The sequence below is a fragment of the Capra hircus genome, chromosome 14 (assembly GCF_001704415.2).
Source record: "Capra hircus breed San Clemente chromosome 14, ASM170441v1, whole genome shotgun sequence".
Classification (NCBI taxonomy): domain Eukaryota; kingdom Metazoa; phylum Chordata; class Mammalia; order Artiodactyla; family Bovidae; genus Capra; species Capra hircus.
The window spans coordinates 12,761,815-13,050,172 of record NC_030821.1 but is presented as its reverse complement, the minus strand read 5'-3'; the positions used below and the strand labels follow the sequence as shown (position 1 = coordinate 13,050,172).

The following is a 288,358-nucleotide window of genomic DNA, read 5'->3' as shown; positions in this document are numbered from 1 at the left end:
ACTGATCATCTCGTGCTTAACTATTCATTAAACATCTGCTGAACGATGAACTTCTTAAAAACAACTCTGTCCAGAAAGTGCTATTATTATCCCTACTTCCCACAAGAGGAAATAGGTTGAAGCAGGTTAAGAAAATTGTGTCCTGTCACACAGCCAGTAAATGAGCAGCTGGGAAATTAGCATACTGAAGAGAGGGAAAAATAAAGGAGAGGGCATTCACCCAATATTCTTTTGCCTAAAAAGACATAAATTAAGCACATTTTAAAAATTTAATTGAAAAAAAGAACCTTATCCTTACATCTAAAAGATAAGCTGTAATTAATAAGTTTGGAGGAGCAGAGAGATAAGGAAAAGAAGAGGGATATAGAAAATGAATACCATTTTTAGTGGTTTTGTTGTTCAGTCCCTCAATCGTGTCTGACTGTTTGCAACGCCATAGACTGCAGCACTCCAGGCTTCCCCGTCCATCACCAGCTCCCGGAACTTGCTCAAACTCTTGTCGGTCAAATCGGTGATGCCATCCAACCATTTCATCCTCTGTTGTCCCCCTCTCCTCCTGCCTTCAGTCTTTCCCAGCCTCAGGGTCTTTTCTAATTTTCAGGGGAGAGAGAGTTAAAAGAATTCTACCGGGGCGGGGGATGCGGAAGGTCAGGGAGGGAAGCTAAGTTTGGAGACAAAAAGTGAAGAGGGGAAAGGGAGAACATGAGAGGAGAGAGGAAGAAATGTATTAAAGAGTGGGACAATTTAATTTCTGTGACTGTCATGTTGGAATGTATTGGTTTCCACAAAATGATAGTCTACGGTGGCATCACATGGGCAAATATGCTTTCAAATGAGTCAGAGTCCATTGTATGATTTAGTTAAAGACTTTTAAATAGTTTTCCATCTTTGTTGCCTGTAGATGCTGCTGCCTCTCTAGGACCTGAGGCTGCTGTTCCTTGTTCCTCAGGGTCAGACCCCCGAGGCCTCCATGGGGGAACATCTCACGATTCACTGTCTGAAATATGTGTTTGGGGTACACCATGCCCCACTGAGTGCAACCCAGGGACTTCATCTAGTGCTTAAAGGAAGAAGCAGCCAATGCCAGGGGAAACTGAGCCTGTTTGTCTTGACTGAGAGCCTGTGAGCCAGTCTATTCCTAAAGGATTTTCAGAAGAAGCCTTAACTTTGCTGGACATTTGCCTCAAGGGCTAGTGTAGAAATTAACCCCATGCACAGACACACTCGAGGGGCCACTGTCTCTCTACACCCTGCCCACCTGCACCCAAACCCCAGAACCATCCAGGTAGGGGAGGTGAGCCGTTAGGAGAGGCCGCTCCCCAGTATCAACGATGAGTCCTCTCCTGCGCTCTGTCCTCTTCATTAAAACATTCATTGTAAATGAATGACGCCTCTTCAGGTCAGCATTTTTTAAATCAAGGTTACACTGGTGCCTGAATGATTGATCCTGACTGGCAAACGGCTATCACGAAACTAGGAAGCTGAGATTTCCATGGGCCTCCAGCTCACTGCTCTAGGCGATCTTGGGCAAGTCCTCACCGGGGCCCAAATTCCTCAGCTTGACAGAGTAAGTCAGATGACCTGACCCTTCCAGCCACAAACTTCCATTATCCTGCTCACCTGCCGCCTCAGAGCAGGGGCAAAACTGGAGTTTAAAAGAATCGATCTTGAATTCTGGCCAACGCATGAGCCCACCCAAGACTGACCAGTTTACACTTACGCGTCGAAATGCACATTTCCATGTGCCTTTATATCTCACATACCATATGCAGGCTAAGGAAGTCATATCTCACAAACAGGAGCGAGCGAGATAAAACAGTTTTTATCACTGCATGGGACTCCCAGGGAACATCCAAGGATAAGCTGATGATAAGGAGTTAGAATAATCCGTCCTTTACCTAAAATATGACTGAACTGCTCAATTTCTATAGACTCTGTTATTATTTTTAAAAGGGCAAAAAAAATTAAAGTGATGAGTTAATATTTAATTATTGAGCAGTCACAAAGAAACCCAGGGGATACTGAGAATGCTTAAACATCCAAATGGTGGACCACTCTGAAACTGTCACATCTAATAACCAACTCGTAATGCATCTGACAGAATGTGGTCCACTGGAGAAGGGAATGGCAAAGCACTTCAGTATTCTTGCCTTGAGAACCCCATGAACAGTATGAAAAGGCGAAATGATAGGATACTGAAAGAGGAACTCCCCAGGTCAGTAGGTGCCCAATATACTACTGGAGATCAGTGGAGAAATAACTCCATGAAGAATGAAGGGATGGAGCCAAAGCAAAAACAATACCCAGGTGTGGATGTGACTGGTGATAGAAGCGAGGTCCGATGCTGTAAAGAGCAATACTGCATAGGAACCTGGAATGTTAGATCCATGCTGCTGCTGCTACTAAGTCACTTCAGTCATGTCCAACTCTGTGCGACCCCATAGACAGCAGCCCACTAAGCTCCCCCGTCCCTGGGATTCTCCAGAATCAAGGCAAATTGGAAGTGGTTAAACAGGAGACAGCAAGAGTGAAAGTCAACATTCTAGGAATCAGGAAACTAAAATGGACTGGAATGGGTGAATTTAACTCAGACAACCATTACATCTACTACTGCGGGCAGGAATCCCTTAGAAGAAACGGAGTAGCAGCCATCATGGTCAACAAGAGTCCGAAATGCAGTACTTGGATGCAATCTCAAAAATGACAGAATGATCTCTGTTCATTTCCAATGCAAACCATTCAGTATTACGGTAATCCAAGTCTATGCCCCAACCAGTAACGCTGAAAAAGCTGAAGTTCAATGGTTCTATGAAGACCTACAAGACCTTCTAGAACTAACACCCAAAAAAGATGTCCTTTTCATTATAGGGGACTGAAATGCAAAAGTAGGAAGTCAGGAAACACCTAGAGTAACAGGCAAATTTGGACTTGGAGTACGGAATGAAGCAGGACAAAGGCTATTTAATAGAGTTTTGCCAAGAGAATGCACTGGTCATAGCAAACACCCTCTTCCAACAACACAAGAGAAGACTCTACACATGGACATCACCAAATGGTCAACACTGAAATCAGACTAATTATATTCTTTGCAGCCAAAGATGGAGAGGCTCTATACAGTCAGCAAAAACAAGACCGGGAGCTGACTATGGCTCAGATCATGAACTCCTTATTGCCAAATTCAGACTTAAATTGAAGAAAGTAGGGAAAACCACCAGACCATTCAGGTATGACCTAAATCAAATCCCTTATGATTATACACTGGAAGTGAGAAATAGATTTAAGGGACTAGATCTGATAGATAAGAGTGCCTGATGAACTATGGACTGAGGTTCGTGACATTGTACAGGAGACAGGAATCAAGACAATCCTCATGGAAAAGAAACGCAAAAAAGCAAAATGGCTGTCTGGGAAGGGCTTACAAATAGCTGTGAAAAGAAGAGAGGTGAAAAACAAAGAAGAAAAGGAAAGATATAAGCATCTGAATGCAGAGTTCCAAAGGACAGCAAGGAGAGATAAGAAAGTCTTTCTCAGCTATGAATGCAAAGAAATAGAGGAAAACAACAGAATGGGAAAGACTAGAGATCTCTTCAAGAAAATTAGAAATACCAAGGGAACATTTCATGCAAAGATGGGCTCGATAAAGGACAGAAATGGTATGGACCTAACAGAAGCAGAAGATATTAAGAGGTGGCAAAAATACACAGAAGAACTGTACAAAAAAGATCTTCATGACCCAGATAATCATGATGGTGTGATCACTCACCTAGAGCCAGACATCCTGGAATGTGAAGTCAAGTGGGCCTTAGAAAGCATCACTACAAACAAAGCTAGTGGAGGTGATGGAAGTCCAGTTGAGCTATTTCAAATCCTGAAAGATGATGCTGTGAAAGTGCTGCACTCAATATGCCAGCAAATTTGGAAAACTCAGCAGTGGCCACAGGACTGGAAAAGGTCAGTTTTCATTCCAATTCCAAAGAAAGGCAATGCCAAAGAATGCTCAAACTACCGCACAATTGCACTCATCTCACACGCTAGTAAAGTAATGCTCAAAATTCTCAAGCCAGACTTTAGCAATACATGAACCGTGAACTTCCTGATGTTCAAGCTGGTGTTAGAAAAGGCAGAGGAACCAGAGACCAAATTGCCAACATCTACTGGATCATGGAAAAAGCAAGAGAGTTCCAGAAAAACATTAATTTCTGCTTTATTGACTATGCCAAAGCCTTTGACTATGTGTATCACAATAAATTGTGGAAAATTCTGAAAGAGATGGGAATACTAGACCACCTGACCTGCCTCTTGAGAAATCTGTATGCAGGTCAGGAAGCAACAGTTAGAATTGGACATGGAACAACAGACTGGTTCCAAATAGGAAAAGGGGTACATCAAGGCTGTATATTGTCACCCTGCTTATTTACCTTATATGCAGAGTACATCATGAGAAACGCTGGACTGGAAGAAACACAAGCTGGAATCAAGATTGCTGGGAGAAATATCAATCACCTCAGATATGCAGATGACACCACCCTTCTGGCAGAAAGTGAAGAGGAACTAAGAAGCCTCTTGATGAAAGTGAAAGAGGAGAGTGAAAAAGTTGGCTTAAAGCTCAACATTCAGAAAACGAAGATCATGGCATCTGGTCCCATCACTTCATAGGAAATAGATGGGGAAACAATGGAAACAGTGTCAGACTTAATTTTGGGGGGCTCCAAAATCACTGCAGATGGTGATTGCAGCCATGAAATTAAAAGACGCTTACTCCTTGGAAGGAAAGTTATGACCAACCTAAATAGCATATTCAAAAGCAGAGACATTACTTTGCCAGCAAAGGTCCACCTAGTCAAGGCTATGGTTTTTCCAGTGGTCATGTATGGATGTGAGAGTTGGACTATGAAGAAAGCTGAGTGCCAAAGAATTGATGCTTTTGAACTGTGGTGTTGGAGAAGACTCTTTGAGAGTCCCTGGCACTGCAAGGAGAGCCAACCAGTCCACCCTAAAGGAAATCAGTCCTGGGTGTTCATTAGAAAGACTGATGCTGAAGCTGAAACTCCAATACTTTGGCCACCTCATGTGAAGAGTTGACCATTGGAAAAGACCCTGATGCTGGGAGGGATTGGGGGCATAAGAAGAAGGGGATGACAGAGGATGAGATGGCTGGATGGCATCATAGACTCGATGGACATGAGTCTGGGTGAACTCCGGGAGTTGGTGATGGACAAGGAGGCCTGGCGTGCTGCAATTCATGGGGTCGCAAAGAGTCAGACACGACTGAGTGACTGAACTGAACTGAACTGAATGCATCTATCTCTGTTGCACTTCAGAGCCTCAAATCCTACCTTGGGTCCATACTTTCTTCCTTTTCTCTAGTCTGTCCTTGTTTTTCTGAATTACTTATTCCCAGGATTTTTAATTAAAGAAGTCCAGGCATGAATAAATTAATAATATCAGTGTCTCCTTTGAGGACTGTCACGTGGTGAAGCCACAGCAACACCAACGATGTGCATATAGTAGGTGTCTAAGTGAGTTCAGGGTCTTAGATTAAATTGTTAATACAAGAGATTTATCACAGTTGATCAGTTCAGTCAGTTCAGTCTCTCAGTTGTGTCCTACTCTTTGCGACCCCATGGACTGTAGCACGCCAGGCCTCTTGTCCATCACCAACTCCCGGAGTTCACCCAAACTCATGTCCATCGAGTCTATGATGCCATCCAGCCATCTCATCCTCTGTCGTCCCCTTCTCCTCCCCACCTTCAATCTTTCCCAGCATCAGGGTCTTTTCAAATGAGTCAGCTCTTCACATCAGGTGGCCTAAGTGTTGGAGTTTCAGCTTCAACCTTAGTCTTCCAATGACTATTCAGGACCGATTTCCTTTAGGATGGACTGGTTGGATCTCCTTGCTGTCCAAGGGACTCTCAACAGTCTTTTCCAACACCGCAGTTGATAATCACCATTTATAAAAAGGAAAGATAACAAACAGTGCCTACATCTACTTGCTTATGCTGGGTCCTAAAAAAGCAAAATGAACAAATGATCTGTTCCTTAGTGTTCATGTTACTATTTACCTCTTCCTCTTACAGGGTGGGGTCAGTGCAACAAGGGTCAAGAACCTCCATGTTCTGAAAGTCTCCTCTCTCTCTCTGCCTTCTCTCTCCTCCTCCCTCCTCATTATGTCCAGTCCCACTGAGCTATTTAATCATGGTCCCTGGAACATGAAGTGCCCTCTTCTCTATACCTCTGAACATGCCCTTCCCTCTGTCAAAAACTCTTCCTTTCCCGTCCAAGGAAGGCTGTCTCCCTCCAGAAAGACCTAAGGCCCCCTGCCATTTCCTAGGGGACTTCTGGGTTCATCCTTTGGACCACCTGCAGCCAGCCAGTCCCTCCAAGCACCAGGTTTTTATCATCTTTGGTCAACAGCCAAAATGGGAGTCCCTTTGTCATCTCTTCAAGTCAGTTCAGTCATTCAGTCATGTCCAACTCTTTGTGACCCCATGGACTGTCCATCACCAACTCCCAGAGTTTACTCAAACTCATGTCCACCAAGTTGGTGATGCCATCCAAACATCTCATCCTCTGTCATCCCCTTCTCCTCCCACCTCCATCTTTCCCAGCATCAGGGTCTTGTCCAATGAGTCAGCTCTTCACATCAGGTGGCCAAAGGATTGGAGTTAGCTTCAACATCAGTCCTGATGTTGAAGGATGTTCAGGACTGATTTCCTTTAGGATAGACTGGTTGGATCTCCTTGCAATCCAAGGGACTCTCAAGAGTCTTCTCCAACACTACAGTTCAAAAGCATCAATTCTCCGGTGCTCAGCTTTCTTTATAGTCCAACTCTCGCATCCATACATGACCACTGGATCTCTTAGACCCACTCTAACCTCCAAAGAGCTCAGTTTCCTTGTCCTTGATCACCTCCTATGCCTGCTCCCTTCTCTCTGCAATCTTTCCCCAAGAGCCCTCTGGAACTTCATTCATGATAAACTCTCTCTTGCCCACAACCACGTCACAGTGGGTCTCCCCTTCACCTCTTCGGGCTAAACGAGTCCCAGCTCATCAATGCAAGGCCACCACTCCTCCCCTGTCACTTTTCCAAGGCGATGCCATTCATCCGGACTGGACCCAAGAGCGGGAGGAGAACCACACTGTCAGCTCCCAGTGACAGCTCACCCACTCATGCTGATGCGGAACTAGCCTGTATACTGTCCTCTGTCAATGTCAGATGCCAACCCGCATCATCCTTCGCCCTCATTCAAGGAGCCTTTGGCACCTGGCTCAATCTTTCTGTCCACCCCTAGTCCTGCCCTTGTCCTGAGTAGCTTCAATCTTAGTTCTTTGCTCTCAAGAGAATCCGCTCCACAGCACTTAGGCCGCCCTTCCCGTGGCCACCCCTGGACCTTGCCATCACCCTGAACTGTTCTGCCTATGACATCTTAAATCCGATAGCTTACTGTGATCAAAAGACACCATTTTTCACTCCAGCCATCATCATCACATCTGTATTTTATTTCAGCAAGACCTTCTGTATCTTGACTCCTCTGCTGTCTCCTTCTCTATCAACCCCCACCTGGTTTTACTTCCTCCCTGTCAAATCCCTCCCTTCCCAGTTTCCCTAGCAAACCCAGACTCCATGACACATCACATCACTGTTTTACAGACATCCTCACTCTCCTCTCTTGGCTTTAGGAACACTTAAGTTCCCTCCCTTAATTTCAATATGTCTTTCTCCTTTCCCTTAAGTGTCAGTTTTCTTGAATGCCTATTGGATTCTTCCCACTCTCCCCTGATAATCTCATGTACACTGCTTGCCTATTTCTGGCAATTAATTTTTTTGTCTAAGATTCCAAGTCATTTGCTTTGCAGTTTCTTTTCACAAGGAGACTATACAAAATTGGCCTGTATGCAGGTCAAGAAGCAACAGTTAGAACCCAACATGGAACAACAGACTGGTTCCAAATTGGGAAAGGAGTACATCAAGGCTGTATATTGTCACCCTGATTATTTAACTTACATGCAGAGTACATCATGTGAAATGCCAGGCTGGATGAAGCACAAGCTGGAATTAAGATTTCCAGGAGAAATATCAATAACCTCAGATATGCAGATGACACCATTCTTATGGCAGAAAGTGAAGAGGAACTAAAGAGCTTCTTGATGAAGGTGAAAGAGGAGAGTGAAAAGCTGGCTTAAAACTCAACATTCAAAAAACAAAGATCATGGCATCTGGTCTCATCACTTCATGGCAAATAGATGGGGAAACAATGAAAACAGTGACAGACTTTATTTTCTTGGGCTCCAAAATCACTGCTGATGGTCACATGAAATTAAAAGACACTTACTCCTTGAAAGAAAAGCTATGGCAAACCTAGAAAGCATATTAAAAAGCAGAGACATTACCTGGCCAACAAAGGTCCATATAGTCAAAGCTATGGTTTTTCCAGTAGTCATATGGTTTTTCCAATAATCGAGATTATTCCATGCTTGTGCCAAATATTTTAAAATATTATATAGTTTCTTTTATTGAAATATATTATATCCAGATTTTGTTTATGAAGTTTACTTGTAAGGAAATCAATTCTATTGGGTCAGTTCTCAACTTTCTTTTTCGCCTTTAGAAACAAGAGTGACACCAAGTTTTAAAACTCCTATTTTTCAAACTCAGATCACTGCAATATTTTGTGAAAAATTTATAAGATCTTGAACTTTTCTTCAGCCATAGAGCCTTCAATGGAAACTGACTAAAACTTTGAAACCTGGGAAAAGATGGTATTTTTTACCATACATCTCTATACATGCATGCTCAGTCACTCATTCATGTCCAACTCTTTGGGACCCCATGGGCTGTAACCCACCAGGCCCCTCTGTCCGTGGAATGGGTTGCCATTTTCTACCCCAGGGGATCTTCCCAACTCAGGGACCAAAACCCGAATCTCTTGCATCTTTGGCAGAAACGTGAAAATCAAGAAAGGCTCTTGCTCAGCAAAGGCGGGGCACAGACGGTGAAGGAGCACAGACGGTGAAGGAGCACAGACTCCTTTCCCAGGGCAGCCCCACGTGGGCTGGTCCTGGTGCTGGAGCACAAGCTGGGCTGCCCCCCTGCCAGCACACCCTCAGAGCCAACTGCTTGGGCTGGAGCAGGCGGCCTGGTGTTCCCGGGCACACTCAGGAGACATCCTCCCAGGAGAGGATGCTCCAGGGCAGACATACTGCACTCAGTTCAACGGGCAGGGATGTTGAGGGCTTACTATGTATCAGGCACGGTGTGAGACACTGGGCATGAAAGGCTGAACAAGGCCGCCTTCTGCCCTTAGCTGGTCCCAAACGAGCCCAAGAAACAGGCAGTTGAGTCACAATTGAGCTGGGTTTCCTCCAAACCTCCAGAGCCAGGAAGCAAACCCCAATCTTCCCTTCCAAAGCTCACTGTTCTAAGAACTGGCGAAGGCTTGGAAAGAGCTGCACTCTTTAGGCACACAATGTCCTAATTAGTGGCTATCCTCCAAGGCCAAACAGAGCAGCCTAGGAGCAGACTTCAAAGCCACTCATCTGACGACAGACCAGGACACAGAATGACTCGAAATGAGAATAAGCCCTGGCTGAGCTACGTCTTGCTAGCATTCCAATTACCACCGCTGCTGGCATGCCCGATCTATTCACTCAGAAGAGCTTTCTTCTCTTTGTCATCCCACAGCGAGATAAACTGTTCTTCTGTAGACCCCAAAGGGAAATATTAACAAAATCAATAATTAAAAGGTGTGTAAATTTGACCCTGAAAAATACCATTTTGCTTGAATTCAGGAAGAGAGCTTTTAAAAGCTAGAAACCTGTGAAACTGAGTCATTATATCCCAAAATATGCTTTATTATACCAAGTGAAACACAAACTGGTCTTTAGAAAAATCCAGATATTCTAAAAATATCATCTTTTAAACTCATTGTCCTTGCCCCCCAGCAGTTTGTGCTGCTTTTTCTATTTCTTGATGATGTATTGCTCTGTATAATTATTTTCATTTAATTAGCAACATTACCTTTATACATGTGATTCATGTAATTTTCTGAAATTATATCACGGTTTACCATCTTGGCTCACATGTAAATATAGAATTGTGTATGAGTAGCCACTTATTTTTTATATCAAAGAAATACATTTTCAAATAACTTCTGGAGAATTGTATGCTTCAAACCCATTCCTCTGGTTCCTTTCACTAAAGCTCTCTTAATTCAATATGTTCCATTCATAGATTCCTCACTGTAATCCTCCTTCAAGCATGTTCTCGGTTTAGGGTCACAGCACTGTTAAAAACACGTTGATTACTAAACTGCTGCTGCTAAGTCACTTCAGTCGTGTCCAACTCTGTGCGACCCCATAGACGGCAGCCTACCAGGCTCCCTCGTCCTTGGGATTCTCCAGGCAAGAACACTGGAGTGGGTTGCCATTTCCTTCTCCAATGCATGAAAGTGAAAGTGAAGTCGTGTCTGACTCTGTGCGACCCCATGGACTGCAGCCCACCAGGCTCTGGGATTTTCCAGGCAAGAGTACTGGCGTGGGGTGCCATTGCCTTCTCCGGATTACTAAACTAAAGCCCATTAAACTAAAGCCCTGAACATTTGTTGTTCAGTCATTCAGTTGTGTCTGACTCCTTGCAACCCCATGGACTGCAGCACACCAGGCCTCCCTGCCCTTCACCATCTATCAGAGCTTCCTCAAACTCATGTCCATCGAGTTGGTGATGCCATCCAAGCATCTCATCCTCTGTCATCCCCTTCTCCTCCCGCCTTCAATCTTTTCCAGCATCAGGGTCTTTTTTAATGAGTCAGCTCTTCGCATCAGGTGGCCAAAGTATTGGAACTTCAGCTTCAACCCTGAACATAACTTCACAATTTTCCAATCATCATTAAATAAGAACTGGAAACCAGGTGGGTTATCTTGGGCAACATACAAATGTCAGCTGACTTGGTTTAAAGCCAGGGTTTGCAAATCCCCCAGGGTCTTAGCAAGGTGGCGGGAGGGCAAGCCAAGGGCTGGACTGCTTCTTGGCTCCACACCTCCGTCAGCCAGAGCAGCTCAGAGTTATCTGTACATGCCATCGGGTGAGTTGATTCAGATATCCCCCTGCTCACTTGCTTGCTTTCACCACCACCCCACCTTTCTTCTTTTTCTAGGTGTATCATGTGCATAGGTCCTTCCCTTCTCCTTCTGAGCATTCGGTCCTAAGCCACTGGGTGAACCACAGGAAGGGAGGGGTCTGTACAGAGGAGCCTGGTGGGGGTAGGGGGTCAGAGCCAGAGAGGAGAGTGCATTGGAGAGGGCGGTGATGGGGTGAGGAGGGTAGGCAGCCTGGTGCACTGAGTCAAAGCCCAGAGCAGGCAAGATGTCCACATGCGGGAAGCTGGAGTCTGGCATAGGTGGGTCGGTTGGAGCCAGAGTTCCTCATCCAAGCACAGTGAGGAGGAAGGGCGTTCACACAGGGTAAGGCTTCAGGCCTGGTGTCAAAGCGGGATGGAGGGCGCTCGGTCGGGAGTGGGAGTGACCCACAGAGGGAGTCAGAGCCCACGCAGAGTCAAGTATCCCCGTGTGTGGATGGCTCAGAACGGGATGGCTAGCCAGGGTGAGGAGGGCATCCTCACAGGTCCCCTGAAAAAAAGCAGGTCACCGAAGACCACATAATGACCTGATTTGTGAAATGTCTACGTAAGGCAAATCGATACACAGAAAAGTAGATCAGTGGTAGTCAGGGGTTGGGGAGATTGGGGAGTAAAAGGGGAGTGATCACTAATGTGTGCAGGGCAACTTCTGAAGTGATGAAAATGTTCTGGAAACGGTGGTGATGGTTTTAAGATTTTAACAAAAACCACTGAACTGTGTAACGTCAGCTTAATTTTTTAATAGTATGCTTTAAATGGATGAACTCTATGGTAAGTGAATTATATCTCAATAAAGCTAAAATTAGAGTAAAGCACATTATTTCCTCAAAACATTAAGCTGACTGGAGTAAGTCTGATTAAAGCAATACTGACTACAGTACTCCTTTTTTCTTGATAAACTGTTAGCTAATACCATCAAAGCTTTACAGCAATCATTTCAACTAATGTGAATAACCAAATATAACAATGGTTTGGATGGTGAAGACAACATAGCATTAGCAATGTCATCAATCAACTTCCACTACCTATTACTACTCAATTAAAAGGATAACATTATCAAGCCAAGCAATTCTGTTGCCAATTTGTTTTTGCCAAACACATTTAGAGTGGATGCAAAGAGCAATACTGTTGGTTAAAAGGCTTAAAAATTCTACTTTCTAGGGTTGAAATTTGGTATATTAAGTATATTGTTGCGAAAAAATTTTCTTACTTCAGATGCCAAAGTAATTTTTAAGAAATTTTATGTTTTTAAGAGAATGCCATTAAAAATAACCATTATAGAAATGACCCTTAAGTTTAAAATATAACAGATACTTAATAAATATTGTTGTTCAGTCACAAAGTCACATCAGACTCTTTGCAGCTCCATGGACTGCAGCACACCAGGATTCTCTGTCCTTCACCATTTTTCAGAGTTTGCTTAAACTCATGCCCATTGAGTCGGTGATGCCATCCAACCATCTCATCCTCTGTCGTCCCCTTCTCCTGCCTTCAATCTTTCCCAGCATCAGGGTCTTTTCTAATGAGTTGGTTCTTTACTTCAGGTGGCCAAAGTACTGGAGCTTCAGCTTCAACAATGAATAGTCAGGGTTGATTTCCTTTAGGATTGACTGGTTGGATCTCCTTGCAGTCCAAGGACTCTGAAGTGTCTTCTCCAGCATCACAGTTCAAAAGCATCAATTCTTTGGTGCTCAGTCTTCTTTATGGTCCAACTCACATCCATACATGACTACTGGTAAAACTATAGCTTTGACTATATGCACCTTTGTTGGTAATGTGATGTCTCTGCTTTCTAAATGCTGTTTAGGTTTGTCATAGCTTTTCTTCCAAGGAGCAAGTATCTTTTAATTTCATGACTGCAGTCACCATCTGCAGTCATTTTGGAGCCCCAGAAAATAAAATCTGTCACTGTTTCCCCATCTATTTGCCAGGAAGTGATGAGACCAGATGCTGTGATCTTAGTTTTTTGAATGCTGAGTTTCAAGTCAGAGTTTTCACTCTTTTTTCACCCTTATCAAGAAGCTCTTTAGTTCCTCTTTGCTTTCTGCTATTAGAGTGGTGACATCTGCTTATCTGAGGTGGTTATTTCTCCCAACAATCTTGATTCTACCTTGAGCCTCATCCAGCCCAGCATTTCACATGATGTACTCTGTATAAGTTAAATAAACAGAGTGACAATATCGTCTTGATATACTCCTTTCTCAGTTTTGAACCAGTCCTTTGTTCCAGGTCCAGTTCTAACTGTTGCTTCTTGACCTGAATACAGATTTCTCAGGAGGCAGGTAAGGTGGTCTCGTATTCCCATTTCTTTAAGAATTTTCCACAATTGGTTGTGACCCCGAGTCAAGGCTTCAGCGTAGTCAATGAAGCAGAAGTAGACATTTTTCTCAAATTCCCTTGCTTTTTCTATGATCCAACAAATGTTGGCAATTCGATCCCTGGTTCTACTGCCTTTTCTAAATCCAGCTTGTACATCTGTAAGTTCTAGGTTCATGTACTGCTTAAGCCTAGCTTGAAGGATTCTGAGCATTACCTTGCTAGGATGTGAAATGAGTAAAACTGTGTGGCATTGTCCTTCCTTGGACTGGAATGAAAACTAAATTTTTCCAGTCCAGTGGCCACTGTTGAGTTTTCCAAATTTGCCGGCAAATTGAGTGCAGCACTTTACCAGTGTCACCTGTTAGGATTTGAAATAGCTCAGTTGGAATTCCACCATCTCCACTAGCTTCATTAGTAGTAATGCTTCTTAAGGCCCACTTGATTTCACACTCCAGGATGTTCAGCTCTAGGTGAGTGACCACACCTTTGTGGTCACCTGGGTCATTAATATTTTTGTGTAGTTCTGTACATTTTAGGCACCTCTTCTTAATCTCTTCTGCTTCTATTAGGTCCTTGCTGGTTTTATCTTTTATTGTGCCCATCTTTGCATGAAATATTACCATAGTATCTCCAGTTCTTTTGGAGAGATATCTAGTCTTTCCCATTCTATTATTTTTCCTCTATTTCTTTGCACTGTTCACTTAAGACTTTCTTATCTCTTCTTGCTGTTTTCCGGAATTCTGCATTCAGTTGGGTGTTCCCTTTCTCCTTTGCCTTTCACGTCTTTTTCTTTCCTCAGCTTTTTTTTTAAGATGGTTTTGGCCACTGACTACTGTACAATGTTACGAACTTTTATCCATAGTTCTTCAGGCACTCTACCAGATCTAATCCCTTGAATCTATTCATCACCTCCACTGTATAATCATAAGGGATTTGATTTAGTTTGTGGTATTCATTTAACATTTAACATTTAATACATGTTGAATGACTAATTTAGCTTTTAAATAAAAACTTTATAGTCACTATCAATAAACACAATTTCATGTATTTTCATCCTAGTCATTACTATTCAATTTTATTTATCTTCTACAATGTACAGTAATCCAGTGGATTTGTAGATAACTAATACTTTACTGTGTAAGGAAAAAACATATATTTGAGAACAAGTTAGCATATCCAAGAGAAAGAAGACTGCAGCTCAAGTGCTGGAATCTTTCAGGAATAATGGTACAGTTCAAAACTACCTGTTTATAAGAATTTCAGCATAAAAGACATATAAACATTTGACTTTGTACAAAACTGGCCATTTTATGTACTTGACCCAAAGGCATGAACTCCTGTATTAAGGTGTATTCAATTTAACATTTTTCTTTGGCATCTATGGGATTTTGTTTCCTTTATGCCAGTTATCAATTTCATTAATGTACTGGGGATCCAGTATAGTCCAAGTAAGTTTCATTAAAGCGAACAGGATGAGAAATTGGGACCAAAATGATTTCAGGTTTATAAGTAAAATTCTTAAGTTTTACCAAAAACACAGAAAAAAATCTGGAAGCAAACAGTCTAGATTCTATTTGCAGGTAAATTCCATGAAAAAGAGGCAATTTCTGTTCACTGCTTTACTCCTAGTGCCTAGAATAAACAATGCCTGAACCACAGAACAGTGGTCCCCACCCTTTTTGGCACCAGGGATGGACCGGTGTTGTGGAAGACCATTTTTCCACAGATCAGGGTACAGGGTGGGGTGGGGACACGGTTTCTGTATGATTCAAAAGTATTACACTGACTGTGTACTTTATTTCTATTATTATTATATCAGCTGCAGCTTAGATCATCAGGTATTAGATCCCAGAGGCTGGAGACCCCTGACATAGAAGACACTCACAGCTCTTGAAATGAGGTAAAATATGCATAACATCTGGAGAAGGCAGTGGCACCCCACTCCAGTACTCTTGCCTGGAAAATCCATGGACAGAGGAGCCTGGTAGGCTGCAGTCCATGGGGTTGCTAAGAGTTGGACACGACTGAGCGACTTCACTTTCACTTTTCTCTTTCATGCACTGGAGAAAGAAATGGCAACCCACTCCAGTGTTCTTGCCTGGAGAATCCCAGGGATGGCAGAGCCTGGTGGGCTGCCGTCTATGGGGTTGCACAGAGTCGGACACGACTGAAGCGACTTAGCAGCAGACTTAGCATGCATAACATCTCCGTTAACTTTAGCAAGGGATAAAAAATCTTCAAGTTACAACACGCACAGAACAGAAGATAAAGTTGTAAAATACTTTTTATTGTAAAAACAGAGTCAATAGAGGTTGACAACATAAATGTTATCTCAGAACATTTCCCCTTGGTTCTTGAATTTGCTAGGTTCCTATGTACCACCAAGTCTCCATTAGCACATGTCAGGTTTTATGGTTCTTTTCAGATATGTTTATTGACTATGTGTAAATATTGCTTAGAAACAAAAGTCTGTATGATATTAAAACAAACAAAATACCTGCTGTGCTGTGCCTTTCTTTCACATTTCCTACAGGGAGACCTATCGCAGGTGCTTTCACAATTTAAAAGTTAAGTTAGTGCCTTAACCAAACCAAAGAATCCCCTGTCACAAATGATTAAATCAACCTCTCATGACATTTGCCATACATCCAGATTTAAAGATTTTAAAACAAAAGAATTTAGAATTTAAAACAAACTTCAGGCTGATTTTTCGTATTTGAAAGATTATTTGCAGCATACAAATGGAAAGAGTAGTGCAAAACGCATCAAGTTTTATATGATAAATATACTTTCAACCTAATGGCTGCCTCAAAAGCAAAGAGTGAAAAATTATCCCTTCTCAAAAGCAATCTAGACGGACTCAATAAAGTTCACAATTTAGAAAGATCAATTGCTACTCTATTCCCACAGATTGCAAAATGATTTCAGAAACATATTAAAACATACAATTGTTTTACAAAAATAGAAATATTGTTTGGGACTTTACAAAATTTTATAAAATATAACACTATATTTGTAAATTCAAGATAGTTTCACACTGAAATAGAAAATACTTCCACAGATATGAAGTTTATCAAACTTAACTGGTCTGTACTGACCATCCTCCTATATTATTTCTTCCAAATCTTTATCTGTGCTCTAGCATGAGATTTTTTTAAAGAGATTGTTTATATTTCAAGAAATTGTATAAGATTTTTCATTCTAGAAACAATGTTAAAGGAGATGAATTTATATCCTAAAAATATGTCAGCAGATATAATGCAATGACCATCTGTCCTTGGCAAATTTCAAACCAATCTAAGAATGACAATTATAATTTGGTACCTATAAAAAGTAAAAATAATCACAACAATAATGTTTTATGAAAAAATATTCATACAGAATGAAGGACCTCAAAATTTAGTTACTTGTAGCTGTCAAATGAGAAGTATTTCCTAATTATATCCATCTATAACATTCATTTGATTACCTCAGAAAGCACCAGTGTACTTTTAAAACAAAACTAAAAAGTGAGAAGGTAGGGGCTTATTTCATGCAACAGTGCTATTATGATAAGGCACCACCTGGTATATGAAAAAGTCAAAATATTTCCAAAACATGTTACTGGTATCTTAACCTTTAGATAGGATGGTTAGAAAAAAGCTAATGACATAATTCACTAACCATATCTTACTCCTTTCTCCATCATTCTTTGCTTTTAGTTTTTCCATATAACAGAACATATAATCAACAACAATGCAACACATGATATGTTAAACACGTCTTCCCAACCATCCAAGAAAGCAGTCTAGAATTAAAACAAGAAACCAAACATTTGTCTGATATATTTGCAATAGTCTATCCCTGTAGAAGAACAGGGAGCTAGGGGAGGTGAGGAGAGGTTGCAGGGGGAGGGGGATGATAACAGGACCTATTTTCTATAGAGTATACTGAGGCACATAGGTTGAAAGTTTCTCAGGCAAATTCATGGCAAGAGCAAAATTGAGAGAAAGCTCAGAATTTTACATTCCCCCAGAGCTGATTTCTCAGATAGTCACACCCGATTAAATATTTCAAAATATGCCCTTAGTCACTGCTATCATCATCATCATCGTCGTCAGACACATCATTTAAAGGAGGCTGCAATGACTGACTGTAAGAGTCCGATCTAGCAGGCTGGCACGCGGCCACGTCCCCGGTAGAAAGCAGGTCATAGCAGAAGTCACAAATCCGCACAGGCTTAGAGGACTGGCTGGGAAGAAGAAATCTCTTTTCAGAGCAGGGCCCACAGACAACAAAACCACATTTGCGGCAATGGTGACGACGATTAACAGGTGTGAATTTTGCTTTCTGACAACGCATACATACAGTTGCCTCAGAGTCAGGAACCCAGACGGCAGCATGTTCATTACTGGGTGTCTTCCCACTTTTGGAGAGTAAATCAGTGACACACTTATTTATATGATTCATCCATTCTGATTTCTCAGTGGCAGTGGCAGCATAAACTGCAAATGATTTTGTTGGTGTCTTGATCAGCCATCCATTTCTCAAGTCTCCCTCATCTTTGATGGAATCAATTGTGACATTTTCCAGGGGAATAATATGTTGTTTGTTATATTTTTTCTTCTGGATGACAATATTGCCATATACAAGAATATCATTAAATAAGAAAAACTGCCTTGCTTTGGGCTTTTTTCTGCACAACTTAGTCAATACGCCTTCACCAATAAGAACACGTCCAGGTATAGTTAACGGTTGGCCAGCTGCTCCAAAACAGTTTTCTACTATATTTATACGTCTAGTATTTGCTTCACTGTTTGCCAAGCGATCCACCATCTTTTGCTAATAGCCTTAAAAAAGAGAGAGAGAGAAATTAGCACATAAAAATTATAAGTGCATATAGTTTTTTAAAATGGCAGCCATGAAATTAAAAGACGCTTACTCCTTGGAAGGAAAGTTATGACCAACCTAGACAGCATATTCAAAAGCAGAGACATTACTTTGCCAACAAAGGTCCGTCTAGTCAAGGCTATGGTTTTTCCAGTGGTCATGTATGGATGTGAGAGTTGGACTGTGAAGAAAGCTAAGCACTGAAATATTGATGCTTTTGAACCGTGGTGCTGGAGAAAACTCTTGAGAGTCCCTTGGACTGCAAGGAGATCCAACCAGTCCATTCTGAAGGAGATCAGCCCTGGGTGTTCTTTGGAAGGAATGATGTTAAGGCTGAAACTCTGATACTTTGGTCACCTCATGCGAAGAGCTGACTCATTGGAAAAGACCCTGATGCTGGGAGGGACTGGGGGCAGGAGGAAAAGGGGACGACAGAGGATGAGATGGCTGGATGGCATCATCAACTCGATGGACATAAGTTTGAGTGAACTCTGGGAGTTGGTAATGGACAGGGAGGCCTGGCGTGCTGCGATTCACGGGGTCACAAAGAGTTGGACACGACTGAGCGACTGAACTGAACTGAAATTTAATCTAATAAATCATTGCTTTTACCCCAAAGCAAAGTTCTCCAATTGTTTCTAAAATAATCACTAAGCACACCAAAAGAGCTATTATCTCTCAATTTTTATAATCATCAAAAACACTTATTAACCATCTCTATATAGTACCATACTGGTTAAGAAGGTATTTATAAAAGAATAAACTTCTCACAGACATAAAACAACAAATAATTAGAAAACTAATATAAGTCAACAGTTCCATAAAATTTAATCTCAGAGGTATTCTGAACAAGAGGGTCAAATATTATATTAATATAAACTAAGAGAAATGACTAATTTTTCCAGTAAGCTCTTACCACTGAGCTAAAGCCTCAGTTCTCTCACCTGGATTACCAGAATGGTTTCCCAACACATCTCACTGCCTGAGGTCTTGCCCCTTAAATCAATCTTCAGCAATAATTTCACAAATGCAAATCTGATCATGCCATTACTCAAAATTACTCCCCTTAACTTATAAAATGCAGAATCTCTAGTATGGCATTTAAAGCCCTTCATTACCTGGTTCTTGGTTATCTTCCCAGACTCATCCTAAGTCACTCTTTACCTCAAATCCTATGTTCTAAGAAAACCCAGTCACTGGCGGCCCACTCCAGCCGCCCGTATCTTCTCTCACGCTGCTGCACCCTGTACTAGTCACTGCCCCCAGCTCACTCTCTGGAGAAGGACACGGCAACCCACTCCAGTGTTCATGCCTGGAGAATCCCAGGGACGGGGGAGCCTAGCAGGCTGCCGTCTATGGGATAGCACAGAGTCAGACACGACTGAAGTGACTTAGCAGCAGCAGCAGCAGCTAACTCTTATTATCCTTCAAAACTCAGTTTAGATTTCATACCTACTCCAGGAAGCCTTCCTTAAACTCAGTTAGACTAAACACCTTCCTCTGTGCTCTTCATATTCTCTGTACCTTCTGGACTCACTCTTGTGGAAGGACTGAAATGTGTCTTCTCCACAGGCTCCAATGGAAACTAAAAGGCAGAGACCATCCGATGTTCACCTTTGAAACTCACATCACCTGGCACAGCAAAAGCACTTAAAAATGTTGACAAGAACATCTTAGCAATATGCAAAACCCACATTAATCTAATTTTAAATGAGCACAGATTTAAGCTCTAGATCTAATTTTCCCCCCAATCTTGGGTCCTTATAAAGCCCTGCCTTCCACAAGGGTGGACTCTGCCCCTGAAAGTTATTCCCAAGAATTAATGACAATGTATGGCTCCAAACTGTGCTGGCCTCTCTAATTAGGGCAAATCTAACAGCCAATTAAAAGTCTACTGTCCTACACACAAGTGCATCACAGAAGAGGAAATAAAAAACACTAAACAGACAAAGAGGCTCAATTCCATTTATAATTAAGTAAGCAAATAAAACATTAGGATATATTTTCATTCAGCAGATTAACAAAATTTTTTAAAATTTCTTAGGAAGCAGTACCATCAAGGATATAGGGAAACAGCTACCCTCATACACTATAGAAAACATGTGTACCTGTAGGTCCAGGTGCTGAAAAGAAAACTGACTTAAGTGCATAAAGATGTGTACAAGGATATTCAATGCAGCACTATAACAGAAAAAAAAAAAAGGAAAAGCTCCAATGTTTAAAAAAAGGAATTGGTTGAACAATTAATATGCTAAATATCTGTTAAGAATATGACATCTAAATACAGCGATATGGGAAAATGTTCAAGATATTTAGGAGGGGAAAGCTGAACATAATGACCTCCTTTTTGTTTCAAATATATACCAAATTTCATCAAATCTAAGATCCAATTGATTTTTAAGGTAACAGTCTCATTTTATGTGCTTTGAGAATGAAAAATGCTGCCAATTAAATCATAGTAAACTCTTGATTATAAGACATCCCAATTTTAAAGACACAAAATATAGTAAAACCTGTTCATCTTTAGATTCAATGAAATATGACATAAGCACATAATCATAGACAGTAGTTAAGTATGTAAAATTATAAAACTATATATTATAATATCCACAATGGTTATTTAGCTCTGGAAAGTACAATTATGGATAACTTTTCATAATTTACATTATACTCAAACACTCAACGAGTGTTTGTTAGGCACTGATTTAGATATAAGAGAAAAAAAATCTAAATAACACAGGCAAAGTCCCCACTCTTCAAGGCTTACCTCCTAGCTGGGGAGGAGGTAAACAGGAAAAAACAAAAACAAAAATCAAGAAAATTTGTGCTGTGGTTTTCACATTTATTATTTTCCTATTATACCTGTCTCAAACTCCTGTGAAATAACTAGAGAAGTTTTTCGCTCCCAAAGAAGCATCTAGTAATATTAGCTGAAATGTGAGCTGAAGGAGAATGTGAGCCCAAGCAAGAGCTGAACACTTCACACGCATTACTATACTTCCTACCCAGATCAACTTTATAATAGAATATGCACTATTAGCTCCACTTTACAGATGAGCAAACGGACATAAAGGAGTTAAGCACTATGCTCATGGCTGTCACAGAACCGGGGCTCAAAGCTGATTCCTCCGTGCTATAACCAATATATTACGGCACCCTAATTATTCCTTAAGGCTCCACTGACTCTACAAGAACTAAGAAAGTCACTGCTAGCCGCTGGACCCTCATGGTAAACCCTAAACATACTGAGAATAAAGAATACTAACTTGAGAAAATAACCTCAAAGGATAGGTCATCATCATTTATTTGGCCAGTCTTCTGATTTTGCAATGTATGAAGCCTGAATCTCTGTTCATAAATCTTTTCCCCTGTTTAAGAATTATGCAACAGAAGTGCAGTTTAGGGCATTAACTGTTACTTGGCTAGAACAAATAGCTTTCAAAGTTTGACAACGACACTGATATGAAATGTATTTCATACTGCAGTGTTACAAACATATATAATTCAACTATGTAGGATGTATTCTGCTGCTGTTGCTAAGATGCATCAGTCGTGTCCGACTCTGTGCGACCCCATAGATGGCAGCCCACCAGGCTCCTCTGTCCCTGGGATTCTCCAGGCAAGAACACTGGAGTGGGTTGCCATTTCCTTCTCCAATGCATGAAAGTGAAAAGTGAAAGTGAAGTCACTCAGTTGTGTCCAACTCTTTGCGACCCCATGGACTGCAGCCCACCAGGCTCCTCCGTCCATGGGACTTTCCAGGCAAGAGTACTGGGGAGGGGTGCCAATGCCTTCTCCGGATGTATTCTAGCATCTTCATTTATTTTAATGACAGCTGTAGCCCATCTGATTGACTTCCATAGTGGACTGTGGCCTATTAACACATTTGAAAAACAATGAGCACAAAGAACTTAAGACCTTTGTCCTCCCCTTCCCTTATCCCTGTCAGTCCTGAAATATTTTCTGACAAGAAAAGGGGAAGCACTGAGCTTGAAAACCCAGGAATACACACACACACACACACACACACACACGAGAAGGCACACACACACACACACACGAGAAGGCACACACACACGAGAAGACACACACACACACGAGAAGGCACACACACACACACGAGAAGACACACACACACGAGAAGGCACACACACACACACACACACACACACGAGAAGGCACACACACACACACACACGAGAAGGCACACACACACACACACACACACACACGAGAAGGCACACACACACACACACACACACACGAGAAGGCACACACACACACACGAGAAGGCACACACACACACACACACGAGAAGGCACACACACACACACACACACGAGAAGGCACACACACACACACACACACACACGAGAAGGCACACCACACACACACACACACACACGAGAAGGCACACACACACACACACACACACACGAGAAGGCACACACACACACACACACACGAGAAGGCACACACACACACACACACACGAGAAGGCACACACACACACACACACACACACACACGAGAAGGCACACACACACGAGAAGGCACACACACACACACGAGAAGACACACACACACGAGAAGGCACACACACACACACGAGAAGGCACACACACACACACACACACGAGAAGGCACACACACACACACACGAGAAGGCACACACACACACACACGAGAAGGCACACACACACACACACACACACACACACACACACACACACACACACACACACACACACACACACACACACACACACACACACACACACACACACACACACACACACACACACACACACACACACACACACACACACACACACACACACACACGAGAAGGCTGGCCGGGCACAACAGGGAGGGACTGAGAGGATGCGAGACTATCAAACGGGAAATCAAAATACTACCTTTTGCTGGATAATTGCTAGATACCCCAAAGCAGGTTCTCAATAAACTGGATTTATAAAGCATTACCCTTTGGTCTAGGCCCAAACAGGACCTCTACCTTCTCCCAGAGTCCAAATTCAAGTCTACCACCTGAGGTGCCCCAAACATTAAGAATCCTCAGAGAGTTCTGTGAGGGTATCAGAATACAAGAATACTGACGCTAGCCAAAGAGCGAGCCCTTTGCATATCTGCAGGAAAGGAAGACAACTATTAATATACAATGTGGCCCAACCGAACTTCTGTCTACTTTTCTTCGGCAGGATTACCAGTGAATACAGTAAGAGCTAGAAGAATAAATCTTCTGGCAGAGAAGGCTTATTCAGGATAGATTCCAAGAAGAAAAATTACTGGGTCAAAAGGCACCAATGTTCAGAGCGCAGGCTGCCTTTTACAGGATTTCCATTCTGAACGGCAGTACCAATTTACCACGTAGCACAGTGACTGTACCCGACCCATCTTGTCTCACACAGAATATTTTCCTTTAAAAATTTCAGCAGGGTAGATTTTTTTAAATGTAGATTTTTTATTCATTTCTTATACTTTTATTTATTATGTTTATCCATTCAAAAACTGTTTACTGAATACTTCCTAAATGCCGGATATTATTCTTTTCCTCTCAGAGCTCAGAGTCTAGTAGAGAAGAAAGACAGTAAGTAAATGAACCGGTGATTCTAAGAGTGAAGTGCAATGAAGGAAATCAACAGTGTGCCAAGATCTAGGGAAAAAACTCATTTATTCAATAATTGAAAGACTTCCCTGAGGTGGTGCTACACACTGGGTCTTAAAGGATGAGGAGTCAGCTTTACAAAGGAACTAATACTGTGAACAAAGGTCCTAAAACAGGAAAGAAGAGAACTTTCAATTTAATTGAATGTTTTATTTTATAGCTACCTAGTGAGGCCAGCCATTTTCTAATATGTTTACTCATCTGTATTCCTACGTTCATATATTTAATTATTAATCTGTATATTATACATAAAGGCTATTAACCCATTTACCTCAATGCTTTTCCTAGTATATTATTCTGCAATTTTGTTTATGGTGTTAGACATAGAGGGAGTTTTTAAGTAGTTATACTTACATATATTTTCCTTTGTGATTTTTTTCCCCATTACTCCTAAACTTTTCTTATCCAGATACCGGGTGTTCCTATTTAGTATCCTGTTTTATGACATGAATTTTACATTTAATGCTTTTATACACCTGAAATTTATTCTGGCATAGGTAAAAAACCCTTTTTTCTTTTCAAATATTCACATTCTAAAGATGCTAACTGCTCTGGAATCATCAAATGCTGTGTGACCTCAGGTTTCCGCACTTATAAATGGCAATATTAATAGCTAGGTCAGGAGAGGATTAAAGGAGATGTGTAAATAATGTTCAAAGCAAGTAGTCAACATGTGGTAGCTATTATTTATTGGTACTAATTATCTAATCTACTGATTCATGATGTTCCATCATATTAAATTTTTATACAGTATTATAACACTACTTCAGGGCTGTCTGGTCTAATCCTTTACTCTGTTTTTAATTCCTTTGTCAGTAACATGCACCTGGTAAAATCAGCCTACAGTATTTCCCATGACTTAACATTTTACATGTTTTAGCTAACCTCCTCTGCTTATTCGTCCAGATGACATCTACTCAGAACAGTGGTTCCCAACTTAGCTGCCTGAAACCACAGGGAAGCTCTAACCTTTAGAACACCAGAAAGAACAGTCATCTCAATGTACCATCTGGATCCAAAATATTCTTTTCATTTACTTTGACTATATTAAGTCATTTACAACTAACTTACAGCAATATGAACAAAGGGATAGTAAAAAATAATAACTTCAAGAACACAAGAACAATCTTTTAAAAATTTAAACATAGCAAATTTCTTATTCCATGTTTCTGTTATTGAATGCATACAGATGTAAACAATCTGTATGTTTGCAAAGGATGAAAGACGTATCCTTTAAATGCAGCTAACTGCTCATAAGTTATCAAGCATGAATCTATAATATTTCCATTTGCTTTTAGGAATATTGTTTACTAATTAATTGTGAGTCTGAGAAATCGTCAAGAAAATCATCAGTTGAAGACCTGCAGTCTGAGATTTCACTAATAATGCTTTACCATCCTCATCAAGTCTAAGTGTAGCCTTTTCTTTCCACTTATCTTCTGACTTGTCTAATCACTCTGAAATGTATAGTTTTGTCCTTTTATTGTCATTATATGGAAAATGTAAAATGAAAAATCTATATTCACAAATATGTCAAAAGAAAGCTTAAAATAAACAGAAAAGACTAAGAAGGGCATCTCCAAACTGCTCTTGTATCTTTTTGAAAAATGATGCAATACTTTGGTTAATGTAATAATAAAACTGAAAAATGGTGCAATGGTGGTGATATATTTTATCACTGTATCATCCTTCTAGGCAATTACTTCTATGTTCTTTTGGGGGGGGGGGTGCTGTTAATAATTCCTAATAGTAAAATGCTTCAAGATAAAGGAAAAATAAGATCACTAAAATCCTGTACTGTATCTTAGATTTATACATGTCTAATAAGCCCATATGGTAATCACAAGCTATGTTATTTGGTAAGTAAAATTTCTTTTTGTTTTGAAAATCTCTAAGAAATAATAAAATATATAAATATCAATCATTACAAATAATTAGAACTGATTAAAACAGAAATTCAAAAACCAAAATTGAAACCAATAGACTGTGATGATAACCTTTTATGGTTAAGAAACATGGTTATCTAGATCTCTCCCCAAGATGTTCTGATTTTATTAGTCTAAGGTATGTGGGGTATGGCCTACACTGATATCCTTTAAAATTCCCCAGGCAATTAATTCTACTGTGCAGCCAAGGTTTAGAACCATGTTAAATTACAATAATTAAATGAAAAAAATAAACAGACCAAATCCACTGAAATTTTGATGAATTCATATTTTAGTCATAAATTAACTTGGAATAAATTAACACCTTTATAATTTCAAATGTTCCTAACAGGTTGATACTATCTCTTCCCAAGGTTTTAAATCTTGGGTTAATGGGCCCAGTAATCTTGTAGGTTTCGTATCACAAGATTATCATGTTACTTACTTACATAGATTCCCAGGTACTTCATACTTTGGTTGCTATTTTGAATCTAATCTCTGTTCCACATTGTATTTTTTAATTCATTATTAGAAAAGTACTGATATTTCTGTTAGTTTCTTCCCATATCCAGCCACTGCAGGGACCTCTACATTCTAGCCCATTCTGGTATCCTGGCCTGGAGAATTCCAGGGACCGAGGAACCTGGCGGGCTGCAGCCCACGGGCCGCAGAGGAGGACACGCCTGAGCGTGGCGCAGCACGCGTTCTAACAGTTCTCCGCATGGCTTCCCTTGTCTTCTTTCCCAGCAAATGGTGTCTGGCAGCCTTAATTCATAGTGTAAAACAGGAAAAGCATACCGAAAACAAAACAAAGAAATCCTCTTAACCTTTAAGAAGTCAGCTTTATACACCAATTGTAAAAAATTAAACCATCCAAAGTTTCAAAAAAAGTTTTCTTGTGGACAAGAACTGTATTTTAATTGTCCAAGTTTCACTCTAGTCTTTTGCTAACCTTTTTTCTAAAGTTAATATGTTCTTCAATGGAGTGTCTACCACCTGTTAAAAATGTAATACTAGATGAGGCAAAAACTCTCTTAAAAGGAAGAATACTAGTTACAACTGAGAAGCGAGTCCAACTGTCACAGAATACTATGGCCCAGTTCTTCTTACTGAAAACCAATACTTCGTATCTCACTCTTGCAGGTGAGTTTAAAACAAAAAATCATCTAATTTCTTACTTGAATCCAAGACATCTTATGTCAGTGAGAATGAGTACTCATTCAACTGCGCACTGTACCAGAAGAAACAATAAACTATGAACCAAAAGACCTGGATTCTAATCTCAGCTCAGGCACTAAATAAGAGATTTCATACAAGCTACCACTCTACACCCACCCACACCAGCCACCACCTTGAATAAAATAATCTGCAAAGCCCTTTCTGTCTTTATAATAGATAAATCATACTCCTGGTTTACTACAAGACTGTTGTTTTTGTTTTTAGTCACTAAGTCATGCCCAACTCTTCTGCGACCCTATGAACTGTAGCTCACCAGGCTCTCTGTCCATCGGATTTCCCAGGCAAGAATACTGGAGTGGGTCACCATTTCCTTTTTCAGGAGATGTTCCCAATATAGGGATTGAACCCACAACTCCTGCATTGGCAGGCAGATTCTTTACCACTGAGCCACCAGGGAAGCTCACTACAAGCCTTACTTGCCTACAAATTAATTTTCAATCAAATTTTTGACTGTGTCTTAACATCAGCCAACATTTTAAAATCTGTGTTACTGCTGAATTCAGACTACAGCAAATGTAGAAGGAAACGAAGACACAAACAGGAAAGCAGGGAGGAAAAAGATATTTTTAAAAAGCAGCAACTATCAGAGGTACATCCTCCTTGGGCAAATGTGTAAGTGTTACAGCAGACTATCCCTCTCCTAATACACAATTATTCTACACACCTAAGCAAAGGACAAAAAGGTTTTACTTTCAAAAGTTATATCAATTCTTACCTATATCAATTTACCTATATATAAATTCTTACCTAGAATTTCCTGAGTAATAATATCAATATTAATAAAAAATAAATTATTATTAATAATCAGGAAATTCTAGGTAAGACAATCAATAAAAAACTAGGATAATAAAGCAAGAAACAGTTGAACATGTGGCAAATTAAATATGGGATTTTAATAAAATGTACTTAATCTATCAATAAGAAAAGACAAAGTTTTTCCCTCCCCTTTCCACTAGGATGCCATTTTTTTTTTTTAATCCATGGTTTTCCATTATACTTTGCTACCTTCAGAAATAAATATTCCATTCATGTGGACTTTACTATGCACCTGGGGAAAGCCACTGAAGACACAAGAAACCTAAAATATATGGTAATAAGTATTAAATATGCTCAAAATAATTATTCAAACACTAACAGGAAGTGAAAAGTAAAGCTATGACTAATTTAATGTCTCTGTAAAGGCAGTTTCAAATAGGTTAGGCATGACAGAAAAACTCACCATGGTATATAAAGAACAACTAAGCCACAGTTGAAGATTTTCTAAAATTAATTTAGAAAACCAGAAGGGTCACACTATGAATTTTAAAAAACGGTCTTTAAAGAGGGGAAGAATACGAACTCAAGCTGAAACAAGTCTAGTCTTTAATTTGCATTTAAACCACATCACACAAGACAACATTAATATTCTTTAACTATAGCTGTGACCAGGTAACTCTCTATTCAACAACTAAAGGTTCCCTGGCCAACTAAATCAAATCCCAAATCCTTAATCTAGTATGTAAAGCCCTTCAGTTAAGCCTCAGCCTGCCTATCTTTTCAGTTTTGCCTTTTTCTGTATGTTCTCTTATAATCAAATCAGACTACCAGTTATTCCCAGGACACGCTCTGGGCTTCCTCCCCTTCACCTGCTACTCTGAACCCTTATCAGTCAGTTCAGTAACCTCACTGCCACGTGGTGTTTCACCTGTACCATTTTATGGCACTTACACCTTATTAAATTTTATAAAAATGTCTATGTCTGCTTATTTTCAACAGATTTGGAGGTTCCTGAAAAAAAAGAACATCATTTCCTACAACTTTGTATTCCCAACAGCGCCTACAAAATTGATTGCATATACATACCAGCAATGTGCACTGAGCAGTTGAAAGTGGCAGCAACTTCTCAATCTTGGGTTTTATAAAAATCAAAGACATCACTTTTGACATTCATAGTACTAATTTTCACACAAAACAGGAACCACACCCCACACATCAAATGCTTCACTAGGCCCACAGATTTTAAATTTACAGCAAATGTTCTGGTCTATATAACTGTAGTATCTAATTATGAATTCTGAGTGTTGAGCATAGCAGATCCTGTTTTTAAAGTCTCAATCTCATGATAATATATAAAAATGATTTCTTCTCTTGCCAAAAAGCACAGCTGTTTAGTTAGCAAATAAAAAATGATGATGTATGCATATTTTCATCAACAAATTTCAGATTAAAAAACTGCATCATTTCAGAAAGTATTTGTACAAGGGCAGCTGTACAGTGCTGACAGCTGTTAAATCATTGTATAATATTTGAAAAATAAAGCCAGTACCCATTATAGCCCTAACAGTAGTTACAATCTCATTAATTCAAGACTTTATGCTTTGTATTAAAGGGATAAAAGAATGAACCAGACACTGGGAATTAAGACATGTTTCCAAAAAGTTTCAATAAAAAACACAATGAAATAAATACTATAATTTTAAAAAGTGGTAAGGAAGAATGTAGCAGGTGAACACTTGAAACAGGTTGTGGAAAAAAAAGTTAAACTTCAAAAGACAAAAAAAATGATAAGGCATAAAGCCCTACAAGTAAAAATGTGTTGTAAAAAAGTTACATGTACTCCACTCCTTGCTTTTAAAATCAGAAGAACTGTAAGGACTCCTAATTTTTAAAATGAAGTGTTTCCCCCACCTCCCCTGGAAAAAAAAAGTTACGTGTACAGCTGCAGAAGAGGCAGTATAAGAGTTATTTAGCAGAAGAAGTTACTTAGTGGAAAAATAGTGGAGAAAAACAGGGGAGAGATCTTGTTGATTCCTGTGGGTTCTTTTCAAAGCCTTACAATGAGTGGCCTGATCTGATCTGGATTCTTCTAAGATAACTGTGGAAACAATGAAAGATTTCAGAAAGGAGAGACTGAAAGCAGGACCCAGCTGAAAAATTACTACAAAAGGGGAAAGTTGAGGCGAGTCTGAAGTTTGCAACAGGAAAAGAAAAAACTGATAAGGTTCAGGACTGCCATAACTAATTAGATGTGGAGGAGTAAAACTGAAGTTAAATCCCTGGGTTCGTAGTGTAAGCAGTATGGAAGCTAGTAAAATCAGCAATTTTCAATTAATTTCAAGTAAAAAAAAAATTTACTGATCACTTTGTACAAAGGTTGAAGTACTCAAAACTCACAATTTTTGTGAGGAAAAGTAGTCACCAAGCTTACATACACAGATATATGTAATTCATGTGTTATACATCAGGGTATGTTTCCAAAGGAAAGAGGATGGGAGACACTGATAAGGAAGGAAACAAAACAAGAAAGTGTTTGGTACGCATACCATGTGCTATGAACGGAGGAATATGATTACCTCAAATCTGTGCATGCAAAGTCTAAAGGAGCAGAGGAAAAACAAACCAAAACATAAAATTTTTTTAATTAGAAAAATAAAAAGAGTGATGAAACCTCAGGGCAAAGATTATGGTTGGGAGGTAACTTTGATCAGAGGGAATATTTAGAAACAACTCTTAAATGACTAGAAATTCAAGCTAGGCCTTAGAGCGAAAGTCAAACTATTTACGAGAGAGAGAGAGATAAAGAAGATGATGGTGTTCAAATACAATAAGGAAATAACTGAGCCCAGGCTGGAGGAAGCAGGGTCTGGGGAATGTATAGCGGTAAAGTAGAAATCTGGCAAGATAGTGAAGAGCCAAAATACAAAGGAAACCAAGCATCAGACTGACCAGCTTAGACTTTACTATATAGGCAATGGGAAGACGAAGGTTTTTAACTAGGAAAATATTAGTAAGCACACAGAGGCAGAACACATGATGAGACTACGCAATACTGAAGGCAAAAAAAAAAAAAAAAAAGCAAGGGTATATTACAATATTCTCTTAACGAAAGGTAACAAGTCTAAGCCACAAATTTGACATCAGAAATAAAAAGGGGAAGATGGAAAAAAGAGAGATTACTGAGGTAAGGCAGAAAGGCTTTAGCTACCAAGTGAATGTGTTTGAAACTGAATGTAAGATAACTTCAAAGGTTTAAGTATAATCCATTGGGCAGATCAGATGCTAGCTTTGTTCCAGGAGGGAGAAGAAATCATTCTGGGACATACTTATCTTGAAGTACCTTCAGGGTATCTATCAGACAAACATCTATCACACAACAGAAACACCAAGAAAAGCAGGAAGCTCCAGGACATAAAGGGATTTAAGAGTCATCTGTGAAGAGATGACTGTTGCTGCTATGAATGAGAGGAGAGGACAGGGGACTAACCTTTGGGGAATGCCTAGTTTAAAAAGCAGGAGAAGCAAGAGAAGAAAGAAGGAGACAAGAGAGCACAAAGCACCTTTTCAACATGCTCTCACATGTCCTACAAGTCTCAGAGACTAAATAAACTCATTGTGCCAAAAGGCCACAATAAGCACTGGGAAACGTGGGGAAAAAAATCAAGGACTAAAGGTAAGATATAGTAGTATTTCAGAAAGCAGAGGTTTTGACCCTGGAATTTTTAACCACAGAAGTTTATCCTGAAAAATAAAACTCTTGGGGGTGGTAGTAGGGGGCTGTAAAACAAGTCTTCCCTGTGGCATCAACTCTAATAGCAATAAACAGAACCTAAATTTCTAGCCCTAGAAAGGAATGGCTAAATATAACATTTAAAAAACCAAATATAAGGACTTCCCTGGCGGTTCAGTGGCTAAGAATCCAAACTAAGATACCACATGGAGCAACAAAGCCTGGCCACTGTAACTACGGAGCCTGCGCTGCCACAATGAAGTTCCCTGCATGCCACAACTGAGACTTCATGCAGCCAATTTTTTTTAAAAAGCCAAATATCATAAAAGAAAACATTTTACTACATTTTAAACATTTTAAACTTCAACACTGAGGGAGGGGAGAATTAAAGTTAAAGAAAAACTGTTGCACAATGTGGCAAAGGACCACATTTTTAATATATAAAGGGCTCCCATAAATCAATGAGATAAAAGGAAAATGTTCCCCCCCCCCCAAAATGGGTAAGATACAAATGGCAATTTCCAAAGGAACAAATGAAGTGAAAAGCAAAAGTCACTCAGTCATGTCCAACTCTTTGGGACCCCATGGACTATAGAGAGCATGGAATTCTCCAGGCCAGAATACTGGAGTGGGTGGTCTTGCCCTTCTTCAGGGGATCTTCCCAACTTAGGGACTGAACCCAGGTCTCCCGCATTGCAGGCAGATTCTTTACCAAATGAGCTATCAGGGAACAAATGAAAACAACCAGTAAATGAAAACATTGGCTCTCAGTGCTAATCAATGAAATAAAAATTTAAATGATGTATTATTCACCTAAGATGTGGAGAAAATGAGCATGCACAGTCTTGAGAGTATACTGGAATAGCCTTTCAAAATGCCATTTTTGGCAATGTAAGCACTTTAAAAAGTTTCCACCATTCTACTTCCAAGAATATACGCAAAAAATAATTAGACCAGTGTACAAAGTTGTTCACATGAAGATATTCACTCTAGCTTTGTTTATAATGCTGAAAAGTCAGAAAAAACCTAAACGTTCAACAAAAAAAATTACGGCAAATCCATACAATGATTTTTAGATAGCACTTCAGAGAAAACAGATTAATATTTAAAGTGGAAAACTGTTAAATACGGCAGTTTATGAAATAAAAGCTTCTAAAGTGTTGGAGAAGACTCTTGAGAGTCCCTTGGACTGCAAGGAGATCCAACCAGTCCATTCTGAAGGAGATCAGCCCTGGGATTTCTTTGGAAGGAATGATGCTGAAGCTGAAACTCCAGTACTTTGGCCACCTCATGCAAAGAGTTGACTCATTGGAAAAGACTCTGATGCTGGGAGGGATTGGGGGCAGGAGGAGAAGGGGACGACCGAGGAGGAGATGGCTGGATGGCATCACGGACTTGATGGACGTGAGTCTGAGTGAACTCGGGGAGTTGGTGATGGACAGGGAGGCCTGGTGTGCTGCGATTCATGAGGTCGCAAAGAGTCGGACATGACTGAGCGACTGAACTGAACTGAAACAGCACATACAATATAACTCTTCTTCTTTAAATTCTGGAAAGACACCCACCAAAGATTCAGTACTACTGGTTATCTCTAAGTATTGATACTAGGGTGAAATATTTTGATACTGCCTAATTATTTTATATTGAACATATTCTCATAAACAAAGAAATGGGTTTTAAATTAACAAAATACAAAGAATATCTAGAAAAATGAACACAAAATTATGGGTATAATTAGGGGCTTCCTAGGTGGCTCAGTAGGTAAAGAATCCACCTGCCAATGCAGAAGAATACAAGAAGTTTTTTTTCTTCAACTACTGTTTAAACAAAACAAGTACAAAGCATTAAATGGAATCTAAAGAAAAAAGATGAAAGAGTTGATGCAAAGAAGAAAACAGAAAATTCACATCATAAAATCCATAGAAGGAAGCAAGGTTATCTGTTAACAGTCAAGTGTTTCAAGACTGGGTTTAGCAACCTGAGTTAGGAGTGAAAAGGCAATAAAGAAAATGAGTCAACTTTGGGATGAAAAAAAATTAGAAATGAACTAACACACAGGCAGCTGGAAAACAAATATTTAACAGTCATGATAGATGTGCTTTTTTCGGGGGTGCTAGGCAGGGACTGAAGAAAAAGTCAAAGGTGATATTTACAAGTTGAAAATTGACCAATAATATAAGGTCAAGGAGAGGAGGACTGTGTGGTACTAGTGGGTTCATAGTACATGAACTACAGAATTCAAGATTGGGAAAAAGGAAGAAACTAACAGCCTGGGAAGGACTGCAGGTGACCATGAGGACAAAAACTTGGTTCACTGGATAGGATGGAAAAATACAAAGACAGGCTCTGGAATGACAATCTCTGGTCACAGTTTGAGACCTGAGGTCTAAATGATGACAAGGTTGAAGAACACAGTCATTCATGTAGGTCATTAATGTAAAATGGAGATAAAGGTCCCTGGACTTAGTGAACTGTAGCTCTGAATGTGGCCTTTCTGGCCTGAAATAAAGGTAACTATTACTTTAATCTCTGTGCACTGCACTTTCTTCCAAATTCATTCTTTCTAACCTGACAGGAATTTGGCTGGTACTTAACCTCTCTCTGCACTTTATTCAACCACAAAATGAACAGAGTAAGGAGATGAGAGACTGAATTAAATGAATGGTTCTCAACCCTGACTGCACATTAAAACAAAGAGACAAAAAAGAAAAAAAGTGGCAAAGCTACCTATACTTTGATTCCAAAGCCAGTAATTGTAATTAATTTGTTGAAGGGTGGGATTCAAGCATCAAGTATTTTTAAGAAGCTACTCGGGGAATTCTAATGTGCGGCCAAAGTTGAGAACTGAACTAGGTATTTCTAAAGGCTCCTTCCCTATAACTCACTGCCACTGTGCTCATTTGCTGATTAACCTACTGAACATCCTGCACCAAGCACTTCCACAAACATCTTAGTAAACACTGGGAGGCCAATGTTTCTGTGTCCATTTTACAAATAAGTTCAATGAAGGTTAAATAAATGAAGTGACCTGTTCAAGATACAAGAGTCACAAGCTAGAATGGAGCCCAGCTAGAATTGAGGTTTGGTTTGATTTTGTTCCAATCCACCCTACATGTAACTTGCTTTCTCTAGCACTCACAGCAACTACTTGAATGCCTTCTGTTCTCTTCCCAGGTCCCCCTCTCCTCCCACCCCCAAGCAAAGCACAAAGTTTGTGATTTATGGGTTGAATGGAGAGAAAATTATGGGAACAAGGAATTAACCCCAAATTTTACAGTAATTTCATTACAGAATTACAGAACACCACCTAGGGAGGGTTTGCAATTTAAAACAGCACTGTGAGAGTGTATCTACGGAGTACATTTTATTCACTTAAGCCAACATACACCTTGCTATTAAGCACGCAGCTGGTGTACAAAGCTGGTTCCAAAGATAAATTCATAAACAGAAAAGCAATGTTTACATTTTCCAATAAGCAAGATGTTCTAAAACAAAATTCTAAGACAATTCTAGCAAAACAATAAGTGACAAGAGAAATTAGGGTGTTCCATCAAATAACTTAAATGTATAAACATGAGCTTCAAATTTTTAAGGCATTAACTATTTCTACCCAGTGCAAACACTAAATACAGTTGCACTTTAAAAGTATGATTACTATCTTTTCGCTGATCCACTGCTGCTGCTTCTTTGATTATATCTACTTGGAAATTTCATAAATATTCAAGTTCTGTACCCCTGGCCCAAAATTAGTTGAGTTACTAAGATAAAATCTCAAAAAAAAAAGGGGGGGGGGCAATTAGAAAAGACCTAACTACTTTCACTCTTGGAAATGCAACTTAAAAAGAAATTCATGAAGTATATTTACCAAAAGTGTATGTGTATTCATCCATTCAAGCCTTTTCTGAGCATCATGTTCTCAGCACCCTGAGGATGAAGAGGCCAGTCAGAGCTCATGTAACGCTTGCCGTTGAGGAAGTGCCATGGCAGAAAAATGTAATATTTACTGGGATGCATCTGGATAGATAAGTGACTTATTCTTGGGGAGAAAAGGGAGTGGGATAAGGAGAACTGTGCAAAAAAGTTTTCAAGAGCATAGGCTGAGTATTTTTAAGAGGAAAAATCTCAGTACATAAAACCTTGGAAATGAGGGAAATTCCTAGGAAATACACACACACTCACTAAGGAACTAAATTAAAATCAGAAAGAGAAGCTAGGACAGAGAAAACAAAATGGACAGAAACTGCTCCACGGGAATGAGTTAAGTATCCTGCAAAGTTATGTTATAAGAAAAATGAGAAGGCTTCAGTTATAAGACCTCAGTTAAATACCAAGTTGTTCGCTAGATTTGTGACATTAGTTAAATCACCTCTATTCTGGGTAACTTTTCATCCAGAAAAACATATGTATAATGGCAATCACCTGACAATAAAAAAACAAAACAAAAACTAAGAATATCAGCAATCAAATCTGAGCAGAGGTTCTATTTTTACCTACAAATTAAGAAGGGAAATTCTCCAAAACATGTTGAAGTATTTATCTTGTTTGTGATTAAGAATGCTCTCAATACAATTAACAGAAATTTGGAAGCCCAGATGCCTTTATTAAAACTAGTAATTGACATTCATTTACTGGGCTGATTCAAGCTGAATCTTTTTTGATGCCTTGGTCAGTGCACCAGTTTTATTTTTTGAGGCGATTACATGTGCTTTCCAAATAAGTAACTTAATACCATTCACCTCCAATGCTGTGAGGACCCGAAGAGATTAAAAACAGAAGCCTTCGTTAATACTGAATTAACCCGAGGACCCCATGAGCTACCGGAGTACAGAAAAATGTAAATGCTCAGAACACGGTAGGCACGCACCTTTATAGAACCAAACGGAGGGGGAAAACTTCACAATGTCAAGATCACTTCACCTTATTCTTAAGGGAACAACACATGCCCTTTCTCTCAGTGAACGGTCCTGGCTTTCTTTGCTGAATTTCTTCAGTAACGCACTAAAAAATCAACAAATCGAGTCTATGAATTACAGAGAAGGGCTTGGTTGTCTGTAACCTTCATACTGCCCGTTCTTTTCACCGCACACTCCCAAGTTACTATTACAACGTAGTAAGAGCGCACGGGGTATTCAAGTCGCATGAACAGCAAGCTGTCGGCCTCCCAACAAATATGTTAAAGAAAAACTTTGGCATACGACTTTAAAAGACTCCAAATAAGTAAGGCGTCAGACTCAGCCCTTCTATCAGGGCAAATCGTGCGGTGCCATTTTTTTTTTTTTCTTTTTTGCCTCAAATCCCATAAAAAGACGCTGCTCAAGTTACAAGGTCCCTGATGCCCAGACCCTTCAAACTTTCTGGACAGAAAGACGCTGGCACCCCAAGACGCCAGTGGCGACGACGGACACCCGTCTTCACGCCCTCACAACTTCTCGCCGGACCTCGGGGTCCCCCTCCCCGCGGGCCGGACAAGCACCCGCGCGGCCCTCCCTGCGGCCCGCGAGCCCTCCGGCGGGCGGCCGCGGCCCCTTAGGGAGCGGGGAGCCGCCCGGGAGCGCCCCGTTTCTCACAGACCCCAACATGGCGTCGGCCGCCGCCGCCGCCGCCGCCGCCGCCGCCCGAGACGACGACACCTCCCCGCGCCGCCGACGGCCCGGGGACCGCGGGGGGGAAGCGCAGGGAAAGTTTCGCTTCTCTTCTCCCGGCCCTCCGGGGGGCCGCCCGACGACCAAGCCCGGGGTTCACCTACCCAGCCGGGCGCGGACGGCCGCAGCGGCGAAGGTCCGACTTCTCCTCTTCCCGGGCGCCGCGCGCGGACTCTCCTTGCCTCCCGCCCCAGCTTCGCAGGGTGTGCAGCCAGCGGCCCCGCGCAGCCGGCGCGATCCGGACGCGGCGGGCGGGCGGGCGTCGCAGACGCTCGCAGGTGACCCTCCCGCCCCTCCAGTCGAAGCCCACAACGGCCGCCGGGGCTGGCCTCTCCCCTGCGCGCGCGCGCAGAAGCGCGCCGCCACCCACACGCCGGGCGCGGGCGCGGGCGCGGGCGCGATCACACCCCCAGCGCTCGCTCCCCACCCTTTCTGGCCTGCTCCCTCGCCCCGCCCGGGCCGTCCCGCGCGCCGGGCCCGAGGGGGCGGGGCCAGCGCGGAGGCCACACCCGCCTGGGAGGCTGGGGCTCGGGATTGGCTCCTCTGCTCGGAGTTGAGGGCGCGCGCCCTGACGTGGATTGGCTACACGTGCGACGTCTTTTACCTGGGCTGCCGCGCGCAGGCGAGCCCTCCGAAAGGACGGTTCACCTCCTAGCGAAGTGCTTAACGACGCTATAAAAATGGAAGGAGGGCTGGGCCCCTTTCCTCTCACCCCGAACGGGCCTCTGCGGGGAATTCAGGAACTTTCCGCGACCGGGAAATGAAAGCTTTGGATTTAGCTGCCCAAGGCGTCCGGCTAGACGTGTTTGCTACATCTTCTTAGCGCGCCCGTTCCTGCCCCCTCACGTGTTCCACTTGCTTGCCCTAAAAATCCTACCGCTTGAAACACAGGAAACGACGGCAGCAAAACATACCCCGCATACTCCGCACAGCCTTTTAAGTGATGCGTTTATTCCCTGACTTAGAATTCTGGTCTTTCCCAAAATTTTCTGATACCACAAACGTACTTCACACACCTGGAAACAGTGATGGTATATAAGGTTGAACGTGCCCTTCATTTATACCACAGCTAAGTGTGCTGGTGGGTCCGTGGAGACGTAAAAGATGCCTAAGGTAGATAAGGACTGTGGGCCTGATGAGGGATGGGGAAGACTGCATAGTCACTTCAAACAAAAAGTGAACAGGCAGAAATTAGATTTGAGTAAATTTTATCTTTCCCGTTGATCTATTACAACAAGATTTTGAAAAAATACCTCTTTTTCTTTTATATGTTTTCTTTTTCTGTTTTCTTCATTTTTTTTTGTTTTTTCTTTTCTTTGAAATAGTAACTTTTTTTTTTACCTTTGATTGTAGCCATCAGAACCCACACCACATGAAAGAGCACCCACCTGGGGAACATAAAGCAGGTCTTAGTTTCAACCAACTTTCTTTTGGTCTGGGATTTGTCCTCCCCAGATCTTCCACCTGCCGTCCTGTTCTGTTTGAATATGTCAGAAACAAAATTTAAAAAAAAAAAATTGGTGGCTAAAACAAAACTGGCAAGGATGAATTTTTAAAATAGGAAAATAGGAAATCACCATCACAGAAACCTTTACAAGTGTTAGCCGTAGTTATCTGTAGACAAATACAAATGTTCCTTTCAACCATCACCATACCCCAACTTCATTTTGCCTCATTCCTCCTCTGCATACAGAACAGCCTCTGTCAGTGGAAAGAAGGATGGATTTACCTCCAAGATTCCTTTAAAGTTTGAGATTAGGAATTGCTATGTCAGATCAGTTGTCTAAGGTCTAAAGTGACAGGAAACATTTTTGATCACTCACCTATTAGTAAAAATGTTTGCCCTCTCTCACCTCCCAATATATTTATTTATCTTACCATAAATGTCATGGGGACTTCCCTCCTGGCTAAGTGGTAGACTCTGTCTGTCAATACAGGAGATGTGGGTTTAATCCCTGGGTCAGAAAGATTCCCTGGAGAAGGAAATGGCAACCCACTCTAGTATTCTTGCCTGGGAAATTCCATGGTCAGGGGAGTCTGGTGGGCTACAGTCCACTGGGTTGCAAAAGTCACATGACTTTGTGAGTAAACAACAACAAAAGGCATGGACTTAGCAGCCAAAAGGACTACTCAAAGTTTGGCTTTGTCACCAGCTACACAGTATGAAAAGGCAAAAAGATATGACATAGGAAGATGAGCCCCCCCTTCCAGATTGGTAGGTGCCCAATATGCTACTGGGCAAGAGTGGAGAAATAGCTCCAGAAAGAGTGAAGAGGCGGGCCAAAGCAGAAATGAGGCTCAGATGCGGATGTGTCTGGTGGTGAAAGCAAGGTCCGATGTTGTAGAAAACACTATTACATAGGAACCTGGAATGTTAGGTCCATGAATCAAGGTAAGTTGGATGTGGTCAAGCAGGAGATGGCAAGAGTGAACATCAATATTTTAGGAATCAGTGAATTAAAATAGATGGGAATGAGCAGATTTAATTCAGATGAGCATTATATCTACCACTGTGGGCAGGAATCCCTTAGAAGAAATGGAATAGCCCTCATAGTTAACAAAAAGAGTCCAAAATGCAGTACTTCAAGAAGCAACAGTTAGAACCGGACATGGAATGAACTGGTTCCAAATTGGGAAAGGAGTATGTCAAGGCTGTATATTGTCACCCTGCTTATTTAACTTATATGCAGAGAGTACATCATGTGAAATGACAAGCTGGATGACTCACAAGTTGGAATCAAGATTGCCAGGAGAAATACCAACAACCTCAGATATGCAGATGTCACCATTCTAATGCCAGAAAGAAAGCAAAGAGGAACTAAAGAGCCTCCTGATGAGGGTGAAAGAGGAGAGTGGAAAAGCTAGTTTAAAACTCAACATTCAAAAAACCAAGATCATGGCATCCAATCCCATCACTTCACAGCAAATGGGAAAAAAATGGAAACAGTGACAGATGCTATCCTCTTGGACTCCAGAATCACTGCAGACAGTGACTGAAGCTTAATAAAATTAAGACCCTTGCTCTTTGGAAGAAAAGCTATGACAAACCTAGACAGCATATTAAAAAGCAGAGACATCACTTTACCAACAAAGTTCCATCTAGTCAAAGCGATGGTTTTTCCAGTAGTCATGTATGGATGTGACAGTTGTACCATAAAGAAGGCTGAGCACCGAAGAATTGATGTTTTCAAACTGTGGTGCTGGAGAACTCTTGAGAGTCCCTTGGACTGCAAGGAGATCCAACCAGTCCATCTTAAAGGAAATTAATCCTGAATATTCATTGGAAGGACTGATGCTAAAGCTGAAGTTCCAATACTTTGGCCACTTGACTCGAAGAGCCAACTCATTGGAGAAGATCCTGATTTTGGGAAAGATTGAGGGCAGAAGGAGAAGGAGATGGCGAGGATGAGATGTTTGAATGATATCACCAACTCAATGGACATGAGTTTGAGCAAACTCCAGGAGATGGTGAAGGACAGGGAAGCCTGGCATGCTGCAGTACATGGGGTCACAGAGTCAGACACTAACAGGGACTGAACAACAACCTGTGTCCTTGGCCACACCCAAATTTTGCCTTAGTTTCTTCATTTGTAACATTAGGATATTTAAATTATCTACCTCACAGCATCATATGAAGATATTGAGTTAATATTTGTACAGCATAGTACCTGGTACATGGGAAGGGCTATAAATGTAAATTATATATAATTAATTATGTATAAAATAATATATATAATATATGCACACATTGAGGGGCTTCTCTGGTGGCTCAGACAGTAAAGAATTTGCCTGCAATGCAGGAGACCTGAGTTCAATCCCTGGGTCTAGAAGATTCCCTGGAGAAGGGAATGGCTACTGACTCCAGTTTTCTTGCCTGAAGAATTCCATGGAAGAGCCTGGCAGGCTACAGTCTACGGGGTTGAAAAGAGTCTGACACGACTGAGCGACTAACGCTTTAGCCAAGTGTAGTTATTTAAATTAAAATGTTCATTCCTGGGGGGATTTCCCTGGTGATACAGTGAATAAGAATCCACTTTCCAATGCAGGAGACACAGGTTGGATCCCTGATCTGGGAAGATTTCCTTTGCCTTGAAGTAACTCAAGCCCATGCATGGCAACTACCAAGCCCACACTCTAGAGCCCTGTAATGTCAACTACTGAAGCCCATGCCCCAGGAGTCTGTGCTCTGCAAAACGAGAAGCCACTGCAATGATAAGTCCTGGCACCGCAACCAACAGTAGCCCCTGCTCACCATAGCTAAAGAAAGCCCGAGTGCAGCGACAGAAGAACCTAGTGAACCAAAAAGAAATAAAAAATTAAGTTCCTGGGACTTCCCTGGCAGTCCAATGGTTGCGACTCCGCCTTCCAATGCAGGAAGCTTGGGTTCAATCCCTAATTGGGGAACTAAGATCTGCATGCTGCACAACATGGCCGAAAAAGAAAGAAGTAAATAAGACCACTTCGTTAAAAAGTTAATTCCTCCGTCATATCAGCCACATTTCAAGTGCTTAAAGGTCACATAACTACTGAACAGTGCAGAAATATTTCCATCACTACAGAGACTCCTATTGGATAACACTGACAAAGCTGAAAAAAGCAAGCAACTCAGGCAGTATGATCAACTCTTGATTTGAACTTGTAACTGGGGCACCCTGTTCAAATCGAGTGATCAGATCTCTCTCTGAGCCTCACATCTCTATAAAATGAAAATAAAAATAGGAACTACCTTATGGATTGCCACCCAGAGAAAATGAGATAAGAGTGTGTAAAGTCTTTGGCAGAGTACCTAAGAGGAACTTGGAAATGCTAGTAAAATTTGAGTTTAACCCAATTCTACAAGCCTGAAAGGCAAAGATATTATCCTTGACTCTAAGTTTTTCAAGGATATGTATTTTGGAAAAGACAAGTGTTTGGTTAACTTTTAGTTGAAAACAGAACATTCAGAGGACGATGACAAATACCTGACTTTTAATTACTACTGGATTTTTTTCTTTTTTCTTTTTTTGGTAAAGAATCTGCCTGCCATGTGGGAGACCTGGGTTTGATCCCTTGGTTGGGAAGATCCCCTGGAGAAGGGAAAGGCTACCCACCCCATATTCTGGCCTGGAGAATTCCATGGACTGTATAGTTCATGGGGTCGCAGAGAGTCGGACATGACTGAGCGACTTTCACCTTCACGTCTTTCTTTTTTACTTTTTAAAAATTATTTGGCTGCACTCGGTCTTTGCTGCTGTGAGGGCTGTTCTCTGGCTGCGGCGAGCAGGGGCTACTCTTCGTTGCGGTGCCGGGCTTCTCACTGCGGTGTCTCCTCTTGTGGAGCACGGGCTCCAGGCGCACGGGCTTCAGTAGTCGCAGCATGTGGGCTCAGTAGTTGTGGCACGCGGGGACTCGTTTCTCCGCAGCATGTGGGATCCTCCCAGACCGGGGATTAAACCCATGTCCCCTGCGTCGGCAGGTGGGTTCTTTACCACTGAGCCACCCGGAAAGCCTGCTACTGGATTTCTTTGTTCTTGCTGGTCTTTTCCCAGTGGTACCCATATCAGTAATGGCACCGCCACCCACAAACCTGATGAGTCGTCACTACACCATCCCCTTTCCCATCTTCTCTAACCAATCCTTTTGCCTCCAAAATATTGTAGGATCTGCTTCCAAAACACTTTATCTGATCTCTTCCCCTCTCTTTGTGTCCCCTCTGCACAGAGAGCATACAGGCTGTATCAAGCCCCGCCCAGGTGGCCATATACTGGGTACAGGTTGTAGTAGTGGAACAGCCTTATGGAAGAGCACCTTTCCCTCTGAGGCAGTGTAAATTTTATATTCATCATCTATATCCTCTGGCAGCTGTCAGTAAAGTGTCTTCTTCTAATAAAAGTATTTTACCGAAGTTTTTCAACAAGATGAAAATGTCTTGAGAAGTAGGTACCTCTTCTAATTTGCCCAAAGGTGCCACATGGGGTATAACATTTCTCTTTCCCTTAGGACAAAATGCCAGCTCATCACCGGGTCCTACAAGGCCTAGCACAACCCAGCCTCTACTAGTCTGTCTGTCTTAAAACGATGCCCCACTCCACCAAATTCCAGTGATGTTGACCTTCTGTTGTTTTGAAAATAGATCTTGTTCTGTGGGGTCCACTGCCTCAGCCATTTCTCTATCTCAGTTCAGTCTCAGTTCAGTTCAGTCACTCAATCATGTCTGACTCTTTGCAACCCCATGGACTGCAGCACGCCAGGCCTCCCTGTCCATCACCAACTCCCCGAGTTTGCTCAAACTCATGTCCATTGAGTCGGTGATGCCATCCAGCCATCTCATCCTCTGTCGTCCCCTTCCCTTTCTGCCTTCAATCTTTCCCAGCATCAGGGCCTTTTCAAATGAGTCAGCTCTTCGCATCAGGTGGCCAAAGGATTGGAGTTTCAGCTTCAGCCTCAGTCCTTCCAGCGAACATTTCTCTACCTAGACAGTCCCACCCAACCCTTCCCACAGCTGCGGCCTCTGTTTTCTGTCAGGCCTCTGAGCCCTGAGAGAGCGCCCTGTGCGCTTCCCTCTGAGTACCCGGGGGTCTGTCTGGGAACTGTAAGCTCCTAAAGGCAGGGCGCTCACTGTCTTGCTGTCCTTCTGTCCCCGGGTCCTAACAGGACAAGAGGTCAGCGGTTGTTCATTTTAGCAACGTTGCCACCCCTTTCTACACTCTGCTGTGCAGATGGGGAGAAAACCTAGAACTCCGTTTTCCCCAAGGACTTTTCCCTGAATGGTTCCAGGTTGAAATCCGCCATTGGAGACACATACGTGAGATCTGAAAGGCAGAAGAAAAGGAGAAATCATTTCTCTCCAGTATAGCTTCAGGCAGCTCAAATAACAGGGGACTGTTTTCCTAGACTCGTGGAAAAATATGAGACAAACCTGAAAAAAAAAATGGCCATTCTATTTTCTAAAGTCGGGGGAAGGGGCCGAATTCTGAAAAAGGGCAGTAGAAATGTTCCAGATTAAAAGAGGCAAAAGAGATGTAACAACTAAATGCAATACAGTCAGCCCTCTAGATCTGCAGATGCCAAATCTGAGCATACAGGGGTCTGACTATTATGCCATTTTATACAAGGGACTTGAGCACCTGCAGATTTCAGTATGTGCACACAGCATGGCGGGGGAGGGAGGGCTTCCTGGAACCAATGCCCCCTGCGGATAAGGAGATATGACTGTATCTGACCATGTGCTGGGTCCTGAACTGATACTGAAAGGGGAGAATGCTACAGAGGATATCATTGGGTCAACGGACAAAATTGGAATATGAACAGAAAACTAGGTAAAAAGTGTTATATCAGAGTTAAATTTATTATTCTGGGCTAAGAATAATAACTAGAGAATATCCCTACTTTTAGGATATACACACTGAAATATTTAGGGGTAAAGGACTATGATATGTATAACCTATCTGCAAATAATTCAGAAAAAAATTAATATATATAACTTAGAGGTTAAATATAAAAGAGAGAAATCACCTATGTAAGTGATAAAGTAAATGGAGTAAAATATTAGCAGGTGAATTTGTGTAGAGTATATGAATATATAGGTATGATTTCTATTCTTGCAAAATGTAAATTTGAAGTTATTCCCCCAAAAAACAATAGTTAAAATATCTATATGATGAAGTATTAAATAAACTAAACCAGTGCATTCTGAAGGAGATCAACCCTGGGATTTCTTTGGAAGGAATGATGCTAAAGCTGAAACTCCAGTACTTTGGCCACCTCATGCGAAGAGCTGACTCATTGGAAAAGACTCGGATGCTGGGAGGGATTGGGGGCAGGAGGAGAAGGGGACGACCAAGGATGAGATGGCTGGATGGCATCACAGACTCGATGGACATGAGTCTGAGTGAACTCCGGGAGTTGGTGATGGACAGGGAGGCCTGGCGTGCTGCAATTCATGGGGTCTCAGAGAGTCGGACACGACTGACCGACTGAACTGAACTGAACTAAAACTGATTAATGCAAGCCAAACTAGAATAATTGTCTTAAATATCCAATCTCAAAATAGGCCTAGACTGACAGCTCCAATTAAAAAAACAATGCATTTTATACATTTTTTTCTATTAGTAATTCACCAGTGAACAAAAAGTAAATTTACTTTCCTTGAAGAAGACAAGGAAAGAAGACATAGCTCCTTGGCTATGGGAAAATGACCTGTCATGCACAAGGTGACTTACAAAGTAAAACACTTAACTTTTTAATTAAAAACCCAGATAAAATACTTAACTATCTTTGGTAGGATTATGCATGATTCTTTTCTTCTTCTCTGTAATTTACCAATCTTCTATAATAAGTACATATTGTTTTATTTTTGTAAAAAACACTCAAGGCATAGTCGTCATGGGTAAGTATTTGAATGAAGTATGAATCATATTCAAAAACTCGTACACAAAAAGACACAATGGCTGCTTTCTTTGATAGAAAAATTCCTAAATGATTTACATATTACCTTCTCTGCCCGTGGTGGCAAATTATATAACGAATGCCTTATTTCTCAACATTAACATCTGTAAATGGCAAATAAAACATTAACTTCAACACGCAGTTATCGAGTAAGCTTACCATTTATAGAACTAGCTCAAAATAAGTATAGAACGTGCGAAGTTGGAACAAAAAATTCATCTGAAAGTTTAAATCCGTATATTATCAAGGGAATCTACTTTAAAGAGCAATATATTTTTTCTAGAATACTTGTATAAATAGGTGGTTCGTAGTTTACTTGAACATAGTTTACAATAAGTTTATATAAAGAGAAAAAATTTAAGCATGATTCATTAAAAATTCATTTTCAAATAAAAATTAAAACTTTTACAATTTGGAGCTAGATAGACCTGGGTTCAGATTCTGATACTGCGACACATTAACTAAATAACCTTGTGTAAATGGCTTAACTGTTCTGTACCTCAATTTTCTTATTAGTAAAATTTATAAAATGTGAAAAATAATCCCTGCTCCCTAGAACTATAAAGATTAGGGGTAATGTGAGTAAAGCACTTAGCAAATAACAGGTGCCCAGTACACTGTGAATGTGGTGTTAATAGCTGTAGTAGTAAATGTTTTCCCTTTTTTTTTTTTGGACATTACCACATGGCTTGTTGGATTTTAGTGCCCCAACCAGGGATGGAACCCAGGCCCTTGGCAGTGAGAGCACTGAGGACAACAACGGAATTTCCAAGTTGTTGTTATTGAAATTATTAACAGAGTCAAAATGTTACCACTTACATGAAAAGGCAGGAAGTAGTATATTAAACCTTGATATGTCTGATTCACAGATCCCTGGCCAATACATGCAAAGAGACCTCCTCCATATTTGTGCCTCTCTGTACGCTTACAACTGAGAACAAACAAGGAAAGTTCACAAGCAGCATACATCTTATGTGACAAGTGGTCATTCAGCTGCAATCACCAGACTGTGCTTCTCATCTGGTCTCCCTCTGACTCTGTGAAGTCGCCCCCAACACTCTTCCGCAGCCTCTACTGCCCATGCCACCCACAGGTTTCTTTACTTCTTAGCTGAAGTCCAGCCACCAGGCCTGGTAGGCACCAGGACAGGCAGGACAGACAGAACAGGTTCTGGAAGAGAGGCAAGGTGGCTGGACCAAGAGGAAAGGTCCAAACTCCTTGCAGCACAGTTGTCTTGCTCCACTGCAACTGGGCCTCAGCACACACAATCAGTGCCCGTTTCGTTATGACTCACGCATAAGGAAGTAAAACTGAGTGCCAAGGCAGCCAAGAAGCAGGGAACAGAGCAAGAGATACAGGCTCACAGCAGGACTTGGTGCAGAGGTCAAAACTCCTAAGGGTTGGAAAGGATGTTTTGATCTGGAAAACGCTGCAGAGCTTTTTGGTGATAATGCAAAGTTATGAATGGCCTCATCCCATCACACAGTACCTTCTTCTCACTTCCTCCAAGTGCTGAACTTTTTTCCACTTACTTTTCTTCCATAGCATCTCTAGCATACCTTTTTCTTTTCTCCCAGCCTCTACTTTTCTGTAGGAGGATCCTGATACAGTCTCCTTTCCCAGAGATGGAGTACTGTCTATGTACACATGCGTGCTTAATTACTACAGTCGTGTCCGACTCTTTGTGACCCCATGGATTGTAGCTCACCAGGCTTCTCTGCCCATGGGATTCTCCAGGCAAGAATACTGGAGTGGGTTGCCATGCCCTCCTCCAAGGGATTTTCCCAACCTAGGGCTAGAACCCACATCTCTTAAGTCTCCTGCCTGGGTAGGCAGGTTCTTTACCACTAGCGCCACCTGGTCTATGTATAAGATAGTGCTAAGACGTGTCTGACTCTTGCGATCCCATGAACTGTAGCCTTCCAGGCTCCTCTGTCCATGGGATTCTCCAGGCAACAATACTGGGATGGGTGCCATTTCCTTCTCCAGGGGAACTTCTCTACCAAGGAAGTGAACCCAGGTCTCCTGCATTGCAGTTAGATGCTTTACCAACTGAGCTACGTGGGTAGCCATGTCTATGTATAGAAATACAAATATGTTCATCATCGTGGATTTGAAGACCAAAATAATCCACAGACATCTTCCACTTGAGGAAATGGTCCAGGTGGGAAGTGAATTAGCCTTATTTATTTAAATGGCAATTCACTCATTTACTCAAAAACCACTCTGGACTGCTATAAGCGAGGAATTGTTCTTAGAGTGGAAAATGGCATAGAGTATATAGGGAAGACAAACAAGGACCATGTACGTTCCAGTAAGGGGAGAAAAGACAGGTAATAAACATGATAATTGCAGACAGTGATAGAATGCAATAAAAGAAATACACGTGGGAAGTACCATGACATCACCCAAGACTATTTACGGTGTTGTTGTTGTTGTTGTTAAGTCACTAAGTTGTGTCTGACTCTTTTGCAACCCCATGAACTGTAGCCCGCCAGGTTCCTCTGTCTATGGGATTTCTAAGGCAGGAATACTGGATTGGGTTACCATTTCCTCCTCCAAGGGATCTTCCCAACCTAGGGATTGAACCCATGTCTCCTCCATTGGCAGACAGATTCTTTACCACTGAGCCCCCAGGGAAACCCAGTGAGGGATACTTTAACCTCATAATATTTATCAACCCCACCACCATTACTCTTCCTTGCAAAGGACAATTGGTAGCATCTTAATATTATGTAAGTCACTGTGCAAATACATCTTTAAGACAAGTTTCTTAGACGAAAGCCATCACCAACTCCTCCCACCATCACATACTCTCAACCAGATTAGTGCCCCTAAACTAATCTTCTATAAAAATTTTGGAACCATCACAGAGATTTTAATGGAAAATAATTGGCTCTTTTAGAAAGGATGATTCATTCAGCCTCGCTAAGGAGATGACAATTGCATTGAAGAATGAGAAAGAGGTAGCTCTTGAAAGAGCTAGGAAAAAGATCAGTGTGGCAAATGCATCTGTGTGCTCAGTCATGTCCGACTCTTTGCAACCCCAAGGACGGTAGCCTGCCAGGCTCCTCTGTCTATGGGATTTCCCAGGCAAGAATACTTGAGCAGGTTGCCATCTCCTCCTCCAGGGGATCTTCCCAACCCGGGGATAGAACCTGTCTCCCGAGTCTCCTGCACTGGCAGACAGGTTCTTTACAACTAGCGCCACCTGGGAAGCCCAGTATAGTTCAGGGAGAAGCAGATGTATCCAGCTTAGTGAGGCAGACAAAGGCCGTAAGAGTTCTTACCTGAACCAGAAGGGGGTGAACTGAAGGGGGATAAGCAGGAGAGTATGTTGTTGTTGTTTAGTTGCAAAGTCATGTCTGACTCTTTTGGTACCCCATGGACAGTAGCTATATATTACAATGTGAGGAAGACACTAAATTTGTTTATATGGCATGATAACTATATAAAATTAGGGACAGAAGACAATAAGGAAATTTATGAAAGATTGTTGTTCTACTTTAATCTTTTTAATATTTCCTGCAATTCCTATTCTTTTAATCAGCTTTATTGCTGTTGTTTAGTCACTAAGTCATGTACGACTCTTTGCAACCCCATGGACTGCAGCACACCAGGCTTCCCTGTCCTTCACTATGTCCCAGAGTTTGCTCAAACTCACGTCCATTGAGTCAGTGATGCCATCCAACCATCTCATTCTCTGCCATCCTCTTCTCCTGCCCTCAATCTTTCCCAGCATCAGGCTCTTCTCCAAAGAGTCGGCTCTTCATATCAAGTGGACAATTTTGGAACTTCAGCTTCAGCACCAGTCCTTCCAATGAATATTCAGGGTTGATTTCCTTTAGGATTGAACTGGTTTGATCTTCTTGCTATCAAAGGGAGTCTCAAGAGTCTTTTTTCAGCACCACAGTTTGAAAGCATCAATTGTTCGGCGCTCAGCCTTCTTCATGGTCTAATTCTGACATATGTACTGTAAAAACCTTAGCTTTGACTATATGCACCTTTATCAGCAAAGTGGTGTCTCTGCTTTATTCTTTTTTTATATTTATTTATTTGGCTGCTTTTTATTTATTAAATGGGCTTTCTTTGCAGCATGTGGGATCTAGTTCCCTGACCAGGGATCAGACCCAAGTCCCCTTCCTGGGAGCTTGGCATCTTACCCACTGGACCACCAGGGAAGTCCCAGTATCTCTGATTTTTAATACATTGTCTAGGTTCATCATACTTTCCTTCTAAGGAGCAAGTGTCTTTTAATTTCATTGCTGCAGTCAACATCCACAGTGATTTTGGAGCCCAGGAAAAGAAAATCTGCCAGTTTCCATTTTTTTCCCATCTATTTGCCAGAAATAATGGAACTGGGTGCCATGATCTTGGTTTTTTTAATGTTGAGTTTTAAACTAGCTTTCTCCAGAAAAACATCTATTTCTTCTTTATTGACTATGCCAAAATGTTTGACTGTGTGGATCACAACAAACTGGAAAATTCTTAAAGAGATGAGAATAACAGACCACCTGACCTGCCTCTTGAGAAATCTGTATGCAGGTCAAGAAGCAACAGTAGAACAGACTGGTTCCAAACTGGGAAAGGAGTACATCAAGGCTATGTATTGTCACCTTGCTTATCTAACTTATATGCAGAGTATATTATGAGAAATGCTGGGCTGGATGAAACACAAACTGGAATCAAGATTGCCAGGAGAAATATCAACAACCTCAAATATACAGATGACACCACCTTTATGGCTGAAAGTGAAGAAGAACTAAAGAGTCTCTTGATGAAAGTGAAAGAGGAGAGTGGAAAAAGTTGGCTTAAAACTCAACATTCAGAAAACTAAGATCATGGCATCTGGTCCCATCACTTCATGCCAAATAGATGAGGAAACAGTAGAAACAGTGAGAAACTTTATTTTGGGCGGCTCCATAATCACTGCAGATGGTGACTGCAGTCATGAAATTAAAAGACGCTTGCTCCTTGGAAGAAAATTTATGACCAACCTAGACAGCATATTAAAAGGCAGAGACATTACTTTGCCAACAAAGGTCTGTCTAGTCAAAGATATGGTTTTTCCAGTGGTCATGTATGGATGTGAAAGTTGTACCATAAAGAAGGCTGAGCACCAAAGAATTGATGCTTTTGAACTGTGGTGTTGGAGAAGACACTTGAGAGTCCCTTGGACTACAAGGAGATCCAACCAGTCCATCCTAAAGGAAATCAATCCTGAATATTCATTGGAAGGACTGATGCTGAAACTGAAGCTCCAATATTTTGGCCACCTGATGTGAAAAGCTGACTCATTTGAAAAGACCCTGAGGCTGGGAAAGATTGAAGGTGGGAGGAGAAGGGGACGACAGAGGATGAGGTGTTGGATGGCATCACTGACTCAACGGACATGAGTGTGAGTAAACTCCAGGAGTTGTTGATGGATAGAGAGGCCTGGAGTGCCGCAGTCCATGGGGTCGCAGAGTCAGACATGACTGAGAAACTAAACTGAACTGAACTGAACTTGCACTTTCCTCTTTCACCTTCATCAAGAGGCTCTTTAGTTCCTCTTTGCTTTCTGCCATTAAAACAGTGACATCTGCATATCTAAGGTTATTAATATTTCTCCTGGCAATCTTGATTCCAGCTTGTGATTCATCCAGTCCAGCATTTTGCATGATGTACTCTGCATGTAAGTTAAATAATCAGGGTGACAATATACAGCCTTAACACACTCCTTTCCCAATTTGGAACCAATCCATTGTTCTACGTCCAGTTCTAACTATTGCTTCTTGACCTGCATACAGATGGGGAAACAGTGGAAACAATAAAAGATTTTATTTTCTTGGGCTCCAAAATCACTGCAGAGAGCGACTGCAGCCATGAAATCAAAAGACACTTGTTTCTTGGAAGGAAAGCTATGACAAACCTAGACAGCAGTGTATTAAAAAGCAGAGACATCACCTCGTCAACAGAGGTGCATGTAGTCAAAGCTTCCCTGGTGGATCAGATGGTAAAGAATCTGCCCGCAATGCGGGAGACCCAGGTTCAATCCCTGGGTTGGGAAGATCCCCTGAGGAAGGAAATGGCAACCCACTCTAGTATCCTTGCCTAACCCACTCTAGTTTCCTTGCCTGGAGAATTCCATGGACAAAACAGTTTGGCAGACTACAGTCTAAGGGGTCACAAAGAATCAGATAGGACTGTGCAACTAACACTTTCACTTTCATAGTTTTTCCAGTAGTCATGTGTGGATGTAAGAGTTGGACCCTAAAGAAAGTTGAGCACTGAAGAACTGATACTTTCAAACTGTGGTGCTAGAGAAGATTCTTGAGAGTCCCTTGGACAAGGAGATCAAACCAGTCAGTCCTGAAGAAAATGAACCCTGAATATTCATTGGAAGGACTGATATTGACGCTATATATCCAACACTTTGGCTAACTGATGCAGAGAGCCAACTCTTTGGAAAAGACCCTGATATTGGGAAAGACTGAGGGCAGAAGAAGGGGGCAACAGAGAATGAGATGGTTGGATGGTATCACCAACTCAATGGACATGAGTTTAAGCAAACTCTGGGAGATAGTGAAGGACAGGGAAGCCTGGCGTGCTGCAGTCCATGGAGTTGCCAAGAGTCAGACAAGACTTAGTGACTGAACAGCAACAGAAGAATGAAGCCCAGGAATTTTATTTGATAACTGAAAAAAGGATGTACTTTCTCCTGGAAACGTGAACAAGGAATCCCATAACCTCAGGACTTTTGGTATCTATCGTAGGACCATGAAGGAAGTCTCCCTAGGACACAGATCACAGAGTGGAAGCCAGACAGAGAGAGGAAGAGAAATGAGACCTTGATACTGACAAGCCTTATCTACAGCCTGAACCACCTCTGGCCTCTTTAGGTGAGTTAATGAGTTCCCTTCATTGTTTAGGTCAGTGAAGCTGGGTTTTCTGTTGCTTTCAACCAAAAGACTCCTAATTAATAATACCAACACAATGACCCAGCCACCTCGAGTGAAAAATACACATATGTTTTACTTCAAAATATAGTTAAACTGAACTCAAAATGCATAGAGCATAATCACCATAAAAAGAACAACCCAGCTGGCAGTTGAGCAAAATCACCATCTACAGAATCTAGAAAACATTTTCACAATTGAGAACACTCCAGATTTCCAGCTGCTGAGGAGTATCATTCCTCAAGGGTTGACTGGTTGGCATCTGCCGGGACAAATGACCATGGGAAGCTCTCTGCACTCCAAGCTTTTCTTAATCGGGTTGGACACCACTGAGAAGAAACCTTGGTGTCTTGTGAAAACCTCATGCAAGGTCTGGCCACCCCTGAACGGAGAGCAGGCCGACAGAAAAACTCCTGTGGAGTCAGAAGCTTCTAACTTCTTGCCGTGTGGTTTGAATGGGGAAGTCTGAGTATGTGCTATGCAGCTCCAAACAGTATGACTGAATCAACCTAGAGCCTTCAAGGTAACATAAAAAGGGGAAATGGAGAAACGTTTCTAAATCCACGGAGTCATATTCTCCCTTTCATTCATATTTCTAATTCTCCTGTCCTCTTACCACATTGGAGCAAGTGGAGAAGCCTCCGAGATAGGATGATGTAACAACATAAAAATTGTCAAGGGAGAACTTCCAGAGATTATAGAGTGAATGAAACACATGGTTTGTGGTCTTCCTCGTCATACAAACCCATCTTCTCTTGGGGCACCATATTTTCTTTTTTTCCTCTCTACTTCTTGGTGTTGACAAATACTAAGACATTAAAAGAAGAACTTTCTAGGCTTCTGTGGTAATGATGGATAAAGCAGATCCATTCACTGTAAAAAAAATTTTTTTAAGACTTAGCAGTTTGCAAGATGGGCACATGACGTGATAGGTCCTTCAAATGCAAGCTTATCTTGATATACGCTTTTGCTTACTGCAAATCTCAGAAGGGCATTTATATTAACTTTTGGGTAATTTCAGATCTAAGTTGAGGCCCTAGTGTCAAGGTTAGTTTTATAAGTCTCCATGAACTATCAAAGAAAGCCATATCTGCCCTTTTTGTTGTCACTGGTATTTTGATCTCACAGCAAGAAAAGAATGTAGGTGAAGGTAAGAGCATAATCCTCACTTGTAAACATGAAATGAAAGAAGGCGATTCTAGAACAGTGGAGGAAAATATACACAGAAAGTGGGCAAGATGACTCATAAGTACAGGCACTGAAATAGCTCAGCTTTTGTATGTGGTATGACATGTCCGCCAACAACTAACTAATGTAACAGAATACTGAATCACTTGGGACTAGATTTATTTAACAGCTCCTGTCAAGTGCACCTACATATGTAGTTCCTGCCGCTGACTTTCAGCAAAAATGGCTGTCAGTCTGATGGGGCAGGAGGGAGGTCACCCACTGGTCGATGCCCTTGCTTTAATGAGGTCCCCCTCACTTTGCCTTCCACCTACCTGTCTGGCGAGCACCGGGCATTCAGAGGCGGAGCCCCAGGGTCCCTGCTGAGGCTGAGGGCGGCCTCCCGGACTTTCCTTCCGTCTCTCCTGCACACCGGGCCCTTCCCTCTTTCTAGCCAGCCCCGCATGTTTCATCTCTGGCTCCATTTGGCTCCTTCGAGGCGGAGGATCCACATCTGCTTGTCTCACCCAGTCTCTGCCCCTTGCTCACAGAAGCACATGCGTCCTTCCCAAGTCAAAGCTTCACGGAGGACTGGTTCAAGGAGCAGACAGGGAAAAACAGCAAGTGTGGGGACGCCTCACAGCTCAGGAAAATTTCCCAGGGCCTCACCTCTGCAGCCCTGGCTCCCCCAGACATCCCTTGGCCTCTGCACACCCTGAGTCCTCGGCACTGACCAGTGCCAGGAGGACAGAGCTCACCTCTCTCTGATGTGGGGCAGGGGACGGGTGAGAGCCCCACATTCCTGCCCCCTCTCCCCCAGGGCCGACGCATTCCTGGGCCTGCAGTTCCAGTCAGGACTGAATGATGGAATCAACTGGTGTCCCCTCTGACATCATTTTCTGAAGTTGAAAATTCACTTTTCTGAGGTGTCCTCAGACCAAGGACACATCTTTCTATGTACTCCCTACTCCATAGCAAAACAACTCTCTGCAGGCCTTTGCTCACACAGCTCACAGTAGAGCACAGAGTCGGGCGGTCTGTCTTCAGACCTTACTCTGTCACTGGTTTGTTCCCTGCGTGGTCTCAGGCACACCATGGAACCCCTTTAAGCCTCAGTTTCCTTGCCCATGGAACTGTAGTAAGGTCTCAAAGAGATAGTCCACATAGCACTGATTTTGGAACACGATTATAAAGAAAGCTGAGTGCCGAAGAATTGATGCTTTTGAACTGCGGTGTTGGAGAAGACTCTTGAGAGTCCCTTGAACTGCAAGGAGATCCAACCAGTCCATCCTAAAGATCAGTCCTGGGTGTTCATTGGAAGGACTGATGCTGAAGCTAACACTCCAATACTCGGGCCACCTGATGTGAAGAGCTGACTCATTTGAAAAGACCCTGATGCTGGGAAAGATTGAGGGCAGGAGGAGAAGGGGGCGACAGAGGATGAGATGGCTGGATGGCATCATGGACTCGATGGACATGAGTTTGGGTGGACTCCGGGAGTTGGTGATGGACAAGGAGGCCTGGCGTGCTATGGTTCATGGGACTGCAAAGAGTTAGACACGACTGAGCGACTGAACTGAAGAATTAACACCAGCAAGGAGCTCTACTCAGTGCTCTAAATGGGAAGGACATCTTTTAAAGGGGGTGGGGGAGGGGGGATATATGTATACAAACAACTGGTTCACTTTGCTGCACAGCAGAAACTAGCACAACATTGTAAAGAAACCATCCTTCAATAAAAATAAAAACAAAAAGAATTAACACCAGAACTCTTGCCAATATCTGGTGGCCACACTCCCACACGTAAAGGAATAATGCCTGGCATGGCAGGGGCCTCCTGGATTTTGCTCCATCACTGCAGCTGGTTACTGTTCTGACCAGTTGGCACCTTGGCAACCATCCACCAGTTGGCAACCATCCACGGTTGCCAAACATTTTCAATCTTCATGCCGGTTGTACTGTGAGTACTGAAAGCTTAGTCACCTAGAGAAGTATGTGCTAATGGGTCTTTAATGTGTGGGCAAGGCAAGACAGGAATATCAAGCAGAAGGGATGGGAGGAGAGGGGAGGGAGCAGATGGTAAGGTGGCTTTTGTCTGCACCGTGATAGGCAAACAGGATCTTAAGGGCTTGCAGCCTGATAGAGAAGCTCAGGAAGACTGTTGTATTACCTTCTGTGGCTACCATAATGAATGACCGTGAACTGGGCTTAAAATAAAAGATATTTATTCTCTTACAGTTTGGGAAGTCAGAAGTCCAAACTGCCTCTGCAAGTCGTGGCAGGGCCATGCTCCCTCTGAAGATTCTAGAAGCGCATCCTTTCTTGCCTCTTCCAACCTCCGGTGGCTACAAGCGTTCCTTGGCTTGTGGTAGCATCACACCAATCTCTGCCTTCCTCTTCACATGGCTTTGCTTGGTGATTTTCTATGTCTCAAATCTCCCTTGGCCTTTCTCTTGGAAGGACATCTGTCACTGGAGTTAAACCAAGATGATCTCATTTTAAGAGCCTTAATTATATCTGCAAAGACCTTTTCTCAAGATAAGTCCAATTCACAGGTTCTGGGGGTGAAAACTTAAACATATCTTTGGGGGGGGGCACTATTCTCTACTATCACCCCACTGAAATTATACACAAAAGTAGAAGCCTTTGCACAAAGATGGCACTTAATAAACACTGTAGCTGATACATATCTTCATTGTGGTTGATAATTTTCAGAAGACTGTAATTCTATGACATGGAAGAGTGTGAGGTGGGAGCCTTGGTGCCTACCCAGGAATGCTCCCCAGAAGCATGCTGCTTTGCTCTAGCAGGGAATCTGTCTCCTCATCTTTTCCAGCTTCTAGAAGCCACCCGCATTCCTTGGATCCTGGCCTCACATCACTCCCTCCTCCACTTACCATCACATCTTCTCTCTCTCACTCTGACCTTCCTGCTTCCCTTTGATAAGGGTTCTTATGATTTATTGGGTCCACCCAGATAGTCCAGGATAATCACCCTATCACAAAAGCCTTCATTTAATCTTATCTTCAAAGCTTCTTTTCTGTACAGTTGGGTTCCAGGGATTAGCATGTGAACATTTTGGAGGGTTATTGTTCTGTTGACCAGAGTTGGGAACTTGGGTTTCATTCTAAGAGCAATAGGACCCAGTGGATTTCAAGGAAGGGACTGAAACCAGCAGAACTGGTCTGTGATACAAGCAGATACTGAATAGCAGAGACAAACAGACTAGCCATTGCCAGAGGGTTTTAAAGTTTAGAAGCAACTTATACAACACATTTAAACTTATAAGCTAGCTGGCCATGTGTAGGAAAACTGGTTTGGGTCTTTCTTAATCAATCTTTGGAAGTTTTTGTGAAGCCCCGGGTCCCAGGATGCCTTTGGTTATTATTATAGGTGGACAGCTGGACAAGGTGGACCAGATGACTATTTGGGTCAAGATTCTATGCCCATGACGAGTAGGCCAGGTGTATGTGTGCCTGGGGTAATGCTGTTTTAGTAGACAAGAGTTCCTATACAAGTGTTGTCCCGTAGAGAAAGATACTGGAACCAATTCAGGAACAGGAAATGGTCAAACAGCCATAGGAAGGAATGCTGTGAAACTTTCGGAAATCCAGAAATGTGGATCACGTTGATTCCCAGAAATGCTTTATTAACACTAAGTACAAAGGGTACACAGAACTGTTTATATGGATTACATGTGTGTTTAAGGGATATGTAAATCACTAAAAATTTTAGTAAAGGTTTAACTTCTCTCTAAAGTTTGGGAGGTTCATTCCAACACATCTGGGCTTCTGGCAACAGCTTCCTGTCTCTGATCTTGCTCAGAATTGCTCAGAATGCCTTCCAGAGGCTCCTTTAGAGTCGGCTTTCCCTGCTCCTCTCTTCACTGGTTTCTGATCCCGTTCCTCCCTGCTTCCACTGTCTTTACAACCTCCATTCTACCTTGTTTAGATGACCTGTTAGGATAAAGCTCCTGAGCCCACTGGCTGGTCCAGAAGTCCTGGCTCGCCCTTCACAGATACAGGTGAGCAGGCTCCCTGCCCGTGTCACTCAAAGTCAGACCAGCCAGGCCAGCCAGCAGGTTTCAACTCCAAGTAGGGATCAGAGAGATGAGATAATACTTCCTTTCCAGAAACACATTGCCTGGAAAAGTTACAAGTTATTTACCAACTAGTATAAGAAAAATTGTGCTCAGTGAGAAATTTTTCATAGCAACACAAATCTTAGAGCTGACACTGAATATTGAGATCCAGAAAGGATATTATCCAATGACACCTTGATGAGGAAAATGAAACATCAAGAAGCCAAAAATGTCGTTCAGGAGACAGGACAACAATATGGTTGTGATGTACAGTTGTCCATTGCATCAAACCATAGAGCCTGGCACTGGGGAGCAGGGCAGAATAGTGTAAAGATTCAAAAACGCAAACATCCTGAACTCAGATTTTCTGAGCTCAAGCTCCAGCTCTGTCACTGATGCTTTTGAACAAGGGATTTAACCACTCTTTGTCTTAGTTTCTATACCTTCTCAGTCTAGATAATAATAGTACCTTACTTTATTGGGTTGTTTTGAAGATTAAATGAGTAAATATATAAAAGCACTCAGAACAGTACCTGGAATGTAGCAAGAACTCAGTGTGTGTTAGCCATTATTATTTTTACTGAAATACATCCAACACTGTATATCCCTGACATGGAAAACTGCTTAGACAACCTATCTGGCTTCTCAAATAAGTGGTGCCCATGAACCAAAGCTCACAGAGCATTGCAATTTTATCTACTGATATAAGCTCCACGAAGGCATCTTGATGGTAGCTGACTGAAGCATGTTCTGTCTGGTACATGCTTTGTTGGTGCAGCAAGATGCTAATGAGATCACAGGGCAGAAAAGCGAAGTCTCCAACCATCTCTCAAGCATATGCCACTGGCCCGAAGGACATCTGGTCACCATTACTGGGTATTATTGGACTATTGACCTCCTTATTGGGGAAATTACACAGCCATAGTCAACATATGTTAGGTCTTTAGGATCCCATTTCTGAGTACATAAGAATGCATTTTACCACCACCCAGGGGATTGGATAAGGATAATTCAAAGAAAATAGGAAAAGAATTCATATAAGAACATGTTGATACACAACTTTGAATTGCTTGCAACTGAGACAAAATATCACATAAAAGGAGCCAGAGACACACAAACATGCATAATCTTGGATAAGTCACTTTTCATTTTACCAGTCTGTTTCCTTACTAATAAAGAGATGGAGGTGTAGATGGTGACCTAGATCAGCCTACTGGAAGACCAAATGATTTCTTATGTGAAACACCCAGAATCTCACATAGCACATTATTAGAAAGACTATCTTAGAGGATCTGTAATAAGAAGTATCCCATTAACTCTGCCCCCTGAAACTTCTAATCCAATTCTGAGAATATAAAGAAGTACTATGCTGTAGAGAAAAAAAAACAACCATAAGAAATTAACATGTAATATAGTATTATTAACTAAAGTACAGATATTGTTCAAATTTCACAAAATTTTTTGCTAGTGTCCATTATCCTTTATTCAAAATTCCACATTGTATTTAGCTGCATTGAGCAGCTTCAGCTACATGCAACAAATTCTGTAATTTTCTTTTCATTTTTATTCTGTTACAAATATTTTCTGGTTTTACTTATTATGGCTTCTTAGATATAACCATTATGTAAAAGTGGACATTTAACTGCCAAATACGTGGGGTTTTTTTAAGTAGCTTTGATATTAACTTCTCATTTAAATGCTTTCTTCTCTGCAATCACCCTCTGTGTTTTTTCAGTCTTTTAACTTTATTGAGGCTTTCAATGGCTAAGTCAAAGATCTCTCTTGGTAAATGACACATTGCATTTGAAAATATGTGGGAAAAAAAATTAAAAAAAGAAAAAAATAAATAAATAAATAAATAAATAAATAAAAATAAATTTAAAAAATAAATAAATAAATAAATAAATAAATAAGAAAATATGTGGGTTATTTTCAAATATCTTTTGATAATGATTTCTAACATAATTCCAAAGTGATAAGAGAACAGACTCTGTATGATTTCAATACCTTTAGACCATGAAATTTTTGTACCATTTTTTTATGTCCCTGGATATGTCCCAGTATCTCCTAGTTTATAGCCTAAGAGAACTTGAATAGAATTTGTATCCTACTGTTGTGTGAAAATTGTAGAAATCTTAATAATGTTGAATTGGTTCATGGTGTTTTCAGGTCTGCCAAATGCTTATACTTTTCGTATATTCACTGTATTAATTTTTGAGAGTCTGATACTGGAACTTCAACAAAAATCTTAATTTACCTACTTAAAAATAATTGTAGTATATAGTGGAACTATATGCAACTTTGTTCTGTATTTTCCAAGTCTCCTATAACAATGTTATCATAAATGCTTTTATAGTTTAGCATAATATCAAAATGTTTTCATAATTTAAAAAGAAGAAAGAGAAAAAAAGAGAAAGCAAGAAAACAATTCAATTTATAATTGCATTAAAAAGAATAACATACCCAGAAATAAACTTAATCAAGGAGGTGAAAGACCTAAACCCCGAAAACTGTAAAACACTGATGAAGGAAATTGAAGATGATACAAAGAAATGAAAAGATAGCCTGTGTTTTTGGATTGGAAGAGTTAACATTGTTAAAAATGTCCATACAACTCAAAGCAATCCACAAATTCAATGCAGTCCCTATTAAAACACCAATGGCATTTTTCACAGAACTAGAAAAAAGTAATTCTAAAATTTATATGGAATTGCAAAAGTCCCTGAATAGCCAAAACTATTTTGAGAAAGAGGAACAAAGTTAGAAGTATCATGTTGCCTGATTTCAGACTATACCACAATATTACCGTAATCAAAACAGGATAGTACAGTCACAAAAACAGGCACACAGATGAAGGTAACAGAATGGCCCAGAAACAAACCCAAGCATATATGGTCAATTAATCCATGACAAAGGTGGCAAAAATATACACTGGGGAAAGGACAGTGTCTTCAGTAAAGGGTGTTAGGAAACTGGACAGCTACATGCAAAAGAATCTAAATGAACTACTTTCTTACACCATATGCAAAAATAAAATGAATTAAAGACTTAACAGTAAAATCTGAAACCACAAAACTCCTAGAAGAAAACATTGGCAGTACACCATCTGACATCAATCTTGGTAATTTTTTTTCAGCTCTGGTCTCCTTAGGCTGGTGAAACAAAACCAAAGATAAACAAATGAGACTGTATCAAACTAAAGAGCTTTTGTACAGCAAAGGAAAACATCAACAAAATGAAAAAGTCCACCTACTGAATGAGAAAAGATATTTGCAAACAATATATCTGATAAGAAGTTAATATCCAAAATATATAAAGAACTCATACAACCCAACATTAAAAAAAAAAATCAACATGATTAAAAAATAGACAGAGGACCTGAATAAACACTTGTCCAAAGAAGACATAGAGATGGCCAACTCATTCAGTTCAGTTCAGTCGCTCAGTCGTGTCCGACTCTTTGCGACCCCATGAATCGCAGCACGCCAGGCCTCCCTGTCCATCACCATCTCCCGGAGTTCACTCAGACTCACGTCCATCAAGTCAGTGATGCCATCCAGCCATCTCATCCTCTGTCATCCCCTTCTCCTCCTGCCCCCAATCCCTCCCAGCATCAGACTCTTTTCCAATGAGTCAACTCTTTGCATGAGGTGGCCAAAGTACTGGAGTTTCAGCTTTAGCATCATTCCTTCCAAAGAAATCCCAGGGTTGATCTCCTTCAGAATGGACTGGTTGGATCTCTTTGCAATCCAAGGGACTCTCAAGAGTCTTCTCCAACATCACAGTTCAAAAGCATCAATTCTTCGGTGCTCAGCCTTCTTCACAGTCCAACTCTCACATCCATACATGACTACTGGAAAAACCATAGCCTTGACTAGATGGACCTTAGTCGGCAAAGTAATGTCTCTGCTTTTGAATATACTATCTAGGTTGGTCATAACTTTTCTTCCAAGGAGTAAGCGTCTTTTAATTTCATGACTGCAATCACCATCTGCAGTGATTTTGGAGCCCCCAAAAATAAAGTCTGACACTGTTTCCACTGTTTCCCCATCTATTTCCCAGGAAGTGATGGGACCAGATGCCATGATCTTCGTTTTCTGAATGTTGAGCTTTAAGCCAACTTTTTCACTCTCCTCTTTCACTTTCATCAAGAGGCTTTTGAGTTCCTCTTCACTTTCTGCCAGAAGGGTGGTGTCATCTGCATATCTGAGGTTATTGATATTTCTCCCGGCAATCTTGATTCCAGCTTGTGTTTCTTCCAGTCCAGCGTTTCTCATGATGTACTCTGCACAGAAGTTAAATAAGCAGGGTGACAATATACAGCCTTGACATACTCCTTTTCCTATTTGGAACCAGTCTGTTTGTTGTTCCATGCCCAGTTCTAACTGTTGCTTCCTGACCTGCATACAGATTTCTCAAGAGGCAGGTCAGGTGGTCTGGTATTCCTGTCTCTTGAAGAATTTTCCACAGTTTATTGTGATCCACACAGTCAAAGGCTTTGGCATAGTCAATAAAGCAGAAATAGATGTTTTTCTGGAACTCTCTTGCTTTTTCCATGATCCAGCCATAAAGCAACTCAAAACCACAGTGACACAACACCTCACACCTGTCACAATGGCCATCATCAGAGAGACAAGAAATAACAAGTGTCGGCAAGGATGTGGAGAAAAGGAAGCCCCTGTGCACTGCTGGTGGGAGCGTAAATTGCTGACAGATGGGAACTGACTTCTTGTGGTGATCGTTTAGGAATATATAGGAATATGAATCATTATGTTGTACATACATCTGAAATAATGCAGTATTACAAGTCTGTTATACTTCAGTTTTTAAAAAAAGAAAGAAATACAGCTGTCAGGGTGATATGAAGAGGATCTGATAGCAACTGAACACACAATAGGGTAACTTACAGGAGGGGGAAGACTAAGGACAAGAAATGTGAATCCTTTATAATGGGTATATACGCAATGCCTTTTGTTTCAGATGAGACATTACCTTTTTAATAGTGGACTGTAAGCATAACTGCTCTTTGCTTTACAGGGAGACACTATCTGTATCTTCCAAGGCTCTTCACTACATAAACTTCCCTAGATGAAGCTAAGAAAGATAATCCAGAATAAAAGGAAGTCAGTATCTCTGCTTGCAAGCCATGCAGAAACAAGAAAGATATGTGGAGAATTATCTCCCATTACTAGGTTGGGAAGATCCCCTGGAGAAGGAAATGGCAATCTACTCCAGCACCCTTGCCTGGAAAATCCCATGGACGGAGGAGCCTGATAGGGGTCCCTGGGGTCACAAAGAGTCGGACACGACTGAGCAATTTCACTTTCACAGTGGAGGCAATAGCCCACAGGGCTGTAAAGAGTTGGACACAACTGAAGCCACTTAGCCTGCCCAGTGGGGGCTCAGTGGTAAAGAATCCGCCTGCCAATGCAGGAGACACAGGTTCCATCCCTGAATCAGGAAGATCTCCTAGAGTAGGAAATGGCAATACACTCCAATATTCTTGCCTTGAAAACTCCATAGACAGAGGAGCTTGGCAGGCTATGGAGTCACAAAAAGTCAGACACGACTGAGTGAATGAGCACACACATGGTTCTTACTAGCAAATTCTACTTCCTAACCTTTTTGTATAAATACCCTGATGCTGGGAAAGATTGAAGGCAGGAGGAGAAGGGGATGACAAAGGATGAGATGGTTGGATGGCATCACCGACTCAATGGACATGAGTTTGAGTAAGCTCCAGGAATTGGTGATGGACAGGGAAGCCTGGTGTGCTACAGTCTGTGGGGTCGCAAAGAGTCAGACACGACTGAGCGACTGAACTAAACTATGAAGACCATAGGGCTTTATTGTGTGTGCTATGATCTGATGTTCATAAATGTAAAAGTGGACATTCTAAAATCTTTTCTGCATGGTGATTATAATAGACCACTGCAGCAATGCTTAAATGCAAAGGTAAGACACCTATTGTCATTTTATTCTTTTGAGAGTTTTAGAAATAGACCAGTCTTTGCCTGGACCTTTCTAGGCTGTACTTGGTAAGTATTTACCAGCTCCACCTAAAAGAGTACAGATAGGTGTCCACCTGGTTGAACCAGGCTACCTGGAATGACAGGGCAGGCATCAATCAGGTACACTTCCTCGTGAACAGCTTTCCCCAGCACCATGGGAATAAATTTCCAGTAAGTTGCAGGGCAAGATTTCCAGCAAGTTCCATTGAAATAGCACGACAGTGGCTTGTTCCTCCATCAGAGAGACACAGCTGTGCCCTTTCCAACAAGGTCTGGATCCAACTGTAGTTAGGGAGATAGAAATGCTTTGATCTTTCTCAGGTGCTCTGTCAGCCCTGGGGCAGGACTGCTCCATAAACCCACTCTCCCTGCATTCTTTAGGACTCTAGTTTTCCCTAGCCAATCTAATGTTTAACATATCCGGCTATAGCTAATAATTCTTTTTTTCACTTTTTTTATAATTCTTATTGAGATGCAGTTGGTTTACAATGCTGTGTCAATTTCAGATGACAGAAAAGTGAAAAATTCTGTAGACTGAACTTTAACCTGTTCAAATGACCTTGTGGCTTCTCTCTCCTGGTGGAACCTGAATGACACAGTTTAGGGGGTGGGGGGGCGGGGCAGGGATCAGGCCCTGATGACACTGGCTGGGCTAGAAGGCCTGCTCTTCCTCTGGACTTTTCAGTTATGTAGGCCAATGCTTTTTTTTCCCTTAATGGATCCATGTTGAACTGGGTTTTCTGCCTCTAGCAAATTAAAGAATCTCAATTACATAAGCCACAAAAGAAGGAACAATTAAAGGAACAAGAAATGTTTATCTAGGAAAAAAGTCACCTTCCTAGCAGGCAGTATGAGAACCATTTACATTTCCATTGTGTGAAACAATTTGCATATTATGATCAGTTTGAATTATATGACCATAATATAATTTGTTACCTGATGACCACATGACTGAGCGACTAACACTAACTAACATAATTTGTCATCTGATGACCAAATTAGAACCAATGGGTAGAAGTTACAGAGAGACAAAATCTCAATTCACCATGATTGCGTAAGGGAAACTTTTCAGCAATTCAGGATTCACGGGGAATGAACTGCCTTGTCCTTTGGGGGGGCTCTGTCCCTGGAGGGGTTGGGGTACAAGAGGTGGGTGAGTCACTGTCAGGTATGCTATGGAAGGGATGCTTGCTTTGGGTAAAATATGCAACTAAACGACCTGTAAAGTCTTTCCCAAGTCTGCTGCTGCTGCTGCTAAGTCGCTTCAGTCGTGTCCAACTCTGTGTGACCCCAGAGACGCCAGCCCACCAGGCTCCCCCGTCCCTGGGATTCTCCAGGCAAGAACACTGGAGTGGGTTGCCATTTCCTTCTCCCAAATCTAAGATTCTACTATTAGACTGTGGAAATTCCTTAGCCCAAATGCCATTAGTCAGTCCCAGTTAAGAGAAAAACCAGACAAGGGCAACATTGTGCATTATGTGAACCACTTGGGATTGGAACTTCGGGTACTGCCAGATGTTATCATAAGATGCAAAGAAAATGGACTAAGTCACCAGATAGGGGTGTTTAAATAGATTTCTTTGCCCTGCTCAGAACACAATGTATTGCATGAAAAACAGGAAAGCAATTACTGTAAATAAAATCATTCTAAAAATAAACATATTAAAACCTTGGTTTTAATTTGGTTTGAGCATATTTACCTGATTCAGATTGCTTGAATGAGACGGTAAATGAAAAGCACTCCAAGATCCGGCTTCACCCAAGGTATGGAACATTAAGCTGGGAGGCAGCCAACATTGATACTATTCCTGCTTTTTATAGTGACCTTGGGGCAAGAGGGAAGGGAAGAGAAATAAGAAAAAGAACTTGATTTTGCTGAGGTTTGGCTTGTCCAAGTACAAGAATCAACAAAACAGTAGTCACACCTACATCACAGAGTGTGTGAAAGTTAAACAGGAAATGCCTGCAAAAATAGAAAACAAAGCGTTTGTCTATGAACATAATAGATATTTTGAGTCAGAATCTTGCAATGCAGAGGTTTCTGGGAATAAATTACACTGAAAGCTGCATTATTCAGCCAATATTTCCCAACACCTTCTGAATTAATATAACTTCTAAAGTTATCTCAATCAAAACTAGCCAGTTCTAGCATGTAGGACAAGTTGGTTTAACATATACCTAAAAAAAGAAAGAAAGAAAGTGAAACTAAAACATACCAAAAAAGATCAGAAACACAGTGTACTCAAAGACATAATATATTCAGGAAGTCAGAGGCAACGTTGCATCTGACTATATACGGAATAGTCCTCTAGACCAAACATTTCAGCAAATCAGATCATTTCCTTTTCACTATCGACCTTTTTTTTTTCCCTTTTCTTTAAGAGGAAAAAAAGAATTTCAACCACAGTTCCATTACAGGTTTTATGGAGCAAAACTTGCTTTCAATTTTAATTACTTAATTTGTCCTTCTATTTACTATTGTTTCTTCTATGTATTCTTTGCATGCAGACCGCATCCTGAGCAGGAAATCATTTTAAAACCTAATTCTTACGGATATCCTCATTTCAAGGACATTTTATTTATTTACACAGACTGAGGGAAGGCAGGAATTGATTAGGAGCCAGGAAAGGTAGGGACCGCCCCTGGACTGAGCCTTTACAATTTGACTTCCCTGATCAATTAAAATCAATTTCTAGATCAGGTGAACCCATCTATGTTTAGTTCACTCCAAAGCCTCGTGTATGGCTTAAGGGTTGTTATCTGCAGCCCAAACCAACACAGCAGAGCCTCAACACACTCTGTCCTCGAGGGAAAGGGTTCGGGACAGCACAGTTGCAGAGATTCTCCTGAAGCCTGGAGCAATGAAAGGGGTACCAGAGGAAGCATTAGAGGCCAAACTTCCACTAATAGTTTATTTAATAGGCACTTACAGACGCTCTAGTATAGGTAATGCTTTAGAGGCGAGAAGACAGAGATCAAGTGGCCAGGAATGAAGAGAATAGGTGGGGTGTGCCTCTAGCAAATCCCAGTGAGAAGGCTTGGGCTCTGTAACCTGAGGTGAAGAGACAGAAGGGGCAGAGCACCCAAGAGGCTGGTCTTACTAGAGGAGCTCCCGTCTCTGTTTAGTGCAGGGAAAGTACTAGGAAGTCTTCCTAGGCCACACCGTGCATAAACCAGGGAAGTTTTGGCCAGGCAGTGGAAGGGAAGGCGTGCAGAGAATGTAAAGGCAATCACCGTGAGCACGGTCATCTTTGTCAGCAAACACGGAAACCCAGGAGAACTGGTCGGGGCTGGCGGGGTCCCATAGGAACACGCTTTGAGAGGGAAGCCACTTTCAGGGGAAATGGGTCTCTCTGGATTAGAAAGTTGCCCTCATAACGTTGGCAGTATTATGGCATCGACATATGAAGAGAAGCCTCAAGGTGTGAGGTCACCGCGTTGGGGATGGCTCGAGCTGCAGTTTAACATCAGCACTGGCCTGTTGTCATATGCTCGAACAAGACATTAAACATGAGCATGTATCTTCTAAAATTCAAGGACAGAGACATGATACTCCTTTCTTAGCACACGGTCATAAGGAAGGGCTTGCTGGGAAATGAGGCCTTGGGAGTAAATAGGATTTTAGGATTCAGGGATTCTACCCTACCTTCTCAGTGGTAAAGAACCCGCCCATCAATGCAGGAGCTGCAGGTTCGATCCCTGGGTTGGGAAGATCCCCTAGAGAAAGAAATAGCAACCCACTCCAGTATTCTTGCCTGGGATATCCCATGGACAGAGGAGCCCGGGGGGCTACGGTCCAAGGGGTTGCAAATGCATTGGACGTGACTGAGCAACAAAACAACAACAATCCCCTCCTTCACCACAACTAGAAGTTTGGCTCTTTCCTTCTGGTGGGTGAGGATGGGGGGTGCACTCCAGTCCCAAAGAAGGGCATGACCAGGTCCAGGTACCACGTAGCCCAGTGCCTGACACACAGAATTCACAGCACACAGAACTCATGTTAACACCTGAACAGATGAGCCAAGAGTTGAAGGGGATGGGAGGAGACAAAACAAGGTCTCTGCCTTATTACCAGAGGCTCTGAAGGAAGATCGTCCTGTTTCTGTTCTCAAGTCACAAAGTGAAAAATATTCCTCTCAGTGGGTGCTATCAGGTTAAAAGGTTTCCTTGCTTTTAGTCTAAATTGGCTCAGCTGGTAAAGAATCCGCCTGCAATGCGGGAGACCTGGGTTTGATCCCTGGGTTGGGAAGATCCCCTGAAGAAGGAAAAGGCTACCCACTTCAGCACTGTGGCCTGGAGAATTCCAGGGACTGTATTGTCCACGGGGTCACAAACAGTTGGATACAACTGAAGGAATTTCACTCATTCACTCAGTCTAAACTGGCCCAAACAAGAAATGGTGGAAGTGAAGCCAGAAATCTTATAACTCTCTTAGGAAAGATAGTAGTTTTCATACCTGTAGGTTGTTTCGGTTTCCCTGGTGGCTCAGATGGTAAAGTGTCTGCCTGCAATGCGGGAAACTCGGGTTCAATCCCTGGGTTGGGAAGATCCCCTGGAGAAGGGAAAGGCTACCCAACTCCAGTATTCTTGTCTGGAGAATTCCATGAAAGGGAAGCCTGTAGGCTACAGTCCATGTGGTTGCAAAGAGTCTGACACAACTGAGCGACAAACATGTATTAACAGTGGTAGGTTCTTTTGTGTTTTATCACACTTGGGAAAAATATAGACTGATGATGCACACGTTTATCATTATTAGGTGGTCTCAGAAAATTGACTAAACAATAGATTAGTTAACCATTTTTCCTTTGTTTCTATTCTAACAAGTGTAGCTTCTCTACGGAAATAGAAAAGTAAAAAACCATATTATTGTATTTACCTTATTTTGTCAAACAAGTTTCAACAACTGTTAATTTTATGGGGTTATTTAAAATATTCTACAGAATGTTGCTTACTCATAAGACTTTATATGTAAGCATGTTTATGGACAATTTTAAAATAAAAAAAATGAAGAAACATCCTTATAGAATACATTACAAAAGGATGCTGGTGAGATTATGTATTGATATGAGAGATCTAATATTAATTAAAGAGAGGAGTGAACAAAACTCTATAATATGCAGTGTAATCTTAATTTTAAATAAATATTATGTGCTTAATTAAAAATCATAAGGGTGGAAAATAGAATGGTGGTTGTCAGCGGCTGGGGGCGGGGAGAATGAGGTGTTGGTGAGGAGCAGGTATAGAGCTTCAGTTTCACAAAATGAAAGAATTTTAGAGATGATTAGTGATGAGGTCTGCACAAGGATGTGAAACTACCTAACGCCACTAAATTGGACACTTAACAGTGGGTAAAATGATAATTTTTAAATTTTTTTTTATTTATTTGGCTGTGCTGGCTCTTTAATCTTCATGGTGAAGTGTGAACCTTTAGTCATGGCATGCAAACTCTTAGTGGGATCTAATTTTCTGACCAGGGATTGAACCCAGGCCCCTTGTACTGGGAGCACAGAGTCTTAGCCACTGGACCAGCAGCAAAGTCCCTGAATTTTATGTTATGTATATTTTACTATAATTTTTAAAATTATATATCCAAGTTAAAAGTCTAGACAAAAACCCCAGAAGTCATTATTTCAGAGTGGCGGAATTATAGATGGTTTATTTTCTTTATGATTTTCCACAACAAATATTTTTTAATAAAAACATAGTTTGAAACACCTCTTTTCAAACTCCAGCTTTCTTAGATTTCTCAAGTCATCAGTCTACTTTGCAACTTCCTCAAGATTTCGCCAAGCACAGCTACTAGGCTTTCTTCTTCTCGGGACACAATCTGTAGAATTTCCCATTCAGATTTCATAGAATTAGAAAAACCGATCTCCCAAATAGTCCGAGAGATTTCAGTTCCATCCTCATAGTCGTAAAGTCAATTTTAAATTCAAATTTTAAATTTTAAATGTCAGTTTTTAAATACAGTGGTCACTATACCCGTAAAGTTTTCCAGCTTCTCCATGGCCTTTGCCCACCTAGTTTTCTCTGCATGTTCTCCCATCTCCTCCCTCTGTAGTTTAAGAATCGCAGTGACAGATGAGGTTTCACGCCTTTCGCCATGACTGCCATCAGTTCACTGAGCTCTACACATCTCTCAATTCTGAGCACTCAAGATGTAATAATAGACATTCTTTTTTTCCTTTTTTAATCTGTTAAGAAAATTTACTTTGGGAAAGCAGAACAGTCCTGATCAGCATATCACTGCTAAGGCAGAAGCTGCTCTCACCTGAAACTCTTTGGAAGCAAGGAGTTGTCGGAAATAAAGGACTACCATTTCAATAAATGAATCTTGGAAGGAAGTTCTTTTGTGAGCACATCAACTCCCAAAAGTTTAATTTTCATCTCAGGCATCAATAATATAAACATTATTGTCATAAAACTATTAAAAGATAAAAATATGAAACATTATTTTAACAACTGCATAGCATTCTACATCTATTGTTGAACATTTTCATTGTTCCTAATTTTTTCCTTTTACCAATCACCCATTACCAATAAGGGAAGTACTTTCAAATTCTCAAATCGAGATGTCATGATTTAATCTTTGTTATCCATTCTTAACTTCATTTCACATGCAGTCAAGGACTGTGGCCGAGGCAATTCCCCATTTGGAAATTTGGGACATAGTGCATCATATATTTTGGTCATTTCCCATGAATGCTTGAAAAGAAGATTCTCTCTGAGTCCATAAGGTGCTTTGAAAAGGGACAATATATCCAGCCACATGTAAAAATGGGAAAATGAGTTTGTTCTTGGACCCAAGGGCTCTACGATCTGCAAAGTTTAGGTGACTCCTTACCTCCCCTCAGGCCTTTTTAGATGGGATTCCACCAGCATTGCTGCTGATGAGCAATGCCACCAGAGACTACTCCATCTCCAAGTGTGCAAGATCTCGGCTTCCACTTTGGCAACTGTAGTAACAGTAATAATAGCAGAACCAGCTCTGTCCTTCAGCTTTCCTCATATGAAATCCTCAAAATTAGGCTTGCCTGCTTTTGATCCGTGGAGTCTCAGATACTGACTGAGATGGAAGCTTTGGGGGAAAAAATCAGTGTGGACCAGGGGCTCAGAGAAGATGCTAAAGGTGAAAAGGTCACAGCATGACCCAGTTTGGGTTAGATAGTTCCAATACTCTGGCAAGATGTTTATACTTATAGTTATTATTAAGACATATGTATCTTAAAATTTACTGGATGACTATAGCCTCCACTACTTACTAGCTCTGCAGTTTCCACATCCATAATATGGGAAGAATAATGCTGGCCTCTTAAGGTTATAGGGAAGCCTAATGAGCAACGTCTGCTTAATAATATGAATTCTTTCTTTTATCAGCTGTTGTTTCTTAGTCTATTAACCAAGGACCGCTTTTCATCCCTATTCACCTTGATTACTTGAATTGTTCATAAATTTGCAGAGAAACACACCTTGTCAGCCTGACCTCCTGCAAGGCCGAGTAATTTCTTCTAAGTCCCGGTTGTGATGTCCCTCCCCTTCGCATTCTTCACCTTCTGACCCTTTCCCACCCCAAGTTTCTGAGCCCACTGCCCACAGCTCCCAAATGTGCACACACTTCTAAATAAGGAGAACTTGCATCCTGGTTTGACCTGAATTGGCAATTAAACTATCGGTGAATTGGGTCAAGTATCAAACACCTACAGTCAGCAAAAACAAGACCAGGAGCTGACTGTAGCTCAGATCATGAACTCCTTATTGCCAAATTCAGACTTAAATTGAAGAAAGTAGGGAAAACCACTAGGTCATTCAGGTACGACCTAAATCAAATCTCTTACGATTATACAGTGGAAGTGACAAATAGATTCACAGGATTAGATCTGATAGACAGAGTGCCTGAAGAACTATGGACGGAGGCAGTGATCAAGACCATCCCAAGGAAAAGAAATGCAAAAAAGGCAAAATGGTTGTCTGAGGAGGCCTTATAAATAGCTGAGAAAAGAAGAGAAGCTAAAGGCAAAAGAGAAAAGGAAAGATATACCCATTTGAAAGCAGAACTCCAAAGAATAGCAAGGAGAGATAAGAAAGCCTTCCCAAGCAATCAATGCAAAGAAATAAAGGGAAACAATAGAATGGGAAAGACTAGAGATCTCTTCAAGAAAATTAGAGATACCAAGGGAACATTTCATGCAAAAATGAGCACAATAAACGACAGAAATTATGTGGACCTAATGGAAGCAGAAGAACTGAACAAAAAAGATCTTCATGACCCAGATAATCATGATGGTGTGACCACTAATCTAGAGCCAGACATCCTGGAATTTGAAGTCAAGTGGGCCTTGGAAAGCATCACTATGAAGATGGAATTCCAGTTGAGCTGTTTCAAACCCTGAAAGATGATACTGTGAAAGTGCTGCACTCAATATGCCAGCAAATTTAGAAAACTCAGCAGTGGCCACAGGACTGGAAAAGGTCACTTTTCATTCCAATTCCAAAGAAAGGCAATGCCAAAGAATGCTCAAACTACCACACAGTTGCACTCATCTCGCATGCTAGTAAAGTATTGCTCAAAATTCTCCAAGCCAGGCTTCAGCAATACATGAACGGTGAACTCCCAGATGTTCAATCTGGTTTTAGAAAAGGTAGAGGAACCAGAGATCAAATTGCCAACATCCTCTGGATCATGGAAAAAGCAAGAGAGTTCCAGAAAAACATCTATTTCTGCTTTATTGACTATGCCAAAGCCTTTGACTGTGTGGATCACAATAAACTGTGGAAAATTCTGAAAGAGATGGGAATACCAGACCACCTAACCTGCCTCTTGAGAAATCTGTATGCAGGTCAGGAAGCAACAGTTAGAACTGGACATGGAACAACAGACTGGTTCCAAATAGGAAAAGGAGTACATCAAGGCTGTATATTGTCACCCTGCTTATTTAACTTCTATGCAGAGTACATCATGAGAAACACTGGACTGGAAGAAACACAAGCTGGAATCAAGATTGCCGGGAGAAATATCAATCACCTCAGATATGCAGATGACACCACCCTTATGGCAGAAAGTGAAGAGGAACTAAAAAGCCTCTTGATGAGAGTGAAAAAGTTGACCTAAAGCTCAACATTCAGAAAATGAAGATCATGGCATCCGGTCCCATCACTTCCTGGGAAATAGATGGGGAAACAGGGGAAACAGTGTCAGACTTTATTTTGGGGGGGCTCCAAAATCACTGCAGATGGTGATTGCAGCCATGAAATTCAAAGACGCTTACTCCTTGGAAGAAAAGTTATGACCAACCTAGATAGCATATTCAAAAGCAGAGACATTACTTTGCCGACTAAGGTCTGTCTAGTCAAGGCTATGGTTTTTCCTGTGGTCATGTATGGATGTGAGAGTTGGACTGTGAAGAAGACTAAGCGCCGAAGAATTGATGCTTTTGAACTGTGGTGTTGGAGAAGACTCTTGAGAGTCCCTTGGACTGCAAGGAGATCCAGCCAGTCCATTGTAAAGGAGATCAGCCCTGGGTGTTCTTTGGAAGGAATGATACTAAAGCTGAAACTCCAGTACTTTGGCTACCTCATGCGAAGAGTTGACTCATTGGAAAAGACTCTGATGCTGGGAGGGACTGGGGGCAGAGGATGAGATGGCTGAATGGCATCACTGACTCGATGGACGTGAGTCTGAGTGAACTCCGGGAGATGGTGATGGACAGGGAGGCCTGGCGTGCTGCGATTCATGGGGTCACGAAGAGTCGGACACGACTGAGCAACTGAACTGAACTGAACAGAAGCAGAAGATATTAAGAAGTGGCAACAATACACAGAATAACTATACAAAAAAGATCTTCAGGACCCAGATAACCACGATGGTGTGATCACTCACCTAGAGCCAGACATCCTGGAATACGAAGTCAAGTGGGCCTTAGGAAACATCACTACAAACAAAGCTAGTGGAGGTGATGGAATTCCAGTTGAGCTATTTCAAATCCTAAAAGATGATGCTGTGAAAGTGCTGCACTCAACATGCCAGCAAATTTGGAAAACTCAGCAGTGGCCACAGGACTGGAAAACGTCAGTTTTCATTCTGATCCCAAAGAAAGGCAATACCAAAGATTGCACAAATTACCGCACAATTGCACTCATCTCACACACTAGCAAAGTAATGCTCAAAATTCTCCAAGCCAGAGTTTATGGCCCATGAACTTCCAGATGTTCAAGCTGGATTTAGAAAAGGCAGAGGAACCAGAGATCAAATTGCCACCATCCGTTGGATCATCAAAAAAGCAAGAGAGTTCCAGAAAAATACCTATTTCTGCTTCATTGACTATGCTAAAGCCTTTGACTGTATAGGTCACAGCAAACTGTGGAAAATTCTTCAAGAGATGGGAATACTAGACCACTTGACCTGCCTTCTGAGAAATCTGTATGCAGGTCAAGAAGCAACAGTTAGAACTGGACATGGAATAATAGACTGATTCCAAATCGGGAAAGGAGTATGTCAAGGCTGTATATTGTCACCCTGCTCATTTAACTTATATGCAGAGTATATCATGACAAACGCTGGGCTGGATGAAGAACAAGTTGGAATCAAGATTGCCGGGAGAAATATCAATAACCTCAGATATGCAGATGACACCACCCTTATGGCAGAAAGTGAAGAAGAACTAAAGAGCCTCTTGATGAAAGTGGAAGAAGAGAGTGAAAAAGCTGGCTTAAAGCTCAACATTCAGAAAACTAAGATCATGGCATACGGTCCCATCACTTCAAGGAAAATAGATGGGGAAAAAATGGAAACAGTGTCAGACTTTATTTTGGGGGGCTCCAAAATCACTGTAAATGGTGACCACAGCCATGAAATTAAAAGACACTTACTCCTTGGAAGAAAAGTTAAGACCAACCTAGACAGCATATTAAAAGGCAGAGACATTACTTTGCCAACAAAGGTCTGTCTAGTCAAAGCTATGGTTTTTCCAGTGGTCATGTATGGATGTGAGAGTTGGACAATAAAGAAAGTGGAGTGCCGAAGAACTGATGCTTTTTAACTGTGGTGTTGGAGAAGACTCTTCAGAGTCCCTGGGACTGCAAGGAGATCCAACTAGTCCATCCTAAAGGAAATCAGTCCTAGGTGTTCATTGGAAGGACTGATGCTGAAGCTGAAACTCCAATACTTTGGCCACCTGATGCAAAGAGCCAACTCATTGGAAAAGACCTTGATGTTGGGAAAGATCAAAGGCAGGAGGAAAAGGGGACGACAGAGGATGAGATGGCTGGATGGCATCACTGACACGATGAACATGAGTTTGTGTTGGCTCAGGGAGTTGATGGACAGGGGGAACTGGCCTCTTGCAGTCCATGGGGTCATAAAGAATCAGACACGACTGAGCAACTGAACTGACTAGCTGATCAAACACCTCTTAAAAATAATTGTTCAAACCTGCTACGTTTACAAAGATTTGTAAGCTGAACTTAAAAACTTAAGTTGAAGCTAGGATCTAGAAGGATGGTACTGATCAATATATTTTCAGTGCAGCAATGGAGAAACAGACATAGAGAACAGACTTATGGACACAAGGAGGAGGGAGGAGAGGGTGAGATGCATGGAGAGAGTAACACAGAAACTTACATTACCATATGTAAAATAGATAGCCGAGGGGAATCTGCTGTATGACTCAGGAAACTGAAACAGGGGCTCTGTATCAACCTAGAGGGCTGGGATGGGGAGGGAGATGGGAGGGAGGTTCAGGAGGGAGGGGACATGTGTATACCTATGACTGATTCATGTTGATGTTTGGCAGAAAACATCAAAATTCTGTAAAGCAATTATCCTTCAACTAAAAAATAAATACATTAAAAAAATTTTTTAAGAAGTTGTTTTTAATAATACAAAAATACAAAGAGTTACAAAAATACAAAAAGTTACAAAAATATAAAAATACAATACAAAAAGTTGTTATTTATAATAATAAAGGTTATTATAAACAGAATATCCATTTTAAATTTAAAGACTAAATCGGCTTTTTACAGACATTCAAGCCCTGACGTGGACTGAGCTGGGTGGAGGAGGGTGTGGATCACACAGGACTTGGAAGAAAAGTAACAGGCACTGAGGAGCAGCCAGCCACCAGGGATTGCCTGCCTTGGGCTAGAGCCTAGGACAGTCTTGATGGATTGGCCTTTCCATGCCCTGCCTGCCTTGGCACCCCACCCTGGAGCTCAAAGGTCAATTGCCTTTAGATTGTCACTTTGTTAAGAGAATGGGGCCACAGGGAGTGGCTGAGGGTTACTGACCCTACGCCCCTTCCCCACTAAGATGTCCCGTGTCCCAATCCCAATATCCTTCTTCCTCTGACAGCACAAAGGTGACAGTTTTCCCGTGGGTCGCTGCGTTTGCCCAGATCACCTGATTCTCCTCTTTCACCCACTGAGGCATAGTTTGCACATTAAGCCTAGATGCCTGCATGCAAGACAGACAGAATCTTCTACAATCATGGGTCAGACTTAGACATGTGAAGTGGGGGTTTTTGTTGTTGTTGTTGTTGTTTTTTGCCTTGCTGGGAGGCTTGTGGGATTTGTGGATTCTTACTTACTAGACGAGGGATCGAACTCTGACCCCCTGCAATGGAAGTGTCGTCTTAACCACTGGAGCCCCAGGGAAGTCCCATATTTTTTTTTTATTTCCCTCCCTCAGCTCTAACTGGATGGTGGTTGTCACCTGTCAGGTACAAACAAACTTAGGAGTCATAGAAAGTTGTGGAAAAAGAAGGGACAGGGTGCTCAGAAGGAAGTGGAGGGGGAAAGGGAGAAAAGGGGTATTTCTTTAAGGTGTAAAGAAGACCTTGAGGGGGGCTTCCCTGGTGGCTCAGAGGTGAAGAATCCGCCTGCCAATGCAGGAGACACGGGTTCAATCCCCGGTCCAGGAAGATCAATCTCCGGTCCAGGAAGATTCTACTCGCCGAGCAGCAGCTAAGCCCGTGTGCCACAGCCGTGGAACCTGCATTCCAGAGCCTGGCAGCCACAACCCCCGGAGCCCACAGAACCCAGCACGGTGAGAAGTCCGCTCACGGCGACAAAGAATGGCCCCTGCTCACGGCAACTAGGGAAAGCCTGCTCAGCGATGAAGACCCAGCACACTCAGAAATCAATCAATCAACCATTTCTCTTTTTTTCAAAGAAAGACTTGAGAAAGGGAAAGCAAAAGAGAATAGCTAATTTAGTGAGGGAAGAATCCTGAGTGGACTCTGAAGGGAAGATGCTTGGCACTAAAAATTCTAGCGAACATTTACTGAACACTTCCTCTGTGTTAAGAACTCGTTTTAAGGATATTGCATCTTATCCTGTTTAAGCCTTCTGACAACCCCAAAAGGTAGGTTCTTTGGTGGGCGGGGCCGGGGGGTGCACAGTGTTGCTGATGGAGGCATAGATGAAGTGAGCTGTTCACGGCCCCTGTTGGGGTGGGGCCAGCACACGAGCCCACCGTAGCTACCTAGAACCTAAGCATCATCTGCCCTCCCCATTTCCCCCTTCCCTGGGCTTCCTACTTGATGGTTCCAGAGAAAAGGAAAGCTGCCCAGTGAGCAGCACGAGGTGGGCACTGAGGCCTTGGATTCGGTTAGAGCAAACTCGGTGCACTCAACATATGTCTTCTATAATTCCGATGCTTTAGGAGCAAATGTTCTCACGGAATTGCAGATCAGCAGAGAAGATGGATTTAATTCTGGATACTGTTTGTACATGTAAGGATGGATACAGGAGATTTTGTTATTTACTTAAAAGACTTCCTGAGGTATTAAATAACTCTAGTAAAAGATGCTGGCCAGTTTGGGGTCTGGCCTGCAGATGATTAGCATGGGATCCAATTATGTCAAAGGGGAACTTGGGGTTAACCACATGCCAAACAACTCCATTTAGAGACAGTGGGACATGTACCAGTGTGATTCAAAACTCTTGAGCGCAGTGTGAAGGTGGGAACAGTGGCCCAGGTACAAATAAGAAAGGTGTAAATGTGGAAGATCAGCACTACCACCTGTTTGTAGTAACATGCAGTTAGGCAAACTGCGCAAGAGCGTGATGTAGTAAGAAGGAGGTGGGTAGAGTTGGGTTTGTTTTAAGGGCACCCAGAAGAAAAGGGAAGAGGAACAAACGAGCTATTTTCATTTGTCTGAAGAATGCAAGGAAGAGATTTTTTTTTTTAGGGGGGTTGGGGCAGACGTAAGTTAAGGGGAGGTTTTCTGGAAGAGCTTCCAGGGCAAAATAAAGAAGATAGATTTAAGCTTGTATTGGGTGTTTGGAGAATGGAACAGATGACTTTCAATAATATTGAGCAATGAACCAGAGTGATAGCAAGAAATAGAAAGTGGCAGAAAATAGCGCTTGAGAGGAAATGAAAGGACCATGACTCAACTTTTTGTCAAGCCTGCACAGGAGGAGAAGGGTGGAGGGGAGGAATCAATAAGGAAAGGTGAGGAAGACAAGAGTCAGGGCTTCACCGCAGGAACCCTAAGTCTCCACGGAAAGAAATGTCAGAGCACAGAGCTGGAGCTGCTGGCAGAACCTGAGATAAAAGAGGAACGTGCTTGTGCGTGCTCAGGCGCTTCAGTCGTGTCCAACTCTGGGCAACCCTATGGACTGTAGCTCGCCGAGTTCCTCTGTCCCTGGGATTCTCCAGGCAGGAATGCTGGAGTGGGTTGCTGTGCCTTTCTCCAGGGGACCTTCTGGACCCAGGGATAAAACCCGAGTCTCTTATGTCCCCTGCATTGGCTGGTGGGTTATTTACCACTAGTGCCACCTGGGAAGACCAAAACAGGGTAAGTCAAACGCAAGAGGAGAAGAGAAATCCAGAGCATGAGCTAAAGAACAGAGTAAATACAAACAGATATTAACGTTATAATGCTTCAGTAGCTAGTGGGGCCATGCTACGGAAGTATAAGGTATAGGAAGGAAAATTCTAGAGAGGGAGCTTCAAGCAGGGAGAACTCCAATGCCAGACAAAGAGAAACAGCTGAGAGGTTCTCCCTACAGTGGGTTATTTGGAAAGGGCGCACCCTGGGTAGAACCAGGTACGACCATTCAACAAGGAGCACCTCCCTCACTAGCCACACAGCAGGGCCTGGGGTCCTGTCCTCACATGGCGCCAGGACCAGCGGGTGGAGGAAGGTGTTCAGGGGAAGGGCTTGGAAGGGCCCAAGGCAGGAAGACCCTCAGGGTGGCAGGTGTTTAAACACAAAACACAGGCCCCACCATTATGAAGTCAATTTGAGAATAGTATTTTTCAGGACTTTCCTGGTGGTCCAGGGGTTAAGAATCCATCTTCAATACAGAGGAAGGAGGGTTCCATCCCTAATCAGAGAACTAAAGATCCCACGTGCCTCGGGGTAACCAAGGCCCAGCACTGCAGATACTGAGTACACGCACCGCAGCAAAGGATCCCACATGCCACATGCCTCAAGGAAGACCCCACACAGTCAAAAATACAAATAAATAGCAAAGCCAAATAGAGGTGGAGTAAAGGCACTTACTCGTTTAAATTAAAAAAAAGAAAAGAATAATACTTTTCCAAATATTTGTGCAAAAAAATACACGCAAGAGATGCTCATTCTGAGCCCAGCTGACCCCACACTGAATTGAGCATGCGCAGTTGATCCCTAGGCATTAAACTACTGCCCTCGCCCCGCTCCCAGTTAGGAGATTTGGCTGGTTCCAGAGAGAGATACCCAGTGCCAAATGTTGTTCATTCCAGTTCGTTTTATGGGAGTTTGAGGGAGTGAGCAGCTGGCACAACCATGCAGTAACTTCCTGCCTCCATCCACTCTAAATGCACTTGAACTCTGAGGTTTAAGAGAATAGTTGGAGATAAAAACTATGGAGGGAAAAAAGTAGGAATATTGATAACTCCCCCCTTACTTTTTCTCCTAAACATAATTTATACTGTAATTACATTTCTTCTATATAAGGAGATACTGTTGCAGGGAAGGGCAGATTCTGACTCCATGATGGATATATTTCTTTGGCTTTACCCTTTGGTTTTCATTGTTTTTGTTTTTATAATCATATATAATAACCTGCCTTGGGGAGCCTTACTCCTCTTCCTGAAGAGATTAACACATTCCCTCCCTTAAGTTGGCCATTCCAAGAGACATTTGCAAGACTATTTTTGTTCAGTGGCTCAGTCATGTCCAACTCTTTGTGATCCCATGGACTGCAGACGCCAGTCTTCCCTGTTCTTCACTATCTCAGAAAATTTGCTCAAGCTCATGTCTATTGCGCCGGTGATGCCATCTAACCATCTCATCCTCTGTTGTCCCCTTCTCCTCCTGCCTTCAATCTTTCCCAGCATCAGCATCTTTTCCAATGAGTCAGCTCTTCGCATCAGGTGGTCAAAGTACTGGAGTTTCAGCTTCAACATCAGTCCTTCCAATGAATATTCAGGACTGATTTCCTTTAGGATGGACTGGTTTGATCTCCTTCCTGTCCAAGGAACTCTCTAGAGTCTTCTTCAACACCACAGTTCAAAGGCATCAATTCTTCAGCTCTCAGCCTTCCTTATGGTCCAACTCTCACATTTCCACACGACTGCTGGAAAAATCATACCTCTGACTAGACAGACCTTTGTTGGCAAACTGATATCTCTGCTTTTTAATACAATGTCTAGGTTTGTCATAGCTTTTCTTCCAAGAAGCAAATGTCTTTTAATTTCATGGCTGCAGTCACCATCTGCAGTGATTTTGGAGACCAAGAAAACAAAGTCTATCGCTGTTTCCACTTATTCCCCATCTGTTTGTCGTGAAGTGATGGGACCAGATCCCATGATCTTCGTTTTCTGAATGTTGAGCTTTAAGCCAACTTTTTCACTCTCTTCTTTCACTTTCATCAAGAGGCTCTTTAGTTCTTCTTCACTTTCTGCAATAAGGGTGGTGTCATCTGCATATCTGAGGTTATTTATATTTCTCCTGGCAATCTTGATTCCAGTTTGCGTTTCTTCCAGTCCAGCGTTTCTCATGATGTACTCTGCATATAAGTTAAATAAGCAGGGTGAAATATACAGCCTTGACACACTCCTTTCCCAGTTTTGAACCAGCTTGTTGTTCCCTGTCTGGTTCTTACTGTTGCTTCTTACCTGCATACAGTTTTCTCAGGAGATACATAAGGTGGTCTGGTATTCCCATCTGTCTAAGATTTTCCACAGTTTGTTGTGATCCACACAGTCAAAGGCTTTAGCCAACAAAGCAGAAGTAGATGTTTTTCTGGAATTCCCTTGCTTTTTCGATGATCGAATGGATGTTGGCAATTTGATCTCCAGTTCTTCTGCCTTTTCTAAATCCAGCATGTACATCTGGAAGCTGTTAGTGCACATACTGTTGAAGCCTAGCTTGAAGGATTTTGAGCATTACCTTGTTAGCACGTGGAATGAGCACAACTGTGCGGTAGTTTGAACATTCTTTGGTATTGCCCTTCTTTGGGATTGGAATGAGAATTGACCTTTTCCAGTCCTGTGGCCACTGCTGAGTTTTCCAAATTTGCTGGCATATTGAGTGCAGCACTTTAACAGCATCATCTTTTATGGTCTTTACTTCCTCAACTCCTCCCCTTCTGTCTTATAAAAGAACTGGCATCCAGCCTCTGATAAGATGGTTGTTTTGGGACATTAGTCTGCCACCTTCTCCAGTCAGCCGGCATTCCAAAAAAAGTCATATCCCTTGCCTCAACACCTTGTGTCTCGGCTGCTTGGCATGTCCTGCAGCTCGCAGATGGAGCTTGGACTCGTGGTAACATTACTGGAAAGTGATTCAGCTGAAAATAAGCTAAAGTTGACTTCTGAAGCCCAGCCTTAAGTCATTATGTAAAAATACAGGGCCCATAGGGTACATATGGAAAAGGGAAATTGACAGAAAGGAGCTGCCTCTGCAGGCCCCTCTTGGTGGAGTTACAGTATGTGGGAGACCGCCCGCGGAGCAGGCAAGTTTCGGGAAGGGAATAAATTGGGGTAGAAAGGATGAGTCCAGCCAAACAAAGCACAGTGGAAGAATATTCACTGTTGCCCATTTTGGGAGTGGTAACGATGTTGATCCTGCCAGTTCCAGTTTCCAGAGGGAATCTGAAAAGAACCTGGAGCCTTGTATCAGGACCTTATGTGATGGGTATAGCTGTCCCTCTCCAGTCCTGCCAGGGCACTCAGGGTCAGAGATGTGTGAGTGTGGGACAGAGGTGGGAGGAGAAGCTGCCACCTTTTCAACACTGCCAACCCTTGTGGGCGTACTGGACTCTAGCATCCTTGCAGCAATTAGGGCTGCTGATGGCACTGCAGACAGCAGGGCCCCAAGTGCAAGCACCTGAGTGGAGACCCCTCGCTGGTGGATGGCTGCTGGCCCGAGGCGCCTGCAGGGCCAGCTCCCGGGCACTGCCAGGAAGAGTTTGATGAGCACTGACTGTTGGCTTCCCTCCACTCCCAAAGCTGCTCTGAACACAGCAGCTGCAGGCTGGGGTTTTCAGTTATCTAGCGGGAGGGGCATCTTAAGAAACTGAGTTTTGTTGTCATCATCCATGTGCCACACACCAAGCCTGAGTCAAATGTGCAAGAAAGTCTGGAAGTTGTGAAACGCAACTCAGAAGTCCCTGCTGACTGCAGTTCCGCGTTGAGTTCGAGTGGAACTATGGTCTCAGAACCTGGGTGACGGGCCGCTTAGCAACCGTGTGCCAGAGAGAAATGCAAAGTAAAACCAAATAAAAGGACAAGGGAAGGAACTGGGGATCACCTTTTCAAGGAGGCACAGAACGGTGAGAAATATTCTTTAAATATTTAAAATAAAAATGCTAAGAAAAGGAGAAAGTCGAAGTTTTTAAAGAAAGTCAAAGTTTTTAAACAGCCAATAGATTTCTGCCTGCACAGATGCTTAAATGGAAGCAGGTGCCCAGGAAACCAAGGCAGAGAAAGCAAAGGGCAGCGAGAAAATGCAGAGAACACTGACAGAGCCACGTGATGCGCCAAGACAAAGGCCAAGGGAACTTTAGGAGAAATGGGAAGGGAAACAAAGCGTCTTACTTCAAGAAAGAAAAAATTGTACAAAGAATCACAGAGATGGGGACGAAGAATCTTCGCATGCTAAATTGCTTCAGTCGTCTCCGACTGTTTGCGACCCATGGACTGTAGCCAGCCGGGCTCCTCTGTCCATGGGATTCTCCAGGCAAGAACACTGGAGTGCCTTACCATTTCCTCCTCCAGGGGATCTTCCCAATCCAGGGATTGAACCCACATTTTTTCTGTCTCCTGCCTTGGCAGGCAGGTTCTTTACCACTAGCACCACCTGGGAAGCCCTTTGGAAGAATCTTTGGGTAGCAGAAATGTGGACTCCTATAAAGGTATAAGCAGCTACCAGAAGTGGGAATATGTATATGAAGGAGAAAGGTGAACGTTTAAGAACGAAGTTTCATTTGAGTCCTGGGAACTTCCATAACCTGCTGCGGGCACACCCAGTGGATGGCACAGCCCTCCCTCAGGAGATGACAGTCACCACCCACAGCCACAGACTTCCTCTGGGGACTTTAGAATGCATTCCCTGATTGCAGGCTGGGAGAGCACTCCACAGGAGCCAAGGACCGAGGGAAGCATTTATGTTAGGTTTGCATTCAACAAAGGATTCTGAGGGGGCGCCTAAGGGAAGGGGCCATTTCTGGGTTGCTTGCTATTTCTCAGGCCAGATTAGGAGAAGCAGGGATTAACAAAGGATTGAGTGCTATTTGTGGCTAAGCCATGGGCTACCCATGGTAATAAGTGAAAATAGGTAAGTGGGTCTGTGACTGGTTATTACTGCATTTTACAACTTTGAGAACAAAAGATGTTTTCTGTTCATTGCAGCTGGTCTTATCTGTCTCTGTCCTCCCAGCCTAGTGGTTAAAGGCAAGGCTGCTTTTTCCTTTCTCAGTTTGAGCTGATTTTTATTCTTTCAGTATTGGTTAGGTTTTTTCCTTGACCAAGGGTAAACAATGTCAGCCCTTAGGACAATATTCCAGGAAATCCAGTTGTTGTTGTTCAGTCGCTCAGTTGTGTCCGACTCTTTGTGACCCCATGGACTGCAGCACTCCGGGCTTCCCTGTCTTTCACCATCCAGAACTTGCTCAAATGCAGGTCCATTGAGTCGGTGATGCCATCCAACCACCTCGTCCTCTGTTGTCCCCTTCTTTTCCTGCCTTCAATCTTTCCCAGCATCAGGGTCTTTTCCAATGAGTCGGCTCCTTGCATCAGGTGGCCAAAGTATTGGAGCTTCAGCATCAGTCCTTCCAATGAATATTCAGGATTGATTTCCTTTAGGATTGACTGGTTGGATCTCCTTGCAGTCCAAGGGATTCTCAGGAGTCTGCTCCAACACCACAGTTCAGAAGCATCAATTCTTCAGCATTCATCCTTCTTTATGGTCCAACTCTCACATCCATACATGGCTACTGGAAAAACCATAGCTTTGACTAGACAGACAGACCTTTGTTGGCAAAGTAATGTCTCTGCTTTTTAATACATTGTCTAGGTTTATCATAGCTTTTCTTCCAAAGAGCAAGCATCTTTTAATTTCATGGGTGCAGTCACCATCTGCAGTGAAACCCAGATCTTCCCCATAATCCAGAATTTACCTAAAGGCAGTTCAGAGACAGATTTTATTTTCCTGGGGCCCTAAATCACTGTGGATGGTGATTGCAGCCAGCAAGTTAAGAGACCATTACTCTTTGGAAGAAAAGCTATGACAAACCTAGACTGTGGCATATTAGAAAGCAGAGATATCACTTTGCCAACAAAGGTACATATAGCCAAAGCTATTCTTGCCTGGAGAATCCCAGGGACAGGAGCCTGGTGGGCTGCTGTCTCTGGGGTCGCACAGAGTAGAATACGACTGACGTGACTTAGCAGCAGCAGCATGGTTTCTCCAGTAGTCATGTATGGATGTGAGAGTTGGACCATAAAGAAAGCTGAGTGCTGAAGAATTGATGCTTTCAAACTGTGGTGCTGGAGAAAAATCTTGAGAGTCCCTTGGACTGCAAGGAGATCCAACCAGTCAATCCTAAAGGAAATCAATCCTGAATTCATTGGAAAGACTGATGCTGAAGCTGAAGCTCCAGTATTGGCCACTTAATGCAAAGAGCCTACTCATTGGAAAAGATGCTGATGCTGGGAAAGATTGAAGGCAGGAGAAGAAGGGGATGACAGAGGATGAGATGGTTGGATGGCATCACTGACTCAATGGACATGAGTTTGAGCAAGCTCCAGGAGATAGTGAAAAGGAAGCTGATGTACTGCAGTCCATGGGGTCGCAAAGAGTTGGACATGACTTAACAACTGAACAACAACAACAGTTCAGAGAACCTCATGTACAGGCAGATAAAAGAAAGCTTCTCATTCCTTCTGTTGTCTGATAAACTATGGATATCTGATTGGACAATAGCTGTGCGTTAGCATTTGGATTCTGGAGGTCACACAATTGAATTCTGCAACACAGAGAAATACTAGTGGAATAGATTATGAGCAGGGTGTAAAGTCTATTTCTCAACCAAGCGACAAATTTACTCGGATTTGTATCAAGAACAGGTTCCATCCCCATTCTCCAGAGCCTGTAGAAACAGACATAGGAATATTAGCTACACTGAGTTGAGTATGAACTCACGTTTAGATTAATATAGATACAGAAGGTTTCCTGTAGAAATATAAATATATATAATACGTACATGGCTAACTATACACACATTTTTCTTTGTTCTGTCAGCTGAGGGGACCTAGAGTCAACCTTCCACTAACCATGATTGCACCTACTGCCCAGACTTGGGTTTCTAATGCTATTCTCTAATAAAAGAACTCAGGGCTCTTTGGAGAAATAGCTGATTCTAGGACTGGGGCAGAAAATACAAGATAAACCTAGAGCAGCCTGCAGTCCCAGAAGGTAAATAAGTGTTCCTGAAAGATACAAGGAAGAAGACAGAGTGAAAGAAAACACACACGCGCATACAATGAAGGGACACGGGTCAACTGAAAGCGTTCCCATGGCCGAAGCTGGAATAATTTGAGCAAGAAAATAAAGTACCATTGGATTATAACTCAAAGTATAAAGAAGTATCCATGAGTCTATGCTGATTTAAATAAAAGGTTGAATAAACTTATTTTTATTTATTTATATATCTGTTTATTTTCAGTTGTTTGGGATTTTCATGGACACACACAGGCTTTTTCTAGTTGTGATGAGGTGGGGCTACGTTCTCGCTGCAGCGCGTGGTGGCTTCTCTTGTTGCGGCTCACGGGCTCTAGAGCTCTGGCTCAGTAGTTGTGGTCCACGGGCTTAGTTGCCCCATGGCATGTGGGATCTTCCCGGACCAGGGACTGAACCTGTGTCCCTGGCGCTGGCAGGCAGATTCTTAACCACAGGACCACCATGAAAGTCCCGGAAGATTGAAAAAATTTAAAAATGGGAGAGAAGGCACAAATCTCCCATGCAGAAGGATTTTAAAACATTTATGTAGATACGTTGCCCTTAAGGAGTGGAACATAATGCCCACTCCTGGAATGTGAGCTGCACGTGGTGCTTCCTTCCAAAGAGCACGATATGAAAGGTGGGGGTGGCGGGGGTGGGAGGAACTTAGGAGTGGTGGTGGCGACTTTAGAGTGGAGAAACTTGACAAAACTACCTCAGCTGGGTAATCAAGACCCACATCAGCGGTGGTAAGCCCTATTGATGTAACCTTGATAAGATGTGATGAGACTGGTACTTCTTTAATCTTCCTCCAGAAAACCCAGAACCCTCATCTAATCATGAGAAAAACATCAGACAAATATCAGTTGAGGGATATTCTACAAAATACTGATATCATCAACAAAAGAAAACACTCCTCCAAACTGTGAAGGTTGACAAAAACAAGGAAAGTCAGAAATTATACAGCCAAGAGGAGCCTAAGCCGACTGATAACCGCATGTAATATGGTCCCTGGAGGGGATCCTGGAACAGAAAAAAGACATTAAGTAAAAACATGAATCAACTATGACCTTTTTAGTTAATAATGTCATTAGAAGTTTATTTTTAAAACAGGGTGTGTGTTTCTGCCCCTCCACTCCAAAAAAAAGGCTGAAAACCCCTATATATTTCATTTCCATGGGGACTTTTTAAGGACAGCTCTCTTGATTAATTTCAACTTTCATTTTCTTGTAGGGCGTATATTTAAGCAGTCAAAGTTTTACACTGTCATTAGTTAAAACTTAAGTACTGCTTTTGCAACAAGTGGGCCCCTCCACCTCTGTCTGTCAGCTAATGACTTGAATCATAATATATTCTATTCTCTTGAGAAAAGGCCCATAGTGGGGTCTGGGGGAGTTTTGGGGGAGTTTGGGGGCTGTGTGGCTGTGTGTGATGCCAAAAGTTCAGCTTCTGAGTACACCGTTGGTGAATCAAATCTCAGAGACAGAGTTTTGGGTAAAGAAGAAAAGGACAGCTTTATTGCTTTGCCAGGCAAAGGGGGCCACAGTCGACTAATGCCTCCAAAACCATGTGTCCTCTCTTAGGGAAGATAGTGACAAGTCTTATAGCAATTGTTCAACAAGGGCTAGGTCAGCTCACGGACATTCTTCTGATGGGCTGGTGATGAGGCGAGTAGGAGCCCAGCATCCACCTCCAGGTCCAGCTGGTCTGGGGTCTCCACGCTTGTGGGCAGCCTGCCATCATCGATGGGTAACTTCTACCTGGAAGCGGTTTTGGTCTCTGCAAAACAGCTCAAAGATATTGTTGCTTGTATCCACTGAGGGGGAAACAGGACCTTGCCCCAAGGCTGCTCTTGACTGTTTCTCCTCGGTCTCCCATCCCCCTCCCTTCTCTAATTAGTAACTGCTTGAATCTTCCCCTTGGAACTTAGGGAAGGTCATGGGTGAAGGCTGTTTCTTGTAATGAAAGAAGTGGAGGACACAGATAGGCTTTGTGCTCAGGAACCCCCAAAGGGGCTTGGTATCATGTGTTAGCCTAAATGCTGGTTAAGTAGCACTCATCTGACTTTCCCCTCGCGTCACTTGTTAGATACGTGACTTTGAGCAAACCTAACTCACTTTCCCTTGTATGTATCACTAGAATCTAGTCCTTCACCAATAATCTATTGTGGACCAGGCCCTGTGCTGAGTCCTGGGAAGACAGAGGAGTGCAAAGTGGCCTCTGTCCCCCCATGGGGTTTGTGGTCCACAATAATTAACATTATGAATAATTAATCAAGTTCTCTCATGTGAAAGGTGAAAGTGCAAGTCGCTCAGTCGTGTCCGACTCTTTGTGACCCCATGGACTTTACATTCCATGGAATTCTCCAGGCCACAATACTGCAGTGGGTAGCCTTTCCCTTCTCCAGGGGATTTTCCCAACCCAGGGATCGAACCCAGGTCTCCCGCATTACAGGTGGATTATAAGCAAAAGCAAATAATCCCAACTTCAACACACACTGCCAGGTGAGGGATGTGTTGTCCTGGGGGAAGTGAGGCTTTGGCGAGATCCAAAGGATGCGAGGCGACAGGAAGGCCTGCCAGGCAGCGGTGGGGGCACAGGAGGCCAGCACCCAGGGAGCGCAGTGGGCAAATGCCCTGGCCTTCACCTTCCTCCGCTCCAGTCATCTAGCCCGTCTGGGGAGACGTATTGAGTCCGGAGAGAAAGACACAAAAAGGGACAAGGGTCTCAAACATAACTGGCTGTGCTTTACAGTCCTCTCCTGACCACTGAGGAAAAGAAAGAAAGATTCCAAGCAGCTGATCAGCGGCAGAGCCGGCCTCCCAGGGGGGCAGTGGCTTACTGGGAGCCCTCAAAGCTCCGGGTGCCTGAGGCTACACCCGCACCTCTGATTCTCCCCACCAGCCCCTTCCACCCCGGCTGCCTGCTTGTCCTCATCTCTTCTGTGCCACGTGGCTTTGGTTTACGAGTGACCCTGCCGTCTCCTGCCATCTCTCAGTGGCTCTGAGCTGCTTCCAGCTGGCTCCATCTGCTGAGAGAGACGCGCTTGGTTCAGCACATCACTGGCCATCGGCACACTCCTCAGATCAAGTCAGTTTCTAGGAGGGGTAGGTCACCACCCCTGTCTAGAGCTTTCCGAGGGTTGGGTTTATTCCACTGGTCCTCTGGGAGATGGCCCGAGCAGGAGGCTCTGTCTTTTATTGTCTTGATTTTGTGTGGTTACCTTGCCCTGCTCACAAAACCCCCGAGCTGTGTTTGTCCAAGATTTCCTCATGGTGAGTAACTGAAAACCCCTGGAGCTGGCAAAGCAGAAAGATTTCTAGGCATAAGTACCTGGTGAGATGGGGTGCAGCTGACCTCGGGCATGCCTGAAACCAGGAACTCTGCTTCTCAAACCGCTCTTGTGCTGGCTTCGCTCTCTCAGGCGGGCTGTCTGTACAAGACTCACAGCCTGAGTGGTTACAGCCTTAATTTCCTTGCCTTCCTCACTAGAGGAATTTAAGACTCTGTCAACCTCAACCGCGGTCTAACTTGAATCCCAGTTCAAATAAAATGTGCTTCAAAAAATGGAAATTTCCACCTGACTTTATATTTGATAATATAAGAAAACACTGATAATGTTTAAGACAGGGTAATACTATTGTGCTTTTTTTTTTTAAGAGTCCTTATCTTTTGAAATTCATATTGAAATATTTATTGTGAAAGCTGTGATGTTTAGAACATCCGCTGGATCATCGAAAAAGCGAGAGTTCCAGAAAAACATCTATTTCTGCTTTATTGACTATGCCAAAGCCTTTGACTGTGCGGATCACAATAAACTGTGGAAAATTCTGAAATAGATGGGAATACCAGACCACCTGACCTGCCTCTTGAGAAATCTGTATGCAGGTCAGGAAGCAACAGTTAGAACTGGACATGGAAAAACAGACTGGTTCCAAATAGGAAAAGGAGTATGTCAAGGCTATACATTATCACCCTGCTTATTTACCTTATATGCAGAGTACATCATGAGAAATGCTGGACTGGAAGAAACAAAAGCTGGAACTAAGATTGCCAGGAGAAATATCAATAACCTCAGATATGCAGATGACACCACCCTTATGGCAGAAAGTGAAGAACTAAAGAGCTTCTTGATGAAAGTGAAAGAGGAGAGTGAAAAAGTTGGCTTAAAGCTCAACATTCAGAAAGCTAAGATCATGGCATCTCGTCCCATCACTTCATGCCAAATAGATGGGGAAACAGTGAAAACAATGGCTGACTTTATTCTTCTGGGCTCCAAAATCACTGCAGATGGTGATTGCAGCCATGAAATTAAAAGACGCTAACTCCTTGGAAGGAAAGTTATGACCAATCTAGACAGCATATTCAAAAGCAGAGTCATTATTTTGCCAACAAAGGTCTGTCTAGTCAAGGCTATGGTTTTTCCAGTGGTCATGGATGGATGTGAGAGTTGGACTATAAAGAAAGCTGAGCACCGAAGAATTGATGCTTTTGAACTGTGGTGTTGGAGAAGACTCCTGAGAGTCCCTTGAACTGCAAGGAGATCCAACCAGTCCATCCTAAAGGAGATTAGTCCTGGGTGTTCATTGGAAGGACTGATGTTGAAGCTGAAACTCCAATACTTAGGCCACCTGATGCAAAGAGCTGACTCATTTGAAAAGACCTTGATGCTGGGAAAGATTGAGGGCAGGAGGAGAAGGGGATGACAGAGGATGAGATGGCTGGATGGCATCACTGACTCGATGGACATGGGTTTGGGTAGACTCTGGGAGTTGGTGATGGACAGGGAGGCCTGGTGTGCTGCGTTTCATGGGGTCACAAAGAGTCGGACACAACTGAGTGACTGAACTAAACTGAAGCATGATTTGTTTTTGAACACTTTTGTACAGCTTCATATGAATGAGTGACTAAATTTGAGATTCATTTGTCAAATCTCATGTCCTTGGTTTAAAAAATAAAACAAAACCTGGTGTCTTGCTCTACTGTTGAGCACACTAGCAAAATTAGCAAGAATCTCTGACTCTTCTTTACTTCTGTCATTTGAGCTTTTCATTTATCTATTGATCGACTTGAACAGGATCTTCGTGACCTTAGATTCTGTTGGTTGTCCAAGTCCAGGTGTTGTTGACCTACCAACAATGGATGAAAGATGTGTTTGCTTAGCAATTGAGAAATAAAGTTTTCCACATTAGACTCTGTTTGAGTTGTGAGGTCTTTTTTGCTGTCTGCCTGACAATCATCATTCCAACCTTCTTTGCATGGGACTCTCGAGATTGGGAGGGCAGGAAATTAGGGTTTGAAAGTCCAGATCATGCTGTCCCCTCTTAGGCTGAGACAATACAAGGCTCTTGCCCCAGTGGTCCCTCCAACGGTTGGTGGCAGCGAGAAAAGGCTGGAAGGAGAACAGTAATGGTAGGAAATGGGCAAGGAAGTCACATACAAGGGGAAACCACAGCTGGCATTGGTGATACGGGAGTGGAAAGAAGAGACGAGTCTGAGAAACATTGTGAAAGAACGCATAGCTTGGTGACTAAGTGGATTTGCAGAGAGAAGAGGAAGGGAGAGTCAGAAACAGCCAGATGCCTTTAATCCGTGACAGAGGCAAAGGCAATGCTCAACCAGTAACAGAAAAGGAGAAGTTGGGGGTGAGGGCCTGGTGCTGGACAGTTTCAGACGTGCTGAGATCAGACAAGACAGGAAACCGCCTCCCTTTTAGTTAATATTCAGGAGGGGAAGTGCAGAGAGGTGGAAACTCCAAGCCCAGTTAGGGGTCAGAGGGTACCAGAGGGGCCACACGAGTCACCGACAGAAAGGCTTCCCAGGTGATCTTCCCATTCCTGTATGTGGCCCAGAAAGTGCTGAGACAAAGCAGCTGATACAGATCTATTGTCTCTTTCCTCTTTTCTTTAACTTCTTACTACAGAACATTTTAAAAATAAACAAAAGTAGAAATATGATGAACCCCAGTGTTCCTATCACCTAACTCCAACACTGATCAGATTGTGGTTTACCTTGTTTCATCTCAACCCTCATCCATTTCTCGCTGCATTATTTTTAAGCAAGTTCCAGACCTCATAGCTTTCCCAATAAATATTTCAGAAGATAAGGACTTTCAAAATTTAAGAATTTCAAATGGACTGAAAAAAACAACACAATACCATTCAGTTCAGTTCAGTTCAGTCGCTCAGTCATGTCCGACTCTTTGCGACCCCATGAATCGCAGCACGCCAGGCCTCCCTGTCCATCACCATCTCCCAGATTTCACTCAAACTCACATCCATCGAGTCAGTAATGCCAGCCAGCCATCTCATCCTCTGTCGTTCCCTCTCCTCCTGCCCCCAATCCCTCCCAGCATCAGAGTCTTTTCCAATGAGTCAACTCTTTGCATGAGGTGGCCAAAGTACTGGAGTTTCAGCTTTAGCATCATTCCTTCCAAAGAACACCCAGGCCTGATCTCCTTTAGAATGGACTGGTTGGATCTCCTTGCAGTCCAAGGGACTCTCAAGTCTTCTCCAACAGCACAGTTCAAAACCATCAATTCTTCGGCGCTCAGCTTTCTTCACAGTCCAACACTTACATCCATACAGGACCACTGGAAAAACCATAGCCTTGACTAGAAGGACCTTTGTTGGCAAAGTAATGTCTCTGCTTTTGAATATGCTATCTAGGTTGGTCATAACTTTCCTTCCAAGGAGTAAGCATCTTTTAATATCATGCCTTAAAAATTAACATTTTTTTTAATCAAATACCAAGTCAGGTTCAAATTTTCATTTTTTATAAAACAGTTTATTTGAATTAGGATTTACATTAGACCACAGATTGGGATCGATGATAGACTCTTAAGATCTTTTACTGTATGGGTTCTCTCCCTCCACGCCCTCTCTGATCCCCACTCCCTACTCCTCTTCCTGTTTATCTTTGAAGTAAATCTGTTTGCCCATGGAATTTCCCACACTCTGGGTCTCGCTGGTTGCATTCCCCTGGTGTCTGTTGGCATGCTCGTCCTCCTGTTTATGTCCTGTAACCTGGAAGCCCTGATGAGATTTAGACCCACCTTCATTCTGAATGTTATGCAAAAAGATCCAGTGAAGGGTGTTGTAGGGAGTCAGGGCAGCAGATTCGATCAGCAGGGAAAAAGTGTGAACTGACAGGGGTCTGCGGCCCCTGAGGCCCCTTAGGAAGAGCGACATTTGAGGGGCAGAGACACCTGGGAACCAGGAGCAGAGGCGCAGCCAGACCAAGGCTGAAGCTCAGACCAGGTGGTGGAGCGTGCAGGAGTCTTCGCTCCAGCCGTGGCAGAGTTGCTTACCCTGAATTACCTGCAGCAGAAAGCAAAGGTTCTTCTGTAGGGGCTTCGGGTGGCCCTGGGGAGAAAACAGGCACAAACACTGCCAGATGCGTGTGCCACGCAAGAACCAAGCTGAGAACCAAACAAGCACAGCTCCCGGTGGCTTTGATCCAGTGTCTCCTTGGTGGAAGGGGCAGCCAGGCTTGATGCCTGATACCCCGTCACGTGACAGGGCCAGACGGGGTCCTCCTGGCCCTCAGTGTGCCCACCTCTTGCAATAGTCCCTGCAGCTGCCTTTGCAATTACACCCTTGCCCACTCGCCCGCCCAGCGCCCTCCTACACAAGGGACATCCTTTTCCAGCTGGTGCCAGGCTCCTCCTCCAGGTGCTGGAGAGATCCCAGGGATGCCTGCTTTCCCTCACTGCTCAGGGGCCCTTGTTGTGTTGTTGTTCAATTGCTCAGTCACGTCCAACTCTTTGTGAACTCATGGACTGTAGCCCGCCAGGCTCCTCTGTACATGTAATTCTCCAGGTAAGAATACTGGACTGGGTTGCCACTCCCTTCTCCAGGGGATCTTCCCGACCCAGGGATTGAGCCCAGGTGTCCTGCACCGAAGGCAGATTCTTTATCGACCGAGCTTCCAGGGAAGCCCTTGGCTCTTAGTAAATAGCCAGGACTGGGGAGGCAGGAGAGGTGGAAGGAAAGGAAATTTATCATGTTACTGAACATGAAGAAAGGAGATATGCTGGTGCTGATATACATGTAAAGACTAACTTCTGGGAAGGGGAGCGTTAAAAACTACTGAAGTGGAGAAGGGCAATTTTTGTTATTCCTCTCCCCATAAGGTAAGGACTTCCCTGGTGGCTCAGACGGTAAAGCATCTGCCTATAGTGTGGGAGACTCGGGTTCGATCCCTGGGTGGGGAATATCTCCTGAAGGAAATGGCAACCCACTCCAATATTCTTGCCTGGAAAATCCCATGGATGGAGGAGCCTGGTAGGCTATAGTCCATGGGGTCGCAAAGAGTCGGACACGACTGAGCGGCTTCACTTTCACTTTCACCATAAGGTAAAGCCAGTCTGTGTAGAGTGAAAGAAGTCTTGAAAGAGAGTGGATGCCAGCCACAGGAAACCCTCCTCTGCCTTGCACTGAACCCCCGCCAACACAGCTCATGTCCTCACCAAAAGCCCCCTAAGAGGATCTCTGCCACAAACAAGGCCCAGGGCGGAAGGCAGGACCTGTGGACTCGGCTGGTCCAGAGGGGCCCGGTTGTTGCTGGAGCTGAGCCCTGGGTCAGGAATGACTTCAGCCCCAGGCTCTCAAGATTCCCACAGGGCCCCCAGCCCCCGCCTCTTAAAGGAAGGACACATCTCTCCATTCAAAGGCATCTCTGGAGGAATTCTGCCGGAAATGACTTACTGGCCATCGGAGCCACCAAGCGAGGTATTTCCAGGACATGAACCCTTTTCCCCATGCACACTGAACAGGATGCAAGTTCCCTGAAGCCCTCACAGAGAAGCTGCAAAGGCCGTGGAGGCAGGCCTGATAAGTGGCCAATGTCTTAAACCAGCCCCTGCAGGCCCGGAGCCCCCAGGACAGCCTTGGGTCATATGCACAATTGCCAGGCAGACTGGCTAATGGGCCTCTGTGCTGCGGAAGTTCTGTTCGGCTCTCAGATAACCCACCATATGGTACTAACAGATGCATCGCTCCTTGGTTTGACTGGGCAAGGAGGGTAGGTGTAACTTCTGGGTGATTTGGATTTTCACCAGTAGTGTTTTCCTGTTAAAGACATTGCTTTTTACAGCTTGTCGCTTTTCTAAAAATTATTTTCTCCCTCTGACTTAGACAAATAATAAAGGGAAGGTGATTAGAGGGAGAAGAATATGGGAAAGAATCATGGGAGATATGCTTTAAAACCACAAATCTGACTAAAAGGAGACGTGAGGGTTTTTCTGTTTGTAACTGCAGTTAAATTGCACAGCACAGTGCTATAGAAGTGAATTATGATGCCAGAAATTCTCTGCCCAGCTTCTGGTTGTTGATACATTTTAATTCTTGTGTGTGACATTAACAGTTGTAGTGTATATTAATTATCTGCCGTCTGCCCTCTCTTTTAAATATAGCTCTGAATTAAGGGATTTTATGTGCTTTTTGTTTTGTTTATATAACAAAATTTGGGGTTGTTTATACTTCAAAGTGGAAAGAAACCAAGTATTCATTTTTAGAAGCTCATTCTCTAAAGCTGAAAGAGATTTTTTTTAATGTATTTTCTTAAGGTTGTTTGAAAATATGAATTCATTAAAGCGTTCAAAATGTAGAATTCCAAGTTTCATACCTTAATGGCAGACTAAGATTCCAACAGATAAAATCCAGTGACCTGGTTTTCTCTTAAAGAGACAGAACTATGTGTATAAATAGATTAAAAAAACAAATACTCACTAATGTGGCCCTTATTAAATACCAGGCACTGTTCTAAGTACTTTCATAGTTATTAACTTATTTCATCAATATAAAAATTCTAGACTAGGCACTATCATCATCCCATTTTATGGATGAAAAAATTGAGGTACAGAGAGGTTAGATAACTTGCTAAGGGATAACCCTAGGAAGCAGAAGAACCAGCACATAAAACCAAGTCGCCTGGTTCCAGAGCCACATTCTTGTCTCATTGCTATGACTTTCAAAACTAAAAAGGATCTTCCCCTTAGGACACAGCAGTCCTTCAGGGGAACTGCTTTGAACTCGTGAGTTGAGTCCTAGTCTGGACATGAGGTTCATAAGTTGAGGGGCTCCTGGGGGCAAGAATAATGAAGGTGCAGAGAGGCTGAGTAACTTGTTCCAGACTGTGTGGCTGGTATGTGGCTGGGCAGGTTTCAGAGCCATTGTGTAACATCAAGAATACATTTAATTGCCTTGAGATATTTGCAAATCAAGTCTCCTTAGAAAAAATTAATAATCAGCAATATTTTTAAATCAACAGACTTTTAAGGTCACCAACTATGGCAATTTCCTTGGTGGTCCAGTGGCTAAGACTCCATGCTCCCAATGCAGGGGGCCAGGGTTCAAACCCTGGTCAGGGAACTAGATCCCACATGCTACAACTAAGAGTTCACACGCTACAACTGAAGACCCAGCATGAGGCAACTAAGACCCAACACAGCTAAATAAATGAACAAAAAGTTTTAAAAATCACCAACTATGTGAAAGCACAACTTTAAAGTAGACCTCATGCATAAAGTAAGGTGGGAGCATTAGCTTTATGAAAAAACAAAATCCTCATTCTCAATAATTTTGGAATTAATTGAGATTATGTACATGACAAGTTAGAAGTTTGATTAATACTGTTGAAATGTGTAAGGCTCCAAAACCAACTGATTTTGTTGCTGTTGTTTGCTGTGTCTTCCACTGGAATAATGACATTATTTATCCTGTTCCCTGCTATAGAACAATGCCTGGTACACAGCAGGTGCTTGATAAATGAACACTGAATGAATGAATAAATGTATTTACCAGACTTATTGAAGCTGTGAGCTTCAGTAAGCTGAGAATGAGACTATGGACAATGACAGGAAAGGAAGAATCTTGAGGAAGTGCACCAGTCAGAGGATGGGAGTAAAAAGAGAAGTCAGAAAGCAATCAGTGGGCAAATCAAATCAGAGGCAAATCAAGAAAGTGAAGGATCCTGAAAGTTAAGAGTAGGGAGAAATCTGGGAAGTGGTGAGTAGAATTAGGAAACACTGCAGATAAATGGGAAAGCACTATTGCATTTGGGTTTTTTGGGGGGCTGAAAAAAATGCAGCTGCAAGAGAGAAACTGGAGTGGAACCCCACTTGCACAGGAATCAAGGAGTAATTAGGGCACTAGGCAGGAAGCCCAGCATTGAACGGAAGGAAGGAGCTGACAGCACTGGGCAATTGCTAGGAGAATGCAAGGACATTGTTAATTCAGTGGGAAAGTGTTGTCACTTTGTCATTGTCTCAAGTGGGGGCTCCCTCTCACCCATCCTTTGTCCTCAAGGAACAAAAGGGGCCTTGAATTTCATGAGTGCCTCAGTGATGCGTCTGAGAGCTCAGGCTCTGGAATCAGACAGTCCAAATTCAGATCATGCAGAGATCATTCCACTGTCTAACTTCTGAGTATAATAAATTTATTAAATTTCTCAGCAGCATTATTTTCAATTACACTGATTCTTTAACTGCACTCTTTACTCGACCCAACTGTGTTGGGTGTTTGAAGAAGAAATTACTTGAGAAGTTACCAGTTGAAGAAGAAATTACGTAAGTCCTTAAGTTTTCTCACTGAAGTAGAGATTCAGTCACTGAATATTTTTAAGTTCCTCCCATGTGCCAGAAACAGTTCTTTCTAGTGGGGGAGTCAACATACCAGCAATAAAAAATATCTCTGTACAATTCCAAAAACATGAAGCCAACTATTTTATAAAATATTTCATTTCATGATATTTTATATCTTGATCTCTGTTAAGAGGAAGATGGAGTAGATGTACTTTTCCCTGTTGCCCCCATTCAGTTCAGTTCAGTTGCTCAGTTGTGTCTGTCTCTTTGTGACCCCATGGACTGCAGCATGCCAGGCTTCCCTGTCCTTCACCAACTCCTGGAGCCAACTCAAACTTATGTCCATCGAGTCAGTGATGCCATCCAACCACCTCATCCTCTGTTGTCCCCTTCTCCTCCCGCCTTCAGTCTTTCTCAGCATCAGGGTCTTTTCTAATGAGTCAGCTCTTCACATCAGGTGGCCAAAGTATTGGAGTTTCAGCTTCAGCATCAGTCCTTCCAATGAATATTCAGGACTAATTTCTTTTAGGACTGACTGCTTTGATTTCCTTGCAGTCCAAGCAACTCTCAAGAGTCTTCTCCAATACCACAGTTCAAAAGCATCAGTTCTTCAGTGCTCAGCTTTCTTTACGTTGTATTTAAAGTTGCCTCCATTAAATACAACTTGAAACCCTAGAAGTGGTCAAACAAGAGATGGCAAGAGTGAACATCAACATTTAAATCAGCAAACTAAAATGGACAAGAATAGGCAAATTTAATTCAAATGACCATTATATTTACTACTGTGGGCAAGAATCCCTTAGAAGAAATGGAGTAGCCGTCATAGTCAACAAAATGCAGTACTTGGATACAATCTCAAAAATGACAGAATGATCTCAGTTCATTTCCAAGGCAAACCATTCAACATCACAGTAATCCAAGTCTATATCCCAATGACTAATGGCGAAGCAGATGGAAGTTGAATGGTTCTATGAAGAACTACAAGACCTTCTAGAACTAACACCAAAAAAAAAAGATGTCCTTTTCATCATAGGGGACTGGAATGCAAAAGGAGGAAGTTAAGAGATACCTGGAGTAACAGGCAAATTTGGCCTTGGAGTACAAAATGAAGCAGGGCAAAGGCCAACAGAGTTTTGCCAACAGAACACACTGGTCGTACCAAACACTCTCTTCTAACAACACAAGAGACAACTCTACATGTGGACATCACCAGATGATCAATACCAGAATCAGATTGATTATATTCTTTGCAGTCAAAGATGGAGAAGCTCTATACAGTCAGCAAAAACAAGACCGGGAGCTGACTGTGGCTCAGATCATGAGCTCTTTATTGCAAAATTCAGGCTTAAATTAAAGTTAGTAAGAAAAACCACTAGGTCACTCAGATATGACCTAAACCAAATCCTTTATGATTGTACAGTGGAAGTGACAAATAGATTCAAGGGAGAAGATCTAATAGACAGAGTGCTTAAAGAACTATGGATGGAGCTTTGAAACACTGTATAGGAGGTGGTGAGCAAAACCATCACCAAGAAAAAGAAATGCAAGAAGGCAAAATGGTTCTCTGAGGAGGCCTTACAAATAGCTGAGAAAAGAAGAGCACAAAAGGCAAGGGAAAAAAGGAAAGATATACCCATTTGAATGCAGAATTCCAAAGAACTGCGAGATAAGAAAGTCTTCTTAAGTGAACAGTGCAAAGAAATAGAAGAAAACAATAGAATGGGAAAGACTAGAGATCTCAAGAAAATTAGAGATGCCAAGGGAACATTTCATGTAAAGACGGGCTCAATAAAGGACAGAAATGGTACGGACCTAACGGAAGCAGAAGAGATTAAGAAGAGGCAAAAATACACACAACTGTACAAAAAAGGTCTTGCTGACCCAAATAACCACAGTGGTCTGGTCACTCACCTTGAGCCAGACATCCTGGAATGTGAAGTCAAGTGGACCTTAGGGATCATTATTACAAACAAAGCTAGTGGAGGTGATGGAATTCCAGTTGAGCTATTTCAAATCCTAAAAGATGATGCTGTGAAAGTGCTGCACTCAATATGCCAGCAGATTTGGAAAACTCAGCAATGGCCACGAGACCGGAAAAGGTCAGCTTTCATTCTAATCCCAAGGAAGGGCAATGCCAAAGAATGCTCAAACTACTGCACAACTACACAGTATGTGCACTGAGAACTTCCTGATGTACAAGCTGGATTCAGAAAAGGTAAGAGGAACCAGAGATCAAGGTTCAAAAAGCAAGGCAATTCCAGAAAAACATCTGCTTCTGCTTTATTGACTACGCCAAAGCCTTTGACTGTATGGATCACAATAAACTTTGGAAAATTCTGAAAGAGATGGGAATACTAGACCACCTGACCTGCCTCCTGAGAAAGCTATATGCAGGTCAAGAAGCAACAGTTAGAACTGGACATGGAACAATGAACTGGTTCAAAACTGGGAAAGGAGTAAGTCAAGGCTGTATATTGTTACCCTGATTATTTAACTTATATGCAGAGTACATCATGCAAAATGCTGGGCTGGATGAAGCACAAGCTGGAATCAAGATTGCCGGGAGAAATGTCAATAAACTCAGACACGCAGATGACACTACCCTAATGGCAGAAAGTGAAAGGAACTAGAGAGCCTCTTGATGAAGGTGAAAGAGGAGAGTGAAAAAGCTAGCTTAAAACTAAATATTCAAGAAACTAAGATCATGGCATCCAGTCCCATCACTTCATGGCAAATAGATGAGGAAAAAATGGAAACAGGCACAGACTTTATTTGTTGTTGTTGTTGCTGTTCTATTCTTTTTTTTTTCTTTTAGCTTTCTTTTTCTTTTGTTTTCAGACTTTATTTTCCTGGGCTCCAAATTCACTGCAGATGCTGACTGCAACCACGAAATGAAAAGACGCTTGCTCCTTGGAAGAAAAGCTATGACAAACCTAGACAGCTATTAAAAAGCAAAGATATCACTTTGCCAACAAAGGTCCGTCTACTCAAAGCCATGGTTTTTCCAGTAGTCATGTACGGATGTGAGAGCTGGACCATAAAGAAGGCTGAGCGATGAAGAATTGATGCTTTCAAATTGTGGTGCTGGAGAAGACTCTTGAGGGTCCCTTGGACAGCAAGGAGATCAAACCAGTCCAAGGAAATCAGTCCTTAATATTCATTGGAAGGACTGATACTGAAGCTGAAGCTCCAATATTTTGGCTACCTGATGCAAAGAGCTGACTCATTAGAAAAGACTCTGATGCTGTGAAAGATTGAGGGTATGATGAGAAGGGGGGCAACAGAGGATGAGATGGTTGGATGGCATCATCGACTCAATGGACATGAACTCGAGCAAACTCTGGAAGGTAGGGGAGGAGGGAAGCCTGGTGTGCTGCAGTCCATGGGGTCACAAAGAGTCAGACACGACTGAGCGACTGAACAACAACAAAAACCCTAGACATTATATATAAGACATGAGAAGAGGGAAAAATGCAGACAGGCTAGGGGCTTTGGGATCTGAGGCACAATCTGGTGATGAGTTGCCTGTGTTCTCTTTTAGGTTCATGCTTCCCAGACCTGGAGCTGAAGAAGCTGGCATCCTAGAAATGCCAAAAGGAGCAAACAAACAAGCAAAAAGTCCCCAACAAAAGTCAAAATAACAGGAAAGGAGAAGTCTAACAAGACTAAGAACTTTTAACCAACTTACTCCAGCCAAAAACCACAGATGAAAATGGTGACTCCATTCCAACCCACACCATCAAAGGAGGAGTGGAACCCTAGACTTCCTGCTAGTAGGGTATATCAAAGGATCCCAACTGTACCCCCACCCCCCACCCCCCCACACACTGAGATGGTATCAGAGAAGTCTGCAGGGAGCCAGACTTTCATCCCCACTGGACAGTAATGGGCCCTGCCCCTGTGCTGTCAGTAGGCCACTTGGGGCATCCGAACTCCATCTACAACAGTAACAAGGCACCCCTCTCCATCCCAGCTGGGGTGGAGTCAAAGGAGGCAGAGTAAAGAGTCAGGATTTTCACCACCGCCCAGAGATAATGAGGCTGATCATTACCTTCTTAAGGCCAGTAGTGGCCCCATGGGGAGCAACGAGGAATTCCTATTGGTGGAATCGGTACCAATTCCTAAGGTATTGGTGGCTGCCTCGTGGGATCCAAACCTCCCACCCCTGCCAAGCAGTTCATAGGAGCCCCTTTCCTCTCCAGTGTCAGCAGAGGTCAAGTGGTGAACTGGACTTCTACCCCAACCTGGAAGCAACAAGGCAGTGCCCTTCCCTTCCTCCGCCAGGAATCAGAAGAACCAGTTATAACAGAAAGTTTAAGTAAGATCCAGAGTCTCATAATGTAATACCCAAAATGTCCAGGTTTCAACTGAAAATTACACATCACACCAAGAATCAGGCAAATCTAAACTTGAAAGAGAAAAGATCATCAATACGTGCCAACTCTAAAATGACAGAGATATTACAATTAACTGAGAAAGACTCTAAAGCAGCCATCTCAATGCTTCAACCAGCAATTATGAACGTGCTTGAAACGTGAAAAAAATAGAAAAGTCTGAGCAAATAAGTGGAAACTCAGCACAGAGGAGATATAAAAAAGAAAAAAGTGGAAATTTAAGGACTGAAAAATATAAAGCTGATGATTCAGTGGATGGGCTCAACAGTGGAATGGAGGGGTCGGAGGGAAAAAAATCTGTGAATTGGAATATAGAGCAATAGTAATTGCCCAATTTGCACAATACAGAGAAAACAGAGTGGGGTGGGGTGGGGGAATGAACAGAGCTTTGGTAATTTATGGACCCACAGCAAAAATCTAACTTTATGTTGTCTGAATCCCAATAGGAGAGGAGAAAGAGAGAAAGGCTGAAAAATTACTTGAATAAATAATGACTGAAAACTTTTCAAATTTGGCAAAAAAACATAAACCTATAGATTAAGTAAATCATGACAAGTAAGTAAATCACAAACAGGATAAGCCTAAAGAAACCCCATACCAAGTTAAACTTTATAAAACTAAACACAGTATTCGTCTTATATTTACTGAAGTATAATTTTATGCTGCTGAATATAATAAAAAATTTGAACAACAACAAACAAACCCTAAAAACAAGGGATCTTGAAAGCTGAGAGAAGCAACGCCTTCTATAAAGAAGAAAAACAGCTTGAATAATAGCAGATTTCTCATCACAAATTGCAGAAGCAAGAAGGGGGTGGCATAACATTTGTGAAGTGCTGAAATGAAATAACTGTCAACCTATAATTCTATATCCAGTGAAACTATCCTTCAAGAATGAAAGAAAATCAAGACATTGGCTAAAGAAAAACTAAGAGAGTTCAGTTCATCATCATCAGAATTATCTTAAGAAAATGGCTAAAGGAAGTTCTCTAAACAGAAGTGAAATGGAAAAGGAAGGAATCTAGGAATATGAAAAAGGAAGAAAGCACACACAGAGTAAAAACTATGAGTAAATACACTTCCTTCTAAGTTTCTAAATTATTTGATGATTGAAACATAAATTATAACTGCATGATATAGTTATAAATATGGGTAGAGGAAATATTTAAGACAATTATAACCAAGGGAAGGCAAAGAGCTGTAAAGGGAGGTAAGGTTTCTACACTTGAATTGATAAAATACTAACACCATCAGACTGTAATAAATTGTACATATGTACAGTAATACCTGGAGCAATTACTAAAAAAACTACAAAGAGATACACTCAGAAACACTATAGCCACAGAAGAATCTACAGAATAATATAAAATTAAAACTGTATAGATCATGAAAAATAGAATTCAAAAAAAATGTTCAAGTGATCAAAAAAAAAGGCAAGAAAAATAAGACAGAAGCATAAGAAATAGAGCAGAAAACAATAAAATGGCAGGTTTAAGTTCTAACATCAATAATTACATTAAACATAAGTGACCTAAATACACCAACTGAAAAAATACATACATACATACCCCAACTGAAAGACAGAGATTGGAAAAATGGGTTAGGAAATATGACCCAACTGAATGCTCCTATAAGAAACGCACCTAAATATGACTTTATAGGTAGGCTGCAAGTAAAAGGATAGAAAAAGATGTATCATCCAAACATTCATTAATTGAAAGAAAGTAAAGTAATTGTAAAGAAATGGCAACCCACTCCAGTATTCTTGCCTGGAGAATCCCATGGACAGAGGAGCCTGGCAGGCTACAATCTGTGGGATGGCAAAGAGTCGGACACGGCTGAAGTGACTGAGCACACAAAAAGAAATGGACATTATTTGTTATTTCTTTAGAGCAAAGACACTTACCAGAGATTCAGAGGGACATGACATAATGACAAACTCACTTAAGCAAAAGGGAAGAATTTCCTGGAAGACTCATAAAACCAAACTGTTGGCTGGACAAGGGGTTAGTGAAATCAAAGACATGGAATCATGATCAGATGTCTTCCACTCTCTTTTCTTGATTTCTACTTCTCAATAGGAATTTCATTTCTCAGATTTCCATGAGACTGAAAACATGGCCATCAGTGGTTCTTGAGACTCATGACTCTTGTCATCCGTGCGTCCCCAGCTCCAGCTCAACTAATTTCAGGAATGAGAGTGATGCTGGCTCATAACACAGCATGGTAGATCTGCTAGTCACATGGTTCCATCCACCACAAACACCTCTTCAAATCCTCATCCTCCTGATGAATGCCTACTTTACACTACAGGTTCCATTTAAGCATCATTTCCTCTAAGAATTTTTTCCTAGTATGTTCTCACAATAGTTTAACACTGTTCTTTGGATCCCCAAAGAACAGATATATCCTCTATATACCTGTACCATGGATCTGATGATGCTTTATTTTGCTTGTTTACATCCCTTTCTGCATGCATAAGAAGTCACTTCTGTCAAGTCCGACTTTGTGACCCCATGGACTGTAGGACCCCAGGCTCCTCTGTCCATGGGACCCTTCGGGCAAGAACATTGGAGTGGGTTGCCATGCTCTTCTCCAGGAACTCTTCCCCACCCAGGGATCAAACTTGAGTCTCCTTCGTCTCCTGCATTCGCCAGTGAGTTCTTTACCACTAGCGCCACCTGGGAAGCAGCTCTCTTTCTCCTAGACCCTAGTCTCATAGACAGCTTTGCTTCCCCAGCTCCTAGCAGGGTAGTCAGGTTGCTAAGGACTCTAAACCAAAACTCACTGGCAACTCACTCCAGGTGTAGACATTGAGCAGTTGTGACCATCAATGTGCTCACCAATGCGCACGAAGGAGTGGCCACAGGAGCAGCAGAAATTGTGGGCGTTCGCCAGGAAGAATGAACAGACCTGCCCCAGGACAGGGTCACACTTACCATTTCCTTGTATTCTCAACTCCCTAGGGTGGCTTCCTTGGTTTGGGACAGAGAAAACTCCAAACAGGAAGTGCCATGTCAACCTACATAGTGATGTAAATCACTACCGAATAACTGAGGAGTTACATCCCAGTAATGCCACTGAAAGACAATTCCCATCTGGGGAGTTTGTATTAAACTTAAAAAACGTAAAAACCAAGACACACACAAAGCGAAAAGGGCCCTTCCGTGTTCTCTCTTGAACAAAGAGGGGAAAAGGTGAAGGGAGAGCTAAGGGATTTTTTAATAGTGGGAGAAAATTTACCAAGGACAAGAAGATGCCCTCTGTCCCAGATGACAGGTCCCAACACCGATGTGCTCTGGGCAGCCGCAGACCCAAGCTCAGGCCTCCGAGCGGCCTATGGAGTGCTCCGTGGAGAAGATAGGAGAGTGGCCTGTCAGCCAAGCAGTCACCCCTCCGAGCACGCCTGCCAATTTCCTTCCCTCCTGTTTCTCCATCCCACTCAGTGTCTTTTCTGGGAACCGTTCTATGAACCAGGACCAGGACCGCTGCGCTGGGGATTAGTCGCAGTAGTAAATCTTCTCTGGTGAGAGCAAAATACGTATCTCTGACCTCCAGTTTCTCACCAGGACCCAGCTGGATTGGTCCATCAGAACCCATACACCCTGAGGCACACACTGGTTTCATTTTTCTTCTGACATTCAGGAGACACAACATAATTATATCTATTGCTCATCCATCGTCTCTCACTCACCAGCACAGACATGAAAAAGTCAGGGAGAATAACAACTCCCCAGAGCAAGTTTACTAGGCGAGCTGAGCAGCTGTGTGCGGCATCGGTCCATACAGGACATGAAATATCACTAGAATGAACTCAAAAATACGTTTCATTAACTCAGGTCCCACAAACAACTCCTCACATAACCAGTAGATATGAACTGGTCCCACATCCGCAGCAGTGGAGAAAATAGTCCTTACCAGCACCAGCTCCATCCACGCTAAATGAATCTTGAAAATTTATTTAAATGAATATTAGTTTGGATTGGCTAAATTATTAGTCTACTTCATATTCCTTGGTTGAGCACAGCACACATTTCTCGTTTATTATGGTTCATATCTGAGCTAACCAACCAGAAAACAAAATGGAAATCTTTTTAGAGTCAAGATGACTTAGAACTGCTTCAAGTTTTTGCTCAGAGACACGCTAATGTGCACTGTGGTTTCCCGGCTTCTAGTTTATTCTCCTCTCTTCTCTTGCCTTTCCACTGTCTGAGGAGGGGGAAAGCAAAGGGAAAAAAAGGAAACCAAGACGGTTGAAAGAGAAAGCTGATGGGGGGACTAAAATTTGACTGATACTCCAAAATATGCCATTTTGGACAAATTAAAAAAAAAAAAAGATTTGTGAAAAATGACCAAGCCGAGTGTGACCACTCACTTCTCAAGAGCCTTTTATTTTTAATAAAAAGGAGTTATGAGAACGTCTTCAAAGTGACCTCCTCTAACATTTAAAATAACACTTCATATTCAAATACAGATAGAAATTGAGTATATGCTCAAGACGGCTGATGCTACCAGTTCACTTGGATCTTTTCCTCACATCTTGCTTTAAATTTGTTCCACGTGTGAGGCTTCCCACGTGGCTCAGTGTAAAGAATCCTCCTACCAACGCAGGAGATACAGGAGACATAAGAGACATGGGTTTGACCCCTGGGTCAGGAAGATCCCCTGGAGTAGGAAATGGCAACCCACCCCAGTATTCTTGTCTGGAATATTCCATGGACAGAGGAGCCTTGCAGGCTACAGTCCATGGGGTCACAAACAGTCAGACATGACTGACCAACTGAGCACACACTTGGACCTAACTGTAAGAAATCAAAACACAAAAAATACTAAAAAAAAATCATGGGAGAAAAATATTTTATAATCAAGCAGGCAAAAACTATAAAGAATTAAATCAAAGGATAATCAAATGGCTTTTACATATATGCAAAGATGTTCAAACTCATCCATAATGAAAAGAAGGCAAATGAAGCTGTTCCAAGAAGGACATAAATCCTGTGTTCTGTTCTACCCAGGAAAACCTTATAAATATTGGAAAAGGTTATCATGCTGGCTTTTCACAGAACATTACACGGGATGGTGGCTTAAACTTTGATTATTAGAGGAAACTTCGACTTCAGAGGCCCTAGATACATTTGGACTACAGTTGCAAAATAGGAGAGAGAACATTTTACCACTGAATTAAAATGGTGTTCTAACGAATAAAAAGAATATTGCTATTTCAAATTGTGCTACTCAGCTAAAATGCAGACTATACTATACACAATACACCAATTTTGTATATCATATATATATGCCAAGGAAAAATTGGAAAGACATAAACACTATGTTAATGCTGGAAAATAGTAGGAAAGTGAAATCGCTCAGTCCTGTCTGACTCTTTGCGACCCCATGGACTGTAGCCTACCAGGCTTCTCCGTCCATGGGATTCTCCAGGCAAGAATACTGGAGTGGGTTACCATTTCCTTCTCCAAGAGATCTTCCTGACCCAGGGATCGAACCCAGGTCTCCCGCATTGGAGGCAGACACTTTAACCTCTGAGCCACCAGGGAAGCCCATGTTAATGGCAGTTCTCTCTTACCTGGCATAATCAGAATTGACTTTATTTACTTTTATGATTTTATTTGTTTTTGGCTGTGCCGATCTTCACTGCCGCCTGGGCTTTCTCTAGTTGCAGTGTGCGGGCGTCTCACTGCGGCAGCTTTTCTTGTTGCAAAGCCCCGACTCTAGGGTGCACAGGCTTCAACAGTTGTGGCCTATGGGCTCAGGAGCTGCAGGCTCAATACGTGCGGTATGCCAGTTTAGTTCCGCTGCAGCACGAGGGATCTGCCCAGATCCAGGATCGAACCCTGGTCTCCTGCATCAGCAGGTGGACCCTTTCCCACTGAGACAGCAGGGGAGCCCTGCAGTTGATTTTGAAGATGTTTTTCCTTTATATTTTTGCATTATTTCCACCTCCCAAGACTTCTGTAATGAACACATGTAGGTTACTTGCGTAAAAAGTAAATAAATACATTAATTGAGAAAATGATCACACAGTAAAGAGAATACTATACACTCCTCCAAACCGAGATTCAAGATCTAACAACTACATTGAACAGCTGACAAGAAAGGAGTCGAGCACGTGTCTGTATGTTAAATGAGAACTTTCTCAGCTTATTAGTCCACTTACAAGATTAACACAGGATGAAAACCACTGCAACAAGCAACAAATGTAAAGGATGAAATAGCTTCTCAAATGATTAACGTTGAGCTCCTAAAGAATCTTTGTAGCACCCATAAAAGAGATCTTGTGGTTTTAAAAAAAGATCTTGAACTTGCTCTCTGAGAAATTCAATCTGTAGGCCTGTGTTTAAACACACAGGATATTATTATATAACTAAGCAGCTGTGAAGATTAATCGTGATTAAAAATAAAAGGGAAAAGACACAGAACACCAAGGCAGGACTGTTTAACGAGAGAAGGGTGACTCAAAGGAAAACAGTATCTATACTGGGTAATAAAAAGTCAACCCATAGACTTATCCAGTAAGAATATTCTATTTCAAATGATTCAAATCTGATTAAATATATGGTTATACCAGAAATAATGAAAATAATATTCATAAGCATATATACAAAATACATGTATTATGGACCATTTGTGAATGGCCCAGTATTTCCAAACTTCATGCCATTTTTCAAACCTAAACACCTTAATGTGTCTATAATTTCTTTCCAGCCTTACTCTTTCCTTACACGCTGCTTTTCAATTTTACCCCACAGTCCAGACACTTGAATGCCATATACACTGTCCACTCACCACTTTCTGACATGAACTTCCAGTTCATCCCTTACATATAAGCCCCAATCCATTAACATTTCCTTGGAGCCCACCACCCCACCTTATACTGTGGCACGTTCATCCAGACCATAAAGATTTATGGAGCAGCAACAGGATCTATAATAGGTTCTGGGGATATGGTCTTGCACTCAAGAACTTTGGATGAGTGAGGGACAGACAGGTAAACAATAGTTAAAATGCAGTCCACTTGCAGGGAGAACTCATGGCTACGCTTAGTGGACCCAGCCTCCAGTTATTTGTAATCACTTGTTATTAATCCATCATTCACAAATTCTCCTAAACCACTGTTTGCAAACTCAAGTCTTACAGAGCAAGCAGGTAACATAAATTTATCAGGCTGGGAGTGAGACAATAGCTCACGCTGATAACTGATCTAAAGGCATTAAATTTCTTTTTTTAAATGCCATGCTTGAAGATCAAAATGTGCCTGTCTTCTATTTCCTAGGTTAACATCATTTAGTGTCTACTCCATGTAGTCCCTGTCCCTCTTCTAGGCATTTTACATGCTGAAGCTGATACTGTGATTCTACCCATTTTACAAGTGGAACAACTGAGGCAGCAGAGGGTCCTCATAACTTGCTGAGGTTAGACGGCTGTTAGGGTGGCGAAACTGGAGGCTGAACACAGTCATGCTCCTTCGTAGTAGTACTTCACAGCATTATACTGCTGTGTCCAAACTTTCAAAATTCCTTTATTCAGCTTACACTAGTTACATATTTAATAATGTGCCAAATATCACTTTTTTGTTGTTGAACAAACTTTGAATCAGTATATACAGACTTGATGCAAAAAAAAAAAAATCTGTTCAGTTTGATAAATTTCATCACATTCCTTGCTTACAATCATTTTTCTCATTTGAAGGTTCTGATTCTTTAGAAAGAACATTGTAGCTATACCCCCAAAAATACATGTTCACTACAGGAGAAAGTGGAGAGAGTGAAGTGTTTAAGGTATTCATGGTCATGTAAGAAACGAATCGCCAGTCTATGTTCGATACAGGATAGGATGCTTGGGGCTGGTGTACGGAGATGATCCAGAGAGATGTTATGGGGTGGGAGGTGGGAGGGAGGTTCAGGACTGGGAACTCATGTACACCCGTGGCGGATTCATGTCAATGTATGGCAAAACCAATACAGTAAAGTAAAATAAAGTAAAAATAAAAATTAAAAAAAAAAAAAAAGGTATTCATGGTATTCTCACAACTCCTGGTAGCTCAGCTGGTAAAGAAGCCACCCGCAATGCAGGAGCCCTGGGTTCGATCCCTGGGTCAGGAAGATCCCCTGGAGAAGGGAATGGCTGGCTACCCACTCCAGTATTCTGGCCTGAAGAATTCCATCGACTGTATAGTCCATGGGGTCACAAAGAGTCGGATACGACTGAGCGATTTTCATTCAATTCTTTAGAAAAAACTTTGTAGATATACCCCCCAAAATACATGTTCACTACAGGAGAAAGTGGAGAGAGTGAAGTGATTGAGGCATCCATGGCATTCTCACAACTACTCCCCACCTCCTGTCCCCTCCTTCCAGTCCATCTCCAATACCCTTCCCAATTCTGGATGCATGTGGTTTATTATTAGTCCTCCAAACAGCAGGATAACGTTTGGTTTCCAGTAACTGTCAGCATAACATTTATACCCCTATGGGTCTTTCTGGACAAGGCAATCCATCAGGCCAGTGTCTTCAGAAAAGTCCTATTAATACCAGCTAAAACAAACCCAAGGACACGGAGGCATCTGGTGCAACAGGCAAGATGTAAACTCCCGAGTCGGTGATGTTAATTTAAAACATTTCACTAGATCAGGAGATGTAGCCACTTTTTAGTCACGAACTTTCCTAAGAACTCTGAACATTATATTCTTTTCACTTAAGTAAGCTGAAGCCAGAAAATTTAAGATTCTTGCTAGAGGCTGTATCAGTTCTGCCTCCTGGCCTTTGTTCCTACTGCTTCCTCAGCAGAGACCTCCCCACAACACCTGCACCCTCTTCCCAAACCCTGCCTCCTACCCCAACTTCCTGAAATTCCTCATGTGTCCCCTCCTCTGGGAAACCTTTGACCTCCAAAGTGGCTATGCGTCCCTCCCATGTGTACCCAGTGACCAGCACGTAGTATCTATTTCAGTTGTCTATTTACTTCTCTGATCTGTAGTTAAGAATATACGTAGATATACTTTTTAGCCCAATTTGTACCTAAATTTATTCAGTAATATTTATCTCTGGAAAAAAAAAATTGTGCCCTTGAGCTTTAAACTTGACTGTTTATTTTACAATCTCAAGAATGGTAAAAAATATATATGCGTTGTGAGCTTTGGCATTGAACTAATGTGGTTGGCATCCGACTCTAGTTCTAATGGCTGTGTGACCTTGAACTGAGGCAGTTTTATCCTTCGGAAAATAAAGACCTACTTCGCTGTCAAGATTAAAGCAAAGGGGCGCAGAGCACATCACCTGTGCAAGTTCGTGCCAAGTGTTAACTGCTGCTTTATTTCTCAGGAGACATTTAACTTTCATCAAAAGAAGAGATTTAACCAAAAGGACACAAAAAATAATGCTAGCTGATTGGGGAACTATTCAATGTATTTTATGATAAGCAACGTTACCTACATTGAGATTAACACTTAACATTTGTTATCTGTTGCTCTCCACCTATTCAATATCAAAATGTGTCTTAAATGTCTTAAATGAAAATGTATCTGACTCCTTTAAATGCTCTAATAAAAAACAGATCTGAAAAATAAAAAGCAATGTTGGCACCACCTAATGGAGTACCTTTAATTCCAGGAAATTAATAGTACAGTAAACATCAATGAATAATAAGCTATCTCAATCTCTAGGAGGCTGGAAACTTCATCCAAATCTCTAAGCATCAAATTTAAAAGGACTTAGAAAGTATTTTGAAATTATTTGCTCAACAGTAAATTGGCTTCTGAGCCAGTAAAAAATCCAGTAATCCAGTTGAGTGTTTAAGCCCTTCTTTTTAACCCTTCTTAGACAGGAACTAAGATGCTTAGTAGCCAACTGCTGCCAAGTTTAACCTGAGACCCAAAGACAATGCTTACAAATAGACCGTCTCTATGGACAGAGGAGTCTGGTAGGCTGCAGTCCATGGGGTCCTAAGAGTCGGATACGACTGAGCGACTTCACTTTTACTTTTCACTTTCCTGCATTGGAGAAGGAAATGGCAATCCACTCCAGTATTCTTGCCTGGAGAATCCCAGGGACAGAGGAGCCTGGTGGGCTGCCGTTTATAGGGTCGCACAGAGGCAGACACAACTGAAGCGACTTAGCAGCAGCAGCAGCAGCAATAAACTTTTCAACTCTGGCCCATTCGGAATTCCAAGAGGAAATGTGTCCCATTTCCGTGGGTTTTCCTCTTTTAGCTCTCTAAAGCCTCAGGATTAAGTACGAAGATCTTCTTTCACCATCAGTATAGTCCATACATAAGTACACTAACATAAACAACTGCACTGTATCTTAATTCATTTATACATTTATTAATCTCCACTTGCTCTAAATCGGAAGCCATACTAAGAACTGGGGGGGTCCCAAGAAGAATAAAACAATGTATTCCTGCTCTTAAGCAGCTCTCAGTGTAGAGTTTTATTTGCAAAAATGTAATATTTTAAGCCATCATTAATTCACAATTGAAGCAGGCACTTACTCATAGCTGAAACCACAGACTTGAGATGGGACAGAGAAACGGCACAATGGAGACGGAGTGGGCAGGAGACGAGATCACTAAAAACGCAAGAGAAGGAACCACGGTGTCATTCTGGGCTGTGAGCTAGAGCCTCATTCAGAATCCAGATCCGCCAGCTAGGAGCGACGCAAACAATTCTGCTTTTTGCAATTAGTATGTATTTTATAATTAAAACTCTTTAATTACCGCACTGTTCCTTGTTTCATAGTTTTGAAGATCAGATGAGAACACCAAAGTACATGGCACAGAGCTCTTTAACTGGGAAGCTCAACTAGTCCACTAGTGTTTTAAAATGGCGTATCCCCTTAATCAATTATTAACACAATTTTGTTAATTTAATTGACATTAACACACGTTTTGTTAAGAAGAGTTTTGTTCATGATGATACTGCTCGATGACAGAGAGTGAAGCAGAAAGGCAAACAAAGAAGTAAAAGCCTTCAAGTCAGCCAGACCTAAAACCACATTAGGATGGAGCCCGTGACAGCCGGCCACCCGAAGGAAGTTATTTTATCATCATGGACAAATTTTCACAGGGTGGGAAAGAATAAATGTTAGAGATATGAAGTCCTCAAATACTGATGCTCACTTCACTCTTCGTGATCCCTAACTAAACGCATTTCCCAGCTGTACTGGGTGCCGGGGGTCTGGCTGCTCAGCACACAAACCCAGTCCTACGTCAGCCCCTTCCCGGTTCCTCTGCAACGGTGAGAGGGAGGGGCGCTGCCACTGCCCCGCCCTCTGGCGGCAGAAGCACGGCCTGCACCTCAGCGCAGCTGGGACGGGCTCCGCTCCCGGGAAGGTCTGCACTGCTGCGGACAGGGGCCAAGCCGGGGGCAGAGTCCTGGCCCCCTGGCCCCACAGCAACTTCTCATCCATTCTGTGACCTACACACTCCTCTGATAAATTCATTTTCTCCTTAAGTAGTTCCTGTTGTGTGTAAACAAGAACCCTAAATCAAGGATACTTCCGTAAAACTAATAAATATCAGTGCCATGAAATTATTTCAGTATCTTTTTCTCCATGACTGAATATACAAAGATAACGGGAGCAAAGGATTCTTCCGCTGTAAAGATGGGTGGAATAGATCAAAATCCACTTGTTGAATTTTCTTTAAATAGTCCTCCAGAGCAACCTAGAAAAAGAGAATAATGGTCACCAGATCATATGGATTAAGTCTTTTAAAGAAACAAAAATAAAACCAGCAGGTATTAAGGCTACTTTAGTATTCCTGAGATGGTCTTCTGCATGCTAAGACTGTAAACGAGAATTTTTAAGAGAGAGAAAATAAAGACATCTTCTAAGACGTTTGGAAGTTATGAAGCTAGTAAAACTGTATCACGAGCTAGGACTAGAAATATCAAGCCAATTCGGATCATAATTTATAGTGTTCTGGTCAAAATGTAAAAAGAAATGATTTGCAGATCTTATTACTAGATTCTGTAGAATACAAAAGGGGTGATTCAATTAAGGAAAAAGAACACCCACCCCCCCGGCCCCCTGCACAGAAATGCACTGTGCCGTGAGCCGGAGCCCAAGTTGCTTAAAACAATATTTTGTGAAAAAGTTCACAGTCTCTATATTTTTGTTAGAAGAAAATCTGCAACCAGGGAAAACAATCCTAGGTCCCTTGGAGGTCACGCCATGCTCCCCCATCACACAAAACTTGGCAAAGTTTTCTCTGGGATGGGGGCGGGGGGGCAGGTTGGAAGACACTGCCGATGGGCAGTGCTCTTCATGGTTTTCAATGTTACTAATCTGTAAATTTTTATCGTATTGCAGTAACTTATTACACAGAGAAGCACCTAGTTTGGCACTGCACAATGCAAAGCGGCCCCACCGCCCTCTCACCCACGCGCACAGCGCCCCCTAGAGTTCCGCAGCACAACCTGGGTGTCCACAGCTGGCTGGGGCTCGTCTACAGGACTGGGTTTTCTCCCATACACTACCAACGAATAAGTTTACGTATCAATTCAGTCTCTACTTCTGAATCTCTCAACTTATATACACATATCAGGTATGTGCATGAACGCGCACAGCTGCAAAAGACTTGGAAACAGTCCAGATGTTCTTTGACAGAAACAAATATGGTAAATAAAATGTTCACATGATGAAACATTAAGCTGCAGTGAAGTTAAAATGTATTTTGATAGAATAATATGGATAAATCTTAGCAACAAAATATGTGTGTGTGTGTGTGTGTGTGTAACCTAGAAGAAATAAACAGAAAATGATCCATTTTTATAAAGCTCAAAAACAAAAACTAAGCAACTTACTGGTTATATATAAAATGGGAAAAGCATTTTTAGAATAAATACGAAGTCCAGGACAGCTACCTGGAGGAGGAAGGCAGAAGTAAGGGGATGAGATGGGGAAAACACATGGGTGCAATGGAACAGCAACATTCTAGTTTCTGGATGGAGCAGTGAGTTCACGGGTATTCATTATGTTACGCTTCACAATACATGCATACATATATAGATATAGTCATTTATAGATATCAAATAAAAAACACTTTAAAAAAGAATAAAAGAAAAACCTCTGAAGGTATTTTAGTGGACCCTCACATGTTCTCTTTGTTTTGGGGGAAAAAAGCTCATATTATTCATAATGTTCTGTGACTCATTCTTTGGCTGCGGGAGATCGTCATTGCGGCACGCAGGCTTCTCCAGCTGTGGTGACCGGCTTAGCTGCCCTGCAGCACGTTCAATCTTCCTTACATTTTTAATAGTTTTATAATATCCAATTATAGGAACAGTTACTGAAATTAAGGTGTAAGCACATAATAAATAATTATACAGCCATTAAATATCAATAAATATTTTTAATGATGTGGTTAAATGCTTGATAAATAGGATACTACCATATAAAGTGTGATTTTAAATACACACAGAAATTCATTAAAAAAAAAGACCAGAGTAAATAGCTTTTATCTCTGGGTCCAGGAACTGTGCTATTTATGGTATAATTACTTTCTTCTAATATTCTTTCTATATTGTCCAAATCTCTATTATGATAATATATTACTTTTATAATCAGGAGAAGATTTCACTGAAATACAAATGAAACAGACCTCAAAATTAGAGCTCAACTAAGCATTCACAAATCAGGATTTGGTTCAAAGTCTGAGTGAGTGAGTGAGTAGCTCAGTCGTTTCTGACTCTTTGCAACTCCATGGACTGCAGCCCACCAGGCACCTCCGTCCATGGGATTCTCCAGGCAAGAATACTGGGGTGGGCTGCCATTTCCTTCACCAAGCAAAGTCTACTGCTAAATCACTTCAGTAGTGTCCGACTCTGTGTGACCCCATAGACGGCAGCCCACCAGGCTCCCCCATCCCTGGGATTCTCCCCGCAAGAACACCGGAGTGGGCTGCCATTTCCTTCTCCAAGGCATAAAAGTGAAAAGGGAAAGTGAAGTCTCTCAGTCGTGTCCGACTCTTAGCGACCCCATGGACTGCAGCCCACCAGGCTCCTCCATCCATGGGATTTTCCAGGCAAGAGTACTGGAGTGGGGTGTCATTGCCTTCTCCAAAGCAAAGTCTGGCTAATGGCAAATAAATTGTTCAAGGTAACAAATTCATTGTGAAACTTTCAAAGATCTTATAATTTCTGAATATAGCTTCTGAAAACCATGGGCTTCTCTGGTAGCTCAGCTGGTAAAGAATCCTCCTGCAATGCAGGAGACCCTAGTTCGATTCCTGGGTTGGAAAGATCTGTTGGAGAAGGGATAGGTTTACCCACTCCAGTATTCTTGGGCTTCTCTTGTGGCTCAGCTGGTAAAGAATTTGCCTGCAAAGCAGGAGACCTGGGTTTGATCCCTGGGTTGGGAAGATCCTCTGGAGAAGGGAAAGGCTACCCACTCCAGTATTCTAGTCTGGAGAATTCGGACATGACTGAGCGACTTTCACTAGCACTTCACTTTTCTGAAAACCTCATCTATAGAGAACAACATATGCTACCCCGGGCAAGTCATTTTCAAGTCATTTTTAATCAGCAGAACCTTTCGTTGAAGGAAGGAACTAACAGATGCCCCACACACAAAGCACATGGGGTGAGATGTGCCTCGGCTGGAATGAGGAGTAGGACAGCAGCAGCTCCCTGGGACTGTCATGCAGTCCCGCCACTTTCTCCTCGCACAGTTTGGAAACTGAGAACTGGGCTCCAGCCCCAGGAGTCTCTCTGATCCATTAGGTCTGCAGTGCACCCCCAAATCTGCATTTGCAACAGGACCCAAGGCAGATACTGCCAGCCCAGGGACCACGCCACCAGCCCAAGAGACTGGTTCTTGGCCTAGCTGCACTTCACGATTTCTGGGGGAACTTGTAAGTGGTATCGATGCCTAGACTCCACCTCTTAGACACTGTGATTTAGTTGGTTTAGAGATAAGTTCAACATTGTTTTCTTTTAAAAGTTCCAAGTGATTCTGACAGACAACCAGAGTTGAGAACAACCTTTTTTCCACAAAAGTGAACAAAATAGTCTTTAACCTTCTTGGGGCTTATAAGTCAAAACAGGTGATGGTACATCACCAAATGATCAAATAAATAACAATTAAAAGTGGTGATTTAGAACGTGTTGACATAGAAACAGAGGCTCGACATCTCATTTATACCAAAAATACACATATAATTATATGAATATAAAAAGTCCGAAAAGATGAACAGACATTATCTCTGGAAAGGATGGAATTGAGAAAAGATTCCAACTTCTTCTTATGCCTCTTGTTATATGAACATCTAAAATATTAATGCATTACTTTCACAATAAGTAAACTCAGTAAAGAAACGAAATGATTTTAAACACTCAGATCTGAGACCTAGGACAAGAGATGTTACGGGACAGAAGTGAATCTTTGAACACAGGGAGAAAGGTAGAAGGTATGTCTGGTACTGTAGACAAAGCTTGAGTTTTCCATTTTCAAACATCACAAATCTTTGAACCTTGGTCTATAAAATGAAGTAAACCACACTGAAGAATAATGTATGAGATGATCTGGCTCAGAATCTGTTTCCCATAATAGGTCCTACTAACCAGAAGTTAGTCTCATTTTTTAATGTATTTTACAACAACGGTTCCTGAACCTGGCTACACATCAGAATCACCTGGGTAATTAAAAAAATAAAAATCATCACAAATCCTCTTCGGAATGCACCCCCCACAGCCGCAAGAGTCTGAGTTTTAGTAAGAAGACCCCCAGGAATCAGTATCTTTGAAGAGGCTTTCCGAGATGATTCTGATGCAGCCAGCTCAGCACTGCACTTTCAGGAACCAGGGCTACATTATGGCCACTATTGAGAAAAAAATTAACAAGTACACCATTAAGTCATACTTACATGGCTGCTGCTGCTAAGTCGCTTCAGTCATGTCCGACTCTGTGCGACCCCATAGACGGCAGCCCACCAGGCTCCGCCGTCCCTGGGATTCTCCAGGCAAGAACACTGGAGTGGGTTGCCATTTCCTTCTCCAGTGCGTGAAAGTGAAAAGTGAAAGTGAAGTCGCTCAGTCGTGTCTGACTCTTAGCGACCCCATGGACTGCAGCCCACCAGGCTCCTCCGTCCATGGATTTTCCAGGCAAGAGTACTGGAGTGGGATGCCACCGCCTTCTCCGACTTATATGGCTAGAAGCAGCCTAACACTCCTATGAGGTGGTTTCTCCTGTGATTCCCATTTTACCTATGAGTAAACTGAGGGACATAATGATTAAGGAACTTGTTCCACAGTAAGTGACAAAGCAAGTTCAAACCAATGCGGTCCGGCAGCAGTCAGCACTAATGACAATTCCACCCACCTGCCTCTGGGGAACACAGGCATGACCTTCACCAAGAGCAGAATGTTAACTAACAAAACCTACCCTAAGGGACGAAAACAAAAACAAATACTAGAGACTAAAGAACTGCACTGGAAACCTTATTTTAAAAAAAGAAAAAAAGCTATACACATCTGCTTTAATAATTAAACAACTTACTCTGTTAATCTACTTACAGTCTGGAGAAAAGCAGGAAATGCTTTCACAGGAACACTTCTGTGGAAGGACCTAGCCTAAAAAGGGAAGACAAAAGAAAACTGGTTTGAAAGACAAGTATTTCTGGAAATTAACCCTCTCCCTCTGAAAGTGAACACAAAGCAACACCAGCAGTTCCAAACAGCACAGCCAGGGCCTTTCTTGAAAACAAGAAAACAGTTATCTCCTGCTGGTTGAGATAAACTTGCCAAACCTAAAGAAATCAGGAAAAGGCACTATATTAAGAATTCTATTCTTCTTTAAAAAAAAAAATTATTTATTTTATCTGACTCTGCCAGGTTTTACCTGTGGCATGCAGCATTTTCAGCTGCAGAACGTGGGATCTAGTTCCCTGACCAGGGACCGAACCCAGGCCCCCTGCATTGGGAACATGGAGTTTTAGTGACTGGACCACCAGGAAGTCCCAAGAATTCTATTCTTTCTGACATTTGGTTTTGGCATTTCCAGCTGCCACAACTTTGACCACCATTGCCCCCCACCACACACAGGGGAACCCTGGATACAGAAGGCCACCTGCAAATGATATGTGGATCTTCAACTGCGTGGAGGGCTGGCACCCTAAGCCCTGTGGTTGTACAAGGGTCGACTGTGTCTGCACATCAGTCCCAGCACCTCCCCAGCCTGGACGTCAGCCTCTCTTGTCTAGATGACTATACGACCCTCCCAGCCACGCTTCCTGCGTCTGTGTTCCCCTACCGTTAATTCCTGTCACACAATTGGCCAAATTAATGTCATGAAGTCGTTTAACTTTAAATTAACTCCCTGATAGATCATGTCTCAACTAGTCATCTTAGAATTCAAAGGCCTCTGCATCTCGAAACTAATCTTACCTATCCAACCCAGTTCCCTAATGCCCTGGACTACAAAGCCTCGACCCACCTGGAGTAATGCCCACCCTCCAACCTCCCCAAGCCCACTTCTGTCTACAGACCTCTGTTTACATCGTCAGAAACTGCTTCTACTCCCCGACTCACTTCTCAACCCACTGTACTCCGGTTTTACTCCATCTACTAAAACTGCTCTCTTCGATATCATTCACAGTTTACTGATCAGCATCCTTCTTTTCTCTTCAATCTCTCTGGGGAATGCAGGACTTTAGTATTTCCCGTTCTTGGAATCTGCTCCTCCCTTAGGTTTCCAGCACACCGACTCCGAGTTCTCCTTCTTCCTAATAAACGGCCCTTTCTCTTCCTACCTGAGAACTGGAGGTGGGTTCATGGTTCGGCCTTTGGCCTTCCTGCCTAGATATACACTCTCTTTGGACAACGGCACATCCACACCTGGAGCTTTAACCCTAAGCCTCCCACCTGGGTGCCTCCCTGGGCTTTGTCTCCAGTTCTGACCCCTCTTACAGCCGTCACCCTGCAACCTGCATTCTGGCCCACTGCCTTACATGCCCTCGAATCCCCTTAAATTCAGTGACGCCTGGAGACTAGTGATCAGCAGCCAGCACACCACTGCTTTTCTACTGCAGTCTCTGACTGGCACCAGCACGATCTATAGCTGAACTTCATGGAACCCTGGACTTTCCTGCTCCTGGCCCTGCTGCAGTCCAATCAGTGATCAAGTCTAGTTGCTTCTTCCTCTGTTCCGTGTGTGGCAGGTGCTGTGCTCAGTTGCTGCAGTCATGTCCAACTCTTTGTGACTCCATGGACTGTACCCACCGGGCTCCTCTGTCCATAGGATTTTTCAGGCAAGAATACCAGAGTGGGTTGCCATGCCCTCCTCTAGGGGATTTTCCAAGCCAGGGATTGAATCCACATCTCCTGCATCACAGGTGAATTCTCTTCTGCTGAGCCACTGGGGAAGCTCGTTATATGTATATATGGGCTTCCCTGGTGGCTCAGAGGTTAAGCGTTTGCCTGGAATGCGGGAGATCCGGGTTCAATGCCTGGGTCAGGAAGATCCCCTGGAGAAGGCAATGGCACCCCACTCCAGTACTCTTGCCTGGAAAATCCCATGGACGGAGGAGCCTGGTGGGCTGTAGTCCATGGGGTCACTTAAGAGTCAGACATGACTGAGAGACTTCACTTTCACTTTTCACTTTCATGCAATGGAAAAGGAAATGGCAATCTGCTCCAGTGTTCTTGCCTGGAGAATCCCAGGAACGGTGGAGCCTGATGGGCTGCCATCTATGGGGTCACACAGGGTCGGACACGACTGAAGCGACTTAGCAGCAGCAGCAGCATGTATGTATATACATTCACATACATACATATAAAGCATCTACCCTCCCTAAATCAGACACTCTTTATTTTTTAATGACTTATTATGGCTGAATTAGTTGGTAAGTATTAAATTAATTGGTAAGTATTAAACCTAGACAGCACACTAAAAAGCGGAGACATTACTTTGCCAACAAAGATCCATATAATCAAAGTTGTGGTTTTTCCAGTAGTCATGTACGGATGTGAGAATTGGACCAAGCCAGAGAATTGATGCTTTTGACTGGGGTGTTGGAGAAGACTCTTGAGGGTCCCTTGGACTGCAAGGAGATCAAATGAGTCAATCCTAAAGGATATTAACCCTGAATATTCACTGGAAGAACTGACGCTGAAGCTGAAACTCCCAATACTTTGGCATCTGATGCAAAGAATTGACCATTGGAAAAGACCTGATGCTGGGAAAGACTGAAGACAAGATAAGGGGATGGCAGAGGATGAGATGGTTGGATGGCGTCACCCACTCAATGGACATGAGCCTGAGTAATCTCCAGGAGATAATGAAGGACAGGGAAGCCTAGCGGGCTGCAGTCCACAGGGTTGCAGAGTCGGACACGACTGAGCAACTGAACAACCACAAAGTATTAAATATGAGAATCACTTCTTTGAATTTTCTGGGCTTTAATAACTTAAGTGGAATTTTTAATTTCAGAAACTATTTTGACTGAGCAAACTAGGTAAGTTACAAAAATACTTGCTGCAACAGATTTGCTCTTACATTGTATACTGCGAATGAGTACACCTGCAAGATTCAAAGACCACCATGGTTTCGGTGACACATTTCCCTCTTACCAATCTCTTAGGAGATGTCACAGGTATGAAATGAGACTGAGCCACAGGACAGGCACAGCCCTTTGGACTCCCCTGCAGTTCCTGTGGCATTCACTCATATCCTGGAAGCAATCAGGTTGAAGCTACCAAGAGGGTTTAAGAATGCAATAAATCAGATACCCTTTCAAATGTGGCAATAGGAAATGATTTACTAGAGATGATTATTAGAGTATGCAGGATGGAAGCCAAATATAGCCCGGTGAACAGGGTCACAGTGGTGAGGGCCTTGAGGTACAAATACACACAGACCGTGCATTCAAAAAAGGTAAACTGGGAGGGAAAAGCAAGAAACAGAAGGGTCCCACAGGCTGCTCAACAGAAACAGCAGCAACAAACTAGAAGATGAACGGGGCAAGTTGTCAGAGAGGCCAGCTGAAAACACCAGCTGGGAACTGCTGAGGAGGGAAAGTTCTGGAAGGGTGGAAGAGGAGAGGCATCAGCCTTGACCAGGCAGGAAGACACACTCTCGCCTGAGAGACAGAGAAACAGTGAGTGGATGGGTCGCAGGGGAGCCTCATGGAGGAAGCTGAGGAGGAAAAAGGGGGATTTTTAAAAAGTGGGAAAAGTTTACAATAGTCCCTGAGATACATTTGCTGGGATTTCAGTGAGCAATGGATACACATTGTTAAACAGAAAACGCTACAACCAACCATTAGGAGTAACCACGGCTAGAAATGATGGTTTCCTAAATGATTCGGCCAAAGGAGGCTACTTACGTGCTTTAGGTGCAAGTGTGCCTGGCTGGCAACGTCATATACCACATCTCTCACATTTCTATCTTGACTCTTCCGTAGAAAATCCTCTTGTGAAACACCATGCTACACAGGAAAATGCACGTTACGTTAGGAATCAAAGCACACTTAAAACTAATTCAGCTCAAGACAACAAGCGACAGAACAATATGTACAGTAAAATGCCTCTTATGGTTTTTAAAATACAGCTACATGTACATGTCACACACAAACACACTGGCTCTCCTCGAAGAATATGCAACAAGATGCTAAGTAACAACAGTAGTACCTGGAACAAAATAAACAGATAGATAAGAAATTTAAAACAGACAATAATGAACCTCATCCAGAAAACAAAGGTTCTCATAAACAGTAATTTTTCTTAAGGATTACTTCCTCCTTTAAAGTAAAAGAACAGGCTAAGGTGAACACTAGGAATAATTATGTAATTGCTTAGAAGGGAATGAGGCTACACCAAGTGAGGTTCTCTGGACCTTCTTACACACAGCTCCACCACGACCTAAAATGCCTGACTGATAAAACTCTGACTTGGTAATTCTGGAGCAAAAATGCAATAAGCATGTGTTTCAAAGAAGTTACTAGAACAGACTAAAGAACCAAGAAGAGAATGTCCTTCCCCATATTCTTAAGGTAAATAATTAGGAGTACAAGTAACAGCCTTACCAGCATACAAATGTCCATGGGAAGGAACACCCTTCTCCTGCTACCGTGATAGGGTGTGGCTCTCAAGCAAGTGACAATGCCTTGTGCTTTCCCAATGTGACTGGCAGCATGGTCTGCATGAAGATCCTTTATGCCTGTGATTTCAGAAATCTAACAATTAGGCTGCTCTTTTCTCTTCAAATGCGTAACAAGTCAATACAAGCAGCATAGGGAAATCACCTTAACATGTAAAAGGTGTTTATCCTGTGCTTCATATCTGAAAAACAGGATTTATGTGAGCAAAACTGGGCACAAAGACAAGCTGATCATTTACCAGTAACAGGTTTCTGAACGTCAACTTTTAAATAGAAGTTTCCTTAGACAACAGCATACCAAGAGCACATTTGGAATTTTAATCAGCTCTTGTGGAAAACACGGCAAGTCTTGCATTTCTCCTCAGTGCAATTTCCATATGACCTCATTTTAAGTATATGCTTAACAAACTTCCTGCTCTTTGCTCCCTCCTTTCACTGCGTTGGCAAACATGTCACTGAATGGGCAGGCAGAACAGGCCTGGGAAATTGGGTAAGGACTTGTATTATTCTTTTAGGCTGACATAAAGACATATTGCTTTCTTCAAATGGATGGCATTGTCCTTGCTCCAAATAATTCCATTACAATCCTCATGACAATAAGCCCTCACCAATTTAGAATAGAGGCAAAGGAGCAAAAGCATCTCAACTCCATAGTTTGGGGTTTTGTTATTTTTTTTTTAAGAAAAATCTCATAAAAACTTACAGAGTTTTGTTTCTTCAACTTTTGTCTTAAACATGGGAAAGTATTATTGACAAAGAAGAAAGGAGTCAGGTCATAGGTCTTCCAAACAGTAAGGGTTGCATAAAAAAGTAAAATCATCTGTAATTACCAGATTATTAATTATAGCAAGAGGTAGCTTAAGTACTTTTACGAGAATCTGGGTATTTTCATTAGTCTGCATTCCATTCCAAAGAAAGGTATATATTATATTTCCTTTCTACCTCGAAAGAAAAAGAAAATCTAGTCTTTTGTAGTTGGTGCAAAGAAAAATTTGAACGTTAAACTGGTTAGACTGTCAAATTAAGAAAGACTGAAGTATAAAAGGTGTTATGTTAACAGCACGGAGGTTCCTTAAAAAACTAATAACAGAGTTACCATATGATCCAGCAAGTTTATGCCTGGGCATATATCCAGAAAAAGATGAAAACTCTCATTTGAAAAGATATATGCACCCCAATATTCACAACAACACTGTTTACAATAGCCAAGACATAGAAACAACCTAACTGTCCATCCGCAGAGGAACAGAGTAAGAAGGCGTGGTGCCCACAGGCAATGGTGTATGACTCAGCCATAGAAGAACGACACGTGCCATCTGCAGCAACATGGACGGACTAGGGATTAGCACAGTGAGTAACGTAAGTCAGACAAAGACAAATGGTATACAACTCCACTCACATGTGGAATCTAAAAGATAATACAAATGAACTGCTTTACAAAACAGAAACAGACTCACAGACTTAGAAAACAAACTGACAGTTACCAAAGGGGAAAGGAGTGGGAGGGATAAATTAGGGGCATGGGACTGACAGATGCTCATCATTATATACGGAATAAACAACAAGGACTTAGCACAGGGAACTATATTCAGTATCTTGTAATAACTACAGTGAAAAAGAATCTGAAAAAAAAAGTATATATATAACTGAATCACTTTCCTGAATACCTGAAATTAACATAATGATATAGATCAACTATACTTCAATTAAAGAAAAGTATTTTCTTTAAGAAAGAGAAGTATAAAAAAGAAAAGAAAAAAAAACTTACCCAATATTTCTAGTATTAGATAAAGAAGAGAACTCTGTGTATTTTCAGCATAATTTTCTAGTTCCTGGATATTACGATATGCTTTGTCATCCAAATTTTTTTCCTACAAACAAAATGCTTTATTTGTTTGATGAATGGGTAATAACTTATTTTAAAAATGCACAATTTTTCCCCTAAAGAAATGACTATTAAATAATTAAAACTATTGGTATGAACTATTACACAATAAAATAAGATAAAAAATAAAATTAAAATATTAAAGTCCTACATGTTCACTACTTACAAATCACCCCTCAAAATAATACCTCAGGAATAATCTCAATGCACAAATCACCATGGACGTGGGGTTGGCTTAATTTTTACTTGCTTCTAAAGTGTAAGGTCTTTTTATACAGTTTATGAGGTTCTCACAGCAAGAATACTGTAATGGTTTACAATTTCCTCCTTCAGCTGACTCCCTAGAAAAGTCCCTGATGCTGGCAAAGACTAAGGACAGAAGGGGGCATCATGGGATGAGATGGTTGGATGGCATCACTGATGCAATGGACATGAACTTGGGCAAACTCTGGGAGATGATGAGGGACAGGGAGGCCTGGTGTGCTGCAGTGCACGGGGTGGCAAAGAGTCGGACTCAACTGGATAACTGAACAACAAAGTGTAAGGTGGGGGCTTCCCTGATGGCTCAGCGGTAAAGAACCTGCATGCCAATGAAAAAGTCACAGGTTCGATCCCTGGGTTGGGAAGATTCTCTGAAGGAAATGGCAACTCACTCTAGAATTCTTGCCTGGGAAAGCCCATGGACAAAGGAGCCTCGTGGTCTACCATGGAGTCCCAAGAGAGTTGGATATGACTTAGCCACCAAACAATAACAAAGTCTAAGATATCATGGAGAAAATTACTTAACTGAGCGCCTATTTAATTAAGCATCTCAGACATTATTGCACTATTCCATAGTAATATTCCATAAAGTAATGGTTGATTACCAGAATACACTATATTCAAGAAACAGAAAAACGTCAATCTTAGAACAAGCACATCTAGCAACTTTTATAATACATTTAGAAAGTCTGCGTGGCCAAAATAATATTATTCCTCCACCCCTTCCTCCTGTTTTAAAACTAGGAGAAACTGGCACCAACAATGAATCCCAGGGGGAAAAAATATCCTCCAGATCTTTCACATTAAAAAAAAAAAAAAAAAAAAAAAAACCTGAAACAATTCACACACCATAAAATCTTCTGAAGTATACAATTTCACGGTTGTAGTAAGTCCCAAAGTTGTGCAATATTACCACTATCTAATTCCAGAATGTTCTCATCACCTCAGAAAGAATCCTGTATCTATGAAGCTGTCCCTTCCCGTTTTCCCGTCTCCTGATCGCCACAAACCACTAATGCACTTTCTGTCTCCGTGGATTTGTCCACTGCAAACATTTTATAACAGTACAGTGATACAATATGTGGCATTTTGTATCTGGCTTCTTTCAACTAGCGTATTTTCAAGGTTCACCCATGGTGGCAAATCTATTAGTATCTCATCCCTTTGAAGTGAAGAAAATATATATAATATTCCATCATATGTTTATTCACTCATTCATAGACTCTGAGGCATTCTCACTTTTGGACTATTATGAATAATGCTGCTATGAACATTTGTGTACAAGTTTTGTGAAGACATATGTTTTCATTTCTCGTATCAACCTAGGAGTGAAATTGCCGGGTCTATGATAACTCTATGTTTAACTTTCTGAAGAATCTGCCAGTTTTTCCAAACAGCTGCACCATTTCACTTTTCCATCAGCATTGTACGAAGGGTCCCAGTATCTCCATATCCTCACCAGCACTTAACTATTGTTCAATCTTTACTGGAGCCATCCCAATGGGTATGAAGTAGTATCGCATTGTGGCTTGCTTTTTTAAAATTTCTATTTATTTATTTGTGGTTGTGCTGGCTTTTCTCTGGTTGCAGGGAGTGGGGACTGCTCTCCAGCTGCAGTGTGCGGGCTTCTCTTGTTGTGGACCACCGGCTCTGGGGCACGTGGCCCTCAGCAGTGACAACACGTGGGCTTGGTAGCTGCAGCTTACGGGCTTGAGCACAGGCCCAACAGTCACGGTGCACAGGCTGAGCTGCTCCGCAGCAGGCGGGCTCTTCCCAGACCAGGGATCCAACCTGTCTCGTGCACTGGCAGGCGGATCCTTCACGCCTGAGCCATCAGGGAAGCCCCTTCACTGTTGCTTTGATTCCCATCTCTTATTTATGTATCTTTTTAAAAGAAATGTTTATCCAAATTTTAAATTGGATTCCTTTTTTTAATTGTTGAGTTATATGTTCTTTATATATTCTAGACAATAGTCCCTTATCGTATATATAACTGATAAGTATTTTCTCCCATTCTGTGGATTGTCTTTTTGTTTTCCTGAACCTTTTAAATTTTGATGAAGTCCAATTATCTACTTTTTAATTTTAATGCTTGTGCTTTTGTATCATATCTAAGAAATCACTGCCCAATATAAACTGAAAAAGATTTATGCCTATGTTTCCTCCTAACAATTTTACAGTTTCAACTTACATTTATATCCATTTTGGGTTAGTTTCTATATATGGAATGAGGTAGGAAACCAAAATCATTCTTTTGCATGTGGATATCTAGTTGTCCCAGCACTGTTTGCTGAAAAGGCTGTTCTTTCCCCCACTGAATTATCTTCACACCCTTGTCAAAAATCAGTAGACTATCAATATATAGGTTTACTTCTGAACTCTCAATTCTATTCCATGCCAATATATGTGATTTATATGATCAATACATATTAATCAATATGTCTATGGAAGGCCAATGCTACACAGTTTGATTACTGTAACATTGTGGTCAAGTCTCAAAATTGGGAAATGAGTCCTTCAACTTTATTCTTCTTTTCTAAGATTCTTTTGATGACTTTGGGTCCCCTGCATTTCCACATAAATTTTAGGATCAACTTGTCAATTTCTGCAAAAAAAAAAAAGCAGCTGGAATTTTTAAAGGGACTGCATTGAATCTATAGATCAATGCATGAATACTGATCCAATCTTACTTTTATATATCCTTCTATGCAAATGCCAAATGTCATTTTCCATTAAACAATGGAAAAACTGTTTTGTTTTTTCATAAAAAAAGAGATTTTCCATTATCTGTCTTGAGTTCTCACATTTTCTTACATCATAAAAACAGAAGATATCTGAAAAGCAGACTTTCTTCATACTAATTAATTCTATAAGCCAACTGAGAATTTTAAAATGTAAAAGTCATTATCTCATTTTGGCTTATATTATTACTACTGTAGCCTATGGTTATTAACAGATTTTATCCAAATAAACTAGTAAACTTACATTTTCATGACAACAGTGTATGACAAATATTAGATCAAGGACACTCAGCCAACAACGTGTCGGAAAGATCACACAGATCAGTCCCAGCCATCAAGCAATCTGCAAGCCTGGTTGGAACTAGAACTTAGTTCTAAGTGTAAGATTCTATTTGCTAGAACCATCAGACTTTATTTATTCACTCTATTTGGACACAGCTTCAAGCACTGGATGAGTATAATGGTATGTGTACAACTATTCTAGTTTTGATGAAATTAAGGAATTATCCATACTTTTTAAGGTCCGATTATCAGATTATAGTTATATTTTATACAAGCCTCTTATTTCCAATTTTTATTTTATACTGGAGTTGATTTACAATGTTTTGTCAGTTTCAGGTACACAGCAAAGTGATTCAGTTATACATATACTTACATCTATTCTTCAGAGTCTTTTCCCATTTAGGTTATTACAGAACTGAGTTTCCCGTGCTATACAATAGGTCCTTGTTGATTATCTGTTTTATACACATTTTATTTACAGATCAAATGATAACATGTCTGGGGTTTACTTTAAAATAATCGAATAGGGTTTAGTGAGGGAAGCTGGTAGAAAATAAATGAAATAACACTGGGCATGGGTTTATAACTATTAAAGCTAGGTGACGGATACATGAAAGTATATTACACTATTTTCTCTATTTTTATGTAAGTCTGAACATTTTCTATTTTTTAAAAAACACCAAGATAGCAGAGCATGATATGCACGCGCACGCCTCTGCCTGGACGCCCGTTTGCCTGTCTGTCTCCAGGCACAGGGTGGGAGCTGAGGTAGGCGGCATGCAGTGATGGAGAACAGATAAAATGGCACGGTTCTCTAAAAGTCTCCTTCCTCCAAAATATTGACATACTTATTAAAACATTTCTTCCCTGAAGAATTAGCATAAGGATTAAAAGAGGAGAAAAAACAAGACTTGAGCAATTGCAACTTACTCTTTCATCAATGATTTTCATAAGCCATCTTTTAGTCAGATTATGTCTTCTGACAGCCTAAAAAAAAAAAAAGTTTTAAGTTTTTGGAAAGTACTACAAATGACTTCTGTAGACCTGAATAACATAAACCAAATACAAAACCAGGCCAGGGAACATTTGTAATAATTCAGCACCAGACAGCAATGTTAAAAACCTAGGGAAAAAGAAAATGTCCCTAGAAAACATTTTAAAACATTTGCAAGTAAAGATAATATATCCAAAACTTTTTCACTACGCTTTTCCTCATACTATTAGTAATTAGTGAATCCACTTTCAAAACAAACAGAAAAACAAGAATTAAGCTGAGCAAGCTTCTCTCCGTGGTATGCCTCGACTTCTATGCTTATTACAAACTTTTCTCCCATAAAATGAAGACCCTATTTAATGAAAATGACCACTTTATAAAATAGAAAAGGCTAATACAGCTCCAAAGAAAACAATCTTTAGGGTACAGTGTTACCTTACAAGTAAAGACACTCCATTAAGAAAGAGCACACTTAGTGCGTAGATCCTGGTCTCTAATACCATTTCCATCCAAGGAAACAGACTCTACAAAGGGGAATTCCAGAGCTGGAACAAGGGAGATTCAAGAGGATCCTAAACCATTTTATTGTGCCAGAAAATAGAAAGTGCAAAAAAAAAAAAAAAGATAGGCATGTTAGGACATATAAGCCATTTTGAAGGGACTCTCATTGTCCAAATATGGGACTATATGAATACCAAATAATTAAGTACAGTAATGAGGTATAATCTGCCTGCCAATGTAGGAGAAATAAGAGAAGTGGGTTCATTCCCTGGGCCAGGAAGATCCCCTGGAGGAGGAAATGGCAACCCACACCAGTATTCTTGCTTGGGAAATTCTATAGACAGAGGAACTTGGTGGGCCACAGTCCATAGGGTCTCAAAGAGTTGGACACAACTAAAAGAATGAGCATGCATGCAAGCAATGATTTATAAAGTACTGGGAAAAAAAAGAAATTCAGGAGTTTATACCAATAGTTAAATAAATAAATAATATACGAGAGTGAGAGCAGCTGCTTATAGTAGTGTGCCAGGTGGTAAATGTGAATAGAGCATTAGAGTCGGGACATTATTGTTCTGTAATCATAATAGTAAAGACTGGATAAGAACCATCAGTGAATGTTACGTTTCACAGGATGAGGAGCAGGATATTTGCATTGTCTTAAACCTGATTAGCTGCAAGGGAAATTCTAATTATACAGTAGACTACACATTGGGAGAACCGGGCAACATCTTGAATGTTAATGAAAATGAACAATGCAATAAAGGACAGATGGACAGAATGTGTCTCCAGATGTGACACTCCGAGAATATATCACCAATGCAGTATTCTGGCCAAGGGCGCATAACCTGAACCATCTAAGCAGGAGGAAACATTAGACAAATCCGAAATGAGGAATGTTCTACTACAAAAAAAAAAGATGTTATACACTTCAAAAATGTCAATGTCACAGAAGACAAAGAAAAGCTATGGAAATGTTCCAGATTAAATCAGGCTAAACAGATATGACTGAAAAATAGCTGACTGGATCCTACACTGGAGGGGAAAAATACATTAATGTATATTATTAGGTCAACTGACAAAATTGGAATATGAGCGGAAAATCAGATGAAAGTTATTTCAAAGTTAAATCTACTAAAGTCAGTAACTATTCTGGTTAAAGAGAATGTCTGTATTCTTAGGAAATTACTAAAGTAATGAGAAATAAAGGGACATGATGTATGCAACTTATACTCAAATGATTTAAAAAAACTATGTGTGAAAATATACAGAGATCATGCCAGCACACACACACATACAAGTGAGCACACACAAATAATTAACAAATAGGATAAAATGTTAACAACAGGTAAATATGAGTGAACAACATAGAAGTGTTCTTGCAAGATTTTTAATTTTGTAACCTTCCTGAAATTTTGAAGCTATTTCCAAATAAGGTAAACACTGCTTTTTTGCCAAGTCAACACTAAGTAGAATATATTTTCACAAGAAATATAGTAGTGAAACATAAAGTCTCCGGGATATCCTACATTTCAACTGAGACTCTAAGATGTCACTGATATTAATGTAAAGGCTGGCAGGCTCATCAATACACATCCATGGGGCAAAGGATGGAAGTGTGCAGAATGGAGCCCACTTTGCCCGACAGGAACGCAGCAGAAGCTATGAGGGCTGCAAAGAGTTGGTTTGGAAGTGCTCTCAGTGTTGTTACAATTGCACAGCAGCACTCCCGCAGGCCTCTCTCCCCAGTCCCAAGAATCAGCCTGGGATACCTCAGTCACTTCAGTCTTGCTCTCATTTTGTTTTGTACATGTCTGAGTAGGGCAGGGCTTGTTTGATCTTTGTAACCGCACTATCAAGCACCATTCCTGGCACATAAAAGTACTCAGTAGATACTAAACCACTGAAAAGTCAGACTCCTATTTACTCAAGACTGACGCTGTAACAGCTGCAGTTCCTTGATCACAAACAGAGTTCTGTCTGACTCTGAAGGACATCAGAGATCAAGATTAAAAAACACATACTTATAAGAAGCTGAAAACCTGTTGAATAAAGGTATCAAAACTTTGGAAACAGAAGCCAAATGGAATAAAAATCATGGTTATAATTATTAGAAATTATAAGAATTTCATCTATTCTGTGCTCTAAAAGCACCAATGAAACAGCGCAGCAAGAATGTACTCTGTTCCCCTATTTAATCATCTAAAGAACCCGAAGCTCTTTAAGCAATGAATGGAAAGTCTGACTGGACAGTGACGCAATAAGCATGTGCTCCAGAAGAATGGGGAGAAGTAAAACACACACAGTCAGGACAACCACTCTGAACACCACCTGCTTCTTTCAAATGTTCATGTTAATCTGCAATACCTGTCATATCAGAGAGCTGGCCAACATTAATCATCAAAATTTAAGCAGCTTTTAAAACTGGACAAATTGGCATACATGTAAACATTCTGTAATTCAGGTATGTCTTCTGGCATTTAAGTGAAGCTAAGACAAGATAAATTTATGTTAAATAAATCTCTGATCTTTCAAGTTATTTCCTGACAAAGGCCGGAATCTTTGATACAAGTCTTAGCATAAACTTCTAATGCAGTCAGGTTTACATATAAAATAAGTAGTTTCTGGATTTTGGAGAAACTTTCCTCTAAACTGAGTCAGCCAAGATGAGGTTCTTGAAGTGGGATGACTAAAGGGAAACAGCTAACCCAATACTCACAAGCTTCCCATCCACATTTCCTTCCCAGTCCCTGATTGGAGGGGCCTGGCTCTCCAATTACTGAGGCTCTGTAAAGTCAACCTGAGGCCCCAAAAAGGGGCCTGCCTCTGCTGGGGCGCAGACCTGAGAAGGAGTGCACCAGTTAGGTCTGCCAGAGGCTCCTGGGACAGGCGCTGTCTTCTGGCACTCACAATATGACAATGGGGGCGCAGATCAATGACAAAAGGAGCCCAAACCCTGTCCTCTGCTGCTAGTTCAATGTATTTTTAAACTGTGTAAGGCTAGTTGTGAATGAGGAGTCCACAGAGCTTTAATGTAAAACTAACTACTAAATACATCTTAGTGTACAAATAACAACCTCGCCCATAGGCTTCCATTCTCAGACACCTAAACTTCATCAAGAAAAAGGCAATTCTATGAAACTAAACAAGGCAGCTTTAGGAGTGAAAAGAGCACAAAAGACCAATGCATCATTTTCTACAGTCCAGAGTATGAACTAAAGCACTGGAATAAAGAGCTACTTGGCAGACAGAATAGAAGATTCACCTGTCATTCTTTCAAAATTTGTAGGGTTTAAATTCTGCAACCAAACATGTGGAAAACAATTTATAACCTAAACAGACCAAATTCCTCTTTCTTCTTTTAATAAACACACTAAAGATGTACGCAAATTACTTGTTAATGACTTTAAATTCTGTCAAAACTAATATATATCTGAACGTTACATGAGCTCAAGAATATTTTCAGGATAGATTCCCCATTGCCACTATCCAACTTGTATGTAACAAAAAGTATGCCTAAATAACATTCTTACAAATGGAAAGCAGCTGTTTCTGTTTTACCTTCCACAGTTCAATGGCCACAGGCTGATGTGGTGGATTGTCACCATATATATCATCCACAGTTTTCTTCCAAAACTGCGTTCGCATCAGTCCAATTGTCTTCTCAGAGACAGTGTCCTTAATCTACAAACAGGGTTTAAAAACATTAACAACCACACTACTCAGAGTCACAGAAATCATTATTTATAACTGCAAAATCATATAATTCAGTCTTCTCTGCATTTAATTTTTCCTTGAAGTTATATATCGGTTAAACTGTCACCATTATGAGTTACCTAAGTAAAAGCTACAGATTACTTGGTGCTTATTCAAAAATATTCTCAAGGTCTGCATTCAAAAATACGAGCAATTCTTCTAAAAAAGTTATAAGAAAAACAAAGGAGAGGGGACATTTTGTTTAAAAGAAATTTAAGAAAGATCAACCAGTCACATATAGACCTATTTGAATCCAGATTTAAAGAAAGAGACAACTAGGAAAATCTGAACACCAGATGTTTAATGATATTAAGGAATTATTTTTAAATTTTTAATGTATAATAATAGTAGGGTTATTTTTTTAAGTGAATTCTTTTAGAGATGCAAATTGAAATATCTGCAGATGTAAAAATTCATCTGAAACTTAACTTCAAAATAAACTGGAGGTGGGGATGATGCGGCTGAGGAATAAAGATGAAAAACAAGATTGGCCATGAGCAGGTAACAGCTGGAGGTGGGTGATGGGGTACATGAGGGTTCATTATATTTCTCTCTGTGTATATGGATATACTTCACTCTATATATGATTGAAATTTTCCAATGAAGTTTTAAAAAAATAAGTGGAAGTGAAGAAAAACAATCCTCACTTGGTCTGACGATAAACCTAGGCAATAGAACCAGAGGCTTTTCAGAGGAAGCAGAGCAGGAAATATTATTTATCAAATAAATGTCTACAAGTTCCAGGCCCTGTGCAGGTACTGTACCAGATGTTGCCTGATCACAATCATCAGAACAAACTCACAGGGTCCTTATCAACACATTCATTCTACAAGTACAGAAATTATGGCTCAGAAAGGTAGACGCTTATCTCATGCACATGGAGAAGACTGTGGCGAGGCTAGGGGCTGAGTGCAAAGGGATGCATCCGGGAATCTCTCAGGCTGACGGAATTGTTCTCTATCATGACTGACGGTATCTACAGGACTTGAAGCAGTTTTCAAAACCTATAGGTCTATATACCACAAAAAGTGAATTTTACTGTGATACATTTAAATAAACTCACTCGTTTATTCACTAACTTTTTAAGAGAAGACTGTTAGACTCTCTCCCTAACTTACTACCGATTAAGAATGGCCTTGTGAAGCTCTGGCAAGAATCATCAATGCATGCTAAATCTAGGAGGAAAATTTATTTCTAACTGAGCTATAATTGACACATAACAGTTTCATTGTTTTAAGTATACAATATGATTTGATATGAGCGTGGTGGGCTACAGTCCATGGGGCCCCAAAGAGTCAGACATGACTGAGCGACTAAACCTACCTATCTACCTACCTATATATTGTGAAAGATCACCAGAGGTGTCATTAATATCTATTATCACTACACAAAATTAGAAATCTGTGTATGTCAAGAGCTTTTAAGATCTGCTCTATTAGCAACTTTCAAATGCATAGTAACACTGTTAGCTGTGTATTACATGCCCATGCCTTATTTACTTACAGTGGCAAGTTTCTACTTTTTAACCACAATCACTCATCTCAACCATCTCCTAACCCTGCCTCTGGCGACCACTGATGTGTTCTCTGTATCTACGGGCTGGGGAAGTTTTTGTTTGTTTTGCTTTTGCTTTAGATTCCACATGTAAGTGAGATCATATGGTACCTGTCTTTGTCAAACTCATTTCATATAGCATGAAGCCCTCAACGTCCATCTGTGTTGTCACAAATGGCAAGGTTTCCTTCTTCTTTATGGCAAGTAATAACTCACTGTGTAGATACACCTCATCTTTTTTACAAATATATTTACGTATTTATATTTTTGGCTGCACTGGGTCTTCGCTGCTGCCCGCGGGCGTTCCCGAGTTGCAGTGGGCTGGGGTGACTCTCTGGCGCAGTGCACAGGCTTCTCACTGCGGTGGCTTCCGTGGTGGAGTGCACGCTCCCACGTGGCCGGGTTTCAGCAGATACAGCAGGTGGGCTTGGGGGTTGCCGCGGGTGGCCGGGTTTCAGCAGATACAGCAGGTGGGCTTGGGGGTCGCCGCGGGCAGGCTCCAGGGCGCTCAGGCTTCAGGAGCTGCAGCTCGTGGGCTCAACAGCTGCGGCACATAGGCTTCCATTGCCCACGGCACGTAGAATCTGCCTGGACCAGGGATCGAACCCACGTCCCCTGCACTGCAGACTCTTATCCACTGTACCACCAGGAAGTCCCGATAAACCACGTTTATCCAGTTATCCACCAACGGACACTTGGGTGGCTTCCATGCCTTGGCTATGGTAAATAATGCCGTGATGAACAAGGAGGTGCAACTATTTTTTTCAAGTTAGTGTTTTCATTTCTTTTGGCTAAATACCCAGAAATGGAATTACTAGATTTCGTAGTAGTTCTAATCTTTTGAGGAATCTCATACCGTTTTCCACAGCGGCTGCACCAATTTACACTCCCACCAACAGTGCACAAGGGTTCCATTTACTCCACAGCCTCAACGTTTATTATTTCTTGTCTTTTTGATGACAGCTATTATAATAGGTTGGAGAAGGCAATGGCACCCCACTCCAGCACTCTTGCCTGGAAAATCCCATGGATGGAGGAGCCTGGTGGGCTGCAGTCCATGGGGTCACTAAGAGTCGGACACAACTGAGAGACTTCACTTTCACTTTTCACTTTCATGCATTGGAGAAGGAAATGGCAACCCACTCCAGTGTTCTTGCGTGGAGAATCCCAGGGATGGGGGAGCCTGGTGGGCTGCCGTCTATGGGGTCGCACAGTTGATTGAAGCGACTTAGCAGCATTCTAATAGGTGTGAGGTGACACCTCACTGTGGTTCTGATTTGCACTTCTCTCAAAGTGAGGCTGAGCACATTTTCATGTACCTATTGGCCGTATATGAGGTAAATTTTGATGAGGACCATGGTCTTAAAACGCCTCCTCACATTCAACGGGAAAAAAATATTAACATCTTGACCAGTGATCAAAATTGGTATCACAAATAAGAGGCACACAGACCTGTCATGCCTCACTGTGATTCCCTGAGAAGGACATACACCATTAAGACAGTTAAGTATTAGATTAGAAATGTATAATTGTGACAAAAACTCCAAATGAGAAAGAGTCAAGATTTTTAAAGGAACAATATGTTTTTTTTAATGTCAGTGTTTAATAGAAGACAAAGAAAAGCTATGGAAATGCTCCAGATAAAAGGAGGCAAAAGAGACATGAAAGCTAAATGTAATATGTGATCTTCGTTTGGATCCTGTACAGAAGGGTTTAAAGATGCCATAAAAAACATCATTCAATCGTTTGACAAAACCGGAAACCAGAGGTAGATTAAATAAAACGAGTGTGTCTGTCTCAAATTTACTCAGACGGGTAACTGTTATAAAAGAGAATATCCCTGTGCTAATGAAATACAGCTCAAGTTTATGAGTAATGGGCCACGGTGTAGCCATGGTGTAGTCAAGTTACAGTAAAATGATTCATAAAAAGAAACACAGCACATAAATGTGTGTGCATATAGGTGTGTGTGTATACAGAGAGAGAGAAAGAGAGGGAGAGAGGAAGGGAGAGAGAGAGAAGGGGAACAACGTGATAGAGCGAATGGGGCCAAATATTAACAGAAGGGCGTATCGGTATTCTCTGTACTATTCTTACTCCTGTGCACATGAAAGTATTTCCAAATTAAAAAAAAAATTTTTTTAATGGTCTTGGTGCTGAGTGGGTCTCTCTCAATGTTTAGTGTTCAGATCCCATGGCATAGGGTCTATTCTAAATACAGCATCAAGAGTAATCCTTTAAAGATGTGGGCACATATATACAATGGAATGTTACTCAGACATAAGAAAGAACGAAATAACGTCATATGCAGCAGCATGGATGAACCCAGAGATTATCAGATTAAGTGAAGTAAGTCAGAAAAACAAAGAAAATACCATGTGATACCACTTATTTGTGGAATTTAAAATACGACACAAATAAACTTATCTACAAAACTGAAACAGGCGCACAGAGAGAACAGACCTGTTGGTGCCAAGGGGGAAGGATGGACTGGGAATCTGGGACTAGCAGCTGCAAGCGTATCAGATGGACAGACAACAGGGTCCTATCATACAGCACAGGGAACTATATTCAATACCCTATAAAAAACATAATGGAGAAGAAAAAATAAGTTAAAAACACGTTTTAAAAAGACTAATCATTTCAGGAGGACACTGAGCTCACTTCTCCCCCAGTGAACACATCAAAAATACATCTACATCGCTGAAAACAACCTGGAAACTGGCAAAGAGAGGCTCTTCTGCAACCAAGGCTAAAAAGAAAAATGCACATGGAGCTGGGCAGGAAGGGAGGGACACATGTGAGGCTGGGACCCGGGCCCTTAGCAGGGGACACAGAAGAGGAGCGGAATATCACACACAGGCTCAGGGATCCACCCTGGGAAGATAATCACCCTTCGCTGGTGTGAAAACCAGCGCGACCTACTGGCGGGCTGTGAGAAACAGAGACTCTGCACAAGCTTACTTACTCCCAGGACTTGCATCAAGGCTGTAGACGGAAAAGTGCCTGCAGCTCTGACCAGCTGCCTGCTCCAGCCCCTCTTGTCCAGCACCGCCCTCCACTCAGGCAAAGGCTATCACTGCGAGGGAGTGTGCACACCCTGAGAGAAAAGGAAGCCAGCCTGGACCTGAGCCAGCACGCTTGCCACACTGCAGGCTGAAAACTGCCCGGGGTTCTGCGTGGCTCCTGGGACTGTTCCAGCACGCACCCCAGCCCACCCAGCTGCCTGCTGCCGCCCCTCTGGCTCTCCACTAGGGCTGAGGTGCCCTGCCAGAGGAGTGCACACACTGAGAGCTCAGACCAACCCTTAGAGCTTGTCTCTAGGACCCTGAGCTCTGATCACACCCAGACAAGGGGATGACCGCCACTGGAGGAGCCCAGGAAAAGCCCCAGCTTACACCTGGCTTAGCTATAGCCCTTCATCTTTAGCTCTACTTCCCACCACAGTGGTAGCTGCCAGCATACCCCAAGAGAAGACATGACCTACGCTCACTTCAGATCCAGCTCTCCCATCAAAATAATTGGGCACAAACAGACTGTATAAGGACAGCCCCACAAAAGGATGCCCCTTCAAGACTGGAACAAGTAACCAGTTCACCTAATTTCATACAAAGTTATACAAAATGAAAAGACAAAGGAATATGTTTCAAGCGAAAGAATAAGGAAAAAGCTAAGACAAACCCCTGGTGATACAGAGATAAATAATTTACCCCATACAGTTTCACAGTAACAGTAAAAAGAATGCTAACTAAATTTGCAAATAGAATCCATGAACACACTAAGAATTTAAACAAGGAACCAGAAAATATTCAAAAGAACCAGTCAGAGCTGAAGAACACAATTAAAGAAATGAAAAGTGCACAAGAAGGAACGCACAGCAGACTAGCTGATAGAGAACACAAAAGTGACGGGCGGGGGCGGGGGGAGGGATGAAATCACCCATCAGAATAGCAAAAAGAGAAACAAATGTTAAAAAAAGAGGATAGTTTAAGGGACCTCTAAGACAACATCAAGTGTACTAGCACCCACTTTATAAGGATCCCAGGAGAAGAGGGTGAGAAAAGAGTAGGAAATGTATTTGATAAAATTATGGCTGAAAACTTTTTGAAGTTGAAGGAGACAGATTTCTATAGGAAGCTCAAAGAGCCCCAAACAAGATGAACTCAATGAGACCCACACCAAAATGCATCATAATTAAAACGGCAAAAGTTAAAGAGAATTTAAAGGCAACAAGAGAAAAACAGAGAGTCAAACACAGGGGAATCCCTGTAAGGCTATCTATCAGCTGATATTTTCTGCAGAAGCTATGAAAGCTAGAAGGGAGTGGCATGATATATTTAAACGGCTGAAAGGAAAAAACCTACAACCTAGGATACTCTACCCAGAAATGTTATCTTTCAAAACTGAAGGAGATAAAGAACTTCTTAGACAAGCAAAAATTGAGTTTACCAGTAGTAAAGCAACCTTACAAGAAGTATCAAAAGGTCTTTTTCAAGCGGAAAACAAAAGATTATAAGAAGCAAGAATTCATAGAGGAAAAAAAAAAAAATCCCACTAGTAAAGACAAATCTTACAGTAAAGAAGGTGGATCAACCACTTTCAATAAGCTAGTAGGAAGATTTTTTTTTTTAATTGTAAAAGCAACCATAACTACAATAAATGGTAAAGAGACAGCCATGCAGATGAAAAGTTTAATAACAAAAACATAAAAATATGAGGGGTGGAAGTCAAAATTGTCTAGAATGTGTTTGAACTTAAAAGACTAGTTTAAGTCAAGTAGATATAATTACCGTATAAAGCATATACAAACCCCATGGTAACCACAAAATAAAAACCTACGATACACAAAAACCAGTAAGAAAGCAACCCAAACATAGTACAAAAGAAAATTATACAATCACAATGGAAGAAACAAAATGAAGATGAAATGAACAGAGAAAAATTACAAAAACAACTGGAAAACAAGTAATAAAGTCAGTAAGTCCAGTAAGTCCACACCTATCAATAATTACATTTGCACTACCTACTGAATGTGAGAAACTATTTGCAAATGATAATCCTTTGAGGGGTTAATATCCAAAATTCAAAAGCAGTTCACACAACTTGATATCAAAAGAACAAAGAAAAGACCTAAATAGACACTTTACCAAAGAAGATATACAGATGGCCAAGAGGTCCATGAAAAGGGGCTGAAACATCACTAAGCACCAGGGAGACATCACCCCACATCTGTGGAATGGTTATAATCAAAAAGACCACAAATTAAGAAATGCTGGCATGAATGTGGAGAAGAGACAGCCCCAGCACACTGCTGGTGCAACCCCTGAGCTGGTCATTGCCTGCTGTCACATAAAATCCACTTTTCACTGCATGTCACAATCCAACTGAGAAATGGTTTCTACAGATTAAGAGGACACTTCAAAAAAACACAATTTCTGGATCTGAAGTCAGCTCATGTGGTACACACTTATTTAACTTTTTCACCTTTCCAATTTGCTTCAAATGCCAACAACCACAGAACGGTTGATGTTGAGCTCTTCAGCCATTTCTCATATAGCTATAAAAAGACCAGCTTCAACGATCCTCTCAGTTGGTGGTTGTCAACTTCTGCCGGCTGGCCACTGTGCTCCTCATCTTCAAGGTTCCTGTCTCCTCTGCAAAACTTTTTGAACCACCACTACACTGTATATTATCAGTTCGGGGCAAATGCATTGTTGATATTGCAAATTGTCTCTGCTGCTTTACAACCCATTTTGAACTTGAATAAGAAAATTGCTCAAATTTGCTTTCTGTCTAACATCATTTCCCTAGTCTGAAATCAATATAAAATAAATAGCAAGTAATAATTAGCAAAAATAAATAAATAAATAAAGTGATAAATGAGCATTAAAATGATGTATAACATAACCACACTTAAGAATGTATTCCAGTATCAAAGAACAAAGTTCAACAATGCAAAATTGCAATTACTTTTGCACCAATATAATATATCCAAATAAATCAAAACCACTAATTTGAAAAGATATATGCACCCCAGTGTTCATAGCAGCATGATTTACAATAGTCAAGATATGGAAGCAACCTAAGTGACCATCAACAGATAAATGGACAGAGAAGATATGGTTTACATACACACACATATACACACACATACATATACACACACACACACACACACAATGAAATATTACTAAGCCACAAAAAAAAGAATAAAAGTTTGCCATATGCAACAAGAAAGGGCCACAGGATATGATGATAGTGAAATAAATTAGAGAAAGGCAAATACTGTATGTTACCACTTACATGTAGAATCTAAAAGTTTACACAAATGAATAAACATAACAACGAGGAAAGAAGAGAAACAGACCCACATATATAGAGAATAAAGCAGTGGCTACTAGTGGAGAGAGGGATGAGGGGAGGGCCAAGACAGGGATAGGAGAGTAAGAGCTACAAACTACGATATATAAAATAAGATACAAGGATATACTATACAACACAGGGAATATAACCAATACTTCATAATAATGTTAAATGGAGTATGACCTATAAAAATATCAAATCACTATGTTGAACACTTGAAACTAACATAATATTATAAACCAACTATATTTTACTAAAATAAAATTTTAAAGGGTAATCCTTTTAAAACATGACCAAGAGACGGTCTCTTTCTTTGCTCAGAATCCTCCAGCGGTTTTCCGTCTCACTCAGAGTAAAGCCAAAGTGGCTGCAGTGGTCTCCAAGACCTTAGCTTTCTGGCCCAGATGCCTCTGACCTGACCTCCCACACCATCCCTCCCTCTCTGCTGTGTCACACTGGCCTTCTTTTCTTTGAATGTGTCAGGCACACATACCTCAGGACCTTTGTATTTGCTGCTACTTTTATCTGGAATACTATTCAGCCACACATTTCACACTCCTTTGCCTCCTTCAAATCTTTGCTCAAATGCTACCTTTTTGCTTACAGAAACCCCTGCTACACCAAACCTTCCCTAACCTCCTTTTCTATACAGAATTTATTTGCTCCTTGAGTGCAAGGACTTTGCATGTTTTACTCAGTGCTATATAACCCAGTACCTAAAACAGTGCCTAGCATATTTTGGGCAATACCTGTTGAATGAATGAATTTGTGTGTGCAAAAACAAACAGTAAGACAGACAGCTGCTGGGAGACAGAAGTCTTGTGAAGGGGCCATAGGACCAAGGGGCAACCAGGGGCACACTGCCTGGAGTGCAGGAGCGAAAATGCCTGCATAATTGATTCATTCAATTGAAAAAAAAGCAGCAAGACATCTTATAAGATGACAGAGAATTAGGGAAAACATGGAGGATTTATCTATTAAAAATGGAATATTTTATTATTTTGAAGTTATAATGGAAGATCACCATGGAGATTATTTTTAAACTGTGACTGACTTAAGATGCTAAAGTGTAGTTTATACCTGGAAAAGGATAAAGTGAAAAAACATAGAACCATGACTTCTAGAAATACACCAAGGACCAACAGCCGGACCAAATTACTCTGCAGATTCATCAAGTCTAAGCTTCGTCATGCCTCAGTGCTACAATCACATCCTTTCATTCGTTCCTAGCTCACCTCCTATCATATTCACCAGAGAGGCTGCGTCAGAACTTGCCACACTCTTCAAGACCCCCAACCCTCCCATGCTCCCTCACTCTCAGTATCTGATCTCTTCATTTAATTTACAGAGAAAATTAAGGCCATTCTATCTCAACTCCCTCAATGACACGCCTCTCCATTTCAATTTATCTTATACCTCAGCACATATTCTTTCCATTCTAATAAAAGGAAGACTCTCTCCTTCCTTTGTTACTCTTCAGACAAGAGTCAGTATAAGATTTGGGTTTGCTATAATTACTTCAATTTCCATTTCCCTTTAAAGTTAAAAACTCATTTCAAAAAGTGCTCTGAAGAACTGCTATATACATGCAAATTATGCAAATATTGTAGAGAATAAGCAGTAATACTCCCATTAACCTATTCAATTAATAGACAAAAGTCCAACGTTACTTGCAAAGTTTAAAATATCCTTAGAAAAAGAAATTCCAGAATGGTCTTTCCAGAAACATTAAGTTCATTAGCTACCTTTATTTTTGGAATTGAATTGTTAAGCAGGAGAAAGAAGTCTGCAGCAGAGACCTTAAGCATGTCCAACATATAAGTTACAACTACAGTTTGTTATTATTCAGCATTAAACACATTATATCACAATTTTTTGCAAATAATTTATAGGGTATTTTAATACCAGCCTGAGCCAGTTCCACATTGAAGGCTCTCAGTGCAAAAGCAGAGCTTCTGGATTCGGCAGGGAGTAACAGGGAACATAAATAGCCTTCATAATCTCGTTTCCTGTGACAAAAAGCAAAAGAAGGTAATTAGTTTTCACTTTCCAAGTTGCACACAAAAAATACTGACCAAAAGGAACTGGAAACATGGCTTCAATTCAAAATGGGCCTTAAGTTTCTTATATGTTTCTCTACAATTACAAAAAAAATGTATCTGCCTCCAATTCCAGAGCAGTTAAAATAATCAATCTCTATTAATTTATTTTGACATATAATATACATAATTTTAACTATTTCAGAATCACTTTGGTTTTAGTAATAAGAATTCAAATGAGTTACAGATACAGAAATCTAGAAAACAGTTCCAATAAGTCCTGGTATGAATACTCATACATTTATATATGGGTAAGACATAAGACAGAGAACACAGGCGCAGTCGCGGAGAGTATGCCCATGTCTCTGCACACACACTCACTCGCGGTTCCCTATAGCATCTGTTGAGAAAGCCTAGAAACAATGACATTCGCCCCTCCACCCCATAACGGACACCTAGACGTTGATCTCTCCACTGCAAGGAACGTAGGCTCCTTGAAGCAATGACTGACTCCGGGACTGGAGCACAGAAAACACAAGATAAGCCTGGAGCATCTTCTTGAGTGGAAAGTAAACAGACATTCAAAGAATGGAGGGCCCTGTCAGAAGCCAGAGACACTGGCTCGATGAAGTTCGCACTGGCCAAGTGGGGCACCGTTTGAGCAACAAAAAAACCCTGAGAGTAAAGACTGCAACAGGACCCCATGAGCCCTGACCAGCATACACGAATAAGTAAACAAACACAAAGAAATGGAAAATCTTGACAACCAGTACATGTAAACTGATAAATCTAAAAGACATGGTTGAATTTTTTAACATCACCATTTGAGAGCTCTTAACTACCAAGGTAGTTAAGAAAAGAAATGCAAAAAAGCAAAATGGCTGTCTGGGGAGGCCTTACAAAAAGCTGAGAAAAGAAGAGAAGCAAAAAGCAAAGGAGAAGAGGAAAGATATAAGCATCTGAAGGCAGAGTTCCAAAGAATAGCAAGAAGAGATAAGACAGCCTTCTTCAGAGATCAATGCAAAGAAATAGAGGAAAACAACAGAATGGAAAGACTAGAGATCTCTTCAAGAAAATTAGAGATACCAAGGGAACATTTCATGCAAAGATGGGCTCAATAAAGGACAGAAATGGTATGGACCTAACAGAAGCAGAAGATATTAAGAAGCGGTGGCAAGAATACACGAAAGAACTGTACAAAAAAGATCTTCAAGACCCAGATAACCATGATGGTGTGATCACTGACCTAGAGCCAGACATCTTGGAATGTGAAGTCAAGTGGGCCTTAGAAAGCATCACTAGGAACAAAGCTAGTAGAGGTGATGGAATTCCAGTTGAGCTATTTCAAATCCTGAAAGATGATGCTGTGAAAGTGCTGCACTCAATATGCCAGCAAATTTGGAAAACTCAGCAGTGGCCACAGGACTGGAAAAGGTCAGTTTTCATTCCAATTCCAAAGAAAGGCAATGCAAAAGAATGCTCAAACTACCACACAATTGCACTCATCTCACATGCTAGTAAAGTAATACTCAAAATTCTCCAAGCCAGGCTTCAGCAATACGTGAACCATGAACTTCCAGATGTTCAAGCTGATTTTAGAAAGGGCAGAGGAACCAGAGATCAAATTGCCAACATCCGCTGGATCATGGAAAAAGCAAGAGAGTTCCAGAAAAACATCAATTTCTGCTTTATTGACTATGCCAAAGTCTTTGACTGGGTGTATCACAATCAACTGTGGAAAATTCTGAGAGAGATGGAAATACCAGACCACCTGATCTGCCTCTTGAGAAACCTATATGCAGGCCAGGAAGCAACAGTTAGAACTGGACATGGAACAACAGACTGGTTCCAAATAGGAAAAGGAGTACGTCAAGGCTGTATATTGTCACCCTGCTTATTTAACTTACATGCAGAGTACATCATGAGAAACGCTGGGCTGGAAGAAGTACAGGCTGGAATCAAGATTGCCGGGAGAAATATCAATAACCTCAGATATGCAGATGACACCACCCTAATGACAGAAAGTGAAGAAGAACTAAAGAGCCTCTTGATGAAAGTGAAAGAGGAGAGCAAAAAAGTTGGCTTAAAGCTCAACATTCAGAAAACGAAGATCATGGCACCTGGTCCCATCACTTCATGGGAAATAGATGGGGAAACAGTGGAAACAGTGTCAGACTTTATTTTGGGGGGCCCCAAAATCACTGCAGATGGTGATTGCAGCCATGAAATTAAAAGATGCTTACTCCTTGGAAGAAAAGTTATGACCAACCTAGATAGCATATTCAAAAGCAGAGACATTACTTTGCCAACAAAGGTCCGTCTAGTCAAGGCTATGGTTTTTCCAGTGGTTATGTATGGATATGAGAGTTGGACTGTGAAGAAAGCTGTGCGCAGAAGAATTGATGCTTTTGAACTGTGGTGTTGGAGAAGACTCCTGAGAGTCCCTTGGACTGCAAGGAGATCCAACCAGTGCATTCTGAAGATCAGCCCTGGGATTTCTTTGGAAGGAATGATGCTGAAGCTGAAACTCCATTACTTTGGCCACCTCATGTGAAGAGTTAACTCATTGGAAAAGACTCTGATGCTGGGAGGGATTGGGGGCAGGAGGAGAAGGGGATGACAGAGGATGAGATGGCTGGATGGCATCACCGACTCGATAGACATGATTTTGTGTGAACTCCGGGAGTTGGTGATGGACAGGAAGGCCTGGCGTGCTGCAATTCATGAGGTCGCAATGAGTCGGACACGACTGAGCGACTAAACTGAACTGAAAGTATCTCCTCACCAAATAAGTGCTATTTACTAACTTTTCTTATTAATTAAATTTAAAAGGCAGAAACCTTGAAAGACACCCTCTGAACCAAGTAACAGAAAGTTCACCCCACAGTCATAGGAGAAATCAACATGCTGTGCTTCCTGATAAGATACTGAGAAAACCACAGAGTGATTTCTGCAATATTCTTGTAAAAACTGTATAAACCCAAACTGAGAGAACCTGGCCGATTCTCCTAAAAAAAATATATTAAGCTCATGGAAGAGGAGAAACTGTTCCAGATTAGAGAAGACTGAAGACTTTTGACAACTAAATGTAGCACAGAATCCTGGATGCATGAAAGTCATAACAGAATAGGAAAATTTGAACAGAGTCTGGACTAGGTGGTAATATTGGATCAACTTTAATATCTTGATTTTGATGGCTATACAATGATAATATGGGAGAGAATCCTTGTGTATTAAGAACTACACACCAATAAATAATAAGGGAGGTAATGGGTCATCTACATCTTATTCTCAAGTGGTTCAAAACGTCAACAATGAGGGAACTGCAGTGAAAAGTGTATTGGAGCTCTGTGTGCTGTCTCTCTAATTTTTATGTGAATTTGAAATTACTTTAAACTGAAAAGTTAAAAAAAAATAGCCCTTACTAGATTCATTCTAGGACGATGAAAGTATAAAGTACTAGACTGCCTACTGACAAAGCTCCTTTCATTGTAATACACTGGAACCTTACTCTAACAGTATTTCCTATCAAAACAATACTCAATATTAAATGGGTCCAACATCATTCCACGGAGTTTAGGTTCTGAAACTCGGACTACTCCCACTTTTCAACTGGTTCATATTTTGCTGTGTGGCTAACAGAGAACTTAAACTTCACAATCCCTGCCCAACTTCCACTCATGAATAGCAGCAACCTAGCTATCACAAGACAGCGCTACTAAAAAATCTCACCAGTCGCAGTTTCAGCTATAATATGGAGGGTTCAGACAAAGCAGCTTTACAGCTTACACTTTTAAATATATATAGATGTAAATATTTTGAAATTTTATTATAAGAAGTCTGTAAATGTCAAAAGTGTTTAAAACACCTGAAAGTTAATATGGAACAGTGAGAAAATACTGAATAGGAATCAAAACTACAATCTTAATTTCCATCATTCAACTAGTTATTGACAGAAATGGTATCAGTCATGTCTATTTCCTAACTTATAAAATGAAGCTTGATAACCTACCTGTTTCATATCTCCTAAAAAATAACCTATATGTGAAGTATTTTCAAGCTTCTTACAGGAAAATGAAAAATAAAAGGATGACATAACAGAACTATAACAATCCTTGGGAAATAAAGATATTCTACACAGCTAAGGATTTGCCCTGTTAATAACTTCTTTTTAATATTTTGGTTGGAGATTTTTCTAAACAATATTACCCACTTCTTCACATTAAATAGAATATACTGACTATTGACCCACTTCTTCACCAATCAGGATCATTGCTGTAAACATAGATTACTAATACACAGGATATCCTGTAAGTGGCAAACCAAGGTCCAGTTACCTCAGAACTGTAACAGATAGTGAGGAATCCTGTACTATGATAGCTTTACACAGCAACAGGGTCAATAACTTTTCATTTGTTCATTCAAACATTCATTCAGTGCCTACAACGTGCTAAGCACTGTGCTAGACACTGAAGACAGCACAGACTTCAATCCAGCAGGGAGAGACGGACATGAGAAATAAGCATATCTAGTGCTAAGACTGCTATGCTAATTCCAGTGACCTGTGCGGCTGAAGCACAAAGGAAGAAGTGGTTCCTCAGTGAGGCTGGAGCACTTCCAGATATCACCAGTAGCAACCTCATCTCCTTATTAGAGTGTTAATTCCCAGGTCTAGGGTCTTCCCAGGTGGCGCTAGTGGTAAAGAACACGCCTGCCAAAGCAGAAGACAAAAGATGCAGGTTCCATCCCTGGGTCGGGAAGATCCCCTGGAGGAGGGCATGGCACCCCACACGAGTATTCTTGCCTGGAGAATCCCACCATCAGAGAAGCCTGGCGGGCTACAATCCAAAGGGTCACAAAAGAGTCAGACAGAACTGAACTGACTTACCACACACGCAAGGCCTAAGGAACTGTTTCTCAAAACCAGACCCCAAGAAGCCTACATATAATAAATTAGGTTTGAGATTTTCTCAAGAACCTTGATTCCTAGAAGAACCCCGCGGGCTAACCTGAAGTTATACGGTATCTTTTCTGATATTTGGAAGCTTTGCATAAGACACACGTCCAAAACAATCCTGCACACACAATTTCAAAGTCCAATTCTTGCAAAGATTAATGGACAATTAGAAGCTAAAAGTTCTCAACTTCTGTTCAAGTTTCATTTTGTTTTAAACTTCTAGTCCTCTGTTCAAGTGTCATTATGTGCCTAAATTTTTACACCCATCATGTAAGCTAATCCTTACAACCACCTTATAAAGTGGAAGTATAAATCTACAAACGAGGAAATAGGTGAATCTTAGTTAAGTTTCCCAAGTGACACACTAGCATTAATAAACTCAGATAAGGTTTGCATGCTTTAAATCACTAGAGTCAACAGCCTCCATTCCACTTAATTACCAATATGGACAGATTAAGTGTCTCCCCATTTGTAAATATATATTTGGGAAAAGCTGTTATGTGATATCCACAGACTATTACCAGAAGAACATATAAGAAATCTCTAAGAGCGACTCAACCCTGGATATTAGTCAGAGGACACTACTGGTGTCAAAGAAAAACTGCATTGAACAAGCAAATGTAGATGGTATACATTTTGGCAACCTAAACCGTTTATTATCAAAAAGTAGTCATTTTAAACTATATAAAAATGAATATAACTTTTTTGGCTTTTACAATTTTTAATGGCCTGATTTCCACTAATGCTACCTTGTTTCTCCAAAAGTAATCAACAAGTAAACAAGGGGGGATAGGTACACTATTTTTAAAAGCGATTAAAAACAAAACACTGAAATGCATGGGAATTCTGTCATTATACTACATTTTGCTAGAATGGAATTCAAAAAAATTGGATTTACTAGCCCAATCAAATCCAGGGTGGTTAACTACTCTAGCACTTCTCAGAAGCCCGTGAGACCAGATATTTTGAGACTTTCTGCCGCTCTTATAATCAAAGGCACAGAGTCGGGGGGGGGGGGGGTACTTTAAACCATTCATCCCTGAAGTCAGACCTGGAATCCAAGACAGGCCCCTTCCGAGATGTATCAACCTGATACATCCAATTCACTCCTCTGTGCTAGGCCTTGCACGTGTTACCTGAACAAAATCGTCATTAAGCCTCTGACTTTATGAAGCTTAGATTCCACTGACCTCGGGTAAATCCCCTGAATTCTCTCTAAATCTTTGTTTCCATATCTGCTAGATAAGATAATACAGTTTATACTGTACTCACTGTGCCCCTGCTTTGTACCAGACATTGTTCTAAGTGCTTTAATTCATAAAACTTGGAGTGCACAACTGTCCGTCATACTTTGTGACAAAGATTACATAAATTACTTGTAAACTAATACTTTGCATAATGCCTGACTGACACACAGAAAGAACTCAAAGTTCAGTTCAGTTCAGTCGCACAGTCGTGTCCGACTCTTTGCGACCCCATGAATCGCAGCACACCAGGCCTCCCTGTCTGTCACCAACTCCCGGAATTCACTCAGACTCACGTCCATCAAGTCGGTGATGCCATCCAGCCTTCTCATCCTCGGTTGTCCCCTTCTCCTCCTGCCCCCAATCCCTCCCAGCATCATTTCCAATGAGTCAACTCTTCATATGAGGTGGCCAAAGTACTGGAGCTTCAGCTTTAGCATCATTCCTTCCAAAGAAATCCCAGGATTGATCTCCTTCAGAATGGACTGGTTGGATCTCCTTGCAGTCCAAGGGACTCTCAAGAGTCTTCTCCAACACCACAGTTCAAAAGCATCAATTCTTCGCCATTCAGCTTTCTTCACAGTCCAACTCCCACATCCATACATGACCACAGGAAAAACCATAGCCTTGACTAGACGGACATTAGTTGGCAAAGTAATGTCTCTGCTTTTGAGTATGCTATCTAGGTTGGTCATAACTTTTCTTCCAAGGAGTAAGTGTCTTTTAATTTCATGGCTGCAGTCACCACCTGCAGCGATTTTGGAGCCCAAAAAAATAAAGTCTGACACTGTTTCTACTGTTTCCCCATCTATTTCCCATGAAGTGATGGGACTGGATCCCATGATCTTCGTTTTCTGAATGTTGAGCTTTCAGCCAACTTTTTCGCTCTCCTCTTTTACTTTCATCAAGAGGCTTTTGAGTTCCTCTTCACTTTCTGCCAGAAGGGTGGTGTCATCTGCATATCTGAGATTATTGATATTTCTCCCGGCAATCTTGATTCCAGCTTGTGTTTCTTCCAACCCAGCGTTTCTCATGATGTACTCTGCATATAAGGTAAATAAGCAGGGTGACAATATACAGCCTTGACGTACTCCTTTTCCTATTTGGAACCAGTCTGTTGTTCCATGTCCAGTTCTAACTGTTGCTTCCTGGCCTGCATACGGATTTCTCAAGAGGCAGGTTAGGTGGTCCGGTATTCCCATCTCTCTCAGTATTTTCCACAGTTTATTGTGATCCACACAGTAAAAGGCTTTGGCATAGTCAATAAAGCAGAAATTGATGTTTTTCTGGAACTCTCTTGCTTTTTCCATCATCCAGCGGATGTTGGCAATTTGATCTCTGGTTCCTCTGCCTTTTCTAAAACCAGCTTGAACATCAGGGAGTTCACGGTTCACGTATTGCTGAAGCCTGGCTTGGAGAATTTTGAGTATTACTTTACTAGCATGTGAGATGAGTGCAACTGTGCAGTAGTTTGAGCATTCTTTGGCATTGCCTTTCTTTGGACTCGGAATGAAAACCGACCTCCTCCAGTCCTGTGGCCACTGCTGAGTTTTCCAAATTTGCTGGCATATTGAGTGCAGCACTTTCACAGCATCATCTTTCAGGATTTGAAACAGCTCAACTGGAATTCCATCACCTCCACTAGCTTTGCTCCTAGTGATGCTTTCTAAGGCCCACTTGACTTCACATTCCAAGATGTCTGGCTCTAGATTAGTGATCACATCATCATGATTATATGGGTCTTGAAGATCTTTTTTGTACAGTTCTTCCATGTGTTCTTGCCACCTCTTCTTAATATCTTCTACTTCTGTTAGGTCCATACCGTTTCTGTCCTTTATCGAGCCCATCTTTGCATGAAATGTTCCCTTGGTATCTCTAATTTTCTTGAAGAGATCTCTAGTCTTTCCCATTCTGTTGTTTTCCTCTATTTCTTTGCATTGATCGCTGAAGAAGGCTGTCTTATCTCTTCTTGCTATTCTTTGGAGCTCTGCATTCAGATGCTTATATCTTTCCTTTTCTCCTTTGCTGAAAGTTAGCCACTGCTTACTTAAAATTAATTACTAGTCATCTTTCATATTTATAAGCAACTACTCATATAAAATGGACTTCAGACGATAAAGCGTCTGCCTACAATGCGGAAGACCCGGGTTCAATTCCTGGGTCAGGAAGATCTCCTGGAGAAGGAAATGGCAACCTACTCCAGTATTCTTGCCTGGAGAATCCCATGGACGGAGGAGCCTGGTAGGCTACAGTCCATGGGGTCGCAAAGAGTCGGACACGACTCAGCGAGTTCACCTTCACCTTCAGTCATGTAAAAACCTTAACGTTAAGACTCAAGCAACATGACAGACGAAGGAATTTTGCCACAATTTTGGGAGCGATGTGAAAGCTCCTGTGGCTTCACTCCCACCCCACACCCGGGGCTGACCCCAAGGCACACGCGTTGGAATGCCAAGAGGCAGGTCGGCCCCGAGGCCCGCCGCGCCCACAAGGGTCCCTTCCGGCCTTGCTCCCCGACCTCGGGGCAGGCCGGGCTCTCTCACCGCAGCAGCTCCAAGCAATAGCGGTCAGTTCCCGAAGCGCCAAGTCCACTTCCCGCGGCCACGCTCCTCCCGGACGCCACGGGCTCCGAAAGCCGCCGTGCGCGCGCCCACAGGCCCCGGGGTGGTCGGCGGCGACAAAAGCCGGGGACGCCGAGCCGCAGCGGTCCCCATGCGGGGCCCAAAGTGGAGGCCGCCATGACACCGACGCCGCGTGCCCTTCGACCCCGCGTTCTCGGCGCACGGCTACGCTCGGCCACACCCCCGGCAGGTCAAGCCGCGCACGGCGCGGCGGCGGGAAGGCGACCCCTGGACGCTGCGCGGAGAAGCCAGGTGTCGCTGTGGTCCGCCGCTGTGGTCCTCTGCCGCGCTCCTCACAGAAAGCCCCGCCTGAGTCCCAGGGAATCCGCCCAGGCTCTCCCCTTCCCTTCCAGGCCCTCCTGAAGATGTGTTTATCGAGATAGGAGAATGGAGAATAATTTGACAGTTTACTAGCTTGATTTATAACTTTTAAACAATTATTCACCTGGCATGTTAGCCTCCGCAGGCCGGTCAAATGTTACGGTTGAGTCTAGTTGCCAGGACCCGAGACCGGCAAGCTGGTCCAAGCTGCTTACATCTGGATCCAGGCTGCTTACAGCTGGATACAAACTGCTTACAGCTGGTCCAAGCTGCTTACATCTGGATCCAAATAACACCTCCTGCGTCCAGGTTTGACTGGACGTTTCCTGCAGCCGCCACACTCTTCAGTTCAGTTCAGTCGCTCAGTTAGTGTCCGACTCTTTGCGACCCCATAGACTGCAGCACGCCAGGCCTCCCTGTCCATCACCATCTCCCCGGGGCTTGTTCAGACTCGTGTCCTTTGAGACTGTGATGCCATCCAACCATCTCATCCTCTGTCATCCTCTTCTCCTCCTGCCCTAATTCTTCCCCAGCATCAGGGTCTTTTTCAATGAGTCCTCTCTTCGCATCAGATGGCTAAAGTATTGGAGCTTCAGTTTCAGCATCAGTCCTTCCAATGAATATTCAGGACTGATTTCCTTTAGGATTGACTGGTTGGATCTCTTTTCAGTCCAAGGGACTCTCAGGAGTCTTCTTCAACACCACGGTTCCAAAGCATCAGTTCTTGAGCGCTTAGCTTTCTTTAGAGTTCAACTCTCGCATCCATACATGACCACTGGAAAAACCACAGCTTTGATTAGACAGACGTTTGTCAGCAAAGTAATGTCTCTGCTTTTTAACATGCTGTCTAGGTTGGTCATAGCTTTTCTTCCAGGGAGCCACACTAGTTCTTTCTAAAATGTGCTTCTGATTATGATCCTTCACTGACTGACAAACTTTGCTGAGTGTTGGATACAGCTCTTCCAAGACAATAAATAGCCTCTGTTTACCTTTCAGCCTCAACCCAAGCGTTTGTGACTCCAGCTTAATGTTTCTCCTTAAACCCAAGGGAGAGTTCTGGTTTTGTGGACCCAAGAACTCCAGCCAATTCACTCTGCTTTGGTTTTACTCCCTGAGTAAAACCTCTCTTCAGCCTATACAGGATCTCAGTCCCTCCCTCATAATGTTCTCTTTTCTCTTTGGGCTTCTGTCCTTTAGCACTAAGTTTGAAGTGAGGTGAAGTCGCTCAGTCGTGTCCGACTCTTTGCAACCCCATGGACTGTGGCCTACCAGGCTCCTCTGTCCATGGGATTTTCCAGGCAATAGTCCTGCAGTGAACTGCCATTTCCTTCTCCAGGGGATCTTCCCAACCCAGGGATCGAACCTGGGTCTCCCACATTGTAGACAGACGCTTTACTGTCTGACCCACCAGGGAAGTCAGCACTAAGTTTGAACCTGCTCAATAGAAAAAAAAAAAAAAATCACTTATCTCCACCTGCGATTCTGGTCTCCTGCCCAGCTGGACTTCTCAATCTCAACTCGTAAGTCTTTTTGTCTGGACAGTGTGCACCTCCTCACAACCAAGGGAAACACTTTGGAATCATCGTTACCTACTCTTCCTTGTATAACTAATGTAATCTAACTGGTCAGGGCCTATCCGTTCTTTTTTCTTCATATATTCATGTCCATGACACCAAAACCTGGAATCAGATCCTGGTTCTACTTCCTATTATCTCTGTGACTTTGATTGACCTTTCCTTGTGCTTCAGATTCCTCCACTGTGAAATGGTAATAGTAATAGAAGCCAAAGTTTTTGTGAGAATTAAATAAGTTAATACCTTTAAGGCATCCAGGGCAATGCCTGGCCCATTAATAGCACTCAAAACAAGTCATCTATGTAGGGAAAACATTAAGAAAGACTTTAAAAGGACCAAAAAGGTTTCTGGGTGTCTTAATGGAAAGTTAGGCACTGTCCAGGTTGCCTGATTTTATGGGTTCTTTGTGCTTTCGCTGTCTTTGAACTGTTTCATAATTCTGTAAGTGGCAGAATATTGAGAATGCAAATAATTCTTGTCTGTCACTTATGCAGATTATATCCGTAGGAGATTGAGTCGATTAGTATTCTGTGGTTATTGTCTGATTTTACCCATTTCTAATCTATTAAACAGATTGACTTAAGCGTCCTTCCTATATATGTCTAATAGTTTGAATACTTCTTTGAATTGGTTGTAAGATCTTACTGGTTCCCCCACAAATTAATGAAGTTTTTAAATTTTTATTATTATTTTTTTCAATTTTTGGCTATGCTGGGTCACCGTTGCTGCATGTAGGCTTTCTTTAGTTGCAGGGAGTTGGGACTATTGTCTAGTTGATATGCCTGGGCGTCTGACTGTGGTGGCTTATCTTGTCCAGAGTGTGGGCCCTATGGTGTGCAGGGCTTCAGTAGTTGCAGCATATAGGCTTAGTTGCCCCAAGGCATGGGGAATCTTCCCCAACCAGGATTCAAACCAGTGTCCCCTACATTGGCAGGCAGATTCTTAACCTCTGGACAACCAGAGAAGTCCTGAAATTTTTAACATGTGTTGATTTTATATCTGTATGAGAATTAAGACTATACAATTTTGTTAAAAGTTATTTTTTTAACAGTTATCATTTGTTATCATTAACTTCTCTTTTGTTTTGTTTCCAGTACCCAGTTTCACATCTTTCTGATGGACTCATTTCTTTTCATGTCTCCAGGCAGATCAATCTATATCAAAAAATATAACCATTTCTCATAAATGTTATGAGCCTATAGACTTTTTTTTTTTTTGAGCCTGTAGATATTTAAACCTGAAAGCACAATTTCAATTAATGGGATAGAGGAAAATTAAGAAGTTTTAAAATTATTCTATGGATAACACATTGTCACTAACATTTATTGAACATCTATTACTAATAATGAAGTTAATTTTTTTAGAATTATGAGTACATGAAAATATTTCCGTAGTGTAATTTCTTGATATTAAAGTCAATATATTTGAAATATTCATGCATTTTTCTTCGTTTAAGGTTATATCAAGGCAGAAGACCAGTGCTTAACTCCAAAATTAACATTAAAAAATAAATGACCACAGAAGCACAATTTGTTAACTTGGCCTTTAGCAGTGACAGTTGCTTACTTTGTCATCTTTGAGTTTATGACTCTCTCCCTGGTGGTTATAACTGATCCATCTGTGTAGCTGTGAATGAAATATAGTAGCATTTATTTCCAAGCTTCAGCTCAATAAAGATTGTCCTGTGGTTATTGCTACATTGTAAACAGCTGTGCATCATTGTTCCAGAATATTACATCACTTCTTATTTTTTACATGACCTCTGTTAAGAAGTGAGTTTCACTTTTTATAATAAGAGTCAGGCTGACTTACTGGCTTTTTTTAATTATCTTTCATTTATTTATGGTTGCGGTAGGGTCTCCATTGCTGCCCTAGGGCTTTCTCTAGTTGCGGCGAGCGGGGATCCTCATTGCAGTGGCTTCTCTTGTTGCAAAGCCTGAGCTCTGGAGCATGGGCTCCGGTAGTTCAGGTGCATGGGCTGCGCTACTCCACAGCATGTGGAATCTTCCTGGACCAGGGATCGAACCTGTGGTGCAGGGGTGCATTGGCAGACAGATTCCTATCCACTGTACCACCAGGGAAGCCCACTTATTGGCTTTTCTATGACACCTTGAGTGTATAGTAAATGCTCGGCACCAGACCACACTTGGTTAAATCTCCCCAGATGACAATACAGCATCTGTCTCCTCCAACTTCTCCTTGGCTCTCAGGGATTAACTAATGTCTCCTCAGGCCACTTTGTTTTGTTACATGTTTTTGATTATATGTATTTTTTCTTTTAAAAAAATCTCATTAAAGGAAATTTGGAAAAATCTAGGCAAATGTAGGGGAAAAGATCATGCTAAAACCTATGATTCAAACAGTTACTATCCACATTTTGTATTTTCTTCCAACCTCTTTCTTTATGCGTAGCTTTTACTTATTTTTGCATACTGCCTGTGCACCCCGCTCCAGTGCTCTTGCCTGGAAACTCCCATGGACGGAGGAGCCTGGTGGGCTGCAGTCTGTGGGGTCGCTAAGAGTCAGACACGACAGAGCGACTTCCCCTTCACTTTTCACTTTCATGCATTGGAGGAGGAAATGGCAACCCACTCCAGTGTTCTTGCCTGGAGAATCCCAGGGACAGAGGAGCCTCGTGGGCTGCCGTCTGTGGGGTCGCACAGAGTCAGACACGACTGAAGCGACTTAGCAGCAGCAGCAAACTGCCGATGCGCATTTTCTTATGCTATTGTTTCATTCGTTTTGAAACATTTATTGAGAATCTACTCTGTGCCTACACTGTACTAGTTGCTAGGATTCCAGAATGAATAAATGTGCTCCATGTCCTTGAAGAACTTATTCTTAGTGGCAAAAACATTTAAACAAACAAAAATCATCACAACTAAATATGCAATTGGAAAATGTGGTAACTGTTGTGTTAACAGGAATATAGGTTCAGCTGCTCAGATGAAGATACAAAATAACACTGCTGTAAACAAAGTAGACGTTTATCCTTCTTTCAAGTACCAGTTCGGGTATAAGCAATCTAGGGCTGCACGGAGGTACCAGGATCCCAGACACCTCGGCTTTTTCAGTCTGGTTGTTCCATCATCCGAAGGGTACAGTTCTTACCCTCCATGCCCAAGATGGCCTCTTGCTAGTCTACGTGCCAGTCAGCAGTAAGAATCAAGGGGGAATGGGCACGACGCTCTTCTCTTTCAGACAGGAGTTCCTTAATCATTTTTGTGCCATGGCATATAACAAAAGATGTGCTTCCTCATCGTTAAATAATATTTAGCAGTGAGTCTGATTTCAAATGTCATAGTCCTGATGAACATAAACAAGATAAAAAACTATTTCATTTGGTGACAAGATCACGGTTACTCCCAATACTTTTGTGCTTTGTTGCCCATATTCGTAATTGAAGCCAATGATAAATTTTAGTTAGCAGTTAGTAAAAATACAGATGTAGATTTTTTAGGTTTTGTCCTATTCAAGGTTCTAGACCCCTGTGAATTCTATCCACAGCTTCCTTGGGTTAAGAACCCTCTGCTTTAAAGGCACAACCTAGCATTTGCACATATCCCATCTGCTCATATCCCATTGGTTAGAACATAATTTTCTACAACAACAGCTGGAAATAGTCTTTATTCCTGCAGACATGTGCCCAGTTAGAAATCAGGGGTCCTATTATTATTGAAAATGAAGAAAATGGATATTTAGAACCCCTAATTAAAAAGAACCATATACTATGGAAGAATTTAACTAGGAGCCTAATCTAGATTATGTGGTCAAGAAAAGTATCTCTGAGAAAGTGACAGCTAAACTGAGATCTGAAATATAATTAATAATGATACAATACCTGTTACTTATTGAATGCTTACCATACACTAGACATTCTTCTAGATAGTCATTCAAACTCACAACAGCCGTATTTAGTTTAGGGCGATCATTCAGGTTTTAGGGAATGGCAGCCCACTCCAGTATCCTTGCCTGGAGAATTCCATGGACAGAGGAACCTGGTGGGCTACAGTCCATGGGGTCGCAAAGAGTCGGACACAACTGAGCTTGCATGCGCTTGATTCAGGTTTTAGCGCTGAGAGTCCTACATCGCAGGAAACCCCTTGATCTGGGGCATACTAGATGGCTGTCACTCTTGGTAATCTTGTTATCATCCCCATTTTACAGAAAAGGAAACTAAGGCAAGAAACATTTGAACCATTTGCTGGAAATTGGCACAGGCAGGATTTACACTTGGGAAGGTTACTCCAGAACTCCACTGCTTAAGTGTTGGTTTGCTGGGGCTGCCTAACAATATACCGCAGACAGGGTGGACTTAAACAACAAATTTATTTTCTCACCTTTATGGAGGCTGGATATCCTAATCAAGGTACTAGCAGAGCTGATGTCTTCTGAGGCCTTTCTCATTGGCTTCTGGATGGCCGCCTCCTGCCTGTATCTTCACAGGGTCTTCCCTCTGGGTGTGTCTGTGTCCTAATCTCATCTTGTATGAGTGCGCCAGTTATATTAGATTAGGGTTCACCCTGATGATCTTGTTTTACCTGGAATCACCTTGTTCAAGGCCCTCTCTCTAAAAGTCGGATTCTGAAGTACTGGAGGTTTGTGCTTCAACATATGAATGAGAGGGCGGGAGGGCATAACTGAGCTGTAACAACTGCCATATTCTACTGCCAAAGGAAGGAGAGGTGGGGTAGCATTCCATAAGGTGTAACTTCATGTACAGAAGTCCTGAATCAGTAAAGCACACTCGAAGAACAGAGTGAATGCCTGTGTACCTGGCACTTACTGAGTGTGCAGGAGGGTGGACCATTTGAGACTGGAGAGGCGAGCAGGAGCCAAATGATGTGATGTTTTGTAGGCTAGGTTGAGAGTGGAGGATTTTTTCTTAAGGGTGCTGGGAAGCCATTTAAGGAATGACCTAATGGAGCCATTTAAGGGATGACAGGGAGTTGACATAATGGGACTTAGATTTTAAAAGACAACTCTGACGACTGTTTGGCGAACAGATTTGAAACAGTGGGATGGGTTAGGAGTTCAGGGCTGCAAACTGGGCCAGAGCTGTTGGTGACTTGGACAGGTGTTAACAGCGGAAGTCGAGAGAAGAGGTGGATGTCAGACATGAGGTGAAGATGGCACCAGTGGAGCACAGAAGGGGGCAGGAGAAAGCACTGTCTGCTTCCTCCACCAGACAAAAGCCTCTTTGTACAGGTGTCAAAGGAGCCAGGTACCGTCCTCAGTCCACACAGGTACCTCCCCAGTGACTGGCCCAGGACCATGCATGTCTACCTCCTCTGGACAAGGACACTTATGGGAAAGTCCACTCTGGCATCTCTGAGAATAAAAAAAGAAGCCTCCCTAATAAAAGGACGCTGGGTCAAAGCACAAACAAGGCTGTTGTGGATATATCTGGTGGTGAAAGTAAAGTCTAATGCTGTAAAGAACAGTATTACAAAGGAACCTGGAATGTTAGGTCTGTGAATCAAGGTAAATTGGAAGTGGTCAAACAGGAGATGGCAAGAGTGAACATCAACATTTTAGGAATCAGCGAACTAAAATGGACTGGAATGGGTGAATTTAATTCAGATGACCATTGTAGCTACTACTGTGGGCAAGAATCCCTTAGAAGAAATGGAGTAGCCATCATAGTCAAGGAAAGAGTCCGAAATGCAGTACTTGGGTACAGTCTCAAAAATGACAGAATGATCTCAGTTTGTTTCCAAGGCAAACCATTCATCATCACAGTTACCCAAGTGTATGCCCCAACCACTAATACTAAAGAAGCTCAAGTCGACTGGTTCTATGGAGACCTACAAGATCTTCTAGAACTAACACCAAAAAAAGATATCCCTTTCATTAGGGGACTGGAATCCAAAAGCAGGAAGTTAAGAGATTCCTGGATTAACAGAGAAGTTTGGCCTTGAAGTACAAAATGAAGCAGGGGAAAGGCTAACAGAGTTTTGCCAAGAGAACACACTGGTCATGGCAAACACCCTCTTCCAACAACACAAGAGAAGGCTCTACACATAGACATCACCAGATGGTCAATATTGAAATCAGATTGATTATATTCTTTGCAACTGAAGATGGCAAAGCTCTATAAAGTCAGCAAAAACAAGACCAGGAGCTGACTGTGGCTCAGGTCATTAGCTCCTTGTTGCCAAATTCAGGCATAAATTGAAGAAAGTAGGGAAAACCACTAGACCATTCAGGTATGACCTAAATCAAATTCCTTATGATTATATGGTGGAACTGACTAATAGATTCAAGGGATTAGATCTGGTAGCAAGAGTGCCTGAAAGAACTATTCATGGAGGTTTGAAACATTGTACAGGAGGTGGTGATCAAAACCATCCCAAAGGAAAAGAATTGCAGGAAGGCAAAACAGTTGTCTGAGGAGGCCATATAAATAGCTGAAAAAAGATAAGCAAAAGCAGAAGATATACCTAACTGAATGCAGAGTTTCAGAGAATAGCAAGGAGAGATAAGAAAGCCTTCAGTGAAGAATGCAAAGAAAGAGGAAAACAACAGAATGGGAAAGACCAGAGATCTCTTCAATAAAACTGGAGCTATCAAAGGAACATTTCATGCAAAGAGGGGCACAATAAAGCACAGAAACAGTATGGACAAAACAGAAGCAGGAGAGATTAAGAAGAGGCAGCAGGAATACACAGAACTATTCAAAAAATGTCTTAGTGACCCAGATAACCATGATGGTGTGGTCACTCACCTAGAGCCAGACATCCTGGAGTGTGAAGTCAAGTGGGCCATAGGAAGCATTACTATGAACAAGGTTAGTGGAGATGATGGAATTCCAGCTGAGCTATTTCAAATCCGAAAAGATGATGTTTAAGTGCTGCACTCAATATGCCAGCAAATTTGGAAAACTCAGCAATGGCCACAGAACTGGAAAAGGTCAGCTTTCATTCCAAACCCAAAAAAAGACAATTCCAAAGAATGTTCAAACTACCATACAGTTACGCTCATTTCACATGCTAGCAAGGTAACGCTCAAAATCCTTCAAGCTAGACTTCAACAGTACATGAACTGAGCACTTCCAGATGTTCAAGCTGGATTTAGAAAAGGCAGAGGAACCAGAGATCAAATTGTCAACATCCATTGGATCATAGAAAAAGCAAAAGAATTCCAGAAAAACACCTACTTCTGCTTCATTGACTATTCTAAACCTTTGACTGTAGAGATCACAACAAACCATGGAAAATTCTTAAAGAGATGGGAAAACCAGACCACCTTACCAGCCTCCTAAGAAACCTGTATGCAGGTCAAGAGGCAATTGTTAGAACTGGACATGGAACAATGGAATGGTTCCAAATAGGGAAAGGAGTGCGTCAAGGCTGTATATTGTCATTCTGCTTATTTAACTTATATGCAGAGTACATCATGCGGAATGCTGGGCTGGATGAAGCACAAGCTGAAATCAAGATTGCCAGGAGATAACAACAACCTCAGATATGCAGATTATATCCCTCTAATCCCTCAGCCTCTTGATGAAGGTGAAATGAGAGTGGAAAAGCTGTCTTGAAACTCAACATTCAAATAACTAAGGTCATGGCATATGGTTCCATCACTTTATGGCAAATAGATGGGGAAAATGTGGAAACAATGACAGATTTTATTTTCTTGGGGTCCAAAATCACTGTCGGAGAAGGCAATGGCACCCCACTCCAGTACTCTTGCCTGGAAAATCCCATGGGTGGAGGAGCCTGGTGGGCTGCAGTCCATGGGGTCGCTAAGAGTCAGACACAAATGAACAACTTCACTTTCACTTTTCTCTTTCATGCATTGGAGAAGGAAATGGCAACCCACTCCAGTGTTCTTGCCTGGAGAATCCCAGGGATGGCAGAGCCTGGTGGGCTGCCGCCTATGGGGTCGCACAGAGTCAGACATGACTGAAGCGACTTAGCAGCAGTGGCAGCAAAATCCCTGTAGACGGTGACTGCAGCCATGGAATTAAAAGACAGATGCTCCTCTGAAGAAAAGCTATGACAAATCTAGACAGTGTATAAAAAGCAGAGATACTACTTTGCCAACAAAGGTCCACTTAGTCAAGGCTATGGTTTTTCCAGTAGTCATGTATAGATGTGAGAGTTGGACCATAAGAAGGCTGAGCACCAAAAAATTGATGCTTTTGAACTGTGGTGTTGGAGAAGACTCTTGAGAGTCCCTTGGGCTGCAAGGAGATCCAACCAGTCAATCCCAAAGGAGATCAGTCCTGAATATTCGTTGGAGGGACTGATGTTGAAGCTGAAACTCCAATATTTTGGCCACCTGATGTGAAGAGCTGATTCACTGTAAAAGACCCTGATGCTGGGAAAGATTGAAGGCAGGAGAAGAAGGGGATGACAGAGGATGAGATGGTTGAATGGCATCAGGGACTCAATGGACATGAGTTTGATCATACTCTGGGAGATACTTAAGGACAGGGAGGCCTGGCGCGCTGCAGTCCATGGGGTCACAGATAGTCGGACATGACTTAGTAACTGGACAGCAATGATAAAAGGAGACACAAGGTACAATATACTACTTATGAAACATTCTTGCCAAAGAGATTTAACATGAATCTCTTTAAACTTCTAAATCCAATTTTGAAGTTTATAAGAAATGCAGACATAGGAGGAGCAATATAAATGACATAATGAGGAAGCATATCAGAATAATTCACAAGAAAAACTCAATGAAAAAACAAATTGGGAGGACGCTGACACCACAAAGAGCGTAGGGGAGGCTTGCACCAACACGAAGCTCGAGTATGTCCAGTGCTTCAATCACTGGGTTTGCCCAACCTCTTCAAGCACTACCACCTGTGTGTTCAGAAAGCAATAAAGGAGAAGGAGATTCCTACTGAAGGACTGGAGTTCATGGGCCATGGCAAAGAAAAGCCTGAAGGCTCTTCCTGACCTTGACAGTCATCTTGAGAGTGGACTCCTCAAATCAGGAAATTGAGGTCTCTGGATTGTGTCAATTAAAACCTAAGATAGCATTGATTTGATGAATTTAGGAGGGAGGAGTTTCCTTTCCTCCTTGCTATTTTTCTCTCTTTTGTAAAAGATGATGAACCGTCACTTTGCTTTGAGATTTCTGGCTTTGGTGTCTCAGCAGGAACTCCATGTTCTAAACAATGGGATTCTTTGGGATTATGGTTGCAATCCTTGGTCTGGGATCAGTTTTAAATATATCTTGTATGAAAACACGCAGAAGCTTGTCAGGATGACTAAGGTTGCCTGACCTTGAGTCATTCTTTGAAGGACATTACGTACACACTACTGGGGTTATTTGTTCATGGAAGCAACTGATTAAGATCTCTTTTCTCTAAGGGAGCTAATACTCCAGAAAGGGTCCCCAGCACAACAGTTCCAGTCAATGCTTGCAAGCACAGTTTTATTTTTATATAGTCATTTTACTGTGATTGCTGGTGGACTGGGTTAGCCAAGAGGAAGATGGCTTTCAACGGTTCCCTACCTTAACAAGTGGTGTCAGATTTCCTATTAAGACATGAAAGCTTCGTGAATGCTGCAGTGAACACCATTTCAGAATGCATGGTGTACTTCAGGAATTAAAGTCCCTGGAGTGGCTCTGGAGGAAAATCCTAAACGACAAAGATTTACTGCTGCCAGCATTCAACTTAAGTCAATGAATTAAGCCCACTTGTTTATCATAAAAATGCCAAAATGCTGCATATGATTAAATGGGGGGGTGGGGAGAGAAAAGAGGTCACTTGACTTGTCTTGTTTACTCACCCTGCCCTGTAATGCCTGTAATTATGAAAATGGAATAAGTTGTAACATTTAGTTTCTGTCATTAAAAGAAAAAATAAAAATTGGGAGAATGTCCAAAATTTAAAAGGACCAAAGAAACATAAAACCAAGTGCTATATATGCAACTCGATTGGATTCTGGCTTGAATTACATAAGCTACAAAACACATTTTAGGGATAACTGAGGAAAGTTGAACTTGGGACTGAACATTAAGTGACGTTAAAGGATTACTGTTAATTTTTCTTCAGTGGGAGGCTGTAGCTCTACAGAAGACATCTTTATTCTTAGGAAATACAGGCTGAATTATGTAGGGGTGGAGTTGTGATATTTGCACCTGATTTTCAAATGACACAGGAAACAAAACATAAACATGTAGACATGTATCAGTCAGAGTGAAAGAGACAAGTCGCGCAATTATGACATGTGGCAAAATGTTTCATCCCTGTGGTTTAGTCACTAAGTCATGTCCGACTCTTTTGAGACCCCGTGGACTGTAACCCACCAGGCTCCTCCGTCCATGGGGTTTCCCAGGGAAGAATACTGAAGTGGGTTGGCATTTCTTTCTCCAAGGAATCTTCCCAACCCAGGGATCCAACCCGTATCTCCTGCATTGGCAGACAGGTTCTTTACCACTGAGCCACCTGGAAAGCCTGTGGCAAAGTGTTATCAATAGTTAAATCTAGGTTGCACCACTCTCAACTTTTCAATATGTTTACGGTTTTTCAGTATAATACCTCTTCTTCCTTTGGATGTGTGGATGGGACACTTGTTACTGAAGCAACCATCTTTCAGCCATGAGGGAGACTTGTCTGAAGATCAAGCTGAAATACTGACACGGGTCCCTTCTGACATTAGGGAGTAGATGCATTTCAACCACTGGAGCTACCCTTCTTCAGATGTGTTCGTTACGTGAAATAATCCATATTCCTTAGTATTTAAGCCATTTTGAATTGAGCCACGATTTCTAGCAGAAACAAAAAAGATTGAAAATAGAGTATTTAAGGAGGCAGCAGGGAAGCCAGGAGACAGCGGTGTTACCAATATAAATTATTAATTCACATACAAATTTTCCCTCTGCATTTTATGACATGAATTTTCATTATGATTTATTTATGAACATTTTTATTTAATATGTTTGAATAGATAATCTATTCCTGTGGTAGGTTAAATATGACCACAGATTCTTTGCAGCTATTCTCATCAAAAGATAGAGTCTGTTTCCCACTCCTTGAATCTGAGCTGTCTTTGATGTTTGCTTTGACCAGCGGACGGTAGCAGAAGTGATCTTGTGCAAGTTCCAGAGCCTGCACTTCAGAAACCTTGCAGTTTCTGCTTTCCCCTCTTGAACAGCTCTCTGAGTCAACCAATAAGGAAAGTGGTTTAACCTATCAGAGGATACAAAGTTATACGGAAGAAAACCAGACAGGAGAAGCCAAGACCTACTGCAAAACACGTGAAAGAAGTCAGTTTGGACCTTTGTGCCCACCAGATCTCCCATCTGAATTCCACCATGTGACTGAGGCCAAGTAAACAAATTGAAGAACAGCCCAGCCAACCCACAGAACAAGGAGAAGTAATAAATCATTGTTGTTAAATCATCCAGTGTTGGGGTGGTTTGTTATACAGCAGTTTACTACTAATGGAATTTCCAAAGTGCAAAAAAATTTGAAGTGCAAAAATACACAAGTGAGGACTTGAACCCAAGTTCAGAGCAGTGTTTTTCAAAATTGCCAAGCAACTCACATGTTCATCGACAGATGAATGGATTGAAAATGTGAGAAATACATACAAGGTAATGTTATTCAGCCTTAAAAAGGGAGGGGGCACATTCTGACACATGCTGCAACATGGATGAACCATGAAGACTGGTGTTAAGTGAAATAAGCCAGTTCGCGGAAGGACACTTAGGACATGGTTCCTCTTACATCAGGTACCTGGAGTCATCAGATTCATTGACAGAGACAGTAGATTGCAGAGGGAGGGATGGGGCCTTACTGTTTAATGAGAACAGAGTCTGTTTTGCAAAATGAAAAGAAATCTGGGGATGGATGGTGGCGAAGGTCTCACAGCAGTGTGCGCGTACTTAATGCTACAGACCTGTATGCTTGGAATGGTCAAGACGGTGGATCACAACTTTTTCCCAGTTTGTTTTTGGTTTTGACTTCTCTTGTGGAATCTTGCCGTGTAGAAATTTTGTAATACATTTTTGTATAGTCAAACATCAATATTTTCTTTTGTGGCTCCTTTTGTGTCATTATTAGAAAGGCTTTTCTGATTTAAAAATTTTTTGACTAATTTTTCTCCCTTGTTTTCTTTTAGTACTTTGGTTCCTTCTAAACTGTGGAAAATGCTGAAAGAGAGGGGAATACCAGACCACCTGACCTGCCTCCTGAGAAACCTGTATGCAGGTCAGGAAGCAACAGTTAGAACTGGACATGGAATAACAGACTGGTTCCAAATAGGAAAAGGAGTACATCAAGGCTGTATATCGTCACCCTGCTTATTTAACTTCTATGCAGAGTACAGCATGAGAAACGCTGGACTGGAAGAAACACAGGCTGGAATCAAGATTGCTGGGAGAAATATTAATAACCTCACATATGCAGACGACACCACCTTTATGGCAGAAAGTGAAGAAGAACTAAAGAGCCTCTTGATGAAAGTGAAAGAGGATAGCGAAAGTTTGGCTTAAAGCTCAACATTCAGAAAACCAAGATCACGGCATCCGGTCCCATCACTTCATGGCAAAGAGATGGGGAAACAGTGGAAATAGTGGCTGACTTTATTTTGGGGGGCTCCAAAATCACTGCAGATGGTGATTTCAGCCATGAAATTAAAAGACGCTTACTCCTTGGGAGGAAAGTTATGACCAACCTAGATAGCATATTGAAAAGCAGAGACATTACTTTGCCAACAAAGGTCCGTCTAGTCAAGGCTATGGTTTTTCCAGTAGTCATGTAGGGATGTGAAAGTAAAGTCACTCAGTCGCGTCCGACTGTTTGCAATCTCATGGACTGTAGCCTATCAGGCTCGTCTGTCCATGGGATTTTCCAGGCAAGAGTGCTGGAGTGGATTGCCATTTCCTTCTCCAGAGGATCTTCCCGACCCAGGGATCGAACCCAGGTCTCCTGCATTATAGGCAGACGCTTTACTCTCTGAGCCACCAGGGATGTCAGTTGGACTATAAAGAAAGCTGAGCACCAAAGTACTGATGCTTTTGAATTGTGGTGTTGGAGAAGACTCTTGAGAGTTCCTTGGACTGCAAGGAGATCCAACCAGTCCATCCTAAAGGAGATCAGTCCTGGGTGTTCATTGGAAGGACTGATTTTGAATCTGATGCTCTGATACTTTGGCTACCTGATATGAAGAACTGACTCATTTGAAAAGACCCTGATGCTGGGAAAGATTGAGGGCAGGAGGAGAAGGGGACGACAGAGGATGAGATGGTTGGGTGGCATCACCAATTCAATGGAGATGGGTTTGGATGGACTCCGGGAGTTGGTTATGGACAGGGAGGCCTGGCATGCTGCGATTCGTGGAGTCGCAAAGAGTCGGACACAATTGAACAACTGAACTGAACTGAGCAGCACTTCTACAGGTCCTGTATATTTACATATATATGTTTATATTTATATTTGTGTAAATATATATATGTTTGTTTGGAGGGAGTAAGTGTTACAAAGGCATGGATCCAACTTTTTTCCTTATACCTGTCTAGTTGTCTTACCATCATTTATTCAGTAGCCCACATTTTCCTCCTTTGATTTGAAATGCTTCCTTTTTCATAGAATAAATTGCTGTATGTGTTTTGTGTCTACACTGTTCCATTTGTCTCTATTAACATTTTAGTGCTACACTCTTCTAATCATTGAGGATTTAAAATATTTTTCATATGTGTCTGGTACTATTAGTCCTCATTGTTCTTATCTCTTCTCGGAGTTTTCCTGGCCATTCCTGTTTATTTTTTCATTCGATTTTTTGGATCAGTTTTTTTCTACTAAAAGGATTCTGAGGGTGTTTTTATTAGAATTATGTTAAATTTATAGCTGACATATATTTTCTCCAGTTTTTGATTTTATAAATAATTCTTAGATCAGTTCAGTTCAGCCGCTCAGTCGTGTCCAACTCTTTGCGACCCCATGAATCGCATCATACCAGGCCTCCCTGTCCATCACCAACTTCCGGAGTTCACTCAGACTCATGTCCATCGAGTCGGTGATGCCATCCAGCCATCTCATCCTCTGTAGTCCCCTTCTCCTCCTGCCCCCAATCCCTCCCAGCATCAGAGTCTTTTCCAATGAATCAACTCTTTGCATGAGGTGGCCAAAGTATTGGAGTTTCAGCTTTAGCATCAGTCCTTCCAATGAACACCCAGGACTGATCTCCTTTAGAATGGACTGGTTGGATCTCCTTGCATAAGCCATTACAATTGAATCTTTTCCTGTAGCTGTGATTATTGCCTTATGATAAATTCCTAGAAATAAAATGTGAGCTTTTGAGATAGTGGTCATTGCCAGAATTCTTACCAAAGAAATTGTATACTCCTACAAACTGGATGAAAATGATAGATTTATTAAATTTAAAAAAAAGTCTTGCTACTCAAACAGGCAAAAAGCAATATGTCAACTTTTAATTTTCACTTGTCTGATTATTAGTGAGACAGAACATTTTTTGTTTGCTTATCTATTTGTATTTAATTTTCAGTGATTCACTATTAGCATCATTACCCATTTTTGGTTGAAAAAATCTGGTAGTTTATTTCAAAATACTTTTTTTCATTATTTAATTTATTTTTTAAGAAGCATTTATTGAGCACTTTTACATTTTTTAAAATTTATTTTTGGCTCCTCTGGGTCTTCGTTGCTGTGCATGGGCTTTGTCTAGTTGCAGCGAGGGGGGCTGCCCTTCGGCTGAGTGCACGGGCTTTTCATTGTGCTGAGTTCTGTTGCAGGGCATCAACTCTAGGCTTCTGCGGGTTAGTAGTTGCAGCTCTCAGACTCTAGAGGACAGGCTCAGCTATTGTGGTGCACAGGCTTGGTGCTCCATGGCTTGTGGGTTCTTCCTGGACCAGGGGTCAAACCCGTGTCCTCTGCACTGGCAGGAGGATTCTCACCCACTGCGCCACCAGGGAAGTCCTCCTTATCCATGTTAATGCTAATGGTCCTAATGTTTTTTGAGCTATATGTTGTTGTTGTTGTTATTGTTCAGTCGCTCAGTCATGTCTGACTCTTTACGACCCCATGGACCGCAGCACGCCAGGCCTCCCTGTCCATCACCAACTCCAGGAGCTTGCTCAAACTCGTGTCCATCGAGTCAGTGAGGCCATCCAACCATCTCGTCCTTTGTTGTCCCCTTCTCCTCCTGTCTTCAACCCTTCCCAGCATCAGGGTCTTTTCTAAGTTGAAATGAGCTATATGAGCTTATATATATTGTCTATCAAATCTATTTTAAGTGTTTATCATATATTTGTCAAATACTTTTCCAGTTTGTTACTTAATTTTAGTTGCATATAACATGTATTATTGTATGTAATTTTTTGTTTGTTATTGCATGTAATTTTTTATTTTAAAAGTTACATATTCACTGAATAAATTAATATAGAACCATATATACATATAAGTATATTTAAACATATATACTAAATATATATACTGAGCCTTCTCATACTGCTAAAGGTACATGTGGTGATTTTTTGACATTTAAAATTCTAAGCTTTTTATCAAATTTACAGAACTTTTCCTTTGTTAATTTCTTCCATTTGTTTATACTTAGAAAGATATTCCCACACAGAAATGAGAGGTGGAGGAAGGCAGAGCAAGTACAGAGAAACGTCTTGGTCTTGAGATTATCTGGGCATCAGATTATTGTGACATGGACTGGGATCATGGCTTAGAGATAAACAGAGGTGGACAGATCAACATGTAATTTGGAAGTTGACTTACAGACAGATTCATGGGTAGGTGGGGGCGGGGGGCTGTGTAACGGAGAAAAGAGAGAAATAAATAATGACCTAGATTTTGACATAAGCAGCTGATGGAATGAGGGTATCTTTTTCTCATTTCTGAACTAAACAATGTGAATTCTTTATAGGGTGACTGAGGAATTTTGGTATATGATACTTCCCCAATGATATTCATCACCGCGGATCCCCCTTCAACAGGATCCTTGAATACGGGCTGGCACAGCCTTTTGTCTTCATTCTTTGACCTGCTATGTTTTAATGTGCCTGCCTACTTTGCAGGAATGTTCTCTTTGTGTTTACAAAGTACTCTTGAGTACACGTTCTCTTTGATGACTTCTTCTTACGTGCGAATGTGGGCTAGTTTTCCATTTCTCAGTCACTGGGAGCTTTGGAAGCAGGGTTTATAGGCACCAGGGGGTCACACACAGGCGGGGAGGCACTCCTCAGTGCTTTCTGTGGTTATCAGATTGTTGCCAGGAGGGCCCTCGGGCACTTCCTGAGGGCTGGTGCTGTATAACTCACCACCACCTTTTATCTCAACATTAGGGTCATGAAAGGAGAACTCAGTTTATGAGTGTGTGGCCTGGAATAGCTAGTTTGGAACTAATCAGTAGAAAGCGTCAGCAAGTTTATTATTACGTTGCGATTGCACAGACCAGTGTCCAGTGAAGCTTCCTGTCCGCCTTGAACTGCACAAACAGGTTTAGGGGACAAGGTTGTTTCAGAGCATCACAGCAAAGTCACAGTGCCTAACTCCAGGGGAAGAAATAAAGCTCCCTGCCTCTGACCCTTGTACCGCAATACTATCTGATGCCTGCATATGACTCTCCCCCTTAACAACCCAGAAAAGACACCTCTGACTTCCTGCCAAAAGGACACACACATGCACACACACAATTGCTTCTCTGAGAGTGACGATGGCTTGTGAGGAGCCGTGTCTTCCAGCAACCAGTAGCAATGTACCAACAAGGGAAAAAGTTCACTAGAGTTAGAAATGTCATCTGTGGTCTTGGAACAACTTTTCTGGGCCAAACAAACTGATCCTTCTGGGAAATAAGCAGTCTAGGTCTTTCAAACATGATATTCTAGCTAATTCACAATTCTGTTGTGTAACCAAAGGTCACACCTACAGGCAAATTAAATGTTTGTCGCTAAGGAGATAGCCATCTGGCAAACAAAATACTGTGGGATCATGGTGCTCCCTCTTCCTGGAATGTCCTTGTGTGCTAAGTCTACAAGGAGGCCATTTGGCCATACTCCCAAATCCAGCCTTTGACTAGTCACCTCCTGCTTCCTCAGATGCCCAACAGAGCTATGCTGGCAAAAAACACTGTCTATTACTCTGTTTATATAAGCCCCACTGCTGAGCTGTCTGGATCACCTCAGAGGCAAAAAAAAAACACATAGACAAACCCAACAGAAGCAGTGAGACCCAAGTCCTAGATCAAGAGATAAAGCTGCAACTGAGGCTTTCCCGAGTTTGGGTTAGCAGAAGAAACTCAAGCTTATCCTTGTCACCAAACGTCCCAATCCCCTTTTCCCACCGCATAGACTTCCACTCATCACCCACTGAACCCCCATTCAAATGCCTCTTCCTTTCTGAACTTTCCTTGACCACAGCCGCATCCAAGAGAAATGAGTGGTTCCTTAATTTGTGATTCAGTAGCAATGTGCGTGTGTTTCTCTTTGATCACGTTCTTCAGTCTTATTGTGGTAATCTGTTTACATGGCCCTCTTCCCAGGCTCCAAGAGTAGACTGTTTTATTCCTTTTTTTTATTTCCAGTGCCTGGCTGAGTGCCCAGCATTGGGAGGTATTCAGTGCATTGTTCTGAAGCCGTGTTTTTTGGCACTGGAATCAAAGCACCTGGTTGCACAGTTTGCGCACTGCACAAACGTGCCTGGGCGTGGGGGTAAGTGCTGGTCTCAGGCTGCCAAGCGCGAACAGTGCCTTCCTCTCACCCAGAGGCACAAGTTGGCAGGGTTGCGTGAGCCTCGAGGGGGGCTTCCTCTGAATTTGCACCAAGATGCTGTATAGACTTGCACTTTTTGCTATTGGAAGACCTAACCAGCCACTTTAAGGATGGCAGAATGTGAAGAAATTCGAGCTTGAAAAGAATAGCTCCCCTTGTGAAAAGTTTCCACAACTCATTTCATTAAGACTTCCAGTTACCTGATTTTGGAGAAAGTGTTGAAAGTGTTAGTTTCTCAGTCATGTCCGACTCTTTGCGACCCCATGGACTCTACCCCACCAGGCTCCTCTGTCCACGGAATTCTCTAAGCAAGAGGACTGGAGTGGGTAGGTATTCCCTTCTCTAGGGGATCTTCCCAACCCATGGTTCAAACCTGCGTATCTTGCACTGCAGGTGGACCCTTTACTGTCTGAACCACTAGGGAAGCCCAAAATGCATCATGCTTTTCAGTGTAGTGTATTCATCTTCTATTACTGTTTTTCTAAATACACAAGTATACAGGTTTAGTCCTGAAAAAATGTTGTCTATTGATGTTCTTTTTCCTGAGCCTTTAATACTGGCTATAGCTTACTATGGACTAGACACCCGAAATTTTAATAAAATTGGCCAGCGTAAACACCTCATTGGTGGCAAGTTTCTCATTGGGTAAAAAGGTGTCTATTATACATTTCGATCAGAAACAATAGGAGGAGAGATTTCCTGGGGGCCTTAAGACACTGTAGGGGTCTATTCCACCGCAGGGGGTGGAGTTTGACCTGTGGTCAGGTAACTAGGGGGCTTCCCAGGTGGTGCTGGTGGTGAAGAACCCACCTGCCAAGGCTGGAGACATAAGAGATGTGGCCGGGAGCCTGGCAGGCTACCATCCATAGGGTCACAAAGAGAAGGACACAACTGAGAGACTTAGCAGAACGCAGCACAGGCAACTAGGGTCTCACATGCTGAGTGGCGCAACCAAAACAAAAAAGTCGAGAACAAACGAAACAATTAGCAGCAAAGTTGTCAGCTATGGTTTTTCCAGAAGTCATATATGGATGTGAGAGTTGGACTATAAAGAAAGCTGAGCACCGAAGAAGTGATGTTTTTGAACTGTGGTGTTGGAGAAGACTCTTGAGAGTCCCTTGGACTGAAAGGAGATCCAACCAGTCCATCCTAAAGGAGATCAGTCCTGGGTATTCATTGGAAGGACTGATTTTGAAGCTGAGCTCCAATACTTTGGCCACCTCATGCAAAGAGCTGACTCATTTGAAAAGACCCTGATGCTGGGAAAGACTGAGGGCAAGAGGAGAAGGTGACGACAGAGGATGAGATGGTTGGGTGGCATCACCAATTCAATGGAGATGGGTTTGGGTGGACTCTGGGAGTTGGTGATGGACAGGGAGGCCTGGCGTGCTGCTGTCCATGAGATCGCAGAGTCAGACACGACTGAGCGACTGAACTGACCTGTCACTGTGTTAGCGCAATTGTGGCTTTATCCATTACGCTCTTCAGTTTCCACTGCAGCTGTGTACTGCCAGGTTTTCAGTGCAGAAGCTACTGGTTTGTTGGCTTCTCTCTCTGTTCTCACCCACCTACCACAAATAGACCATCAACCGTTTTAGGGATAATAACTGCTGAATACTCCACAAAGTCATGTCTGCAAAGAAAGAAAATAGACGGTGGCCCTTTCACAAGTCACAGATAAGACCTGTCATAGTTGCCATCTGGTTAGGGTGCATTGTCTCTGCACAAAGTATTTTGAATCAGAATTAAAGAACCAAACTTTGAAAATATCTTGCTTTTCAATATATTTAGGGATGATGCCAGGTTATCCCTAAGATAAAGGCATTCCAACGTGGGAGAGAAAACAACGGAGTTTCAGTTTTGTACCAAAGACTGCCAATACCTTCCTGAGCCACAGCCTCTGAATCAAGTGCCCTTGAAGGGTGAGGGGTGGGGGAAGGTGTCTCTGTGAACAATGCCCACGGAGCGTGCCGCCGAGGTAAATAGTCAGGAGCCCAAGAGCTTCTGATGTCCCTTCTTTCTCTTCAGGCCTCCACTCTCCATCCCCTCCTGTTTCTTCTCTTCCTCTCTTCTCTTTTGACACTTGCATTATGTTTTGCAACCACAACTTCCAGGATCAGTTCAATACAATTCATATTTAATGAGCATCTTTACCCATGTGTGGGATCTGGGCTGTTCTTAGTCGCTCAGGCAAGGGATCTAAATTCTTTTCCACTCCTACACATCTTCTTCCCAGGTGTTTCCTTGTCTGCTCCCACTCTACTAGATCGGGAGCACCTTGAGGAAAGGAAACAAGTCTCAGTCTTACTTGTTTTTACTGCCTGGATTTGTAGTAGAGTAAGTGGCTGCTCGGGCTTCCCTGGTGGCTCAAAGGTAAAGAATATGCCTGCAATGTGGGAGACCCAGGTTGGATCCCTGGGTCGGGAAGATCCCCTGGAGGAGGGCATGATAACCTCTCTAAGTACTCTTGCCTGGAGAGTCCCATGGACGGAGGAGACTGGCAGGCTGCAGTCCATAACGTTGCACAGAGTCGGACACAACAGAAGTAACTAAGCAGCAACAAGCTGTTGCTCAATACCTGTTTTTAAAATGAAAGTTATTGAATGAATAGAAATAATAAGTGACAAGAAGCCTTCCACTCGGTGATATTTTATTTAAAATTTCTGAAACAAACATCAAAATATTCACATTTTCTCAATTAGGGTAGCAGATACGAGTATACATCATCTTCATACTATTTTTCATATTTGAAAATTTCTGTGATATTTAAAAACCAAGATGAGTAATGCAGGTGATAGCAGTATGATAGAAATGTCTTTCTTCAAGGATCTCATCACTTAATTAGGGAATTGTTCCAAGGGCACCTGATTGCAGAAGTCTGTGGGGCTGTACATTTTTAGGGGTTGACTGGCTTGCAGTTAAAAAAAAAAAAAGCAAATAGGTCTAGTTTGCAAGGTATCCTAGGAATCAGCAGATAAGCACTTTTGGTATTTTTTAATACACATCCATACACATTCGTGACAATGAAACATGGCCAACAAGAACTGGATGGATTCTAGGCAGCATGGTGTTAACTATCTGTCTACCTGGGAGTTGGTGGAAAGCCTCTTGAGAACTGCGGCAAAATATGTTTCCTCCTTAGGATCAGATCTCCTCTTTGTCTTCTCCATCCTGCACTCTTCCTGGAATATTGATCTGTATGGACCACATCCGTCGATGCTTATGACTCGGCCTTCTGGTTGGGTTCAGCTAGAAGTCAGAGGAAGGGAAGAAGAAGAAGGTCAGGTTGCTTCACCCTCCTGTTTCCTTCCTGTAAAGTTGCCTCCAGCTGGCAGTGTCCCTTGACTAAAGGTCATTGCTTCTCCCGTAGAGAGTGGCGGTGATACACGACTCTGTGTCTGTCTCCCTCTGTCTCTCTCTTGGGTCTAGGAAACACCTCTTCTGCTTATCCCTGTGGGCCTGGGTATTACGGGCTCATTAAGAAGTGCCTTAAGCTTACACACATACAGCTTTGAAAACAGTCCCTTTGAATATAAAACATCCCAATTTAGCCTCTTCTGAGTGGGCCATCTGTTTTCTTTTGGGATTCTGATTAATCAAGGTTGAACCGTGACAGCTAAGTTTTACCTCTTCACCAGTGGTTAGCACCCAGGTTTCTGTCCTTCACTTAGCTGATGCCAGAAGAGAACGTCAGAGAATCCCCTTTAAATACTAAACTCCTGTCTGTATCTGGTGTCCTCTGTTTTTTTCTAAATCTTTTCATCATCTTCTTTTCTGCCACAAAGTCATAGAAACTGAAATGTTAAATTACTAAGAAACACTAGAAAACATATTGTCAGCATGAAATAATTACAGTCCTCCTTTAATAAATTCTACCTTCTGATGACTTTTGATCAGCTTGTGATCCTCATATATTAGTACGCTAGTATATACAAATATTTAATCATCAGAGGGGGAAATCTAAACTTTCATTCTACCATGTAATGATGAAAGGGGAATGTGTGTAATTTAGTGTAATTTGAAATATTATGGAAAGCAACAATCAGTGGAAATGTAAATGTCTGGGATAATGTCCCTGGGCCTGGCCAGGGATGTCTGGTGAAACCCACAATTTTTCAAGGCCTTCACACATATTGGTCCCTCTGCCTAAATACTCTGCCTGCCTCTCCCACTCTTCATCTGGCTAATTCCTATTTATCCTTCAGCAAACTGCTTTAATGTCACAACCTCAGATAAGTCTCTGACCCAAGTGTAAATTAACGCCCACCTCCTGTCAATTCTCTCTGATAGAACCCAGTTCTTTTCCTTTATCATAATCGTGTGTGTGTTAGTTTCTCAGTCATGTCCAACTCTTTGGGACCCCATGGACTGTAGCCTGCCAGGCTCCTCTGTCCATGGGATTCTCCAGGCAAGAATACTGGAGTGGGTTGCCATTTCCTTCTCCATGGGATCTTCCTGACCTAGGAATCAAACCCAGGTCTCCTGCATTGCAGGCAGACTCTCTACCATCTGAGCTACCAGGGAAGCCCCAGACTTATCACAACATAAAGTATATAATTATATCTCTGTTCATTGTCCAATGTCCATCTCACCCATGAGGACAGAAATCAGTTTTGTTTGGTTCCCCCACTATGTTTGAATTCTTTATCAGTATCAGGGGCCCAACCAATAGTCGTGAAATAAATGAATGCATTAAGTTCTTAGAAAGGAAGAGCCGCTGCATGTGTGAATTATAATTCCATTTATAGTACTGTTATCAAAGGTGGATTATTTGTATTCCTTAAATTTAAGAGGATGTCCCTAGACACGTTAAAATAAATCTATTTATTTATCTACTCTAGATTTGCATTTTATGAGTCATGTTTTGTTCCAAGAAGGCAAAAGCCTAGCCAAGAACTTGTCATAAACAGTCCTAAAAAAAAAAAAAAAGTCCTTTCTTAAAGTTATAATGAGATGTACTAGGGGATACCTGCTGTTTCTGCCTGCCCAACTTCCTTTGCTGTTCTTTAGGTTACAGAACCAAGGACCACCATGTGTGACCTCTCTGGGTTGTGCACTCCCCGACTCCAGGAGGCCCCGTTCACATACACTACATCACGAATTAGAGTTCTGAAAAGCTCTTCCTGTTGGGGAACACTTCTCATACACCGTATCGTTCAGTCTGTGCGTGGGCTCCCTTGCCAAAGAGGTGGACACGTGACCCAAACCAGTCGATCAAAAATCTATCTTCAGAAATCACCGCTATTTATTGTAGGACTATATATATAAATCGGGATTTCCAGTACTAAGAAGTATGGACGTCTCAAGCTGCGAGAGGTCCTTTTGCCATGTAATGACAAAAAAGCTGTCTGCGAGGGACGTCAACATACAGGAAGGCAGAGCAGAAAGAAGGAGAGCATGAGACAGATTTGTGATGATCAGAGCTGGTCCCCAGCCCTGCCTAAACTGCTCCTGGGCTTTTCGGTTATGTGACCTAGTTAAGTTCCCTCCCTTATTTAGTCAAGTTTGAGTTGAACCTCTGTTACTTACAACTCCAAGAGCATTGGTTAATACAGATACCAATCTCAACCTTGTTTTCTGCTTAACAGGAAACTAAATTTGCTTCTTGTGACACCAATGACATCATGTATCTGCCTACAGTCCTCCAATTGCTTCTCATGGTGCCCAGAAAAAAGCCAACTGTCCGCACGTCATGGCCTGTAGATATCTGCACGGTCCGACCTTACCTCCGCCCACTCTCCCTGCCTTTCGCTCACTGTGCATCAGGAATCCTGACCTTGGCGATCCTTATAAGAGCCAAGCACGCTGCCACCAGAGGCTATTTGCACTTGACATTCCCTTGTCTGGTACACGCTTCTCCCAGTTTATCTGCTTGACTATATTCTGCTCTCTGTTCACATGTGAACTTCCCTCATCATCCCATCTTAAAATCCTACTTTTCCTCTCTGTATTAGTTTCCTAAGGGTTCCCTAACAAAGCACCACAAATTGGATGTCTTGATTCAACAGCAATGTATTGTTTCACAATTCTGGAAGGCAAGACAAGACGTTGGCAGAGTTGGTTTGTTCTGAAAGCTGTGAGGGACTACCTGTTCCATGCCTTGCTCCTAGCTTCCGGTGGCCTGCTGGCAACCACTGGCATTGTTTGGCTTGTAGAAGCACCAAATCTCAGCCTTCATCTTCACACGACGTTCACCCTGTGGGTATGTCTGTCACTGTACCCTAATTTCCCCTTTTTGTAAGGACTCCAGTCATATCGGATTAGGGCCTCCTCCAATGACCTTGGAGTCATCATTGATTCGATCATCGGCAAAGATCCTATTTTCAAGTAAGTTCACATTCACAGGTACTGAGAATTAACATCTTTTTGAGGGGACACTATTCATCCCATAACACTCCTCTTAAGCTATCTTATTTTTCTTTATAGTATGTACCTGACATTATAAACTATGTTTATACTGATTTAATGCCACTCTCTGCATCAACTAGGATGTAAGTCCCATGAGCATGTAGATGTAATATTATATCCACAGTTGGATTTTTTCCCCAGTTTTTAAAATAGTGCCTGGTATATAGGGGATAAGCAATCAAAATTTGTCAAATGAGTTAATACTACATAGGAAAATGGGCCCTCCTATTTTAAAATATAAAGTCTGAAACTTCTTTGTGCATAGCCAACTATTTGAAGAGACGAAATCTTCTCTGACTACTTTGATACATGTATTAAAGAGTCTAAGGCTTACTGGAGATCCAAAAAAAAACCTGTCACAAACTGACATACCATGCCTTTGAAAACAGAAGGGTGGGTAGAAACACTCTAAGGAAGAATGGAATTTGGGAGTGGTAGGTTGAGAGGGGACATGTGAGAAGGGGTAGAAGTTAAATAAGTTTATGAGTGGTCAAGCTCTGGCAAAATCCTGCCGTAGTCATTGTTTTGTCTGACTTCGTGATAAAAGTATGCCGATGGCCTTCAATGACGTTACGTTGCTTTCATTATTAAAAAGTAATATTAATGTGAAAGCAAATTTTGCCTGCTGCAGATATTAGAAGTGCCCCCTCAGGTATAGCTCTGTCAAGTTGTATTATTATCTATCTTTCAGCTGATGCCCCCATTGGAATATGAGCTGAGATTAGGGTCTGTGTCTTTTTAACCCACAACCAGTCAAAAAACAAGTGATCAATTAACTATCAATGTATTTGCAGCACACACACACACACACACACACACACAAAGAGTTAAGAGCCCTTACTTACATAAGGCTTTTTAGAAATCAATAAGAAGACAGGTGACCCAGTAGATCAAAGGAAGTGCAGATACCATATAAACATAACAAGTTGCTCAATCTTGCCAGTAGCCAGGGAAATGCAAATTAAAATCATAACAAAATTGAATTTTTGCCCATCTGCTTGGCGAAAGTTGAAAAGATTGATAACTTCCAGGCTGGCGAGGGTGTAGATAACCAGGTGCTCTCAGACTTCTGAGTGTGGGATCGTATGTGGAACTGTATGTCCAATTTCAGAATACATTGACCTTTTGACCTAAATATCCTATTTTTTAAGCTTCTCCCCTACAAAATAGGCCGTATTCAAAATAATACATATCAATAAGTCTCCAGAATTTCAATATAGGAAAAACATAGGTGTCTCATTTGGTTTTAAACAAATCCAGAATATATTTTCATACTTTTGAGTTTGTGGAGTAAAATTCCTGCTCTCAACAGAATAAATTATCAATTAAGTAGCAGAAGCAACATTTATCAAATGTCAACTGGAAGCAAATAATGTTGTTTGATTCCCTAATTATGTTTAGCCACGAATATTTAAGAAAGTCACTCTTAGCTTCTACCAGTCTAAACCACCCTAAACCAGTCTCTGAGGGAAGTAAACCCTAGCCCCAAAGGTGAGCTTAGAAAGTGAGAAGTCAAATGGGCAGGCACCCTGGGCGGCAAACTCAGCTTTTGCTCTCAAATTTCACCCTGTGCTCTTACCATCCCTAGTTGTTTCTGTTTACAATTAAAAAGGGGAAAGTGCTGCTTAGAGCAAGAATTGCCACAACCATTTTCTCATATTCAGGGAGTGGCTTAATATGTGTATTTATAACTTATCCAGCGAAAATGCCAGGCAGCCCTCTTTGAATAGAAGAGATGACTCCTCCCACTGAGAAAGAAAAGGTATTTTTATCACACTGAAGTGCTCTGCATAAGGAAGTGAGAAGAACCTCGACTTTTCCTAGGGATAGGGAGGAAGTGAAACTCAAGGAAGATTTGAGGGGTTTGGGAGGGAAAGCAAAGGCTCCCCTAGAAGGGGGATGAAATTGAGTCTAGCAGGATGCTGGAGGCCAGCCAGTGCTCCCATAACGTGATAATGTGCTCTCCCCAGACCTGCCCCGGCCACTCCGAGCTTTGGAGTGAGGTCTGGCTCTTTCCAGGACAGCCCCCAGCAGTGACTGAGGCAGGCAGTGGCCAGAGCCCAGCTATTTCCACCAGAGGACCCCTGTACTGACCAGGCAGAGCGCCCCTCATTTAGACAAAGCCTTTGTGAAAACGAAGCCTGGGTCAGATGGCTTCCCTCCCGTTTGTCTTCTCAGCTCTTACTCCCCAGAAACCCTTCCCCGCTTCCCTCTGTCAGCCCTGCTCCCCAGAGAGCTGACCAGCACAACCAGGGACCCCTCCCTCGTTTACCCCTGCCAAAATTTCTACACAGTGGGATTTTTCTTTAGACTCTGAAAGAAACCATTTCTCGTTTTAATTTCAAGTTCAGGAATTAAAACCAAATAATTGCTGGTTTGTTCTGTGCCACACAGTCACTGCTTAACTTCAGAGGACTACTGGCCTTGTCTCTGAACAATCGCACATTTCCTCAAGAACGTAGTCCTTTCCTTTTTTGTTGTTAAAGAGAAATGAGAGAAATTCTAGGGGAAGAAGACCTGCAAATGGTGATACAAAAACTTTTATGAGCAATGGAATCCTAATTTCAGAATAAAAAAAAGACCTCCTAGTTTACTCTAAATAAAGCCCCTAACTTTGCATCAGAGGGTTGGTCCATAGAGCACTTGAAAGTTGCAATCTAGATATCCAGTTACAAAAGCAAATAAGTAAACAACAAAAAACAGCTTTGCAACCATCTTAGTAAAAACAGTTAACATTTCAAGTAATTATAACTTGTGTTTGTATTATTCCGAATGACTATAATACTAGGTGGTAACTCCCATCTAGATAAACTAGCACTTATGCTATTGAAGTAGATGATAAAGTTCAGTGTTTGGGATCTCATGGTTTTATTCAACTGGATGTATTTTTCTTTTCATTGTTTTCAACTCACCAATTATATTTGTTGAAAGGACAGTTCCATTTTCAGAAAAAATCACACACGAGGCCACTTGACCTTTTGGGTCTATGTGCTGAGGAAATTGTGAGGCAATCATGAATTCAGTGCAGTGTATTTATTGGAAGAGGGGCATTCTGGGTTTTGTTAAGAAGCTCAAACAAGCTCAAAAATGTGTAACTTAAAAGAAACAACAAATAGTTGTTACTTGTTTAATAACCTTTTAAATCTATCAGCAAGGAGGCTGACATTTGAAATGGCTTCTCTGAGATTTATTAAGGGAATATATTTGTCGATTCCCTTTATTCTCTAAATGCTCTTTTCTCCGCACTCTTTTGCCATCTCTGCTGAAATTGTCTCTTTCTTATTTTTAAAAAGCAGAAGCTCACCTTCAGCCCCAGTCTGCTTCACCTTCTTTAATCCACTTTGTGCCTGGGCTGGCCTGGAGCAAATGGGGTTATGATGAGATTTCTCAGCCTCTTAGGAAGACCGCGGTCCCTACACCTTTCAGTTGCTGCTTTGAGGGCCTGCTGCACCACCCACCATCTCCCTTCCAGTGACCCACTGACCCCGGTAGGTCCCGGGCGAGGCGGCTGCTGACCTAAGTCCACCTGTATCTGATTTCTGTTGACACCATAGAACAGCCCACTTGTCTAACAAAAGAGTGGTTCAGTTACAAATTACATGCAGACTGTCAGGTTATCTTTTCTGGGCTGCTAAAATTGAGACAGCATTTTTTAAGTCAAAGGCAATCACCTGAATGAATATTTACTTATGTACATATATATGTGTATTATATGTTCAACGACAGTGGTGGTGTCTATTCAGGATCATGGAGTACAGGATATTCCCACATCTATAAACATATGTGCATAAATGTTAGTGTTGCCCATATCATGAATGGAAAATTGTTTTCCTGTTTAAGTCTTAAATAGTTTAAATAGGAATTACTCAATAATATTTACTGTTATTTTTCGTAATAGCTCAAAATAAGTAGTTTCTTTGTAAAGAGTTTGTGATCTAAACAAGACATGTCAAGCCAACACCTAAAAAAGTCAGCTCAGAAAAACCTAGGCTTCCACATTTGGGGGAGAAACTAGCCTTAGAAATTGCCCTTTGTTCCATTTCCCCAAGCTAGGATTGTTTAAAGTTTTTCTTTACTCCACTGAATAAGTGGATAAGGCATACTGATCGTCATCTTTAATTCATGGTGTATTACTAAATAATAATGTGAGTGAGAGAAGGAGGGGGAGGAAAGGACACAGAGCTGGAAGGCTATCTGGCTCAGGCTCCATTTTATGAAAGGCCTGGAATTTGGGCTTTTGACTCACCTCCAAAGGAGGTTACACAAAAATATTCTGATAGAGTGGTTGAAAGTAGACACCCGCGATCCAAATTCAAAATTGAGATCCCTGACTAAACTATATCACCTTTTGTGTTAAAAGTTAAATCTTTTAACTATCTTCTGACTAGCACAACTCTCCTGTGTCATAATTTCTTTTGTGTTAAAAGCATCAATTGTTAAAATGTGGACATTTAAAATACCACCAATTTTTATTAGGGAAAAACCGTTTGGGAATTCCCTGGCGGTCCAGTGGTTAGGACGCCATGCTTTCACTGCAGAGGGCATGGGTTTGATCCCTGATCAGGAAACTAAAATCTCACAAGGTGTGCAGTGTAGCCAGAAAAAAAAAAAAAAGTTTAATATTCTGGGGACCTCAAAAAATAATGGAAGCAGCCAGGATCTCCCTCAGCTTTTGAGAAGCTCTGAAATTATTTGGTTAGAATGCAAATATTTCCATGATGTGACAGGAACATTTTTAGGTAACCCTGAGATACTGTGACTAAGACATCTGGAAATAAGAAAATTGTAGTAAAGAATGAGTTGTATGTGTCAAATGAAGATTCAATACATACCTTTTTGTTTTTCCTCCATGCTAAATTCTATGGACTTCCTTGAGTCTTACTATTACAACCAATTTAATGCATATTTAAAATATTCAATATTTGCATCTTTAAAGCAGGCAAAGGATCGGACACAACTGAGCGACTGAACTGAACTGAACTGAAAGCAGGCATTCTCAATTTGAAGTCACTAACTTTGTCTTGGTAATCTTACAGAAGCAGCATGTGTGAGAAGCTGTGAATGTTCAACCAGAGTAAACTGCATGATGAAAAATGTTCTTGAATCCTGAGGCTTGGAGCACTAAAATAAAACCGGATATGTAAGATTCTTTCAAAGACTAGTCTTACAGAAATGCCTTCAAGGAGAAAGGAGTGACAAAACAATAGGGAAGTCAACTCTTCTGGGTTAGAAGGGAAGGGTAATTCTGGGTAGCAGGTCACCAGAGGTCATTTGAACTATAAACATCTTGAAAGGGAACTTCTTCGTCTTGTCTGCCCAGTTCCCACAACTGCTGGGGAAGCATTCATAGTTATTTCAGCAAATCCAGTACAGAGTGTTGGGAACAACCATTTTGGGACTGAAATACGATGCCAACTGTCTAGTTGGATGGGGGAAATTATATCTTTGAGACCAATAGGAGTTGGTCTAGAGACATTTAGAGAAGACACAGAGGGCACCAAGGGTGAAAGGAATGTTCCAGTCTGAATTCCATCTCTGCTACAGGGTCAGTGTATTCCTGATGGTCTTAACTCAAGGGCTCAAAGTGAAAACACAACACAAGGAGGAAGGCTCATGTCCACCCTGAGGGAGTCCGGAGTCGAGAGCACACGTTGTAACCCTGTAGAATCACACAAAATGCAGGTGGAAGTAAGAGTTTAAAAATCCGCAGCGAGGGTCCAGGAAAAAGGATAACACACACAGGCAACTAAGGGCTTGGTTTATGGTGACAAGGAGCAACTTCAAAGGCAAACCCTGTGAATGGTCCCTGGTGTTTCTGGATCTCTGCGTCACATCTCAGTATATGCTGTGAAGGTGAAGGGCCCTTTCAGGGCGGATATATGCTCTATACATATGATCTCAAGTATTCCTCTTGGCAGCACTGTCAGTTGGGGATTTTTATTCCCATTTTACAAATAATGAAACAGTCTCAAAGAAGGATCTCAAATCATTTACCCAAGATCAAGTAGGAAAGTTGGATTTCGGGGCCATACTCTTTCTTCAGTATCATTCTGTGTCTTTCTTGCTGGTACTTTAACTACTGCTTGCAAATTAATCAGACTTTTCCTCTCTTTAAGGGGAATCACCCAAGATTGAAATACGAAATCGTCTTTGACCCTTCCAGTCAATCATTTCACCAACATTTACTGAGTACCTACTACAAGCTAGGCATCGACATAAAGAACAAGTGAAATATAATGCCTGCTGTCAGAAAGTATAGTTCATCTGTGGACTCGGTTACTAAAGTTTGTTGAGCTTATTTATCATAATCTATCCCCATCTTTCTTTTCTGAGTGTCTCCCCTGTTCAGGCCCTTCCTCCCTGCTGCTTGGACAATAGACTTAAAACTTATCTCTATCTGTTACAGCTAGGGTCAAAGGAGAACTACTCACAGAGTTGTGGGCACAGTAAAAAAAATTTTAAGTCACGCAGAGACATTCAGAAACTAGCAACAGTGGGAAGCGATGACCACGCCTAGGGCCAGCTTGTTCCAGAGCTGCCATCCCTTAGGAGTTATGGTCAGCTCCTAAGTCAGGAGGCAGGCAGCCTGATGCCTCTCTTCTCTTTCTCTCTGATCTGCTGGTACAGCCCTCTGCTCAGACTCAGAAGCCAGCCAGCGCCAAGTCTGAAATCTGTACAGGTCAGCCTCCCTGTGCAGAATGAACCAAATAGCAGCAAATGAAGAATAACCAGTTCTCTATTCATCCACTCGACAAATCTGTACTGGATGTGTGGTCCATGATAGGCACGGTGGCTGCAGTAGTGAGCAGAATGGATGTTTCCTCCATGGAGCTTATACTTGGGTGGAGGCCACTGAGAAAAAATCAAACAAAACACAAATGAGCCTCATTCACATGGAAGAAGAGCTGCAAAGAAAAGGAACCCAGTTCAATAAGAGAATATAGTGGAGGACACTCAGTCAGCTTTGACAGCCAGGAAGGCTTCCTCAAGAAAGGGACAGTATCTGAAAGACAAAGGAGATTAGAGAGGAGAGTAAGAACTGGAGAGCACATTTAAGCAGAAGACACTGTGGGCAAAACGCCCTCCCTGCTCATGGTGGGAGGGAGCAAGGCTCATCCAGGGAACCAAGAGACATGCCGTGGAGGACAGGACTGGTGGAAGGACAGGAGCCGGGGGCAGGCCCAGGGCTCAACGGGAAAGGCTTTATGGGCCAGGGTAAGGATTTTGGTTTATATCTTAATAGCAAGTGGGAAACCAACAGAGTTTTCATGCAGGGAGGGAATGAGGATAGGGGTGGACCCAAGTCAGATGTCAGAACTATTTGGGAAGTTTACTCAGGGCACAGCATGGGGGCTGAATGGAAGCGGTGGAGACCAGCTCGAGGCTGTTATGGAAGTCCAGGGGAGAGAGTGAGTTCATGACCTGCGATGGTGGCAGTGGACACGAAGGGCAGGGAAGATCTTAAAGAGTGATTCACACACCATAAAGGGACTCACTGGGGCCCTGGGCATGGGGGTGAGGGAAGTGAAGTGCAAGGATGACTCCTAGGACCTGGACAAATGATTGAGATATTCATTGAGCTAGGGAACCATGGTAGGCCAGGTTTGGAAATTGTTATCAGTTGAACTGTGTGCCCTCAAAACAGATAGGCTAAAGTCCTAACCCCAGTACCTCTGAATGTAGGTCCCAGGGTGAGGACTTTAGTCTCTCTATTAGGTTAAAGAATGTGACTTTATTTGTTTACAGAGTTAAAATGAGGTCATTAGGGCGGGCCTTAATCCAAAGTGACTCGATGTTCTTTCGAAAGGGGAAAGAATTCCCTGGCAGTCCAGTGGTTAGGACTTTGCACTCTCACTGCTGAAGGCCTAGATGCAACCCCTGGTCAGGGAACTGAGATCCTATAAGCCACACAGCGCAGCTTAAAAAAAAGGCAGAGAATTTGGACACACAGATGTGCAGAGGGAAGGCCATGTGAAAGTCCAGGAAGAACACCATTGATAAGCCAAGGAATGCCTGAGGTTACCAGAAGCTGGGCCAGAGGCATGGAACAGATTATTTCTCATCACCCTTGGAGGGGACCAAGCCTGCCAACACCTTGATTTTGGACTTCTAGCCTCCAAAACTGTGAAACAATACATTTATGTTATTTAAACTACTCAATTTGTGGGACTTTATTATAGTAGCCATAGCAAACTAATACAGGCATGAAAATCAGAAATTTGACCCTGAACAAATGGAGCTGAAGGGGCTATTTGAGAAGCAGTATAGCAAAATGATTGAGAGCATGAACTATGGTACAGAACCATCTGCTCTGGAGTGACCTAGCTTTGCTATTTACCAGCTGTGGGAGTGCACACAAGTTAATGAAAATCATTTAGTCTCAGTCTCCTCACCTGTAACTAGGAATATTACCTTTCTCATAGAGTTCTTATGAGGAGCGAATGAGCTAATTTAAAGAACTTAAAACAGTGCCTGTCACATAGTAGGCATTATAAAAGAGTTTATTTAAATGTATACAAATACATAAAGCATCTAAATATTGAATAGAGTTGGTTATAGGAGTCTGGAATTCAAAGAGAGTCCTGAGTTCTAAAACTGGGAGTCACGGACATGTAACTGAAATTGTAGAGGAGAACACGATGGCCTAGAAAGTGTGGGATGAAAGAGGATAGGGCTTCTGGCCAAGTCTTGACATCTCCAGCATTTAATGGCTGGATAGAGGAGGCCGAAGGCTTCCCTGGTGGCTCAGTAGTAAAGAATCCACCTAGCAATGCAGAAGATGCAGGTTTGATCCTTCACCCAGGAAGATCCCCTGAAGAAGGAAATGACTACCCATGGCAATATTCTTCCCTGGGAAATCCCATGGACAGAGGAGCCTGGCTGGCTACAGTCCCTGGGGCAAAATAGTCAGACACAACTTAGAGACTGGCCAACAACAGTGGAGGAGGTTGAATCTTCAAAGGAGATAGAAAAATGGCTAAAGAAAACCATAGTGAGAGGCATCTCACACCTACTAGGAGGTCTGTTAAGCTGACTTGTGTCCCCCAGAGTTCATATGTTGAAGCCCTAACCCCCAGTGTAACTATATTTGGAGATAAGGCCTTTTGTTGTTCAGTCGCTAAGTCATGTCTGACTCTTGGCAACCTCATGGACTGCAGCACATCAGGCTCCCCTGTCCTTCACTGTCTCCCAGAGTTTGCTCTGATTCATGTCCACTGAGTCAGCGATGCTCTCCAACCATCTCATCTCTGCTGCCCCTTCTCCTCCCACCTTCAATCTTTCCCAGCATCAGGGTCTTTTCCAGTGAGTCAGCTCTTCACATCAGGTGGCCAAAGTATTAGAGCTTCAGCATAAGTTCTTCTAATGAATATTCATGATTGATTTCCTTTAGGATTGACTGATTTGATCCCCTTGCGGTCCAAGGGACTCTCAAGAGTCTTCTCCAGCATCACAATTCAAAAGCATCAATTCTTTGGCTGTCAACCTTCTTTATGGTCCCACTCTCATATCCATACATGACTCCTGGAGAAACCATAGCTTTGACTATACAGACCTTTGCTGGCAAAATGATGTCTCTGCTTTTTAATACGCCATCTAGGTTTGTCATAGCTTTTCTTCCAAGAAGCAAGTGTCTTTTATTTTTATGGCTGTAGTCACAGTCTGCAGTGATTTTGGAGCCCAAGAAATAAAATCTGTCACTGCTTCCACTTTCTCCCCTTCTGTTCTCCATGAAGTGATGGGACCAGATGCCAGGATCTTAGTTTTCTGAATGTTGAGTTTTAAGCCAGCTTTTCACTCTTCTCTTTCACCCTCATCAAGAAGCTCTTTGGTTCTTCTTCACCTTCTGCTATTAGATTGGTATCATCTCCTTATCTGAGGTAATTAAACTTCAGGTAATTGAAGTTAAATGAAGTAATAAGGGTGCAGTCCTAATTCAGTAGCCCTGAGGATGAGATGGTTGTTTGGCATCACCAACTCAATGGACATGGGTTTGGGTAAACTCCGGGAGTTGGTGATGAACAGGGAGGCCTGGCATGCTGCGGTTCATGGGGTCGCAAAGAGTTGGACACAACTGAGTGACTGAACTGAACTGAACTGATATTCTTATAAAGAAGAAAAGACACTAGACATAAGGTCTTTTAGGCCATGTGAGGACAGGGCAAGAAGGTACTCTCTGCAAACCAGAAAGAGAGGCCTAATCAGAAACTAACCCTGCTGGCGTCTTGATCTTGGACTTCCAGCTTCCCCAACCATAAGAAAACAAATTTCTGTTGTTTAAGCCAACCAGTCTGTGGCATTCTGTTATGGCAGCTCAAGCAAATTAATATAATGACTATAATTTAAAGAATGGAAAATAATATGTGTTGGTGAGTTTGTGGAGAAATTGGAACCCTCATACATTACAGGTGAGATTGTAAAATAGTACAGCTACTGTGGAGCTTTCTCAAAAAGCTAAAATAAAATTATCATATGACTCAGCAGTTTCACTCCTAGGTGTATAGAAGAAAGGCAAAGAAGGTCTCAAACAGCTGCTTGCATGCCCCTGTTCCCTGGTGGACACAACACTAGTGGTCATCAACAGATGTGATATATCCATACAATGGAATATTATTCATAATTTCATAAAAAGAAATAAATTCCTACTACATGCTACAACATGGATGAACCTTGAAAATGTCATGATAAGTGAAATAATCCAAACACAGTGGACAAATACTGTACAATTACACTTATATAAAGTATCTAGAATAGGCCAGTTCATAGAGACAGAAAGCAGCTTAGAAGTCACCAGGGGCTAGGGAAGGGAGATATGGGAGTCATTGCTTGATGGGTACAGAATTTCTATTTTAAAAGATTATGGAAAGAGTTGGTGGTGATAGTTGTACAGCATCATAGATGTATTTATTACCACTGACTTGTACACTTAAAATAGCTAAAAACACAAAATTCACGTACATTTTACTACAATAAAAAGATAACAGAGAAGTTTGGAGAAAGAAAGAGTGTGGCATTGTGGAGGCAAAGAAAATAAAGTCTGCAGGAGGAGCAAGCAGTGAAGAATGTGAAAGGTGAATAACTGAACTGATTTCACTTGGCAAGAACTACTCAATGAAAGATAGCAGGAGAAGTCAGATGCCGTGGGTTGAGGAATAAGTGAAAGAGGAGAAAATAAGTGAAAGAGTATGCAGATAAGTCCTTCAGAAAGCTTGGTAGTAAAGAGGAATAAGATAAGGTAGTGGCTGGAGGGGGCTAAAGACCTGGGACTTTTCCTTTGTAGGAGGAAAGAGTTGAATATGTTTGATGTTCATGGGAAAGAGTTTAAAAAGAGTAGTTGCATAAGAATGAAGGGATCAGCTAGGGGTAAGGTGCTTAAGGTGCTTGAGGTGGGTAGATCTGATAGATAGAGTGTCTGGAGAACGATGAACATAGGTTCATAACACTGAGGTGGGGCAGCAGAGATCAAAGCCTGGGTGCAGGGGTTAGCTTGGGACAGCAAGAGAAATGCACTGCTAAAGCCAGATGAAGACAATGAGAGATGAGGGAGGTGGGAAGCTGAGAAGATTCAGTTCTCTGGAGTGAAAGGTGAGATCCACTAGCTGGATGTAGCAGAGGATTAGAAAGGAGGATAAAGGTTTAAGATAATAGAAGAGAGTTGAGATCAACATGTAAGAAAATGAACAGAAAAGCAAAGGTGAGCTGTCTGGCCATGCAGAGGGCTCTTTGAAAGCTGGCCATCTTGAATGTATCTTGCACCAGTTTGCCCTGAAGCACTGCTCAGCTCCTGGAGTCAGATATGGGGAAAGCACAGAAGGAAGGGCTTGTCCTCGGTTAGAGTTTTCCCAGGTGTTATGGAACTGGAGCTGCAGGAGAGTTTAAAGCTGAAGAGGCAGAGGCCATGGGGAGGTTCCTGGGGGGCTCAGGGCTCTGGGGGTGGAGGAGACAAGGCAGGCAGGGGTCAGTGATTGGGATGCAGAGAGCGGTGTTGTGTACACCCCCATGCTTGGCAGGGGAGCATTTTCAAATTATGATTCCTACCCCATTACTCCCTTTGAACCCACCAACTTAAGTATAGACTGACCTTGGATTAAAGCCCTTCCCCAAAGGGCGTAAGGTCACCACTTTAGACATATCTCCAAAACCATCTCCATTATTTTCAACCCCCTCTGTACTTCTGGGTATACCTGCCCAGTTGAGTGAGTTTTTGAGTCAAAGCTGCTCAGTCATATCCGACTCTTTGCAACCCCATGGACTATACAGTCCATGGAATTCTCCAAGCCAGAATACTGGAGTGGGTAGCCTTTCCCTTCTCCAGGGGATCTTCCCAACCCAGGGACCGAACCCAGGTCTCCCGCATTGCAGGGGGATTCTTTACCAGCTGAGCCACCAGGGGTACCTACCCAGTGCTGAACCAAACTGGACCATATCTCCAGTGCTTTCTCACCTCTATGGCTTTATTTACTTATTTTGCTCCCTCAGTAACGCCCTCTCCATGACATAAATCCCTCCTTTATCAGTGTTTCTATGGTGTTAAACACTCGTCTCTATTACAGCACATTTGGTTGTAGTTTTTTTGCTGACATTTGTAGAGGTTATCTGTTGTGTTCATCTTCTCAACATCTCTTCCTCCCTGGCCTCTGCCTCCCTTCGGTAGCAAGTTTACCCTGCAGTTAAAAAGTTGACCCGCGTTCATTCATTGTGGATCTAGCGTAGCTCTCAAATGTGGCACCAGGACTCTCTGGGTATAATTATAGGCACATGACCCAAACCAGGTCAGTCAGCGTCTCTTTGCAGGATCCTGTCTGTGGAAGGTAAAGAGATCTCTCTTTCTTTAGGTCTACTAGCTGAGATGATGCAAAACAGAAGTCATCTGTGACCAGTTTGCACACCATGGTTTCTAACCATTACCACATAGAGGAAGCCCAGTTGTAATGGGGAAGAAAGAGGAGGCCCAAACAGAGATTACATTCTTTGATTTCTGAGACCCACTTATGCCTGACGCCCTTCTGGGCCTCACAGTTGTACATGCCATTCAAGTGCCTCTTCTGTTTAAGGTGGCATGAGCTGGTTTTGTTTACTTGCCCCTAACCAGGTCTTGAGGAATACATATCATCTCCTGTGTTAGATGCTAGGTGGTCAGCCAGATACAGAGACTGTATCCCAGCTCCTGCCATAAAGAATACTCAATAACATGAAATAGATGTTAAAACCCTAAGAATCATTCCAGGTGCAATTTACATTTCATTTGCTTCCATAAAATTTTACTGAGCCCCCAAATCAATTGTGATCACTCTCATGACACCCAGTGGCACTTTATAGATTCTGCTGCATATTTTTGTTGTGTTCTTGGTCATTTGTCCCTATCAGAGAACAAGTGAGTTGGAGGCAGGATTTAAGTCTGTGTAGTAACTCAATAAAAGTTAACTGTTCAAAATTGAACTCCTGTGTGCCAGCTGTCGTGCAGAGAGAAAAAAGAAAGATAGACGAGGCTCACTTTCTGCTCTGAGATGCTCATGGCACATGTTCAATTAATGCTGTGAATTGCCTTGGCCTAAATAGAAAATGAATAAAGAAAGAAAGTAACATATATCCCTTATGGAGAAACAAAGCTCTAGACTGAGAGCAGAAGATATTTTTATCAGGAAGTGTCAAAAAAATGCGGAACAAGCTCGGAAACATTTTATAAATAGATCAGGAACCAAATACCCTGGAAATATAAAACTGTTCATAAATAAAGGCCAACACAACATTTCCCTGGACATAATTTAGCAACTGCAGGCGGCACTAAATCCTCTTTTCATCATGTCCAAATTTCTTTCCAACTAAATAAGGGCAGGTTAAGCTGATCCTCTGTATGTGTCTCACCCTGGGTAGACCCAATGGCTGTAAAATGCTCTGCTTCTCCAGAGAACAGTGGAGAACCCTGGTGGAAGCTGACATTGTTCCAACTATTCCAGCTCGTTAAGTTAAATATGGTAGTAGAACTTCATTCAACCCTGAGGTACCCTTAGTCCCCCAAACAGAGACTTGCAGTCTGCAGCTGTTCTAGGAATGAATGTGGAATGGTAAACAACTCAAACCAAATCTTCCCTCTCAAGGTGTGATCATATCCAACTTCCTCACATTATTTCCTCTTCAACCCTCTTTAGAGGTTTAAGAGTATAGCCCCGGACAGTCAAATGGAAGCAAAAGTTTATGCAAGAATCCAGGACTCTTACTTAGTCTAATCTCTAGACAGCCTTGGGGGAATCAGGCAAAAGTCCTCTGGGCAAAGTCACCCGAAGTGATTATGTCAGTAGTTAGAGCATTGTTCGATGTCCTCACTTGCCTGAAAGCTTTCCTGTTGCAGTTAAGATGTGGAGGAACCAGCTGGCTGGTTGCCTAATAGGATTCATCACAAAGAGGCATTTCCCCACTCTCCACCCCAGGAGTTGGTGATGGACAGGGAAGCCTGGCATGCTGCAAGTCCATGTGGTCACGAAGAGTCGGACACAAGTGAGAGACTGAACTGAACTGAACAAAGGGGTATTACCAAAGCAAAGCACCAAAGGCTCAGGGCCTCAACTTTTCTGGAGCAAAAACCTGATTAGACCTGCTCTCTCAAGAGAGGTATGTTAGGGTTCTCCAGAGAAACAGGACCAAAAGGATATATAGAAATACGTAAGAGGGGATTTATTACAAGAACTGGCTCACGTGGCTTTGGAAGATGAGAAGTCATACAGTCCGCAAGCCAGAGGCCGAGGAAGGCTGACAGCACAATCGTGTCTGAGTCCATTGGCTTTTGAGGATGGGGGGAGAGGCTGATGGAAAGTCCCCATCTCTGTTGGAAAGCTCAAGAACCAATAGCCTCAGTATCCAAGGGCAGGGAAAGATCAATATCTCAGCTGAGAAAGCAGGTTCACCCTTCCTTTGCCTTTTGATCTGTTCAGGCCCATCACGTCGGTGAAGGCGATCTTCCTTACTCGGTCTGCTAATTCAAATGCTAATCTCTTTCAGAGATACCCTCACAGATATACTCAGAAATAATTATTTACCAGCTACCTGGGCATCCTTTAGCCCAGTGAAGCTGATGCATAAAATTAGCCATCATAGCAGGGGTAGTCAAACTCTGAGAAACCAAGTTGCACTCCCCAAAATGTTTCCCAAAGGGTCAGAGATTGAACCAGTCTGAAATTTAGTCCTTCTTTCCTAATGAAATAAACACAGTAATTTATGCACAAAAAAGTGAATTTTTTTTTCTTTTTCTATTTGGCTTATGAGAATAGGGGATTTGTATGTCACATGCTTTTCCATAGTTTGAATTTCTTAAATAGCCACGTTTTACTTTTATAATAAAACATGCATTTTTAAGTTGTTGCCGCAAATAATTCATCTGTGAGACCAATGTTTAGTTCTGTGAGGGTAGGGACCATGTTTTGTTTTCCCTTGCCCCTGTACCTCCAGCAGACAGGCCAATATCTAAGACATTGTAAGTGCTGAATAAATAACCTTCTTGACTCCTGTCAATCTGGTCTTATTTAACAAGTGCTCACAGTCAAGTAGGACTTCCCTGGTGCCTCAGTGGGTGGAGAATCTGCCTACAATTCAGGAGACCCAGATTGGGTCCTTGGGTCTGGAAGATCCCCTGGAGGAAGGCATGGCAATCTACTCCAGTATTCTTGCCTGGGGAATCCCGCCACCAGAGGAGCCTGATGGGCTACAGTCCATGGGATTGCCAAGAGTTCAACACAGCTGAAGCACCTGAGCACGCTCGCACAGTCACGTAGATCAGGGAAAGCTGACTACTTTATAGACTATCAGAGTCTCTAGACACTAAATACTCCATAATTTCCCAGCTTACAGATAGTGCCCATTAGTGGCTTGTGAAATCAATGTAGTGAATCATGACAGGCATTATAAAAAATAGGATAGAATCCAGTGAAAAAAAAACCAGAGTACATATAATAGGGGTATTGTTTCATGAAATTTTGTTTCCTTTTTTGCACACCCTGTAATGAAGTAAAATGTGTTTCTTAACTTGGGGTTGTGGTCAAAAGCTTTGAGAGTCACTGATCTAGTTTACCTTAGACACACACACCCTGCTGCCCAGCCATAACAAAGCACTGCCAGTTCCCCAGAAACATCAGGCTGTTTTCTACTCTGGAGGACTTGGCACTTATGTGCCCTCTACCTGCAATGGACTTGCCCTTGTCTGCTTGGGGCTCCTGGCTTACTTTTTAAAAAAAATTCATTTTGGGGGGGGGATATAGCTGACTAACAGTGTTATGATAGTTTCAGGTGAATCCTGAAGGGGCTCAGCCATACATATCCATGCGTCCATTCTCCCCAAACTCCCCTCCCATCCAAGCTGCCACACAACTTTGAGCAGAGTTCCAAGTCTGACACAGCATGTCCTTGTTGGTTATCTGTTTTAAATATAGCAGGGTGTGCCTGTCCATCATAAAGTCTGTGAGTCTCTTTCTTTTTTATAAGTTCATCCCCTGGCTTACTTTTCAAGATGCTGCTCAAGCCTCTTTCCATGAACCCCTCTGTTCCTCATCCGAGCTGAGCCAGACTCCCTCCCTCCTGCCTGCTTCCCCCTGACACATCGCAGAGCTGTGCGCTGGGCAGTGATCCCTTCGCAGGCAGCCACCTCTTCTACTAGTGTGCGCTCCAGAAAGTGTGGTCTTCGTGGTCTTCACCTTCACATTGCTGGGGCCTCACGTGATGACTATAAAAGTCAGTATGTGACTATCAGATAATTACAGGGAAAGGCCTTTGTGAGGGACAAGGCAGCTCCTTACGTAATGAAACAGAATCACACCCAAATTGGAGCATCCAGATTTTCAGTAATAAGTGAAAAAAAGCAAGATATAGCACAATATGCATAATAATGTATACTGCCCGTGTGTGTGTGTGTGTGTGTGTGTGTGTGTTTGTGTGTGACCACAGAAATAGCTTTGGAAAAATACAAAGGAAAGTGATAACAATGGTTGCCACCTGGGGACAGGCAGAGAAAGGAGACTTATATTTCACTACCTGTCTCTTTATTTTTGTGGTATGTGCATGGACTACAGAGCACTATAATTAACGAACAAATATTACTCCAGAATATTTTTACAAGCAATGAATGTGAGAAAACCAAGATTTATGGCTTCTAAATATTCCATAACTCATAAAGGTATAATTATTTTTCTCGACTGATATATTTTTATTTTGACTGATATTTTTTAAAAAGCCTTTATTCTTCTGTGAAGCTGAAGGTAAACCTAGACATTTTCTGATTTATAGCAAAAAGGAGAATTTGCATTTCCCCTAAGCCGGAGAGCTGTTTGGGTGTAAGAGGGAGACTAGGGTGGGCGGAATTACAGTTTTTATGAAATAAGCAAACCTCCTATCTTTATGGAAAATGCATATCCTACAAAGGCCTGACTAATGAACACTCAGCAGTTGTTGAAGAAGGCAATTGTAACAGAGGATAATCTAAATCAATTTTGTAGCCTTTTGGAGAACAAGGTTCTTCCGCCAGTCCTCTGGCTGGGCCTTCCAAATTCTTCATCTCATTAAAATATTCTTTTATATAAGCCTAATTGCCAGGATTAAAAGAGCTGCTTATTACAGACTTGGGTTTCTATGGCAACAGTAAAATATATGCCAAAGTGTCTGAAGCATTGAGAAAAATAATATACGCTAATAATAGGTAGCCCTGCGAATCCTTTTAATAAGACAACTAATTAAAAGCCAGCTACTCTACTTGTTGTAACAAGAATGGCTGTGGAGATCTGCAAACTTTTTAAAACCCAGCAAAACATCCTCTGCTAAAGTCGCTGAAATGATTCTGTGTCAAAATATATGTTCCAAGTTTTGGTGATAAACCTGTTAGTGAAAGAAAAGATCATTTTCCCTTTTACTGTGTATGCTCAAAATCTATCCCTTGCATTTTCTCTCTCTCTTTTTTTCTGTTCCTCTTTTTCTTTCTTTTTCTTCTTCTTCTGTTTTTTTGCTGAAATCCTGGCAGGGGTGACGACAGCCCCAGGTTGGGGCCTGCCCTGTATCTGTGTGTCAAACACAGGAAAGCTGACTCCCTTCCACTCTATCGGCCACGCTCGTCTCCCCAGAGGATGAACCCTAAACGGGGTTCCATCTCCGACTGGGACCCTGGGATGGGCCTTCTTGGTTCATGTTTTTGGACTTAGGTTCTTTTCTGAAGTAAGTTCTTTTCTTGATTCATTGTATAGCAAATGGCATAATTCTCTGTATTAGTCAGCTAGGGCTGCCATAACCAAGTAAATGGCTTAAAGAAGAAACACTAATTTTCTCACAATTCCGGAGGCAGGAAGTCCAAGATCGAGGTGTGGGCACAGTCTGTTCCTTCTGAGGGCTCTCTCCTTGGCTGGCAGATGGCCAGCTTCTCTGTGTCTTCGTGTGCTCTTCTCTCTGTGTCTGCTTGTGTGCAGAGCTCTTCTTCTTATAGGACACCAGTCATCCTGGGTCAGAGCCCACCCTAGAGCCCAGCCTAAAGACCTTGTATTAACTTTCTCTTTAAAGACTCTCTCCAAATACAGTTACATTTCTAGGCATTGGGGGTTAGGATTTCAACATATGAATTGTGTGGGTGCACAGTTTGGTCCCCAACAGTAAACGTGCTCACTGACAGTGTGACTTTGATGCCCTTCCCATCAGGTGGGGCTCTACCCAGTGTAACCGGTAGTCTTATTCCAAGTTACAGGAAGAAGGGATTAGGACACAGAAGAAGAGATTAGGACACAGAGGGAGAATGCCGGGTGAACATGAAGACAGCCCTCCATAAGCCAAGGAGAGAAGCCTCAGAAGAAACCAGGCCCAGTCATACCTTGATCTCAGACTTCTAGCTTCCAGAACCGTGAGAGAATAAATTCCTGCTGATTAAGCCACTCGGTCTGTGGTATTGTGGCAGCTTTAGCAGACGCACATACTGGAAGGGGCAGGAGGAACTAGGGGCCACAACCTTTTCTGAAAACCTGCCACACCCTTGAGACCTTAAGCTCCCTACGGCTTGGGATTCTGTTGTTCGGGTGCATCATGAGCATTCAATAAACATTGTCTGTTTTTAGGCCGTCTTTCAAGGCAAGAGAAGAAAGAGAAGCCAGACAAGGTGGTGAAAAATCAGGGAAATATGAGAAAACCAGAAGAACGTTTATGTCGCGGAAGCCAGAGGACAAGGGCATCTTGGGAAGAGATCTTTGGAGATCTCAAGGAGGAGGGGGCTGAGAAGGAGCCACTGGCTGCAAGGACGAAAACAGTGTTGGCCAAGGAGAACTTTACATTCTTACCATGTGTTTCTACTTCTTAAAATATTTCACCATAAGAATATATAATATTATATGCAAAAAAATGTTTAACATATAGTAATCTTTAAAGAAAGAAAGTTAAACTCTTCTCTGGGCCTTCTATCCCTACTTTCTGCAAGTACTTACTGCTAGGAGTTTAGTGCAGGTTCTCAAACACTGCAAGGATTGCAAAATGGCATGGACCCTGGGAGGGCAATTTGGCAAAGTAATAATAATAATAACCTAAGTTATATACCAATAAGTTCTTTTAAAAAGTTGCAAAGGTCTAAACCCTCCAGATGTACTCACACACATGCAAAATGACACTGTGTACAAGGATATTCACTGTAGCTTTATTTGTTATGGGAAAAGTCTGGAAATAATCCAAGAGTCTTCCAATAAGGGATGGTTAGACAAACTGTGCTAGAGTCACACAATGGAATCTCCATGCTGATGTTTAAAAAAAAAAAAAAAAAAAAAAACAGAATGAGGAAGCTCTCCTTGTAGTGATTTGGAAAGATTTCCAAGATAGATTAAGTGAAAAGAAAGGTATAGAGCAGCTGTGTGTTCCTTTTATGTAAGCAAGGAGGCAAAATAAGACTACACTTATACATATATTTTTAATTTGCATATGCTTGCATGAAAACCCTCTGAAGGCATAAGAAAACAAATAGAATTGGTTATCTGGGGAGAAGAGTGTAGATTGGAACTTAAGTGGGACTATTCTTGATTATTTTCTCATTTCGATGCACAGTATCCTTAGATCCTTATAGCAAATCTGAGGCCAGTGTTATTATAATAGTATCTCAGTTTTATAGATGAACATTAGAATTAGACTAAGTGACTTACTTGCCCAATTATCAACTAATACAGCTGGCAAACACAGAGCCTCATTAAAGCATAACTCTGCCTAACTCCAAAACCCACGGTGCAACATATTTTAGACTGTCCCCTGAATAAACATGGGCCCTCAGATTTATTATCTGAGGTCTTCAGATTTATCATAACATGGGTCTTCAGATTTATCATCTGAAATGAATGGTCTTTAAGGCAGGATAATCAAGTTACAGCCAAACATATTTTAAGGTGTTTATATACAATCAAGGGGCCAGAAATGGGGAGAGATTCTTTATTAAGTAGACTGGTTTTAAAGGCAGTTTGTGTATATTTGTTCCTTTGTTGGCTTCTTAGCTTCTCCAATGTCTATTTTGGAATAAGCAAGCAGAGGAGGAGATGGAAAATGACCTACTTTTGTGGTACATACAATTTTCGTAAGCAAGTAATTTTTTGTTGAGGCTTTTGACATTGAGGGTTTATGCTATTTAGTTCCTGAACCCTTTGTCCAAGAAAGTGACTAGGGGTATAGGAAGGGAAATAAAAGCTGAAGAAAGGTCCCTTCCTGGATAAGGCTTCTGCTATCACTGCTGCCAAGTCTCCTGGATTATCTGAGTATAAAGGGAAAAATCTGTAGTTCCTCCATCTGTGAGAAGGCTCTGGCACTTAGTTAAGTTACACTGTGTATTCGAGATCTTTCCTTAACTAATTGTATCTTTTTTGCCCTATTAGGAGGAAATTTTCTTAAACTAGATTTATTTTCTAAATGGAAATATCCAGGCCTTGAATGTAGCAGCTCTTGCTCTGAGCAGTACAGATCCTAAAGTCCTTCAGTTACATGGCCTTGGTTGTTTCCGATGTGTAAAACCTGAGTGGTCCTTCACAGAGGTTCGAATGAGAGCTTTGGGAGTTCTAACGAGAAAAAGAGAGGGGAGTCTCAAGAAAACAAAGCAGGAAGTGGAAAATTCTCTCCTTGGATTACTTTCCCCCTTGATTTCAGCTCCAAGTGACACTAGTTTGCCAGGAGGCCAACTTGGGCCAATCTCGTGGGTCTTTTCCCAACTGGCAAAAGTGGAAAAATAGAATAGCTGCTTTTCCCCAAAACTCGTGACTCTTGTCTCCATCACAATGACTCACAATGCCGAGACTGCCCAAAATTGTTGCCCTAACTCCAAACCACCTTGCGAATGCCTTGCTCCCATCTTGCAGCGAACCTCCCAACTTGCCCCATAAGCCCTCAGTGCTCCCAGCATAACAGACCATACCTTATGATGCTTTTGTTCTGAGGTCCAACCCTCTCCTTGGCTCATCACAACTATTAGAAGATAAAGTGAATCTTAGCCATGACGCTGATAAAGTCTTTATAGAGTAAAACTTTTCTCCAAAGTCTTGAGAAGAAACAAGAAGTATTGCAATCTGTAACACTTGAAAGAGAATTAGCCCTCCTTTGGCAATGGAATAAGTACAATTCCCAAACCCCTAGTCACTGTCAGTATCAAAGCAAGAAACTGAATGTGTTGGCTGGTAAAATGGTTTATTGGCTGAGTGAAGGTGCCTCATCGTTTTCATTCAGTGACCCTCAGTTCATTAGTGTCATCATTCATTCTTCATCATTTATTCATTTATTCACATTTACTGAGCCAGATATTCTGTTGGGCACAGGGATTACAAAGAGAGCAAGAAATAATGCCTGACCTCAAGGAGCATGCATTCGAGCTGTTGTTCTCGCCTCTCATCACTTTCAAGAATTTTAAACTGCTCCCTTCTATCTGACCTTCACACACAGAGCTGTAAGCAGCTCTGCCTCTCTGGTCTCTGTAAACGCCAATTATCTCTAGAGAACTCTTTTATTAAAAGTATGCATGCATGCATGCAAGCATGCTGTCGCTTCAGTCGTGTCCGACTCTGTGCGACCCCATGGACTGTAGCCCCCCAGGCTCCTCTGTCCGTGGGATTCTTCAGGCAAGAATACTGGAGTGGGTTGCCATGCCCTCCTCCAGGGGATCTTCCCTACCCAGGAATCGAACCCAGGTCTCCTGAGTCTTCTGCATTACAGGCGATTCTTTACCACCTGGGAAGCCCCTATTAATAGTGTATCAGCTACTAACTTAAGGAAATAATGAAGTCTAAAAACAGTTATCATTGTATAGTTTAAAACACTTTTCTTATTTATAAAACAGCTCATTTGAGCCTCTCAACATATTTGGGTAGAAATTGTTTCTTTTTTCTTCTTTTTTAATAATGGCTTTATTGAAATATAATTTACATATGATACAATTTATTATTTGAAGTGCACAATTCAATGGATTTTATATTCAGAGTTGTGAAAGCAAAAATCACTGCAATCAATTTTGAATATTTTCATCACCCTAGAAAGAAACCCCATACCCATTAGCTAATACACTAACCTGCTTTCTGTCCTTGTAGATTTAGCTGTTCCATACATTTCACATCAATGGAATCATATAATACATGATCTTTTGTGTCTGGTTTCTTTCACCTGATAATTTTTTAATGGCTCATGTATATTATGGAATGTATCAGTACCTCGTTCCTTCTGTTACATGGATATTTCACATTTTATTTATCTATTCATCTTTAGATGGTATATTTCACTTTATAAGTAAAGAAACTAAAGCAAATAAATGGCTGGGTTGAGACCATCCAGAGCCAGGTCTCCTGGCTCCTGACCCAGTGCTCATTTTATTAAATCCATTGCTTTTCATAACTAAAAGGTACATGTTCATTTCTATTTTCAAAATACCTTTATGTAAGAAATTCTAAAACAGGGAATGAAGCTAAGAAGTACAATAAAGCTTCTAGGACTGCCTCCTAGGAAATCTAGGAAGCCTCCTTGTTATTCGCTATTACAAATATTTCCACCCTGCATGGAAAAAAAAAGAATTTTGAGAGTGAAAAATAAATCAGTAAAAAATGGTTCCTTCTGCTCAATGTTATGTGGCAGACTGGATGGGAGGGAATTTGGGAGAGAATGGATACTTATGAGCCATGTGTGAGTACTAAATCGCTTCACTTGAGCCCGACTCTTTTGAGACCCTATGGACCATAGACCGCCAGGCTCCTCTGTGCATGGGATTCTCCAGGCAAGAATGCTGGAATGGGTTACCATGTCCTCCTCCAGGGGACCTTCCCCACCCAGGGATCGAACCCTCGTCTCTTATATCTCCAGCTTTGGCAGGCAGATTCTTAACCACTAGTGCCACCTGGGAAGCCCGGATACTTGTATATGCGTGGCTAAATCCCTTTGCTGTTCACCTGAAACTATCATGACATTGTTAATCAGCAATACTCTGATACAAAATAAAAAGTATAAAACAAACAAAGAAAAAGCATGGTTCTTTGTAGAGCCTAGCCATCACCGATGCCCCTGTCCCTTCCTCTGAGCCTATGTCTCTGTTCTCTGTTGTTGTCTGTGTACAAGTCATAGGTCATTAGAATGGGCCTGCGGGAGTCGAGAGAGGTCCTCATTAAAAAGGAGGACATCAGGGACTTCCCTGGTGATCCGGTGGCTAAGAGTCTGTGCTCCCAATGACGGGGGCTGGCATTCGGGCCCTGGTTGGGGAACTAGATCCCACGCACAGCAGCTAAAGATCCCTCATATTGCCATGAAGATCGAAGATCCCACGTGCTACAAGTAAGACTCAGCACAGCCAAATGAATAATGAATATTAAAAACAAAAAAAGAGTACATCAGAATCGACTATTCAGCTTCAGTTGCTAACACATTGGCTCCTGAATCCACAGGCCATATGCAAATATTATGAACGTCATCCTGATTACTCTCTAATAGTTTTATACACTTAGATGAGGCCCTTAGCAGCAGGATATTCTAATGGAAGCTATTATAATGAAACAAAAATTTTTTATGTACAGAGATTCTTTCAATTTTAAAAGAAAATCACTTTAGACAAAACTTTGATCCTATAACAGAGCAAATCTGTCCAGCTGTAAACCAAATTCCAAGATTGGCCACCTCCTATTTTCAGCAGCTGGCAGGAGTACCCTTAACGAGATTTATGGACATCTCTTTTTCTTCAGCCCATATGGTATAAAATAAAACCAACCTAGACTCCTTCATAAGCTTTATGTAGTCACTTGAGTCTCAGAAATGGTTCCTCTAACACGCAGCAATGTTTTGCCTGGTGATGAGTCCTCTGTAAATAGTTAACCAACGTTGTGCGTTATAGAAACCAACATATGAATAAATGAAACAATACTGGAAATACTAGGAAAACAATCTGAACGCATTAATCACAGCACTATGAAGACACGTTCAGGCTGCTGTAACAGAATACCATAGACTTAGTGGTTTATAAATGATAGAAATTTATTTCTGACAGTTCTGGAGACTAGGAAATCCCAAATCAAGCTGCTGGCCAATCAAGTGTCTGACGAGGATCCACCCTCATCAGGGTTTATAGACGGCCATCTTCCCACTGTGCCCTCAGATGGCAGAAGAGGGCAAGGGAGTTCTCTGAGGTCTCTTTCATAAGGGCATTGATTCCATTCATGAGGGCTCCACTTTCATGAGCTAATCACCTCCCAAAGGCCTCACCTCCAAATATCACCACATGAGAGGATTAGAATTTAGCATATGAATTTAAGGAGACAGGAACATTCAATCTATATCATATACTAAGGATAATAAAGGTGAATAAATTAACTCAGAAGATTCAAAACTCAACACCAGCCTAGAAAGTCGGGCTAAGCAAAGGAGGCTGATAAACAGGAAAAGCATTGTCTGACGTTATTATACAGAACACCAGTTTGAGGTTTCAACCTCAGTGAGCTTTTTGCAGTTCACCTCTCACTTCCTCTTTTGTCCCCAGCTTTCCTCTTTTCATCGGAGAGATTGGGGCTTCCTCTTCCAGAACTCCAGTTAGCTAACCAGCCTAAAACTGGGCAGATCTGCAAGCCAGGACTGTTCCAATCGATAGTGGCTAAGGCTCCTCCTGTGAAAATGTGTATGCTGAGATCTAATTGTAAACATTTTCTGATTCTAGTGTGTCTCCTAATGGAATGCTCTGTCTTGGCACGGCTAGGGACATATGGCATCCTACAGACCAGCACCTGTGGACAATGGACGTCCTTCGGCAGGGCGGGTTGGGGAGCTCCAAGGGAAAGAACGGAAGGGTATGTGTGGGTGGGATTTGTGGGGAGGCCTGTGTGTCTAAATTGAAAACTCTAGTCTTTTCCTCCTATTTGAAGGGAAAATCTCAGTTCAGTCTATTTCCTGTGTATTTTTTTCGCTACTCACAGAGGACAACTTCTGACACTTCTGGGTACCAAATGCACGTGGGGTTTCCCCCACAACAATGAGTATGTCTCCAATACAAGCTGAGTGGCCTGCAGTTTAACTCCTCTGATACCATCTACCCAGAGAGAGCGTCAGATCCCACGGGTTCAGGCCTCAGTCTTACAAGACTGCCTTCCCTTCCTCACCACACACACACACACACACACACACACAACACCACACTCCAGTTGAAAGTCATCTGAAAGCCCAGGTGCTTTCTGAGCTTCTGACCAACTGGCTGTAGATTGGAAGTTTCAATGACTCTCTCCCCTGGATTCAGTTAATTTGCTACAGCAATTCGACAGAACTCAGGAACACTTAGATAAACCAGTTTGTTAAAGACATGATAAAAGATACAAATGAACAGTCAAATGAGGAGATACCTAGGGCGAGGTCTGGGAGGGTTCTGAGCACAGGAGCTTTCATTCCTGTGGAGCTGGATTGTGTCACCCTCTCCGAAAGTTGTACTATTGGAATTTTATTGAGGTTTCATCATATACACGTGATGGATCATTAACTACATTTTCAGCCCTTCCTCCTTCTTAGGAAAATGAGGGGCCAGGCTGAACATTCCAAGCTTCTAACAATGGCTTGTTCTTTCGGGTGACCGGCTCTCAACTTGGAACCACCCAGAAGCCCACCTAGAGTTGCTCCATTAGAACAAAAGACGGTCCTGTCACTCAGGAAATTACAAATATTTCAGGAGCTCTGTGTCAGGAGCCAGGAGCAAAGACTATTGTATATTTTCTATTGTCTCACAGTGTTCCACCATAATTTCTGAAAGGGACTGGAAGCAAGGCATCAAGGCACGCTGATAGAGTACTGGTAAGAACACACCTCCGATTCGGGAGGAGTGAGTGGCCGAGGGCACCTGTAAGGGTGCATGAACCAAGCGTTTGTGCCCAGTCACTTGCTCAGTCCGACTCTTTGCAACCCCGCAGCCTGTGGCCACCAACCTCCTCTGTCCATGGAATTTTCCAGGCAAGAATACTGGAGTGGGTTACCATTTCCTCCTCCAGGGGTTCCTCCTGACCCAGGGATCGAACCTGTGTCTCTTGCATCTCCTGCATTCGCAGGTGGATTCTTTACCACTGTGCCACCTGAGAAGCCCTTTTGAATCAAGAATAATCAATAAAAGTTATCACAGTGGCTTAAAACTTTTAACTATATGTTCAAAACTTTAAGTATATGTTCAAAACTTTAACTATATGTTCAAAACTTTTAACTATACAAAATATATATATATCTTATATACACATATATAAATGCTATATACATACTATATATGTATGTATTTGAAGGGCTTCCCTAGTGGCTCAGTGGTAAAGAATCTGTCTGCAGTGCAGGACACGAAGGGGACGTGGACTTGAGCATGGAGTTGGGAAGATCCCCTGGAGGAGGGCGTGGCAACCCACTCCAATATTCTTGCCTGGGAAATCCCCCAGACAGAGGAGCCTGGAGGGTTACAGTTCTTAGGGTCGTAAAGAGTTGGACACAACTGAAGCCACTGACCATGAGCACATATATTTCAGGAAACCGGATAGAATGATAAGCATTCAATCCTGAATAGTTATTATTTCTGGGTGACAGAGAAGCAGTGCATTCGGGGAGAGACACGCAAGGGAATTCAACTCTGTTTGGGAGTTTTATTTCTGAAACTGAGTGGTGGTCACACAGGTGTTATTGGCACCATCTGTTCACAGTGATGTCTATTTCTTTTAATTTCTTGGTTTTAATGACTACTAAACACTGATAGATATAACGCACATCAACAAGAGCTCTGTTTAGTCCCCAATTTGTTTCTTGTGCCTGGTTAGTCTTTTTTTAAATTGTGGTAGAATATACGTGACATAAAATTTACCATTTTAACCACATTGAAGTTGTTTTAACGGTACTGGCTCACATGTGATAGATGCATAAGGAGTGGTGATAATATAACACAGAAACCAAGCTGGTTTATGTGCAATTGTTCCAGTATGTTGATATTTTGAAGCCATTGGCGCAGGCTTTCTTGCAAAGGGAAAGCCCTCATCATATTTGAGCATCACAGGGAGAAACTGGAAACCCCACAGAAGCGCCTTCCTTTAGTGGCTGATTTAGTGGCTTAAGATCCTCTACGTTTTTTGCTCTTTTAATCTGTCTAGGGAAGTTAGGAGTACAGATGAGAAAGCAATGAGGACATTTTTCTTTAGTTTTAAATAAAGTAAATTAAGAAAGCTACCTCTAGATTATATTTTTCGTTTGGGAGAAAAGAGTCTCTTTGGAAGCAAATTTAGGACCCTGGTTTCTAAGGAGGAATCAGGCTACAAGGCTGCAAAGAAAGGCCTGCCATGTGGTTGACTGCAAATGTGAACGGAGATTGAACTGTGCTAGGATATTTTCCTGAATGGTTATCATTTTTATCAGGGCTCTACTTGCTAACTTCTGAAGATTTTGAGTGGCCTGTTCCTAGTTTTTCTGTTTTTCCCATAAGTACTTTTCATGCATGATTTGGGTAGACATGAAATTTTTCAAAAATACAAAAGAATTGTTATTACGCTTTACACATACTTGTAAGTTCTAAATATTCAGTTAAAAAAATTAAGGTTGCAAAGGAGAAATAATCTAAGTTTGGCAATTATTTACATTCAGCTTTCCATATCCATAGTTCTCTGAATCCACAGACTTAACAAGCCATGAAGCAAAAATATTTGAAAAAAAATTCCACAAAATTTCAAGTAGCAAAATTTGAATTTACCATGTCCTAGCATTTACATTGCATTGGTAATATAAGGTATCCAGAGGTGTTTAAAGTGTGCAGGATGATGTGTGTAGGTTGTATACAATCTGAGCATCCACAGATTTAGGTATCTGTAATGGAGTGTGTGTGTGTGTGTGCTTGGGAGCAGCAGGGTTCTGAACCAATCCCACACAGATACAAAGGACAACTGTATTTTCTCTCTTGTTTTCTGGGCTGATGTTAACCCAGGGGTTAAGAAAATCAAAATGACTTAATAAGGAAAACGTGTCAATATCACACAACATAAGCTTCCAAATACAGGGTTTCGTAAGCAGAGTGGCATAATGATGTCTTCAAGGACTAAATCACTTTTCATCTTCCTCATCTGCCATCCTCAATACCTTGGTTTTCATCCACAGCTTGTGCCCAAATCGTCACAGGATGGCTGCCACAGCTCCAAACCTCACACTGTGATACAGCTTTGTTCAAAGGTAAAAAGAAGTTTTTGCTTTAGAGTCTTTTTCTTTAAGGAGGAAACTCTTTCCATAAGTCCGCCTGCAGATTTCCCTTTAGTTTCTTTTGGCCAGAGTTGAATCACATGGTTATCCCTTAGCTGCAGGAGAGTCTAGTAATGAATATCTGGCAATTTCAGCCTTTAGAGAGGGAGGCAGTTCTACCAGCAAGGAAAACACATTGGGAATGACTTGGGTAGGCAGCCAGCAGTGTCAGGCAAGGCAGAAGGTAACCAGACAGGTCTGTCTGCAGACCTCTGCCCCATGATGTCAACTGAAGATTCTTCCAGCTCTTAAATTGCCTTCCATCACAAACACTAATATAGCCACACCCTCAAACTCACCCTGTACCTTCCTGCTTCCCATCTTTGTACACAGTTCCCTCAGCCTGGGATTCTGTCTCCTTCCACATCTGCGTTTAGTCGTAGAGTCCGCGCTTTAAAATGTCATTCAAACACCACTGTGTCAGTAGAGACAATAAGTGGTCAAACTTCACGACTCTTCCTTCAATCTGCTGTAGCTAGGGAACTCCTCATGGGGTCTAGGACAGGATCTGCAAAGTCTCAAGTCTGGTGAGTGAACCCGCTTTGTCCTCTGGGCTGCAGAAGGAAGTGTGATAGAAAACATTTCTCTTCACTTGGTGGTGGTGGTGGGGTGGGGGGCAGGGGGGTGGGATTTGGAAGAAGTGATACTACACAAAAGAGCTACCCCAAAGGTTAATGTTGTCTTTATTCTGTTTCTTACCCAAGTCATGTAGGAAATTTACCAAAAGTCATTATTTTCCTCTCCCTAATTGTTTGAATGACTGCTTTAACCCTTTCAAATTCTTTAACTTGTAAGCACTGATCTTTATGGATTTTTAAACAGCTTCTCAAAATTACTGAAAGTTAATAATGGTTGAAACTGGGTGAAAGGTACATGGTAGAATTTATTACACTATTCTATTTTTGTCTATGTTTAGAATTTCCTTAAATAAAATATGAATTGTTCTCCATGTTCAGAACCTTTGAAGCCAAAGGCTATGAATTTAAGAAAAACTATAGTAAACATTCAAGTGGGATGTTACCCATGGGAAATTAACTTCCACTCCGTCTAGACATAAAATCTGCAGGCCCTGTGGCAGGGTTTTCTTCTTTGCTTCTCCAGACTCAATGAAGCTCTAGTCTTCCATTTACTTTGGACAAAAGAGTGCCAGCGTAGTGTGTGAACTTATCTTAGCTCATCATAAAGTTATTTCTTTTTTTAATTGACTGGGGATCAAACCTGCCCCCCCACCCCCACCCCATCCATGGAAGTGCTGAGCCCCAATCACTAGACCACCAGGGAAGTCCTAAAGTTCATTTTTGATAAGCACTTGTTTTCTTTCCATTAAATAATTCCTTGGCCATTTGGGCTTTTGTCAAGTGGGATCCACATTTGCTCAAAAAAGCCAGAAAACATTCATTTTTTAAAATTAATAATAACTTTGATTCAACTGACACCCAAATTTGGCAACAACAGTTAACACAATTTTTTTAGTTGAGATAACAACTGCTCAAGTGATCTAAGTGAAACGTCTTTTCAGTTAATAAACAGGGAACTGCAGAGGCTGCATCTTATCACATTCTTTTGTACCAGATATACACAGTAGAGCTTCCCCCCTTGTTTCCTCTCTGAAAAGTTCTGTCTGTTCCCCATGGCTTAGGTTAAATTCTGCCTCCACTGTAAAACCTGAGGCCTCTGTTATTAAAAAAAACAAACAAACAAAAAAAAAAACAAAACTTTTTATTACAAACTTCTTAGTTCAATCTAACTAGTATTGAACCCTTATTATATGGAGGCAATAGGTTGAAAAGCAGTTATCTGCCCACTCACCAAATTCATTTGGGAGGCATGTTAAAAATAAATTCCCTAGTCCCTTCCCTAGAGATCAATCCTATTTTGCTAGCTCCGTGGTGAGCCCTGAATCTGCGCTTTAATAGGGTCTTCTTTGGTGGCTCAGAAGGTAAAGAATCTGCCTGCAATGCAGGAGACACAAGTTCAATCCCTGAGTCGGAAAGATCCCCTGGAGAAGGTAAGGGCTACCCACTCGAGTATTCTTGCCTGGAGAATCCCATGGATGGAGCACCCTGATGGGCTACAGTCCATGAAGTCGCGAAGAGCTGTTCAGAACTGAGCGACTGACGCTTTCACTTTCACTCACCTGGTGATTCTTTAGCCCAGGCAAGTTTGGGAAACAAGGTAGAGTGCTTAAGCCATGGGCCCTGGACACCTCTGAAAGCAGACTGCCTGGGTTTGAATTCTGGTTCCACCACTCACAGTGTGGTCTTAGAAAAGTTACTTAGTATCTATAAACCTCAGTTTTTCTCATTTGTAAAATGATAGTAACAATAATATCTGTCTCACAGCACTGTTCAGTTCAGTTCAGTTGCTCAGTCGTGTCCGACTCTTTGCGACCCCATGAATCGAAGCACGCCAGGCCTCCCTGTCCATCACCAGCTCCCAGAGTTCACTCAGACTCACGTCCATCGAGTCCGTGATGCCATCCAGCCATCTCATCCTCTGCCCCCAATCCCTCCCAGCATCAGAGTCTTTTCCAATGAGTCAACTCTTCTCATGAAGCGGCCAAAGTACTGGAGTTTCAGCTTTAGCATAATGTGGTGAGGTTTAAATGGGGTAATAGTAGTACAAGATTTGGGGGACCTGATTTAAGATAAATAATTGCAAACACATTTTAAATTTGCAAATTTTACAAAAACATATGATCATATGAACACATTACCAGGATCCCTCTCCGGGGCCCTGAAGTTTTATCAACTTCCTAGAAAATCCTCTGCTAAGTAGCCACTATTTTATTGTGCTCAGGCTTTGTGTATATCGTTCTATTTTGTTTCTGTGATGACCCCACAAGGAAAGTATTATTTCCACTTTGTAGTATATCAATAGGAATCAAAACAAGTTTAGGGGACTTCCCTGGCACTCCAGTGGTCAAGACTCCGTGCTCCTACTGCAGGGGCATGGGTTCGATCCCTGGTTGGGGAAATAAGATCCATTGTGTTGCATGGCTCGCCCAAAAAGACCAAACAAACAAAAAAAGCCCCAGAGGCTTAGGGGAGACGGGGTCCTGCCCAGGACTATATCAGAAACAGGAGAATCAAACCCAAGTCTACCATGTGTCAGAACCCACTTGTGGTGTCAGGGCCAAATACTAGACATTCACACTCTGGCCGCTTTTTATGTGAATGATCTTGTCAAAGTTAAAAAGAGATAATAGAGTAAAGAGACTTTTTAAATTTATTTTTTATTATCACTATAGTTGATTTACATTGTTGGGTTGATTTCTGCTATACAACAAAGTGAGTCAGGTTTATACATTTACACACATTCTTTTCCATTATGGTTTATCCTAAGATGTCGAATATAGTTCCCTGTGCTATTCAGTGGATATATGGAGACTAAAGTTGATCGGCTTCTCTGTGTCATGGTGGAACACTATGAAGCTGGGACTGTTCTCAGCTGTGTAGTCAGAACATCAAGGTTAAGCAACCAATTGCTTAACTGAATCCACGGGAGGCTGACCGGGCACGTCATGCCAGTGTGTTTGTGGGCAATGGGAGAGTGCCTACCTAGTCGTCAGCCCAAACAAGGGGGCCAAAGGGAAGGTCAGAGGACAGTTTAGTAAATCTGGGGTCAGAAATCAGAGTTGGGTGCCATGGTGAGATATTTTCATCAAGGTAGGCTAACCGAATGAATAACTGTTTTTCCATGGGGCAGACGCACCTGCCCAAGGAATAGGGGTGGAGGTCAGGAATCAGAGCATCAGCTCTCTTAAGAAAGCAGTGGCTAGACGGCAACACATTCTTACTCTGTGAAAGTGAAAGTCACTCAGCTGTGTCTGACTCTTTGTGACCCCTCGGACTATACAGTCCATGGAATTCTCCAGGCCAGAATACTGGAGTGTGTAGGTATTCCTTCTCCAGTGGATCTTCCCGACCCAGGGATCGAAACAGGGTCTCCTGCATTGCAGGAGGATTCTTTACTAACTAAGCTACTTATTCTGTAGTCCTCCTTTTAAAGTGCATGTCCACAAGCACAGTTTGTAGGACTATTTTGGTTATAAGTGTCTAAAAGCCCAACTCAGCCTGACTTAGGAAATGTGTCAACTTGCATAAATGAAAAATCAAAGGGCAGAAGAGCTGGCCTCATCAAGCCTAAGTTGGGGTTCAGATCATCTCCTCCCTTCCATATGCTGCTGAGTTCTCAGGCTCCACTGGGAAGCAAGATGGCTATAGCTATTGCAACCAACCAAGTTCAAGTTCAAGTTCCACCTGGGAAAAGAGAGTAGTAGTAGGTGGCTTCAGTTTACCTGGCTTAATCACTTGCTCACTTTTGGCCAATCACGACGCAAAAGGAATGTGGCACGCTGACTGCTGTGGGCCTTGATCGTGTGCCATGACTCTTGAGACAAAGGTGGAGCTCAGCACTTTGTAGTTTGATGACGGGCTGGATGCCCAAACCGATAAAAGGCACTCTTGCTGGAAAAACGGGGAAGAGAGGCAAACAAACATCCATTAAGGCAGGGCTTCATGCCCAAGACATCACAGGACAGCTGAGGGTGTTCGTTTTCTTCTGAGACACACCGCCTTCAGGATACACCCCAGTCAGCTTCTTTGAGCCTGGGTGTCTCCCACAGACCCTTTCTTAAAGCAGGCAATTTCTACAGTTGACTAATCTCCTTTAAAATGAGTGGTTCAATTTTCCCACCCATCATGAAAGAAGTATGCTCTTTAAAAATATACATATATAACACATAAATTTATGAAGAATAAAAAGGTAATTATACAATCTCACCATGTAAACAAAACCACTATTTTTTATGGACTTCATCCCAGTCCGTCTTCCATGGATAGTTTGTCTTATTTTCACTGCTGTCATTCTCCTGCACATATTTCTTCTTTTTTCCTTCACACTGTATTATAAACATCTTTCCAGATTATTACCTAGACTTCATGCATATAATAACTTCATAAAGATATTTTAAAAGATATTATAAAAGCAATACATTTGTGGGGAAATAACGCAAATAACACAGAAGTGCATGTGGTTAAAAAGTAAAATCACCAGATTTTAAGAATGTGGACTAAACTCATGCTGAAATCTCTACTTCCTCATAAGGCCACGAGAAGAAATTTTTAAAGGTATGGAAAGGAAAGAAAGAAGGAAGTCGGGGGAGGGAAGGTATGGATGGAAGAAAGAGAAGGGGAAAAGTGTAAGATAATAGAGCTGCTCTAAAGAAAAGCAAGGGCCCACTCCAGAATGGCTGGGCAGCAATCCTTAAGAAGGTGGAGAAGGGAAACTGCATGGTAAGCAGAGACACACCATGTCATAATGTCTACATGGGAACTGATGCAGTCAGACCACAGAGGTGTAGGCAAAGGAGGAACCCTGGGGGTAGAAGGTGAGCTCACCCAGCCTCTGAAAATGGCTAACACCATCCAAAACCTCAACACAAGGAGGAACTTGGACCTGAGACAACAATCAGCAGCTCAATGAGAACTCAAAAATTATGGATTTCAGATCCTCATAGACAATGGCCCCAGCTGCACGCTGGAATCACCAGGGAGCTGACATGTCCTCTGCTCCCCAGACCTGACTACATGGGCTTCCCTGGTGGCTCAGAGGGTAAAGCGTCTGCCCACAGTGCGGGAGACCTGGGTTCGATCCCCCGGTTAGGAAGATCCTCTGGAGAAGGAAATGGAGACCCACTCTAGTACTCTTGCCTGGAAAGTGCCATGGACAGAGGAGCCTGGTAGGTTACAGTCAATGGGATGGCGAAGGGTCAGTACACGACTGAGCAACTTCCCTTCTCAGACCTCGCTATCCCCTAGTTAAGTCAGAATTCCTTAGGGTTAGACCCAAGCATCAGTATTTTTAGTGTTCCCAGTGATTGCAATGTGCAGCCAAGGTTGATCTCAGCTGTTCTGTTGGGAATTATTTCCATGAAATGAAAACACGAGGCTTCGAGACAATAGATGATCGTTAGCAAGAATCAGCTAAAGATGATAAAAATAAATGATTGTTGACAGAAAAAAATTAATAATGGTCTGAATATCAGACTGGACACAACCTTGAAGGCTGTCTCTCCAGATGATTAAGTTCCCAGAGTTCGTTCAGCCTCCTTCTTCCCTCCTGCCTTCTCTCCTTCTTTTTCTCTGTTCCTGGCCCTACACCGTACACGTGTAGCCACAGAGCACCACACAAAAGTCTCCAGACAAGGTCAACCAAGACAGTTTCCAGGTGACCAGCAGCTACAGGTCACGGGAGATCTGTGAATTCTATCTTACTGCCCTGGCTCATCTCTGCCTGAGTCTTGGCAGGATTTGAAGTCGGGGCCTAGGAGGCACCTCTGGAACTTTCCGTGAGGGTACACCTGGAGACCTTGGGAGAAGGAATAGTTCAGTAGACATCTCACCGTGCCTTCATCTTTGCTCTTCTCCTTCCCCACGTCACCCTAGGAAGGTAAAATCTGGCTAAAATGATTAATTAGGACAGCTTTATGACTCAAGAAAGCCACGTGCAGAGTGTGAATGAAAGGGGACCTCCATCTCACCCACCTCTCTGTCTCTGCCTGACCCCAGCAGCTATAGGAGGGCAGAGAGATGGTTGCCCTCTCCTTGGAGTAACTCAGCATTTGGATGGCACGGCTAGGACTGGCACACACACACACACACACACGCAGGTGATGATCTTGGTAGGCAGGAGGGGGAGCAGCAAGAAGCTGGCTTTCTGGAGACGTAGGTTTGACTTCCAGGCTGGCACTTACTCCTTTTTATCCTATAATGCCTTGGGCTTGAAGCTCAGGTCAATGCTAGAGGCAAATGTTTCACTGAAGCATTCAGAGACTCAGAGTCTGCTCTGGGAGTAATATTACCCACCTCCCAGTACAGGGCTCAAGATTAAACCGGATACTGTAAAGCCCCCAGGGCAGGGAAGGTGCTCAACAGATGGCCACTCAGTCTGCCTTCCAAAGGAGGCAGCCACCACTGCAACCGTGTCTGTCACTAACCGGAAGCTGCTGTCTCTGAGAAATGAGAGCTGAAACACACAGGTGACGCATTCTCCAAACTGTTTTATAGCCACGAACTCTTGCTACATACATATATTTTGCATATTTTCAATACCCTGTTGATTCCCACTTTTAGGGCTATAAAATCATCTCAATGCATGCAGCTTTCTCCAGATACCTTATATACACTGGATTTCATTTTGCCAATGATAAAGGGAGTAAATTTCGTTTTGGAAGGCCACCAGCACTGTGGGTCTAACAAGACCTTCTGAAAAATTCCATCCACCAGTAAACTTGAATCTGAGGGATCCTGGCCGGGCCCTCACTGATAACCCATTAATCTGCATGAGATTTCTATCTGGAAGTATAGCAGACATTCCAGCAATAAGTTTTTTGGTTCAACTTTTATATTTTGAGATCACAGGCAGTTTTAAGGGATAGCACAGAGGTAGCAGGTGTGCTTAGCAGTTCCCCCCAATGGTGACACCTTACAAAACCAGCACAAGATCAGAACTGGGACAGTGACACTGAGACAGGCAAAAGACCGAACTTCTCCATCATCACGTTGTCCTTTTAAATCCATACCCACCTCCAACCCCTCCTTAAGCCCTGGCAACCACTTTTCTGGTCTCCATATCTATAACTGCATTCTTGTCATTTCAGGAATGTTATATAAATATTACAAAATTCTACAAATTATAAATGCTGGAGAGGGTATGGAGAAAAGAGAAACCCTCCAACGGTGTTGGTGGGAATGTAAATTGGTGCAGCCTTCGTGGAAAACAGCATGGAGACTCCTTAAAAAGCCAAGAGTGAACATGTAGTTCAGTGATCCCATTCCTGAGCATATACCCAGAAAAGATGAAAACCCTAATTGGAAAAGATACATGTATCACAATATTCATAGCAGCATTATTTACAATAGCCAAGCCATGGAATCAACCCAAATGCCCATCAACAGATGACTGACAAAGAACATGTATCAACAGTGTATATATTAATATATATTACATATGTTAGCCATTGAAAAGAATGAAATATTGCCATTTGCAGCAGCACGGGTGGACCCAGAGAATATTATACTTGGTGAATTAAGTCAGATGGAAATATTAATAGTATATAATATCACTTATATATGGAATCTAAAAAATAGTACGAATGAGTCTATATACAAAACAGTAACAGACTGACAGGCATAGACAACAAATTTTACAGTTATTAAAGTGGGGAGGGAGTATAGGATTATTACATTACTTGATCATTCTGCAAACTACTATGGAGAATTAGCGACAAGGATTTACTGCATAACACAGGGAATTATGGGCCTTCCTGGAGGCTCAGCAGTAAAGAATCCACCTGCCAATGCAGGAAATGCAGGTTCGATCCCTAGGTTGGGAAGATCCCCTAGAGAAGGACATGGCAATCCACTCCAGACAGAGAAGCCTCACGAGCTACAGTCCCTAGGGTCACAAAGTCGGACATGACTGAAGCGACAGAGCACGCACTCACACCTGCACAGGGGATTATATTCAATGTCCTGTAATAATATATAATGGAATATAACCTGAAAAAAAATGTATATAACTCAATCACTTTGCTGTACACCTGAAACTAACACAATATTGTAAATCAACTATACTTTGATTTTTAAAAAGAATATTGCAGAAGTGGAATGTTGCCACATGTAATCTTTCACCATTGACTTTTTTTTCTCTGGAGATTCATCCAGGTCATTGCCTGTTTCAATAGCCTCTTCCGTTTCACTGCTGTGTCATGTCCAGATTATGAATGTACCACAGCTTGTTTACTGTTCACTCATCGAAAGACATATTCATTGCTTCTAATTCTGGGCTATTAAGAATTGAAGCTTCCACGAAGACTCATGTCCAGGTTTTTGGGTGATCACAAGCTTCCATTTCGCTGGATAAATGCTGCATCACATAGTAATTATATGTTTAATTTTAAAAGAAACAGCCAAAATGTTTTTCAGAGTGGTTGTACCATTTTACGTTCCAACCAGCAATATATGAGTGATCCAGTTTCTGTGCTTCCATTCTCGCCAGGATTTGGGATTGTCACTATGTTTTATTGAAGGTACTCTGATAAATGCGTAGTACCGTCTCACTGCGGGACTTGCATTTTCGTAATAACTAGGTCTAAGACTTCCCTGGTGGCGCAGATGGTAAAGTATCTGTTTACAATGTGGGAGACCCGGGTTCGATCCCTGGGTTGGGAAGATCCCCTGGAGAAGGAAGTGGCAATCCACTCCAGGACTACTGCCTGGAAAATCCCATGGACGAGGACCCTGGTAGGCTACAGTCCACGGGGTCGCAAAGAGTCGGACACGACTGAGCAGCTTCACTCTATTCACTATAATAACTAATGAGGTTGAACATCTTTTCATGTGTTTATCTGCCATTGTATAAATGCCTCTTCATATGCTTTGACCATATTTTAGTCAAAATTTTCATTGTTGAGTTTTGAGTTATTTATATGTTCTAGAAACCAATCCTTTGTAGGATACGCAGTTTGCAGTATGCTCTGATTTTGTAGCTTCTCTTTTCATTCTTTTAACAGGGCCTTTCTCAGAGCAGGTTTGTCATTTTGATGAAGTCTGATTTATCCATTTTTCCCTTTATGGATCTTACATTTGGTGTTAAGTCTAAGAACTTTTTGCCTAACTGTAGATTCTGAGATTTCTCGCCTACGTTCTTTTCTAAAAGTTCTATCATTTTACTTTTAAGTCCATGATCAATTTTGAGTTTATTTTTGTATAAGGCATGAGGGATAAGTGCAAGTGTTTTTGTTTGTTTGTTTGGGGAAGGTTTTTCCTTCAAGATGTCTAATTGCTCCAACACCATTTGTTGAAAAGATTATCTTTCATCAATCAAATTGCTTTCTCATCATCATCAAACATCAGCTAGCCCAACTTGTGTGGATCTATTTTGGGGTCCTCTGTTCTGTTTCAGTGATCTCTGTGGCTATACTTCCACCCATACCATACAATTTTGATTACTGTACCTATTAAACAAACGTTGAAGCTGCTTAGACTGAGTCCTCCTACATGACTCTTTCAAAATAGTTCTAGTTATTCTAAAATAAATCAGTTCAGTTCATTTCAGTTACTCAGCCATGTCTGACTCTTTGCGACCCCATAGACTGCAGCACGCCAGGCCTCCCTGTCTGTCACCAACTCCTGGACCTTACTCAAACTCATGACCATTGAGTCGGTGATGCCATCCAATCATCTCATCCTCTGTCATGCCCTTCTCTTCCCACCTTCAATCTTTCCCAGCATCAGGGTCTTTTCAAATGAATCAGTTCTTCACAGCAGGTGGCCAAAGTATTGGAGTTTCAGCTTCAGCATCAGTCCTTCCAAAGAATATTCAAGACTGATTTCATTTAGAATGGACTGGTTGGATCTCCTTGCAGTCCAAGGAACTCTCAAGAGTCCTCTCCAACATCACAGTTCAAAAGCATCAATTCTTCGGTGCTCAGCTTTCTTTATAGTCCAACTCTCACATCCATACATGACTACTGGAAAAACCATAGCCTTGACTAGACAGATCTTTGTTGGCAAAGTAATGTCTCTGCTTTTTAATATGCTGTCTAGGTTGGTCATAACTTTTCTTCCAAAGAGTAAAGTGAAAGTGAAGTCGCTCTGTTTTGTCCAACTCTTTGCGACTCCATGGACTGTAACCCACCAGGCTCCTCCATCCATGGGATTCTCTAGGCAAGAGTACTGGAGTGAGTTGCCATTTCCTTCTCCAGGGAATCTTCAATTTCATGGCTGCAATCACCATGTGCAGTGATTCTGGAGCCCCCCAAAATAAAATCTGCCACTGTTTCCCCATCTATTTGCCATGAAGTGATGGGACTGGAAGCCATGATCTTAGTTTTCTGAATGTTGAGTTTTAAGCCAACTTTTTCACTCTCCTCTTTCACTGTCTTCAAGAAGCCCTTCAGTTTTTCTTCGCTTTCTGCCATAAGCATAGTGTCATCTGCATATCTGAGGTTATTGATATTTCTCCTAGCAATCTTGATTCCAGCTTGTGCTTCATCCAGCCCAGTGTTTCTCATGATGTATTCTGCATATAAGTTAAATAAGGTGAAGTTGCTCAGTTGTGTCTAACTCTGAAACCCCATGGACTATAGCCTACCAGGCTCCTCCATCCATGAAATTTTCCAGGCAAGAGCTCTGGAGTGGGTTGCCATTTCCTTCTCCAGGGGATCTTCCCGACCCAGGGATCGAATCCTGGTCTCCCACATTGCAGGCAGACGCTTTACCATCTGAGCCACCAGGGAAGCCCAAGTTAAATAAGCAGGGTGACAATATACAGCCTTGACGTACACCTTTCCCGATTTGAAACCAGTCTGTTGTTCCATGTCCAGTTCTAACTTTTGCTTCCTGACCTGCATACAGATTTCTCAAGAGGCAGGTTAGGAGGTCTAGTATTCCCTTCTCTTTCAGAATTTTTCAGTTTGTTGTGATCCACACAGTCAAAGGCTTTGACATAGTCAATAAAGCAGAAATAGATGTTTTTCTGGAACTCTGTTGCGTTTTTGATGATCCAAGTGATGTTGGCAATTTTTGGCAGAGGAACCAGAGATCAGATCAAGACAATGAAATTAGGACCAACAATAGAAAGATCTTACCAGACCCACTCCCAAAATATACATTTTAAGGTGACAGGATTAGTCAGAAGGTTCTCAAGAAGGAACTCTCTCAGAAACAGAACCAGCAGTTCTCCTGGGTTCCTTTACCCTACTGCTCTCCACCCGGGTGCCCTTTCCCAATAAAATCTCTTGCTTTGCCACCACATGTGTCTCCTTGGACAATTCATTTCTGAGCGTTAGACAAGAGCCCATTGTCGGGCCCTGGAAGGGGACCGCCTTCCTGCAACAAATGGCGACTCTGGCGGGGACTCTTCTTCGCTGCGACTGACATCCTGAGCACTCGGGGTACTCAGGGCCCAGCTTGCCTGCCAATGGACCAGACCTAGTGGCCACAACTGGGACCCTTTTGTCCCTGGTCTCCTCCTGACGCGGACAACTGGCCAGAGTGCCCCGACCGGTAAGGAACAAGAGACTTTATTGACCTCTCTCCCCTTCCCTCTCTCTTTCCTCTCCTTAACCCTTCCTATCCTTCCCTGTTTTTCTAGTCCCCTGGTCCTGGACGCAGGAATCTGGTTGAAGGGCCCTCAGCCTGAGCTGAGGATTGGAGACTGATCACCTCCTCTTGGCAAAGAACTCAAATTCTGGTTCTGGTCTGGTCTGATTTCTGGTGGGGCCGAGTTCCAGTCCTCCCTTCTCTGGAGGCCCAGGGAAAAGTTCCATAACGCCCGGGCATCTGTAGGTGGCAGGAGATGTCTGTAAGGCCACCCCTTTCACCCCCCTCTCCTGCCTCCTCCCCCTTCTTCTTTCAACCTGGCTTCCTTTCCTCTCTTGAAATCTTTGATGTTAGTACTTGGATCTGAAGTTCTGTGTCACTATAGGAGGTTTTCTGAGAAACTGTATTTCTGCCTGCAATGTGGGAGACCTGGGTTTGATCCCTGGGTCGGGAAGATCCCCTGGAGAAGGAAATGGCAACCTGTTCCAGTATTCTTGCCTGGAGTCAGACAGGACTGAGCGACTTCACTTTCACTTTCTCAAGAAGGAGAAATGTGTCCTCAAGCAGTCTACATTGTTGTTATATAATCATTGGTACAGAGCTTAAGGCAAAACATATCCTCGAGCAAGACGAGTTGTTCTGTTGCACAATGATCAGGTCTGGGCTTAAAGAAAAAGAGATTTGCCCTTTTCTCCTCCTTGCAAACTCCAGACCCTTTACTCCTCCTCAGGAACCCCAGACTTCTCATCAATCTGCCTAGGAATTGACTCTCTCAGGAACAGAACCAAAAGACACCCAGAAAAGAAACAGATTTGGTTCTGGTTGGAAACCAATTCACTCTTGGTGCAAAGGGGTGAGGAGGTGACCCAGTCAAGAGAGCGGAACCATTCCCAGGTGACCTCCAGTTCCTGACCAGTGACCAGTCTCCACAGGTGCAGAGATGCCAGTGTCCTTTTCCAGCCCTGAGGCCTAATGGAAGGACTTACCAGACTTCCCATGAAGATCTCTTCTTTCCTCACTTCCATGAGCACCCCTTAAAATAAATCTTCTCTTAACAGCTCACAGCCCAGCACAAGTATATAATAAATTAATGTCTGAAACATCTGGTGTGTAAGAAATATCACCTTCTATTAATAAATTCCCTTTTAGTCAGCCTAACTCTGATTCCCAAGCCCTTTTCATTGCCACCCACCTTTCCTGTTTCACACTGATTTCCCTATAGAACTTGAGTATTTTATCACAGCAGCTGCTGAGAACCCAGCTTTGCAAAGATGGATGGCACCTGAGAGGAATATAGTTTGGCCTGATATTGAAACGGAACCTCCTTGAATTAGTGCCCGGTGTTCAACAGGCTTCCCTCAAAAATGTAGAACATTCCTTGAAGCCTCCTTGAGTTCACTGTAGCTTGCAAGGACTCCTTGACTCACATTTGGGGAATGATGGGCCTAGCACATGGTAGGCATTCCATAAATACCTCTTGGGTAAACAGTTCAGAATCCTTTTCCCTGTCAGAGTCATACTAGAATCCAGGAGGCTTGTTGCAACCAGGAAAGCAAGAGCCTCTAGCCTGGCCTGGCCAATATGGTAGCCACCAACCACACGTGCCTACTGAGCACTTGGAAATGGGGCCAGTCTGGATGAAGTGAGTGTGAACTCCGTAACAGCTTTCACAGGCCCACAGAAAAATAAAAAGTAAAATATCTCAGTAATGTCAAAAGGATAATATTTTAGACATGAAATATATTATTAAAATTAATTTCACCTGTGTCCTTTAATGTGTGTGTGTTTTTTCAAGGTGTCTAGCCAAAGTAATGCTCAAAATTCTCCAAGCCAGGCTTCAGCAATGTGTGAACAGTGAACTTCCTGATGTTCAAGCTGGTTTTAGAAAAGGCAGAGGAACAAGAGATCAAATTGCCAACATCCGCTGGATCATGGAAAAAGCAAGAGAATTCCAGAAAAACATCTATTTCTGCTTTATTGACTATGCCAAAGCCTTTGACTGTGTGGATCACAATAAACTGTGGAAAATTCTGAGAGAGATGGGAATACCAGACCACCTGACCTGCCTCTTGAGAAATCTGTATGCAGGTCAGGAAGCAACAGTTAGAACTGGACATGGAACAACAGACTGGTTCCAAATAGGAAAAGGAGTACATCAAGGTTGTATATTGTCACCCTGCTTATTTAACTTATATGCAGAGTACATCATGAGAAATGCTGGACTGGAAGAAACACAAGCTGGAATCAAGATTGCCGGGAGAAAATCAATAACCTCAGATATGAAGATGACACCACCCTTATGGCAGAAGGCAAAGAGGAGCTAAAAAGCCTCTTGATGAAAGTGAAAGAGGAGAGTGAAAAAGCTGGCTTAAAGCTGAACATTCAGAAAACGAAGATCATGGGATCCAGTCCCATCACTTCATGGGAAATAGATGGGGAAACAGTGGAAACAGTGTCAGACTTTATTTTTGGGGGGCTCCAAAATCACTGCAGATGGTGACTGCAGCCATGAAATGAAAAGACACTTACTCCTTGGAAGAAAAGTTATGACCAACCTAAATAGCATATTCAAAAGCAGAGACATTACTCTGCCGACTAAGGTCTGTCTAGTCAAGGCTATGGCTTTTCCTATGGTCATGTATGGATGTGAGAGTTGGACTGTGAAGAAGGCTGAGCACCGAAGAATTGATGCTTTTGAACTGTGGTGTGGGAGAAGACTCTTGAGGGTCCCTTGAACTGCAAGGAGATCCAACCAGTCCATCCTGAAAGAGACCAGTCCTGGGTGTTCATTGGAAGGACTGATGCTAAAGCTGAAACTCCAATACTTTGGCCACCTCATGCGAAGAGTTGACTCATTGGAAAAGATCCTGATGCTGGGAAAGATTGGGGGCAGGAGGAGAAGGGGACGACAGAAGATGATATGGCTGGATGGCATCACTGACTTGATGGACATGAGTTTGAGTAAACTCCAGGAGTTGGTGATGGACAGGGAGGCCTGGCGTCCTGTGATTCATGGGGTCACAAAGAGTCGGACACGACTGAGTGACTGAACTGAACTGAACTAGATTCTAGTAGCTCGAAACTTTGAAATTACAAATGTGGCTCGAATTATGTTTCTATTGGTCAGCACTAACCATTGCGCTTTCACAGTCAAGGCCAACATTGTCTTAGTCCAAGATCCCAGGAGTCTGGAGTGCCTAACTTCTGGGCAATGAGGCACGGGAAGACGGTGCTTCCTTCCCCAGCACACAGCACAGCCATCCCCCTGAGGGACAGCCACCGCCTGAGGCTCTGCACCAGCTCCCAGCTGCTAGGACCGTCTCCAGAAACTCTCCCCTGTCTCCTCTTTTCTTACACTCACAGGCCTCACCCACCTCCACCACTCCGGGGACACAGTATCATCCATCAACAGGCTTAGGCTTTCCTTAAAGGCTGGAAGAGCCCCTGGATTCAGTCACATTCTCATCCCTTGGGCTTCCTGTTCCAAATGAATTCCTCTGGCCAAAGACGCACGAGAGCAAAGCTACCTGCTTGAAAGTGGGAGAACAGGACAGCTAGAGGAAGAAGAAACCTAGATGAATCAGACTTCACTGACAGACTACACTGTCACTATGGAAGTATTTCATGTGCTTGCTTTGGGGGTGATTGCTATTTAAACAAGTGATAGCAAGAAAAAATAGCATTTACTTTTAGTTTATTCATGATTTTATTTAACAAGCATGAGAGCTCAGTTGATAAAGAATCCGCCTGCAATGCAGGAGACCCCGGTTTGATTCCTGGGTTGGGAAAATCCCCTAAGGAAGGGGTAGGCTACCCACTCTAGTATTCTTGGACTTCCCTTGTGGCTCAGCTCGTAAATAATCTGCCTGCAATGTGTGAGACCTGGGACGATCCCCTGGAGAAGGGAAAGGCTACCCACTCCAGTAGCCTGGCCTGGAGAAGTCATGGACTGTATGGTCTGAGAGGTCGCAAAGAGTCGGACACGACTGAGTGACTTTCACTTTCACTATGCAGCAAGTGTCATATCAGGTACTGCTGAGAGCTGTTTACAAAACACTAACTCATTTAGTTCTCATTACAGCCTTATGAGGTAGGTTCTGTCATTGTCCCCATTTTACAGGAAACCACTGAGACACAGAGAAATTAAGTAACTTGCTCAAGGTCACACAGCTATCAATATAATGTAAGAGGCAGAGCCAGGATTTGAACCCAGGCAGTTTGTCTTTAAACATTTGAGTCCTCATTACATGGTAATTACTGACAGTTCCTCTTGAGAACTGAATATTTTAAATGCAACTTACTTTTACAAACAAACTCATTTTCCTTTAGGTTGACCTTTAGGATCTCTTTTAAAGATCTTGCCTTTGCTCTCTAAATCGATCTTGCTAGGACTAAAACACTTAATCACTTTGAAAATACTCTCTTTCACCTTTTGGAACACAGCTTTCCAGGAGAGCTTTCTCCCCGATATTATCAGAGCCATTATTTTTCTTATTTAGTATTTGTCAAATGGCTGCATTTTGATAGGTGAAGGACTCAAGGCTGAGATAGCCCTATCAGAAAATAAATAACATGATTGGTTTCATGACCACCGACACCATTCTTCAATTTGCGGGTGCGCCAGAATTTTTTTTTGAAATACATGTGAAGGACTGTAGAAATAGAATGTATGGTTCTCTGTCTTTTCCACCCATAAGAAATCTGAAAACAGTAGCACTCCCAGCAGCAATGACCCCGACAGGACAGTAAGAACTCCAAGCCAGTCTTGGTCAAACAGGTTAGATAGAGAAGCAGCCCCAGAGGGAAGAATAATGACTCGTCTTTGCTTTCAGGTACTCCTGGGCACCAGACCTCTTAGAGCAGGAAGTTAAATAACACGTCCTGCTAAGAAGCATCAGCTTCATTTTCCAGTTTCATTAGCTATTCCTCGATTCTTCTCTTGGGGTCAAGGCCATATCAACTCCAGCACTTGGTTCTCTGTTAACTGACAGCTAAGTCTACATGCCCAACGCCCTATTACCTTTAACCCTGGAACTGCAGGTCTGGCCAAGACTACCAAAGGACCGTCTATGTGGCTGACATCCAATTTGTGGCTGGACTCATTTTTGCTGTGATATTTTGAGATACCAATATTTCATTTTCTTTTTTCTTCTTGGCCTTGCCACGCGCATCTTGTCAGATCCTAGTTCCCGGATCAGGGATGGAAACCAGGCCCTCAGCAGTGAAAGCATGGAGTCCCAACCACTGCACCACCCGGGAATTCCCCCAATTCTTTTCATATCTTTTGATACTTTATTGTTAACTTCCCACAAAATAGTTTTTTAAAATTTTGATTAGATGCAAATTCCTCGAGGGCAGAATTTTCGGAATCATCTTTGTAATCCCAGGACTTGGCCAAGAGAGATCAGCATAGAGCTCAGCAAAGGTCTGGTGCAGGAAAGAAGGCAGCCAGGCTGCCTCTGTGACAACACTGTGGTGGGTTTCCTTATTTCTATAAATACTTTTCCCTTAGGTGAGAATATAAGATAGGCAACGTTTCAAGTCCTGCTTTTTTTTTTTTTTTTTTTTTTCCAGTTAACATGATACAGGCCTTTTCCAGTATGCTGTAGTCTGAATGTTTGTGTCCCCTCCCCCCAAAATAAATACGTTGAAAACCTATGCCCCGAATGATGACATCAGGGGATGTGTCCTTCGGGAGGTGATTAGGCCCCAAAGGTAAAGTCTTCATGAATGGGCTCCGGGCTCTTCCATACGAGGCCCCAAAGAGCTAGCTTGCCCCCTCTGCCACCCTGCTGGCACCCTGATCTCAGGCTTCCAGCCTCTAGAACTGTGAGGATTCAGTTTCCGTTGTCTGTAAACTGTAGTCTCTGGTATTTTGTTCTAACAGCCCACGTGGACTAAGACACGGTTGCCCTAAATTCATCTCATTTTGGGTATATATGGTATAGATGGTTGATTAATATTCCAGTTATGAATGTACCAAAATTTTCCAAGTCGTTCTTTTGGTATCAGCATTTGCATTATTTCCTCTTATTAGCTATTGTAAATAAAGCTATGGCCAGGTCTTTCGTCTGCGTTTTGGCTTAGTTTCTTAGGATTCCCTGAAGCTCGAATTACTAGGTTAAAGGGTATAAACAGTTTTTTGCTAATTTGATAGTTTAAAACACGTCATCCTGTGGTTTTTCTCTGTATTTCTTTCCTGGCTAGTGGTGCCAAACATTTTTCTTTATCTTTGTTTACTTATTTCCTCGTTTGTGAACAGCCTGTTCAAGTCCTTTGTCCATTTATCTGTTAGGGTCTTGGCATATTTTTTATAGGTTTGCATGAGTTTTTTTCCATTACAAAGATTCTAATACTTGTTATATTTACCAAGAGGTTTCCTTCTTTCTATGGGCTGTTTAAATTTACAATGTTTTTGTTGATAGAGACATTTACCAATTTTTAATAATTTAATGAGTGTTTTCCCTCATGCTGTTATTGTTTCTAACACTGAAATTCTTAAAAGAGAGGGTCACACCCAGTGGGACCCAATGGGTCCCAAGGGGTCTCTTCCTAAACTTCACTGTTTCCAAAATTCACCATCATCCTGCTGTTGACTCCAGGATGCTTTGCAAACTGACTTTGCTAATGTCATCAATGGCCTTCTACCACCTTTCAAGTCCTGTGCCCCACCCCCTGACCCCCTGGAGGCATCTGGAAGGTGGAGAGCACCACTTTCTGTGGCCCCCGACACGGAGCCTGCTGCCTACCTCCCCAGCACCATCCAGTTTCTCGTTGGATTCTCCTTCTCAGTCCCCTTCACTAGATCCTCCTCATTCTCCCATGTCCAAAAGTTCTGAAGGATGTCTTGTCCATTGAGACAGATTTGCCATGTGAGTAATCTCATCTAGTCCCGTGGCTTTAAATGCCAACCTGATGCTGATGACTCTCAAATTTCTCTTGCCAACCTAGATCTCACCCCTGAACTCCAGGCTCCAACTTCCTCTGCAGCCATCTCCACTTGGATATTTAAAGGGCACCTCAAACTTCACATGACTGCAAGTCGATCCTTGGTTTACTCTCCCAGACTTGTCCTCCGTTCACATCCCAGCAACTGGCGAGCCCAGCCTCACAGATACTCACGCTAGAAGCCCAAGTTGTCTTTGACTCCTCTCTGCCATACCCTAGATCCGGTCTATCCACAAGCTTTATTAAACGTGTCTGGCATCCAACCACTCCTGTCCACTTCCACCCAACCCGAGACGCCATTATCTCCCACCTGAGCTACTGCTGTAGAATCCCAGCTTTCACTCTTGGCCCTTGTATCATCTGTTTTACACATCACAAAGCCTTTAAAAAGTAAGGAAGATCATGTCACACCACCACTCAGAACCTTCCAGTAAAGATTTACTGTGTCCTGTATGTCCATCCATAATCCGTCTCCCACCCTGCCTCTCTCTCCTTCCTTGCTCACTCAGCTCCAGGCATTTTGGTTATGTGACTCCTTAAAGACACCAAGCACCCTCCTGCCTCAGGGAGTTTGCTCCTGCCCTGGGCTCCTCCTGAAATGCTCCTCCACAGACATCCATGGCTCACTTCCTTGGCCACTTTAGACACTACTCAAGAGTCGTCTCAAGAGAACTCACTCTGCTTTATTTTTCTCCTTCACTACACTTGTTGTCACTTACATAGGATATACTGTGTCTGCTGTCCATTTCCACTGACTAGAATACAGCCCTGGGGTAGAGAGCCTCACGGTTGTCCTCCATGACGCCCACCTTCCAGTATTCACACCCGGGGGTAATACCCTCCCTTGAGTGTAAGCTTAACCTAGCGACTTATTACAAAACAGAGGAACCCTGGAAGAGATGATGGGAGGTCACTTCCAAGATTAGGTTACAGAAACCACTAATTATCCTACCTCCCTTCGCCTCAACCCTCAGCCCAGAGGACAGGCCCACATTGCCAGGAACTGATGTCTCCGGCCAACAGTCAGTGATGACCCAAGGCTAATAGCACACAAATGGGCAGGAAACAAGTCCCCCCAGCAGCCCCAGCTGATATCTTAATTATAGCCTTAGGAGAGTCCCCCAGTCAGGCCATGGCCAAATTTCTGACCCACAGAAACTGGGAAATAACAAATGTTAGTTGTCTTATGACACTCAGTTTTGGAAAAATATGTCACACAGCAATAGATGACTCAAACAGTCCAGTGGGGCCAGAATCCATCCACTTGATTGACATCCCCAACATCTAGAAAAGTGCATACCCCATTACCCAGCAATATTTTTGAGTGAATGAATGAATTTCAGGACTCATGCTAAAAAGATGGCCTGTCTTGCTCTGGACAATGTGGTGTGCATGTGTGAGTCTGGAACTATTTCAGCCATTTTACTACCCTTTGTGAAGCCAACTAGGAGGCAAGGCCAATGAAGAGGGGGCAGAGCCAGGAAAATATGCAAAACCAGAGCCCCAGCCAACGTACGTGCTCTACTCTACATTTTTTTGGTTATCTGAGCAAAGTTTAAGCTAGTTTCAGCTGAGTTTTCAATAGCTTGAAACTAAAAGCATCCTAACTATTACGTTTGTTATGGCGTTATTCTCTCCCCTACCCCCAAATGTTCTTTATCTTCTTCTTTCCTCTGCCTACCTCATTACAGCAGAGATCACAGTTGTCTACCCAATTTCCATTCTCCCTTCTTCTCAACCAAAAGAACCACAATTTAGGACTTCCCCGGTGGGCCATTGGTTGAGAATCCACGTGCCAGTGCAGGGTTTGATTCCTGGCCCAGAACTAAGATACCACACACCATGGAGCAACTAAGCCCACGCGCCACGGCTACTGAGCCTGCACTCTAGAACCCGAGAGCCACAGCTAGGGAAGCCCGCATGGCACAGAGCCCATGCTCTGCAACAGAAGAAGCTGCAGAAATAAGAGGCCAGAGCACAGCAGCTAGAGAGTAGGCCCCACTCGCGGCTGACCGCAACTAGAGAAAACCTGCTTGAAACAATGAAGACCCAGCGTGGCCAAAAAGAAAAAGAAAAAAAAATTTTTTTTTTAAAGAACCACAATTTAGTTGGAGCAATAAGAGGCCTGTCTAAAGAACTGCATTGCCTCGCCTCCCTTGAAGCTAGGTCAAGTGACTAAATTCTGGCCAATGTAAGCCGCAATTATGGAGTAGGTCTCCTAGAAAGACTTTCTTAAAAGCAGGCTCACTTGGCGGGAAGATATACTTTGCTCTCAGCCTCTTCTGCTTTCCCTCTGCCTGAAATGGGAGAGCAGGACCTAAAGCAGCTGTTTGGGGACTGAGGTAAATTCGAGGAGGAAATGCACACATTAAATGTGGCGAAAGGGAAAACGAGCGCCTGGCTCTCTAATGAAGCCACCATGCTGAGCGCCCCGTCAGGACTTCTGTTATGAGAAAATGAAAATCTGCTGTCAGCAGTGGAGCTGATGCAACCCTTAACTGTGAACTTCCCCAGGGTCTGTCCTTGTCGTCTCTTTTTGTGCCACGCATTTCTCCCAGCTGGTCTCATCTGCTCCCACTGTTTCAGGAACCATCTACATAATAAAGACTCCCAGACTGATGCCTGCACCTTCTGCCTATCTCCCAAGCCCCCAAGGGACTCAGATATCCCCACTGGGGGGGACTTGGAAGCAGGTGGGGACGGCATGGATTCTGGGGTCAGGCAGGTATCATTTCCAACCCTGACTCTGTTACTCTTCGAGCAACCTCAGGTGAACAGCAGCACCTCTAAGCCTTAGCCTTCTCACCTGTGAAATGAACAGAATACCACTACTTTCATAAGTAGGTTTTTATGACAAAAATATACAGAAACAATGTCTGGCATAAAACCTGTGCTAAATATGTTTAGTTCTCTCCTCCCCGTCACCCTTTCCATCCCCTCCTCTGCCTTCTGTCCTCTCACCTCCAGGTAAATGGCTTTACTCTGTCTCCATAGCTAGAAACCTCAGGCTCTCCTTCAACTGCTCTCTTTGTTATTCCCCCTTATTCCATCCAAGCCCATGTGACCAGATTCTCTGTCGCTTTTATCCCAGAACCGTGGCGGCACTTTTCTGTCTCCCTGATTTAAATTCTCACTCACCTTTGTCTGGCTTATTCCTGTGGCCAAGCGGAGGCTCTCCACAGCTTATCTTCCATCAGAGCTGCCCCTTTAAAACAAACAAGAGAGAAAGATCTTGGTGGCGCAGGGGGCACAGGTTTGATCCCTGATTGGGGAAATTTCACATGCTGTGCGGCACGGCCAAAAAAAAAAAAGTTTTGTGTCAACACAGCATATTGACCTTCCCTGAATTCTGTTGCCAACAAAATAAAATCCAAATTCTACAAATGGTCCTCCAAGGTGTCCCCTCCTCCCCGCCAGGTACTCACCGTTCTCCAGACATCTCAGTCTTTCCCTGACTCTGTCACCACACCCCCTGGGATGTGTGTGTGGGGTCCCTTAAACCACACCATGACCATTAATATGTGGCCCAATAATTGAAAGTTTAAACTTTTCTCCTTGCATTTCCCCTTTTGCCTTCACCCATTCTAAAAGGGTCTGCTCCAGTCTCAGGGGAACAGGGTTGGCTTGCAGACACTTCCCTTCCTGGCTCGTCTTTCCCCAGCCCTAAGTCAGCTGAGCTGCACAGGGATGGGGGTGGGGAGGACACATCCCTAGTGGAAACTGACCAGAGGGAGATATTTCCTCCAAACCAAGAAGAGATGCCTTGGCCTGGGGAGAGGAAAGAGGGGCTTCTGGGGCCCACCAGCAGCAGGGACCTGAGCCCTGCTTTCCAGAAGCACGGGAGGATGTATCGGGCAGTTGGTGGAAATGGTCACGATATCTCAGGGCGATGGGGTCCCGCAGCCAGGGTTTGTGTGTCACAGAGACAGCAGCAAAGGGGAGCGCAGGGCCCTGCTGGCTGAGTAACAGACCAGGATTTCATCAGAGCCTGGGAGCAGGTGGGAGCCACAGGAAAGACTAAGAGTGAATTTCCTGCAAGCCTAACAGGATGGGTGCTGAGAGTGAAAAGGAAGTTGAATGATAAGAAATCATGAAATGGGGTGTTTGGTGCCCTAAGTTTCTTACCTGCTTGAGAAGCAAGTCTCTGCCCATCTTACCGGGTTCCTGGCCGCCCTTGCCCATGTGCCCTCTGATCTCTTGCTCTGGTCTTTCAGCCTCAGACTTCTGGCTCCCTGAACTGTGACGAGGAGTTCCTGCTAATCCTGACAACTTCACTCCTGGTTCATTGGACTTTGAGTTTTCTGCATAGCTGTGGACTTTGCTGGCAGTTTGTCCCAATAAATCCCCAGCTGGGCCGGCCACTGGCCCCTAAAGGTAAGGGTGAGAAGGAACACCATACATAGAGCTTTTTTTACCTCCCTTTTCTCTGGCAATTTTATTTATCTTTCAGGACTTTGCTAAAATGTCACCTCCTAGGCACCTTTGCTGACCTCCCTAGGAAACATTCTTTGTCTGGGTTTCCAAAACATTTTGCTTCTACCTTTGAGCTTGTCATATGTTTTTTATTTTTTAAACTTTTGGGGGTATAGTTGCTTTACAATGTTGTGTTAGTTTCTGCTGTACAATGAAATGAAAGTATACGCATACATATATGTTTACGTACACACATATATATGCATATATATATCCCCTCCCTCTTGGACCTCCCTCCCACTTCCACCTCCCATCCCACCCCTTTGGCACCAAACTGAGCTCCCTGTGGTATACAGCAGGTTCCTACTAGTTAGCTATTTTACACATGGTAGTGTATGTATGTCAGTCGCAATCTCCCAATTCATCCCCCCTTCCCCTCCCCCTCTGCATGTCTACACATGTGTTGTCTACACCTTCATCTTTATTCCTGTCCTTGCATATAGGTTCATCTGTACCAGTTTTCTAGATTCCACATATATGCATTAACATATACTATTTGTTTTTCTCTTTCTGACTTATTTCACTCTGTGTGACAGACTCTGGGTTCATCCACATCTCTACAAATGATCCAACATGGTGCCTTTTTATGGCTGAGTAATATTCACCTGTGTTATTATTTGTGTATTTACATGGTGGCCTTTTCAACAGGAATCATGTCTCATTCACTGGCACAATGTCAGCTACAGAATAGGGCCTCACAAATGCTTGTTAAGTGCCATTTCTCATGCAGTGCCCCAGACTCTCATTCACCCTTCTATCCTTCTTTCTCTGTATTGAGTAGGTATGTTTTTGACTACAAGTAACAGAGAACCTGACTACAGTGGCTTAAACAGAGATTTTTTTTTTTTTTTTTTTACAGAGATTTATTTTTCTCACTTGAAGAGAAATCTGGAGATAAGCAACCGAGGGCTGTCAGAGACCCAGCCTCTTCCTATCTTCCTGTCCTGCCAGTTTCAGCATGTTGGTCATAAATGCTGTTGTACCTCCAAGCACTACATATAAGTTCTAAACAAGAAGAAGTAGGAAGGGTAAAGGCCCAAGTATGTCCCTTTGCATTAGGAAAGCACAGGTTTTTTTAAGACTTCTCCTCACATCTCATTGGCCAGAATATGTCACATGACCACCCCTAGCTGCAAGGGAAGCTAGAAGGGGAAGGCAGGCGAGAAAGTGGAGAAGCTTGGATGTGAATAACAGTCTTGGCTCTCAGCCCAGACCTATTGAATCAGACATGCTGGGGGTGGAGCTCACAATCTCTGTTGTATCAAGCCCCCTCAACAATTCTGATTCAGCTAAAGTTGGAGAACCATAGTCATATATGATGGCCAGTGTTCTGGAAGGGGAAAATCCTAGATTAGAATTCAAATCACCCATTTTTTACTATAACTTTTGTTGCTGACTAGCCAGGAAACCTTGGTTTTCTGACCATTGAGTTGTTGTGAGGATCAACTTAAATATTGCAGATGGAAACATCTTGAGAGCTGTAAGTCATGGACAGTTATACTGATTTTGAAATTATAAATTTCTTAGTTCACAGTTTATGTAGCTGACACATTCAGCAGATTTCAAATGCTTGGGAAAAGCAAAACTACCCATAAAAGGCATAAAAAGATTGAAAAGTTATGACAGTAAGGGACAAAAATAGAAATTGAAACCACAGACGTTCAAAATACACTGTTATCAAAAACAAATGTTTGCAGCAGTCCCAGTGGTTGCTGCTACAGGTGGTTTCCATGAGAGGAAGGAGGACATACGTAGTTTCAAAACAAACACTTTGGAGGATAATGAAATGGAGCATTTAGGGGAAAGGGTTGGTAAGAAGATGTGGAACAAATGTAAGGGATTTGGTGTTCTGCCGTTTGGATTAAACATACTGAGACCTCATTGTCTGAGTTCCAAGTAGTGTGTCCATGCCTCCCTGTAGTAAAACCTGCTCACTCAATCTATTTATTCCACAACAGTCTCCCACGTAACAGACACTGAGTGGTCTTTACCAGTGAACTTGGCCAGTTCATCAGCTGCTCACTAGGCACCAGGGAAGTCACAGTCAGACCTACATGTGCCTTCAGGTAACCTTCTCAGGGTAGGAACTGGCCACGAGTAAAATAGCAGAGGTGTACCAACACTGGGAGTGTGACCTGTCTGCTCAGGTGAAAACCACAGTGTCAGGAAGGAAGTGCTGATAACTCTGTGAATACAGTCAAAATCAGTGAATGTACAATTTAAATGAGGGGAATTTATGACAGTTGAACTATATCTCAATAAAGCAGTTAAAAAAAAAAAAGAATGAAGTGTTTCCACTCAGAGACCCCGTGACATAGAGGCTGTGTGTCCATGTGTCAGTTAACTTTGTACAAAATGTGAAGCCAAGGTTTATTTACTGATTGATTTGTTCAACATCTGGGCTCCAACACACACATGCTGTGATAAGAGAGCTTGTAAAAGCAAAATCACAAAGCCACGCGTTCCTTGGGCTTGTGAAAGAGGGTAGCAATCTGCATGTGAAAAGCTGATAATGTAACTGGCTGAAACTGGTGGTGACCTGAAGCCCAGTTCAGTGCAAATAAATAGGCCAGTTCTGGGTCACAGATTCCAAATATTCAACCACGGTGGAACTGGACTTTCTGGGGGTGTTTCAGGTCATTGATCAGTCGAACAGTGCCTCACCTACTTCTCTTCCTTTCCCTTCTGTGGACCCAGCCAACCCCTGAGTGCAGGGCTAGTAGGTAGCTGAGGCAGCTGTAAGTCCAGGCTTGATCATGTTTACTCCATTGTGATCCTCTGCTCCTTTCCTGGGGAATTCCTACAGTGATTGCTAGTATTGAAATGTAGCTGGCAAGACCATGAGTCTCTGGGTCGAGTGCAAGCCCCACCACTCACAAGTTAGTGATCTGGGTAAGTCATTTCACACCTCTCAGAGCTTTGAGGACTTTGTACTGACCCCCTCTCTCCCTCACAGTGGTCTCAGCTTCTCTGTCATGCCTTTCTCACCAGCAGTACCAGTGGCTGGAACTTCTCCCAGAGTAAAAATTCAAAATAAAGACAAAACCTCCCTGTCTCCCCTGTCACCTCCAGTGCAGCCCTTTGCTCCCCTTCACAGCAAAATTCCTGAAAAGGAATTGCGTAGTGATAAGCAATTGCCCTGAAATCCATATGTTGAATCCATAAATCCTAGCACCTCAGAATGTGACTACATTCGTAATCGGGCCTTCCCAGAGCTGATTAAGTTAAACGGAGGCAGTCTGAGTGGGCCTCGGTCCAATATGACTGGTGCCCTCACCAGAAGAGAATATTAGGACATACACAGAGGGAAGGCCACCACCTGCAAGTCAGGGTGAGAGGCCTCAGGAAAAATTCAACCCTGCCTGCCTACACCTTGATCTTGGACTTCCAAGTCTCAAGAACTGTGAGGAAACAGATGTCTAGTGTTTAAGCCACCCAGTGTGTGGCACTTTGCTATGAGCCCTGGCAAATTAATATACTTAGACCTTCTGCCTCTGCTTCCTCCTCTCCTAGTCTCTCTCTGGATTTTCCCTTCTCTTGTTAACCTTTATCCAGTCAGCATTCCGTGGCCATCAACCAATCTGCTAGACCTACTCACCCAACGTTACCGCTGGCCGCCATCTTGCTGGATCCAGAAGACACATTGCCATCCTCATCAGACTCAGCTTCTCTGCAGTTTCTTTCCTTCCGAAGGCCCTTGGATTCCAGGTTATTTCACTCTTAAGTTTTCATTCACCCATTGACTGCTCCTTCTCAGTCTTCTCGGCTGAATATTCCTTCTTTCTGTCTTCTAAAAGTCAGAGCCCCTGGCCAGGCCTCAGCCCTCTTCTCTGTCTATAATTTTTCCCTAGGTCATTCCATTCAGTTCTTTGGCTTGAAGTGTTAATAAAAAGCTGATAAGTCATACATTTGCATGAGCAACCCCTACCTACCTGTTCCTTGAGCTTCAGGCTCAATATTCAATCGCCCAGAACATTTTCCCTGAATAGCCAAAGAGCATTTTGGACTCAAGATGTCTGAAACTCCAGACTTTAACTTCTCATCATATTTAGAATGAAATCCAGATTTCTTATTCCTGCTTGCAAGTTTCCTCGATACCCTTTGGACAGCATCTTCTTCCAAAGCCCCTTCCCTCACCAAACTCCCGGCACTCTGCTGGCCCTCTACGTATGCCTGAGGTGGCCTTAACGCTTAGTGTTTCTTCTGCCTCTACTCCAAGTCACTGCTTAGAGCCTCACAAGGCCTATTTGGTCCTGTGCATCACTCAGGGCTTGACTCAAAATTCACCTTGTCGAGAGGCTTTTTTTGACCTGTTGTCTCAGTATCACTCTCCTGAAGGTTGCAGGACTCAGTACACTCAGTTCACACTAATAACATTTTAATAAGCTCCTACTATAGTGCTGAGCATTATATTAAATGCTTTATATGCACGATCTCATTTAGTTATCAGAACCACCTAATGAGACATTCTTATCATCCTTACTTTGCAGGTGAGGAAACTGAGGCTAAGAGAGGTTAAACCCAAGGTAGGTCATGTAGTTTGCACTAAGGTCTGATTCCAGAACTGGTGCTCTTAACCATGAAGTTCAGCTGCTTCTCACCTTAAACACTATTCCTGATTATGGACAATATGGCTTCCAGGAGTTTACTTTCCTGGATTAATTAGTTTCCACTGCACTGGTGTTTGAGCCGGTAAAGTAACTCTGCTGTATCAGTGTTTGCTAGGGAGGCGCTTATTTTCCAAACTCTGGTTTTAAACTATCAGATAATACAAAATGCAGGTTTCATGGGGACAAATTCAAACATGGGTCCAGACCACCTCTGTGGTTCTTGCTTATAGACTTATTAAAGAAGATTAGGGTATTTTCTTCATCTTTGTTGTTTGGAAGCAGGCTCAAGTTCTCAGAAATTATTAACACTTTTAAACTTGAGTTTTTTTCTCTTAAAAACATCCTATTTCCGCAATGTGATTAGAAATAAAATCTTTAAAATAAAATTCTTAGGTAAAGATCAGTGTGCTGGTGAGAACAAACATTTGTCAAATACCTACATGTCCCAAGCACTTTTTTGCTTTCACTGTCTCTCCAAGTAGGTATTATTTCCCGTCTTTTACAATTAAGGAAACTGAGGCACCAGAAGATTAAATGATCCACTATAGCACAGGAACTCTGCAATTTCCTGTCCCTTCCTTCTTTACCAGATAGTACAAGCTGCAAAGTGGTTTTGCCTTCCCAACGTGACACTGAATTGACTCCCTGAAGCCATTGTTTTTAGGGCCCTGAAATTTAGTCCCAGGACACAGTGATAATCACAAAAGCCACTTCTCAGGGACCTATATGCCTTTGTGGCCAAAACCCAAAGACTAACAGAGGAATTTCAAGATCTGGGCCAGTCCTCTTGAACTCGTGGACTTACGGGTCTGCTCAGGTAACCGTCAGACACCAGCTCCTGCCAAATTCTCAGTGACACTGTTTGGTGCGAGAGCAGCGTTATTCCATGAGCACGAGGACTCTTGTGCTTCCGACCTTTGCGCTGGCTCTCCTGGCTGCCTGGGCTGCCTCTTCATCTCATGTCCTTCTGTCCTCAGAGAATTCCATCTGATCATCCTTACCTCCCCACCAGTTCAGTTCAGTAGCTCAGTTGTGTCCGACTCTTTGCGACCCCATGGCTTGCAGCAACCCAAGCCTTCCAGTCCACCACCAACTCCCGGAGTTTACTCAGACTCATGTCCATTGAGTCAGTGATGCCATCCCACAATCTCATCCTCCGTTGTCCCCTTCTCCTCCCACCTTCAATCTTTCCCAACATCAGGGGCTTTTCAAATGAGTCAGTTCTTCGCATCAGGTGGCCAAAGGATTGGAGTTTCAGCTTCAGCATCAGTCCCTCCAATGAATATTCAGGACTGATTTCCTTTAGGATTGACTGGTTGGATCTCCTTGCAGTTCAAAGGACTCTCAAGAGTCTTCTCCAACACCACAGTTCAAAAGCATCAAGTCTTTGGCGCTCAGCTTTCTTTATGGTTCAACTTTCACAACCATACATGACTACTGGAAAAACCATAGCTTTCATTATACCAACCTTTGTTACAAAGTAATGTCTCTGCTTTTTAATAGGCTGTCTAGATTGGTCATAACTTTTCTTCCAAGGAGTAAGCATGTTTTAATTTCATGGCTGCAGCCACCATCTGCAGTGATTTTGGAGCCCCCCAAAATAAAGTCTGCCACTGTTTCCACTGTTTCCCCATCTATTTCCCAAGAAGTGATGGGACCAGATGCCATGATCTTAGTTTTCTGAATGTTATGCTTTAAGCCAACTTTTTCACTCTCCTCTTTTACCTTCATCAAGAGGCTTTTTAGTTCTTCGTTGGTTTCTGCCATAAAGGTGGTGTCATCTGCATATCTGAGGTTACTGATATTTCTCCCAGTAATATTGATTCCAGCTTGTGCTTCATCCAGCTCAGCATTTCACATGATCTGCTCTGCATAGAAGTGAAATAAGCAGGGTGACAATATACAGCCTTGACTTACTCCTTTCTCGAGTTGGAACCAGTCAACCAGACATTTGTTCCATGCCCAGTTCTAACTGTGGCTTCTTGATCTGCATACAGATTTCTCAGGAGACAGGTAAGGTGGTCTGCTAGTTCCATCTCTTGAAGAATTTTCCAGTTTGTTGTGATCCACACAGTCAAAGGCTTTGGCATAGTCAATAAAGCAAAAGAGGATGTTTTTCTGGAACTCTCTTGCTTTTTCCATGATCCAGCGGATGTTGGCAATTTGATCTCTGGTTCCTCTGCCTTTTCTAAAACCAGCTTGAACATCTGGAAGTTCATGGTTCATGTACTGTTGAAGCCTGGCCTGGGAATTTTGAGCATTACTTTGCTAGCATGTGAGATGAGTGCAATTGTGCAGTAGTTTGAGCATTCTTTGGCATTGCCTTTCTTCGGGACTGGAATGAAAACTGACCTTTTCCAGCCCTGCGGCCACTGCTGAGTTTTCCAAATTTGCTGGCATATTGAGTACAGCACTTTCACAGCATCATCTTTTAGGATTTGAAAAAGCTCAACTGGAATTCCATCACCTCCACTAGCTTTGTTCTTAGCGATGCTTCCTAAGGCCCACCTGACTTCACATTCCAGGATGTCTGGCTCTAGGTGAGTGATCACACCGTCGTGATTATCTGGGTCGTGAAGATCTTTCTTGTACAGTTTTTCTGTATATTCTTGCCATCTCCTCTTAATATCTTCTGCTTCTGTTAGGTCCATACCATTTCTGCCCTTTACTGTGCCCATCTTTGCATGAAAAGTTCCCTTGGTATCTCTAATCTTCTTGAAGAGATCTCTAGTCTTTCCCATTCTGTTGTTTTCCTCTATTTCTTTGCATTGATCACTGAGGAAGGCTTTCTTATCTCTCCTTGCTCTTTTTTGGAACTCTGCATTCAAATGGATATATCTTTCCTTTTCTCCTTTGCCTTTTGCTTCTCTTCTTTTCATGGCTGTTGGTAAGGGCTTACAAACACCTCCCCACCAACCTCTGTCTAATCCTGTATCCAGCTTTGTCTTTCTTCACAGCATCCATTACATTCCACACTTATCTCCTTCACTAGAGGATAGCTTCCTGAGGGCTGAGACTGTTTTGTTCACTGCAGTTATCTCCAGTGCTCAGCATACAGTAGGTGCTCATTAAATAATTACTTAATGAATGAATGGATGCTGTAAATACAGCAGGCCTGAAGGAATGAGTGGGTGACGTTCAGTTTTTACAGGCTATTCTATTCACATCCTCCTTCTGTCTGAGCTTCAAAGGGAGAGACAGGACGACTCCTTCCAGAGGAGTAAACAGTGAAAGAGGCCCCCAAGAATAGAAATCAAAAACCCTCCTGCCTCTGATTTCATGGCCAAAGCCTTGAAAAACCTGAACACAAATTAACCTTGCAGAATGTAATGGATATTTAAGGTAGTTAATTCCAGCAAAAAGAATAACCCAGTAAACAAGTTTTCTTTGAATAGGTAGACTGGCAGGCAGCATGCAGCTTACGTAAGGAGAAATCACACTGTCTACGTCACCCCCTTGGAGAAAGGCGGCAAGATACATTCTGCTCAAGCTGTCCCCATAACTGAGTGATTCATGTTAACAGATCCCACCTGGAGCTGCCTCTGGCACATGCGGGCTGCTGGGCAATGACCCAGAAGTAGCCGTGAGAGTGAAGAGGTAGCTTCCGCAACAGGACCAACAAAAGACCTTTGCTCACACTCCTCAGATAACAGCTGCTTTAGTACTGGGACAGGTCATGTCTGCTGCTCCAGGGTGGGGGACGGGTGTTGTCTTCAGCTTCATGGTGCATGTGCTGTGTATAGAGGGCTATTCTAGATCATGGATCTCAGTCACATCCACTGAGGGATGACTCTCTGCTCTGCTGTAAGGATACATTTTAAATAATTGGACACATTTTGTGCATTCACCTAGAAACCAAAAAGTCTTTAAAGTCCCGACTTTATAGAAACTGGAGAAAGCACACTAGGTTGGGGGACCGTCGTCAGTCACTCACAATCCACCCCAAGCCACCACGGCTCTTGGGGGCTCTGCTCCTCAAACACTGGCTGTCAAACAAGGTGGCCGCCCCTGCCTTCTCCTTCCTGGAGCCTCAACCAGAACACAGACCCTTTTAAGGATTTTATTTCTAATCATCATTCATTTCAAAAAACGAATCTGCTGGAGTAACAGAGGTTCCAGAGTCCTGAAAAGCTAGTACACAATGGCTCTAGTATCATTCCTGACTTCTTCCTGAGATGATAACTGGCAGCCCAGTTGCCTGACTTTTTTTGTTTCTTTTCCAGAAAGGAGTTCACCAAACCTCTTGCTTCCTTCTGTTTCAGGCTTTCTGGAGAGCAAGACAGACCCTTTCTTTCTTTCACTTATGACAACAGATTGCACTGGAATTCCAAGTGATTTGATTTCCCAAAATGCACAAACAACAAACAAATCTTCTGTCTTTCCCAGACACTTGACATCAAGCTGGATGGACAGTAGAAGCCTAGAAGACGCTGCGTTGATGGACAGATTGAAAATTACCTGGGCAGACTTTGGGAGTCTCCTCAGTAAAGACTGAATGACTTGTTGCTTTGTTATTCTGAGGTTGCCCTGAGCAGCCACCCTATGGGGTTCCCCATCTGCAGCTTGGTAGGAAACAACATTCTTTAGCAGTCTTGACGCAACTGGCAGGGTAATGGCCATAGCCTGCCTTTGTTAACAGGAGGCAGGGGCATTAGCTGTATTGTTTCTGGAAGTTGGCAGAAATGTGGCCCTGCCCTGTGGTTCTTCAAAACAAAACTTGAGGTTGAATCTCTTTTGTTGGGGTAGATAAGGCAGTGCATTGAGCTCCATGGAAAACAGACAGGAGGGCTCTGACAGATGGGGAAAGGGTCACCCCCACAGCAAGGGGTCAGCTTGGAAGTGGGTACTATGGCAACCCACTGAGAATCATCCTGTGAATTAAAGGAAGGTTGGATTCACTGGGTCTGCCCAGGCAGGGAACCTGGCTGGGTCTTTGTCAGCCAACAGACAAGAGGCTGGTTTGCAGCTGTGTGATTTGACAGTCTGGTTGTGTTCAGACAGCTCTGTGCTGTGGAGACGACATTACTCTGAGTCTCACTGTGTGTGTATGTAAACCAGTGGCTCACCAAAGAGGGAGGCAATGGGAGCCACCCGTTCAGGCAACAAGCAGTGGAATTGTGTGTGTGCGTGAGTGGAGAGAACTTAAAAACAATAATAAAACTGATGAAAATTGTTTGCTTTTTATTATTTCATGCTCTAACAGTTCCAAACAAGGTACAGTGATAAAATACTCCTCCCTCATTGGGGCAGACTTCTCCAATGTTTCCTCCTCCCACCCTTGGTATAACACTGGGATAAACAAGCACCAGGTGGGACAATTATAAATCAGCAAGAGAGTAAACAGAAAGCAAATGACTCCTGAGATAAGATTAAAAAAAAAAAAAAAAGAATTATCCCCCAAAGTCTGCCTTGTGGAGTCTACAGAAGGTTGATCTGTATCTTAGGGGACTTTCTCTTGTTTAGCTTTGTCTTGGTTACTTATTGCTGCTTTTAAAACTACTCCAACATTTAGTGCCTTAGAACAACAGCCATTTATTTGCTCATGATTCTACAGTTTTGGCAGGGCTCAGTGAGGATGGCTCATCTTTGTTCCATGCGGTATCTGCTGGCCTTGGACCTTCCTAGAGCGGTTTTTCACTCACAAGTCTGGTACCTCAGCTGAGACAGGTTGAACAACTAGGGGCCAGTCAGTCATCTCTCTCTTTCCAGGTGGCCCCTCCACATAGCTTAGACTTCCTCACAGCATGGTGGGTTCTCCTTAAGTGGTGGCTGGTGTTCCCCAGAATGCAAAGCAGAAGCCATCAGGCTTGTTTAACATCTGGTCTTGGAAGACCTCGAACACTATTTTTGCCACATTCTATAGGTCAAAGCAGTCAAAGGGCCAGCCCCAATTCAAACAGAAGAAAACATAGACTTCATGTGTGGCCATCTTTGGAATCAGCATCTACCTCAGGTCATTTCCTCTGTCGTAACAAGCTATTATATGCTTCCACATTTTGCCTTTAATAATGATAAATCTTATCACACTGGAAAAAGGTAGGTCTCGCTGTGACCTTTTAAGAAATCAGACTCTTAGAATTATCATCAGGCCTGGGTTCTGAATGACAAGACAGTCTTTTGGTAAATTCCTAAGAAGAAACGAGATTTGGGGGCATGTAATATTAGCAATAACAATCAAGAGAAAATATGAAGATGAGCTTGATTTGCCAAAATCCAAGTTAATGCCTTGCTCTATCTTCTGAGAAAAAAGTCAAGTGGCCCCTGAATTTTGGTTATTACTCCTGGGTGTCATACCGCCCCCGTGTTTTACACCCTTTAAAACTAGTACTGCTGGAAACAGACTGGCCACAGGATGCCCCTGAGGATCAGGAGGCCAGAGCCTTTCAGATCCTTAATGTGTGACACACCTGTTCAGGGTCTCTATTCAAATTTCATCCTAGGTCAGAGAACTGCGTCTCAGTCCAAACAAAAGGCACGTGAAGGTGGAGACACGTCGAAATGACTACTTTGCCTTTGCCAGACAGTGTGAATCCGTCTATACCGGACAGAGCTTTGGTTTGGAAAATATTTTCAAGCCCCCTGTCTTACATTCCTCTCACTATAAATAACCGGGTGAGCAAGACAGGCCTCTGGTAAAAGCCCATGGTTTTGTGCTGTGTAAACACCAGAACAGAGGCCATCGGCTTCCTGGGTCAGAGCAGAGCCTGGACGGGGCCCCGTCTTCTTCCTCCGCGTTCTCCTGTCTTCTGGAGCTGAGAGCCTACAGTCTCCTGGCGTCTCTGCCTTCAACCTCTGGTCTCACGGGCCTCTTCTGCCTCGCCGGCTTGCATCCCGAGCCAGTAGACAAGGTCAGTCAGCCCCCAGAGTCAGCGACCACAGCAAGGTGGGCGCCTGGCTCCTGGTCTTAAGGAGGTTGGGTGGGCGGCACGCCTGTACCCACGGGGCCCAGCCCTTCCTTCCCACGACGGCCAAGACGTGAAGCGGGCCTGCCTCACCGTCTTGGGCTTCCATCACTCCCAAGGCCCTTAGCTTTCCTCTCACAGCAACTCTGTGTCCCTGTGTGCCCCCAGACGCTCGGCCAAAGGGACAGCTGGGGTCAGGGTTCTTCTTTTCGGCGTGCAGGTCTGCTTGGTCCTCACCCTCTGGGGCGGGTTTCCGCGTTGGTTCGCCCCCGGCCCAGCCCCCAGCACCCCCGCCTTCCACGGGCCCCTCTCTCCCCGCTGGGCGCCCCGGCGTTGTTGCCCGGGCTTGTTTCTAGCTCCGGAGCATCGCCCGGCCCGGCGCCAGGTCACGTGCGTTAGTGACAGCCTCTCGCAGGGTGGCCCCAGGGCCCGCGCGCCGCTGATTGGTGGGGCCTGGCCTGGCCCCGCCCCGGGGCGGGGCGCCCGGGCGGGCGGGCCCGACGGGCGGGCCCAGCGGCGGATCAGCTGTTCCGAGGCTGCACAACAACAAAAGGAGCGGGACGCGCCGGCGGTGGCCAGCGGCGCGGCCTCAGGAGGGCTGGAGCGGCCCAGCGCCCCGCGCCCCGCCGTCCGGGAGCCGCAGCTACCTCAGCCGCCCGCGCGCGGGTCCCCGCCGGCTGCCTTCGCTGCCCGTCCGGCCGCGGGTCGGGCCCACGTAAGTGCGGGCGGGGCCGGCGTCCAGAGCCACTCGCTCCGGATCGCCCCTCGGGCCGCGGTCGGTGCGGCCCCACCCCGGCCTCCACTCGCACCCGCGGGCCGGCAGCCCACCACCTCGGCGGCCCCGGGGGTGCGCGCGGGCGCGGGGCGGCCGGTTGGGTGTTTGGTTTCTGCCTCCCCCCACCCCGAGCGTGGCCTGTTTTCCCGGGGCTGCCGCGGGACAGACCTCCTCTTCTCTCTCCTCCTCACTCCGCCTCCTGCCCTCCGCCGTTGGACTGGGGCTGCCCGCCCAGGACTGGGCGTCGGGGGCCCCGGGCCCCGGAGGGGCGAGCGCGGCGGCCCCCGCCGCCCCGGGGCGCAGCCGCCAGGGCTCTCGGCTGCTCGGCCAGCCCTCCCGGCGCGCGGCGGCTCCGCTACCCCGCGACCGGCGCTCGCCCGCCCGTCGTTGGCAGGTTCCTTGACTCTTGCTTTGATCTTACTTACCTATCACTGGTGGAGGTTGCACCTGTAGTAGGCACTTTATCTCTCATCGTAGTTAAAATCCTCATCATTTTGATCACGCACGCTCATTGGGTGCTTAGTGTGGGCCACAGGCTCGGTGAGGATTTTATGTGCATTAACTCAATTCCCACAATAATCCTGTGAAGTTAGGCTGTATTACAGATAGGAAACCTGAGGGCCCAGAGAGATGGACTTAACTTACTCAAGACCACACAGCCAGGTAGAAGGAAATGGTGTTTTCAAGTTGAAGATGAGTTTTCTGTAGGGATTCCTTGTGTGTTTTCTTTTTTAATTGTATTTCCTAATTACATCTGCTCATTGTCTCCTGTGTTAATTCCAATTTCGAGGAGATTAAGGAGGAGGGCCTCTCCCCCTTTCCATCATTGAGACAAGAACCCTTTCTGAGGACAAAGTAGTTTTGAGAAAGGGGAGTGTAAAGTGTCCCCTGGGGTGGTTGAACAGAGGTAATAATGAGGAGCCCCAAGATCTGGAAATCACTTGCTTGGTAACTGAAATATCTTTTTCACTGCAGATGCAAAAAGCGCTAGGAAGCTTTTGCTTTTAAGGCACGGTCACTATAACCCTAAACTGGCAGCATAATTTTCGAAGGTTCCAGCCTGGAACCAGGACCTTGCTAATTTCTAAGACTAAGGTCTGGTTTGTTTTTGTATCTTTATCTTTTGTTCTTTTCTGTGAATGCTTCATCGATTGCTCATAGTTCTCTTGGGAATGGTCCTACTTTCAAACTTCAGGGTTAACAGGCTGTGAATTACTGTTTATTGCTGTCTTTGTTCACTGTCATTCAAGGCTTCAGAGCCAACCTGGTGGATCCTGGGGAGAATAACCTCCTTGTAGTTGGTTGAGTAGGCTGGATAGAGTGGAACAAGCGAAGACAACTTTCTTGGCTTGGTTTTTCTACAGTTTAAAATTGATGTAAAAGTACTTGAATCAGCACATTTATTCTTCTAAACTAGTGAGAGAGGGTGGGATAAAGAGATCATTTTGAGCTGCTTTTTGATGATGATGTGTTAGTTTGGCCACCTGATATTTCGAAACTGTCAAGAAGCCACAACTGTACACATAGTTAGGAGTTAAATCATCAAAGTTGTGGTGGTTTTTTTTTTTTTTTTTTTTTTTTAATTTAAAATGTTTTTGGAGCCGCCTACTGGCAGCCAAAACCAACTGAAAAGTGCAGTTCTCCAAAGTTCATAGAGCCAGAGTTGAGGCTGGAAGGAACCTGAGACATCCCGCACTGAGGGTAGGGGGCAAGAGCGCAAGGTCCTGGGAACCAGAGAGACTTCCGCTCCAACGCAGGCCCCACTCCTGAACAGCTCTGAGCTTTGAGCAAGTTACTTAATTTCTGAGCTTCAGTTTCCTTATTAGTCAGATGGGACAAATAAGTGCCTCAGATCTGTCACATACAATAAACACTGAGTAAATCACAGCTCTGATGACTATAGGAACATTTGCCAATAAAGACACTCAGACCCACAGATGCTAAGTGACTTGCTCACAGTCATACACCTGGTTTGAAGTGAACTTGTGGTTAACATTTACTAGGTGCCTGCTGTGTGCCTGCTTCTAAGTGATACACACTTATTCCTCATGTTGGCCCTAGCTCCCCATTTTAGGGATGAGAAAACCGAGGCACTGAGAAGTTACTGTATATCCTACATACATACAAGTTCTGAGGAGCAAAGTCAAGATTTCAAACCGAGCAGGCTAACTCCAGAGCCACGTGGCCTCAAGGTTGGTTGCCTGTCTTAAAAATGAGAAATCATACCAATAAACTCTTCCCAGCCCAGTAACTCCTTTTCTAAGTTCTCAAACTAGACTGCTTTACCCCATGGGTGTTAAACTCAGCCACCTTTCTCTGCTCACAGAGCACTTCTACTCATGTCACATGAAAAATATTGATCATAAAATGTTAAGTAACAAAGCAGGATACAAAATTGTGGGCCTACAATTGTGATAAAAAAAACTATTGGTAGAAGAAAATACGCAGTGTACTAACAATGATTGCAATAAAGTATGGAGTAACAGTTTCCTTATTGATTTTCTAAACTTTCTGTAATGCGCTTTGGTTCATTTTATAATGAAGGGAGGGAATGGAGGTATTTAGAGCCAAGCGTAAGAGGCCAAGCTGCCTCCTTGAAGTGCTGGGGCACAGACACTTTGTTTCTTTTCTCCAGCAGGGTGAGACTGCCAGGCTGGCAGGTGCCCGGGACAACAGCAGCGCCTTCCGCCTTGCCTTCATTCCCCCCCACCTTGCCTTCATTCCTCTACCTCTTGGCTAAATTCCAGAGCTGTATTTGTAAATTTGTCCCCTTAGGACACTTGCTTTCTCTGGAATTTTCACCTTAGTTTTATCTTTGTCCTAGAGTTGTGAATATCAAAAAGCCTGTGACCTGCTGAGGAGTGCAGTCTGAAGTTCTGCTTTGCCTTTGGCTGCACAGGACCAGCCCCAAGGAGAGCCTCCGTTCTTGGGCCGAAGCCAAGGTGAAGAGTAGCAGCAGCCTGGTAGGGACAGTCTGGGTCAGTGGGGAGATAGGCCATCAAGACGCTAGAGCAGCAGTGTCCAATATGCAGTGCGGGCTCTGTATGGAGGTTTGGATCTTTAAGTAGCCACCTTAAGGAGAAAGAAACAGGTGAAGTTAATTTTGTTAATATATTTTATTTAACCTACTATACCCCCAATTAAATTAGATTTAAAATTTAGTTTCTCAGGGAATTCCCTGACAGTCCAGTGGTTAAGACTCTGAGCTTCCACTGCAGGGAGCGTGGGTTTTATCCCTGGTCGGGATCTAAGATCCCTCAGATCCCACATGCCGTGTGATGTAGCCAAAGAATTTTTTTTTAGTTTTTCAGTCTAATTGCATTTCAAATAATCGTTCACCTGATGTTCCCAGAGGCCACCTCACTGAACAGTGTCAGCGTACTGGGGTCTCTCCAGCAGCTCCTTGTCCTCTGGGACAGCTACAGAAAGCGGGGCCGAAGGAACTTGGCAAAGTCACACCAGCCTCACTTTGGGAAACCCAAAGAGGCTTGACTCGTGCGGTCTTGGGGGACGCTCCTCCAGAGACACCCTTCCCGGGGCAGAGCCGCATGTGCTCCAGGCCTAGGCTGGCTTCCATGTTACGGAAGAGGGGGCAGTTTGGAACCTGCAGCTGCCCAAGCACAGTGGTGCCGGCATGACTGCTGCCTTGTAGCTGCCACTTAACTGGCCTGGGCCTCAGTGACTGACCACAGTTGGGGGATAGAGGCATATTCATGATGAGCTAGGGTTCCCATGGGGTGTTCCCTCCCCACCCAGCAGCTCTCGCTGATGCAGGGCCTGAGTCCAGCCAGGCACTCTGGAGAATTCATCCAACTAGGTCAGCAGACCCAGAACTGCACTTGGGGCCAATAATTTAAGAGAAATGGGGGAAAGATTAAAGTATCCTTTCTCCCTCCTAGCTCATATGCTCAAAACTTTTACATACACATCAGCCCTGGGATAGCTCATCTTTTGGGATAATCAAGTCTAGCCAACTACACAGCCCACTTCTCTTGTAAATTCTCTTACATGCAACATAAAGTTAACTTTGAGTTCTCATCCTCGCGCTCCAGACTATGTGATTGGCCATATTGCTTTCCAGAAGGGTTTTGGGAAGACTGGTTATGCAAGTGACACTTCCTGTTTACCCGTTTTTCATAATTAATGGCTGAGGATAACAGATTGTGACCACAGAAGTATTCACATGTCATTTATTTAAACACATATTTGTAGTACTACACGAGTAGTAGCCTGCCAAACAGTTGTAGCCGTCCAGTGCACATATAAGGACTTGAACCAGAAGTCTCACCACCAGCAGATGTGACCCACATCATTTATAGCTAAGGATGATTGTTTTGAAAATGAAATATCCAGAGTCTGAAGTTAGGGATTCAGGGCTGACGTTCCCTGGATGATCTCCTCCACTCATGGTTTCTGTCACCCCCTTTGTGTTGTTAACTCCCAGATTCTTGCCCTCAGCAGACACCATGCTCTTGGACTGCAGAGCCCTAGATTGAACTCCTTACAGACATCCCCAGGACTCGCCAACTTCCCCAGTTCCTTGTGTCCAGAGCACATGGCCTACACCTCTGCTGTGTCCCTCTTCCACTGAACTATCCTACCAATCTTCCCCCCAACCCCTCACCCCGTTGGCCAGGCTGAAAACCTAGGGCATCCTTGACTTTCTCCCTCCCCTTCACTTCTGGCACACAACGCCTTGCAGGATCCAGTCCTCACGTAGCCCCCAAGCCTGCTGTCAAGACTGTCCACCTGGATCTTGAGCCATAGGGAAGCGAGCCACATTCTCACTCATCTGCACGTTTCCACGGCATTGTTTCTACTTCGTTCTTGAGCTTCTCAACCATTCACGATTAAGGTCACGATTGCAGGTGTCCTTCTGTGACCCCTGTCTGTGGATTTGAACCCCCAGTACTTCTCCTCATGTGACACTCATCACACTGGGTTGGTGGGCTTGCTGTGGGAGGTCCTTGTCCGCTGCTGTCTCTCCTGCCCTGAGCACTAGGCCTGATGCATGACAGGTGCTCAGCAAATATTTGACACTGACTGAGAACTCTGTACCAAGTACCTTGCTAAGTAGTTTGCCTGAGTAGGATCAGGGAAGCCATCTAGGAGGTGGTGATTGGCAAAGTCAAACCAGTTGGCTTCAAGTAGAGCGAGAGTGGTGGAGAGAAATAGGTGGATTCCAGGCATGTGTGTGGCTAGAGTCCACAGGACGTGCTGCCAGTTTGGGTGAGGGGCGTGGGGGTGTGGATGAAAGGGAGTTTAGGATGAGGGCTGTTTGGCCTGAATAACTGCTGCCTCTCCTTCCTGAGAAGGAGGGTGACGGGCAGCGAGCCTGAGTATGTTTGTGGGGAAAATGAAAAGATCTTGTAATTTGTTAGGTTTGCTCTGCGCATCAGGTAACCAGGCAGAAATAGGTATATATAAATCTGGAATAAGATCAGGAGAGGCTGGAGCTCCTCATTAGAACTCACCAGAACTCCATGGGGTAGCATCCTTGGAGTAGTGTGACTTCCTCACCCTGGTAGGAGACAAGCCACCTTTGCACCCAGCCACAGTGGTCCTTTTCAGTTCTGGTTGCTGGGCCACCTGAGTTCTCTACAGTGTGACTTTTTCCATGCCAGCCGTAGGAATGGTTTTGAAGGTCAAAGTGTGCTGCAGTTAGAGATTTTAATGGAATTAGGTGTGCTTACAATCATACACAAGAATAGAGCAGGAGAGAAAGGGGGCCAGGGAAAGGGGAGGGCTTGGCGCGGTAGTGGACACGCACCCAGGAGGAGTGCCGGGCTCAGTTGGCAGCTTCTGACCAGTTGACCATGAAAACGTAGCTTTCACTCTACTTACAGAAAAGTAGTGTTTCAGTTGAAATATGTTACCCAGGGATATACTTTTATATCTCTTATTATAAAAGCACAGATGTAAAAAAGAACCCCTTCCATTGCGCATTTTGAGATATTTACAGGTTGCATTTGAGTACTTGATTAATGTTTGTAAAAAAGAGATTCTGCATTCTTGTGTTTGAAAGAAGAGAAGAGCCAAGCTGTAGGCTAAGGCCTGTGCTTTTCTCTAGGTGTGAGGAGATGTACATGTTATATAAACATGTGCTGATTTGAAATAGCCTTTTTTCCTGTTTTATTTTAGGGATAATGACTCTTCCAGCTTCTCGCCTAAGTTGAATAAGCACCGTGTGCACTTTAATCCCGTCAGCGGCATCAGGCTGACCGAAGACAGGTTTTGGAAATCTCAGCTACAAAGATATCCAGCCAAAGTCTCAATCTTGCCTTAAAAATGTTCCAGAGATTGAATAAAATGTTTGTGGGTGAAGTCAATACTTCTTCAAACCAAGAACCAGAATTTAGTGAGAAAGAAGATGATGAGTGGATTCTTGTTGACTTCATAGGTAAGGGTATTCTTAGCCATTAATAATCATAGCAAAAGTGGAAACTCTTATCGAGTTTTTGCATAAGTAAACCAATAACTCTGAAGGTTTTTAAGCCATAAAAGTAAATAAGAATTTGTCTAAAAAAATTGCATGAAGCATTCTGTGCCAGATGATCGGGTCAGTGACACTGATGTCAGCCTCTCCAGTATGGCAGCTCTTATACCCTGATCCAGTCAGAGGCACTTTTATAGGAAACCCCCATCCTCTACAAGCAGTAACCCACTTGGTGCATTATGTGTTTACTCAGCAAAATAGAAACCAACCTTAAAAACTGTTCTGCCAAACCAACGTAATCCATTGCGTACAATGACATACACCTCCCCCTAATACTCACACATGCATGCACACACGCGCACACTAGGTGCTCAGAAATTATTTTATGATCATTGTGAGTGAATATGAATGGTTTTATGTCTGATCTAAATAAAGGGAGGACTGAGCATCAGCTAACAGTCTCTTCTTTTTCTGTGCTCTGATATGATCTCAATGTGTCACTCATACCCCGCGGGACTTCGACAACGTGTGTGGACTGCCATCTAGACACTTGCACGGGTTTCTCAGCAGCAGAGGATGAGGAGGAAGAAGACATCAGTGAAGAGTCACCTCCCGAGCGCCCTTCAGTCTTTTCCTGTCTCCCTGCATCTCTCGAGTGCTTGGCTGATGCGAGTGACTCCTGCTTTCTCCAGTTTGAGTCCTGTCCAATGGAGGAGAGCTGGTTTATCACCCCTCCCCCATGTTTTACTGCAGGTGGATTAACCACTATCAAGGTGGAGACCAGTCCTATGGAAAACCTTCTCATTGAACACCCTAGCATGTCCGTCTATGCTGTGCATGAGCCCTGCCCCAGCCTCAGTGAGGCCCACTGCGGGGCTGAGGAATTTCATAACCCAGGCAGTCCCAGGTACGTTACTGTCTCCACAGACGTTCGTGAAAGTGTGTAGTGTATAAGGTGGGTGATGCTATGAAAAGATGAACTCATTTGAGATTTTCAAAAAAATTAGTTCTAGCATGGCCCCAGTTATGTAATGGAGAGCTGCCTCGTATGTAATATTCTGCTACTGAATGGAAAGAAAAGAGTGGCATTTCTGCTAAGTATCTTAGAATATAACTCTGGCACTTTATAGGCTGGATTATTTGGGGTATCAAATTTGACAGGAATGGTATGTCTTAAAATAAATCTCATGATCTTCGAAGTAGTCCTAACTAAGTCACATCAGATGGTGCTTAGCCTTGAAAACCTGAGGAATCTGAAGCATGAGGTAAATAAAATGGCAGATTGCTCAGAGAGTTCTTTTCTGCCTTGCAGAGGGAAGCTTTCATACCCAAATACTGTTTGGTGGTTATATGGGTGTCCCAAGTGGTCTGAAAGGCTCTGCTTGGATGGCAGATGGGTTGAGCGTCTGGAACAGTTCAGGGAGGGTGTCTAGTCAGTAATCCATCCCAGAACAAACTCACAAGTCTGTGGCCTTTATCCAGGGACTATATTCAAGATTGTTCCCACCCACTAAAACAAAGCCCATGGCTGCGTTCAGTGGCTCAAAGTCCAGCTAGTCTGTGATGCATGTTGGTGGGAGGTCCCCTCTGGTATCAAGGTATCTGTAGGATACTGGCACTGACTTAATTCCCTTCATACCTGTTAAAGGACAGGTGACCCGGGTTTTGGAGCCGCCCACAGTGTTCCTGTGGTTCAGTGAGGTCACCCAGAGGGCCGCCTTTTCAGTTGTCCAGGCTCTGACTCTACTAGTCAGACCACTGGATGCGTATCTCCCTCCATTTCCTGTTTGCCAAATACAAACAAAGCCGAGGCAGCTCATTAACCTGATAACTTTACCAGAGTTTGCTACACTTTCAGCTCTCAATATTGTAGATGTTCTTGAATGAAGATAAACATACACTTGCACCAGACTGAAAAACATTTGCTTATATAGTTACCCAAGCTTTGTTTTAGGTTGGATCTTTGATGGGAAATGTTACTTTGCCTGGTACTTTATTCCCTATTATAAATTTATCAAGAGGTTAATGTTTCAGGCATTCCAACAGAAGTTTAAAATAAAATTTTTTGAGATGGTTTAATTAATTTCTTTAATTGCTTAACAGTTGATTCAAATTAATTTCTTCAGTTCTTAGAAATTCTTCTAACTTTGTTTTGATCTCATCCCTGAGGAGTTCCACTCGAGAATTTAGTGTGATTAATAGCCACTTTAAGTTACTAGCATTTGTATATTTATGTTTTCAATATTTAAAGTATGTGTATTTACATATGTATATTCAGCAGCTTTGTAGACAACAGAAGCAGTCAGTATGCACTGCAGAAAATTAGAAAGGGCAAAAATTTTTAAATTTTAAATGACATTTTTCTCACTACTGAGAGATGAATACTGTCAAGACTGTAGGGCATATCCTTCCAGGTGGTATTTTCTGGATGTGCCCATGCATGGATATATAACACCATTTTTAACCTAAATGGGATCAAGCTATAGGTACTGTTTTATAATCTGCTTCCTTAGGCAGTGATTGCTACTTTTTTTTTCCCCCCTAATAAAATTTTACTTTGTGAGCTATACAGACCATACTCAGATTTGCCCACTAAAGCCCAGAATACTTCATCTAGTTTGTTCAAACCAGGATCCAGTTCAGGACCTTGCATTGAACCTGGTTAAGTGTTTGTAGTTTTGATGCAGTGAGAATGTTCATTTTTTATATCTTGTTTGTCACTGTATATTGTTATATGTTTTGATATAACACTTAGGTAGTTAATTATAAATAAAGGATCAAATGGACATACCTAATTTTATATGAATTCTTTCTGAACATAAGAAAGTGCTGTAAATTATTATAGTTTTATAATAACCAAAAAATTTTAACATCTTTATATTTGGATTTTAAATTTTTATAAGAAAGGCCCACTAAATCAAGATAGAAATCAGATGTCACCAAAATTAGGGAGATGGCTATGTAGTAAATATCTGTATTTGCTGAGCAGGAAATAAATTATATGCTTTTCGAAAGTTAAGATTATTTCCATCCTGTATATCCTTGGAGAGATTACCATAAAGCACATAAAAGTAAGGTGCTTAACAATTAAAGAAGGCTTCATAGTATGTACTTAATTGCATTTTAGCCTTTATAAAATATTGTATGTGAAGGTTTATGTGCTATCATAATCTTAAGTAATACATGTTCCTTTAATGACCCATAGTAACCCAGTTTTAATAAAGAAAAGTTGACCTCCTCCTAATAGTAAAATTAAATAGCATTTGCAACTTTACTAGTGATTTAATAGTTCACCATTTAACATTTGTAGGGCCAGGAAAAGCTGCTTATAAGACTCACTGGCACAGAGTAAGTATGTTTCATTTGAGACTGTGATATTGTGTTATCAGTCTGAGCAGGAAGGCAAAGGACTCAAGGCATCCAGCTTTTAAAAACCACTGTCTTTGTTTTGTTTTTAACTGCTTTCTATTAGTTTCTTAATGTGACCAGCTTTAATTCTACTCTTTAATAAAAATAATATATTAAAAATATAACTGTTTTCCTCTAGCAGTTGTAGGCAGAATATATAACTGCCTTCCTGTGTAAAATAACACTTAAAAATCTTAAAGTTCTTCATTACGTGTTCATGTAGTTTAGAACTATCTGATTAGCTTTTAATATAGAAAATACATAGTAATTACATGATTTGTAGCTATATATTAAGATTATGTGTTCTCCAAGGGTCTTTATAACATTGCTCTGCAAATACCATTCCAAAGTGTGCCTGTTGTGATATAAATTTAAAACTTAAAGAGTTATGTTTTGTAATAAGCAGATATCTTACCAAGACAAAATTTTTTTTGATGAGTAGAATTTCCTTATGCATGTTTCTGTTAAATTCAGACTTAAAGCTTGTTTTCCTAGAACATTTTGCTTATAGACACATAGAGTCTGTGAAGCTGCTGTTGGCACAGTGCCTCATAATCAAACCTTGGAGTGTGACTTTTGTTACATTCTTGGTTGAGTCAGTTAATATTTGTGACCTTAACCTCTCTGAGCCTGAGTTTTCTGATTAGTAAAATTTAGGAATTAAAATAGTTTTCTTTTAAGGTTATAGTGAGAATCAAACTACATGTATAAATGTGTTTGGTGTGTAACTGAAATTCACTCAAAGTGTAAAGCATTTTTTTAAAAACTACAGTTCACTTAATTTACCACCTCTGGGTGGACTCTATCACATATTTCATTTGAAAGTTGGCTGCTTCTTTCTACCGTTATCAGTGTGGTCACAAAATAAAACTGTGTCTGACAGCCATGAGACACTGAGCTCTCATTCAACCATAAACAAATGGGTGTGGCAAATTGAATTGCCAAGTAGCTTTTTCAGTTTCATCGATAACATGCTATGTTACGTAATACATGCCCAATTTTTTCTGTTTCAGAGTGGACGCCGAGAATGAAATGGGGCAGCACATTCATTGCTATGTTGCAGCTCTCGCTGCTCATACAGCTTTTCTGGAACAACCCAAGAGCTTTCGCCCTTCCCAGTGGATTAAAGAACACAGTGAAAGACAGTCTCTGAACAGAAATAGCCTTCGTCGCCAAAATCTTACCAGAGATTGCCACTCTCGGCAAGTCAAGCACAGCGGCTGGGCTGTCCATCAGCCCTGCCCACGTCAGTACAATTACTAAGAATCTGAAGCGTGTTTGGTTGGTTTCTCATAGTTTGTGCATATGTGTGGGCATGTGCATGTATGGATGGTAAAGCTGCTGTCTCTTTACAGCCAACAGATGACCAATCACATAGTTTTATTGGTGTGTTTAGACACTATCTTGAAAACCAGATTTATATGCTGGGTATCACGTAATGCCTTGCTCTTAACATTTGCTTTTTTGTAAAAATTTTTTCAGAATATTTTTGGGAACATATCAATACAGTTAGTGTTTGGGAAGGTCTTTAAATCTATTAAGGTGTACATGAATTAGCAGTTTAAAGACGTTTCTTCCCAAGTACGAGAATAGGCATCTTTCAATTTCATTTTATTTGGTATTAATCAGTCTTTTGAGTAAGCAGAAATTTATTCTCAGGGTCAGCCAAACACTTTATTGACCAGTACTTGATAATCTTTTCTGTATATAATGAATACATTTTTACACACTAACATGAGCATTAACAGGTGATGTGGTTGCCACAGATAAAATGGAATTATGGCTGAACTTTCTTTTGGAAGAAAACTTGATCTATTTCTGTGTGTATGGGGTTTTTACTTCCCAGATTAGCCATGCAGTTCATTTTGGAATTCAGGTACATTAAGTGTTAGTGAACAGTGCATTCAATAATTCCGATGTGACTGTGTAACGTGGTACAGACATTACGGCATCGTGGGACAACAGCGCCCGTCTCACATGCAGAGGGATTAAATTCGACCTGTGAAATTGTATTTGGGGAAATGTGTATCTGTAAGTAATCCATTGGTCCACTGTTTGGATCCTTTCCTGCCAGCTTTGCCTGCTCGCCACCTCACATCAGCTGTAAATTCAGAAGTACGTGTCCTGCACTCTAGTGGCTTCCTATTTGTATCTGCCCAGGGGAAAAGAGAGAGGCTTTGTATTTCTGATGCAGTGATAGATCCTCTGCTGTGGAGCCTGTTCTGCCAGCTGGCAAGCAGCGGTGAAGGGCGTTCCTGGTGACATCTATTCACAGCATCTAAATGAAGAGTGACAGGTTGAGTTTTTCCTTGAGTTTATATATATATATATATATATATATATATATATATATATTTTTAACTTGGGCTTCAGGCAAATTCCTTAACCACTTTGGCCTTTGGTACCTCCACCGAGGAGGGAGTAGTAACATGTACCTCCCTCCCAGTCGTGAGGACCGTGTACTGATTTGAAGTGGGGCTGTCCTGAACTGATCTTTGTGTGAAATTCCAAGGGCCTCTCTGCCGAGTCTAGTGAAGGGGCAGGGCCGGGGCAGCTCTTTGGCCACAGCTCCTCTTCAAAGTGTTGGTGCTCGTGAGGCCAGGGTGCAGGGTTTGAGTCACACCGAGGCCAGTTAGCTCAACGAACGCAGAGAAAACCTATTTCTTTACGTCTAGCCAGTCACTTTATTTTTTCGCAGTTGTGATGGGTTTTGCTGAGCCATCTGCACTCTCACCTGTTTCCTTTGAGATTAAGTTAAACACATTTACAATCCAAAGCACATTCTACTGACAGAGCAATAATACTATCACCTTCATAATCAAATAGCTTATTTTTCCATTCTCCTCTGCAATCCTAATTGAGTACGTGACTAGACAGTGTTGTCAAGGAAAAAGCAGCATATAGTTACGTGAAGTCCTGTTTTATTCTTCAGCAACCCTGTAGCAGTTGGGTGCAGGGAACCATGGGAGACTTTGCAGTGAAGAGCTGTGCTCTTTTCTGACTAGATTGGGATGTGTGGAGTCGGAAGAGGTCACATAGCTTAGTTAGATGGGGGTGGTAGGTTGTTCCTCCACTACTGGCTGTGCTGAAGGGCCAGGAATGTCTCTTCAGAACAAGGGTCTAGATCCCCCTTCTCATCTTAGTCCCCTTCCGTTTCGACTACCCCTTTATTTATTTGTTTTCCTCATTAGGGGCCAAGTCTGTTAAGTTTTGTCAAACTGAGCTAGAAGTTGTTTTGTTACTGTTTGTGTTTACCAGCCTTGGGAGATAGAGTGTTCATGAAGGTGTGTGTGTTTTATACCATGACTGTTAAAGGGCCATATGTTGCTAACTTGAGCATAGGTATAAGCCTCTGAATACATGGGGGTCTCTTTTTTTCACGTACTAAATGTAAGCTGTACCTCATGAGCTCCAGAAGTTCAGCCATGAGAATTTGTTTGGCATGAACAGATTTGTATATAAAATTGCAATGGTCTTTTTTTTTTAACTATTATTTTTTCAGATTTCCTGATACCTTAAATACATTTACATCTCTATCAGTTACTGACCTTTCGTTTACCTTATTCGAGCCAGGTTTTGTATGCTTTGTACCTGGAAAACAATTAACTTCAGTCATTTCAGCGTTTTTTCAGGGTAAGGCCTACCACGTATCTGTGATATCACACTGTGGTTTCTGCATCAGTGTCTAAGGCTTCTGTCTAAAACTGGCCCATGTAAGAACTGAAGAAAGTGGTCACCTAATGCAGTTCTTGGTCATCACGTGTGTTAGGGATCGACTATGTGCAGGTTCACAAGACCAATAATAACAGAGTGCTATTGACCTGTTAAGTATTCTTTGAAACAGGGCTGAAATGCAGCTTATTATAAGTTAATTATTTTTGCTGTTGTAAATATAAATGGTTTACAGTGTGCTTTAGTGCATATTTCTTAAAAATTCCAGCAGTGAGAAATAAAACCCCTTTGCGTTTAGCACCCTGGTTCTGAACTGAACAGTCTGGACCGTGTGCTGCACAGAGCAGCACTTCGTGAATGAGTTTCTTAGTGTTTATAATGCACCATGTTTCTCAAAGTTTGTGTGTTTCATTTTTAAAACATTTTATGATGTATATCTTATGTTTATTACTTTTCTTCCTCAAATAATTTGATTATGTACTGCACCATAAGTTGAAGATTAACCACCCATTATTTATCTTCTGTGGGAATTTATATGGTTGGGTTGGGCGGAGGGTAGGGAATTTTTTGCAGAAGGTGCAGAGTGATTGGAATTATTACTTGCTGTTCCAGGGAGCTTTTTTTACATTGATTTCCTGTGCATTTTTTCCCAGTTCCGATGCAAACTGTTTCTGTTTACATACCTTCTCTGTTGTATCAGTACTTTGATTCTAGAGAGATGACAGTTTACGTTCAACTTCAGAGGGCCATTCAGCATTGGCTAATGTTTTTGCTTCTCAAATCTGTGTAGTACACTGGTTTGTAATCTTTGTGTCTTCACTGAATCTGAGTGTCTTTGCTATTTCTCTTCTTCCTCAAAGAAATATATTGTCTTATATACTCTTTTAAGAAAAAAGAGTAAAGAAGGATATCTTTCTTTTTCTCATCTTCTTTGAGTTGGAAACAAAACAAAAAAGGACTCTAGAAGATAGACATTTAAATTTAAATAGCTTAGTGGAAAAAGTTTAATAAGAGTTTCCAATTATTAGTCTTTGTTTTTAGAATCAGTTAAGAGACTGCTCCTTGTACTGGAGATACTAGCATATGTTTGTAATGTTACCTTACAATTACCTTTATATTTTATAAGTCCCATACATACTGGTTAAATTCTTTGAAGAGTTGGGCCACTATCATGGATGGTTTCACTGCCATCAGCCCTGTTGATGTATTATAAATAGCATTCTTATCTACTTATTTTAATGCTTAAAGTTTTATATAAAATGCTTTATTTAGAAAACTTACATAATATAGTGGTGTCTGCCTTGCCATGTACCAATTTAACTTGAAATTTGACACCAATTGCAGTGGTCTGGGGTGGAGAAGGCAGTCCTGGAAAGCATACAGATAAGTATATCTTTTTCTGTTTGCAACAGTATCCTTTACGTGGGAGGAGAAGTTACTATTCCAAGGAAGGCAGCTTAAGTGGATAATGTTTTGTGTGTCACTGACAGTTTTTCTTAAAATATATTTTTAAATTGTGTAATTGCTAAATGCCCAATTTTTCCTCTGTGTTTGCCTGAAGTTTTAGTGTTTGTTTTCTAGGTTGACTTCTAAAAACCAAACCAGTGCTTGGGGAGGTTAGACGTGTCTGTTTCCAAGCTTGGTGTGTATGAGTGGTTTTGCTTACTTTTTTGGTTGTGTTTTCCTCCAGAGGTTTGGAAATCTTAATCAGTAATTGTGTGTATTATTATATTTTAAGTGGCTTTGGTGTTTATTTTTTCCTCCCTCAAGTAAAATTGTGAACACATTTGCTTTTCAAGGGCAGGGCATCTGTTCTAGAGACTAAAGAGTATTGTAGGTTGTACTCTGCCTTCTTGATGTGTTTCTGGACAGTTTTTTTTTTTTTTTGCAACAACTTGAAAACTTAAAAGGGACATTTGGTTAGGTTATATACTGTACATCAATCTATGCATAAATGGCAGCTTGTTTTCTTGAGCCACTGTCTAAATTTTTTTTTTCTGTTTTTATAGAAAATTTTTGTACTGATTGGTTCATAGATGGTCAGTTTTATACACAGACTAAACAATACAGCACTTTGCCAAAACATAAGTGTAGCGTTGCTTGAGCATTGCGCACCAATACCAGCTCTTTGTAATTGGGCTCAGTGGCACATTTTGCACTACCTGGAGTTACAGTTTTTAATCTGTCAATTAAAAAAATGTCCTTTGCCTTCACATTTGTCAGATTCTTTTATCTTTATGGTCATTAGTCTTAAAAACTAGGTACAACTTACTTAGTCAGTCAGTTCAGTCGCTCAGTCGTGTCCAACTCTTTGCGACCCCATGGGCTGCAGGACACCCATCCTCCCTGTCCATCACCAATTCCCAGAGTCTACCCAAACCCATGTCCATTGAGTCGCTGATGCCATCCAGCCATCTCATCCTCTGTCATCCCCTTCTCCTGCCCCCAATCCCTCCCAACATCAGGGTCTTTTCCAGTGAGTCAGCTCTTTGCGTCAAGTGGCCAAAGTACTGGAGTTTCAGCTTCAACATCAGTCCCTTCCAATGAACACCCAGAACTGATCTCCTTTAGAATGGACTGGTTGGATCTCCTTGCAGTCCAAGGGACTCTCAAGAGTCTCCTCCAACACCACAGTTCAAAAGCATCAATTCTTCGGCGGTCAGCTTTCTTTATGGTCCAACTCTCACATCCATGCATGACCACTGGAAAAACCATAGCCTTGACTAGATGGACCTTTGTTGACAAAGTAATGTCTCTGCTTTTCAATATGCTGTCTTAAAATGAATACTTTTTAGTTTTACTTGTCCAAAAGATATATTTAATATGTACTTTACTTTTTAAAAAAACTTGTATAAATTAAAAATTTTCAGCTAAAATGAATAATCATTTACCTGAACATGAATTTGAGAATGATCCCAGCCAGAACATTTTCCCTCCAGCCAATCTGTGTTAAAAAAAAAAAAAAATACAGAATTTAATATACTGGTTCTTAGCCTTTTTTCAGCAAGCTTGGTTGAATTCTTAATAGCTCCTCTCCCAGAAAAATGCAGACAGTCTTATGTAAACACTGCAGGACAGTACCCCTGAGGCCCACTGATGTCCCGCTGTGGCACTCCAGTTCTTTCGCTTCGGTTTCTGTTCTGCCATGCTGCACAGCTTGCAGGACCTTAGTTTCTCAACCAGGGATTGAACTTGGGCCACAGCAGTGAAAGCACTGAATCCTAACCACTGGAGCGTCAGTCGTGTGTGACTCGGCCACCTCATGGACTGCAGCCCATCAGGCTCCTCTGTCCATGGAATTCTCCAGGCAAAGAATACTGGAGTGAGTAGCTATTTCCCTTCTCCAGGGGATCTTCCCAACCCAGGCATCAAACCCAGGTCTCCTGCATTGCAGGCTGATTCCTTACCATCTGAGCCGCCAGGGAAGTCCCCTAACCACTGGACCACAAGGGAATTCCTCTGGCACTCTAGTTTTTAAAGGCCAGTAACATTCAGAATACTTGAATAGGAAGCACAAAGAATAACTCTAGTGTGAAGGGGTCTTTGAGGAAGATCGGCATTCTAGAACAGTAGCTTACTGCAGGATACATTTTTGTTATTTCTTGAAACTCTCAGCTGAGATGAAAAGATTGGGGGCAGAGGTGAAGAAAAGTGGCGACCCCAAAGATGAAAATAAGGTCACGAAAGTTGTGGGATGGAGCAGCATGAAATGAAAGCACCTACCCAGGAGGGGCAGGTGGAGGGTCGTTGTTGAGTCTTTAGTAGGCCCACTTCCTGGTGACTGGAACGTCAGGGGAATCCATCAGCTCCATCACATCTCAAGGGCAGTGACTGCACGGAGTCTAATGAAGGCGACAAGCAACACGGGCTTGTGAGAGATGGGTATCTCAGGGTTCCACAGTTTGACATCTGCTAAGATTATCTAGTTCCTACGTTTGAATTTATACTGACCAGAAGACTAGTCACTGTGGCACTGTCTGTAAAATGCAAAATGCTAGGAACAACCTAAATGTTTACACATAAGAGAATAGTTGAAAATCTTGTGGTACATTGCATAATGGTAGTCAATGCTCATTGGTTTAAAAAATGAGATCAAGTCTATGAACTGATTTGGAGTGATTTCTGAGGCTCTGAAGTGGGAAAAAGGCAAAGTGCAAAAGAGTATTTAAAGTAAGATACCCTGTATGCAAGAAAGAAGGGAATATAAGAAAACACACATGTATCCAGTCATTTGTACAAAATATAGGAAGAATAAACCAGCAGCTAAACCTTCAGAAAGAAGGTGAAGTTGCTCAGTTACGTCTGACCCTTTGCGACTCCATGGACTGTAGCTGCCAGGCTCCTCTGTCCATGGGATTCTCCAGGTAAGAATACTGGGGTGAGTTGCCATTTCCTTCTCCAGGGGCTCTTCCCAACCCAGGGATCAGACCTGGGTCTCCTGCATTGCAGGCAGACTCCTTACTGTCTGAACCATCAGGGAAGTTATTAAACCTTCAGAGGGCAGGCAAAAAAGCCAAAGAGAGGAATTGGGACAGGTTCCTTGGGATGAAGAAAGAGCAACATTTCTCTTGAGTGTGCCTTTTGTACAGTTTTGGCTTTTAGAAACCATAGTAATGCTTCCAGCACCCCCACAAAATAAAAGACGAAAATCAACTGGGGTGTGTGAAGGAGGAATCTCAAATTTGGAACCAATTACAATTGGACCTATTACAGATGAGAATATAACCACACTGAAGGTGTGGTTAAGTAACTGGAAATTAGCATTTTGAATGGGCACTATTAATAAAAGGCTAAGATGAAAAGAACCGTAGACAAATAAGCCAAGTAGTCGTCTGCTGCTCACAAAGGTATGAGTTAGCAATTCTGTCATTTTGTGTGTATATTAGGACTGAACATATGAACAGAATATATGGTGGATAATGAGAGCCAGTTTCACACCCCATGACACAGACACACACTTAGGTGACCCCGAGCAAGGTCACAGCTTCTGTAATCCCTTCCCCTTCAGTGAAGGCTGAACCAGTGGTTGCTTCTAACCAACAGAATATGGCAAAGGTGAAGGGACTTTGTAGATGTAATAAAGTCCCTAATCGGCTGATTTTAAGGTCGAAAGAGTCTCCTGCATGGCCTGAACAATCAGGCAAGCCCTCTGAAAGAGAGTCTAGCTGCTAAACTTCATTAATTATGATGGGAATGCAAATTAAAACCGTAATGAAATACAATTATATATTCACTTGATTGGCAGAAATTCAACACTGACAATGACAAGCGGAGGTGGGTCTACTGTTGACACAACCTGTGTCCTGGCAGCTCCGTTCCAGGCGCAGACCATACAGAAATGTGTGCTTCTGTGCATTAGGACTCACGTCCCAGAACTTTCATTTCAGCATTTTTTTCCCAACAGCCAGAAACTGGAAACAACCCAAACACTCGCCAATGGTAGGCTGGATAAACTGGTGCGCTCGTGCAATGCACTGCTGTGTAACAGCGACAGCTGATGTGTAGCCATACACATCAGATGGGAACGATTCTTGAAATGTGAAGAAAGGAAGTCACGGGAGAGTGCGGGAGACCTGGGCTCTAGGAGCCAGGGTTGGAGAAGATACACTGTTCCCTGTGTACACCCTGTTGTATTTAACACTTCAATGAAACTAAGTAACTGGTTTTCAGCTTCTTGGTTCTATTCCAGATCTACTGAATCGCAATCTCCAGAGGATGCCTAGGAATCTGGGTTCTCCCAGCTCCCTGTGATTTTTAGGCAACTGAAGTGGAGAACCCCTGGTGGCAGGAGAGGGAGTCAGAGCAAACTGTGCTGTCAGGAATTCCAGGGACCACATCCCAGTCCTCCTTGTCCCTCCCCAGAAGCTGGGGGCCCTAGCCCTTTCCTTGGGAGCGGACATGCCAGGCACAAGATACTGAGCTCTTGAAGGCTGGTTCCCGTTGCTGCCCTGGAAATAAGAGGCGCTGGCCCACCCACCACACAGTTGCTCCCTGGTCTCAGGTGACCAGCCAGAGAAGAGTGTGACTGCTCCCCGGTCCCTGGCTTCTGGCGCATCCTTCTATCTTGCTCTCCTTCATTCCTTTAGTGGTTCTGCCTCTGTTTCATTAGACCATGGATGATAACACACTTGAGAATTATAGTAAGACGAGCTCTGTGTCTTTGGGTTAATTTTAGGTCTAAAATACTACGGTATCCTTCTTTAGCATGCAAATTTATATTTCGAATAAAAACTTCTGCCAGAATGTACACTTTTGGATCCTGTAAGACTGCAGACTCTAGACCTGGCCTCTCCAGATGGTAGCCCCCAGCCACAAGTGGTTATTTTAATTGGAATCAAATAAAATTAAGAGTTCAGCCCCTCAGTCACAGCAGTCATATTCAAGTGTTCAATAGCCACATGTGGCCAGGGGATACCATAATAGACAGTTTCAGATAAAGAACATTTCCTTCACTCACAACAATCTCTACGCCTCGCAACAGTTCCACAGCTCCTATGTAGCAGTCTCGGACTGCTGCTCTGCCAGGCAGCTTCCCCCCACTTTATCAGATAACCTGCTTTAAGTCGTCGGAACGATGCAGCTGTCGTCCTCTTTCTTCACGGCCACTCTCCTTCCCACCCAGCCTCAATGCCATTTCGCTCCATCTTGCGCTTAACTCTGTGCCTTCTCTCTGCTGATCTCCAGCCTCATGTTAATCCAAAAGCAGGCCTTTGTTTCTACACTCAAGCTGCCTAAGAGCTCCTGGAGGAAATCACACAACTGTGGGGGCTGGGGCCACGAGACACCTGGGGGGGTACAAGCTCGAGCGTCAGTGTTGGGCCATCCTATTGTGCACCCCTGGTCAACTCGACACAATTCCCCTTCTCTGCTCACCTCAAGACTCCTATCCCAGGGCCATCAAGCTTTAATGTGTAGACGAATCATCTGGGAGATCTTATGAAGAATGCAGGTTCTGATCCACTAGGTCCAGGGTGGGACCAGACACTCTGCATTTCTTAACGGGCTCACCCTAGAGAAGTTTGTGAAGCTGAAAAGTAGATTAGCAGTTACAGAGCTGACCAGGCTTTGCTGATGATAAACGAAGCCTCTAAAATAACAGTAACACAGTCTGACATGGTGGCTTCCCTGGACAGCTTCTTTCTCAACCAGCCTTCCCAGGACCTGCTTGCCCCTATTATCTCTGAAACCCCGGGAGGCCCTGGCCAAGGTTTCCTGATTCACATCAAGCCTGGACCCCAAGGGACATGAACGGCACCTGGCTTTGTCTCCCTGATGAGCCTAGGCTGTGTCGACGGCACCCATCAATAAGGGAGTCTGTACGGATCAGTACGTTGCACTTAGAAGTTCCTGAGTTTCACAGGTCAAGCAGTAGTCTTTGGGGGGGAAAAATTACAAATATCTACCCAGAAATCCAGAACAAGTTAGAAAGTCTTGGAACTAGGGAACATCCTACAAAAAGTTTTGCTGATCCAAAAACATGTTGCGTTTGGCAAACATTGCTGCAGAATGCATTTGCAGCCTCAGAGTTCTGCAGAAGTACCTGAGGGATTATTAACACAAGAAACTTCCATTAATACTCTTGCTCTTAAGCAAAATGATGAAAAAATTGATGTATTTCATATGCTTAAAGCAATGTAAATAAACTCATGAATTCTTTCTTGTATACTTTGTCATAAAATTGGATTGGTAGAACTTGCGTGAGGTCATAACATGCAGGGGAGGAGATGACAAATTAAGAGGACATCAATTTCAGGTTCCAACTAAAAGTTTGCGCCTCCCTTTTAATAGAATCTGTACATTTGACGCTTTCTAAAATCTCTGTAGTGCTGACACACCAAATTTCTTCTAGACAGAGATTCTTTGCGGCTGTATTTTCTATTTTAAAACCGTAAAGTGGGGGTGCCGTTGCTAAGACACTTCTTGGTAATTCAAATAAATACCTGGTTATTACACAAAAATAATCCACTTCAGACCCAATTACGTTTACTGTCAGTTTTGGCAGAACTGACTTTTACATCTATTTTCTAGTTGAAATACCCTCGTCAGATACTGGGAAATGTGAGTTCTAGTCATATCCCATAGCTACACCTGTGCTGTGGCTAAAATTCCAGTAAGTGTGTGAAACGATCCCAAAGAAGTACAGCTGACTTGAAGATGTGACTAAGTGCCCCCGTGCCTCTCACACGGGGGCCCTGGGGAACAGGCAGAAATCAGGGGCCTGCGCTCCTTGGGGTGTTATTGTAGTATTTTTATTGTAGGAACTTAAATATTGACACTACACTTTTCAGTGGTTTGTCTTCTAAACTCATTCTTCTGGCTGTTTTTCTGTTTGTTTTTTAATAGGTAAGGTAAGCTAAAATTGAGCCTAGTCTGTAGTAATTTCTTTAAATGTAAATGCTAAATACACAGAAGTATCTGACAGGATGACAGCTGGGCTGTAGGAGCCGGGTCATGAATGGGGTGTGAAAGGCAGGGTGCTGGCCTCTCTCCCTCGGACGGAAGGGCTGGGGACAGTGGCTCTCCTAAGGAAGTTTCTTGCTGTTGGGTGGTATTGATCCCATGGACAAGCATTGGCTGGCCTCTGTGTGATTCATTGTGTTGATTCAGTGCTGAGCTGCTGCTGAGAAACAGCGTTATGCCATCTTGCTACTTCCCTCAGCTCCTTGAAGACTTACAAACTCACCGCACATTCCTGCCTCACTGCCTGAGCCATACACACCGTTTCTGCTTACCTGCCGTTGGCGGAATTTCAGTCGGTGGTCTCTACTAGTTGCAAGGGAGAACGGGAAGTGTATGTGGCCTTTCTTTCAGCCAAATAAGGCGATCTACTACTAATGAAGAGCGAGGGCACGGACGCCAGGGTGGGATGCCTCCCCACCCGCCCACTGGAAGCCGCTTATCCTACAAGGTCTAGGACAGGCATCACTTACTCCCACAGGTCTTCCTGTTTCTTCCTGGTCCCCCTCAGCAGACTCCCAGCCACTCATTTCTCTGAAGCCCCACTTCTACTTCTGCTTGCTTTGGGGCCTTGAGAACCAGATCTATGAACCTTCTCAGGGCTCGTGGTACATTTAGGTCCTGAGCCCTGGACACCGGTGGCTCAGTTTCATGCGGGGGCTCCACATGTTACCCACTCTGTGCTTCTAAGAACCGTATGTTCACGTTTGTGTGGAGAACCTGGGACATGTGTGGCAGTTTGCAGCCTGAGACCCCTGGACTTGTGGGAAAACCAGTAAAAAATCTATGCCATTTTCAATATAAATACCGAGGCTGCAATATGTATTAAGCTAACAAATCTTATACAGAGCCTGAATCGTATGTTGTTGTGTCAGGTGCTCAGTCGTGTCTGACTCTGTGACCCCATGGACTGCAGCACGTCAGGCTTCCCTGTCCTTCACCATCTCCCAGAGCTTGCTCAAACTCACATCCATTGAGTCGGTGATGCCATCCAACCACCTCATCCTCTGTTGTGCCCTTCTCTTCTCACCTTCAATCTTTCCCAGCATCAGGGTCTTTTCCAATGAGTCAGCTCTTCGCATCAGGTGGCCAAAGTACTGGAGTTTCAGCTTCAACATCAGTCCTTCCAATGAATACCCAGGACTGATCTCCTCTAGAATGGACTGGTTGGATCTCCTTGCAGTCCAAGGGACTCTCAAGAGGCTTCTCCAACACCACAGTTCAGAAGCATCAATTCTTCGGCACTCAGCTTTCTTCACAGTCCAACTCTCACACCCATACATGACCACTGGAAAAACCATAGCCTTGACTAGACAGACCTTTGTTGGCAAAGTAATATCTCTGCTTTTTAATACACTGTCTAGGTTTGTCATAGCTTTCCTGCCAAGGAGCAAGCATCTTTTAATTTCATAGCTGCAGTCATCATCAGCAGTGATTTTGGAGCCCAAGAAAATAAAGTCTCTCACTGTTTCCATTGTTTCCCCATGTATTTGCCACGAAGTGGTGGGACTGGATACCATGATCTTCCTTTTTGAATGCTGAGTTTTAAACCAGCTTTTTCACTCTCCTCTTTCACCTTCATCAAGAGGCTCTTTAGTTCTTCGCTTTCTGCCATAAGGGTGGTGTCATCAGCATATCTGAGGTTATTGATATTTCTCCCAGTAGTCTTTATTCCGGCTTGTGCTTTATCCAGCCCAGCATTGCACATAATATACTATGCATATGTTAAATGAACAGGGTGACAATATACAGCCTTGATGTACTCCTTTCTCAATTTTGAACCAGTCTGTTGTTTCAAGTCTGGTTCTAACTGTTCCTTCTTGACCTGCATACAGATTTCTCAAGAGGCAGGTCAGGTGGTCTGGTATTCCCATCTCTTTCAGAATTGTCCACAGTTTGTTGTGATCCACACAGTCAAAGGCTTTAGCATAGTCAGTGAAGCAGAAGTAGATGATTTTCTGGAATCCCCTTGCTTTCTCGATGATCCAGCGGCTGTTGGCAATTTGACCTCTGGTTCCTCTCCTTTTTCTAAATACAGCTTGAACATCTGAAAGTTCTTGGTTCACAAAGTGTTGAAGCCTAGCTTGGAGAATTTTGAGTGTTACTTTGTATACAAGTCAAAATATTTGTTGTTTCTATAAATGAAATTTCAGTGCCAATCAGAATTTTTGTTTGGCAGTTAGAGCTCCAAGGCTAAAGAGGTCTCTGGTTAAAAACAAACAAAAATGCATTCTTACTGTCCTAGGTGCTCAAGAAACATTTTTTCATGAAGGGAACTATTATTTCTTTCATTACATGAAAAATATCTTCCAAAAAAAGTAGGCCCATGGGATGTCTCTGATATGGACAGGGACATAACAAGGGACATTAAGGATGTCCCTTAATCCAGTGGTTAGAACTCTGCACTGCCAGTGCAGGGGCCACAGGTTCAATCCCTAGTCAGGAACTAAGACCTCACATGGTGCGAGTCGTGGCCAAAAGATTGTTAAAATGGGCCCATAGTTGCTTATCGGCCAATTCTGACATCTGAGAGCTCTTAAAACCAAAAGTTATTTCATAGCTTTGGCACAAAACTTATTTTGCAGCAAAACTGCTTGAACTGACCTAAGACTCAGCTGTGTCACAACATTCCTCTTAAAATATCTGCTCAATACTGGTGTTTTGTTGCCTTTTTAATTTTTGGTTCTTTTGTAACCGTAAAAGCGTCAAACAGAGTCAAAGATACCCTGTGGTAACAGTGAGAAGATAAAAAGAAGAAAAGAAGCGTCTCTCATTAACAACAGCACAGCATAGTGACGTTATTGCAGAAGCGTGATCCTGCGGTCTGTGAGGCATCTTACTGGAGATTATAAAGTAGAATAATTATGAAATATGACTTAAAGAAACAGATGTTGTTTAAGGTATACAGTGATGATGGACAAAAAATAGTAAAAATAAAAAACCAGAAAATGTTGCATAGAACAAAAAAGTGAAACCCTTGACCAAGTTTTGGCTCAGTGGATTCCACAAGAAGGGGATGTGTATTTGGAATGTATGCCATGAAGAACGGAACCTGAAGGTCTGTGTGAACATTTATTAGAATCAGCTACAGATAATGCAGAGGGAGGAAGAGCCCTTGGAGGAAGGCAAGGCAACCCACTCCAGGATTCTTACCTGGAGAATCCCGTGGACAGCGGAGCTTGGCAGGCCACAGTCCATGGGGTCGCAAAGAGCTGGACCCGACTGAAGCGACTTAGCGGACACATTGAAGAAGCATCGTTGTGTGAAATGATCTGGAAATCAAGTGGAAAAAGCTTCTAATGATCAGAAAATTCTATGAGTAAATTTGATAAACTCATGCCTGGTGAAAACCTTATCCTTGAACAAACTGACAGTGTAGACGAAACAGCTCTTTCCTGGAGATACACTCTCGGAAAGACATGCACAGCCCTGAAGAGTGACCACAGGTCGTGGGAGTGCTCTGACTGCTGCCCCAGTAGACAAGCTAGCAGTGTCTGGAGGGAGCAGCCCCTCAGATGTCAGAAAGGCGCATGCGATCTACCTGCGCTGCACGACGCGCACAGGACACAGGAAGCCGGAGAAATGCGGTGATTTACCTCGGCTGCACACAGGACACAGGTAGCCGGGGAAATACTGTGATTTACCTCGGCTTCAAACAGGACACAGGTAACCGGAGAAATACTGTGATTTACCTCGGCTGCACACAGGACACAGGAAGCCGGAGAAATACTGTGATGGGTCAGTGAGGATTTACAGTGGGTATTCCCTGCAAGCAGGCTGCCTGGGAAGGACTGCAAGATTTTACTTTTCCTAGAGAAGTGCTCCACAAGACCACCCTGAATTTCCTGTGATGCCAATGTGGAATTATCCTCAGTGAAGAACAAGTCAAATCATTTAACACGTAAGACAAATATTGTCCTAGGTGCTTGCTTGTTGAAATTAACAAGGGTCTCAGAATCAAACACTTTTTGGAAAAGTTCAATCTTCAGGATGCCATTAGGTGCTCAGGTTTGGAATTACAGTGATACATCAATACTGAAAGTGTTTCTCACTGATATGATGCATAAACAGTCACTAATCATGAGAAAATTCAGACAAACTCAATTCGAGGGACATTTTTCAAAATACCTCACCAACACTTCTCAAGAGTTTTAAGGCTGTGAAAAACAAGGAAAGATGGAAACTGCCATAGGTTCAAGGAGAACCAGGGAGACATGATAATGAAATGCAACAGGGGAAACTGAATTGGATCCTAGACCAGGAAAAAAAAAGGGCCATTAATGAGAAAACTGGTGAAATCTCATAAAGTGTGGGCTTTAAGGAACAGTACACTACCATTGTTAATTTCTTAGTTTTGGCAAATATGCCATGGTTATTTAACATTAGTGGAAGATGGGCTCAGAGTATATGGGAACTCCGTACTATCTTTGCAATTTTTCTGAAAATCTAAGATTATTTCAAAATTAAAATTCTATTTTTAATAATGCTTGAATTTTTTGGTTTACAGTGATGTTTGAAGCTAAATTCACAGATGAATACTTTAAAGGATTTCCTATCACTATTGAGAAGACTAATTTTTGCTAAAAGTTTATGAGCTAAAAGTATAAACTGACATCAAAGAAGCTTTCCACATTGATGATGATACTTCCATTGAGCATGTCTTAAGTGAGAAAATGCTGAAGTGGCTTTGTGTGTGTGTGTGAATGTATTTTTTTTTATTGTGGTAAAATACACATCATAAAATTAATCATCTTAACCATTTTTTTTTGGTGAGTATTTGCTAAATCTTCTTTTTTTTAAGGACTGGTGTTTGTTTATTTGGCTGCACCACAGAGTATGCAGGATCTTAATTCTCTGACCAGGGACTGAACCTGTGTCCCCTGCGGTGGAAGCTCAGAGTCCTAACCACTGGACTGCCAGGGAATTTCCATCTTAACCATTTTTAAGTGTACAATTCAGTGGTAGTAAAATACAGTTACGCTGTTGCACAACCATCACCATATCATCCATCCCCCAAACTCTTGTCATCTTGTGAAAATTAAACTCTTTACCTATAAACACGAACTCCCCAGACTTCCCTCCTCTCAGCCCTGGCAACCACCATTATAATTTCTGTGTTTATGACTTGGACTACTCTAAGTATCTCAAGGAATTAAAGAGCCTCTTGATGTGAAAGAGGAGAGTGAAAAAAGCTGGCCTAGAACTCAACATTCAAAAAACGAAGATCATGGCATCCAGTACCATCACTTCATGGCAAATAGATGGGGAAACAATGGAAACAGTGAGAGACTTTGTTTTCTTGGGCTCCAAAATCACTGCGGATGGTGACTGCAGCCATGGAATCAATAGACGCTTGCTCCTTGGAAGAAAAGCAATGACAAACCTAGACAGAGTATTAAAAAGCAGAGACATTACTTTGCCAACAAAGGTCTGTATAGTCAAAGCTGTGTTTTTTCCAGTAGTCATGTATGAATGTGAGAGCTGGACAATAAAAAAGGCTGAGCGCCAAAGAAATCGATGCCTTCGAACTATGGGGTTGGAAAAGACATTGAGAATCCCATGGATTGCAAGGAGGTGAAACCAGTCAATCTTAAAGGAAATCAATCCTGAATATTCATTAGAAGGACTGATCCTGAAGCTGAAGCTCCAATACTTTAGCCACCTGATGTGAAGATCTGACTCATTTGAAAAGACCCTGATGCTGGGAAAGATTGAAGGCAGAAGACGGCTACAGAGGATGAGATGGTTGGATGGCATCACTGACTTGGACATGAGTTTGAGCAAGCTCTGGGAAACAGTGAAGGTCAGGGAAGCCTGGCGTGCGTCAGTCTATGGGGTTGCAACAGTTGGACACGACTGAGTGACGGAATAACAACAAGTACCTCAAGTAAGTGGAATCACATAGTATTTGTCTTTTTTGTGGCTGGCTTATTTCACTTAGCCTAATGTCCTCCCAGTTCATGCATGCTGTAGCATATTGCAGAATTTCCTTCTTTTTTTAAGGCTGACTTGTATGTATATACTACAATTTGCTTAACCATTCATCACTGATGGATATTTGAGCTGCTTCCATGTCTTAGCTAATGAAAACAGTGCTGCCATGAAAATGGGGGTACAAATATCTCTGAGACCCAGTTTTAAATCATTCTGAGTGTACAGCCAGGAATGGGATTTCTGGGTTATATAGTAACTCCATTTTTAATTTTTTGAGCAACTGTCACACTGCTTTTGCACAGCGGCGACACCATTTTGCATTCCCACCAGCAGCGCACAGGTGTTCCAGTCTCTTGGCATCCTCTCCAATGCCTGTCATTTGGTTTCTGACAGTAGCTGTCCTAATGACTGTGTGAAACGGTTTTAAATACAGATAATCATGAGGATAACAGTGATGATGGAGATGACTTTGTAAACACGGGTGGAGAAAAATAGCCCTACATGGCATGGTGAAAATGTGTGATTAGTCAGGGCTAGCCTTGAACTATGCCGCATTTATCAGTGAGCGTGAGCTTATGGTGATTTTCATAACTTAAGAGGGACTGCTTAGATGGAAACCTAAATTAGCGAAGCATTTGACCTGAGAAGTACTTAAAACGGTCCTTAGTCCTGCTCCTGCCAGCAGAGGGCGCTCCGGCTGCCGCTGGCGACAGGCACTGAGGTTCCTCCCCTAAGACGCTCAAGCAACCAGGGGCAAGGGATGTTCACCTTTGTCTTTGGCATATTTAGCTGAATTCAAACCTGTGTATACTGAAAGATTTACAAAATGTTTTCTTAGAAATAAGACTACTAGAGTATTTACATTCTGTTTTTATCCCACTATTTCATTCTGGGGATTTTGTTATTTAAAAAAACTACCCACTCTTTGTCCTAATACTTCACTACAGAAATATTAACATATTTGACCATCGTATGCTACATCAGACTCTGCTGGGGTTACTACATTACATACTACTGCTTAAGAAACCTGAAAAATTCTGAATTCCAAAACTGACCAGGCCCCAAGGATTTTCGATTATAGACTGTGGATATCCTTTTAGTCAAAAAGCAAATAATGTACTTGCGAGAGATCATTCCGTTGTTCCAAGTTAAAAATCCTGTTTGAACAATTTCTAACACCTGCCACACTTGGCTGTCCAGACTTCTAACTATAGGCAGCTATACTATCTTCCCTCATAGGATAAAGACCTCTGTTATATTCTGGCACTAATACCAAAACAAAACTTACTTTTTTACACAATGGAACTGAAAAGTTTAATCATCTTTGGAGCTAATACTTCTAGACTGTATCACCCTCTAATTAGGGGCCTTTACAAGATTATATGAAGCATGAATTAATTTCTCCCTAATAATTCAGCATCGTCATTATGAAGACCAGTTATTCATTGTGAAAACAGGGCCTAGCCCCCAGACCATCTGGCTTCCTGAGTACTTGTGTTCGCAGTTCAGTCTTCCATGCACGCCTGAGCTCAGACCCTCCTGTCTGCCTTCAGGGTAACTGCCGTAGCATCATTACTGGAGAAGCTTGTTGGGGCTATCTAAAGTAAGTATGAATGATCCCACAGGAGCCAGAACATCAGACATCTGTTTTGGCTATTCAGAGGCGCTCTTCCTTCCTCTCTACTTTGCAGCTGGGTTACTTGTAACTGAGGCACCGGGTAAATAATGCCAGAGAACCATTGCACCATTGTACATTATTCTTAATCTCTATAAGGATCAAGGGGAGCAAAGAGAGACACTGTATCACCCCTTTGGTAGGCCAATGTCACACTGCGCACATCAGGATAACACACTCTGGTACCACAGCCAACATATTTTGCTTGTGTTTTAATATTCTACTACAAATTGCTTGTATAGAGGGAAAAAGAAACTAACACTTACAGAGGGATAACAATGTGCTTTGCATATGTTACTGCCTTTCATCACACATGGGGGTGTAGGTATTACTCCCCTTTTATAGATGAGTGAAAGGAAAAGTCGCTCAGTCGTGTCTGACTCTTTGAGAACACCATGGACTGTGTAGCCTGCCAGGCTTCTCTGTCCATGGAATTCTCCAGGCCAGAATACAGGAGTGGGTAGCCTTTCCCTTCTCCAGGGGATCTTCCCGACCCAGGGATCAAACCTAGGTCTCTCGCATTGCAGGTGGATTCTTTATTGTCTGAGCCACCAGGGAAGACCTTTACAGATGAGAACTGAGGTTAAATACTTTACCAAATCTCTCACAACTATTAAGTGACAGAAACTAGATTATAACCCATCTTTCTAACCTATTTTCTCAAAAATTTTTTCACTTTATTAAAAAAAAATCATAAACTCATTGAGTGCTTATTATAACAAGACAAACAACACAGATATGCTGATGTCTCCTTCCACATTCTGTCTGCCCTCGAAGCATAACTTTCATTAGCTGAGTTGGTATCCTGCCAATCCCTCTCCATACTCACATACTGATGATGCCTGACTTACTATGGTTCCACTGACAACTTTAGACTTTACAATACGGCTCAAAAGTAGAGTCTGTACTCAAATTCTGAATGTTGGTCTTTTCTCAGGTTCGCAACATGCTATCCGACACTCTCAAACCACAGACCACAGCTACCAGTTAGTCACACCGTCAGGAAGGTAAACAGCCAATGCCCTTACAATCATCCTGTACCCAGAAAACTATTCCAAGGGTCACTTTCAGCATTTAGCAAATTACATGAGAAATTCTACACTTTATTATAAAATAGTGTTTGTATCAACTTTGCCCAACTGTAGGCTAATGGAAGTGTTCTGAGCATGTTTAAGGTAGGCAACACGAAGTTATGAAGTTCAGAAGACTCAGTTCAGTGGCTCAGTTATGTCTGACTCTGTGACTCCATGGACTGCAGCACACCAGGATTCCCTGTCCATCATCAACTCCCAGAGCTTGCTCAAAATCATGTCCATTGAGTCGGTGATGCCATCCAACCATCTCATCCTCTTTCAGCCCCTTCTCCTCCTGCCTTCAATCTTTCCCAGCGTCAGGGTCTTTTCCAATGAGTCAGTTCTTTGCATCAGTTGGCCAAAGTATTGGAGTTTCAGCTTCAGCATCAGTCCTTCCAATGAATATTCAGGACTAATTTCCTTTAGGACTGACTGGTTTGATCTCCTTGCAGTCCAAGGGACTATCAAGAGTCCTTTCCAACACCACAGTTCAAAAGCATCAATTCTTTGTTACTCAGCTTTCTTTATAGTCCAACTCTCACATCCATACATGACTACTGGAAAAAAACCATAGCTTTGACTAGACAGAACTTTGTTGGCAAAGTAATGTCTCTGCTTTTGAATATGCTATCTAGGTTGGTCATAACTTTTCTTCCAAGGAGCAAGCATCTTTTAATTTCATGGCTGCAGTCACCATGTGCAGTGATTTTGGAATCCCCCAAAATAAAGTAACCATTTCCATTGTTTCCCCGTGTATTTGCCATGAAGTGGTAGGACCAGATGCCATACTAGTTTTCTGAATGTTGAGCTTTAAGCCAACTTTTTCACTCTCTTTTTTCACCTTCATCAAGAGGCTCTTTAGTTCTTCTTCGCTTTGCCATAAGGGTGGTGTCATCTGCATATCTGAGGTTATTGATATTTCTCCCGGCAATCTTGATTCCAGCTTGTGCTTCATCCAGCCTGGCATTTCGCATGATGTACTCTCCGGGGGTTGGTGATGGACAGGAAGGACTGGCATGCTGCGGTTCATGGGGTTGCAAAGAGTTGGACACAACTGAGTGACTGAACTGAACTGACTCTGCATATCAGTTAAATAAACAGGGTAACAATATACAGCCTTGACGTACTCCTTTCCCAATTTTCAAACAGTCTGTTGTTCCATGTCCGGTTCTAACTGTCTTCTTGACCGGCTTACAGGTTTCTCAGGAGGCAGGTCAGGTGGTCTGGTATTCCCATCTCTTTCAGAATTTTCCACAGTTTGTTGTGATCCACATAGTCAAAGGCTTTAGCATAGTCAGTGAAGCAGAAGTAGATGATTTTCTGGAATTCCCTTGCTTTTTCCATGATCCAGTGGATGTTGGCAATTTGACCTCTGGTTCCTCTGCCTTTTCTAAACCCAGCTTGAACATTTGAAAGTTCACAGTTCATGTACTGTTGAAGCCTGGCTTGGAGAATTTTGAGCATTACTTTACTAGTGTGTGAGATGAGTGCAATTGTGCAGTAGTTTGAGCATTCTTTGGCACTGCCTTTCTTTGGGATTGGAAGAAAACTGACCTTTTCCAGCCCTGTGGCCATTGCTGACTTTTCCAAATTTGTTGGCATACTGAGTGCAGCACTTTCACAGCATCATCTTTTAGGATTTGAAAGAGCTCAACTGGAATTCCATCACTTCTACTAGCTTTGTTCATAGTGATGCTCCCTAAGGCCCAGTTAATTTCACACTCCAGGATGTCTGGGTCTAGGTGAATGATCACACCATTGTGGTTATCTGGGTCATGAAGATCTTTTTTGTATAGTTCTTCTGTATATTCTTGCCACCTCTTCTTAATATCTTCTGCTTCTGTTAGATCCATACCATTTCTGTCCTTTATTTCTGTCCTGAAGCTACAAAGTTCAGAAGATTAGGTGTATTAAATGTATTTTTAACTTTTTACTGTGGGCTTATTGAGATGCGTCATTAATCTGTCCATTTCATCACAGGTGATTAGAATGCAAAATTAGGAAGTCACGAGATACCTAGAATAACAGGAAAGTTTGGCCTTAGAACACAAAATGAACCAGGAGAAAGGCTAACAGAGTTTTGTCAAGAGAACACACTGGTCATAGCAAACCTCTTCCAACAACACAACAGACTCCACACATGAACATCACCAGATGGTCAATACCGAAATCAGATTTTGCAGCTAAAGATGGAGTTCAGTTCAGTTCAGTTCAGTTCAGTCGCTCAGTTGTGTCGGACTCTTTGCAACCCCATGAATCGCAGCACGCCAGGAGAAGCTCTGTTTAATGAGTAAAGACAAAAACTGGAGCTGACTGTGGCTCAGATTATCAGCTCCTTATTGCAAAAGTCAGGGTTAAATTGAAGAAAGTAGGGAAAATCACTAGGTCACTCAGGTATGACCTAAATCGAGTTCCTTATGATTATATAGTGGAGGTGATTAATAGATTTAAGGGGTTAGATTCTGGTAGACAGAGTGCCTGAAGAACTATGGATGGAGTTTGTAACATTGTACAGGAGGCAGTGACCAAAACAATCCCAAAGAAAAAGAAATGCAAGAAGGCAACGTGGTTGTTTGAAGAGGCTTTACAAATAGCTGAGAAAGGAAGAGAAGCAGAAAGCAAGAGAGAAAGGGAAAGATATACCTAACAATAGCAAGGAGAGAAAAGAAGGCATTCTTAAATAAACAGTGAAAAGAAATAGAGGAAAACAATAGAATGGGAAAGACAAGAGGTCTCTTCAAGAAAACTGGAGATATCAAGGGAACATTTCATGCAAGGATGGGCATGATAAAGGACAGAAGGACCTAACAGAAGCAGAAGAGATTAGAAAGAGGTGGCAAGAATACACAAAATAATTAAAAGAGAAAGGTCTTAATAACTTGGATAATCACAATGGTGTAGTCACTTACCTAGAGCCAGACATCCTGGAGTGTGAAGTCAAGTGGGCTTTAGGAAGCATTACTAAGAACAAAGCTAGTGGAGGTGATAGAATTCCAGCTGAGCTATTTAAAATCTTGAAAGATGGTGCTATTAAAGTGTTACACTCAACATGTCAGCAAATTTGGAAAACTCAGCAGTGACCACAAAACTGGAAAAGGTCAGCTTTCATTCCAATTCCAAAGAAGGGCAATGCCAAAGAATGTTCAAAGGGTAAAAGTGTTAGTCATCCAGTTGCGTCCGACTCTTTGTGACCCCATGTACTGTGGCCTGCCAGACTCCTCTGTGCATGGAATTCTCCAGGCAAGAATACTGGGGTGGGTTGCCATTTCCTTTTCCAGGGGATCTTCCTGACCCAGAGATAGAAACCAAGTCTGCAGTGCTGGCAGAATCTTTACCGTCTGAGCCACCAACTACCATACAATTGTGCTCATTTCACATTCTAGCAAGGTGATGCTCAAAATCCTTCAAGCTGAGATTCAACAATACATGGACCAAGAACTTCCAAGTGTACAAGGTGGGTGTCTGAGAGGCAGATGAACTAGAGATCAAATTGCCAACATTCATTGGATTATGGAGAAAGCAAGGGGGTTCCAGAAAAATATCTACTTCTGCTTCACTGACTATACTAAAGCCTTTGTCTGGATCACAAAAACTGGAAAATTCTTAAAGAGATGGGAATATCAAATCAACTTACCTGTCTCCTGAGAAACCTGTGTGCAGGTCAATAAGCAACATTTGGAACCAGATGTGGAACAATGGACTGGTTTAAAATCGGGGAAGGAACGAGTCAAGGCTGTATACTGTCACCCTGCTTATGTAACTTATATGCAGAGTGCATCATGTGAAATGCTGGGCTGGAGGAAACACAAGCTGAAATCAAGATTGCTGGGAGAAATATCAACCACCTCAGATATGCAGATGATAACACTAATGGAGTAAAATGAAGAGGAACTAAAGAGCCTCTTGAGAAAGGTGAAAGAGAAGAGTGAAAAAGCTGGCCTGAAACTCAACATTAAAAAAAACTAAGATCACAGCATCTGGTCCCATCACTTCTTGGAAACAGGAGGAGAAAAAGTAGAAAGAGTGATAGACTTTATTTTCTCTGGCTCCAAAATCACTGCAGATGATGACTGCGACCGTCAAGTTAAAAGGCACTTGCTCCTTGGAAGGAAAGCTATGACAAACCAAACCTAGATAGCATATTAAAAAGCAGACATGACTTGGCTGACAAAAGTGTCTATAAACAAAGCTATGGTTTTTCCAGTAGTCATGTACAGATGTGAGAGTTGGAACATAAAGAGGCTGAGTGCCAAAGAATTGAAGCTTTCACATTGCGGTGCTGGAGAGGACTCTTGAGAGTCCCTTACTCTGCAAGAATATCAAACCAATTAATCCTAAAGGAAATCAACCATGAATGTTCATTGGAAGGACTGATGTTGAAGCTGAGGCTCCAGTACTTTGGCCACCTGATTCAAAGAGCCAACTTACTAGAAAAGACTCTGATGCTGGGAAAGATTGAAAGCAAAAGAAGGGGACGGCAGATGATGAGATGGTTAGATAGGATCAATGGACGTGAATTTGAGCAAAGTTTGAGCAAAGTCAGAAAAACAGTGGAGGACAGAGGAGCCTAATATGCTACAGTGCATGAGGTCACAGAGCCGGACACGACTCAGTGGCTGACAACAACAACATACACATACAAAGATTTGGTTTTTCCAAAGGTAAGATCATCCTATTAATGTTACTCTGTTACTTTATGTCTACATTTATATCATACAGACAGTTTTCCAAGTGTATACACATAACCCTAACTCATTAAAAAATAACTGCAGGCTATATTCTGAATTACAGATAAACCATAATTTATTCAACATTTCCTGACAGAAATTCAAATTGTCTTTTAGTTTTTTGGGAGTCACAAACTGAGCTTTAGTAAACTTCCTCGGACATAGAACCTTACATACTGGACCCTTGATTTCCACAGGATAAACGAACAGAAATGTCTCTGATATAATATTTTGCCTATTTGATAGTCAAAAATGGTATTTCATTGCATTTGATTACTGATAAAATTTAGATCTGTGCTCTTCTGTTATCAGGGTTTAACTCATAAAAAAGAGTGATGTGCAAGGCCAAACAATGCAATCTGCCTCTAAGGCTGGTAGTTATCCCTATAAGACAAGGGCAAGGTCTGTTGGATTCTGGGCAAAACCCACCCTCAGTTAGACAGTAGGGTCTATACCTGGGGCATCAGAGAAAGAAAGGAAGACACAGCTGAACTCTGAGGTGTGAATAACAGTAAATAAATGAAGAGGGAAGTGGGGTCATTCTTACTAACGCTCAAAGGCTGTATCAAAACCAGGTCTTACAGGGGAGGGGGTAAGGAACACTGAAGACCAGATGCCGCTTTTACAGCCTTTGCCCCTCACCTGCAGGGTAAATAAGAAAGAAGAAAAAGAAATGAGAAAAAGAGAAAGAGGGAAAAAAAAAAACAAAAAACATACACCCAGTTTCCTCAAGCGAGGGCCAGGCTCCTGTAAGAGGGCGGGTGTCTGGAGCCTCTGATACAGGAAAGCAGGCAGCGCGGCCTCCCACAGCTCAGCCCCGTCTCCAGCTGCGAGTGAAATCTGAGGACCAGCCGGAGGCCAGCGTGGAGGGGCCGCCATCAGCCGAACCGCAGCTCAACCAGAGGCGTGCCTTTGCACAGGTCGTAGAAGTTCTCCAAAACTTCTTTTTCCATTTTGAAAAATGAGAGAGGGGTTTGGAATTTCTGATGCGGAAGGCCACTTCCGATTCTAAGATTCTATAATTCCAAAGATAAAATGTTGATAGTTTTCTGATAATTCCAGCTCATCTGTAAGTGGTATCCATGAAAAAGTTGAAAGGTCGTACAATTTGCAATCTAGGGTTCAGGTCCCAACCTGCCACCTATGTGATCTTAGACAAGCTCTGTGATTCATCTTAGACTTTCCTCATCTATAAAACTGAAAAAATAAACCTCATAGTGTTGCTATAAGATTTAAGCATTTGAGAGGGTACTTAAAAACTGCAAAGGTTAAAACAAACTTGGCAGAACATTCTTACTAAGTCTGAGACACTTGTTCCCATTTCTTCCCTTAGTTTAAACTTCACTAATCAGATACTTAGATCATTCATTCTGAAAACATTGAAAGAATGACTTCTGTTTTAGGCACTGGAGATACTTTAGTGAATAAGACGCTGGAGGTCACTGACATCACAGGACTTGGACCTGAAGATGTTCTTTTAACATCTGCATCAGACAAGGAGATCTGGGCACGTAAGTATTCTAGGAAGCTACATAAAAGGTAAACAAGTTGTGTCCAGTATTGTAGGTATGAATTCAATAAATATGTGCAGAGCTCCTACAATAGCCCCAGACCTAAGGACCAGACACTGTTCTAGGTATTGGTAGGTTGAGCTCTGCACAAGACAGACCAGGTCTCTGGCCTTCTGAAGCTTACGAGCCACCAGAAGAGTTGAATCAAGCAGACTATCACTAATTATATGAGTACATATGACTTCCCTGGTGGTTCAGATGGTAAAGAATTTGCCCGCAATTCGGGAGATCCAGGTTCGATCACTGGGATGGGACAACCCCCTGGAGAAGGAAATGGCAACCCACTCCAGCATTCCTGCCTGGAGAATTCCATGGACAGAGGAGCTACAGTCCATGGGTTTGCAGAGTTGGACACAACTGAGCGACTAACATATATATATATATATATATATATATTTAATTACATATGTAAGGCACAGCCAAAGAGAAGTATGAGGCTGCTGTGAGAAGTGTGAACATGGTTATGGACCCAGGGCTGCGGGCCTCTTCCCGGGCTACACTCAGGATGGGAGACATCATAAACTCTGCCTTGTCCCCCTCATGTCTCATTTCTCCTTCCAACTATTAAGCCTGGACAAGTTAACCGCCTTTACCAAGGAATGAGATGTCTGGGTGGAGAAAATAACCACAACTGTTTTTCAGGTGTGGTCAGTTGTTATGGCTTAATTAGATTTTTAAACAGCATTCACCCATTCTGCTAAAGTGTGACTCAGCTTCATCCTTCTTTCAGGTTCCTCTGAATTTACCCGGTGACTCACTTAACATAACGACTCCACAACCAGTAACGGACTATCAGCTGCCCTCTGACCTCTGAAGTATGGATCACTGTGCTGCGTTCTCGGCTGTTCATTCAACAACTGGGATTCTTTTACATGCAACATGGTCCTAGGTCCTTGCTTCTGGCATCTACAGTCACATTTGAAACCTTATATCAGGTACAGGTCATTTGCATCTCTCTTTGAAGACAGTATGAGTGGATACCATTTGATTAAAGGAGATACAGGAACTCCCACGAAGGAGACCTCACTTCTGGCTTGAGTTAACTAGGGAAGTGGAGGCGGCAGCTCTGATGAGAACCTGCTTCATCCAGGGCATTTATGTAGATTCTTGGATCTGATGTGGAATGATGCACAAAGACGTTGGAGGTGGAGACCTTGAGTAATGGGAAGAATTAGGAAAGGCAAAAATGAAGTTTCAACTGAGAATTTATCCACCGCCCAATGCTGGTCAGGCACCCGGGTAAGCAGTGCGGACCTTGCAGCACAGGGCTTTCGGCAGGAGACACACACAAATAAACAGGCAATTACAACTACCATATGGTGTAAGGTGTGCCGAGATAGATAAAAACGCCGGGGTAATGGGAGAACACAATAAGGCGTATTTGTCAGGATTTGTTCAGTTGCACTTAAGCTAAACTGTGACGGACTGGCTTAGGTCACCAGGAACCTCAGTGGATCCAGGACTTAAGGAAGCTCTCTCTGTGTGTCACCATGTCCTGTAATTTTGTAGATGGTGTGTTCTTCCAGATGAACATTCTTTGACACAGTGACCCCAGATGCAAGAGGCAGGATTTCAGCTAGCTCCAGTGGAAGGAAGTCAGGGAGGGACTTTGGCCCTGCTTGGGCCGTTCAGCTTTCCCTTAAACTGTTGCCCAGGGAAAGGGAACTGTGATTAACATACTGGGTTTCTGCGTCTATCCCTGTTGATGGGCAGGTAGAGGTTGGGGGCGGGGGTGGGCGGTGGCTGGGGGTGGGTGGGTGGAGAAATACATGCTGGGCTACCATGAAGAGGCCCTAAAGGGAACACGGGCTGGAACAGAGAGCAAGGCGTGTGCACGGTGAGTTCCTGGGCTGCTGGGAGATTAGTCTGGCCAGAGTCGGGGTCACACCCAAGAGCAGGGAGGGAAACTGAGGCCAGACTGTGCAGGGCTTTGAATGCCTGGCCAAGGACGTTAGGTCAGCCTGATGGGTACGTGGTGACGGTTCTGTGCAGAATCTTTCCCATTTTCCTGAAAATCATTCAGAGCAACAAGAACAGAGGTGTGAAACACCAACAAGCTTACATCTTTAGTGAATAAAACAAGGAAAGGAGAAATTTCAGACTGCGTATGGTGTGCGGTGTCACCCCCACCGCCAACAAACACGGGAAACTATAACAGGAGGCTCAGCAGGTGCCCCAGGGAAGGGCAGAAATGGCACAAGGGTCCTGAGAGGGCAGGTCTCAGCAATGCCCAGTGAGAAGTCAGCCCAGGAGAGGACTCGGCCTGGGTGGGAACAGCTGGGTGAGCGGGATAAGGAGGAAGAGGGCAGGGACACTGGGGAGGAAGAAATAAATCTGTGAGTGACTGGGGCAGCCACAGTTGCAGCTCAGGAAAGCGAGGAGAGCAGGCGGGCAGGAAGGGGCAGGATGCCTTGGGAATCAGTGGCTGGGGGAGGGACCAGGATGAATGACAGGCACTCAGCTGAGCCAGGTTACAGCTCTAAACTGAGAGGACACCCTGACACACGAAGATGCCACAAAGTCAGGTATACGCTACATGACAGAGGCAGGAAGCCTTGAGCTGAGAAATGCGCAAAACTCCCTCGTTCCCATCATGGGATTCTCTTGCTAATAGTCGTTTTAGAAAACTCCAACTCATTCCAAAATGATAAAAAGTTAGAGGTCAACTTTCAATCAAAGGCACTGTCAGGAACACATCTCTACAAAGGTACCATTAGAAGAAAAATCTGAAGAGGAGCAACAAAACTTCCCTGCAGGCTAAGAAAACTCAACAGAAAAATGTGGCCACAAAGCAGAAGCAAGTTTTTTCGCAACGTCCCAAGATGAATTTTTACAAATATAACAAAGCAGCGGCAGCTAAGCAGGGAGCTGACAAAGCAGAAATGGTTCAAGGAGGGGATGGTCAGGTCAAGGACCAGAAGGGGACAGAGAGCGGGAGGGCAGGAGACAGAAACGGGTAGATTTAGGGAATAAGCGTAAGAAACATAAATGCTAGACGTTTCAGAACAAAAACCAATTACAAGGAACACAAGAGAGACCAGACACCACTCTGAGGGACGCCACGGAAGATACAGATAAATGAAAGTGAAGATAAAGTGGAAATTAATAAACACCATTAGAGAGGGAGTGATGGGGAAGAAGACAGGCTAAGGGGAACTGCACAAACATAAGTCAGGGTAACTGAGGGAAAACCCAGACAAGCCAACAGAACCGATACTTTAAAATGAGCCCAACTTTAAGTAGGGATTGGAGGGAGAGCTAGGCCCAGGTCAGAGGCCTGAATTTAGTAGCGAGGTGGGGAGGGCAGGCCTGGCAAGGCTGCGTATCTGGGGGCAGGTCAGAGGCATCTTCCCTGGGGGCTCTGGGGCACTTCCCCTGAACTGCGGCATCGTAGGAGGGACACAGTGGGAATGGACCGAGCATTATAGCATTATAGGTATATGTAGCATATACCTGTATATACCTGCTCCCTGGTCCTGGCTCAGCCCCTTGGAGGGCTTAGATACAAGTTAGCAATCAGAGAACCAAAACTACAGAGACTGATGTAATAAACATGTATCCAGCACCCAACTTTATAAAATCTTAACCTTTTACCATATTTGCTTCAGATGTTTTTAAGGAGAAAAACAAGTTTACCGATACAGCTGAAGCCAGTTGTGAACCCCTTGGATCCCATTCATCTCCACAACCCCCGTGAGATACCAGTAGCCTGAAATTGATCACTGCTTGCCTGCTTTTATGCTATTACTATATAAGTAAGTATCCATAATGATGTGTAGTATTTCTTTCACAAGCTTTCAAACTTGATATAAAGGTATCATACTGAATGTTTCAATCTAAAATTTGCTTCCCCTCCACAAAACATTATGTTTTTGAAATTTATCTATGTTGACACATGTGGCTCTACTTCATTTGAACCATAGCACAATATATCACAATGTATCCATCCGGTCTTTTGTCGATGAACCTCTGGAAAAAGGTCTGCCGGTTATTTTGTAAAACTAAAGCATATACCCAGCAATTCACCTCTTAGGTAGCACTCAAAAAAAAATGAATATGCTTGTCCACAAAAAAGAAAGAAATCAGACACAAAATAGTGTATATGCAAGATTCCATTTCTGCGTGTAATATATGCAAACACATATACATTCATATATATTCATAGTATGACCACTCTATGGTGGAAAAAAGAACGGTGGCTGCCTCTACGAAGGTGAAAATGGGAATTAACAAGAAAAGGAAACTGGGGAAGTGACGGTTATAGTCTATAATTTGTCAGGAGTTTGGGTTATACAAGTATATCTGTTAAGAATGTATACTTAATATTTGTATTTTTCGTTGAAATTTTATCAAAGAAAAAACTAAACAAATATTGAACAATGGAGAAAAGACGATCTCTTCAATAAGTAGTACTGGGAAAACTGGACAACCATATGTAAAAGAATAAATTTTTAAAAATGTATTAAAACCTAAATATAAGGTCTAAATACCTGAAACTTCTAGAAGAGAACACAGGCAGAATGCTCTTTGACATAAATCGCAGCGATATTTTTTTGGATCTCTTTTGCCTGAGGCTAAAGAAACAAAAGCAAAAACAAACAAGAGGGGCCTAATTAAGTTTACAAGGTTTAGCACAGAAAAAGGAGACAATCAACAAAATGAAAAGACAACCTACTGAATGGGAGAAAATATTTGCAAATGATATGACCGATAATGGGTTAATAACCAAAATATATAAACAGCTCATACAACTCAATATTTTAAAAAAAATTAAAAATGAGCAGAAGGCTGAAAAGACTTGTCTAAAGAAGACAGACGGACGGCCACAGGCACGTGAAAAGATGTTCCAATATCATCAGAGAAATGCAAATCAAAAATCACAATGAGATGGCAATTCACACCTGTCAGAATGGCTGTCATTAAAATGTCTGCAAGTAACAAACGCTAGTGAGGACGTAGAGAAAAGGGAAACCTAGAGCACGGTTGGTGGGGAGGTTGGTGGGGATGCGAACGGGTGCAGTCACTGCAGAAAACAGCATGGAGTCCTCCATAAACTGAAAACAGAACTACCGTGCCATCCAGCAATTCCACTGCTGGGTCTAGATCTAAAGAAAACAAACACACTCGTTAAAAAAAGGTACAGCGAGCCCCAATCTCATAGCAGCGTTATTTACAATAGCCGACACATGGAAGCATCCTAAGTGCCCATCAACAGATGAATGAAGATGGATATCTATAAATAATACTGCTGCTGCTGCTAAGTCGCTTCAGTCGTGTCCAATTCTGTGCGACCCCATAGACGGCAGCCCACCAGGCTCTGCCATCCCTGGGATTCTCCAGGCAACAACACTACCCAGACACAAAAAAAGAATGAAATGCTGCCATTTGCAAGAGTGTGGATGGACCTAGAGGGTATTATGCTTCATGAAATAAGCCAGAGAAAGACAAGTACTATATCTTATCACTTATGTGGAGGAATCAAAACTGAACATGACAAAACAAATGGTCTGTTATATTCTCTCAGATACAGAGAACTAGTGGATACCAGTGGGGAGGTGGAAGGAAAGAGGGGCAAGATAGGGGTAGGCAATTAGTAGATACAAACTACCATTATAAAATAAATAAAACACAATGTTATATCCCCTGTGCCCTACTGTACAGCACGGGGGATATAACAAAGGTTGCATAATAAATTTAAATGGAGTATAAGTTATAAAGAGTTGGACATGACTGAGTGACTGAACAACAACAGGTTATAAAAATATTGAATCGCTATGCTGTACACCGGAAACTAATACTAGAAATCAAGTATATTTCAATTAAAACAAAAAACAAATGTTGACCTCTGTTAATGCTATGCATGCTGAAGTATTTAGGGGGAAGTAAGTAAGTGTGAGTCACTCAGTTGTGTCCGACTCTTTGTGACCCCATGGACTGTAGCCCGCCAGGCTCCTATGGGTTGTATCCAGGCAAGAATACTGGAGTGGGTTGCCATTTCCTTCTCCAGGGGATTGTCCTTACTTACTCAGGGATCGAACCCAGCTCTCCTGCATTGCAGGCAGATTCTTTACCATCTGAGCCACCAGGGAAAATGTATCCTAAATACTATAACTATCCCAAATTGATATCCCCCAATTTATTTATTTATTTTTTGGAAATGCATCAAAAAACAAGATGGAATGATAGAAGAGGCATGGAAAGATCAAGCATAGCAAAATGTTGATGAAATGTAGGCAGTGAGTATATGGGTGTTTATTATAAAATCCTTTCAACTTTGTTGAACATTTAAAATTTTCCTATTAAAATTTCCTCCCACATTTTAACATTTAGCTCGTCTAAAACCAACTCTTGATTTCATCCTTCCCTGAAGCCACTTTTCCCTTCATCTTCCCCATTCTGGTAAGTGACAAACATTCATCTAGGTGCTCCTTTGGGGTGTCCCTGTCCCACACATCTAATCCATCAGCACATCCTTTCAGCTTTTCCTTCAGCCTGTGTCCTGAATGCAACCACCTCTCCATAAGTCTGCCACAACAGCCCTGTTCCAGTCCACACCATCATCTTTCACCTGGACCTACTGGTCTACTAACTGGTCTCCCTGCTTCCACTCTCCCCCTCAGAATCTATGCTCCACACAGCAGTCGAGCTGATCACGCTAAAATGCATCCTCCTGCTGCCTCTTCTCCCACTCACTCTATTCCAGCCATCCTGATCTCCTCCTCAATGTCTATTAACTATGCCAAGGTTCCTCTGCTCGGAATTTTCTCCCTCCTCATCCACAGGGCTTGTTCTCTCACCTCATGGTTCTCTGCTCATGTCACCCCAGAAAGGCTCCTGAACGTCTATCTAATACAGTATTTCCCACCACATCCCCCATGATGCCTGTATTTTTCCTCTGAGTTTTTACTACTATCCGACATGTTTCCTATGCGCCCCCACTAGAATTAACCTCCGAAGGACAGGAATTTTTGTTTATATTACACATTATGTCCTCAGTTCAGTCGCTCATTGCAACCCCATGGACTGCAGCACGCCAGGCCTCCCTGTCCATCACCAACTCCCAGAGCTTGCTCAAACTCATGTCTGTGCAGTCGTGATGCCATCCAACCATCTTATTTTCTGTCCTCCCCTTCTCCTCCCTCCTTCAATCTTTCCCAGCATCAGGGGCTTTCCTAATGAGTCACTTCTTTGAATCAGGTGGCCTAGTGTTTGTTGAATATATGAAATAGATAAAATAGCACCTTCTCTGAGTCTATCCCATTTCCCTCCCCATCTTCTCCTGCTAAAGTAGTCCCCTTGCTCATATTAGAATATTTTACCTTTTCCATAGCACTTATTTTTTTCACAATGTTTTTTAAAATATTTATTTTTAAAAAACATTTCTAATTGGAGGACAATTGATCACAATATTGTGCTGATTTCTGTCATACATCAACAGGAATCAGCCATAGGCATACATCTGTCCCCTCCGTCCTGAGTCTCACTCCCCCATCGCACCCCTCCAAGTTGTCAGAGAGCATTGGGTTTGAGCTCCCTGCATCATATAGCAAGTTTCCACTGGCTATGTTTTACATATGGTAATATATATATTTCCCTGCTACTCTCTCAATTTCTCCCACCCTCTCCTTCCCCCACTGTGTCCACAAGTCTTTTTCTATGTCTGCGTCCCCACTGCTGCCCTGCAAATAGGTTCATCTGAACCATCTTTCTAGATTTCATATATATGCATTTATATGCGTTATTCGTTTTTCTCTTATTTCACTCTGTATAATAGGCTCTAGGTTCATGTACCTCAACCTAAAAATAATTTTTATTTATTTGGCTACATCCAGTACTTAGCTCCCACAAAAGTACACGGGGCTACAGGGAAGTCCCCATAGTGCTTATTAACAGTTATTTGTTCCACATTTATTCTCTGTCAGCCAGTCAGTTCAGTCGCTCAGTCGCGTCCAATCCCATGGACTGCAGCATGCCAGGCCTCCCTGTCCATCACCAACTCCAGGAGCTTGCTCAAACTCATATCCATTGAGTCGGGGATGCCATCCAACCATCTCATTCTCTGCTGACCCCTTCTCCTCCCGCCTTCAATCTTTCCCAGCATCAGGGTCTTTTCAAATGAATCCATTCTTCGCATCAGGTGGCCAAAGTACTGGAGTTTCAGCTTCAGCATCAGTCCTTCCGATGAACACTCAGGACTGATCACCTTTAGGATGGACTGGTTGGATCTCCGTGCAATGCAAGGGACTCTCAAGAGTCTTCTCCAGCAACACAGTTCAAGCTCTCTGTTGCCGACCCCTCAAAAATGTAGGCTCTGGTGGGCAGTTCACGTCCTGCAGTTAACCGCGCCTGGCCCAGAGGGGGCCGATCCAACTCTCACCCTCCTGTCTGTTTCAACCTCCACGCAGAGCTGCTGGATTTCCAAGGCTGCTGTTTACCCCTGTTCTTTCCCTGCACTGGGAGCCGGGCCGGCCCCGCCGGCTTCAGGGCCAGCTCGCGCTCCCACCCGCTAGAGGCCGTCCTCCTCACGGGCCCGCCTCCCAGGTGACAGCCGCGAACAGCGCGGCCGAGCGGGCGCCCTGGGCCCTGACCCCCCGGGGCTGCAGGGGCCCCGAGCCCGGGAGCAGCTCCGCCTCTAGCGGGCGGCGCTCGGCAGCGGCCCGGCCGGCCCTCCGAGCTGCCCGCGGCGAAGCGCTTCCCCGGGGCGTCCGCCGGAGTCCCGGCAGGAGG

The 288,358-nt window shown here is 42.5% G+C and overlaps 3 protein-coding genes and 2 long non-coding RNA genes across 15 annotated transcripts in view; 1 reads left to right on the top strand and 4 right to left on the bottom strand.

Annotated features, from left to right (window-relative positions):
* LOC106502853 overlaps positions 1 to 412 on the bottom strand; it is a 5,784-nt gene extending 5,372 nt beyond the window's left edge. The window contains exon 1 of the long non-coding RNA XR_001296509.2: positions 379 to 412. This is a non-coding gene — a long non-coding RNA (uncharacterized LOC106502853). The remainder of the gene's footprint in view (positions 1 to 378) is intronic.
* On the bottom strand, positions 15,722 to 37,715 carry PLEKHF2 (pleckstrin homology and FYVE domain containing 2). Of its 3 annotated transcripts, XM_018058248.1 has the most exons (4): positions 37,407 to 37,715; positions 36,525 to 36,658; positions 35,526 to 35,584; positions 15,722 to 18,284 (listed from the first exon to the last, which is right to left on the bottom strand). In XM_018058248.1, exon 4 carries the CDS (start codon positions 18,268 to 18,270, stop codon positions 17,521 to 17,523), a length of 750 nt encoding a protein of 249 aa, XP_017913737.1. In that variant the 5' UTR covers positions 18,271 to 18,284; positions 35,526 to 35,584; positions 36,525 to 36,658; positions 37,407 to 37,715; the 3' UTR covers positions 15,722 to 17,520. The 3 variants fall into 3 exon arrangements, with proteins under 3 accessions (XP_017913737.1, XP_017913736.1, XP_017913735.1); XM_018058247.1 differs by lacking the exon at positions 35,526 to 35,584; XM_018058246.1 differs by lacking the exons at positions 35,526 to 35,584; positions 36,525 to 36,658.
* Positions 112,246 to 152,280, bottom strand: NDUFAF6 (NADH:ubiquinone oxidoreductase complex assembly factor 6). Of its 2 annotated transcripts, none has more exons than XM_018058244.1 (9): positions 152,061 to 152,280; positions 143,187 to 143,286; positions 133,166 to 133,288; positions 129,043 to 129,099; positions 124,712 to 124,814; positions 122,870 to 123,003; positions 122,171 to 122,272; positions 118,362 to 118,418; positions 112,246 to 113,512 (listed from the first exon to the last, which is right to left on the bottom strand). In XM_018058244.1, exons 1-9 carry the CDS (start codon positions 152,255 to 152,257, stop codon positions 113,384 to 113,386), a joined length of 1,002 nt encoding a protein of 333 aa, XP_017913733.1. In that variant the 5' UTR covers positions 152,258 to 152,280; the 3' UTR covers positions 112,246 to 113,383. The 2 variants fall into 2 exon arrangements, with proteins under 2 accessions (XP_017913733.1, XP_017913734.1); XM_018058245.1 differs by lacking the exon at positions 112,246 to 113,512 and adding an exon at positions 114,594 to 114,713.
* Positions 174,384 to 230,209, bottom strand: LOC102184166. Of its 4 annotated transcripts, none has more exons than XR_001296526.2 (4): positions 230,044 to 230,209; positions 229,057 to 229,123; positions 211,161 to 211,329; positions 174,384 to 174,988 (listed from the first exon to the last, which is right to left on the bottom strand). It is a non-coding gene; the product is annotated as an uncharacterized LOC102184166 (long non-coding RNA). The 4 variants fall into 4 exon arrangements; XR_001296527.2 differs by lacking the exon at positions 174,384 to 174,988 and adding an exon at positions 183,586 to 184,999; XR_001296528.2 differs by lacking the exon at positions 174,384 to 174,988 and adding an exon at positions 206,232 to 207,414.
* On the top strand, positions 242,447 to 258,407 carry TP53INP1 (tumor protein p53 inducible nuclear protein 1). Of its 5 annotated transcripts, none has more exons than XM_005689227.3 (5): positions 242,454 to 242,618; positions 245,503 to 245,620; positions 248,820 to 249,078; positions 249,661 to 250,021; positions 253,536 to 258,407. In XM_005689227.3, exons 3-5 carry the CDS (start codon positions 248,967 to 248,969, stop codon positions 253,783 to 253,785), a joined length of 723 nt encoding a protein of 240 aa, XP_005689284.1. In that variant the 5' UTR covers positions 242,454 to 242,618; positions 245,503 to 245,620; positions 248,820 to 248,966; the 3' UTR covers positions 253,786 to 258,407. The 5 variants fall into 5 exon arrangements, with proteins under 5 accessions (XP_017913731.1, XP_005689284.1, XP_017913730.1 ...); XM_018058241.1 differs by having other exon boundaries at positions 244,740 to 245,620; XM_013969275.2 differs by lacking the exon at positions 242,454 to 242,618 and adding an exon at positions 252,425 to 252,462 and having other exon boundaries at positions 243,039 to 245,620; positions 253,536 to 253,645.

What these genes read in the sequence shown, in the direction of transcription:
- TP53INP1 (XM_018058242.1), top strand. Translation starts at nt 248,967, where the DNA reads ATGTTCCAGAGATTGAATAAAATGTTTGTGGGTGAAGTCAATACTTCT. An exon ending in GATTCTTGTTGACTTCATAG is followed by an intron (nt 249,079 to 249,660) that starts GTAAGGGTATTC and finishes ACTGCCATCTAG; the next exon opens with ACACTTGCACGGGTTTCTCA. An exon ending in CATAACCCAGGCAGTCCCAG is followed by an intron (nt 250,022 to 253,535) that starts GTACGTTACTGT and finishes TTTCTGTTTCAG; the next exon opens with AGTGGACGCCGAGAATGAAA.
- PLEKHF2 (XM_018058248.1), bottom strand. Translation starts at nt 18,270, where the DNA reads ATGGTGGATCGCTTGGCAAACAGTGAAGCAAATACTAGACGTATAAAT.
- NDUFAF6 (XM_018058244.1), bottom strand. Translation starts at nt 152,257, where the DNA reads ATGGCGGCCTCCACTTTGGGCCCCGCATGGGGACCGCTGCGGCTCGGC. An exon ending in TATTGCTTGGAGCTGCTGCG is followed by an intron (nt 143,287 to 152,060) that starts GTGAGAGAGCCC and finishes TTTTTGTCACAG; the next exon opens with GAAACGAGATTATGAAGGCT. An exon ending in TCTAATACTAGAAATATTGG is followed by an intron (nt 123,004 to 124,711) that starts GTAAGTTTTTTT and finishes CTGAAATCACAG; the next exon opens with GCATAAAGGATCTTCATGCA.